Here is a 287,500-nt window from a genome sequence, read left to right as displayed (position 1 = left end):
TATAAACCATGCTTTGGCAAAGCCAAGGAACAACAAAGGGTGGTGAAGAAGAGTCAGCAGTGATGGCCCAGGGAAGGGTCTTTAGTCACGGTACACTTTCCCTGACACGGTCGATTGTTCTACAACCAGGATGACGAAGGGAGTGAAATCCCAGCGGTCCAGCTTCAAGGACCTCTGGTCTTACAGGGAACCCATGGAATGTGGCCACTGACATATGGGCTGTCACAGCCAACAACAAGAATAAATAGCCCAGAAGCCGTGCAGAATATACCACGGCTTCAAATTGTGTATTTCAAGCCAGAAACAAAGAAACATGGAATTCAAGGCAGCGAACATTATGTTCTCGGGGTTGGGGCTGCAGAATGGAAGTGTGGAAAGCAGAACACTCGACACCCTGCGTTAGGCCATTTTCTAAATGACCGAGTAGAATTATACGGGAGCGTGAAATTTACAATACGAGCGGTCCGCACCACAGCCTGTGTGGATAATAGCTCGGCCTGGGCTCACATCACGCGTCCTATGCTTCTCCTCGGCTGAAGTGCGGATACTTGCAGGCTTTATTACGGTGTTTTTCAGAAATGTAACGGCTGGTGGCAAGACATTCATTATGCACGGAAAGCACAACCCACCCCCAAAACAGAGCGACCAGAGCTGAAGTGCACATCTATAAGGATTCGGCATCAAGACAATGGTTTGCCATTTTATAGAAGACTACTTAATAGCTGTGCTATTTGTTTGTAGCTTGATTTAAGTGCTGACGGCACGATACTCCAGCAGTCATGCAATCTCTCGCCTTAATGGAAGAGGCACACAAACTAATTGCCCAAGCTAGATCTGAGACATAAGCCGAATGGTTGAGAAGAACAAACACAGCTTAAAAAATGGTATCCCGTATTGCTGCTGTGTCTACTGTGGTGGAAGCAGACAAATACATCAAGAGTCAGGCGAAAAAATGGAAGAAAGGAACTATTTATGATGTTGTGCTACTTACTGGACTGGGCCGTCCTGGCCTCGATGGGCTGAGAAAATACACCTAAACCCATTTCAGAGCGAGCGGCCAAAGAGAACACGTAAAGGGTATCTGGTTTCAGACCATCCACACCGTAGGAGCCCGCTGGCTCAAACGTGACGTGGTGCTGCAGAGAAACAAAGAGAAAGAGAAGAGTGACAGTGAAGGAAGAACAGTGCACGAATACCTAAATGAACTCAAAAGTCGAGGCTACGCGAAGGCTAGAAAGATAGAACCCCCACACCAATGTTAGAAATATAATCTTGGATACAAACCGCAAAGAAGTTTGACGCTCCAAAAGGGTGTACTGAAAGTTCAACCTCAGACTTTGAAAGCACTTAATGTTGACGGAATAGTCGTGTTTTTTAACATTTTTAAAGGACATAAACTGTCCATAAATGTCACAGTAGACTTACTTATTACTGCTGCACTACACTCTACAGACACCTTTAGTGCACCTAAATGATTTGCATCAATTTCACCAAAGACTACCGCATACTAATATCTAGGGCTACAGACATTCCTCTATAATCCCATTCGAATTTGTATGCTTTATTATTTTCAATATTTAAATATATTGGATTTTTTTTAATGCTCAGATTTAGAACTGAGAGGGCTTGACGGACAGTTTCGCAGCTTCGCAGCTCCAATCAGAGCGATTTTTTCTCCAAACAAAGCAAAACTCGAGATGTATTGAATTGACTCAGTTTCCTGCTGCCGCCCCGCCATGGAGCGGATCGCAGTTCGCTCCTGAGAAAAATCCCGCCCGTGTTATCACGGTGCAAGGGAACATGCCCCGCAGCTCGGCACGGTCCGTAAGCCGGTAGTTGGGAACCTCTGCACTAGAGGACATTCTGTCCGTGATTGTCGGGTTTATTTCCCACTTTCATCGCCACATCTGTGGAATTACTGGACATTCTGGTCAAAGGTGGACTTGGCACACCATCACTGGGAATATTTCTCTCTAATGTGCGTCCACTGTGCAGCAAACTGGATGAACTTATATTGAACTTTACCACGTGTGAATTGATTCACTAACATGAGTCAAAACATTTATAATAAATCGTTTATTTATTTGAAAAAATACACAATCGAAAGGCAATTTCGGGATTCGAATAGTTAAATTTTTTTTGTATTCAAATTCTATTCAGCATGACGCATTCTAATAGATATATTCAAAGGAAACACCTAAGAGGAAAATGTAGACTTGTGAAAAATAAACTTAAATAAACTCTTAAAATGTTACATCCGAGAAAGGTTTTAAATACAAAATATTAACCTAGTCTAGAGAACATTACAGTTATTATAAGCAAATTGAATCTTGGCTGTGATTGCTAGTTACCTTGTTGCCCGTGTCACTGGCTTCCCAATAAAGGAGCTCAAAGCTGATTATCTGGTCCTGGACTGGCCAAAGCCACGACAGCATGATGCGCGTGTCCAGCTCGGCCTCTGCCTCGAAACCAGATGGCTGGGCGGGAACTTTGGGAAAGAGAAGGGGGAATGAAATTGAAGGAGAAATAGTTAAAGAGAGAGAGAGAGAGAGAGAGAGAGAGAGATGGAAGGAGAGACAGTGAAAAGCACAGTGGACACACACCAGATGTTCGTGGGATGATTCGCTTAGATGGCAAAATTGTGTTGTCACGATATGACAATTTCGTAAATTCATCACAGAAGACCACAAGACCATAAACAAAAGCATAAAATATTACTCCGCCCGAATATCTTAACGCTACACGCTGAAAATATATACGCTCCAGAACCACGGCAGCATTTTGGTGTGGAGAGCAGATGAAAGTGTTCTTACCCCCTTGCTGGGTCTTAACCAGCAGCATGTCGGAGAGGGGTCCGTCCCCCACGGAGGTGAACCCCAGCACCCTCAGGCCGTAGGTGATGTCCATGGTCAGGCCGGAGATGGTGGTGAGCCGGCTGTCGTCCGTGTTGTGCTTCTGCCAGGTGCTGATGGGGGCGTCGTGGTCGGGGCTGAAATAGACCCGGTAGCCTCGCACCTGGCCATTGGGCTCCTCGGGTGGCTCCCACTGGACCAGCATGGTGCTGGAGCTCAGCATGCGCGCCTGGACGTGCAGGGGTGGGGAGGAGGGCGCCTGCTCGCTGGTGCGGCTGTCTATGATGCCGCTGGGCGGCCCGCGGCCCACGTTGTTGACGGCCATGACGCGAAACTCGTACTCGGAATAGGGGCTGAGGCCACCGATGCTGTAGCGGGTGGTGGCCACGCCGTCCACTTCCTGGAAACCGTTGTCGGACACCTTGGGGTGGTACTGGATCACATAGTACGACACAGGCTCCGGGTTTCCTGAGTCCCATGTCAGGGTCACGCTGGTGGCCGTGGTCTCCGTCACAATGAGGGAGGTTGGTGGTTTTGGCAGCGCTGTCACGAAAGCAGAGGGACATAAAACATGTTTCTCTCCATTGCACTTCTTATCACATTGACTATCATCATTAAACATTATCCCTTGACAAGTTAGAAAATCAAGAAAACAAATTAATTTGTTCAGCCTGCACCCTGCGCTGCGTACAACACACACGGCACCAAAATTTCAGTCTGTATTGTTTTGATTTGTTTTGAAGGTCTTCGCTTTGGTCTTTTCAATTGGAAATGATGTACGCATATGCATATAGAGCGCTGAAGTGAGATCCGATCACAAGTGGTTATTTGAGATGCATTCTTTTATTTATTTTTTTAACCTGTGCTGTCAGCATGCTGGGCATACAACACAGAGTATTTGTGCCATTGCATCTAGGACAGAGTTAGTCTGCAAGTGGAGTTCAAGTTCTCATCCTGCAATGCAACTCTTTGTTCATTCTTAAATCATCAAGAGCTGCTGCAATAACTCTGTCCTGTGGACGACCTGTAGAATGACAAGAGCACAGTTTTTGGTTATAGAGAACCACCACCAACCCCCCTCTTTGGACTATTTATCATGTTTGGGTCTATAAACAACTGATCACTACTCCAAGAGGGGGAGAATCACCACGGGTGAGACAAATAAACATAGAAACAAACAACAACATGTGCATGGAAAAACATAAACATAGAAACAAACAACAACATGTATATGGAAAAACATAAACATAGAAACAAACAACAACATGTACATCAAAAAACATGAACATCAGACGACATGTATCGAAAAAAATTGGTTAATTAGGTCCAGGAAAACTGGGACAGCAGTTTTGGCCTCTTCCTGCCATTGTTATGGCAGTAAATGAGGGAGGAAAGGAGAGGGATGCAACCAGGAGGGTGCTGGAGGTGTGTTCAAGGTGTAAGGTGTAAATAGATGTACTTAAAGCTTTCCACTTGTGATCGGATCATCCAAGACGCATGTTAATGCCAGGTGTAAACAGGGCCTATCATTAAGTTTTTAATCTGAAGATCCTTTACTTTCTTTGTAAAAATCCAAGAAGTCTGTGTAATTTATCCTTGACAATTTCTTACCATTCCAGGCCATCGCGAGTGCGGAATTTGTGCTCCAATGATACTGCTTTTATTAAGAAAATATTTGTTTATAGCAATAGATTTCTTAAAAAACAAATTTTGATTTCTAGCCACATTATGACCTGCTTTTCAGTGTCTTGCTGTGGCAATAATGCTTTTAACGGGTGAGAAATCCGAAAGGCAATAGAAATCCAGAACCTGAGGCAATTTTGAGTGGGTTCTCACAACTGCAGAGCGTTCAGCAGGTGGCCAAAAGTTCAAAAGCAGAGTAGCGGTACCTACGCAGGGAAAGGCCAGTACTTAGACATCGGTAGGAAACTTTTCAACAAGTTGTTGTTTAAAAAAACAACTGATCCTTGGCAGTAACCAGATACATGTAATGCATTTCCAATATGGTTTGTATCAAGCACAGGGGTTAGAAGTATGTTGGAAGTAACAAGCTCCTTTGACAGGTCATAATTGGGCCTCCATGGGTGCTGGCCCAGTAGTCCTCACCTTTGACGGTGATCTGGGCCGTGGTCTCGATCATGCCAAGGGGGGAAATGGCCACGCAGGTGTAGTTGGTGGACTGGCGGATGTTGGTGAGCTCCAGGACGTTGCGTCCCACCGGCATGGCGTCCTCCCGCGTCAGCTCCACCGCCCCGCTGATCCACTTGACGTAGGGCATGGGGGCGCCCACCGCCACGCAGGTCAGGTTGACGCTGCCGCCCGGCATCACCTCGTGGTTCGTGGGGGGGATAGAGAAACGGGGGGGTACACGGCGAACTGCGATAGGGGGGCGGAGAGGAGATGGGAGAGTGTGAGCGGACACAAGCACAGAAGAAAGATAAGAAGTGAGGGGACTCAAGCCTCGCTTTTCACCCGGGACGCTACCTTTGGCCTGGACTGGCTTTTGCTGTGCACCGGTGTCGGCGTTGGAACCAGTCAGTGTTGGTTGCTGTTGGTATTGGCATTGGCATTTGTATTGGTATTGGAATCGGGATTGGGATTGGTGGATACAAAAAGCTACGTAATACCACGTCAGCTTTTCTGCTAGATGCAAGTGTCCAAATAAGCCCTTCACAGCTTTTTGCATTAAAATGTCTCCCAACTTTTGTGTCTCCCAAGTGGTGTTTCCCTTATTTAACAAGGCGATTAGAATGCACCTGGAGTCTCCTCCCGCTTCTCAGCGGTCCGATTTTTCCTCCCATCGCAAAGGGCTCAGTACACAGAGGAAAATACAGATGGCTCCTCACTGGTTTCTCTTTTTTCCCCTTAGCCTTTAGAAATCCCCCAAAGTTCTGAGGATCCGCTCTTCATTTCATTACCTCCGAATTAGTGCAGCGCAACGCTGCATGCATAAAATATGCAGTCGCCGCCGTTTGCAGAGCTTAAGTGCTTGTCCTGTGACTTAACTAAGCAGAGTCACAAAAGATGACTCACAAAGTGCAACTGAGGCTAAGGGATGAAGCATGGGGCTTGGAGAGCTTACTTTGTGGCTCTTCTGAGGGTTTTGGTTTGCGGTGAAAGATTCATGGCGACTGCGGAGCTTTTAAGTGAAAGGTGTGAGCGTTTCTTTGCATTGCATTGTGCAGGTATCTAACCACGAGAACAAACGGCCACAAAGCCAATGTGAATTAGGGGGAGAACCTTCATGCTGAGGGAGTCACTTGACTCTTTTAAATTAAAGCAGCGGTGCAGGGAAGTTTACCATAAATGATTCACATAACCAGCTCGGAAAAAGTGGTCTTAAGTGGTGGACGACATTTTAGCCAATTTAAAAAATACATTCTTCACTGGCTGCCATCAAGATTCTCACTGGAGACTGACGTCGGAATACAGACAACTATGACGAAAGGTTTAGAAAGAGAGAAAGAGGATCAGAGGGGAAAAAATGGAGGAAATGGAGCGCATAGGGTACGGAAAGGTGGAGACGAATAAGTAAAAAGAGTTGGAGGGGAGAGCGGATAAGTAAGAAAAAGGCAGGAAAAAAGGGTTGAGCTGAGCAGTGAGTCAGTGAAAAGCTACTTTTCCCCCCGATCCCAGCCGCAAAAGATCCAGTATAATGAATTCATATTATTTCTTAATAAGGTTATTCACAAATCTATTAAGGGTATTTAGTCAAATTCGAATGCTATAATTTGGTTCTTTCTGCCTCTATATGTACACCTGGCCACCCCGATTGAAGAATCCTTTTCTAGAGTCCCTTCCCAGTGTTTCTCATACTTATTAGCTATTTAGGTTCATGCTTTTTTGTGGCATTTGGGTTTAGGGTTTCTTTTCTGATAATATCATTCTGAAAAGGTGATTCCAGGATATACAGTAAATTGACGTGAGTTTTTTTCACCGATGTCGGGCGACATTTTTAAAAGCATCCCCAAAAGAGACCTGATCATCTATTTGGAAAGTGTCTACCTGAGGTCAGGGCGATTTGAACCGCCAGGCAGCTGGCGGAGACTGCATATTTGAGGGGGAATATGTCTTTGTAGAAAATAGCATTATTAAGTCGGGACATTTACACCAAGTGCACAGCAAAAAGGCGAGCAGTGACATTTAATTTCCAGACTGCTCTTCCAAAACACACTGATGGCTTGTGGCACTGCCATTAAAGGAATACGGTAGAAATGCGGCATTTCAAATGGCCCTCCCAGTTTCTTTGCCACCTTGGATTAATCATCTCAAATTTCTTTCATTCGTTTCAACACTGACATCATAAATACTGCTCCATTTTTGTGTCTGTGTTGTCGAGAAAATGCAGAAATAATTACAATTTTTGTACATTTGCGTTCACAGCAATTGTCTGTGTGTGTTGGAAGATAATACCAGACATAGATAATTCTTATTACAGGAGGATGAAAAGGGTTAAAATGCACTTTTTTACCTGAATATAACTCCCAACGTTCCATTGGCAAAGCAATTAAAATTATTCTCAACATCTCTGGCTATAGCCATTAGTCACATAATCAACAGATTTTGCGATTTGGGTCAATTTACATGACAATAAGATGCACCAGAAATACAAATCTGGGGCTGATTTACAGTATGTGACGTATATATGGCACTGGAAGTGTTTACCCAAAAACCCAACTTTACTCCACACAAGGTATGAGGGAATTTGTATGTCTCTATTCAACTTGATTTCGAATCCGCTTGTTTTGACATCACTGTGGTCCATTTCGTCCCCCATTGACTCCTCTTAAAGTCATGTCGGACTGGTGAGGGGAGACTTTTGGGGTAATTTTATCTAACTTCTGCCTGAGGCAATCTTCAATGTCCGTAGGGCTTGTGAGGATAATCAGAAAGGTCTACGTTAGTCGGTGGGATGATTACGAACCATGAGGTCCACCCTAAATATGGGGAAATGGTCATAGTGTAATGAGAAGACTGAATTGGAAGACATGGACATATATATATATATATATATATATATATATATATATATATATATATATATATATATATATATATATGTATATATCTGTCTTGGTCAGAGCACGGGTTGTTAATTGCTGGTGTTAGGGTTAAGGTTGAAATGAAATGAACAATGCCATTTAGAGACTAACAGGGCAACGACGTACAGTATTTAAGTTATAGATTATGACATTTCACATCAAATGATACATTACTATACATGACAAATGACATTAGATGTTAATATAAGACATACGATATAAGACATAATAACACTGACGGAAGGCAGACACAAGCTCTTATTTTTGTTCGGCATGCCAGAGAGGAGGAAGAGAAGCGCAGCGGATAGGGGAAGCCGGGAAGGGATAATCTCATTCCTGATAAAGGGAGAAATGTCAAGGATAGAGTGGGAACAGCTTCAGGAACAGCGGGGGCTAGGGTGCGGAAATTAAATGAGTTAATTGGGGGGGGGGGGGGGGGCTCATTCTCAGGACGGTCAAACGAAACAACAGGCAGAGGGTTCAGAGTTAAGGGATTTAGCAGGTGGTGCCTTCCAGGGCTTCATTGGGCGACATGGATTAAAGCTGTTGGTGAAACTCAGATTTGAGGAAAATCTTGTCGTAAAATGGAGATGCGTGTGCGCGTGTCCACAAGAGAGTAGAAATGTTACTACAAAGCCATTCAGGGAGATTCCAAGCTTGGATGGGAATTCAACCGGACTGAGAAAACGGTGGTTCATTTGGAAAAAAGACACAAGTCAACTCTGAGTCCCACGGATCACGTCAGTTAGGGGCGTCACACGTGAGGACCGTAAACTAATATCCCGTCTGTGTATGATGTGGCCTAAAGCTTGCACATAATCCTACAGGAGGAGAATCTAAAGTCTCCAGTGTCAGCACTAAAAATCCTACTTTTGTTGTGCTGGATGCGTACCAATTTAAAAGCTGTGCAAAAGAGGCCCCCACCTAATGTTTTAGAACTACCGAGGGTTGCAGGATCAGCGGTATCAAATGCCACTTTCGGGGTCAAGAAAAACTAAGGAGTCAATTTTCCAGCATGGGATGACATGCTGCGGAGAACACTGAAAAACGACCGGTAATCAACAGCAATCAGCTGATTGCTTCACCAGATTCTTCTAGAAACCGGCTTGTTATTATCCGAGTTGCCGGTGATCTATGCGAGGGCTCAACAGAAGGAGAGAATTTTAGAGTTTTCCAATAATCTTCCAAGTAAATTGCACTTCTTTTTTGGGGCTAATTAGTTATTAATGTTTATGCATGAGTTATTAATGAGCTTCTAACGATTTTCAAGACAGATTGACAAGAGCGTATCAAAAACGTCCTTGGAAAGTCTGAGGGGGAGAATGTCAAGAGAGCGAGTCGACGACAGAAATGCCCCCAAAAAAAAATCTACGAGGCCTTTTGCCGTCATAAGGAATCCTAGGGGATGTTGATGGGAGGGAGCCAATCGGATAATTTGACACGTCTCTCTTGTAACACCGCGTGAGGCCTCTATGGCGCATCAACAGAAGAACAGACTTCAGGAACCATCAGCACCGCCCATGTCTAATGAAGTCGCATCCTGCCTGGTTTTAAAACTTTGAGATGAAGTTGTGAGGGATTGGACTGTCCTCCGTGCAGGTTGAACGTATTGATATTTTTGGTGTTGCGGTCACAGTTAATCCACGTCTGTGAAACGGAGCCTCACCGAAGCCACCACGCGCTAAGGTCACCGCAGAGACAAAAAGAGCTCCCTGGAATGACATGGCGGTTGATCTTAAACCTATGGAATCCGACCTCTGCTTGTCTCCATAAATGCATCAATGAATCGTTACATAAAGTTAGTCGATCACAGAAACAGATCAAACAGAACGGAAGAACTGAAACATTAATGCGTGAATTAATCATTGAAAAAATGTAGAACTCAAAGCGATGGAGGTTTGAGATGAGAAACCTGCGTTATGGAAGAGCATGGACGGAGCAGTTCAATGTGACGTTTGCAAACAGACAAGAACCGGCAATGGAGTCCCATGAAGTGCATGCCGACGCATGGATATAACGCCTGGTACGTTGAAAGGACAACTATGATTAAAAGCGGATGAAGGAGAGGCTGGGGCCTTTGACTTCACATACTACATTATCGTAGTTGTGCAAGGAAACGAGTAAAGATGAAACAGTTTGAGCAGAGGTTCGCTGAAGAAGACCTGTTTTTTGCGGCCTTCTTCAAACAGTTTCATGACTTTAGGTTAGGTTTCTTGGTCAACTTGTTTTGGGGATTTTGGAGAGGTGTCACTGGAAATACAGATTTCTGCATATTTTTATTATTATTATGGGCACCTATCACCTTTATGGGGAACCTAATGTCACATGACAGAGATTTAACGCAATGCATAAGTTGTTTCTTATTATCAGAGGCAATGCACCAATTTTAATTTCCAAAATTAGACTAAATTCGGTCACTTTTCATGGCCCTGAGGTGGTCCTAAGATACAGTATGCACAACAGACATCTGTACTCTTCAATGTAATATAATTGCTTCACAAAGCATTTTATTCTCTCTTAATTAAAAAAAAAGAAAACAATCTTGAATTCTTGAAAGGAAAATATCCACGGCAGAATTTAATCCGAAAATCACCTTCCGCAGACTTTAATCTCGAGCTCCATTGTTCCTCTAAAGTCTGGATGTTTTAGCCACGCAAAGCAAAACTGATTCGAGCCGATTCAGCTCACTGAGACAACTGCAAACTCCTAATGCTTTCTCCCTGCGGTCAACTGGGATGCAACTTTTTAAAGTTAATAAAAGACCGTTATTTAAATCTGAAGACCTGATTTACGAGGCCCAAACCCTGAACCTCGCACAGCTGCAGGCATGCTGGATATTTGTTCTCTGATCTCGGGTTAAATCACAAAATAAATCAAATAAGAACGAGAAAGCGCCCACCGCCGACGCTGCTTTTCTTCCATTTCAAACACAAACACAAGCTGAGGTTGTTTTTCACATTGCCACGCTAATTCTCGCTGCCCTGAATCTGAACCTAATTAATGATGGTTTGAAAAAGAAGAATATTTCTTATAAGACGGCTGTGTGGAATACTTCACACTGATTGGTCAAGGGAAGAATCGAAGAATGACCGCTGTCTGCTAATAATGACTGTTGACACGGGCAATCGCTTCTGCCTGTGTGTTATTCAGACAGACACTCGCTATTGTCCTGGATCACAATGTCTGCCAGTGGTTTACAAACTCTCTTGCAAAAAATATGTCAATGTACTGTTGACTCTTTTCAATCCAAATTTTCAAAGGTCACCAAAGGTGTGCCGCAGGGGTCAATTTTGGGTCCTTTACTTTTCACATTGCATATCAATAATGTCATCTCTTTTGATAATGGCCGTAAGGTTCATTTCTACGCTGATGACACAGTGCTGTATGCACCTGCTCCTACACTGGGAGTAGTGATTTTATGGACATCTTTTGATTCAAACCAGCTCTTACTTTGAGAGCTTAAACTTAAAAATAAATGCAATTCTCTAGATCACTCACTTTGAACGAAACTGACTGCTATATAAGCACTTTGGATGGCACTGAAATTGAGAGAGTGCCCCACGACAAGTATCTCCGTATATTTGTTGATGAAAAGCTGTCTTTCAAAATACATGTTGAGGAGCTCACTAAAAAGTTAAGAGTGACACTCGGGCTCCTTTTTAGAAACAGCTCATGCTTTTTTGGGTGAAAATAGGAGGCTTTTAGTCCAGTCTACCTACTGTCAGTACTCGATTATGGTGACATTATCTATACGCACGCTGCCTCTACCACTCTGAAACAGCTTGACACTGTTTATCACTCAGCACTTTGTTTTATTATCCGTGATCACTTTAGAAACTCACCATAGCAACCTTTATCAGTAGGTGGGATGGCCGTCCCTGGCGACTAGGAGAACTTAGAATTTACTCCTGTTTGTTTACAAAGCTATCTTACACATGCTACCAAACTACCTGACATCACCCATCAAATGGAATTCAACTAATTTCCGGACTAGACGAATAATGGCGAATAATGTGCTTACGTTGCTACATCCTATTTTTCTTAACGGAAGCTCTTAAACTAGGCACACTTGTTATAAAATAATTTTTAATCGATTTAGGGTCTCAATGTATTCTTTTATTCAGTAAGTAAATTAGTAAGTATGCAACCATTAGTTAGTAAGCAACCAAGGCGGGGGCTATTTTGACCGGCTGGTTGTGCATTATCCCTTACTTAGGCATTTGTGGAAAAGCTGTTTTCTTTCCTTAAATAGGTACTGAGTGAAACGAGAAGCGAGCACAGTGAAACTGTTAAGACAGAGGGTGAGAAGGGGGGTGGAGAGGAAGAGGACGTGCAGACGTGCACCTGCGGACGCAGCGGCCATGCTGAACCGCGATGGAGATCACAATGTAGTGCAACGCGAGGCATGCAGAACATGCGGTGGTGCATGTCACATGACGTGCAGTGAGCACTGTGACAGCAAGGACTAGCGCGGGGAGGGCATGGACTGAAAGGTGGGTCAGTGGGGTGAGGAGGGTGAGGAGGAGCCGGGGGAGGGTGTTCCTGACAGTGGCCGGGACGGGCCTGAGGCGCCCGGCGAGATGCCGGCGCAGCACGGCTCCAGTCTGCCGGACCCTCGGCTTAAAAGGAGACTTACAGGAGAGTTTTGAAAATTAAAAAAGAACCAACCTTCCCGCTGATCTGAGTGGTGACATTTTGGTTTTGTGTGGTTTTGGATGGCAGGGTGCAATGGCCATGTGGGGGAATTAAGGAAAAAGTGAAACAGAAAAAAAAGAAAAATACAAGGAGAAAAAAAGGAATGGGAGGAAGAAGACAAGGAGAAACAGAGAGAGTAAAACAGGCAAATATCTGCTTATCCTTTAAACAAGTGATTATAATCATATGAGGGAGGAGTAACCAGTGCCTGGATTGAATACAAACACACACACACACACACACACACACACACACACACACTTACAGGAATGTCAAATTGCACATACAAACATACGGTATTGTTATGTTCATATTGCAAACCTGATAGAAATACAAAGCAAGAGGCTTTGAGGGGTGACACCCAGAAGCAGAGGATTGAAGGGAGTTCAGACAAAGAGCTCAGTCACACACACACACACACACACACACACACACACACACACACACACACACACACACACACACACACACACACACACACACACACACACACACACACACACATACACACATTCCTCCCCGTGCCATCCTCCAATGGAGTGAATACAGATGGCAGGTCTTGGCAATAAACCAACTTTGCTCACTACGTGAGGTTGCTTGGTGCTCTACCTGTTCTGTCTGCTGTCTTTCTTCTGGCAGAAGCAGATTAAACTGCAGCTCCTTCTATATCTGCAGAGCTGCTTTGTATTCAGACCAAGTTTACCACACTCCATTGGACTCATAATGTCCATAAGGTCTATTGGAATGTATCGCCTGGTACATGACCAGAAGCCGAGAGTTGTGTTATTAACTGGAGGTTTTAAAGTCAACGGCTTAAATTGGGCTTGGCCCCTGACCCTGGGTTGGACCCACACTCCGTTGTGTGGAACTCAAAGCGCATGTCTTTGAGTTCCCTGGATTTTTAAAGGATAGTTTCGCTATTATTCAACCCAAGTTGGTTCCCGTCATTTCTAACTACCATAGCACAGCCTCAATGAATGCTTTACTAGTAAGAAACTTACCACTCTCATGCAGCATCTCACTATGCCATATGCAGTCCAATGGGGCAAACGTTTAAGCCTTAAAAAAAAAAGTTTGAATCTACTGTTTGAAAAGAGGAAGCTCACAATTTGGACTTTATACTGCGTGTTAAATTGATGATATCTCAAACACCGCAATTTTTCAGGGTTATTTTCAGGGATTTATTGGCTCGTTTGCACTACCAAAAATCATTTGTTTCACTACATCTGTGCAAATGTAAGAGAGACTAGAAACAGGAAGTTACTGGTAACCCACTGTAGCCAGTAACGTTACGATATGGATGTAGTGCAGCAACGGCAAAAAATAGCGTTTAATAAAATGCAATTTACTATTATTCAAAATAGGTTTGACTATGTGAAATGTGTCACTACAGTATGATGTGAGGTTCCCATTTTTAAAAAGGAAATTTAACTTTTTTTTTTTTTTCGGCTTTGGTCCACCTTTTTATTAAGCCCTGGGTATAAAAAATAGCGAACCCTTTCCTTTGAAGTGAGTGTTCAAATTGGTTTCTATGATAAATTACATCAGCGGCTCATATCACTCACCTGTCATTAGCCCTTTAACACCAAGTTAAGGCTCTGGGTGCTCTGTAGAGCCTCACTTGGGACCAAAACAATTGAATCCTCTTTTACGCTCCGCAAACAAACAAACCAGCAAGGACACCAGGACACCGACGGGCACAGACGGAGCAAGGCACATTAAAAAGTGAGTGCAGAGATAGAGACAGGGAACGTTTTCTAGTGATACGAGGATAAGCGCATTTGAGACGCATCATATACGGCTGGCGTATATGATCATATAACACTTTAGAGTGCGTGTGGGAGGCAGGAGCGAGGAACTCCAAACACAGAGTTAAAGAAATCAAAAAATAACTGCTCGAGAAGGAGTATGAAAGGCGGTTAAAAAGAAATACGGCTATGTGAAAATTTGGGAGGGGAAAATCCACACGCAATTCTCATCCGCCACATGTCGGAGGCCGTGGAGATGCAGGTAAAACAAAATGACAAGTTAGTGGAAAACCTCGGGAGATCGTTCACAGAGAATTTCACAGAAAGGGGAAAACAGAAAAAAAAAAAAAAAAAAACCTGAGAAAATAAATAATACCGACATGGAGAAAAACATTTCCGCCGTCATGGTAAGGAGTAAGGAGAATTCCACCTGATCGCCAGGCAGGCAAAGACAAAGCAGTTATCCCTTAAAAAAATGGTTATAATGTGCATTTTAAGATCAGGCATTAGAAGAAGTTAACAAACAATAGGATAGTTAGAAATAAGAAAAGCACATTTGAAACAGTACTTTTTTCATATGCAGTTCTAATGTTTGGGTGGACACGCTGTGAAATATGGAACAAAGTATCTTCATTTACATATTTAATTGCCCTTAAATGTGTTCATGTACACACACACACACACACACACACACACACACATACACAAGCAGAAACAATTGAATCCATCAATATATTGAAGGTAACAGCCAAGCTTACCTGATAAATTAACTCTAATTAATTGAAGTGTCATGTATAATGCGGTGCCAAAAGCAACAATCGAGACATCTAAAACAGTATCTCCTCGACAGTAAAACGCTGATGGCAGGATACAATTGTGAAAAGATTTTGGTAATAACGGCCAATCTGATATTAAAGGCAATTTGTAAGGGGCCGCACGACATCACGGAGCAGCGTCAACTGGAACCGTCTGCTGGATGAATAAAGCCAGCCGTGAATCACCCCCGCGCTTTGAAAAATTTGCCTTTGAGGAACCTGATAATCGCTCGGCGCTAATTGACTTGTTTGTTGCCAAGGTCTGTTCAAAATGGGAAGCCCTCGGGCTCGGTTTTCATCCTGACGGCTTTAATGCGGCCGTTAGCTGGATTTTTTTTTTTTTTCACAGGGTGAGGGGGATTTCCTTCCCAGAATTCCCTTTTGCACATTAAAAAAAAATAAATAAAAACAAGGGGGGCGGGCAGCAAGTGTCCAGGTGTCTCACACTCGCACGCGCGCACACACACACACACACACACACACACACACACACACACAGGCAGTCAAAACATCACTCCTCTGAGGTGATGGGCGGGTCACACCACCTCCCCCAAAAAAAGGCAACAACACCGATCACCAGCCAGTGGACAAAGAGGAGACGAGGAGACCAGAGAGAGTCGGAGGGAAAGGAAATGAGCGTGAGAATGTATTTGGTTTTTTTTTTCGGGGGAAGGGCAGGCATTGACATGTTAGGAGCTCCCGAGGCGGGTCCTCTCTCGCTGTGTGAGGGCTGTGGGTGGATGGGTTGGGGGGGGGGGGGGGTATGTGTCTTACCTCGCACGTAGAGGTTGGCAGGGGCCGAGTAGCGGGTCCCGGCGCTGTTGACGGCCACGCACTCGTACTTGCCCTGGTCCGACTCCTCGCTGTTCTCGATCTGCAGCGCTCCTGGGGGGGGGGGGGGGGGGGAGGACGGACGGACATTGACATCAATCTCTATTCGTCTAGAACACACACACACACACACACACACACACACACAGACACACAGAAAGAAAGAAACAATCGTCCCCCCCAAATTCGGCACAAGAAACACTTGTTTAGCGGAATCGGAGTGTCTTCACTCACACCTGTCTGACGATACATTTGAGCGAGACGCGCGTCTTTTTTGCGACCGTGCCGCTCAGATTGCGATGGAAGGATCCAAATTTTGCATCTGAAATGTGGGGGGAATATATAGAAGAATGTATCATCGCATACAGCAGTGCTTTTTCAACCACTGTGTAGTTGAAATGAGCTCTTTGTGTCGCAAGGTCAAAATTGCCCAAGTTTCTCATTGAACGCGAGAACCGTTCGGCGTGACCTTTTGAGATTCGGTTCTTGGCCGAGTCACCCAGTAAAAAAGAGTCGTTTGATTTCTCAGACTCTTTGTCCGTTTGATTCAGTCGGTGTAAAGTCGGGTTGTTTACGCAGCCTTGTCTAGGGTGTGGGAAATTGGGCCCGGGATCAAAGGTGGGTGTAGGCCCGTTGCTGGTGAGAGCAATCAACGAGCAACAGGTAAATCACCCATCGCCACACACACACAGGGGGAGCCTCTGTTATGATATGTTCATCTATGTTACATCTTGCCCACTCTCTACAATAAACTGGCGTCTTTGCAACATCTCTGCCTGCGTCTCTGTGTCGGAGGGCCTTGAAAACTAAAATGAGCGACTCCCCCTGCTCCTGTTGTCATTGCTGCGCCTTATTACTCACCGGGGCTGGCTTAACTACTATTATCTTAACATTTTCTTATTCACGGGCACAGCAGGTGTAAAACATCCGCAATCACTCGCGCTGTCATTTTCGGAGCTCTGTCGAGGTGCCAGCCAATTGGGTAAGCGGATCATTGCCGAACAGCTTTCACCGCCTCCACTTTCACTCACCCCAGGTGTCGGGGCAGCGACACGGACGCTAAACTGCCAGCGAAATCACAGATCAACGGCGTATTATATTTTGGTCTGGTAGCGCATATGTTTTCCCTTCCCCTGGTGATGAGTGCTGTGTCCCAGAGCACGTCCCGGAAGAATCCGAACGGAAACAGGAGATAAAATAAGGAAGACAAAAAATAAAAAAACACTTACCTGAAACCAGAGAATGTCAACTACAATTCAACGAGGTTTGCATTCAATACACTTGACGATGGAATTGATACACACAGCCGCTCATGTAGCGAGCAGAGATGCAGCTCAGACAGAAAGCATGAGTTGGCGGCTCCTGCGATTTCTTTCGAAATGTGACACATACACACACACACACACACACACACACACACACACACACGCGCGCGCATCATGCAAGTTTTTACGCGACTGGTGGACAATGATCAAAGAGCGGCGGATTAAAAAATATATATTTGAGAATATATTTCCTACGATGTGTCATGAGATGGGTTTTGTCACAGGATGTTTGATAGTAGCTGACATAGAAGAAGAGAAAGGGAATCATTAAAACAGAAAAAAAAAAATATATATATATATATATATATGAGAAGAAATTGACCAAGATCAGGGAAGTTTTGTCTTAAAAAACTGCCTGGCGGTGGAGAGGCAGCCAATCAGAGGACGGGGTGGGGGGGGGGGGGGATTCTGTCTGAGAGGGAAGTTACGTACGCACACGCACACGTACACACACACACACACACACACACACACACACACACACACACACACACACACACACACAAGTCTAACCGTCCCTCAATCTGAATATGAAGTTGAAGACATCAGATCTTAGACAGTTGGACACATGGTTCTTTTGTTTGGGACTGCAGTGGCGGCGGGGAGGCGGGAGGGGAGGGAGGGAGGAGCAGAGCCAGAGTCTCCGTCTCAACGTCTCTGCCTCGCGATATCCCTCCCTCCCTCCCTCCCTCCCTCCCCTGTGGACCGTCTGGCTAATCTAGAAGGTGGCGCTCTGCCACTTCTCCAGGTGGCAGCCACTCATTACCAGAACGTGTCTTTTTGTCACTTGTCACTTGAGAAATTCCACCGGGCAGTGGTCGGCTCTGACGTCTTCTCAGTGCGCGTGTGTATGTATATAAATATATTTATTTATATACTTGGGGAAAGTGATCCTGCCGTGATACTTCCTCCCGTACCCATTGAGGGACTTTTTTTGGGGGGAGGACGACTAGCTGAAGCTGCTCTCTCTCTCTCTCTCTCTGCTGCGGGGGAGGACAGCGTTGTCGGGCAGAGGTCACCGGGTGGTCACCTTAGCACCGGGGTCCACCAGAGCTCGGGACCACGCCCAATTTGTCAGCGACACGTGCCTCGTTAACAGACATCAAATAAGTTGTGGCTGGAAAATATTCAGTAAAAATATTATACATATACTGTATATATATGGCAGGAGCTGCCGCTGCCATAAATAAATAGAGAAAATAAATAACTAAACAATGAAACACATAAACAAACAAACAAATGCTGATTGTCATCCTTCTAAAAGAGCCTTTTAGTTTTGTATAATGCATTTTTTTTTCTTTTGAAATCGTCTCCAGGTCTCAACCCTGCGTGGGATTGGAAGTGGCTGCAACCCCGCCGGGCTTCGTTAGAAGGATCAACCAAACACACGTACGAGATGCACTCGTGTGTTCAAGTCGGTGCTCATGGCTGAGACATACAGTGTAACGACCGGGGGGAGGGGAGGTGGGGGTGCCGTGGGCTGAGGGATGGAGGTGGAGGAGGAGGCAGGTCGGTGGCTGTGGACAAAGAGGACGAGTGATGTGAGAGAGAGAGAGAGAGGGGGGGGGGGGGGATGAGCACAAGCGTTTGACGTTTTCTGCACCCGGCATTCTTACCTCTGATCGGTGTACCACCTGGTGAGGTAATGTGAATGCAAACAGGATTAAAGAAAAGCATTAGTAGAGAGAAAGGAGGAATAGGTGTGTGTGTGTGTGTGTGTGTGTGTATGTGTGTGTGTGTGTGTGTGTGTGTGCGTGTGTGCGTGTGCGTGTGTGTGTGTGAGCGCGCGTGTGTCAGTGCGACAGGAGTGACAGGGACAGAAAGAGAGGCAAAAAGCAGAGCATAGACCGTTCTAATCCGCTTTTGACAGCGGCGGCAAAAGACGACGACGACGCGCGACCGAGTCGTCGCTTGAGGCCATCGATGGAATGTCGAACGCGTCGCAAATAGGGAATCGGAGGCGGTTGTGTTTGTTGGGGAAACCAACTCTTACTGTACCCTCCCCTTCCCATGTTTGTTATCCAAATTCCCTACAGCGCCTATGCCCATAAATAATAGCGACGACGCACCGTGTGTGTTGGGTTCCCTTGGCAACGGCCGCCCACCTTTGGATCGCGCTGCTGCCTGTTTGCTTTTGTCTGCTCGGGTGTTTACTCTGCACACCTGGCCGCGCGCCGCTGTGGTACGACGACCAAACTACTTATTGCCACCGCCGCCCGCACCTGTCTGGGTGTTTTTTTTGGTTTGTTTTTTTTCCTAGCCGGCACCTGGATATTCGATCCTCGACCCCTGACCCCCGGAAGCGGCGGGCGACTCGGCGGCTCTAAAGCTGAGGCAATTACTTTATTTGTTTGTTTCTCTTGTCCTCCCGCTGCGTGGTGTGGTTGTTCAGCGTCCTGATACAACCCGCAGCACCGTCTCTGATGCAACACGGAGAAACCTGCGGACGGGCGGGGAAGCTCCGCGCCCGCCATCCGGGTCTGGTCGAAATGGGGTTTGATACGGATCGGCGTGGTGTTCAGCTCGTCTCACCTTTTTATTCATTTATGAAGCCCTTTGAGACTCGCGGTGGTAAACCCCTCTATTACTATTACATTGTGGCATATCAGACCACGTTGCCACAAGCGGTCGTTACCGCTGAAGATGCCAGAGATCTGGATAATAATAATCCGAGGCCAAAAGGAGATCCGAGCAGACATAGTGTTGTTGTGGGGAGGGGTGGTTAGGTGGTGAGAGAGAGACAGGAGAGGAGTTCCTGGAAGCCGTGTTCTTTCCCGCCAGAGCGAGGCGGCGACAGCGGCAGAACCAAAGCAGCTTCCAGGAGGGGACCGGGGGGGCGGGCGGGGGGACGGTGGGGACTGAGACCGGGCCATGTTGTGAGGGCGGCGCTTCCGCGCCGAGCATGTCAGCGGTGGCGGCATGGCGGGTCTCAGCGTTGCGACACTCATTGTGAAAAATAATAGGATTTTATTATGTTTTCACAATTGAGGACGGGAACGAGGTCATTGGCAATGTTGTCTTTTGTCAACAAACTCTGGTGACTGGTGAGTCCGTTCCGTTCGGCTGGTAGTATTGCACTTGCAAATGCTTCATAGTCCATTGTACCATCTCCGTGGAATACTTGATTCTGATTGATCAATGGCGGCAATCAGCGCTCAATTATTTCTGAATAATGACCGCTGTCTGTTAATAATGACCATTGTCATTCTGCGCCTGGACTCACATCCCTTGTCTAGCCTACATGCTAATGCTAACACTTGCGGCACCATCTTGTTACACTGCCCAGAAACCACAATGGAAGACTTTAAGATATGAATGTGAATACGTCCAATTTCGCATAAATATCTTTGAGGGCAACGTTTGTGAGTTGTTTTTTTTTTAGCTACATTGTTGCATCCAGTCGGCCACTATCACAAAATAACGCCCTTCAGTGTGACAGACAGTTTCGGGGGTTATTTTTCAATAATGAGCGGCTGGATACAGATTATTCCATTTACAACAGAGGAGCTCTGACCTAGAGGGCTAATTCCTTTCTGTGCATTTCACAACTAAATATCCGCTCCCCAGGAGAGTATCAAGCTGCGCTCTATCATTCGGGCCCATAATCATGAGGGAACAGCGTCAGGTTTTTCCCTCCTAATGTAACACAATGAGAACGGGACGCCTCCACCTTCCATTAATTTTGAGATAGCTCCGGCGCAGAATTGAAAAATGAGGCTATTAGCGTCCCCCGATGGATCAGAGTGATATAATTGGCAAACGCTAATTTTGCGGACAAAATGCGATCGCGCCGATACGCCGTTAATTGAATCTCGGTTGCGGCGCGCCGATCGGACAATTGCAAAGCGCCGACTTAGCGCGGCGCCGCATGCTCCGCCTCCCGCCCCCCCCCGCCATTGTAACCGAGGAGAGTTATGGCGCCGTACCAGCCGAACCATCTGTGCCCGCCTTGCTGCGAGGGTCGCCGCGTGGACGTCGGGAGAGCCACCGAACAACGCGCGGAAACAAATTGCGACGCTGCAGAGTTAATAATGCAGGGCGTATTTGTCCTTACCGAAGGCCAGCGCTGTGGCACCGAAAAAAAAAGAGGAAAGAGAAGAAGAAGAAGAAAAAACTCAAAGCACGGACTTCAAAGCCAGCCGTATCCCAGAGCTTGTCTCCCGGCCTGTCCTGATGCTCAATTTTAAGATTAGACGAACTCGGGGAAGGCAGCCTCGGGTGTACAGCGCTGAGGAAAATCGGTCTCCCCTCCCTGCCGTGACGGTTGGCAAGACAGTTTGGCGAGGCAGCCCGGAGACGTCCGCTCTCTTGACACAGAAGGAAGAGAGGGACTACGGACGGGCTTTTCTGTAGCTAAACTATTTAGAATAGAGCTGTCTGAGTCCTCTGTAAGGCGCGCGCATGTGTGTGTGTGTGCGCGTGCGGAATATTTCACTTGGAATATTTCCATCTCTCGGAGCTTCAATCGCCCCGCTTGGCGAAGGTTTATTAATGTTTTAAAAATGAGCCATTACTCAGGTGTTAGAAACCGCCAGCACTGCGGTGATAATTCCTGATTCCAAAGAAAGCCAATAAATTGTGCTTTCCCCCCCCCCCCCGCTCTGTGGTACCGTCCTGGGCTTGGGAGGAACCTCGCCAACAAAGCAAAAAAAAGCAGGATGGCGGGATCCATGAAAAGTTGGCGACACTTTACCTGAGCGGAGCTGCTTTATTCGCCCGTTGCTGATGTTGATGTCGACGGGGAGGAAGTCTTTGAACCAGGAGATCTCGGGGTCCGGGTTGCCACTGGCGGCGCACAGCATGGTGGCCGTCCGGGTCTTCTCCACAACCTTCAGCTGGGGGCCCATATCGATGGTGGGGAAACCGTGGGGGACCTGGTCCTCTGCGACAAAAGACAAAAGACAAAGGCAAACAATGGCCAGCACTGAAGACATAGCAAACAGGGAGGATGAATCACATCACCACACCGACCCCGGTGACTCGCCCTTCCTGCCCCCCCAAAAAAAAGAACCCCACTACATTCGTGAAATGGGGTGATAATGTGAAACATCTCCGGGTTAAGGCATGACTAATCCCCCCCCTTTCTGAATTTCCCCGTCATGGTAGTATGCAAGCAGGAGGGGTCGGAAGATACAATCCAACCCCTACCGAAAGCAGTTCCCCCGCTCTCGGCTCGGATAATTCCTACGACCGAGTGCGGTCAAATTCCTGTGCAAATGGTGGATAAGATATAGTTTAAAAAAGTAATAATAATAATAATCATCCATGCCCCCAGAATCCTATTCCATGTCTCAGGATTCAAGCAAACCTGCACAGCCTCACCGAAACCGTTTTGATTGTTCCACCGTTTGAAAAACAACGACCTTGAACTGCGTGGGACTGTGTGGTAATGAGTGTTTGTCACAATCCAATGGAAAAGGGTTTTTGTTGCATAAAAGAGTTAAAAAGTTCTGCCCATTGCTGTTTCACACATGACTGACAATGAATAGTGTATAATTGAGGAGGCAGATTTGTCACATACGCCATTAGTGTCAGAAGACAGCGGCCTAATGCCAGATGAGGGATGATGACAGTGCATGCCGATTGAATATTGTCATCCGCAGACAATGGAGGCTTGAGACTCGTTTTTTAGAATTTCTTAGAAATGATGGCAATCAGTGTGCGGCTTAAAGGGCCATAATTAAACTAAATGATAACCGTAAGCACATTCAAGCTCGAGGGACACCTTGACATTTCACAATTTCAGCCCATTGTTTCTGCCGGCGTCGTCTTTGGCGCACTCTGTTCGATAAAAAAGCGCCGCTAAAACAAATGGCGTCTATTTACGTGGCCACGCGACTCGGGACCTATGTCACATTGCCTTTTTCCCTTCAGTGCGACAAGCGGAGATGAAAACCAGATCAAAAAACCTCCTCGCGCTCACGAGAATGCCCGTGGCCAGAGATTTACCGCTTAATACACATAAATAGCATAACGGGATGACGTCGAATAAATACGTCACCGATTTATCTGGAAACAAGAGGGATCTGGTCGGAGCCTGCTGCCTCGCTCAACAGCAACAAGGGATTCAGGATCGGAAGCAGATGCTGTAGATTCCTCCTCAAATCCGACGGAGCACAGTGTGACAAGTGACAGCGGGCTCTCTAATAGAGAGCTTTTAAATTGGCGGGCTGACAGAGGAGAGGGAGGTTTTCCCGGTGGTAAGTAGAGTACAAATGGCAAATAAAACCTGTGGGGACACCGGGAGGGGCTGGCGGGCGGACAGATTTGCGTTGGCAGAGGGAAACTCAGTGTATCAATCGCGTTCGCCGTTCTTCTGACAATGGGGGAAGAGCGATCTGTCCCTTTCCAACGATGCAAACAGAAAAATAAAAAAAAAGAGCTGCGTCGTTTGTTTGCAGTGTCTGCGTTTGAATTCTAGGTTCTCTCCCTATGACAGTGCTTGCGGAATGTGGGGAGACGCCCACCGCTGCTTTTTTTGCGGCGCTCTTACAACGAATGAGGCCAAAACGGAAACAGTTTCTTTAGTTTGAGTTGGGTAATTCAGGTCCGTTTTGATTCACGCGTTGTGCATGTAAAGTAAGTATTATTTATCTGCGCTGCTGAGATTACCGCCTCCTGTCTCGGCTTTTTTTTAGATCCGGTAGAACCAGTAGTTTACTCACTTTCCATCTGAAATTGCAAGCTGTCCCCCTACTAGGCTACAATCATTTGTCAGGATTTTCTTTTAAAATCCAGTTAATGCAAGAAAAATTACATTAACTGGAAAATGAGTTAGAGCTAAAGAATGAATCTGTAATGGCAAGGTGCTATCTTTTTAAAAAATATATTCAAACATAATGATTTGAGCAGAATGAAGATCTTCGTATGTATTTTTTATGGCCTAAGACACGGTGAGACTTTTATATCTGGTAAGTTGATCATGGAACACTCTTACTTCTACAGCACATTGGTCAATCAACACGGGTGGAGAGGAAAATAAAGCCATTTCTCTTTTTGCCCGTGAATCAGTAGAGGCATGCGCTTCAATAGGTGCTGAAAGAGCATGTTATCCTAGTGGGAGAAAAGTCATACAAACCTAGAGAGCGGAAGGAGGAAATAAAAGACAAAATAAACATTGGGCTGAAACTCTATAACCTCCATCTCATCTCGAATGACACGTTCCCATCTCACGACAACGGGGACCACGAATTAAAGGCATTCCCCATGACAAAGGAAAAATAGCTGGTTACTTATGTAGGCCTCTCAGGACACTTGATATCTATGTGTATGATATTTAACCAGGGATTATACTTACTATGCGTGTGTAACAGGTTAGGGGGGTGGGATTCAAAATACCTTAAAATATATATTTTGAGACGCAGCTCAGCGGTGAGCCGATGGGAGACACAGAGAGAAGTGCCATTGTGTCCTGCCTGTCTGGCTGTCGGTCCGGCCGAATTTGAAGAATAATCGCGTGCTGACACTGTCTGTCCACTCCCGTCATTCGGTGGGTTGGGGGATGGGGGCAAGTAATCCAAACCTTTTCACTGTTCCAAAGCCAATGACCCAACTACCTGAAAACTTGAAAACTATCCTACCTCACCAAGAAAAGAAAAATCAGCCTGCGTGGCTTTAACCCCGCAAAGCCTTTGTGTGCACCTCGGCATGGACACATTTCAATACACTCCATCGAAACAAACTTGAAGGAGTGATGGAAAAACAAGCTTTTGCATTAAATTGTTGTTGCAGTTGCTCTTGGTATCTTTCCGCTATTGCTCAGGAGGGATGAATGAAGAACTCTCTCTCTCTCTCTCTCTCTCTCTCTCTCTCTCTCTCTCTCTCTCTCTCTCTCTCTCTCTCTCTCTATTTCACCAATTTACAAGAAACATCGCCAGTTTCAAAAATACCAATAAACATTTAATCTCCCATTACTTTGCACTTTGGACCTTCCACTGAAGAAATATCTCCTAAGCCACCTGTTTTCTGTTTTTCAGTTCAAGAACTGTTTACCTGTAAATGAATTGAAAACGACACTCCGCTGCTGTTTAAAGTGACACCCTATATGCAGACTAAACTTCAATACTTGAACAGTCCGTACACCCCTTCAAGGGACACACCCAGATCTACACATATTGGAGCTAAATTGAAATGCCACCGACCATTTGTTGGTTTATTTGGGGGTTGAGGTGCATTGACTCAGAACACAAGGGTTATCAAAGGGAAAAAAAAAAAAAACTGGGGAAGGGGGATAGCCAGGAGGTTTGAAATATTACTATAGGACACCAACGCATAGTAGGAATCATCTTGCACCGGGTGAATTGTTTAAAAGGCTCAAGGGCGGCAGTGCTTACAGCAAAAATAAGTCTCTGGCATGGGAGCGCAATTACAGTTCATACGGAGGAAAAAGACCCGACACAAAATGTACAACCTACACAACCTACACAAACCCTCCACACAAACTGTGCCCTTCTGCTGCCGCCGAATGTTCCATCAGTTCAGTATGGGTGTGCGGCTCCGTAATGGAACTGATTTAGAAAAAAGAAAAACACAGCTGGCAACTGCGCTGCTGTGTGCAGGTCTAGACATCCTTTCGGTCTGTGTCTGTATATATTTGCCTGTGGGGAGCAAGGGAGCTCTGTCAGTCGGAGACAGCCGCCGTCTCAGACTGCGGCTTGAAAGTGGAAAAAGTTCTGAAAGGTCCACCGTGAGAGGGGGGGGGGCTACCGAGATCAAAATGGTTGGACCTGTCTCTCCGCGGCTCGCGCCCGCCTACCCGCTGACGCTTTGTTCGTGGGGATGTGAGCCAGACGGCGGGCAGGGACAGTGGGAGAATTCCCCAGTTACAAGGTTCACTGGCGGAGTGGGGCTGTGGCTGTGGGTGGGGTGAGACCCGAGATCCCAGATGGGGATCACTTGCAGCTCAGGAGTTCCCCTCGACTCGCCGTGGCTGGGAGGGAATATTTTCGACATGAAACAAGGCTGATGGATGTGACCGGGATGCGCTTTTTTTTTTTTTTTTTTTTTTTTTTAAACAAAAAACGGTGTCTACTGTTTCAGCCGTCCCTTGTTGTGGGCCGTAGGCTCTCCTGTTGTGGCGCGTAGATCTAAAGATTTAAGGCAAAACACTTCTCCTTAATAACTAAACCAATGTACTCCTTGAATTCAACTTCATATGTGTGGATTTTGGACAGAGTTTGCCATGATTAACCGCATCTTTAGCGAGCATCTTTAAATAAATATGCCAACGATAACATATGTTTCTGTGCTGGATAACATGTCGGTTCATTCCTCTTCTGCTCTTCTACTGTTCATTTTAGCAAAGGGAGACAGCAATGTCTGCTGCCGGGGACATCGCCTTTGACCCTAATGCCACGTGAAAACATGTGGCAGGCATTTCGAGGTGCCGAACACATGCCAGCTGATCAGTTTCCATCAGCAGTTAGAAAAAAATCACGGAAGCAAACCGGCCCACTTGTGCCCCCCCCGCACACTTTAGGGTCACATTTCGAAATCTGACATTTTTGTTATTTTACATGATAGGAAAGTTGGAATCAGAGCTTAAAAAACAAGGTATCGCTTGTGGGGCTCCAGCGCATATTGGAAGCTGTGACACATTAAAAATTAAGGTTTTGAAAACAGTTCCGAGAAATCAGCCTTTAAAGTATTAGAAGCATTTCCACACTTCTTCGGCACAAAATACACATTTAGAAACACAATTACTATTTTAAATGGCTACATTTGGATAGTGTTGTACTCCTTCAATGAGATAATGCTCAATTAATTTTTCTGAAATAATATTTGAATCACAAATTTATAAAGACTATCGCATACTGCATAATGCATACTTCAAATTAATCCTTTAATTTGAAGTTTAAGTAATTTTTTGCTCACTATACTAGCATGTCCCCTCTTCTATTCTGTACTTTCTAAACATTCCCATTTCCTGCATTTATTCTTTGATAACAATGATAGTGTTGAGGAAGTGGCCCGTTTCACCAGAAAACAACAATTCCCATAATGCAAATGGAAGGGTCCTACCAGCCATTTGCATTCTGGGAAATGGTGTAGCGGGAGCACCCTGTTCCGCTGCCTCTCGCTGCCAGTTCCGCAATATGATTGAGAGCGTCTACCGCCCTCTCCTCATAATCCACAACAACACAGAGATGATGTTTTCACGGAGAAGTGAATTATAATTAATTTGTTGTTGTTTCTTTAAACATTGTTTACGGAAGTGGCGTCTGCTCTTCTTCTTCGTGTCCTCTGAGGCGTTGCAGCACAACAATAACCCGCGAGGAAGACACGGTGCAGTCCGGGTTCATTTATAAACTAGTTTTTATCAAAACAGGCTCACATTCTGACTTGACATCACTGTGTATATCAAAGGATTATCTCGATCCGCATGTTTGCAGCGAAGGGAACCGTAAAACCGTTTGTTCGACAATTTGAGTTCAACAAGAGTGGGGAGTTACTCAACGAATGCTGATAGATCAAGTAGCATCGACCTTTTAGCATTTATCTAATATTTAGAAATCAAACTCAGTGAAAATAAGTTGAGGGATAGAAAACAACTTGAGGTACATAAATCTGCTAAATCTGCAAAATGTGCCGGGTTAGGATGTGGTGGGTCACATACGGATCAGGCCGATCTAGATGTTAAGGGAAAGAACACAAACCTCCTGTGCCTTGGTAGTTGTAGTGAACCTACCCAATCAATCTCTAATTAAGAAAAATACTGGAGCGGGAGCCCCTGTGGGTTAACTGGGTGCTTTTAAATAAGGTCTTCTTTTTCTGGCATTTAACAGAAGCACTTCCATGTGTGGGGGGGAAACGGGTAAATAACAAGTCTGCTGAAGGATGCGAGAGCTGGAGCAAGAGGGAGAGTTCATTGGCAGGGAGTCCAGAGCATTTGACCGGTGGGGCAGCGATTCAGAGCCACAACAAGCAGCCCCCATGTGCGCCGTTCTAATGGGCAGAGATGGACTCTGGCAGGATCGCGCCGCTCACACATTCATACCCACCCTCAGCCCAAAGCACCACAAACTGACACCTTGTGGCCTTTATGGCCTTCACACCTTGGCGCCTCAACGCTGCATCCAGGGCGGGCTCGACCTGGACAACCGCTCAGAGCATTCCTCTAAAGCCAGAGCGACTGGCTCGTGGCCTCGCTACAGACACGTAGCCTTTTGGCATAATGTTCTCTGAGAGCGGTTCCTCCAACCTGTTTATGGCGGACTGGAGCCCGGACACCTTCAAGGTCTTTCTTGACCTCTACCCCCTCATGCAGATAAGTACAGCCGGTCATGTCATTTATAGATATGCGTAACATTCCATCCGAGGTGGGGCCACCAAGTTCAGGGAGTCCTTCCAGTCCTGAATTTTGGGTCAACCATTCTGGACAACCCAGAGGTTCGACAACCAATTATGGTGGGGGTGTGTCTCTAAGTGGAATACACTATTATTCAAAACAAATAACATCTGGTGACGCTAGGTTTCAACGAAAAATTACAATTTGCATATTTTAAGATACATGTCATCACTTAGGCCATCAGTAATCAGTAATATTGGCATATTTAATGACAAATAGCTGTGTGGTCACAAAACCCTGATTCAAAGTAATTAACATTTTTGATCATTAAATCTAGAATATACTTTTAAACTAATGATCTTGTTGCGCAGAATTTTGATTCCTTGTCCTGAGTGACAAGAAATGCAGATTTGTAACACACATTGATGTTTGTCATCAAATGTGCAAATATAATCAATTAACAAACATTCTAGCCAATGTGGTGTTTAGACCATGAATCGCTTCAAATAATGACTAACTTATATAATGAATTACTAATAATATATATACCTGTGTACATGGACGTTTACTAGTTGCACCCACCCTTGTTATAAGGAAAAGGTTCAGGATATCATTACTTTACTGTCAAAAATATTGAATAGGAACTGCACCACGAGCCCACACCCACTCCTTTCTCTTGATGGAATCTCTGTGGTGCAACTGGTTAGCACGTTTGGTCCCTCAAAGGGCGGAGGTCAAGTCCACCTCAGGACTTGGGTTTCAGTGGTGTGGTCAACTCCTCCTACGGAGAGAACTATATTATCGCGTACAATGTTTAACAGTACCTGCACAAGGAGCCCACGCCCACTCCTCTGTCGGAAGGGCGTTTCTGTGGTGCAACAGGTCTGCGCATGCGGTTGTCATTCTAATGGGTAGAGGTTGGAGCCCACCCAGGGTTTCAGTGTAGCCGAGTAGTCCCACTAATATATTGAGGGCAGAATCATATTATTGCCAACAACGCTGAATAGCACCTGCGCAAGGAGTCGAGGCCCACTTTTGTTTCTCTGTGGCGCAATTTGGTTGGAAGGATGGAGGTTGGAGCCCACTCAGGAACACCACCTGTGCAATATGCACTCTGGGCTACCACCAATTATTGTCATGAATAAGTCATGGACATGATGTCATCGATTTGTCGTTATACCGGTGGAAAGATGGAACCTTTGTACAACGCCTTATAATAAGGCAGCAAAAATTCAAACCGACACCGGTCGGTAAAATAGTTGAAAAGACTTCCTGCCGTGCTCTCTGGATACCTGCTCCCAGTGAAAGAAACAACAACCAGACGCGGCCTTCACTGTTTTTCTTCTTTTTTTTTTTCTTTTTCTTACGAAGCATAATTAGGCAAAGAGCTATATTTACAGTGTAATCCTCGCCTCTGTTCCCCCGGACAAACTCGTACAAATGAGCGGCCTCGCACACACTCCTTCACCTCCACGGACACAAATGAACCAAAGTACGTTAAGAGCGCCCGCACACACACACGTGCGCAGGCGCACACCCACGCTCACACTCACACACACACACACAACACACACGCGCACACACACGCACACACACAACACACACGCGCACACACACACACGCGCGCGCGCATGCACGTGTGCTAATAAGCCTTTAATAGCGGCTGTTTGAAGCGGAGCCTTTGAAGATGCCTCCCTGAGGTTCCTTTAAGTTAGAGCTAAGTTTGCTCGCTGGGCAGAGCTTCGTACTTTACGGGCGCGGCGCATCTGCATAATTACCAATCCACTGTTTGCATTTTCGGAGTTAGTTCAGCGAGCTGCCCCCCCGCTCCGTCGGCCATCTCGCACCCGAGTAATGGGGCCAAAGGGACGGCGTCCGAGGAAATAATTGGCAGGTAATTGGGCCGAGCAGTGCAGGCCACGCGTTAGCGAGAGCCGAGGCCGGCGCCGTTTACCGGTGAATCGGTCGCATTACAATATCTGAATAATGTGAAGGGGCGAAGAGAAGATTAACTAAGTAAATACTTTGTTCAGGCTGTGATGATTCAAAGATTAAAACTCCATCTCCGTCGGCCCAGAGACGAGCCGGGGAGGACGAGGCGGTCCCGGCGAGTAAACACCCCTTTTTTGTGTGTGTGCGTGTGTGTGTGTGTGTGTGCATGTGTATTATTTATTTAGTTATTTCTTACGGCAGGGTGAAATCTGATGGCTGTAATTGCCTCTTTATCAGCGCACAACATTCTGGCGCGCTGCGTGTGTGTGCCCGTGTTCCTGCGTGAGCGGAATGGCGCCGCTGCGCCACACACACACAATGACTCGGCGCTGGTGCATACCGGCGGCTATATTCGCCAGCGTTAACGTGTGTGCCCGGAAGGGCCCCGGCTCCGCCTGTCACGGAGCGATAAACCAGGGGACTACGATGGCAGATAGAGTTCGTCACACCCTGGATGTGGGGGGATAACTTTAACAGATGGATCCGATGCGTATTTGGGCAAAGTACAGAAATAGCGCGCGTGCCATGCGCGCTAATAAACACACGCACGCGCAGAAGAAGTTGTAATATTCTCCTGCCAAAGCAGTCTGGTTTGCTAATCTGGCGTTAGCCTGCTTTAGCCAAGGTCCAGTGTGACAGGTCAAATACATTTATATAAATTAGCATGGCGCTAACTAAGCTATCACATCATTAGTCAGCATAGTGCTACTCCATGTTAACTGTGTTGATAGATTTGTAAATATGTAAATTTTTTTGTAATACTGTTTTTGCTGCTGTAACACCTGAATTTCCCTCAGCTAAACCCGGGGATTTATCTGATGTTATCTTATTTCGTCGGATCTAATCCTAAAACCATTAATCACGATACCGTCTCAAATTCCATGTAGAAATCAAAGGTACCCGCTTGTTTACCCAAGGAAAAACTCCCGGAAATGGAGAAAAAAAAAAAAAAAACACGTATAAAGGAGCCTGGAGAAGGGGTCCATTAGGGCGCGGTCCCCCTCCCTTTCAGGATGGCCGGGCGGCGATGGATGTCGAGCGGGCCCCTGGAAACCTCTGCGGTAAAAGCTGCTTTCATGTACAGTATATCACATTGTCCGGCTCGGCCCGGCTAACGGTGCAGGGTTGCCTAAGACGTGCGTGCGTGCGTGCGTGCGTGCGTGCGCGTCTTTTTCCATCAGATTTTGCGGGACGGCATGAATATCTGATCTAAATCCCCCGATCCAAATGCATTCTGTGGAGTGCTCTTTGCTCAGCGTTCCAGAACCACAGCTCCCGCAGATAGCGCCCTCCTCCCCGCCCCTTTCGAGGACATTAATGCACCTGACGCACCAGCCACGTGTCATTCTCCGAGAGCTTGTCGCTGACAGACACGAACACCAAAAACCCCTTTCTAATGCAACGGCGGTGATCGGCAGCCTCTGCCGGGCAGGAAATGAAGAATGTCATTTCATTCTCCACCTAGTCGCAGCCTCCCCAAGCCTGATGGCAGGGAGGTCATAGCCAGCCTACGCTGGTGTGTGTGCGTGTGTGTGTGTGTGTGTGCGTGCGTGCGCGTGTGTGCGTGCGTGCGTGTGTGTGTGTGTCTAGTGGACGAGGCGTCGGTCAGGCTGCGCTGGCACACACACACCCACACACAGGCATTCGGCGAGACTGTTCATTTGCATAGTACAGTTTTGCGGCAGGTGCTTTGCAGACGGCGAGGGCTCCTACGCCCCCCCCCCCCCCGAGCCGGCTGCGGAGGGGACCCGATTTGTGCGGCATCGCCCGGAAAAAAAAAGACAGGAAGAGGTACCAAGTACAAGCAACGTCGGGCGTCCAGGGCAGGTGTCCTGCAAAGCCTCCTTAAGATTATTTATCACACACGAGTGGGAGAAGGGGAGAGAGAGAGAGAGAGAGTCTAAGAAATATGTGTGAGTATATATCTTAGAGCAGTAAAAGTTCCTGGGGGTGTGTGTGTGTGTGTGTGTGTGTGTGTGTGTGTGTGTGTGTGTGTGTGTGTGTGTGTGTGTGTGTGTGTGTGTGTGTGTGTGTGTGTGTGTGTGGAGGGGCGGGGGGTGTCCGGGGCTGCGGCCGCCTCGCTCCACCCGACCCGTGGCCTCTGTGGAGCTGCGGTGATGGATGAGAGTAATTACGCAGAACATCCGCTCGCGTAGCGCCAACAGAGGAGGGGCCGGGGTGACCTGCTGTCCGTGCCATATAATAACAGTAAAGCCCGAGCCGTGCGCTTCTGCTCCCGCCGCACCTGATCGCCTCCCAGCCACCACCCCCCTGCTCCATCACCTGGTTCCCCTGAGGGGCCGGGGCTCGGGGGCCCCAGGTTGGGAGTACCCCATCATCAGCGGGCTGTGGAGAAGCTGACCCCATTACCACTGAATTTATAAACAGATACCGGGGTTCCATCCCATCTATTGAAATAACACTGATATAACACTTAGACATTCTAATAACATAGTGAGTCCATACGCTCGCAGGGGTTTCACGACCACTGACCTTTACTGGTTGCCAAGTTTTTTCACAATACTAGTCGACTCGTACCTAATATGTGAGAGAGAAGCAGAGGGAGGAGTTTGCGCTTTGCTGCGCCGGCGCCTCCCAGCGCGACAACGTGAATTCGCAAACATTAAGAAAGCGATGACGCAAGCAGCGCTCCAAACGTCCAGCTAGGAGCCGGAGATGAAAGCGTTGTGGACGGCTGCTCAACTCAGTGTCGTGACGCCGATGGAGGCGCACCGACAGTCTTTACACCGCGCGTTCACACATCCGCCGTCCGGGATCTTTACTCACGACTGCCGGTCGGTTCCGCCGGGGGAGGTGTGCCCGTTTAGGCGGTTCGATTGTTTGGTCCGATTTTTGTTTTATACTGCATAGCTGAACGAAGACATAAATGTAAATACATACGTAGGCGCTAGATTGAACGACCTTGGACTGGTAATGCCTGGAGCCAGGAGGCGCAGGCCGCCCAAGTCAACTAGTTGGTGGAACCCCCAGTACATAGTAATAATTTATACCTTTTATACCTATAATAATAATAATAATAATAATAATAATAATAATAATAGTATTGCACTTTGTATATTCCGTATATTTGTTTATGTATTTCGCTAATTGTGTTCTGAATGTTTTGGCTATTTCTGTGTATTTGGCTATTTTCTTTAATTTAATGTAGTTTTCCTTTTCATTTTTATTTTTGACTCGGCCGAATAAACAGATTCTGATTCAGATTCTAATAATGATGCGGATGTTGTGTGGTATTTATCTAAATGCAGAGCGTAATATCTACCCCTTTGTAAAGACCAAGAGTAGCATGAAAAAATACTGAAAGAAGGGATGTGAATTATCTTGCAGGTGACTATATCAAGACAAATAATCTCTTAAAACAAATGTGGTCAATACTCCCATTTACATTTTTCCATCGATGTTTTTTCGCCGTACCGAAACATTTCGCACAAATTAAAGGCGGCCTCCTCTGTTCATAATCTATTTCCAGACGAGCTATTAATGAAGAGCATAAATAGAACTCTACGAAGAGAAAAGAGAGAGAAAACAGAAGCATAAAAGTAGACGCTCAAGAGGCGCCAACGCGGAAAAAGCGAGAGAAACACTGCGGGACCAATTCGCAAAGAATGAATGAATTGCAAAACCGATTGCGGCCACTATCTGCGCCGTCTTAGCGTAATTTTTAGGTTTATATGCAGTGACTATAAAACATTTGAATACTGTAGTATGAGTAAATCTAAAATAAAACGTACTCTTCCCACATAGCTCATTTATTAAATTAATAAAATGTCTATATATTTACATTTTTACTTAAGAAATTCAAGTTGTCATTGAATCTTAATATTACAATATAGAAATGATGACACTTCATTTCATATATTTTACTCTACCACAAAGTTTATTCTTCTCAGTGCTTGCCGAACACGGCGGCTTTTCGAAAGCGGCAGCTCCGGGCCGCCGTGGAGCTGTCCATGGTCCTATACTGTGAGGTTCAATGCCACCTGTGGTTCAGTTTTGACCACCTTGACCACTATCGCTATTCCCTGTAAAGTTCTGTTGTTTTTTTTCGATAAATTTGGAGTTTATTAGGAGTTATGTAACCGTCTTTTATCAACGTTTGTAAAACTTTTTTTGTACAATAAATTATTCAGTTTCAACAATTTGCTTTTGAAGTGCATTTTAGAAACCACGCTGCAGTTCAGCGTTTGCGGGTGGCTTTGTGAATTAGATGCTCGCTTTTAATGTTATTTGCTCCGGTTTGGCGACCGCGTAAGCAGCACAATCCTTCCGTGAGCTCGCCCCAGAGTGTGTACGAGTTCAGCTGTCTGAACGGGTTGGAACAGGTTCATCTCATCGTCGGTACGGTTAATTATTAGGTTATTCTCAAAAATGTTTTCTTTTAGAAGAATCCGAGAACAAATATCTGCCTGCACTGGTTTTCTGCCTCTCGTGTTTTGACAGAAAAGAACACGGTTAACGTGTTGACGTCCCCCTTGTGTTACCTGAGCAGGGGAAGATAATTCCATGGCACTGGGGCACCGGGTTCTTTGGGGAGGCATTCTGTACAGCAGTCTCCCAATCATTTTTCTACCATGTCTGCATTTCTACTTCTTAAAATGAAAGGCACGCAAACAAATTAAATCCCATCCGTGAAAAAGACCAGTATCCTGAAAGATGTCACAGACCTACCTATAGTGGCCCTATCAATAGCAAGTTAAAAACGGCTCGCAAACGACTCATTCGTAGCGAACAAATCTTTCAAACGACTCGGGAGTCAGGAGTCACAAAAGAGTGGACGAGCGACTATATCTTCAACCCCACAAACTGAAAAATGATCGCCTCTGAGAATGAGGATTTTCATTTCTAAAGTCATTTGGCACAATTCATATTGAACGTGACTCATCTACACTTTCACAGTCAACCGAAATAAATAATTCAGGCCGAATGAAATGACTCTTGTGAGAACCGACTGTTCTGACCCTTCTTTGTCCTCGGTAGGAAGTCCTCCCTCGCTCACCGCGCGTTCCCTCGCTCACCAACTGAATCAAACGGAACAAAGAGTCTGAAGAACGAACAAATCACCGCTATTAATAGTTCTCTCTTATTGACAGTTTCAGTGTAAAATGTGTTGGCATTCTGGCTGCAATCGATTAATTTGAACAGCCTTGCAATTTTGATCTCGCAACACAAGCTATTCATTTCCATTAATATATATTGTGGAACCCGAATCAATCTTTTAATACGTCTTATTTTTCTTGAACTAATGGCTAGTTCTCCATTTTTTTAAATCCAATAAATCACCCCATCGCCAAACAGAACTGTTGAGGAATTGAATTTATGGATATTTACCATAGTGGTAAAAAGGGAACAGTGGTTTCCATGGAGCAGTTGCAAAGACCATAATAACATTCATTACTTTTTCTCTCCAACAGCGAGGCTGCTGAGCTGACGAGCCGAGTCAACTCCGTCACCTAACGCCGTTGTCTCTCCTCACCTCCGCCACCCGTCTCCCCACCCTCTTCCAAAGCCTCCGACCGAGGCCGGTGCACGCTCGTCCTCCTCCGGGAGAGCCGAGCTGTTGAAAAACAGCCGCACATGCCCAGTTGCGTTTGGAATGCGGGCATGGAGGCGGGCTCATCGTCGACCGGCAGAAGATAAGGGACTCCTTGTCAAGTCTCCTTTTCATAAAACACAGATTACAAGGCCTGATGACAGAATTCACTTTCTTGTTTGTTTTTTTCCTCCTTTTTTGTTTTGTTTTTATTTTCCTTGGGCATAGTGCAAAATGCCCATATCTGATTCTTCCTCTGCCATGCCGGCACGGCTTGTTTTGCTTTCCGTACATGATATGTCCGAACTGGAACATCCTAAACCTGTGTGCCTGGCCGTTGTTTTGTTCTTTTGCACTTTGTGCTAAATTGTATGGGCAGTAAACAATTCAATTTAAACCCGATGCAAATGTCAAGTTCCTCAGACTGGTTGGGGTTTGGGATCTGGAAAGGGTTCGACCCAAATTTCCATGACGAATTTAAGAATTCAATTCATGTTCACTTTAGCAACAGCACAAAAAAAAAGAAAGAATTGCCCCCAGGAACCTTTACTGCTCTAAGATATAAACTCACATTTCGTAGACGCTCTCACTCTCTCCTCCCCCAGTGGGAATTCTTTGCGTGAAATTGTTGCCATTCTAATTGATGGGGGTCAAAACGTTAAGACTCAAACGCTTTTTAATGAGTGACTATAATAACTACCGGTGTAAGCGCCACTGAAGGAAAGTGCCTGCCCGGTGAAAAGGAGTTTAAATAATAAATCTGGGTATCCCTTCAATGATCTTTTGAGCTGATCCAAACCTGCCGGCTTAGCTGTGTGAGAAAGAGACGGACTGAGGTGTATTAAGTTTCATAATATATTGTCACTGTGCGAACATGAGGCCCAGGTGCATTTTGTGCTCCATTTATGTAATTCCATCTGTAACACAATAACCTTTTCCCAGCCAGCAAGACAAAGGAAGAGCGAGGGGGGCGGGCGCGGCAAAAACACCACATTAGTTTCCATCGCCAGTCTTGAAGCCGAGCGGGGACAGAGTGAGGTCTGATAACGAACACCGGCAAACGAGGGATACATTTAAAGGTGATGATTTATATTCAACAAAGGATTTGAATGGATTCAAATGATGTTAAAAGCCTCCCCGTTCTCGCTTTATGTGTAGCAAGTGCCAGCCACTCGACACTTGATACGACGACGATCCAGATAGGGGGGCTTAGGAACCGAACACAGAGGGGAATCTGCTGCAAAGTAGCAAGGGGAGGAAAACCAGCCCAGAAGTAAGAAACAAAAAAAAAATAAAAGACGCATCAAAGAAGGATGCTGTGGAGCAGTATCAACCAGCGCTGGCAGAGGAAAACAATTAGGAGCCTTTTTATCCTGTTGAAAAGAGGAGCATGTGGAGCACGCGAGTCCAGATTCATGTGAAAACTGAAAATCCATGTGGCGTACGTGGAACTGTAAGACGTTTGACGGCTTGGATTCATGAGCCGTCAAAAGTTGAATCCATCAAACTCCGTCGCCGCGCTTAATTCTCCGCGTGAAACCGGCCCGGCGCCGGATTCCAACAAGCCGTTGCGGCCAGCTTCAAAGGCTTGCTCAGCGTTGGCCAAAGTCGCTGCCCAGGACCACCTCTTCCCCTCTACCGTGAGCCGAGCGCATAGCTGGCCTTTCCAAATGTTGCGTGCACGGCGAGGTGCGGCCTTTACCGCATTGTGTTTGAACAATGTGCGCTACTAACCTCATTGTGCCTGTTCTGCTTTGCCTCAATGGGAGGAGTAGTCGACCTATACAACTAACTTCTACGCAGATCCCTCTTGTTCCAGCACATAAAACATGTGTTGACGACTTCGTTAATTCGCTCTCATTGGGGAGCGCTTCATTACTTAATGGAGGCGTAAGAAACCAGGCTGACCCCAGTCTTACAGGATAACCTCACTTACTCATAGCAAGCTGAGTAAAATGTGTCGGAGCGGGTCCGACACCATTCTCACCGACAGGCTTTTGGGCGCTCAACCAGCCCAACTCGGCAATTACAGCGGTAGGAGCGTCCAGCGGGGAACCGGGGTGAGGACCGAAGGCGGACCTGGCGTGACATCTGAACCCAGGTCACCGGTGCTGCGATGCAACTGTGATACCCAGTGAATACTCAATACGTTCCACATTTGGACATCAAGCTTAAGCAATGCCCTCAAATAACTCAAAATGTCGGAAAAATGCCTGCTGACAGGCAGAGCGAAAGAAGAGACAGTTGGATAAGGGATGTACGAACCCACAACAAGGAACCCACGCTCCATACCAGCTCTGATGGCATCCCCAATAGATCGCTGCATTTCTGACTGCTTAAAAAACAAATCGGACTCAGAAATGTTCATGATGTAAATTTCATTTACAATAATTATTCCATTCCTTGGGCTGTGGTTAATAGTAAACAAACAGAGATGGCCCGGAATGAAGTCGGCACATTAACATGAGAACGAAAATTGTTTTTCATTCGACAGCTCCCAATGTTTTTTTTCTCGCCACTAAGCAGCATGTCAGTAAAAATAGTCAAAATAAAAGAACCGCTGAAAGAACCAATGACTCTACTCTGCTCGGCACTTTCACATATTACTTTGACTTTAACATATTACATATTGCTATACCAAGCTATATATTTCCCCCCCAAAAATGAAAAATCCAAAGGGAAAGACAACAGACGGGTTATTTGCATATGAACCGGGAAAGGGAAATTGAATCACCAGTGGTCGCCGCAGTCACATCTGAGACGCATTTCAATGGCAGGTGTGACGGCAATCCAATCTGAATATATCTGGATACGGGAGCGAGATGCCAGGTCTGAAAAGACTGTAACGTATACGCAAAAATAACCAAAAGAAATAGTCTCCGAAAAAGATTTTGGGGGGCGTTGTGAGATGCATTGGAGCTGACAGCTCTGGCGGGTTAGGTCACATTCTCCTGAGGAAACAGGTGCCGTGAAAGGAAGGGACGAAAAAAAAATACCCCCTCCCACCCAGAGCTCCCTTCCCCTTCCCCCGGGCTGACCCCGGGTCAGAGGGGGCCTCAAACAACCACCACCGTGACAACAGGCCTCCCACCGACGGAAACTTAGCAGTCAGAGGCCACGCTTGGCTCTCCTTGCCCCCCACAACAGCTCTGCACCGTCGACATCACGCACGGACAGCGGCCGCCGCTTCCGCACCTCCCGCCCGGGAAGGAATCCTGCTTTAACGATGTTCTGCTCCAGTGCAGCACAGTGGGAATCTATGGAAGGAATTCTGCATCCCAATTAACAAATATTTATTATAAAGTATAAAAAATATATATAAATTGGGAAAAAAGATGAATATATACCACAAATCAAAAATCTGTATTAAGATTTTTAAATTAATACTAATTTATTTGTTTCTTGTCTCTATTTTATTGTATTTATATACATATTTGAGTATTTATGGGAATGTTTTGGCATTTAGAAATCTTAATAGATATTTGTGGATTGCAGTATTTCTACATCTTTTTTTCATTTTTATTTTCATTTATTTCATGTTTTATATATATATATATATATATATAAAAAACATAAAATAAATGAATATATATATATAAGGTAAGGTATGTAAGGTAAGTAAGTATCAAAGTAAGTAAGGATCAAAATTCTGCCATGTACTGCATGAAATAAGCATGTTTATTTCTGGTACCAAATAGTGCTACTCTCTGAATGTTGCACCACGTCCTCCTCTCATGACTCCTCCAGGTCGTAGAATTTTCCAACGTGTTTGCAGCTTGACATGACGTCTGAGGAAAGAGCATCCAGATCCCGAAAGAAGGGCCTAACCGCCACGCTCAAAACAGATAATGAATAGAACAAAAACAACGGCCTTCACGGGCGGCGGTAGGTGATCGCAATGCTCTACGTTCTAGTCGCTGTAGACGTGCGTAGAAAAACACGCCAGTTCAGACCGGCCGTGGACAGCGCCGGTCCCTGCATGCCCTCCCCTTATCCTCCCTCCCCATCTCCCCTCCACGCCCCGACGCTTCTCTGCTTATCTGTTTACCTGACACCGCCGGCGAGACCACCCCTTGTAAAGTGCGTCACATGGAAAAAAAGCCCTCGTGTTGAAGAGAGTCACCGAGATGCATGAAAATAAATGTCTTCTGGGGGCAGAGGGAACAAAGCGCTGGTGATTCTCCGCTCGGCAATCATCATAATATCAACACTGCAATATGAGACTACAGTCAATATCATAATAACCACAACATAAGTAAATGTTGTCTTTAAAGGTCACATACTGTATTGTACTCGTTTTCAATAAGTTAATATCCGTCTCCGAGGCCCCCAAAACATGTCTTTGAAGTTTTTTTTATCTGAAACTACCCCACGGATGCTTGAATGCATGCTTGCTAGAATGCATTCTAGCCATTCTAACATGCCTCGACGGTATAACCCTCCTGTTCCCGACTCTTTCTGTGTGTGTAGCTTTAAATGCAAATGAGCTGCTGCTCCCGCCACCCCACTCCGGCACCGGCCGTGGCGGGGGGGCGAGGTCTCTATATTACCCCGCTACACACAGGGCCTTTTTTTTTGTTTTGTTCAATTAACGGAGCGAAAATAAATACCACTATATCAAAAAAATAAAAACCCACAGTTTTTTATTGGTTTTGTTTGGAGGAACGGGGAATGGAACATGCAGCGGAGAGGAGATCGCTCTGATCACACGTTGCACGGCCAACCTTTTTTTTTTTTTAAGAAAGGTTCAAAAAATACGTGAGATCTACGGGAAATATTTAAGCGGTAGGACAGAGCGAGAGAAGGGTTAAATACAGGAGAATAACGGAAAATGGGAGGGTGTTGGCGAAGGTAGTTCTCAAGCCGTGGGTGGAGATGGAGGGGCAGTCTCATTCTAATGAGCCCCCACTTGGCGTAGGAGGGGGAGGCACATCTGAACGGCTTGTTGAATCACGTGTTTTCTGACAAAGGCAGCTCACAAAAGAAGATATTGTCTTATTTCACAGTTTGTGTGTTAATAGGCCCATCAGAGACCCAAATGTATGTGCACAGCTACTGAAAAAGTGTTTTTTCATAACATCATAACATCATGAGTTTTTCATTATATCATACCGAAGGCTGCATTACAGTAAAGTAATGTAATTTTCTGCTGATCAACGCCTCAACCTGCTTGGTCATAATATCCACATTACAAATGATTGCTTCTCAAATATTTGTTGCGTGTAAATATCTCACGAAAGTACCAAGGGCCAAACCCCCAAAATATCACCAAATTATCAATATTCAGGTATTCTTCAATAAATATTGTGTTATTTGATTTTGTCAATATCACACATTAGACACAGAGAAAGTGGTGCAGAGCACGGATATCCAGAAAAAAAACAAAAACGACAATTTCTATTGTTTCACAAAAGTGTTTCCGTATGACTTTTTAAATGCTTTTTCTGGCTGTTCTGTCTCAATACGGCATTTATTTTAGATGATGTACAGAACAATGCAAGACGTGCAAAAGTTCTATCAAACAACCTGGAAGGCTGCATCAGAGCATATGTGTGTGTCATATCGCAGCCAAAATCTGTCCGAAATCCGAACTGGACAAATGTAAAACCAAAGCAACAAGAATGCAAAACCCGTTCAGCATTCAAATCCTGTAGAATGGAGGTACCTCCTTGAGATCATCGTGGAACTTGACCCATTGTGAAATAATTATCATCGTTCAAACAAAAGGTAGAATGTACCTTATCTACGTATGAACCCCGGTCAAAACATCCCAGCACCGGCGGGGCGGCAGAGTAACGTTCCCTCCTATTTGTGGTGTTACAGACTCAGCAGGTTGACGCCTTCATTCAATTTAAGCCTCAGAAAAACCTCCCTAATTGTGCAGACCCCCCAGCGGCTATTGAGCGAGCGCTCATTCATCTTTCTGCCTTCCGTCAGCTTTCATTCATCTTCCATTATTCCTTACTTTGTTGAGACGGCGCTCTGACCTAAATCGGGCTCGGGCGGGGGCCGCCCAAACAACCTCCCTGAATCTTTCCTGGAAGGTACGGCTTAGTGGCTCGCTACGCGACGCGGCCTTCGAGGGAGATTACCAACGCCTCAGTGTTTTCAGGTCTGTTGGGCGAATTAAAAAGGCATATCGCGAGAGGCAGCATGGATATCGAAATACAACCGGGGAGGAAATGAGATCGGGGGGTCATTGCGGCCGTGTTTGGGGCGGACGAGACCGCTCCGAATGGAGAAAGCAAGAGCTGTCGTTGGCGCGGACAGAAAGACGAGTCGACTGAATCCCATCCAGACTATCACGATTCCCAAGGCTACCTTTATCCGGCAAAGGCCGCTGGCGTGGGTAGAAGAGGCGCAGACACACCCTGGCTCAATGCCGTGAGCACCACTACTTATGTAAAGAAAACATTAACCCCAGTCCCCTTTCATTTCCCTGGGCAGCGCGGAATCAGATCAACTTGTGGAGAAACGGATACGCGGGCACGCTCCACCCCTCGCAGGGAAGAGCAAGTGTTACGCCATTCTCTAGTTCCTCAAAAAGGCACGCATGTTAGAAACAGCTCGGCGAGCAAAACAATTTGTAAATGGATTGGTCGAGTGTCCTTTTATCAGGGAAGATTTTCCTGTTTGGCTTAGACCAAGCGAAAATGTGGAGTAGTATATTACTTCTCATTTATTTTGATTTTTTTACCCAGATTAGGAAAAAGGCACTGTAGGAAGAGGTTGTTGGAGGTTGTACACGGTCCTCCGGATGCTGCTTTCTCCAGCCCAGTCTCCCAGTCGTGGCTGGGATCGCTTCCTGTCGCCGGGTTGACCGGAGACAACACCGCCACCCCCCCCCCCCCCCCCCCGATCACCCCCCACACTTGACACCTTCTCTAACAGTTTTCCTCAAAGGGGAGGCCGGTCCAACTGGCTTGGCGAACAGATTTTGTGCAGCTACTGTACCAGCCGAGCAAAAAAATAAAATAAAATTAAAAAAAAAAAAAAAGGAGAGAATCCTGAAGCATCTGCTCCCGTTTGGCAAAAGAACCACGTCCCCAGACAAGATCAAGACCAAGGGTGGCGAGAAGAGAATGATGAGGAAAGTTCAACTTTTACGGAAATGTGACGCGACGTGGAGGCACAGCAATTCAGGCCAATCAATCTGACAGCGTGTCGCTCGGGGCCCCATGAAAATGGGACATACAGTACACAATTAGTTCCTACTCAACTTTTTAAGAAAACGCAGGAAAAACTCCATAATGAGATGAGAGGGATTTGACCCGGATGATAGAAACCAGATAGCAGATAATGTGTGTTTCTGATGACGTGGACAAAGGATTTTGTGGAACGATACTGTCATTTGCGACGTCAGAACTGTCCAATCGGAGTTGGATATGTACATTTGGTATTCAGCACATGGCTACAAACGACAGGAACCCATTACATGACTTTCTGTGATTCACTTGGCTGCCTTAACTGACAACTCCAAAAAAAAAAAAAACATAATTGTTACAAGAATTTTGCATTTCTGTGTATTTTCAACTGAACTTATGAGGTATTGTGACATTATGTCCGAACGTGTACGTGCAGAACAACATGAACAGCTTGTGCGCTGTAAGTGGCTACGTGCAGGAGCAACGTGTCTATGACTGGTCACAAAAGGGCCTGGATCCCCAAGAACGGTTTCCAAGCAGAGGCGCTCCAGCAAGCCCCCGATGCAACGAGGGTCTCCATCCTCGGTGGCATCGCGTTGCTCCTCTTGTACAACCTTGGATCCCCTTGCACAAGATGAAATACTTTATTAACCTAAAGTATTGGTCTCCGACTTCCTCTGTAACGAGTTTATAGCTGTTTAGCTTTAGCAATAACTTTAAAGCAAAACTCGGCGTTGTCAGAATTAACTTCCTGGTAAAGACTTTTGACTAAAAATAAAAAATAAAAACCAAAATCCCAGGCAACTACTTTCGTATCACAATATCAATATTAAATCGATATACCACCCCATTAAAAGCCTTGCACCAGACCGTTTCAAGCTGGGTGGGAATCGATCGGTGTGCTTGCTTGGACATTCTCTTTAACAAAGGCAGCGGAGGCGCATCGGACGTTGTCGCTTGCTCGGACAACAGGGTTTGTCAGGCGATGCCCACACGTGGGAAAAAAAATAAAGACTCAGGTACTGCTCTGGCTCAGAATTCCCACACCGCCGCTCGCTGTCTGCACCATCCGCCTCGAATTGCCTGAAGCCTTCGCTCCGCGTGACCCTCGGCGTGCTGCACACAATGCTAATTCTTCCCTCTCATTACCGAGAATCCCGCTGACGCCTCGCGCCTCCTCTCCCCCTTTTGACTTTGTCATCCTTCCTCTAGCTTTTTTCCCCCTCCCTTCCTGCCACCTTCTGCATATTTCTAAATGTCTCTCTTCCTTGGTATTGCTCTCCCAAACCGCAAGCCTGCATACACAGGAAAAGGCAAGGCGCACGCACACACACACACACACACACACACACACACACACACACACAAAACAAAACACGCGAATGTGTATTATGGCTGTCAAAGATCAACTCAGTACAAAATTGAGGTGACAGGATTCAGCGCCCTGGTGCAAATATGGGAGAGCAAAGACGGTTCATACCAAAGTAATTCAAAAATAAGGTCACCAGAAACATGTCGTGAGAAATATTCTTTGGTCCTTCCCCCCGTCCCCCCCCCCCCTCTCCCCCACCTTGCAATTAGTTTCAATCACGAGAATTTGTTCGGGGGCCGGGGTCATTAATCTCCAACCCGTCGACATCGGGGGGTCTTGTGAAGGTGCGCCTACAGTGCAGGAGGGCTCACAGCCAAAACCAATCCCCCCACCACTAATTACGCTCCGCAGAAACACAAAAATAGGGATTACATGCTTCCATCTGGGACCCAGAAAACACAGAGAGAGCAGCAGGAGAAGCCCATGTCAGCCGGGTTTGGCGAAGCGGGGGATGTCGATTGGTGTATTCCACCGTGTCAACACTTTGGACACCAACACTATATTTTGGATTTGGACAAAAAGCAATTGAGCAGCAATTTAGCAGACCAGCATAAAGCTTGGACTTTCATTAAGCGAGGATTAATGGTAGCCAAGTACAGTGGCATTATACTGTATAGTGCAGAGAATCAGACATGTATATGCACTAAAGGCTCCATTCTACAGATATTGACAAACATTATGAAGAAATGACCAAAAAACCCCCAAAAAAAACAACAGTCTGAGAACGCCGATGGGAATCGCTTAATGAAATGTGAATTCATCGTGAATTATTATTATTATTATTGTTTTTTTACAAACTTCAAAATTCCCACTCTGTTGAGGTGCACAAAAGAATTCTCCTTGGACGGAGCTACGAGCGTCACCGGAAAACTGCACACATCCTGCATGTACAGCACGGGTGACTCTTAACGAACTTTGGAGACGTTCGACTTTGGACTCTTGTTTAGAGCGCCGCCGCCAGGACAACCGGCTCCGATCGTCACAGCCGTTACCAGGCCGCTCCAGAAAGCTTGCTGCGCTCTCCCAGGCGGGAAGACGGGAGAAAGGAGGAGGAAGTAAAGAAGGACAGATTGGCAGGCCTGGAGGTTTCCGACTGCCCAATAAAACTGAAGTGAAAAAATTGAAAAAGCATCCCTGCGGCGTCTCTGGGACGGGGGTGGTGGGAGCAGCAGGGAGGGAGAGCAGGGAGGTGCCGGCCTAGCTCTCCCCCGACTGGAGATTGTATCTTTTATTAGAATAAGAATTATTAGAATAACGTTAGAAAACATAAGTTAAAACTAAATATCATCGGTTTTAGTTTATTTTTGGAGGCAGAGAAACGATTTCACCGGTTTAAATTTGGTTTTACATCAACCTTCTCACAGGTTCTCCCGTATAGCTCTTTCATCACGGTCCCCCGGGGGGAGTTTAGCGGTGCCTTCCTATATCTCCCTGCCAGAGAAACATCCACTTTGGGCGATATTTCCTTTCTTGGTGGCTTCAAAAGCCAAACAACAAACGGCAACATCAACCCGGCAGCATCCCAGAGCTTTCTCGCAGAGTGTTTATGGTCTTTCTCTGAGCAGTTGAAGGGTGGCGGGGGGAACAACGGGCACGGGGATAAACGGTACAACTTTTTGTGGCGTTGTTCCTAATTTTCCCCAAAGTGGGCGTTATCTGCTGTTGTGCAATTGGGAGGTGAATGTGCAATTTTTTTTTTAATAAGCGTGTCGCCGATTTGCCATGCGATAAATGTATCTGTGCCCCAGAAGAGTATTCGATTAGGTAGGCCTTCTCTGTCACATCAACAAATAATCAATCTTTTCAAAAGCTGCGAGGAGCAGTTAGGCGGCCGGGTGACAGTGTAGCTGATTAGTCGAATTTACTTTCATAAAGATTGAGCTTTTAGTAAGTGAGAATTGATGGTAGCCATGTAGTGAACAGCGCCATTTACAGTCAGGCTAGTAGAAGCAATAGTGTACTATATTGTAATAGCTTTATAATAACATTGTAGTAACTTAAGACTTTATACACGTAATAATTTTGTAATAACATCATAATAGTTGAGCAATATTATTATAATTTTCACATTGTAATCATTTTGTTAACACATTTTAATAAATTAGGAATATCGTAATACAATTAAGTAATAATATTGTAATCATTTAGTAAGAACATTGTAATCATTTTGTAATAACATTCTGATAATTGAGGAATAACGTAATATAATTAAGTAATAACATTGGAATCATTTTGTAATAGCATCTTAATAATGAACTAATAAAACATTGTATTCATTTTGTAATAACTTTGTAATCATTTTGTAATAACTTAGGAATATTGTAATAATTTAGTAATAATATTTGAATAATTTAGAATAAAACCGGCATGGATAACAATGGATGTACTCATCCATTGTTATCCATGCCCGTTTTATTGTTTTTTATTACATTTTGTATTTAATTTTTCAATTTTATTTATTTGATCTCCCTGTGCATATTATGTATAATTTTAATCAAATTTTGTTTTCACTTTGTCGTTTTTTTAGACAGTTTTTATGCTGATTTGTATGCAATACACCAAACCTTACAAGCACAAATCATTGTATATGAAAATGCACTCGGCTGGAAAAACAGATTCTGATTAAAATATCTACCTTTCCAAAGAAAAGACAATGCACACATGAAAATCACTGGTATATAAATACACCAAACTGCAACTTCAGAGAGCATGGCAGAGACAATAATAACACGTCTTACCCTCCAACACGGTGAGCTTGGCGCTGGTGTTGATCTCTCCCACGCTGTTGGTGGCCGTGCACTCGTAGATGGCCTCGTCGCGGTGCGTCCGGAGGGGCTGGATGCGCAGAACTGAGCCTGAGCCGTCATCAAACTCAATCACCTGGGAGGAGGACGGCGCCACAACAAAAAGTTGATTTTAACCCTCACCACATTGGATCTTCTTCATCGGCGCTTCATTTACTCTATCCTCAAATGGAGGTTTTTATTTAGCCCGGGTGCAAGGGGCGGGGGCTCTGCAGTGCGAGCGTTTCTCTCATATTTGCAACTAAAAATAGATGTGATGTGTGCAAACTGTAAAATGTATTTCGTAGCACGTGTGCGAATGAAAAGTAGGACAAAAGTCAGCCCAAGCAGCCTCTCTTTAATTTTTTCACCAAAGTGGTGATAACAACTACAGCAGGGATGTACCGATGGGATATTTATCAGATGATGAATACTGTTTCCCCCTGATACAGCTGCATCGTATCCACAGCTCATTCCCCAAATGTCGTAAAGCAGCAGCAACACAGTACAACTTACTGTAAAGACAAGTGGTAACCAGTAGCAGCAATCATACAGTAAATACTTCACTGGCTGCTGCTGTATGTCGCTGCTATGCGTCTGCTCGTCCACCATATTGGGGTGGGGTGTCAAGATCCACGAGTACAGTGGTACTCTTTTCTTTTTTTTTTTTAAGTTGTTTGCCCCCTTAGATTTTTTTTCACAAAAATACCCACATCATTGGCATTGGGAGAAATTTTACACAAGTTATGCACTGTATGTTTTTTTTTTTTTCAACATAATAACCAATGTTTTTTAACATTTTATCTTGTATTTTTGCAGTCGCTACAAAATCGACTGCAAATTCTTAATTCTGAAATTTGGTTTTGCTATACACGTGAGAAACTGAACCTGATGAACTGAACCTGGTTTCTTGGTGGAATTAAATCCAGTTACTGGGGGCGGATCTAACCAGCTCTTTGCCAAGAACCTGAACCTTGTGAATCGCCACACTCTCCTCTGGGACACGCAGGCTCCCATCTTTTTATAGGCAACATCAAGTGTCAATTATTTAGAATGTCATCTTTTATGAGTTTCTCCAAAACTGTAGATTTCTATATCAATTATATTGTGAGAAAACCACCTAGTTGCTTGTTATTGTAATATTAATAATTAACTAAATTCATCAATAAAATAAGGAAGACATTTTCTTTATATCCATTGTGTTGTAAATTGACTATTTTTAGGCGTTTAGAACTAAGAGGAACTACTTTTTTATAGAGAATACTGTTCATACAGTTTAAAGCAGTTTAAAGTATAAATATTACATAATTATTAAATACTGTTTAAAGCAGAAATAATTAAAAACCTAGAGTACTTTTTTTTATTCAAATAAATGTACTCATTTTGCCTTTAAATGTTTGTAAATTATAAAGGAAAAACACACTATTTGGTGCATTTTCATTGCGCCCCTAAAGTCGTTTATGCACTCTTGAATTTTTCAACTAACAAAACATGTGACCCTTGGGAAAAAGGGTGGGCGAGGCGGTGCGGTACATAGTAGGTTAATAAAGCCGTATTGAGAAGATTCGTCGACTTATTAAGGTGGGATGGTTTTCAGCCCACTATACGGCACAGCGAGCATGAAAATGACTGGCTGCCATCTCGCCTCCCTCTGCAACCCGTCTGCAGATCAAAAGGGATGTTGGGATGTTTATGGGCTTTAATCTTTATCCCACAAGGTCAACACCGAAAAACAGCCTTTTATTTTCAAACGGATTCAAAGGTGTGCCTGTTTGTGCCCGTGTGTTGCAAGCTTTCAAAAATGCTACAGGCAAAAGTAAATAAATGAAAAATCCATCTGCTTGTGGCTTTCAAATTAGCGGGTGTTAGACGTCCTAATCATTTAATTAAATTTTAAATATTAAGAATTTTTTTACACCGTTAATAAATCCATACATAATGAATAAAATAATACAATATTGGTTTTATATTAAAGAAATATAATATTTGTATATTTATTATCCAAAAAATTCAGAGATTATTTGTCAAAGACACAGAACAAGTATTAAAAAAAAAGATTTTATTTCTCGTCGAATGGATGTTCCTGTTTGGATAATCATACAGCGTATAGTCTTAATTGCAATTTTTCAAGTTATTGTACTAAAATTTGTTATTTGGCAAGAGCGTGTGGTCCTGTCAGTGAAATGAATGTATTGTGTTAGGGAGTGCCATAGTGCACACCCCCTCATTAAACAGCTAAATAAATCAAAATAATGCTGCAGGTGGTCTTTGAAAGGCAGCTCCAAGGCAGAAGCTGAATATTGTAAGTGTAATGAGTCCATTATACAGAATAGAATATTTCCTACATATACTGTACATCCATATTCCACACCTGGGGAGCCTTGTTACGCTAAATACCTGAGGCAAAAATCACACTGACTAACAAAGCATAAAGGTCATTAATTCTTCTCGGGCTACTGCTTGCCTTTGATCAGCGCCGGTTCTGATACGGCACCTTCTCCATCGCAAAGGACCGTGAGAGGCAGAGCGTGGGGGAAAAGTCAAAAACCCACCAACCTTATGCAGGATTTGGACAGTTTCCACCACGCCATATCGAGCACGATAGAATGCATTAGAACGCCTCCCTACGTCTTCGTCGTGGCCTAACCAAGCGGGGGAAAGGGGAGGGCGCGTGGGAGCCAGGCCTGCCAAGCTCCAGTGGGCAGCAGGTATTTGGGAGGCCTGTGGAGGAGGGCGGGGCGGTCAGGGCACCCCGCCCCCGCAGCGTGTGTGTGTGTGTGTGTGTGTGTGTGTGTGTGTGCGAGTGTGTGTGTGTGTGTGTGCGTGGGTGTATGTGTGCGTGGGTGTGTGTTTGTGTGTGCGTGTGTGTGAGCGTGTGTGCGTGTGTACGTGTGCGAGCGTGCGTGCGCGTGTGTGCATGTGTGTGTGAGAGTGTGTGTGTGTGTGTGTGTGTGCCGGCAGGAAGGACATTCCTTGCTCTCCTAGGCGGGTGGGATGACTTCCTGTCTACGTGTGGCTGTCAGTTTGAGCGCTCCCGAGCAGACAGGTGTAAGGCACAATTCAGGTTTCCTCGCGTCAAAGGCAGCCGTGCGGGACCTGCGCTGCGCCACTCCGCTCCGCCCGCCGCTGCGTGCGCTGGCGGGTGGCTAATGAGACCCCCCGCCAGCGGAGAGTCGCACAGGAAGTCCCACCCCCCCCCCCTCCCCGGTCCCCCCAACGCAGCGGAGCTGCAGCAACCGCTCCATTTACTGAGCTGCTATGCTATGCAGTGGTAACAACACAGACACACACACACACACACACACACACACACACACACACACACACACACACACACAACTTCATACATATGTACGTACAGCTACAAGCACATACACTGTAAAAAAAAAATCTCAACTTTTAAAAATGTATTTAATTTCTTCAACATATATATTTTTGGGGGGTTTTCTTAACTTGAAAAAATATGCATCTTAATTTCTAACTTTCACATTGAGAAGACCTGAGAAATATGAGTTTGATCAATTATTTTTTCGAAGTTGATATATTATAGTGTATAGTGTCAATTTACAGTGTATTATATTAACAACAACAACAAATTGTACAGGGTACCTCAAAGCGCTGAGAGCTGACTTTCTTCCCTTTCTTCATCCAGGTGATGCGGGGCTTGGGCTCACCCAGCGCCTGGCACACGAAGGACGCCACGCCTCCCGAAATCCCCGTCTGGTCGTCGGGCGCCTTAATGAAGCTAGGCATGCCTGCGGGTGGAAGGGGACGAATATAAGATCCCATGATGCATCGCAAGAATTACGGAGCGAAAAAAATCGTGTCACGAATCTCTCAAATAATGATGAAAATCAGATTTCGCGACCGTGCGGGCTACCATGATGTCAACACAATTCTAATTTGTAATATTGTGTCATACTGGTGATATATGGATATATATATGGAAGGAAAAATAAAAGCAAAATCTAACAAACAAACCAAATAACCCGCCTGGAAAAGCGTAAATTGGACATATGACGTCTTGAAGCGAGCTTGTGAAGCGCCATTATGGGATAGAATATCCGGAGCAGTTATTTTTTTACTCTGTGTCTGTCTCAGTGTTTCCATGGCCATGTTAAACCTGCTGCAGCAGGTTGCCAGAGGGACACCCGGTTGTGTTGTTGCTCCATAGCAACCGGCACAAAGCGCCACACACCTCCCAGACAGACAGCTACAAATCTGAGGCCTGGCAAGACGTGTAATTAAATAGTTCACATCGCCGGTGCCTCGAGGGTACGCAAAAAATATAGAGATAAAAAACACATTTCTCCGCCCGCTACATCATGCCATGAGAGCTTGCCAGGTGTGCTGTGAGAAATATTAAAATTCCACAAGAAATAATGGAAACAAGTGCTTGTGTCGCAAGATCAAAATTGTGAGGCTCTACCAATTCATCTCATGCATCAGTTCCAGCCAGAATAGCAGCTCCGGCAGAAAAATTCCCTCCATGAAAGTGAAAACCAATAGTAGTTTTCAAAAGAAAGGACTGAAAGAATTTGGTTCCTGACGACTCACTCAGTGAAAAGAGTCGTTCGATTTTCTGACTCTTGGGTCGCTCGGTGCGGCAGGCGTAACGCGCGGCGAGCGAGGGAGAACTTCCCAGACCATGAACGAGAGTCAAAGAGTCAAGTTTTCACTCGTGAGCCGTGTATGGAATTGTTTCCCAAGGAACGAATCGTTTGTAAGTTGTCCATCACTCTCTATTAGTCGATCACACTGTATTAATAATCACAGTTCGAAGTGTTTGTGATGTTTTTAGTGGTTAACAGGATTGTAGGATAGTTTGCCGTGGGATCGCGCCTTGGCTTGGGAAACACTGCTCTACACACACGTCTCTACTTTGATGCCATGTAAGCTGTCGGTATTACTCCGGCTTGGCCTTGTGGGCCTGGTGGACTCCTGCTGCTGCTGGAGCAGGAGCCGAGTGGAGGTGGAGGATTTTGGGATGATCTCCGCAGAGTCAATGCATCTTTCTGACTGTATTTTAGAATTGCTTTTAATATTTCACTGATTACTTTTGAAGACAGGGCTTAGGCCCGCCCCCGAGTTAATGTGTCTAGCAGAGCTTTTGATGCAAGGTTGACTAGAATGACCTCAGATTATCAGGACTCTTCTAAAGTCCCCTACTACTCCCCTGACCCACATGTACCGCGCATGTGCAGTACCTTACGAACATAGATCGCCATTTACGGCAATTATGACAGTTATACCGTAGTACAAGGAGTAGTTACATTAAGTGTAATATGGCACAGTGATATACCCAGGCGTAAACAAACTTGTTTTTGAAACATGAAGAACTTTGTGTTTTATCATGCCACAGCAGAATACCTCACCGAGGGAGCCTTCTAGAACACAGTGATGCAACATGGAATTCGGTGCAGGTTTCGTCTGTGTGTGTGTGTGTGTGTGTGTGTGTGTGTGTGTGTGTGTGTGCGCTCGCCCGCGGGTGCATGCATGAAAATATAAAACACAGAGATGTGGTCAACTCTGCCAATTTACTTGATACTATGGGAGGGAAACCTGCCTTTCCTGCCTATATGGTGTAAGTATAGATCTGCATGCTTATTACTATCTATCTATCTATTTATTTGTTTATTTAGTTGTTATTGTTGTTGTTTTTATTTTTTTATCTAAATGTATATGTTTATTTATTTTTTTATCTGCCTTCAGCAGGCTTGGCATACAACACAGGGTATTTGTATGCCATTGCAACCAAGACAGAGTTCATTTGCAAGTGGGGTTCATATTCTCAACCTGCAATGCCACTCTTCATTATCCATCAAGAACCACTTGTAATAAATAACTCTGCATGCTGATTATATATGTTCAAACTGTCAAGAAGGGAAACCCGACTGTGGTGCCGAGAAAAATCATCTTGATTTTTTACCGTTGTTTTGGCGCTTCCTAAAACCAATTCCAAATAAGTTGAGATATAAAACTCAGAGATAGGGAAAACAGCACAAATTTCTCCTTCGAGAACAATTATAAACGGAAAACCACCCGATTTTGATTTTTGAAACTCTGTTGCAAATTATCAGAATTAGAAATTGTTTAACTTTTTGTTCTTTCCAATTGACATCTCAGAGTAACAAATAAATTGAACGGAAGGTTCACGGACCGACATGTTTCCCTTTCATCTATTTCCGTTTAATGGTTTATCTTAAGTATCATTCTACTTTGATTTAAATTTGACTCATTGAATGTTTCCGAAATCATTATTATTCCAAATCATTATGTATAATGTATATTTGCCTTTTGATTATAAATTTAAATAGTGTAATAATGACAGTTGATATAACACATCATTAAAGTATATTGGGAAGTCGTCAGGAATAATATGCACAATATCCGGTCAAAATATCCCAAACCACATAATAACTGAATTTTTTTTTTTCATTCTGTATTATTTTCTGGGAGACTTTTTCACGGCATTTTTTTCATCGTTGCTTTTTAAAAATAATTTATTCTACTGGAATACAAGGTCCTGAGGGTTGGCGCCGCAGGTGTACAGCGGATGAAATAGCAGCCTTGCCAGAAAACAAGGGCTAAGGGCAGCGAGGGACTTTCAAACTGAGATTTGAATTCATCCGAAGGCCAGGTGGAAAGAAGGAACCTCATGAACCTCCATCCTGGTATTTTGTCTGTTTCTTTGTTTCGTTGTTTCTTTCCCGGCTGGTCGACCCTGGGTGGGCAGGACCTTTCAAATGTAAAGCGCATGGTTGCTTCCTAAACACGCCAGCAGCTGCCGGGTTGCTCTCAGCCGTGATTATATGTGACCCTGCGGCTGCTCGTTCTCCTGTTATTTTGGTCATCACAAATATTTGGCCTCCGTGATCCGTGATGTCTTTCAAGGGCAGGCATTTTAATGAATTTTCAAGTGAGAAAATGTGGCCTACATAGGAGAAAAAGGCCCTTACTTCCGCCATTGATGTTGTTTGCTTGCACACTCAAGGGGGGCTCTGTGGGAATCCCATCATTATGCAGATACATTCCATTTTTACTTATTGAAAAAAAATGTTGGTGACTAAAACATCTTGTTGGAATCTCAACCAATTCAATTCAATATGTTCAGTTTTCTTTTTATATATAGAGTAGGCCTATGTATGCAAATTTGTACAATTTCCTGTTTTTGTCAAAATGGGAATTGTTACAGAGTTTATATTTATTGTTGAATATTTATTCATTTTATTTTGTTGTATATCAAATATTTAGTGTATATTGTATATCTATTGGATATGACAAAAAAAAACCAAATACAAAAAAATGAAATATCAAAATCTTGTGTTTGTCATTGTCAGAGTAGCAGATGTTTTTTTCTTGATATTAATTTTGGAATCCTGAACCTTGGTCAGTACAACTCCAATAATCAAATTCTATTCCTATTTCTCCTCCCATTAAGAGCAAGTGGTCTGGATAATCAAGTCCAGCCGTTCTCCTCCATCCGACGCACATACAGAGATTACGCGAAGATTAAAGGGATCACAAAGACATTAACAGCAAAGTCAAACCGCCAGCAAAATATGCAAGTGCTGACCCTTGGTCCCTAATTTATACCCTCGGAAATGCACTTTCTCCAGGGGCTACTTGCACTTCAGAAGCAGTTTAGCCCTGTGATGTAAGTGGGCACTGTTTGCTGAGCTCTGAATTGCAAATCGCCTACTGGTGCCATCTCCCAGAATCATATGAAATGTATTTTCAAAGTAGGGTTCTGGAGGGGAGTAACAGAGACTCTGATACAAGGTGCACATTTCAAGGAAAGTGGCTATGGTGAAAGTACTTCAGACAAGAATGTGGAATTTGAATGTTATTTTTCTCAAACCAGATCTGAGAAAGTTACGTGTAGAGGCAAAAAAAGTTGCCAAGAGTTGCTGACACTCTGTCGTTGTTATCGCCTGAACACTTTTGGAGCCAGAGATGGGGAACAATGAAAACTGCAATAACAATGATACTTAAAAGAACAGACACGCCTTGAGCCATACACAGAGACATAAATATACAGACAGACATAAACAAACATTATTTAACAGCTGTTACTTTTTGTAACTGTTCTATTGTATGTTTGGCCATTTGTGCAATTTTCCCATCTCTATCTCTAGTATGTGTGCTTTCAAAGTATTCACACTTTTCTCAGACGATGCCATAAATCTCTCTCTCACAGTTACGTTTTTGGGAACGTCAAAGCTCAATCCTAAGGCCAGTGTTGTAAGGCCAGCGGTATGTTTTTGTTCAAATTACTTCGTTTGCACAGAGGACTACATTCGATTATCGAGAGAAGTTGGTTGAATTGATGCCACTTAAATCCTAGTTTAGAATCAGCTTGGTTCAGTCTTGAATGGGATTTGAGGTTATTTGGTCTCAAGTAGTCTTGAGTAGTCTCGAGTAGTCTCCAGTGGTCTCGAGTAGTCTCGAGTGGTCTCCAGTGGTCTCGAGTAGTCTCGAGTGGTCTCGAGTGGTCTTGAGTAGTCTCGAGTAGTCTCAAGTGGTCTCGAGTAGTCTTGAGTAGTCTTGAGTAGTCTTGAATAGTATTGAATAGTCTTGAGTAGTCTTGAGTGGTCTCAAGTAGTCCAGAGTGGTCTCGAGTAGTCTTGAGTGGTCTTGAGTAGTCTTGGGTAGTCTTGGACTTGACACAGTTTTGACTACAGGTTTAAATTACCAAAGTTTCAGGGACTCACACTAGGGATTCTCCATTGCATTTTTGTATATATATATGTATATATATATATAATTTTAATTTTTTTTAATTTTTTTTTCTCCCCAGTTTTGAAGTTTTGAATGCAAAATGTGTTTGGTACTGATGTGATCACAAGACCAAGCTTCTCCGTTGACCCTCCCGCACGTTAAGGACAGCAGGTTGATATTTAGTTTTATAACTTATATCGTGGAGGAGAGTTTTAAAGAGTTGTGGGTGTGTTCTGTTCAGTTGTGAAATGGTTAAAGATTTCTGGAGTTTACTTTCAGATCTGCGCTCCAGCTTGTGTTCAGGGTTCAGGGTTCATCCTCGGCGCCAATTTGAGTGTACATCTGTGACCATTGAATGAACTCTGGCCCCCGGGGACGAAATAATGTTTTCTTCTGCGGACGAAAACCGAAAATAATGCCATTCACAAGGATAATCACACGTGAAGTAAAAAAAATAAAAGAATAAAAAGATCGAAATAAAAGCCAAACACTACGGGAGGAGTGTACCACTACTTACTTATTCAACACCACCGAGCACATACAGACACAAAAATGTAATCAATTTTAGCTGTGAAAAAGCCAATAGCGTTTGCCGCCCATTAGGCCATTAATGCACCTCGGATGGTAATATAAACGCGGAAAAGTCAATTCTGTTTGTCAATAAACAGAGACGCTTCCAATGAGGAAATGGACACAATCCCTGCATGTTCAACACATTGACATGTTCAGCACACATAGGATTTAAATCTCCCAGTTTAGTTTATCTTTGTTGTTATTATAAAAGGTACATTTGAAATGTTAAAACACATACAAATACACCCGAAAATGTATCCAAAAAACAACTCTTCCAATGTCTTAATTATTACATTTGAAAACTCTACATGGACCTTTAGAAAAATGAGAATGTTTCTTGAAATATGGACTGCATTTCGTTCAAGACATTCTGTTACGGGGCAGACTCTTAAAGCATACACACAAGTTAGTATTACCAAAATGACGTACATAAAGAGTAGATACAGCCAGTCGATTCAAAGAGTATAAGAGGAGTTGAAGCCAGTTTCGGTCGAAACTTGCCATTCTCGCTGCTAAAGTTTGCTGCCAGATCTTCTGGTCATCGTTTTGAGCCTGTCCCGTGCCATTTGGTTTTAAGGTCCAACCTGGTTATACTTTATTCAATGCAGATCAATACCAGAGACAACATACTTTACCCACATTATAAACCCTATTCAATTCAATGGGAAAACAGACAGTTTGAAAATGAAATTATTTTTATAGTTCCACAATTTTAAAGGCATGATTCTGGCAAAAATAATTTGCAATTGATTTTCTATGGGGAAAAACAGCAACTGAAACATATCGAGTGGATTTGTTCGATATTGCAAGCATTTGGTCATGTGAAAGCAAATCTTGTTGGCATCAATAAAAGCGGCCCTTTATGCAGCCCTGGTATCACCTTCTACCCATTCTCATTAGTTTGTGATTTAGCCCCCTGCGATGATGTGGTGTGTGCACGTTCTAAAAGATACTGTAAGCGACGCAAAGCACTTTGTAATAAAATAGTTGAAATTAGTTTCTCAAATCACAAGAGATGTCTATCATACCAGTCCCAAAATGATAATATCACTCCCAATGTCCACCGTAAACCAAAATATGGTTGGGTGACTTTCGATGGAATTTCTACCTCACAAATCACAGACATGTGATGGCTGAACTCACAATTATTACAAATCACTGGACATCCCCAGGTTAAAGTCATCCAGTGCAAATAGGGCCCCAAAGCTGTGCAGATGCTGGTCCCCCTTTTTTTTTTTTTGCAGAAAAGCCTGTTTAGAATCAGGGACCAAGATACTTGTAATTCTCCAGCCATCCCAGACCCGGACCATCGGTGGCTATGGCTCTGCGGGGTGCAGATCAAGCTCTGAAGTCAATGCTCATGTCCCTTGTTTTGTTCAACTGTGGGTATGATTTGTCCCAGCAGGAGATTAACTTTGCTGAAACGCGACCGTGACCAGACTAGGCATCGTCTAGCAGACTCTGACTAATTATGATTCCGTTTCCATATTTGCTCATATGTTGGTGTGCAGCCGGGGCAAAAGAACATGTCCCTGAGGTGGCACCGGTGGATGTACAGCGTGAGTCAAATACAAACCGCTTCATTCTCGTTTTTGAGTAGGATTTGTCAGGAAATCAATAATCCAGGGCCGCAAGACCGTGACTCATTTTTGAAGTATTTACAGTCTTTTGGCTTAGATATGGGTGTTGAATTATGTGGAAAGCTGATAAAAGTCAATCAACACTCTCGATACTTGAATAGAAAATAAAGCAGAGTAATTGCAGCGTTTGCAGCTCTCGTATTCGCCCATATTCTTCTGAATTGTATTTGCGAGCTGCATGGGGCTAGCAGTGGTGGCCCCGGCATGAATTCCACTGCAGCACAAACTTTGTGTGCCGTATCGGATTGTGTTCTGCTGGATTTGGCTGGAGCACAGCTAGTTAGCGGTCTTTGTATCGTCCTGTTCGCGTCATACAAATACAGTATTCACTCAGGCACTGCGTAGTAAAGATATAGGCAGCTAACGAGTCGTCAAATACTGTAGGCTATACAATTGTAGGCTTCAGAAATACGATTGACTTCCGATTGAATAGGTCTTTTGAGCAAATTCAAAATAGTTTTTATATCTATTTTTATTGTATCCACCCATTGGGTGCCACTGCGTACTCAACTTCATTTTCCGCGATGATGGTCAGTTCTCCAACAGAGACACTGAATCTGATATCATCCCAGACTTGGAGAACATTTCAAACAGCGGATTTCAACCTGAATGTGACGATGAAACGGAATATTTTCGAGAACCGCCGGAGGAGATCGACGATACGCCTGTTATCGTTATACCGGAAGAAGTTGATGACGTGATGAAGTCCGTTGAGGTTGGTGATTTAAAATTGAATGAAATAAAATTTAAAACAATATAATAATTCTACTTTAATAAAACATGTATATTCTTGCTGTGAAATAAAAGCTTTTTTAAAAACAAAACTAGTTGGGTGTTGTTGAGGCTGTTCAACGTTACCTCAAAACACAAGAACAGAGCAGTGATTGGCCCATTCAGCATTATGTTAATTCCCCATGTGGCTTTGGCTCCCCATTTGCATTCTGGGAGGTGGCTGAATGAAGCCTCCGAAACTTTCGAAGGTGATTATCTCAGAAACACAGTTTGCCACACCCTTGTCATTAACAAGTCATAGCTTTAAAAATATTTGCTTGATTTGCACAAGTGACACCTTGTTTGGAAGCTCTGATTCACCACTTTCAAATGATGGGAAAAAGTCGAAAGCCGCCAAATGACCCTAAAGTATGCGGGGGGTCACATATTTTATGCACACAAAAGAAGTTTAAAGGAAGACATATAAATACACAAGTTCACTCGCTTGCAGGCATGAGCACACAAGCATTATTCACATGCAGGCAATGTGCACACTGTGGGAACTGGTAATAGCATAATAACTATGTATAATGTTGTCAAATATTGTGATAAAAACGGGTGATTTATTAACCTCTCAATTATTTAATACCAAAAAAATTTGAGTCCCCTTTAATCAAATGTTTGGGGAGTTATAAGCTAAATTGAACATGCAAAAACATAAACCCCCAGATCATACACTTGATAATTTAACTTAAATATATGAATCAAAAGTTATTTTGATTGACCTTCAAGTAAGTTTTTCACTGCGTATATTTAACTATAACTTGATTGCACTGTATTCAGTCATGGAGTGCTGGATGGGGCATGCATAAAGAAGCATTGTTAAGTTGAAAACAATGCCTCTATTAAAACAGCGCCCTTTGTAATAACGTTCTGTACTCCATTTTGTTTATAAATCATTGATGCATTTGAATGTGAAATGTAAATGATATGAATGTCAGAACCTTAGACTACAGTCAACTCCCCGGATATGGTCTTGGTCTGGTCTCGTTAGGTGCAAACTCATTTCCCAAGAAGCCTGACAGGACGCCGCCTAAGTGAACTGATTTCTCTCGATGAGTAAGTGACTTTGATTTAACATTTTCTTTTAATTCCACCCCTCTGTGTCCAGCAAAGTAGACAACACAACAATGGAGCAGCATTTACTCCAATCACCATTTGCAGGGCTGGGTCTCTGTTTTCACACACGCTGACAGGATTACCAACTTTTGCTGCACTGCAGCAAGCAGCTAATCCTCTGGACTAGGCCTGCTGGAGTCCACTGTAGGGCGTAATTCTGCCTTATATACAGGCTAATGTGTCCAGATGTCGAGATGGTCTGAGGGCGGCAAGTGGGAATAGCTGAGTCACCGGCCTGTCCAGATAGTTATTGACAGAACAGCGAGGGCACAACCTTTTCTCCCCTACTTAGCTTTAGGACAATGCATTGTCCCCATCAGGAGCAAGGCAATTGCCTCCGGCACTCGCCCCTCAGCCCCCCGCCCCCTACGTGAAGGTGAGACACACCGGCAAGCCTAGGGGCTAACCGGACTGGATTTATAGCCCCGGCGTACTGTACAACACATTAACCATTAAAAAGCTCCACCCCAGAGCCATAGTGTAAGAGAGGTAAAAGCAAAAGTCAAACACTTTTGGGTTCATTGCCTAGCTCAAGGGCACATCAAGAGCAACGTTGGGCATTTATTGAATAAAGATAAGGAATGACGAAAAACAGTCAGGCAGCATGCGATCATTTATGCAAGATTCATAAGACTTCGATTCAAAGTGAATGGATCTGCAAGGAAAAAGAGAAAAATGCACAGAAATGAGATATAGGCTGTACAGGGTTTCCTACAGCAATCAAACATCAGGACTTTGATCGACATGCTGCAATGACCCGGGGGGGGGGGGGGGGGGGGAATGTAGCCCTGTCAAAAAAGTGGCATGTTCTAGTAAATCAATCAATTAACTCTCGATTAGAACAAGGCTAAAACTCAATATGTGCCCCCCCAATCTGTGTGACTTTGACACATTTAATAGATGCTTGGCATGTATTTGTAATTTGGATCTAGATTTAAAAAAAAGTGTATTATTGCTGTTTGTGAGGAAAGATTGAGGCTTCAACTCCCAAGTTTGTCCTCCAACATGCAGAGCTTCTGTTAAACCCCCCCCCCCCCACACACACACACTCCATCTTTGCACCTTTTCCTTCCACCACCTCTTCCACAAGTAAAAGACATTTCTCCAATGCAAGCTTCAAGTCCTTCCCAACCTGAAATCTGCTATATTTCCTATTTAATTAAGTCCCTGACAGCAGCAGCGTACTCCTGCACCGCAGACCGCCCTCGGAGGGGCTTGATCTGTGCGGCAGCCTTGACGAAATAACACTCAGCAGCATAAGGGAGGGAGGACTGATGGGAACGGGGAAGCAAAACACAGAGAGAGGGAATACGTCCCTAATATGGGACACTTGATTCCATGGAGCCGGGCTGATTAATATGGAAGCAGCGCCGGGGAACCCTAATGAAAGTAATACTTCTTCGGTGCAAATGCCATCGCCGAGAAGGCGCCTGGCTCAACAGAGAACATTTGCGATATGTCCACTTCACCTCCGCAATAAAACCGGCTTCCGTTTTTAAATACCAACACCCAGCCCGACCGTCTCATTCATTTGGGATTCGATTCACAGAGCCGAACTTTGAAGGTTATGTTTGTTCTGGTGCACTTGTGCGGTTTACAACCAACATGATTGTCTCACTTTCAGGCAATGCCCACATCTGGGCTCAGCTATAATAAGAGGAAGGAATAAAATGGAATAAAATAAAATGTGGGATCAAATTTATTTGGTTTTCATTTAATATCTTGTGGCATTTCCTGTCACCTTGACTTGGAAGAGGCAATGCATCGGAGGTAAAGAGCCGCCCGCCCCAACATTTGTTCCATCTTTCAACTATGGCAACCGCTGATCTCCCATTCAAAAATGACCTCACGACAGAGCGTTCCCGCTCTTACCGAAATGTCAGGAGCCATAGCAGCGCAGCCAGTTGCTAATAAGTCCACTAAGTGTGTGAGTGAGTTGTCAGGACATAAACAGCCTGTTTTCCCCCATGTGCACCATTCAACTGTCAAAAGCAAAATCCGCAAAACCCAAATATATTGGCTAAAGAATGTGTTTTTTTATCCAATATGATGACATTTTAATGTGTGAAAAACACAGTTTGGTGAATAAAAATACCAAGTTGTTATTTTTATTTTTTTTGCTCTATCCACTACGACTGCTATTTCTTAAATCGGTGATTATCAACTGGTGGTTCCCGATACAAAACTGGGGCACACCATTATCCATTGTTAGGCAAATCGCAAAAGCTGAAATCAAACAAATCTCATCAGAGGGTCTCTTGGCGCACTCAACCTTTCCACATCAAAGTTGAAAAACACTGGGGAGTAATGCACTATTCATTATGTGGAATAAGTTTGAATGGTTCAAACCTTCAATTGTGTTTGGAGAACCTTTGATCGTACTTGGCCAGCAGATAAATCATGTGTTAGCAAAGGGAACGTTTACATCACAGCAATAACAAAGCACAAATTATGATAATATCGGCAGAAAGAGTGACCCGTCTCCAAAAAGAGTCAAAGCTTTCCATCGCGAGAAATAGCAACTACTGCAGTAGTCATATGCCACATATGAAACAATAGTTTGCAAAATGAACAGCGGAGACGTCGTCTCCATCCAAATATGTTTGTTTGTTTGACGAACGACAAGAAAACCCGAGAGCGTCGCGCTGCAGAACCCGTCCTTATTCGTTTTCCGTCTGAAAATGACGGCGTCTACATCAAGGCCGTTCTCTCCTCTCTGCACAAACGACCGGAGGTTCCTGCGTTTATTACGGGATCTTCTATTTTCAGATGACAATAATAATAATAATAATAATAATAACACCGCCGACGTCCCTGAGGCGCCGACTCTCACAATCATCCAACTCCAGAAAAGTAGAAAAGGTTACGTCATCCTGAAAAAAGTTCGTGTGTAACCTGGCTCGGAATGAACCCGTTTCAACTTATTCCGGCGGCCGGGTAATTCACTGTGCATGCGAGCAAGCGGCGTTTTGGGGAAATAAATTCACAAAAAGTGTAAGGACTTCCCATGTGAAACACTCTGTCCTTAAATACGACGCAGACGGCCTCGTTCCAGTTATTCCATCGGCGGAACGGATAAATAGTTTTAAAACTTCCCCGTGGCAACATTTTGTGAAGGCGCTGGTTATTATTTTGAGAGAGTTTTTGTTTGCCGCGCCCACCATAATTTATTTACGGCCATTTGACGGATTAGCTGTATTTCATTTGGATTATGCAGAAGCGCTCATCCTGCGCTGGAAAGTGAATAACAACTGCGTTACAAAATGCTACGGCTGTTTCAATATTTGCGACATACTGCATAAATACAATGTCTGATAAAAGGTGATTTTGTAATGAAGGTTATCCGGCACTGAAAGGCTTCAAAACGTTATACCTCACACACACCACACACATTGCTGGTTCCTGTTTCTCACACTACAAATTTACAATGAACGGAGCATTTTTCCCCAACAGCCCCAGATAATTACCAGTAGTCAAGCAGTTTGCTGACCCGGCACCCTCAAGAATTTCACGTTGCTTTCTGGGGAAATTACAGTGGGAAGTATCATATTGTCCCTCACAGCCGTGGATCCGCCCAACACACAACCATAGAACTAACCAATGCTATCCATCTTTAGCCTAATTGGTTCTTCAATTGCTTTCCCCCTGCAAAGAAAGGGTCAGAAATAAGTGAGGGATAACATCCGGCCAGCGGGTCATTATCGGAAAATAACCCCTCACTCTGAAGGGTTATTACACGGTAACTTATTAAATTGAATAATACATTGAGACTGAATATTGATTTGAAACTGTTCTATAACTAGTGTGTCCAGTTTTATAGCTAGCATGCGTACACTCGGCGACTTCAAAGTTTTGGCTTCTTAGCTCGCGCTGAGAAAAATAGTCCACAACAACATAGCTAAGACTCCAACGACCGAGCAAACTATTTGCTCTACGAAATGAAATCTTGCCCCTGACTAAACTGTTTACCGTTATTAATGTGAAATTGGATATATCCGCATTCAAGTCTCTTCAAGTCTTCCATTGTAGCGCCTATGTAGCGTCACCGTTAGCTTTTGCATGAGCATGTAGGCAGAATATCCGAGGCACATTTCACTGTATCATCCTCATCCCAGCACTTTAGGCATACTATTTTAGCATACTGTGGTTTCGGACATACTGAACGCTAATTTGGCGTACAAAGGAATCTGATAATGAACAATAACGGTAACTCAATGAAGCATCAGGACGCAACGCGCCGTTAATACCCAGGGCTCTCAGGTTTGCTCGTTTTGGCGTCGTTTGCCTCTTTTTGTCAGGTTTTATCGCCTCCCGTACCTCCCGTTCTTTTTCCCGGAAGCGCTCATCTCTCAAGGCGCCGACACCTAGATGTCTTTGGGGGTTCTCTCGATGCGCAGCTGTGCATGATTCCCGGAAAAACAATCAAACTCCACTTTCCTAATGTCCCTACGCAGCATTTACGGGGGCATAATGTCTTGGCCACCGGTTCCAAAATATGATGTTGATTACACATAGCCTCGCACCAACACAGCATCATTGGATTAGCCACCTTCTGGCCTGTGGGTTTTGGCTAATTTGTTTTCCTCCAAACCCAGACATGACCCTCATCTATCTGAATCGATATACATAACGAGAGATGACATTTCACATTATTTGTATTTCTACACAAACAGGACAGCGCATTTAAAAAAAAAAAAAGTAAATTACAGCGGGATTCGGATCACACGATAATGCTGCTACAAAATGCTGTCACAATAATATACTTGTGTGCGGGTTGTCGAAGCTTCTTCTTTCAATGTGATGTGATACAGTGTGTGTGTGTGTGTGTGTGTGTGTGTGTGTGTGTGTGTGTGATACGTTGTATATTGCCAAACTGTTCTCGTTTCTTGTTTACTTCTTAGTTTCATTTTGGGTTTGTTTTTTTTGTATTACCGCTAGATTGATTGTATCTTCCCATCAATTTATTGTTCTTTATTTATTTGTTTGGGGATTTTTTTTTTCTACTTAATTTTTAAGGTTTATTGTATAGTGCCAATGTTTCAGCTAATTATTGGGTTAATTGCATATTTGTCATTATTATTATTACTTCATTACTATTGCCTTTATTGCATATTGCTTATCTATCTATCTACCTATCTACCTATCTATCAATCTATCAGTCTGTCTGCCTGCCTGTCTGTCCATCCATCTAAAAAGCATGTGTAATAGTCTGTTTTCACTGTCACATACAGTTATGAGTATCTCCGCGTGATAAATGCAAAATACATTTGATTCGTCCACTATAGCTATAGATGGGAAGTTCCTTACTGAGACATTTTCCTCATACACCTTTGCCAATGCAGGCAAAATGGAGGGTTTTTGTGTAGCTACCATGGAGCTTCTGACATTCACATTTAACGATGCACAATGAAGGGTCGTTTGAGTTTGAGAGATGGGAGGCCCGAGAGCTTGGTGCAAAACATTGAGGAAATAAAGTTCTAACGGCTGCTGGATTTTGTGGTTCAAGTCATGGACGCTGGATTGAAACATGTAGTAGGGAGGCACGCTAGAGGGGGGGGGGGGGGGTCACAGGATTGTGTCCCCATCACACACGATGCTTGCTTCGTTGCATAAGGAAACGGAGTAAAATCAAATAACCAACATTTAAAATAAAAACACACTGTTTTGGCGCACCGATCACTGCTGTGGGGCTTTAGATCGGGGGCTATTTATAAAACATCGTCAATGTTCAATTACCATAACAGCTGAAAGTGGAGGGACAAAAAATGTGGGTGTCCCCACTATTCCGGTGCCCCTGGTTACAGTATCATCTTTGTCAGCGTTCAAGCGCAAACTAATTGTCACTGCTTTATAATTATTTTTTTTTTCCACTAACAACATTGGAATTAAATTTTATATTACACTATTTGAAGATAACGGTGTTGACAGTGTTGGGAAAATAACACCGGAGCTGACCCTGAGACCGCATGCCACCAGACACCACAATAAGCCTTTTGTCAATCCATTTTTTTGCACAATGCCCTCTCCATGTGTTGTTTTCAACTATATTTAAAACACTTTTCTGCCAAACACGAGCACTACGTTCAGTTTACAGTATAACGGGTAAAACAACATTCAATCTCTTGGTTAACAAAAGGCTCAAAATCTGCCTTTGTCAAATGGTGGAAACTGAATGTACCGTATCTGGAGGAATGCAAACAAGTAGATAAACGGGACCAGGGATTAAATGCTTTCATACATCAGTGCGAGACCGCATTTGGGGGAAGTACTTACTTTCCGCGCTGGACAGCAGCACCAGCCTGGCCAGCAGCACAATAAGAGCAGTCCCCACCACAGGGGCCGGCATCTGTCTGCGACTGGGCTCCATGATGCTGTGGCTTTCGGTGCTCCCTCTGCTGGTCCAGACTCTGCAGCAGACCGACTATGTGCTCTTCACACATTCAGGGAGAGGCACCTGCACGAGTCAGCACAGGAGGAGAAGCGTTAAAAGAAGCAGCTACAGGATGAGATTGAACTTGATGGTAAAAACTTGGCACAGACATATCTGAGGTTTCCAAATTTCCCTTTACAGAAAAAATAATTGTATTTCAATCTACATTACATTATGACATTTAGCGGAGGCTAAATAAAGACATAAAGACATTTTGTCATAGTATCAAAGCACTGTATATAACAGACAGAGGCAGCCAAACCTTCTCTAGGAATACGTAGCATTAGTGGAGTTAGAGAAATATTATTTTTTGATCAGTGCAAATGTGTGCACAAGGGCAGCGGATAAACCGTGCGATTTGCAATGTCCAAATGGGATCGACTGGCTCGAACAGATGTCCCCGGTGTTTGCCCGCACAAATCCGCACAAGAGCCCGACATTAACTAACAATGCGGCTGAATGGGTCTCCACAACAATCCCATAGAGATGGATGCAGAGAATTAACCATTTAAAATGCAAAGCGCCATCTACTGGTATCATTTCACGTCCATAAACCCGTGAGGATCCCGCCTAAAGCTTCAAAACTCTCAAAAATCTTGTCCGTCAATGCGGGGTCCTGCAATCTGCGCCGCTTAGAAAAACCGACGGGCTTTCCGCCTTTCCCACAGAAAGCCATCTTTTCTCAGGGTTTGTCTCCCAACCACACCAGATTTTAACTGTTGGGGGAAATCACTTGCGACTCTAGTGCTCCCCATTCGTTTTGTGGTTACTGATGAAAACAGGGGTGGACTGGTAATCTGCATTACAGGCATTTTTCCGCTGGGCCGGCAAATATTGGGGCAAATATTAAAAAGAAAAAAAGTTGTCCAACGGCTGGCCCATAAAGCAGGGACAGGGGCCCATTGGTTCATTTTCTATACTGACACTGGGCTGGCCCAATCACATCTCTTACTTGGCCCCACCCCTCCCCCTCTGTCCTCTGTTTGTCGTGTCAGCTGCCGTGGTTCAGAGCGCTGCAGCTCCACAGCTCCGGGCCAAAAATGCCAGGGCCAATTTTTTGTCCCAGTCCAGCCTTGACTGAAAACCGTGCACCCTGAAGAAAAGCGGGGCCTGCCAACGCTTCACAATTCCCCCCGTTCGACTTCCCCCATCACCACCCCGACCCCATGCCGTCGGGGCCTCAATGCCAAGGCACGGCACGATGAGTCCGAGCGCTGAAAAGACACTCCGACCGCTCCCTGGCGCCTTTTCCCTGGATTACCTCCATTCTGCAAATACAACAGGGAGGAATGTGTTGCCGTCTACGCAAATAAACACACACCCGCACAGAGAGACACCGGCAAACTTGAACCTGGATGTATTGAAGCTAAAAAATAAACCATCTAAACCACCCACAGAGCTCCACCAGATTGACCACATTATGTGACAGTTAACATCGGAATGATAAGGCACTTCGGAAAATGACCTGTCCAATGTTACTGAAACTATTAAGCAAAAATTGCCTCATGATTTTTCGAGAAACTCGATGTGTTATTCCTTCTGGTGGATATAGATTTTTTCTCTTCCCCAATATAAATATATATAGCAATATTTGTTTTCGAATGCAGGTTTTTCTCTTGCAACGATTGGAAATATTAGATTGATTTGGCGGCTTTGATTTGACATTTTTACCTCATAGAGGTTGAGATTGTTGTTCGGTGTTTGAGATTATATTAAAATTCATTGACTCTTGTCACTGTGAGCAAATATTCAATCAACGGGACCGTCCAGAGCTACAGCTTTATCTACCGTAGGCATTCATCTGCAATCATCTAAAAGTCTACATCTATCTATATCTCAAATAATGACATCCGTGTCCAAGATTCTGAAGATATTATACAAGATATCACTAGTTACTAAGGTGACTAGGCGAGATAGTTGTTTCAAATAAATATTTCTGTCCATGGACTGTGTTTCTTCATACCATTCCCGGTGTCTCCCGACAAGACTTGGCAGGCGGGAGCTGCAGCAGCCGTGGCTCGTCTGCACAGACGCACTCATTCAACTGCACTGCGTGTGCGTGTACTGCCGATCTGGGCATGTTACCTTCATCGCGATTTACCTCGCCTGCGGCATCCTTACATTTTGTAAAGAAGCGTGCCGTTGTAGAGTGCGATTAAATCCTCAAGTTTTCAAAAAATAAAAAGTATAGTCATATTTACAGAATATATATATATATATATTTTTTTTTTTTTCATTTTCTGTATTTGTATTGCCATATTTTTAGTTTGTTTATTTTATTTATTTTTTTTATTATGCCAACATTTCTGCCATTGCATTTTCTTTTAATGCTCTTCTATAGACATTAGCAGAGCACAATATTGGAAGAACAGTAAAAGAATGCACTTCGACATTACTCAGGTTGGCTTGTTGACATAGGACTGTTGGTGAAACATATAATATGAATTTATAGTGAAATATTGAGGATTGACAAGAGCAGAGCTGGAATAAACACAAGTATACAGTGTATGTGTATGTTGGTACGGCTTAATTAGACAATAATACTCCGCTGCAACCTCCTGAGCGGGTTCTTTGGTATTGTGATAGAAAAGCCCCCAAAGTCAAGTGCTCTCAGCCCAACGCTGTGTTCAAAAGTGGTGTACAGTATCTTCTCCCAGCAGATGCTGGGGAAGGTCGCAATGTGTGACTCCATCACAGAGGACCTTCTGGGGGAGGTACTCCATTTTCTATAATCTCCTTATTTACCCCTCACAATCCCCTGGGTGGCTGTGTGCATGTGTGTGTGTGTGTGTGTGTGTGTGTGTGTGTGTGTGGGGGGGGGGGGGGGGGTTAACAGAAGCTCTGCATGTTGGAGGACAAACTTGGGAGTTGAAGCCTCAATCTTTCCTCACAAACAGCAATAAAACACAATTTTTTAATCTAGATCCAAATTACAAATACATGCCAAGCATCTATTAAATGTGTCAAAGTCACACAGAGAAAAGCATGAATGAGGGCCAGAGAACTAATAATAAATAATAATAGCTATAATAACACTGTAATAAGTTAGACTACCCCATTCGTTGCTAGCTGTGTCCATACTGTTGTATACATATTATTATTTTCTTTTTTTATTCATCATATACAGATTCAGAATCTGCAAAAATAGTGCTTCATCCACAGCAAGTGCAAGTGATTTTGCACTGTTTATGCACCAGGTAGCGCAAACGAGGGTGAGAACCTGCTGTTACTTGTACAATAACGGGTGCTGGGAGATTCTCTGGGGCTCATTCAGAACCATCAAACCATTTAGCCCTGCGCTCCTATTAATTGGTTGTGATGGAACTGCGGAGCAGTCCTGCGGAGAGGGAGACCGCAAATGCCAGAAGCATGTAATAAATTGGGAAATTTAACTAGTCGTCTATAGCCCCGTGCGACTGTGTTTCGAGAGTGTGTGCGCATTAGTATAATGGGGGGAATTCACGCTTAGCGGTGAAGTGACGGGGCCTTTGACTTTTAAATTACAGCCAAGAGAATATCTTTAGGAAACCCCAATGCATATGTGTCTCAATTTACTAACAGAGGCACGTTCTCTATTTCAGTGCAAAATACGTGAGAATAACAGTCTGGCCAATTAGATCCATATGTTAGCAGAACAACAAAATACGAAAAAATATATGATTTCACTGCATCGTATTTGTATGACTGCATGAAGCAAATGAAGACTCTTGAATCCGGAGTCAAACATTCACACACAATATTTATCCTGTTTGTGAATTCCTAGCCAAAATGAATCTGAGACGAGTGCTTATATCTCAGAATGTTAAATCCTTTAAGGTTACAAGCTCTGTTCTGTACACAGTTATGCAGAGCACGTCGTGGCATATTCCTGCTTGTCACGTAGACAGTACACCAGCATCCGTCACCTCTCGGAGGATGATGGATAATATCACATTAGAAATATGCAGCAGCCTACTGAGATGACACTGACAACTTTTGACATCCACGGGCGCAGACTTGGAGGAACATGTTAAACAGTTAAGAGGAGCACCTCGTGCACACTGGCCCAGTTGCTAATGCCCAGAAATGCCATCTTGCTCCATTAGGGATGTAATACCTCGATTGGGAAGAGGGAGTATTGAAGCCCCGGACAAAGAAAGTGAATAGCATTGCATATTGTCCGCCAACAGACGAGTGAGAATTTGGATGGAAGGAAGGGCTTGTGTTGGGTCGGGGGACAGTTTGCCTATTCCTTCCATCTCACGCAAATAGGTCACGACCATTTCAAATGGGATGAAAACACAGAGCTAAGGCTTTCCCCACACCTTGCCACAAGCCAACGCTTGCCATGTCCAACTTCAAGGCCTGGTCTGTGCTAGGGACAGATGTGTTGTAAACAGGACCCAGAGCTGCTTTGTCACAGGTGACCAACAGAGAGGGACCAATAAGGAATCTCTGCCAAATAAGTGGCCGATTTCAGAGCCAAACCCTTCAACCACTTATCGCCCTCCGTTGAAGCCGAAGAACGCTAGAATTGTAGATTCTACTGTTCTTGAGCTCTAGGTTTGTGGAAATAAAAAGCTTTGCTTTCACAATGAAATCAGTGTCAACACTGGAATCAGGAAGCCAGACCCAAAAGAGATGATATGCTAGCCTCATAAAGTCACGTACCTGAAATCTCACTGCGATATTGCCAATCCAACGGATCGGACTGTGCGGGCAATCTTGAGGTGGAAGGAAAAAAGAAGGAGGGGACTCTGTTTTCACTGGGTCTGCATTTACTGTTTGTGACGCCACTAGTAGTGACTATTATCGGTCTCCTATATCTGAATTATTGTGTTCATATATTGCTGTGCTCCGTTACTCCTCCTGCATTGACTTGCAGTCGGTCAACAGACCCAGTGTACATACTATCAATTCGGGTGAGTGATGAATGTTTGAAAATCAGCAGAAGAAAACACAACCAGCAGCTGCGGGTAACCCAAGCCCTCATGTTGGTGGGTTTTGGAAAACAAACATCATCGTTCCCGCCTGTTTCAGTCGTGTCGTTTTGGCAGGTGTGAGCGCCGACCCCCTCAGGCAGATGGTAAAAGGCCAAGCGGAGTGGAGAGGAAGAGAGCTGGTCATAAATTGATTCATTGATTTTAGATTTGCAAGCATTTCATTTTCCAACCAAGCAGAGGGACCTGGAAAAGGACTTGGACCTCCCTCCCTGGAAACATCAGATAGAAGAACTCATGGCTTAGTACCGCTCAAGCCAGAATCTGACCACTCTCATTTCCCCCCCACGCGGAAGCTGGCGGAGGCACCGCCGCGTCTCGCCTGATCATCCGCATCCAAGGGAGAGGCAATGACACAAATCCCCTCTTCACCTTTCCCCCGAACTCATCTTAAACTTGTAGACTTTTTTATCTATACACTGTACTTGTTCATTTTCAGTGTTCTTTCAATGTGTCCACACACAACAGTACACGATAAGTGTCAATGCTTTATCGCAGGTTAGTGAGGGGCAGCGACTTTGCTGTGAGACAAGCCTCCTTCATTTTGTGAACTGGTTTCTCTGAGGAAGCGAGGGGGGGGGGGGCGGCGGATTTGAATTTGTCAGCAAACATGCCGGGTCTACGCTTGTGACTTTGCTCTCTCAGGCGTGTTCACGCGCCGTGCTTTTAGTTTTAAGCACATCGCTTCACCCAAACGGAGGCTGTGGAGGAGCTGCGTGATACCTGCAGCTGTCACTTTAACCACCGGGGAAGTGCCCAACACAGTTTACTTTGATATCTGTTTCCACTGACAACAGTGCCATTAGGCGCTAAGCGTTGCCAAAAGTACTTTCTCAATCAAAAAGCCATGTACCATTCAGTTGTATGTTTGTTCCCCCCCTGGCGCTGCAACTCTAATAAGGCACTGATATCAGAAACCCAGCACACAACCGCTTGATGTATTTTCTGGACGGCCTTTCAGGGTCAACATCAACGGATTAAGTAAAAACAGAGGAAAGTAGAAGGGAAAGAAATCATCTGTCTCGACTGTTTTCATGTGTTTAATTCACGTCTTGTTCTTACTGTTACGGTTAAAACTGAGACCGATGCCATGATTGCATTTTTAAAGGATTTTATATTCAAGGTTTTCAGTTTGGACCGTGAAACCGGTCTGAAACATTTTAGCCCAAATACTTCTGCTGTGGCGGTTAATGTCCTTAGAATACAACATTCTCGGTAACATATACAGAGCAAACGCCGGTGCGGGCGCTAAAAGTCGTCTAATGGGACTCGGGGAGAGTGAATTAGTCAGAGAGACGCGTAGTCCCGAGGAGCGTTCGATCCGTAAACCCCAGAGGAAACCCTACACCGCGCTCTGCGCTGCCGTCAGAGAGCTTCTTTCTCCCGCCCCGGCCCTTGGAACAGAGCTGGCCAGACAGGCTTTAATGGCTTTCACCATATAAGTTACCCTGCACGAACAATGTTCCCTCAGAGACACTTGTTCCCATCAGCCCCATCCTCTCTATAGCTCCCTCTAACCGCTTCCCTTCAACCCTGACGGGAAGGCGGTGGTGGTCCGGCACCGGATGATAAATTAACCAATTCTGGCCCGATAGTCCAGAGATTTTTATTGACATTAGGCAAAACTCCCTTTTTCAGTGCTTGTGCACATACAGTGGGTCTCTGATGGGCTGACTAATACGCACACTGTGAAATAAGACAACCCAGTCAGTTTATTGTCGCCTATTTCAGAAAACGTGTCCCAAAATGAGCCGTTCAGCTTTGCGTCTCAGTGCTACGCGGCGTACCCTGCGGCGCTCCCAGCTCTGCGCTGCTCCGGACACCACGGTTCAGCAGTGGCGTTGAGCAACTGGATTGCTTATGTCCCGCCTCGAGTTGGTTCCGAAGCAGATGTTGGGGTACTGACAGGGTGAAATCAGTGAAAGGTTGCAGAGAAATGCAACTGGATCGGGAGTGAAGCTCAAGCCCCATTGGCTCACAGCGCTCGTGGCCTCAGGAGGGTGGCTCCTCCCACTGAAACAGAGCGTCAGGAACACAGTGGATTTAAAGGCATGCTAGAATGGCGCGAACGCATAATCTGGGTGGTATTTTCAGCAAAGAAAACTTTGAAAACATGTTTTGGGGACCTCAGAGACCTATAATTAACTTCTTTAAAAAGGAGCATAATAGGCCCCATTTCAAAAACTTGTGGAAATCTACCTGTAGCTTACTTTAGGTTTGACTTTCAAATAATGTAATGTCAAATAATTTTTCTGATACAAAATTTATGAAAGAAATGTATTGAATAAAATATCTAAACACTGTCTTTTAAAAATGTAAAAATATTCATTTTCTTTCAAGAAATCTCTGCACAATATTTTAATTAAATATATTCTTTCTTAGAATTCTTATAATTTCATTTTTTTTTAAGTTTTGAAGAAAATCATTTTCCATTTGTTTTAAAAAAAAACCTTTTAGCGATGAGTGTGATGAGATTAATTATAATCAGACAAGTGTCTGTTCTTAAGTCCTTTGGGTTTATTGCTTGGTTCATAAGTGGTGCTTCAGCGTGAGTTAAGAATAATTTGATTTGGAAAACTAACCAGCAATAACTGAATTTGCATTTTCAGCTGTTGACACTTGGGAGAGGGAAAATAACAAACAAATATCTGCTGAAACTTCAGCAAGTCTGTTGAACTACTGTCTACATTGTTTTCCTCAAGTATAAAACTACAACGCCACTTTTCCATTATACTGAAATTTAACAGTAAAATAACAAAACGCAAAATGCTAAATAACAGTAAACCTTACCAATTCATCTCTAAAGGACTGGCAAAACCCAATAAATTGTGAAGTTACTTACATATATACATATCCTGAAATTCCTACATGGGGGATCAATAAAGTACTATCTTGTCTTATACTTATCTTATTATCTTATACGACAAGTGTTACCTTGGTTTTCCACCTTCAGTAAAAATGTCACCACAAAGTTGAATATCACAAGGTTAGAATCATGTATGTCTGCCTGGTTTCGTGTCAACGTTCCATTTCTGAAGCGTTCCGACCCGTGGGTTCATCAAGGGTAATTTACACCGATGCGTCTCACAACCATCACCAGCACCTTCCCGACCATGAAAGTGCGTCACAGAGACCAATTAAACCTCTTTTTTTCAGTGTGAATGCGTTTTTAATGGCTTGTTTTCAATCTAATGTAACACTTTTTTTTCTACACGGGTGGAACTTCCAAGTTTGAGAAATATAAACGTACAACGCAGAGTTTCGACAAATGAGTGAAATCAGATGGTTGGCTGCATTGGGTGGAGCAAAAACGTACTTTACGCATGTGGAATTACCCGTCTCTACTTCTACCTGGTCTTATAGTCATACCAAAGCTTTTCCTACATTAGTATTAAAACATTTTACCAACAGAAACACTGCATTTCCCATAGGCTCCAGTTCCTCTTATCACAAAGAGTCACCTCGACTCTCAACTGGCACCAAATTACCGGGTGGAAAGCATTTAGAACATTTGACATAATTGATTTGAAATGACCAGTCTTATATCAGAATTTTTATTTTTTATCATCTTGTTATTAAATGAACAAGGAAGTAACCTCTATGAATAGAAAAACAATTTCTTCACTGGATATAATTCGGGTTTTTTTCCACACTAATAGTTGTTCTGCTCTGGCAGCCCACACTTACCATTTTATTAAGCCTCTTATTTCTTTCCTTCATTGTCAATTGTATTCAGAAACTTAACACTGTACCACCACCGAGCATCTAGGGGGGAAAAGCTATGAGGAGGATGAGGAGAATTTGGGTGTCTGGAATTAACATTTCATTACGTCTAATTACTTTTGTCTTGGATTCAAACTTAAATTTGTGTAGTCAAGAGACAAATTTTGAAAACTGAGATAAAAGCGTATTAATCTAGCATTTGCATCAATCCAGTGTAGCACGAGGATGTCATATTTGGAATTAAAACAACAATCACGAGCAGTTTGACGCATTTTGAGGCTCCACTGATTGAGAAAAGAAAATTCACTCGAAGCAAAAAACACACATGAGCCATAATATCAACACGCCTGGCGTGAATTCAGGGGTCGCTCAACTTTACCCGCTTCACGTGTTAAGGGGAAAAACGCGAGGGCGGAAAGGTCGCATTCCCTCACGCCCTCCCCCCACCCCCACCCGCCCCCGATGGAGACAAGTGTCTCGTGGGGTGGAGCATAGGGAGAACAAGATTCCTGTCTGGGCAAAACGTCCGGGCACCCCCAACGTGTCACTCAGCACTGGTCCGCCTCGTACAACAGCACGATAACGTATCTCTCCAAAAAAACAATGGTGGTGGGAGTGATGGGACCAGATACAGCCCTGAAAGATACATACTACATAAGAATCAATACAAAGCACGCACGTAGCACACACACACACACACACACACACACACACACACCCCTCAACCCCCCCAACAAACACTGCATTTCTCTGTCACCTTCAGCCAGGCTCCAGTGGAAACCAAGATGCCATGGCTGTCTTAGGCTGTTGCCCTTGTCGGTAAAGTCAGCCAAGTTATACCCCCATGAGTACACTCAACAGGCGTGTCAGGACTAATTCCCCTTGCCAGTAGATTTGCGCGGAGCCGAGCGTCATGAACCAGTAGAGCCAGACTACACCGCCGTAGTTCAACAAGGGGTTCTCTGCAACACAACACCGCTCGGAGCTTAGGAAGAGCATTGTAATGCCGCTCCAAGCGATAGATAAGGGCTTTTAAAGAAGCTTATGTGGTTCACCCTCCGGGTTGTCGAAGACTGATGGGACGCTGATGAAGTCAGCGGTAACCTTTCATTTAAATGGAAAGTTCTTAACTCTACAGTTTAAAAAGGCTCTTCCAAAGGACTCCTCAGTTCATTGCGAACCAAAACGAAAAAACTTTATAAAAGACCCAGAGCACAAAGATCCCCCCCGCCCGAGGGCCGCAGCAGGATAGATGGTAACAGGTCTCTGAAGGCCGCAGCCCAAACACAGCTTGGGTTTCATTCAGTATCCTGTGAAAATTTCTCAGCAATACTTTGGCTCCTATTATCAACACAACAAATTTACATAGACACATGAGCATTTATGAATACCTCGCTGAACCTCAGGGGGATATAGCTGTTTCAGCTGTTTAAGTTAGGCTGTCGACCTAAGACTGGATAATTAAAAAGAGTGAAGCTTGTAGAGGCAAGAGAACATTGAAATAAGCATTTTGAAGGAAGCAGACATGAAAGGAAAGACACCAAATTGACAACTTTGATGTAAACCATGGTTAAAGGTTTTGGGTTGACTTCAGACAATAGCCTTCCGTGCGTGTGTGCGTGTGTGCGTGCGTGCGTGCGTGCGCGTGTTCCTGGAGTTTGTCTTTTCTGGCCCCTTTGTGTCTCTTGATGAAAGTCACCTCTCAGGATTCGACCACCAAATTACAGCAAGATGACTGTGGAAGCGCTATTCTAAGTCAATTAATACTTGGGGGCCTCGTGCTATCGCTGCGCAAACAACTCACATGCGGGCCACGGACTGCACAAAGACAGGATTAGCTCCATTAGCGAAAGGAATTTCCGAGGCAATTAACCTGCCTCGAGTAAAGCCCTTTCTCGGATTCCAGCATGTGGCGCCAGCCGCGACGGTCGCAGTATGAGGTGGACGTGACAAAGGGCAAGCGAGCGGCGAAGGCACCCTGCACTTGTTAAGCTCAGGAAGCAAGGGGTCAAAGAGCGACAAGTGGTGGCGCACCACGTCCAACGCTAAGGCTGAAGACCCAAAATTGGCCTTCGGAGTATTTATGAAGAGCGCTGAATATTTCGACTGCCTGAGTTCCTCATACAGTATTTTCTTCTCCCTCCTCTACTCTGAGCTATTTGCCTTAAGACTTCTCAAAGTTGACAACACGCTGCGGACAGTGTCCAGCGAAGAGGCTCAAGGCCCCGTTCGACAGCCAAATCTGATCTTAGAGTGTTTATGAAGAACTATTTTCACTGCCCGAAGCTCCTCTGAAAGTCATTTTTTCCCCTCTCTCCTCTATTGTGAGACATTTCACTTGGACTTCTGACTCCTCAAAGGTGACGAGAGGTTGACAAAAGTGTCCGGCGATGGCGCCAAAGACCCTGTCCAACAGCCAAAGATTGGCCCCGATGATGCAGGGATGAGGGTATTGATAAACAACACTGGCTCCTCCCTCCTCTTCTTCTGAGCATTTCAATTGGACTCGTCTTCTCTTAATGTCGCCGCCACAGACTTCAGTATCTTGGTGAAAAAGTGAAAAGGAGCAAAGGAGCCTGTTGGGCAATTTTGCACCCATCCCAAAAACAGGGTGTAGTAACATCTAGACCTTCTAGTTTGAGCCTGTAAGGCGGGCTTTTCTCCCTTAAATGAATGACTTTCTGAGACAGCAGAGGACTGTGGTATTAGATGTTGACAATGGCACCGTTGAAAGGCGTAAGCCAAGCTGTCTGAAATGTAAGCGCTCCCTAAAGGCTGCTCTGGTCTGTAGCAAACAAAGTTAAAGAGACAAATTGCTTCGTGTGACTCCTCGCTAAAACACCATTACAATGGCGTTCACAGTTAAAAGAGAAAAGGACGCGTTCACCTGATCTGCACCGTCCTACCCTACCTAGATGCCTCCACACTTTAAGTGGACATCGCCAATCATTTTCTAAAACTATATTCTGGAAATGGCTCATTTCAATTTACTTCAGCTACACACTTGCAAAATCAAAAAATATTCTGAATACGAGCCACTGATTGGGGCCATGACCATCATCATCACAGAACACTACTTTGGTTTCAAAATTTGTTGTGGCAGTGCAAACCCCCCCCCCCCCCCCCCCAATAAAAACAGTATGTCAACGCACAAAACACATTACGTATGAAACACATTTTTAAAAGTTTGCATGGGTTTCTGAAGTTATCAGTCTTTCCTTTCTCCTCATTATGTGCTTGTACTCAGTCAGGGTCCTTTCTATACAAAGATTCTGAGGAAAAACTTGAATATTTTTATTAAAGATTAACTCCACCACTCGGAAATCGCCGCACTGTGATTAAGTACATACCTCAATCAAGATCCTTTCAGAAACCACAGACCGCCCGCGCCCCCCCCCCCCCCTTTTGTGCTCTTGCTCTTCTCGTCGTTGGTCGTAATAAGTCAATGCGGTGCCCTCAAAAAAAAAAGTCCTTGAGTTTGAGTTTGAGTTTGAGCGAGCAGAGCCCGAGGGAGGCTTGTTCCTATAGCCGGGTCAGCCACAGGTGGAGGCGGCTGCAAAGAGCGGGAAAGCTCCGTTCCCCCTCCCCGGTTGCGGTCTCATTAATCTGTGTGAACCTTTAGCCCCCTTCTGGCTGAGCGGACGGCATCGGGGGGGATCGGCAGCGTAGGAAGCCGTGGCCCGATCTCTCCTGGGACGAGGCAGCAACTGAAGGAGCCTCGCAGGCACCGTGCGCTCAAGCCAGCGAGTGGCGCATGATGTCACAGGTGTTGGGTTTCACCTGGGGGGGTTAGGGGGCCTGGTTAGAGGCGTGCTTGTTTGAGGGTTGAACCAATGGGGAAGTCATCTTGTGTTGGGGGTTTGGATGAAACGCAGGTGAGACTAACCCCCCCCCCCCAACCTCCATCAGGGAGCTTTACCTGCTCCTGCGGTGATGATAAACAGGCATGCCAGAACAATGGTGCATTAGAGGGATTCTGTTTGTTTGTTTGGAAACAAACTAATGAACCGCTTGCGCAGAAAAAAAGGCCTGTAGCGGTGAAGCCCACCAACACTTCAAAACACCATTACCTCACACAAAGTCGGCCCAACTGTTTAGGGTTGAGAAACAATCTCAGACAAACGGTTTGACCTGTGCCCGAGGGCATACCTTTGCAGAACCTTGTGTAGCTTTTCCATTTATTTAACGCCTGAGTCGTGAATTTTAATAAATAAATACACAACTGGATGGATTAAAAGGAAGACATTGAAACACAAAAGCAAGGTGGCCTTACCATCATTAAAGGCGCAGAGTATGGAAAAATACTTCTGCGTTAATGCGGATGTTGAGTTTTTAAAACAAACCATTTGTTTGCATTAACTTAGAAGGTTAAATGTTGAGAGTGAGACAGAAATACTAACAAAGCTAAATGCGTTTATTAATCTATTGGCTGCAAACTAGATATTAGATATTAAGGGAAAACAAGCACGTAGCAGACTACAAAAAAATGTAATAAGATCCTTCCATTTTAGAAACTCACCCGCATTGGCAGTTCAGTTTGCCTTACTACTGACATGACAGGGTGTTTCAGCGGCAATTGGCACAAATAAGTAACAGAATCAGAGATCCTGCCGTTATTAGCGTCTTCAGCAAAACAAATGTTTTTGAGAGAGTGACGGTTCACCTGAAACACCGCAGCTCTGTGTGGCCAATTACTGCATTCCTCAGTGAAGGCCGTCCTGTCTCTTATCTGCCCGTCACCATTCTATTTGCAGTGAGTGACCGCATTTTACATAATTCCTTACCACAGCGAGGCACCATTAATAGAACTGTTCCAAAGGATTTCACTACTAATTACTTGAATGCGGATTTCAAGTGAAAATCCTTGTTATTCATCGAGAACAGCCGGGTGATGGAATAGATAAGTGCACCAGTGCTCGATGCACTGGAAAGAAATAGGTCCGTGTCACTAGAGGCATTAGTGTCTTCCACTGAAAGGGCCTCTCTCAAAAAGGTATTTCAGCTCCGCAAATGAACTCCTGCAATGTCAGGAGGTTAATAGGAACGTCAGAAAGCAACAACAACACAGCTGTATGTTATCCTAAAAGTGAATTATCGGAGGGACACGGAGGGAATCCATATGTTTCCGTTCACTGAATTACAAAGACTCACCCTCCCGACCCTCCATCAGCCGAGTAGGGACCTTGTTTTGTGGAGGACTTCAAGTGACAAACAGTCTAATGTTTGCTGTAAATTTGGGCCAAAATGTTCTCGCTGAGGGCAGCAGACAAAGAGGGCATTTGGGTAATTGTAACGGACAAATTTGACAGCGGCAGGAGTGAAAATAGAACAAACAACGGACACTGCCGCGGTTGCCGTTCTGGTAACAAGGTAATAGCTCAATCTGATACATTTTCCAGGTAAAGAGGTCATTGGTGGCATCTTGTGGCAAATGTAGTGGTCTCAAATGGTTATGCTCAGCTCCATCGCCAATTTGGCAATGATATTGCGAAGGACCGCGCACACGTTCGTAAATCCGACACAAACATATTGCATAATAAATACTCTATATTTCATTTCTGAGGGAAGGAATCTTATGCTGTCATGGTTGCTTGGTGCTCGCTACACCACCTTGCAGTATTTGTTTAAAAGCAAGAACTCAGGCTTTGGATAGGTCACATGACATGACATTATTTTCCTTAATTAGTTGTTATTAGTGAAAACTTTACCAATAAAGGCTGCTCCTCAATTTAATGGACATGGAAGTATTTTCCTGTACATTTTTAACTTTGGAGACTTTTTGGCAGCTTCAAGCAGCAGTTTATCACTTTGGCTATCTTGAGGAGTTTGCACAGAGCACAAGCGGGTAAAATGAAAGCAAACATGACCCGGCGCTTCAGCGGTATTCTGCACCCATCAGTACGGATGTTCTCTCCCCCATGCAGCGGCTCCACGTTTCCTCCATCTCACCCACTGTGAGATTTAGGACAGACAAATGGAGGAATTGCCCAAACAGGGGAAGGAAAATGCAGCCGAAGCTCCACTGACTGACTGACACGCGTGATGAGGATGATGGAGAGGAAGAGAAAACGGAAGAACCGGACAAAACCTCTTTCTTCTTCTATAGCAGCCATGGTTTCAAATCCTCTCAACGCTTAATCCTGAGCCTTCAAGACAAAGGACTTCCACTCCATGGCAGAAAAAGCAGCAAATAAGAAGTTATAAGGAAGAGATTTCACAGGCCATTTGAGAAGAGACAGGCAGGCTCTCTAGGAGGTGGTGTCATTTAGCACACACCGAATTATTTGCCTCATGCCTGGAACACACTAGACCAGACTAGGGATGGGCATGATTTGTCGAGTGATCGATTAGTCTAATCGGGCCGTAACATTGACTACTGACTTTCTCCGTCGACTATTGATTTTTTATTTATTTATTTTTTACACGACCGGCCGGACTCTGTGGCACACGCTTCACGAGTAACTCCGCCCGCACTCCAATAAGTGGAGCACACAGAAGAATGTGCTTGTATTAGAGAATCATGGCAGTGAGACGGAGCGAAGCGTGGCGTTATTTTACAAAATCTTGTAAGACCTATTTTCCTTTTGTCACTATAGAGTCCAGTCACACCAGGGATGTAACGGTATGAAAAGTCACAGTACGGTACGGTATCTACGTTCCCCGTTCGTTTTCTGTGTATTCAATCAATAAATCACACGGTAAAGCCTCTTGAGGCGGTGCAGCAGGGCTCTCAAATTCACAGGAGAGGCAAAATAAGCCACATACGTATCAAAATCTGACATATTAGCAAAATATGTAAACTTTAATTCACCTCACCTTATGTTGCCACTGCACGGTAGCAGACGGCAGAATGCTGTGATAACCCATCCAGTTAATAATTCTGCAAGTGCTGCGTTGCACCATCTTTACACTTACTACGCGTGTACAAGTAACGTAAAGCACCGTGTCATAAAATATTGGCGTACAGCAGTTCTGGTTGAACACGGCGCTTGGCGAAATTACTCATTGGATGGATTATTACAACATTTTTTCGTCTATTAATGTGTAGCAACAAAATGAGGTGAGGTGAATTAAAGTTTACATCTTCAATTTTGCAACATAAATGTATGCAGTGGGCCCGGTATTACAGGGAAATGCTTACAGTTCGAAACGGTGGTTTCTTGATACCGCGGTATACCTTAAAACGGTATACCATTACATCCCTTAGTCAGATTTAATCATTATAAATATAATTTTTTTTTTTGGAGTGGAATAAATTATTTCATACAATTTCATAGCTAAAAGAAATGCTTGGGAGGCGTCAGGGCCGCCTCTTTTCAGCACTGAAAGAGACAAACTTTTCAATACTACTGCAAGTGCGTCTGTTCTCCCCTGCCCACTGTTCATCTCAATTTACCATCTCCCAAGAATCGGACAGTCTTCCCGAGCGACTTTTGGAAATGATTATCTGTCAGCGTGAGGTCATCGTGAGTGGAATATTAGCCTTTCTCGTCAGTGGGGCAGTTTCGCCTGCCACACGACACCCTAGTGGCGTGTTCAGGGACCTCCGGCACAGAGACACAGGCGACGGGGTTGCAGACACCAGGTTATGTTAGAGAGTGGGCTAGTTGGAATAAGCCCAGGAGCAGATGGACAGCATGTCATGACAAGGGCTCCTCTCCTGAGGGTGTGTGGGGATGGGGTTTTTACCTGCTACACGTTAGGGTCAGCTCGGAGATCGGAGGTATTCCGATCCCGAATCATAAACATCAAATATTGACAAGACAAGAGGGCTGATTTCTTACAGTTCCCGGGCACTGAAATAATCAAAAGGGGATGTCACCTTATCAAGAAACGGGGGGAAAACATATTTTTTTATTATTTTTTGGTGAGAAGGCTAGCGAAACCACCATCCAGTCAGAGCCAGTCCCCTGAGATGAACGCGAATGGGAGACCTGTCAATCAAGGCAACTGCACTCCCAAATATTGAAAAGACAAAAGCTCTGTGCATAGCCTCACTAAAGACAGAGCTGAGCTTGTTTTCTCACCTCAAACTCTCAGCATGCAGTTAGTCCGCGGTTCACATGTGAGCTGAACCGTGGGGGCGATCCGTACGGATCAACTACCATCCGTCACACCACTACATCCTGAAAATAACTAATCAATTTCATTAACATTTCTCTGTTCTAACCTGACCAGCACAAACACACTACAAGACAAATTACCACTCAGCACCATGCACAAAAAGATTTGTTCCAGTGAAGAAAATTGATGAGTTTGATGAGTTTGTGGATGGGGAAATGTATGCGGCAAAATGTAACCATCACAGTGAAATACAGCTTTACTGCCACTGTTACTTTTTTAAAGTAATAATTCCATGAATCTCGATGCAGAGTTGCAGTGAAAAGAAGATAAAGACAGATGCGCGCTGTGTGATACTCTGAAGCCCTGTGATTGTTTTACGGTACGACGCTCTATGTTGTTGATACTTTACGACATACTGTGAAGCAAATGTCGCCGCCATGCGTCTGCTCGGCCGCCATATCGGAGCGGTAAACGCGTAACTCGCTTAATCCTGAACCGATCTTCATGAAATCTGGTTTGTTATAAACGTGAGAAAATTGAACATGATACTGGAATCAAATTCAGTTACCGGAGGCGGATCGAATCGTTTTTTTATTCACTACAATGTTTAAAGGAAGAAGGTATCATTTTTAAGATTTTACCTGAACATTGGACATCTTGAGTATTGTCTTCATTTAAGGCCATGAGCAAAGTTCTGCGCATTAGGTGTTTTACACCCTCACCAAGTTTTTAGGTGTTTTTTCGTTTTTTTTTTTGCTGATCCGAAAAATGATCCGATCCAATTGGTGCGTCTCAGGCCTCTGCAGAGAGTTTGCAGTGTGACAGGTGATACAACAGAGCACAGGACATATGAGAGACAAGAGCTTTTCTTCGAAAATGAATGGAAACAAATTGAACATGAATGATATATTTGCTTCTGTTGTTTACATTTGTTGCTCCATTTTAGTTATGAGCATTTATACTTTTCATGATTTGCAGCTTGTTGAATAACCAGCTTTTTTGCACAGTAAAAAAATAAAAATTATATATATATATATATATATATATATATTTATGACTAGTAGTGTTTTGCTTAAAATTGTACAGGCCAGGCCAACGAGAACCGCTGCCAGGCCAAAATATATTTTTTAACGACAAAAATAACTAAAAATAAATTATTAATTACATTTTTTTTATTTACAGTCCATCATGCTATTTAAACAAATGTACAAACTAGGGATAAGAAATGCGCTGACTAAACGACCGACCGTCCGTGTCAACAGTAAAATCGAAACCATTTTTTTCTGTAAAGGCCTATTCAAAATGTTCTAAAAACTTTACTGTTTTCCAAAATAGCCAATTTAAAAACGTTGAAAATAAAATAAAACTAACGGTGCTGTTTTCCAAATGAGAGAGGGTGGGAGTGTGCATTGCAGGAGTTTCGCTCTCTCACTTTGGGTGCTAGAAAATGGTAACTTTGCATAAGACTCAGAGGGTCTCACGAAACCCTGCGGTGCACTGAAAGTGATAAAAGATCCCACGAATCGGAAAGAAAGATCAGCGAAGCTCGGGTGCACCACCACCGCCAGTCTGTTGGGTATATATTTACCCATATAAATATTTATATTTACATTTATATTTACACGTTTCTTTTTATTGGTGATGTCACTTGACTGTGGAATCCCTAATCTGACTCACTTTAAATTACTGCACTCACCGTTCCTGAGGGCACTGTGAACGTGATTTCTCCACCACGAACAGGGTACCGGGCTACAACTCACACAACTCATGATTGCTTTTGATAACAATCTATTCTTAAATGTAAGAATTTACTAATTCAAAACAGACCTCTAGAACAGGCTGCAAGGAGAGTACTTGGAGGCCTGCATGACGATCTCAATAAATGGGCTTCCTGTGGCAGAATTAGCATATCCTGATGTCGTGGGTAATTTTTTTTTTTCCAAGCCGAGGAAGATAAAGTGCAGCAATGAATCATGCACACTGTGTTCATGATGTGCTAATGTTTTACAAAGGTCATTGGTTAGACAGCTTATTTTTATGCAATAAATGCAGCTTATTAAGTCGTCCACTCCTCGTGATCACTTTGTTTTAAGTCTTGAATATACCGAGCGAACAATCATTTGAATGCAAATATAAATTGCAGACCGCCTGCTGGGCCATCTGACGGAAGCTGACCGCGCTAATATGCCATTTCGCAGACCTCCATCCCGCACACCTCGTCTGCTATGTATATAGTCAGGGGTTGTGGCCTGAATTCAGTGTTTCCCCTGTAATCTTTTAGTTCTGTTGTTTCTGAATAATTAGATTACAGTATCTGTGATTGTTTGTTGTTATTGATTTGCCCGCCACCGCAAGTCATTTGCAAATTCCTTGAAAATCATTCAAAAGAGGTCAAATTCTGATCATTATGTTACACGAGATCATTATACGGTATATTTAAGCGCTCACAGAATTCAATCTTTTTGAATATTAACGTTCTCAGAGAAGCCCTACAACGTGTGGTGCATGTAAAACCATCTCAATGACAACCTGTCAACTTTAATTGAGAAACTACAAATTGACTAATAACAGCAAATGCATTTGACTGAAACCCAACTACAAATTGCTTTTTATTGATTCAAACCCCAATTGATTTTTAAGCTTCAGCCTCAAGTTGTCAGTGTCTGAAACTGGACTAAAACTCACAATAATAATAATAAAAAATAAATATAATACACCTTATTTAAATGAGTCAAATAACTTGTAACTTCAACTAAGAGGCACTTGTGAATCTTATAAGACTAAAATTAAGTTTTAATTGGATGCCAAAATTGGATACTTGGTGATGCCAATGTGATTTACACTAAATGTGTGACTTAAAGTACAATTTAAGAAATTGTAAAGTACAATTTAAGAAATTCCAGGAATTCCAAGAACAATCCAGGTCACTCAAAATCTAATTCAATACAATATACAGTATATGCATGCACATGTACAGTATATGCTCTATATGATATTATTTTGTAATGTGATGATTACATTTTAATGTTCAAATTCTATTCCAGGAATTGGAAATTTATTTATTAAAAACAATCGCTGTAATGTTTTATGAATTCACTACTGGGGTAAAAAGGTCAGTTTTAAGATCTTGGGGACTCATCGTGCTCATCCAAGTGCCCACTTTACACCATCACTGCCAAAACAAAACCTGCTCATATGCCTCCGTGCAGTAATTAATTCAAGTGTTTTTTTGGAAGAAAAAAGAAAAGTCAATATCCTTTAAAAAAATGGCAAAAAGTGGAAAAAGCAGCACTTCCCTGTCACCTCAGTCACTCTCTCATCATTAGAAGTTAAAGCTTGTTATTTACAATCGCTGTTTGTTTTCTTTTTGACGTCACCGCAACGATTGGAGTAATGTAGTTGAGGGAGGGTGTCATTACTGTCTACAGAATGCATTTGCATGCTCTTGGTCTAATTATAAAAGTGGCCAGCGTGGCTCATGACGCAGGACAATTAAGGGTCTGCCTGAATGTTTCCTGTAAGCCCTCTGTCATAGAACACTGCCAAACCTGACCGGATGGACCGCAGAACAGGACGCCGTATCCGTCTGCCTGGCACGCCGAGCCAGGAGCAGGACCGTTGCAATTATCATCTGTCCTCTTTTCTAAACCATTGACCCAGGTTTTATTTATCACGTCCGGTTAAAAAAAAAACAACAACTCAGCAGTACCAATCTCGGTATATGACACCCAGATGTTACAAATGAGCCCGTAGCTGACCAGAATATACAGTACGCACTGTACGTGTTGAACTACAACTCTGATGATAAGCTTAATGAGTAGGGAGGAGGCATAATGGCGATGGAGTAAAAGCCATTTTTTATTGTGGACAGCCCTTTCCATAGATCCAGGTTCAGGGAGGGAGACGGAGACTTCCTGGCAGCGAGGTGCCGACCCGGCAGTGTTTTTATAATAATGAAATAATCAAACAGAAAGGCTCGCTGACCAAACGGGAACATCAATGAGTCATCATAGTTCGTGTGTGCATGAGGGTCCGACTCGCGATCTGGTCCGCAGGCTTTGGGATCCCGCACCGCGAGATCCGCACTGCAAGACAAACGCATAAGAAAACTCTCCCAGCCGACTCCGAGCAATCAGCGGCGCGACGCCCACGCGGTTACCCGCAGACCCCGGCTTAACCACGCCCCATCATCTGCCACAGTGATTTCGCTGAAAGCACTCCAACAATCAAAAGGGATTGTCACCCGCTGGTTTCTGAATAAACCCTTGAAGCCCCAAGTTTGCGTTTACACTCGCCACCAGAAATGGGGCCTGAAATGTTTTACCTTGCCTGAATGTGAACGAGAGACCTGTCAATCGAGGCGACTACGCCTCCAAATAAACTCGACAGTCATTTTCAAAATCATAACCAAGGCACCAGTTTGAAGACGGAAGCTTGGCTATTGAGCCTAAACTACAGTTTAAGGCACTTCACATTTCACATGGCATTGGCGTCAACATTCTCAGGTAATGGTTATTGCTTGGTCTCACCTACAAATTTTATGGATTTTCAGGATTAGGTTGATTGACATGAACATTCAGTCTGCTTTACCCTGTGCAGATGTTGAATCAAACAAATGATGGCAACGGACATTGGACGTGATTTCTCCAGGTTTATAGGGAATTGTAAAAAGTGTAGACTTTCTACTAAGAGTCTTCCACTTCCAAAGGACAGCAATGGACTGGCAATGCATATTATACATCATTCTGAAATGGACTGGGGCATTTTAAAGGGAGTTTGAGATGCCCAGAGCTACGGGGTTGGGTCACTTTATCCCTATTAGCAGCACTCCATTAACCGGCAACACGGACCTCCAGCTCCAGATCTCCAGCGTAGTAAGGCGATAAGAGTGTAAGGGGACATTTGTTTGGACGACGATTCTTCTTTTTCGTCACACATCCGCTTATGATACCACAAAAACACAGGTCCACTATTTCATTTGGAAAGACGGCACATTCCGTCGGGGCAGGGCAGTGAGAAGCCCCATCAATAACCACTTTCTCCAGCTCTCAACGTCAAAGGGTTGCATTTAACTTTTTTATGAGCGCAACCATATATGGAATTAGCATAACATAAATCATGCAATATGGATATGGGAAAGGGTGCTGGCTCTTGACTACAAGATGGATGACGAGGGCAAATGTATCTTTCCCGTAACACAACCCTGTGTTGTAATTCTCTCATATTGCATTGTCTCATAGTCTATTCTATCTGTGTTTATTGGGGGTGTGATAATACACGTGTTCGCTTTTGGTAAAGGTTTGTCGGCGTAGTGCGCCCCAGGAACATCACAAGAGTGGAAACATTTACAGAAGAAGGTTTTTCACCTTGTGGAGTAAAATGGGAGATTAAACTTAGTTTATAGTAGCTTTTCCCGCAGCCACTAATCAACACTGCAGCCAAAATCGGTCACAGAGGCTCGGCAGTCGCCGCTGTAAGAAAACTGATCCCCTTGGCACGGGCTTCAAGGTAACTTCAGATGTGTAAAACAAAAAGCGCCCACTTATTCCTATAGATTACTCAACCGTTTTGGCACAATCCCTACGAGCCAGTCTCACCAGCGTGATGAATGCAGGCAAGAATCAGAGTTAGAAGAAGGCCCCCCCCTTCCGAACATTACCATCTTCTGTTTGGGAACACGATGGTTTCCCGGGAAAACTACTAGGATAACGATAGGTAACCAGAGGTATGAAGACAATGTATTTTTATATGTAATTTTCCGTTTATTTTCTATGTAAATGCAGAGGTATTCATGTCCGTATATGTGTATCGATATATGCATCGATGGAGAAGAATGTAAAATAACAGTGCAGAGCTAATTTGTAGACTTATCTATATGGATCCCCGCTCTGAAACAGGTTAAAGTGAAGGGCACCGGCATGCATTAATCAGGGACGAGCAACACTGCCCTTCACTCGGCTCTTGATGAACCATGCTGATGATGATATTTGTTGGTGATTCATAACACCCACACAGCCCACGGATGGATGGGCTGTGCCGGGGGGGGGGCATGATAACTTGTAGCAGCTTCTCCTGCAGGTAGGTAGGTGGTGGGGCTGAGCCAGATGGAGCGCTTTATTATCACCACCATCACATGGGAATTGAATCCTGCGTGAAAAAAAAAATCCAGCAGAGGTCAGGGTTGAATTGTCAAATTGAAAACTATGTGGTGATTTAAAGTACAATATCAGCTTATATAATATGTTCTCTTCATTAAGACCCGCTTCGGCAACATCGCCATGCTCAAGTCTGGGTGGCGACAAAGATTTGTCAATGCAATTTGTATTGAAGACGGTAGTATTAAGCATGCAAGTCAAGCTCTGACGCTACACTTCAGACACAAAGGCCAGAATTTGGTCCTTCAAAGAAGTCAGTCTGTGGACCAACCTTCAGTGTGCCAAGGCTGCCCCCTCTGCCCCTCCAGCATGTGGAGGACCGTGCCGCTACTAATCATCTGAAGATGGATTGAGAAAGATGCAACGTTCAATGTTCAACAGTATGAGGTGAGAGAGATGTGAAGGCAAGGTAACCATCACATGGCTTTGCAATAATAATAATAATAATAATGATAATGATAATAAGAAGAATAATAATAGTCAATATTGTAGAATATGCATTTATATGAATATATCATTCAACATCCAAACAATAAGAATATTGATGACTTAAGTAGTGGAAGGGTAAGTAGTAATACATCCTGTATTAATGGTAACAATGAGAACAGAATGGCCTCAAGATTGTCGACCGCTTTGTTTGTTTATCTGTACTGTTCGCTGCTTTGTGTATTTGCAGTTGAACTGTTAAGACCAAAAAAATAAAAATTAAGACTGTTCATAAATCTTCAACTAGATAAGAATTGCCATTGACTGAAATTGATGAGAAGAATAAGCGCAACTGTCCACTCTAAATTCAAATATTTCTATGTAATAAATTGTGACTGTGTAATGACTCTGAAGCCAATGTCATTACTAATCGTGCACTACTCAGTAATGAATATTTATAAGCGACATGTCACAATGAGAATTCTTGGCCGAGGTCAAAGCCAAATTTCCGGAAACAGTGGGCTGAATGCCGAATACCGATGCTATTTTTTTTTTTACCTAAGCCATTTTCCAGTTGCTTTTGATTGCTTTCAATGAAAATCAATTACAAATCTTTAGGGTGAGGAAAAAAAAAACACTTTCAGTACCTTATATGCAGAAAATATATCCAATATCACCTTTTGCAGCAAATGCATATCAGAGTCCGACTGAACTCGTGCATGCATGAAGCTCTGTAACAGCAATAATTGATTAAACAACAATAATGATGTTACTAGTACTATTGTAACCATGACACGAGTGGTAGCGGCTATTCAGCGTCCTGAAGCCCTAAAAGAAGCGACGACAGCGTTCACGCATTAGTTATCAATTTAGCCTGCACTGGAAGCGGATGTTATGATAAATGCACAAATGGGACAGAACGTGTGGCGCACTAATACATTATGACACGGCTCTGTGGAAGACTCCCCTCTGATTGGTCAATAGCGGCAATCAAGGGTCATTTATTTCTAGATACAAGAACGATTAACTTGTCTGTTAGTCATGACCGTTGTCACGGGCAACAACTTCTTAAACTGGATTCCTCGTTTCACGCCCCGCCTACATGCTAATGCTACTGTAACACTCGCTAGCAGTGACGATAGAAACTCAAATAGCACACATCGTTGTTTCTATGCGCCGTATGATTGGCTGTTCGTGTTTCTCTGCTCCGTATGATTGGCTGTTCGTGTCACATGGTTGTTTCTCTGCTCCGTATGATTGGCTGTTCGCGTCACATGGTTGTTTCTCTGCGGCGTATGATTGGCTGTTCGCGTCACATGGTTGTTTCTCTGCTCCGTATGATTGGCTGTTCGCGTCACATGGTTGTTTCTCTGCTCTGTATGATTGGCTGTTCGTGTCACATGGTTGTTTCTCTGCTCCGTATGATTGGCTGTTCGTGTCACATGGTTGTTTCTCTGCGCCGTATGATTGGCTGTTCGTGTCACATGGTTGTTTCTCTGTTGTACCATTGGCTGTTCGTGTTCAAGATGGGAGGTTTGACTTTTTTTTAAACTGACTCGCGTTTGTATGAGTCGCTCACTAAAGGGAGTGGGGTTTTTTGAGTCACTCGAGTCACTAAGTCGGTCACCGAGAGCTTTGGGAACCCCCTACCGGGCCCAGTCGAGCCCCTTCACTTCCGGTTTAGCCCTCAGCTAACTTAAAGGGATAAATTAATTTAATCGCGCCGCTCTTCTAGACTTTCCAGATGTTATCAGACCGAATGGATCAAATTCTCATAGTTAAAGTAGTCATTTTGCGGGAGTTGTGAAGCCAAATGATGATTGCCATTTCCATGATTGTGTGCGGGTAAAAAAAATGTTTGGGCCCCTGTCGCACCCAGCTGTAACAACACGGTTTGACCGCTATGTGAAATTGGCGTCAATGCCCGGCTCTGTTCCTGGGGGCTTGTTCAGAAGAAGCACTCAACCTGTTTCAGAGCTTCCCTCACTCACAAGTGCACAGGTCACGAGTCAGAGCTGCTCAGCTGGAGTTGACGGCCGAGCGTCAAGTCACCCTGTCAGTCGCTCGCACCCGCCGAGCCAAAGAGTTTCGCCCACGTCCGCGCCCCACTGAGTCACATGATTAGGCCACCGATGTGCTCCGGGAAAATGGCCCATATCGATGTGGTAAAGGAGGAGGTTCTCAAGGCAAAACGTTTATTTTTAAATTAGTTTAAATTAACATTTTAACGTGATTGAAATTTTATGATTGACCAATCAGAATAGAGTTGAGTATGTAGTAAACTAAGAAAAAGGGAAAAAGTTAAATTAATGGATGGTTGCTGACTGTCACTTTGGCATGAAACCTGTTGAGTTGAGTGAGTGATTTTGGTTCGGCTCTGGGCAGGGAGAGCGAGTACTGAGTCAGCGAGTGATTGGTGCAACTCGAGTCCCTGACTCGAGTCACTCACTCAGTACTCGCAGTCAGACCTTGACTTCATCGGCTGGAAGAGCGAGTGATTGGTGCAGCGTCAGACCAATCAGCTCAGTGCAGGGGGCGGGCTCTGGGCTGGACGAGCGAGTAGAGGTACTCCTCACCACCGAGTACCGTTCCGAGGACCAGGTCGTTAAGTGTATTGGTCGTTATGTAACGATAAGGGGGCGTGGCCATTGCGAACGCTAGTGTAGTGAATACTGACGGACTGCAGGAACGAGACTGAGACTGAGAACGGTGATGAGATGAGATGTGTACAGTGTATGTAGTGTATAAAGTATATATAGTGTATATAGTATATATAGTGTATAACGTAAATATAGGTATATAGTGTATATACAGTGTAAAGCGTATATAGTATATATAGTGTATATAGTGTATAAAGTATTATATAGTGTATATAGAGTATATAGTATTAATAGTGTATATAGCATATATAGTGTACATAGTATGTATATGTATAGTACAGTATATATAGTGTATATAGTTCATATAAGATATATAGTGCATATAGTGTATATAGTGTATATCATATATATCGTGTGTGTAGTGTATGTAGTATAAATAGTGTATGTAGTGTATATACTATATATTGTGTATATAGTGTACATAGTATATAGTCTCTATATAGTCATAATAGTACATAATATTACAAACTAGTGATAAAACTAGGCATTTAATTAGAAAACTAGGCACTCTTGTGATAATACTAGACATACTAGTTATAATACTCGGCATACTAGTTATTTCAAATATATCAGCCAATCATTAACCACTAAACATAACATGCTTGCTTGTAAATACCAGATTTTGTATTCCCCATAGCAAGTTGATGATTTTAGATTTTTTTTGTTTTAATTGCTCTGACTAGGGACCTGCTGCGCTGTCTTCTATTATAATGTTTCCTCACATCTCGCAGCTTGACAGTAGCTGCTAAATCACCAAACTGCACCTGCACTTCACAATTAAACACATTTAGCTCTACCCGTCACTTAAACATGGTAACTTTGATATATTTTGTTGTGTTTCTTGACTCTGACATGTTTGCTTTTTATCATTAATAACTGACAAAGGAGAAAAACCTGCGACTATTCAGCATTCAGTATTCTGCTTTTATACTCATTCGGCTGAATGATTGATGAATGATTTTTTTTTGCTATGCGATAAATATTATCAGTGGCCGAACATGCTGCTTCCCTAATATATCTACTGCAAAAAATGATAAACTAAGAATGAAACCTATATAATGCAACTAAAGTCTGTTAAGAATTGTGAAAGGATATTTTTCCATGTAGGTTGCAGAGCTTTAACCAAGGCAGGGGAGCCATGTCATTATCATGATAATAGGGAATTCTATATTCTATCCTATACATTGATAAACATAACGCTTGTTATTTACTGAAAATCTCATGTTGAGGAATCCATGTCAAACTATGTGCAAAGTATGATACCACCAGATGAAAACTCCCTCAAATGACACACACATCTCATATTATGGGAAACTATAGGTTGTAGGTCGGCATATAGGACATTTTTTAAGAGCTGAAAATATTTATTTACTTATTTTTTACTTATATTTTTTTTCTTCATTTTTATTTTATTTATTATTTAATTAGGCGCATTTAGCTTTAAGTGTTTTAAATTCTGTGCACCATCATGTGTACAGTTTGTGTATCAGCTTTTCAACGTTTTTATCCACTTTGTGTGCAATATTTTCATTTGTTTGTTTTCCACTTTTAATTTGAAGAACTTTGAATTGTATTTCATGTCTAAAAGGTGCTATATAATGTATTGAAAGGTGATATATATAATTATTATAATTATAATAATTATTATTATTCTTTTTTTTTTAGATCATACTCAAATAGTGTAGGAAAGATATGACAATATTTTAATTTTGGGACGGTAGCAGAAAAAAATGTTGCTAAAAAAATGTAAAAACATTTGTGGAAAAATGCATTTCAATTTGAATCATCGGCCACCCCTGGCCGCTGATTCCCCACTGTCTGTATTGATATTTCTGACAGGCAGACAGGTGCAGCAACAGGGCAGCGAGGCTTCGTTCTGTCCAAATGAATGTGCCCCCGACCGCAGGCATCGCTCAATAAACTCTGCCAATGGCACGTATTGAGACATGTATTCACACCGGGCCTCATCGATTGCCAGCGCGCCTAAAGGAAGTGACCCCATCACTGGCTTCCTGTGTGATTTACGCACTGCTCATCAAGGGGTTTTTCAGATTCTGATGTTTTCATGGGAGAATATTTATGAGACATTTTGATTTTTGTGCTCTGTACTGCAGTAATTACTGTAGGTGCATGGCTTATAGTGCATGTGTGTGTGTGTGTGTGTGTGTGTGTGTGTGTGTGGGCGCGCGCCCGTGCGCGTGTGACATGTACATATGCTGGTGTGCCTGCGAGCATCTGCTTAGCATGGTGGCGTGCCTGGAAGCAATCCAGCATCCTGTTGAAGTGTTGCTGTATACGTGAGCGTGTGTTTGTGAGTTTGTGCGAGTGTGTGTCTCCAGTGTCAGGGAAGCGCACGGTCAGCTATAATCGGCGGCCATACCAGTCCACCCACACCCCCCACGCTCCTTCCCTTCTTCTCTGTGAATTAAACCTGCCAAGTGCTTTTTGGGTTCAGCTCTTCAGGTGCAGCAGCAGCTCGTTCCAGTGAAGTGGACGGGGTTGGAAAGGTATGTGGAGGAACATGGCTGTAATGGCTGTAACGCCATGATCTCTTTTGACCCCCCCCTCCTCGCTGAAACGGTGATGTGCGGTAAGTAAGCAAGTGCGGTATCAATTACACGAGTGTGTCCCATCAGGGGATAAAAGTGTTATCAAGAGCAGAAAGACGTGTTTACATGTGTATTCATGAATTCCTTACGGCGAAATGAAAGGGCCCTTTTCGTGACGGCGGTGAGGAAAAAGACCACGCGCACGCACGCACGCGCACGCACACACTTCCGCCGCTGCGACGAATCTCCGCTCCCGCCGAGCGGCAATATCTCTCTGAGACCTCCACCGCAAAAGGTCGGTCACCCCCCCAGCGCAATTAATCGGGCCACTTCTGTCCTCAACGCTGTCTTTCAAGGGCTGTCGTCAATTTCAAAGCCGTCGAAAGCTGTGATCGTTCTCGCCGCTGCCCGCCAGCAGTAGGAGATTGAGACGGAGAGAGGCGCGGTTTGACTATTTCTTCCGAGGATTTCAGGTATTTCACAGCCTCCGACGGCAGGGACTGGATGTGGGGGTGACGTGGAGTGCAGCTGAGATTGAGATGACATATTTCACTGGTCATATGTCGCATTCATCGATGGGACATGTGATGACCAGTCACATATATCCGTGCATTTATCATATTTTTTTCAAGATATTGAAAAGAAATTGCATCATCCATTCCACATAGAGGTCGAGTAGAGTAGACGCCCTTGTCCCTTCTGAAGGAGCAGATTACACTTGCTGACGCTATTTATTTGATTATGCAATCAAAAAAAGAATCGTATATTTATCGTCTATGCGATTCATATACATTGTTATCAATGGCAAAATAAGCAGCATTATGGTAAATACTAGGGCTGCAGATATTCCTCTATAACGCCATTCAAATTTGTATGCTTTATAATTTTTGATATTATAATATATTCAAATATTTCATTCTCAAATTTAGTACTATATATAGTACTGACTATGCGCCCACACTATCAGCATGCATATAGTTGTTATGCATGTTTTGTCCACTAGAGGACATTCCAACCCCTCAAAGCAAACGGCGCTATCGGACCTCACGTAGGGCTGAACGACGAATCGAATTCAAACCAATGTCGCAATTTAATAGAACGCAATTTTCAAATCGCAAAGGCGCCGGCGACGGGGGTGTGTTTTTTATTTTACGCCTCTTTATGTGCGTCATAGGGAGCGTCATAGGGACACTTTCTCTGTCACTCTCTTACTTTTTCTTTTCACAATTAAAAGAGCCAAATAAAGATATGCTATTCATATCAATTCATGCATCAGTTCATCTCATCTCATCAGAACGCGTAGGCCTACACCTTGATATTACATTACAGATAGAGAATGTCAGCCTTCCGAGTGGGTGAAGTCCCATGAAGGGAGTTTCACTTCATGGGATTTCAATTTGAGACATTCAGCCGCTACCTATAGGGCTGAACAATATAGTGAATCCATCTCGATATCCAACTTTGGATGACTGCATTATCTACATTGCAACCGTCAAACTCTGCAATATGGGCAAAAAAAAACAAGTAAAAATAGGAAATTCAATACAACTTCAGGTACTGGTAAATGTTCAAATCTTATGTCAAGGGTATCTGAACTATTCGAGGCGTTTCAGTGTCACGGTATAGAGGCAATATTATGATGTGAAAAAAAATGTTTCTCAAACTTCCAGGCATCTCGACTATGATACTAACAAGAGATGGCATTCACTAGGACGGAGTCGCATTGCTTCGCTCTGCAGCTGTTCGGCGGTTGAGACTTTCCTTCACCTGGTTGGAGTAACATGTGGGAAGAATGCAAAAGCCCTTCCTTTGTATGCACACAGGGAGCAGAGCTGTACTACCGGCGTTCCGGTGGCACGCGGCTCCCACCGGAGAGAATTTCCCGGCTTAAAAACCTTCAAAGCCGTTCGGCAAAGATGAATAAAAGTCAATTCTTTGCCTATTGAATACGTTTAGCAGGAAGTAAAATTGCTTTTTCCGGGACAAAAGTGTCTCACATCGCCAAATCTGGAGAAGTAAATGAGGACATTATCTGCCGTGCTCTTTTAATATCCCTTTAAGAGCTCTTGGTGCCAAGCTCCACCTAGTTTGCAGTGAGCTTACTAATGGAAACGGCGGCCGAGCTCGGAGCTTCGCTTTAAATAAAATAAAATAACAATGTCAAGGGAAAATATTTTTAGAGCCGGCTGCCTGGCCTCTCTCGGCCGCGAGGTGGATTGATTCTGAATAATAGGAGATTTCGCCAGAGTTGATTACCGCCGCGCTGACCCGAGCCTACCTACGTACAATGGCTCTCTCCGCTCGACACGCAGCCTCTCCAAGAACAATCTATTATTCAGCCCGCCCCTCAACCGGCGGCATTAATTACACCACCTGCACTTTCAAAATAAGCTCAGATATAAAATAAATAACTTCATCGAAAACCAAGTTTTATGGCCACGGCAACGGACGCGGGAAGACAAGCGGGTTTCGCTCTCCGAAAAAAAAAGAAGGGTTTTTAGTGACCAAAGGCCAGGAGGAGGAGGAGGAGGAGGAAGAGGAGGAGGAAGAGGAGGAGGAGGAGGAAGAGGAGGGGGAGGAGGAATCTTTTCATGAAAGGGGGTCAGACAGTGTAGCCCCGCATTTTGTCTCCCCTCTCTCCGCCTCGTGGTCTTCAGTCCTCCTCTCTTCCTCTCCCTCTCTCCGTCTCCTTCTATTTATATGTCTCCCTCTCGTTACTCATCAGGGGTCCCTGGGGGAGGGGTGTTATACGATCCCCTTGTCACTGCTTATCATCTCACACCCGCCCCCTATCCACCGTAAAGTTGCCCCGGCGACGACACATTGGATTTCTCAGGGGGAGACATGGAACGTTGGAATACTCTGAATATGAAATGGTATCCAGTGAAATCCATAGTTTTTAGTTGGTTAGTTACGGACGGACGCTCCGTGGGGATAAATACGTTGGAGTTCCGCACTCCGAATTGGATCAAATCCTTTCTTAAAGCGGATCGAGTTACGCGCAGCGATAGAGAGAAGTAATCAGATTGCAGTAGTTCACCGTGGCGGCGAATTAGTTCCACTTTCAGTCATCTCGGTTTTGAAATGGGATGTTCTGTCCGTCACTTCGATGCTGCCCTTGCCGGTTTCCAATCAAGGACGGTTTTTATCATAATTTCTTTTATACTACAGATATATTTAAAGGTTGTTCCGTTATTCCTTTTTTTTGTACGATAACCACAAAGACGGAAAAACACCAACCGTGCAAAATATCACATTCAAACAGAAATATTATGGTACTTTAGAGCTGCATTTGGGACACTGATTTTCTGTACACCTGGGAAAATGGTTTACTATAATAAAGTCAAAACTTACTGATATATTCGGTTGGTCTCAGGGCAAAAGGTTACTCTACATGTAGGTCATGGATTGGGTAAAAGAAATGGTTGGGATCCTCTTTATTTGGAAACATTTTTGGTGCGCCAACTGTAAAGGGGATTCCATTTATACCATTTATTCCATTTAATGGAAACGTTTTGGTTTCGAAATACATTTTTAATAAGTGCAATAAATGGTGTTTTTTATTTAACGGGGACCTGTTGTGCTTTTCCTTATTTTCTGTCGTACATATAATGTTACAGTGTTGGATGTTCATATAAGACGTGGCCAAAGTGTCAAATAATGTGCTAAACTAATAATCACAAAGTAATCGTTGTGAACCAAACGCTTCCGACCTGCCCTGAACACTCAAAGTTTCTACGTTTTTTTTCTATTTTCGACTGCAGGGATTTCTTTATATGGTCGTCTGCTCCGTCGGATCGGCGGTGCATTTCTCCAGGCAAAACCAATAAAAATAGAGTGTTTTTATTGTAGATGTATTTATTTATCTACATTCATTTTCCGACCTTTACATGAAACAAAAACCCCCGCGTGCGGGAGTCCCGGTGGGTCCCCGTGTGGTGTCCGTGTCCCCCACAAGCTTGGAGAACGGCGCCCAAAGTCGGAAATAATTTTTAAATGAGGCCTTGAAGATCGAATATGAGAATACTCAGCAACCGGATTGCTTATTTCTCGCCTCAAATTTGTTCAGAAACCGATTTTAGTGTACTGATACGGTGAAACCAGTGAAAGTTTACAGAACCCCACTGACTCAGAACCCAGAACTTGTGCTCATGTCACCATGGCTTGAAGGCATAATCTCAGTGACATTTTCAGCAAAAAACTTCAAAAACATGTTTTGGGGACCTCAGAGACCTATATTAACATGTGTAAAAAGGAGCATAATAGGTCCCCTTTAACAACGACACCAGCGATTATGGGGTTGATTCGACAGATCTGCCAGCCAGTTAGAATCTCATTTCCTCCTCATCGTTCTTCATCCCCGAAAGGTCACAGCATTTAAAAATTTGAAGGGGGAAACCAGATTTAATAGGAAAACAATGGCGCCGCCACACCTCGGCACAGAAGCGGTTTTTCACCAGATGAGGGTGAGATGACAGGCATGAAACACTATACTGATAGGAACAAACAGCATTGATTTCATTTAGAGCTAAGCGCATATATTCTTTCAAACGGAGCATTGTCATGGTACAAGTGGTAGATTATTGTTTGACGTGGCAAGATGAGTAATAGAGTTGCCTATGAGCATATTACCCACATCCGAGCCATCTCAGCACTCAAGTACAGTATATTATTGTCAACTCTTATATTAATTCAAAAAGTATTTGCAATTTCTCCCATGCATGTGTTCTCTCTTGAACTGTGCATGTAGAAAGTTGTCTTTGACCTGACGAGCGTCCCATTATGAAAACACCATCAGAACTGAGCGGAGCGTGGTAATTGAGAATATACTGCGAATTGGAACCCGTTCCAAATTACCTAATTCATCCAGAATCGATAATCCACCTCTTTATCGATGTTCCCCCAGTTGGATGCACCTAGAATAGCTAGATATCAGCCTTTTTGTTGGTGTTTGTTTTTAATTATTTTGGTGTGCATTCAAAATAGGTGATTTGTTGTCGGGGGCTCCTGAGTGTTTTTTGTCCACTTGACGGGAATCGGCAAAAATTTGACCAAAATTGATTCACACAAAAGAAACCAACAAAAGAATGACTGAAAGACTGGCCATTTCCTATAGGGCGGTAAAACTGGACCTTTTCCTCCTTGGAGCAGGAGGACGGGGGGGGGGGGGGGGGGGGGCACCCATTGTTAAAATCCCACATAAAGCTCAATTTTGAAGAGGGAGGACGCTGGAGAGAAAATGAGAAAAGAAAAGCAAAAGGAAAGTGGGGAGGACAAACAGAGAAGAACAGAGTGAGAGCAGGAGAGTGGGTGAAGGTGAGGGTGAGAGGTCACAAAATTGGCACCCGGAGACGGAGGAGAGCGAGTCATGGGGTGAACGGGGTGAAGGTCAAGGGCAGGAGCCATCGAAGGGAGTGAAGGTGACGGAATGACGACGGGGGTTTGGAAAGTTATGCCCCTTAACTCTCTCTCAACAGGAGAAAAGTCTATTCGCCGAAACATTTCCAAAGCGGTGAATTTAAACAGAGAAACGGGGAAATTCTGAAGTGCCTTGAACTGCAGTTCCACTAATGTTCACTACATGCTGGCGTCCGTCTGAACGTGAATGAATGGAAAGAGATGGAAATTCTTGCCAGAAATACAAAGTCAATAAATATCTCCACAAGATTTTCTGGTCTCGATATTGTTTACTTCTGCTAATAGGCGCGTTCGCTATTTCAAAACGAATTGTTCCGTGAAGAGGGTATTAAGGCTTGAAAGGCTTCTCTCTCTCTCTCTCTCTCTCTCTCTCTCTCTCTCTCTCTCTCTCTCTCTCTCTCTCTCTCCCTCCCTCCCCCCACAGCACACCAAGACTCCGCCCCCGCTGCCCAAATTTAGAAACTTCTGGCTCCGTTTCCCGCAACGGGCGTAAGCCCCAACTCGAGGCTTCAAATCGTCTTCCCAGAAACCAGTGGGTTCCACTGCGGATGCTGCATCCGTTTTCTTCCGACACTTTGTGCTCGCATCCTTCCCACTCCCGCTCCCACTCGCAGTGAAAGGGTCAGACAGCCTGCCGATGCCAAAGCTTGTCCAATATTAAGGGCAAAATTGAGGAAAAGAGAAAGGAAGCAGACATTACAGAGCGCTGACTTCTTCAATTTGAAATAAAAGACACACGGAAGGTATAAAAACACAAACTCGATTCCTGATGCCGCCTTTTTTGCCCACTGTACAACCCCGCACTGCCTTCATCCCTGCTGCTGCCACAGAAAAAAAAAACGAATCCAACCCACTTTCACTATTATACTCGTGACCACTAATTATAATTTTTTTTCCGTGGAGACAAAGTTTAGCTGTGCTATGTGTTATTTCCTGAGCGCAACAGTACAACAGTAATGTCCATGGGAGCGGCAGATTGTCGCGCTCCCAAACCCTGCCAGACACAGTGGGTCACATCCCCTCAGAGCCACGGCCGACAAGGCACCATTCCTGCCCGATGTCCTGCCCGCAGCCAAGCCACCCGGGCGCCTCGCGCTCTTAAAAAACACACCCCACGCCTCGCCAAGTCATCGCACCGTAATCGGCGAACAGCTGACGGTACGGGCACAAAATGTCCCGAACATATGCCGTTGATTCACCCTCCCGCTCGTTTACAGCCTTGGGTTTTAACGTAACTGGTCGATTAGTCCATCATTGTTGATCTCCTTGCAGATGTTGAGCCATGTTAACTCCTTGTACAGTACATCAGGGCATTTTGGGTGAAACTACACTATGAAACAGAGAAGCCAGTCTGTACTTTGGGAGCTTTTTTAGCAAACGTGTCAAGTCTGTGCTCATTATCCTTATCCTTACCTTATCCTAACTCCGCATATAGCTGTGTCCGAATGTTTTCCTGCTGAATCGGGAGGATGGAATAGGCGGCCCGCGCTCCCTTAAACTAGCACTGTGCTTCAGTAATAAGGCGTACCCCAACGCTTTTAACCGCCGGCAATTCCTGTAACACTAATCCACGACTAGCAATGTGAAAATGACATCAACATATTGCCGTTCTTCATTCTCCAATTTTTCTCGACTTAAATTAGAATTTTGCCCCCAAAGCAACGAGGGTCCAGAAGTTAAATAAGCCTAAGAGTGCTTTAATGGTTTTCCACAACACGGCTGTGATACAGGGGGATTTGTGTCGACAAATGCCTCCGTGGCTGTGAGGTCTGTTTTGTAATGCAAATGCTTGCAACATTTTTTTTTTTTTCATACAGAGATGGTACAGCGATACGGCATCTCGAGAAATTCCTTTGATAAGCCCTAACAAGTGTGAATTTGAATGGGAAAAGCGTAACAAAGCCACATAAGCGAGATAAACCATGAAATGATTAGCTAATGGACAATCTGGCCAGGCTTTTACAAAGCTCATCTTTGCTTGAGCCCAAATGGCTACTCGCTTGGGGTTTCTTCACTTCAAAATTGAACATGGCCAAACCAAGTAGAAATGCAGCCGTTTTATGATGAGCCTAAATGTCTAAAGGCTTTCTGGGCAACGGCACCAACACTAACAATCTAACAGTGCATGGAGCATACTGGTTTATGTTGTGTTCATGAGGCCTCCCAGTTATTGCATTTCCAGTGTTACTGTTATATCCATTTCTTATTTTTGGAAATAGCACCCTGAGAGAAAACCCGGCATTTAATTGCAAAAAACACGACACCATAGTGCTTTGTCTATGGAAAATGCTACATATCGGTGACATTATGACTGTCTGTGACTGTCAAACAGTTAACTTAAAAGCACTGTGTACTTTAGGGTAATTTGCCGGCATTTGAGTTTGAAGAATCAGAGTTTCAAAACAAGATGTCACTTGTGCAAATCAAGCAAATCTTTTTTTAAGCTATGACTTGTTAATGACAAGGGTGTGGCAAACTGTGATTCTGAGATAATCACCTCAAAAGTTTCCCCCACACTTGGCTTCATTCAGCCAGCTCCCAGAATGCAAATAGGGTTGGAGGACTAACACTGCCGCATGGCCTGTTGAAAGGGGACTTGACACCTTGCTGAATGGGGCAATCTCTGCAATGTTGTTGTGTTTTGAGGGAATGTTGAACAGCGTGATCGAAAACATCTTTTGTTTTAAAAAAAGCTTTTAGTTAACACTAAGAATATACATGTTTTATAAAAGAGGAATTATTTAAGAGTTTAAAAGTGCGGACAACACAACAAAATGTACAGTCTATTAACAATATAAGTCTCTGTATATCAACCTCGGTGTGTCATTTTATACATAAATGTGCGCATGCCAAATATGCGTTGCCCATTGCAGAATAGCTGCCCCATGATAAACATGTCTGTTTAATAAATTGTTAAGGCTTCAATCATTTAGCATGATCTATAGATAAACTCAGGATCCAGTTTTTCTGTGCACGATTCCCGGTCAAGCCTGCCCTTTTCTTTTCGCCCCTGGCCGCATTTGCAGGTAAACTTGAGAATCTTGTCCATTGCTACTCGGTCATAATTTGTATCACCAGCCTCAACAAACTTCATTACTTCATCAACTTCTTCCGTTGTAACAACAACGGGCGTGTCGTCGGTCTCTTCCGGTACTTCCTGAAAAATATGTGTTTCATCGTCCCATTCATGTTGAAATCCGCCGTTTGAAATGTTCTCCAAGTCGGGGATTACGCAGGTATCAGATTCAGAATCGCTGTAGTTTTCAGCAGCACTGTCGTTCTCAGCGTCACTGTCAAGAACAGACTCTCGTCGCGGATAATATAGTCCAGAACTAGCTGCTTACACTGACTTGGATCTATCGCACTGGTCAGATTAAGGCCCGAGATATGATTCAGAGCTTCCGCCACCAGATTCACATAATCCATAACGATACGGAGAGGAAAGTTTTCACAGACAAGTGAAACCAAAGCACCCCTGTGCTGCGCTTTAACTGTCTGTATACGGAAGTGACATAGGTGCGTGAAGCAAATGTTTCTTCTTCTAAGAATCCGCCGTTTCACAACAATGGCTCATTGTGTGTGAAAGTAGTACAATTTAAAGGTTGAATTGTATCAAAACGGTTTCACATTGTTACTTCACATCACATGGAATATGGAGGAATGATCTTCACCTGGACGCTCGCGTTAAAGGAAACAATCGATCGACGTTGTTCAGCGCTGTTCAGCGTCTCGGTAAGTGAACTATGTTTCCCCATGTAATCTAACGGGAATATTTAACTCCACGGTTCAACATTTTGCAACTATTTGTAAATCAAACTCGGTTCTGAAAATATGTTGAGAGATAAAAAAAAACCACAAAGGAACACGAATCCTGAAAAATCGAATTTTCCTTCAAGAAAGGTTTTTTCAACTTATTTGTCTGCTCCCGGCAATTTTAGAAATGCGCGAGATAGCGGGTTTTGCTGCTGTGGGTCACAAATGAGTGTTTTTATGTGTGTAAAAACCTTTCGTTAATGACTAAACCATGATGTTTTTTATTGTTTTACCCATGACAGTCAATGTTGAAAAGGTTTATGGAAAGCATGCTCGGTTCAATGGGTGGGCGGGGCTTCCTGGTGTTAACTTGGCTTCCTAATATGGGCGTGGCTTCCTAACGACAGGCTGTGCTCCGATTGGCTGTATGTGATCACATGAATCTGAAGACAAGATCGATTTTCATCGACGAAACTAGGGGGCGCTCGCTTAAAATAGTAAAAATTAACAAAATTATAATAAAACAAATAAAATGTCTACCTTTTATACACCAGTTCTTTTTACAAAGTGAAGAGAGAAAACTTATGAGTGATGGTGGAAAATATCACTTTCAATTTCCATCCAACTTTAAGACATGATTTAAGAAAGTATTTTGTAAACTATTTTGGATTAATATTCATATGAAAAAGATGCCAGCAGGGATCAGATGAGAAACAGCATTTAATTTCATTCAAAACTTTGAAAATGCAGATAACAACATTCTCAACATCCTTACTGCAAACCACCGCAGTACAAGCAGCGATTTAGATTAAGACACAAACACAAAAGTATAGCCACTACTCCACCCGACGGAAAACAGACGTTTGTCACGCCGCCAAAATTTAAGCTTTAATTGATTTTCTGGTATGCAGCCTAAATGGACTGATCAGTATTCAACGACGCCTTTGTAAACACTTTCACATGAAAAGCGTCGCGATAAAGATCCATCCGGCCCGGCGGAGTGTGACAGCGACGCCAGCCTGCGCTGTAAGCACCTTGATGATACAAAATATTCAGATTTCACTGGTTTGAGAAAGGGAGAGTTAGTATAGAAATGTTACATCCCTGGGAAAAATAAAAAGGGAAAAGTTTGAAATTGCTACGGCAATGTGAGCTACAGCACGTCAAGCTTCTCTAATTCCACAGATCAGGGCTGATAGAAATGCATCCATCATCCTCTCACTTTGTTGTCTCCATCTTTGGTTGTCTCTTTATTCCGAAACCCCCCCATCCAGCCGGAGCTGTTGACTGACACGAGACGGAACATACTCCACGGCAATAGAGTAAACTCAACGTCTGGGGAGTCCACAAAAGTGGAGTTAAATTGTCTTTGTTCTGTACATTACATTACACAAATCTCGCTGATATGGTATTATTTTCCCAAACCCACATTTTGAACCCTGGAGGCCAGTACCAAACACTATACAAAACATATAAAATATAATTGAAAAGATTCACTATTTACCATTACATTACTGTGGTGGACAAAGGGGCGTGGTCAAGCACCAGCTGCAGATGACAGCACGGTTCCCTTTTCCCGCGGTCACCAAGCTGCCTCGAATCGGCCCAACTCTTAGCAGGGAGTTTTTCCATTAATGTCTTGTTTGCCTTACAGTGGAGATCGACGCACGGGCTCGTGAGCAGATTAGGAGCAGAATGCCATTGCTCCTGCGCCTGAGAGGGCTATTATCCACCATTTTATAATAGATCCTCAGATATATATATATGTACAGTATATATAAATATATATATATATATATATATAATTATGGCCTGCGTGCCATAGACTGAAATGGACAATAAAACTCAAGTCATGCTGGCACACAACGGCCAGAAAGACTCCCACCCTGGACCCTTAACTGTGGTTAGAGACTCCCACAAGTGGCGCATGAGCAGGGACCCGGGAGGGGCAAGGCGCTGGGTAAAAGGCTCCCAGCAGTCGATCCGTGGGCTGCGAAACGCCTTGCTGAACTGGAGTGAAGAGCGGGAGTACCTCCGCTGCCAGCTGGGGCCTGTCCTCCCTGGACCACGCCGTGACCGGCCGCCGGCCCGCCGTCACCGGCCGGGAGCCGGCCAGAGGTCCAGATCCGCGGACTCACGCAGGATTCCCCAGGTCCCCAGCCCGTTGCGGTACCCGGGAGGACAAAGTCAGGGGGGGCTGTACGTCCGTCCCCAGTACAAACGCGGGATTCGTCGGGTCCCCAGCCCGTCACTGTGCCCCGGAGGACAATGTCAGGGGTGGCGCTTCGTCCGACCCCAGGACCCATGCGGGATTTGCCGGGTCCCCAGCCCGTCCCGATGCCCCAGAGGACAATGTCTGGTGGGGCGTTACGTCCGATCCCAGGACCTACGCGGGATTGGCCAGGTTCTGTGGTGCCGTGGGACGCTCTCTCCTCTTTCCCATCTCTGTCCCCCCTCAGCTCCCATGGCGATGCTGCCGCGGGAAATCAGGCAGCTGCGCAGACATCTTGGCAGGGGTGCGGACACTGCGGGCGGCCCGGCTACAACTGCCACGACCGTCCTCAGATGGAACTGGTCCAGGTGGTCCGGGTCGCAGCCCGCCGGATCCCTCCCCCGGTCGGAAAGGAGCCTACCAAGAATCGGTAAGGCTACAAGGGGATAGACATCAGGCTTTGCTGGCCTCGGGCTGTTGGCAGACGATGGTCCAGCAACGTCTGCTTCATCCCAGGGCTTTGGTGGAGGCGTCACAGGTGGAGGTTTGTTGTGTGCATGGGGTTATTCACACGTATCCGATCGTCCAGCGTGAAATTCGTCACAAGGAAAAAAGCATAGGGTACTTTTATATTTTTCGGTGATTAGGGACAGGTTATATCAAGTGAGCCATGACAATTAGACAGGAGAGGAGATAACCCAGTTGTTGGTGCCGAAGGGCCGCCGGGAAATGCTCTTCCAGGCGGCTCACCATAACCCGATGGCGAGTCACCTCGGTCACGAGAAAACACGACAGCTGACAATGGCCCGCTTCTATTGGCTGGGCATTTGGGCAGATGTGCGTAAATGGTGCGCCGCGTGTCTTCAGTGCCAGTTAGGCAACCCTCCGGCTACGCCAAGAGTGCCGTTGAGGCCCCTCCCCCTAGTCGAGGTCCCCTTCGAAAGACTCTGTATGGACCTCATCAGGCCGTTAGACCGCAGTGCCTGTGGGTGTCGTTTTGTGTTAGTCCTAGTGGATTATGCAACCCGGCACCCGGAAGCAGTGCCCCTGCGCAGTATTATGGCCAAAAGTGTGGCGCAGGCGCTGTTTCAGGTCATCTCCCGAGTCGGGATTCCAAAGGAAATCCTGACCAACCAGGGCACTACCTTCATGTCACGTACACTTCGGGAACTTTACGAGTTACTGGGTGTCCGCTCAATTCGGACCAGGGTTTACCATCCCCAGACTGACTGGTGGAGCGGTTTAATAAAACCCTGAAAAAAATGATTTGAAAGATCGTTCACGACGATAGCCGTATTCGGGACAAGTGGTTGGACCCCCTGTTGTTTACGGTGTGGGAGGTTCCCCAGGCCTTCACAGGATTTTCTCCTTATGAACTCCTCTTTGGCAGGAGACCCCGGGGGTTGCTAGACCTAATTAAAGAAAACTGGGAGGAAGGTCCATGTTATGGACCTTAGAGCAAAGTTAGACACACTGATTCGGCCGTTATCACGGGAGAATTTGCACCGGGCTCAAGAACGTCAGCGCCTCTTATACGACCGGGGGGCTCGACTCCAACAATTTGCACCAGGAGACAAGGTGTTAGTGTTGCTCCCTACATCCAGCTTTAAATTGCTCGCAAAGTGGCAAGGGCCTTTTGTGGTCACACGGTGGGTTAGCAAGATCGATTATGAGGTCGAACGGTCTGACAGGCAGGGGGCGACACAGATTTATCCCCTAAACCTCTTAAAAGAATGGAGGGAGGGGGCGTCCGTGGCTCTGGTTACGCCGGTCATTGAGCGGGATGAGTTGGGGCCGGAGGTTCAAAAAGCGGCCGATCATCGCCTCCCCGAACAGAAACGCAAGCTCGTGCAGGCGGAATTAGTGGCCATACTGGACATGGGTGTAATAGAGGAGTCCACGAGTGACTGGTCTAGTGCCATCGTGCTGGCGGGTAAGCCCAATGGGATCAGTCCGGTTTTGCTTGGACTACTGAAGGGTGAATGCGGTGTCAAAGTTCGACGCCTACCCGGTGCCCCGGGTCAATGAACTTCTCGACCGGTCAGGTACGGCTTGTTTTTTCGGGACACTGGATTTAACCAAGGGCTACTGGCAAATTCCCTTGTCTCAGGAGTCCAAGGAAAAGTTGGCGTTCTCCACACCGTTTGGCTTATGCCACTTTCGCACACTTCCGTTTGGGTTATTCGGTGTCCCACCCACCTTTCAAAGACTCATGGACCGCGTTCTGTGTCCGCATGTAGCATATGTCGCGGCCTACCTCGATGACGTTATTATTCACAGCGACACCTGGGAGCGGCATATGCAGCATGTGGGTGCTGTGCTGGAGTCCCTGAGGCGGGCTGGGCTCCCACAATTACACAATCTACAATAGTATGAATTTCGTAGGGCAGCCCCCTGAAGTTCGAGGAGCCGAATCATTGGTCGGAAACCCGTCAGTCAACTGAGAGTCTTCAAGTCGAGCAGTCGTTTTTTCGCCAGTCAGTGTTTATTACAATAACAGTATAAAACAGATAGAAGCTTACAAAATCCACAGGGATAACATTTGAATGAGGAATTAGAAATAAGGGGAATCATAACTAGATTTTTATATGTGTGAATTTCCCCCCTGCCCGTTCCTCTGAATACACAACTAAAAACAGTGTGGGGACAGGACACGGAGGAACAACTTATAGACTCACTAAGAATATTTTCTGTGAACTACGCATGCAGAGGGGGTGATCGGGGAAAGAGTCACGGAGAAAGCGTCTGCATTATGCATAGTTTTGTTCCATACACACTAGTGCCCCCCCGCACAGCCCCCGACAACGAATAATCGAAAATTTGCATTACAGCCCTTGTATTTCGGCACTGGTTGCCCAAAATTGAATAGAACTTTTCCCATTGTATTTATTGGCTTTACATCGTTTTTTCATATTGCAGTGGATCTTTATCGACATTGATTGATTCCTAAGCAATGAGCATGTCCTTAGAATGTACTGTATTGTTTTATCCAAGCCTTTTTGTGAATCTTTCTGATTTTAGTAGATGACAGTAGTTTCGCCTTTCAATTTTCACATTCCTACATCTTGCTCCAATACAAGGGCAATTATTGAATTTTGAAGGAATTTAGATTTTTCCAGTATGTGCAACCCCTAAAATGAGCGTAGGTTGAAGTGATTTGTTCAGCTGTACCAAAACATGAAATAACTATGCGATAATCTTAGATCTAATGTCAACAATTCTTACAAAAAAAATGAACTACTTACACTTACAGTCTGCAAACCTACACACAAAGGGCCATTTGCTGGCACTCTGGCCCTCAGAAATTCACTACATACCAGAAAGAACATAAAAAAACCTGGGGATGGGACACCTAGGATGTAGAGTTTACCCCTTAATCGACACATGACAATCACATGACAATAAAAACAGAAAACATACTGTACAAAGCGAATGGAGTAAGTAGTCTGCAGAAAGTTCATCATTCATCATTGATTGAAACTTCGGAAGGAGCACTTTTTTATGGAATCAAATCGGAATCCCCTTAATCAAGGCCATGGTTTCCTTCAATGGCCGCTGTCTACGTAAGGTACTTCAAATAAAATAAAAACGCAGTAAATGGAAGAGGATGGGTTACTTCTGCCCTTGCGTCAGACTGTGCACTGGATATCTTCATTTGGCATAGAGGATCCATGTAGCTCTGTCACTTTGATCTAAATACGTTTGGAAAGTGCACAAATGAGGGGAGGAAGTGGAAGGGGGGGGTTGTAGATATCTTTACAGAGGAGCAGTTGGCGCTTCGCCTTGAGTGTCGTAAGGGAAGTCGCGCAATGGGATCCCAAAAAGACGAATCAGACGAATCAGGAAGGATCAATTTACGTCTGCAACCCAGGACTTTCACAGTTTGCTTCCTGCTGTCCGTTTCAGGTAGTTTCATCAGTGTCTTTGCAGTTCCCGTTGCCGGCAAAGCCTGACATCTACAGTGTGTGCCAGTGGAGCCTTAAACCGTAAACCAAAGATTAATGGAAGTTCTTTACGCTTAGCATTAGCATGCGGAGGGGCAAGGATGCAAGAGAAAAAGTCAAGGTCACATTTTCGCCACATTTTCTTCACGGAAAATATCTACAATATTTACCCCCTACGCCTGGTGAATTATAGGAAACAATCCACGTTCGCTTATTGTGAAACTGATATGCCGCACAAAGTGTAGGAAATAATTCCAAGTCCAGCCGGTGACAGCACATAGTTTATCTCCCTGTCTAATTGGAATTAAATTGGCCTCTGGCAGGCGCCATGAGTGGAGACAGAAATGTGATCTTGGCTGGTGGACTATGTGTAGTGGCCAATCAATGTGATTATAGTCTGAGACTTAATGGGCCAGCAAGGAGGCCAAAGACTAGCGAAAAAAAAGCTGAAAAGGTGGGACTTGCTGCTTGAAGTGAAGTGCTTGAAACAGTCCAAGACGTCCAGACACCTCCTTTTCACTCTAATGTTTACAGTTCAGCAAGGCTAAGCACTTTGTGATCAATACATGGATGCACATCACATGCGGGGGTGGGAACCTGCGAGGAAGGGTCAGTAAAACCCTTTTAAAAAAGGCAAACTGTTCCTTTACCACGGCCTTTAATATGCCCACTTGGTTTTGCAAATGAGGATGTGGGACCTTGATAGACTTTCCGAGGGGGAAGGGTCAAGCAGCTAAAGGGTCTTTGATCAAGCTGAGGGAATTCTGTAAGTTTTTGCATTTTATCCGCTGTTATGCCGAGCAGAGGTGGTAGCAGAGGTTTGGCATCATGGCTGCCGTTGTACACACAGAACACGGCACAAACAACACCCAAACCACCTTACAGACATTAGAGTGCTGCACTTGTTCCATATATTTCAGAATTTATTACAGAAATAAATGGGAGCCGGGGCCATGAAAATGCTTATAACCCTTGCCAGTAACATCGCCGCCGCCCGTCGGACACACGGAGTCATAAATTGGAGGGCGGATAGTGTGGCTGTGGAAGATGTAGTTTCCTCAAAGCGATTTACCACTGATGATGCTCACTATTCCACAGAGACCCCCCGAGGGGAGGTGGTGGTGGTGGTGGTAGGTCCCTTCATGAATAACTAGACCAGCCCTATCATCATCGGAGGCCAGGCTGTGCAGCTGACGACCACTGGATGCTTTCACCTGCTCACAGCCAGGAAGAGACGTGAGGAGATTGAAGAGGCACTGGGGCGATGGAGCAACACCCATACTGGTATCAAACCTGGATCTGATACCAGGCTAAAATGGAATACCAACAGCCATATCAGACAGTAAAAACGTATTTGCTCCCTTTTGAACAATGAAATGGAGGAACAATAATCATTGTCTCATTTTTTATACGTCAATGGTTAAGTTCTAAAGACACCAAACTCATGAGTCGATGCCGCTCAGTAACGGATCGGGATGGTGCTCTGCATCGACGTATACTTAGTGTTGGGAATTGGTACATCTACTGTCCAAGGGAAAAACCAATTCCTAAAGTTGGATCTAAAAGACACGCAACTTTGATTTTAGCTCGAGATGAACCCATCACCAGATGCAGAGTGAGACAGTGCATTGTTCTTCATTTCAGCACGTCAACTTTTACAATTATCTTCACAAATTATCTTTTCCAGTTTCCCCGGGACACACAAATTACTTTCTACGTTGCGGCATCAGTTATAGAATGCTTTCTTAAATGGAAGCGACTGTCCGTGTTCCCGCCTAGAGGACAGGTTGCGGTCTGTGATGGACTGTTCTGTCTTCTCCCCCTGCCCTAATGGCTGCTCACAAACCAGCAGCCATCTATGTGCTGTCAGAGCAAGGTGCCATAAAAACTCTATAAAACACACTCCATCCACTTGCCTTTACAGCTCTCATATTGCTACCAGTGGGTCCGTGCCACCTGCATCTTCATAAATATCCATCCACATTGCATAAGCAGTCACTGCTGATGGGTTCTTTTCTATGAGCGGGGACGGGCACGGCTCCACGTATAAGGATATTATAGTGCCTGTTATAATGATATTATTTACACAACAAGCTTAAGTTATTGAACAGGTTCCAAGAATACTGCTCAGTTAATAGCACTTCATTTTCAGCCACCATACCCATGTTGGAAAAAAAATCTCCCGTTAAGGTTTATATGTAAGGGATAATGTTGCGTCAGGGTCCTGACCACCCTGTTGGGGTTATTTTGTGATAATGACCAGCTGGCTGCGCCTTATCCCGCTTATTGCGCGGCTACTAAATCAATTAAAATAATAATTGCCTAGTACCTAGTTTATGAGCTTCTACTAAGAAAAATAGTCCACAAAAACTTAGCAAACACTTAGCAAATTATTCACCACTGCATATGACTATCCTATTTACTGTTATTGATGTGAAATTAGACATATCCTCATTCATCTCGTCAGGTATTTCATTGTAATTTCTATGTGGCGGCACTAGACTAAAGACAAACAAACAAACAACAACATAGCACTTGTTCATGCCACATAATTTATGCTGAGTTGGAGCCTCTTTCTTTGATGTTGGGGGGGGAACAGCCTCCGATGGCCATGTTTCATTGGCAGAACCATTTATTTCTCAGCTTCTTCTCCTTCTGGGCAACCAAGAACCAGTCAGCCACAAGACTCAGTGCATTTATCCTGCTTAACGTTTGTCAGTCCCATATGTTATTGGGGAATCCACCCCTTCCTGGAATAAGGTGGTTGGGGTGGGGATTCACTTTTACAAAAGAAAATGTCCTCAGTGGATACCTAAAGATGAAATCGGATGATGACGAGGGCCTAGCATTTCGGTTCAGTGACAATCGTCATCTAAATTGATACACTAACATGAATGCATGAGTGAGTAAAGGATGAAGAGTGGTATTAATAGTAAGACAGAATTCATATGGGGTGAAAGGAGCAGAGTTGATGTCAGGAAATGGAACAGACCCTTGTTTGGATGGAGAAACAGGCCTATGTCCAAGTTGTTTGTCCTCAGCTCTGTTCAAAGGTTCAATTGAATTTCTCTTTAGAGGAAAAACGACATTCTTAAGTTAGAAACAGCGATGCTAATTTAGAAAAACAAATTCTGACTGATAGCCGACGCTCGCTAACCGATGATTAACCGTTATCAGACAAGATTAAAATGTGCTATTTATTACGGACAAATGTAAAAAGAATTATATTGTGATAATGGCAATATTCTGACTTTTTTTCTGACATTAGGAATGGGCATGAGTACTCGGTTTCGACGTCAGTATTTATTCAACGTATAGAGTAATCGCATTTTTCCATTTTTACTAGATGGTGCACATACTAAGTCTTTTTGAGAGAAAGCACGACAACACAACACTCACTTTCAGAAGCGAATCGCTAAAGCTACAACATTCAGATGCCACGACGGTGAAGTCGCTGATCTGGAAGACACTGCGTTTACTTTTTCATTTTTTTCACATTTCTGTTTTAACATTGGGGTGCGGCATACAACTGTCAGTGAGTTTGGGCTTGTACGCATTTCTATGAGTAAGAGTACATGTGTTCAGGTGTATGGGACCGAATAACTGCATCAGAGCATCCCTAATTTTATGATAGGAAATGTTAAACCTGAGACTTTTTAATAAGTGTTTTAAATGTATATTGTGTTAAATTATGCAGAAAATGGCAGTTAATAATAGCAGCTTGAATTCTGACCAATCTGAATTGCAAATTCCCCCCCGGGGATTTGTCTTTATGAGAAGTGGCTTGGTATTAGATATCCTGTCACTGCTTATTTCGGGGAGAAAAACCAAGTGGGAACAACTGATGTGTGGAGTCAAAGGAAGAAAAAAAGAACACTTTCTCAGCAAAACTCCAGATTTCTTAGGTGGTTAACTTCTTCCCGATATGAAACACCATCTTTGCTAAGAACAAGGATTTCGATCAGAAGGGTAAATGATTATGTAAGCGCTGCGGATATCACTTCAAATAGACTGAGATTAGTCTACATCTCAGTTGCCTCGTGATAATAATGTCATCTGAGCTAGTTCTGTTCTTAGAATGTTAAAAGAGACACTATATCCTTTTCACATGAGGAGAGAAATACATATTTAGATCAGCAGATCATCTCCAATTTACTTTGCGCCAGGCCTAACCCCTCGTGAACCTTTCCAGTTTTTAAGAATATAGTTTCCTTTATTTTGTTCACAAATAATTTATCTCATATCTAATTTCTGTGGATAGATTTTTGCCGCAACAAATATGTAACAAACATAGTTTGCCTATTGTGGCAAATAAAGAACATCAAATCATATTTCATTGCAAGCAGTAGAAAATCCATTTGGACAAGCCCGTATACTGTGCTTCTGTTACACGTCGTAAATAACACAATAAATCTGCACCGTTGTGGACATAAGACAATCGGCCGACAGAAAACGACAATACCACAACGGCACCCTTCTGCTATTAGAGACGTCACCGCCAGCCCTCCATTATCTCTCCGCGGTCACTGTTCTTTGAATATTGTTTTCCTAATCATAGGCTTAAATAACATCTGCCACGATCGATTATCGATCTGATTTGTCTTCGCCAAAAATCCCGGCCAGCTTCAACGCGACGGTATGACGGCTTACATCTTCTCGTTCTAGTTCTTTGTGATAAAAGGGAATACGAATAATCACAAGAAACAATCCACAAAGCCCATGACAGGCTGACAGGCGCTGTAGTAAATGTGAGGGAGGGATTGGCCTTTTTACTGCGGCTGCAGCCGGAGAGCGACTGATTTATGAGGGTTATCGGGACAAAATATCCTTGCAATTAAATATGAGATTGCAAAAAAGCCTTGTAAACGACGACACGCATGCCATGAAATTGCAGGGAAGTTAAGTTCAATGGGTAAGAGGCATTAAACATTATATCTTTTCTCATAATTGCAGTAGCAATTATTGTAATATGTTAGTGTAAATAACGTAGCTCTATACTCGGCACCATACAATTAACCTGTAGTTTATATCTTTACCTCTAAGTATATTCTGAGGATATACTGTATATACACACACAAACATACATAGGTAACATATGCCGTTTTGCTGTGGTACAGGGGATAATCAAAATTGCAAGTACAACATATGAATATCGGGCATTAATAATAAAAGCAAAACTTCCACAGTTTTGATTTATTTCACTGTGGCTGATACTTCCCACCAAACACCCACCGGTGCTGCGATGATAGGAATTAAGTGCCTTGTTCAATGGCACCATAACTATCACTGTCAAGAGCGGGACACAACATTACTTATTCATAATCCACCCGGCCGGGATTTTTCACCATTGGAGTTGAGAATGTATAAAGGAATTACATTCTCATCTGCTCTTTTGAACCATAAGTATACGCAGAAACATTAAATACACATCACAACAAACATGGGCTTTCAAAATACACCTGGTCTTTCATACACAAACTGTACATGTTCATTATTAAATCCATTGGTGATGGAGAGCACGGGTGAGCTGGCTGGCACAGGACCAGAGAATTAGAAAAGGATTCCTTCAATGTAATCTACTTGCGATCCCTAAAGGACTTGGTATTATTCAAAATGTTCAAAACCCATATGCTGACATCTAAACTATACTTTTCTGATACCAATTTTACCAGCATACTAGCAGCCAAACACAAGAACATTGCTGTGAAAGGTCAAAGAGATTGGATACAATTTTTTGAGTTAACTTTTAAATCCCACGTCACACAACTATGCCGTTCAAATGTCCAAAATGTCGCAAGGTTTCATTATTTCTACGGCCTGCGATAGCGGCCTACGGTAGTTCTCAGTGTCAAATTTGAAAAACAGAGCTGCTAATCTGGCTTGTACTGACGAATCAGTGCAGCCTTGCAATTTTGATCTCGCAACACACAACCACATTTCCATCATCAATTCCACCAATAAATCCACCAGTTTATTGGAAAATTTGGAATGTGGAAACTAGAGCAAACGAGTGGCTGAAAAACGCCGTTCTAGTCATCCGATATGTTAAGATTTCATCTGAATCTCCGCCCCTGGGGGTTAATAAAGTCATCTGAAACTGGGAATGAGGCGGCGTGATCTGGGCTGTAACTGGGTGAAGAAAAACCCATAGAAATATGAGAATATATGAGTTACTATTCCAATGAATGGGAGCTACACGATTATATACTGCTGTATTCTGGTTGGAGCAGTGTTCACCAAATAAGCAGCAGTGTGTGTGTGTGTGTGTGTGTGTGTGTGTGTGTGCGCGTATGATGGCTCCGGGATTGCAGAGGCTTCATTACAATGCCAGAGGAAACACACACACACAGGGCACACACACAGGGCTCGCTCACAGTTCTCTCTCTCTCTCTCTCTCTCTCTCTCTCTCTCTCTCTCTCTCTCTCTCTCTCTCTCTCTCTCTCTCTCTCCCCCTTCCATTGTACCTTCACATTTTCTGGCGTTTAAATAGCTGACAGACCTATCAATAGATAAATAGAGACTCTCTCTCTCTCTCTCTCTCTCTCTCTTCACACGTCTCTCTCTCCCTCTTGCTTTTCCCTCTCTCTTTCTCTCCGTCTCCGCTCCCTCACCCCCCACACCCTCTGTCTCTCTCACACACTTTCCCCCTTTTCCCCTCTCCCCTCTCTCTATCTCGACAGTCCATTATCACTCTTTCAGAGCAATCCTGTTGTGTTTAATCCCCAATTAAATGTTTCGTATTTAACCCTTGTTAAGGAAAGGAGGAGGGAGGTGGGAACAAAAAGCATCTTCTTGCTGCTGCTGCTGCTGCTGCCGCCTCTTCATCTTTCCACTTTCACAGTTCCCAAATACAAAGCACATCCACAGGGAGACAAACCGGCTCACTCGAGGGATTGTGAAGACTCCCGGAAAAACACATCGTTTGGAAAATAACAACAAAAAAAAACGTTTTCACAAGCTCCAATTAGCTTTTTGTGAAGGATAAGCAAAGTAAGGGGCATTTAACTGAACTACAACCTATCTCATTGTAGTTGGTATGTCTTATTGGTGGTGGTGGTGGTGGTACTCTTGACCCTTGGGTGTGACATTTACTTTTTTTATTTAATGCATCTTGCTTGTTTGCATTTTATTATTACCATGTGATCGCCATATATTAATATACAATAATTCGAGTTGAAAGGTTATTATTATAATTATAATTATTGTTAATGTTATTATATATGATTTGAATGCAAGCATAGCATACTTTATTCACCTCTCAGACTGTCAATCTAAACGAAGGCTGACGTTGAGTCTGAGGTTCATGTGCAGCTGCCCCCTTTAGTTTGAACTCCATTTCAAATCGGGGCAGGTCGTCACTGGACGATTTGTTTAGTGTGGATGAATAATGTGATGGACGCTCCCCGTCCGCTGAGCCTCTGCGGGGATGATCGGGGACGCGAAGCCAAGTTTCCACAAGACGCTGCGCAAAAAAAAAAAAAAAAACCCAAAAAACCCTGAAACAGCGCGTCTGGACCGGCTCACCACAACCCCCCCCCCCCCCCCCCCATTAGTTATCACTTGTGACACCGTGGATCTGTCACCCGCGACGAAATGAATGATCCGTCGCGCAAAAAAAAACCCAAAACAAAACAAAACTCACCGTTGTTGTCATTCCCCGAACACTGCTCTCTTCACGGGAAGCGGCGCGTTCCCCAGAGACGCGCCTCATAAAGAGCGTCTCAGCCCGGGTCCGTCCAAAGATCCTCACGCGTGTGACGGCGCCCGTGAAATGCACGGCCAAAAAAAAACAACACACAAAAAACACACAACCCTCCGACGGCTCGTCTAGTGACAGTTGGGGGAAGAAAGGAAAAAATGAATTCCAAAGAAAAAAATAAAAAAAATAAAAATCCCCAAATAACGCTGGTGCAGCTGCTGCTCCTGCGGCGCAAAGTGAGCGTATCCTCAGTGAAGTAGCAGCATCCCTCACACGGCGGCTCTCCACGGCAAGTTCGGACCGCTGCTGCAGACTTGCATGGGAGGGGCGAATCCCTTTTTTTATTTATTTTATTTCTTTGCTTTTTTTGGGGGGGGGGGGGGGGGGTTGACCAATCAGACAACAGAAACAAAATCTACTCGTCAATAACCAATTCGATTCCAGAAAACGCGTCTCGATCCGATTTTTGGATTTGGTTCATAGTGACGTTGCAAAGTGAAGTCCTTGAAAGTGGTAATCCGTGATTAGTATTTTGTTCAAATAAATTCCATGTCCGATATTTTTCTCAGTTGGCACTTTATAAGAAACAGACATTTGATGTATTTGCATCATGTACTGTATGTGCTCCTCCATATGGTGTTTCAATGATTGGCAGGGGGGGGGGGGGTGTTGTCAATAAACTGTCGACATGGACAAACATTCACAAAAAAAAAAGAACTGCACCCTCAGATGAAAGAATATCTACTCTTACCAATACCTCAAGTGACCAAGAAAAAAACTTAATCGTTCAGAAGAAGAGATGCTTTTGATAAAAAAAAAAGAGTCATAGAAGATGAAGGTAAACACAGACAAAAAAAAAAAAAAAAAGTCGAAATTTCATTCGATTCGGCCTGGGATCTGTAGCGTATCCACCCAACATGGACGGATGGATGAACTGCCGCTTTAACTAAAACTGTTGTCTGCATCACTGACCAGTGTCGTCAGGGCCAGGGCTTCAGCCCCAAATGCTAAATGCTCAAACAGCCTGGATCATTTGTTTTTTTATGTAAAAATAGGAAAAATAAAAGATCGATCCATCTGTCATTAAAGCTGTCGAAAATAATATGATGTCGTTGATCCAAAATGCAAGTGCCCTTTGAGTCCTTTGAGTGTCATTCAAGTGGCAGATCTACCTCACACTACTTCACAGGCAGCATTATGTGGGAGGAAGAGAGAGAGGGAGAGAGAGAGAGAGAGAGAGAGAGAGAGAGAGCACTGGTTAAAGGTCTTGTCACTTGCTATAGGCAACATAGGAGGCTGCCTCGGGCCTGGGGTGCCATCCGGAGGGGGGCACAGAGAGAGAGCGATCAGAACAAAAAAGCACCGTGCGTTACATCTCTCAGTCACCCCCCCCCCCCCCCCCCCCCACACACACACACACACACACACCCACCAAAGAAATTGAGTCTCCCTTTGGGCTAAGCCTCTGATCTCTTTGAATCCTGTGCGCCCCTGTCACTGACCCGTATGAAACGAGTAGACCCAGCCTATCCATAGAAAGCCTCTAATGCAGGCTGAAATTGCGAATACTGTTTTTGGAGTAAGATTGTCCTGTCTTATACGTAATTGCATCCTGGGCTAGTTTCCTTCCTCGCTTGTTTTTCAAACCTAGCTTTTATGTGCAATAGTTTCTCAAATTACAATTGAATACATGAGTGGAGCAGGTGTATTAGTATCTTTGTTGGAATCATTAAACCAGTGAGGAGGACAGCCATAAAGCACTGAATACATATATCTTCATTTTTGTCATTTGTACATTTTAAGTGGTTTTAGCTCTCATGGAGATGGGTGGATGGTGGGTGGAATGAGAAATCTATCAGGTCAAGGAACCAAGTTATGTAGTTAAATAGTACAATTAAGGTTTGCGCATTCAGTATGGAATCCCTGACCCAAATTGGGAAGTGCCGTTTAGCTTGATTTGCAGCCCTCATCTAATATTTATAGTTGTCTGAATTTATCTTAAAGAGGGAGATGTAAAGGATTTTTAAACATCAGTCTTCCATTTGCTTCAATACTCAGGATTGTATGACACTAGCAACCCTGTGACATAATATTTGATTCAATCTCTGAATTGAAATGCACGTTGTATTGTATATGTATAATTCTAGGCATGGTAATCCATGATGATAAATATACCCAATGAATTAACATATTCTGCAGATGATATAAGGATGAGAATGGGGAGTGCATCTGCCAAACTGAGCGTTTTGTAATCCGTGGAGATATCCAAGCTATAACAGGCCTACTCAAGTAAGTCAAAATGATCCCATGCTGATGCTGGCATCCTTCCTCTTGTCAAGCTGAGCTATTACTGATTATACCGGTTTTAGTGAGAGTTAAAGGTGATATTTGGAAAAAAACATATCCCTAATGTATCCAGGTCAATCGAAGACTGGAAGCGGAGTGTCTCTTTGTAGGGACACACCAGGGGCCGGGCTTCAGACTTGAATTACGCAGAAATCTTAATTTGGGCTAACAAGTCGCAGGTGGAACGTCGAGTCTCAATGGAAAGTCTCAAAAATACAGCATTTGAAAATAAAATTAGCCAGCAGACAATGAGAAACGGACAAAAATAACATGAACATTTTTAACGGGGCATTGAATGGGCAATAGAGGGTTAAATCCGTCTGGAGCTAGTTTCAGACCAGTTGCAGACGATTTATGCAGTCGTGAACTGTTTCTAGGTCTCAGGATTCAACATAGGCAGACTTATCTCAGCGTGCTTCCGGCGAACACCTACACATCGGCTGCTGCTCCCAGGATTACTGTCACAGGCCTCTCTGGAACAAAGAAAATCGACATGATTTCCCTATTCCGTGTTATATATTCATCATCAGCAATTCGCTGATTTGCTTTTTGATCCTTTTTTTCCCCGGCACATTCAAAACACCGGTTTGCGTTTGCGGTGGTGTGCTTCCCACTATCATGCCAGTTCTTACTTAATCGTTTGCAAGTGAAACTTTGCATCGTGAAGATCCGGGGCCGTCAGCATAATGTTATCAGACAGCTCTGACATCGCTTCAGTCCTGGGATGAGCTTCCACGTCCCCCGCTGGGACGCTCCTCGGAATTCGGCAAAAGACAGCAACCTAAAAGGCAATTCGGGCTGCGCATTTGGGCTAATGATTTTCAAAAATGTATTTTTTTGGAACCGATCCAGTGGCTTATTAAGTTTCGGTTTCACCGCCCACAGCATCTCAACAAAACGGAGCTTCCCCCTGTCCAAGCAAGCCAATACACTGCTGGCCGGCCGCGGGCAACATGTCCACCAATGACACCGGTGATTGATTCAGGAACGCCCCGATTGAGAGGGACACCACCGCTAGACTGAAAACAAACCCCGGCAACATCACTGAAAGAGTCCTATCTTTTAAAAAAAAAAACCGTCCAGTTGGCTTCAGCAAGACGCAATGCAAGACAAAATTTGACCCGAGCTCGATTGCAGAAGCTATAAGCCCTTGCTTTAGCACTTCCACGTGGGAGGAGCATAATCCTTTGACAGTGCAGAAAGTTTCAACAACAAATGACGTCCCGTCATTCCTGGCACCTACGAGGCTTGTGAAACACAGAACCATAAAATAATAACAATAATATCCAATGCTTTCCTGCATTCCTGTTTCCGAACATCCTGCCACTTACTTGACCGGTCCAGGCGGGGGGAAATCTGAAGTACCTCCGCCAATTTGATCGAATTGCTCATTTGATCCCTTTTGCTGAAGTAAACGTGAATGGCATTCATACATTCTTCTGTGCTGGGATTGGGTTACAAGCAGAAAAGGAAGAGATAGAAGAAAATTTCATGTCAGAGCTCCACACACCAAACACCAATAACGACCTAAACTTGAGTCCTGAGTCCCCTGATACCTCCCTCACCAAATGGGGCCGCCGTTAAAGTCCCTGTCAAGTGAAATCAGTGATTTGTTTCGAAACACAATATACATGTTAGAAAGCAATTGCTGAAAAAAATGTGAAAAGACTGTGAACAATGTAGTACTGAATTGTGGAGTTAAACCGTGAAACTGTTTATCAAAATTTTTGTGGTCCGGATTTTTTTGGGGGGGGCTAAATTATGACTCGATGACGATGGCCCCGCCCCTAACACTATATAAACATCAGGTTGGAATCCGGCATCAGTGGTGATAAGCTAAGCAAACAGCCGGGAGTTTGGGATGAATCGCTGTTTTGGGAATAAACACCTGGAGAAAAAGGCGTCTTCAGGGATGCCCAGAACCAAATAAAACCATCCCGTTGGCTCTATGGGCTTAGCCAATGACTCCACACCCAAAGTAATCTCAAACAGTTTGTCCAAAATCAATACGCTTAGTGACGGATGAGAATCCATCAGCACGACACAAAAACAGTCAGGTAGGAAGTCAAAGTCCACAAGGTTTATTCCAAAAAACAGGCAGGGGTCAAAACCAGGAGATCAGTCAGAGAAGGCAGACTTATCCGGCAGGGAACAGGCAGAGAATCAGAGTCCAGGGGATCAGGTAGAGAATCATGGTCCAGGAAATCAAGCAGAGAATTAGGGTCCATGGAACAAGCAAAGGTTCAGACGGAAGGTACAGGAAACAGGTGGTGGTGTTGGAAAGCTCAGCGTGATGCAAGAGACAGTCTGGCAGAGAACCAAGGGGAGTGGACCGGTATTTAAACTGCGAGACCAATGAGGGAATGAGCTGCAGACGGGGGGAAACCAGGTGAGGGGAAGGGAGTGACAGCAAAGCAAAAGGGAGTGGGCGGATCTGAAACGACCTGGAGGTGAGTGACATGGCACGAGGAAATGACCGGATGAAAATAAAACATGAAAACCAATATAAATAGTGGGAGCTCAGGGAGGATTCATGACGGTTTCCCACCCCGGACCTTGCGTCCTCAGTGTCCTGATTCAAATAAGTATCAGTGTGTGACCCTTAATTGCGTCCGGTGAGCGAGATTGGAGTTGGAGCTAACAGTCGCAGGACTGGAAGGTGCTTGAGGACCGAATTGGAAACATGTGGTATTCACCGTCAAATTGTAATACATAAGAGTTGAATTGGTAAACCAGTGTTATTTAAGCATCAGTTAGCCACAAAGCCCACACGCATCACACATGTCAGAGGGACTGGTTGTTACATGCTCATTACATACTCATTACATGGTTATTACATGTGCACAGAAGCCAATGGATTGCATCCCAAGTGCAGGTTATCTTTTAAATAAATATGCCTGTCCTTATCCTTGTCTTTGACGTTTCCTGGGGGAAAATCAACACTTTCTTGTATTTATACTGTAAAAAACGGATAGAAATTAACCGTACAGGCAACCTGTATCTATCTCTTCATTCAATCTACCCTCATTGACTGAGAAGGGGAAAAAAAAACAGGGTCTCGGTGCCAAGACGCACCCACCGGATCCCCCCACGCCTCAAAGGCAACCAGGATTTTAACCATCCCACCAGGTTGTGGGAAGAAAATCCTCAATGAGTGGCTAAGGACCCCATGTGTCCAACACATTGCTCATAACACTGGTCTCATTTAATGCGATCCCTTGATTTTCCTCATTAAATCCAGATTCAATAAACCATCAATAATAATTAATATACATTTCTTGTTATGTAGTATGCTTCATTAACTTATGTTTCACTATTTCACAGTACTTGTGCATCATTTTTATAAAATGTACCCCAAGACAACTTCCTCCCCCATTATGTAGTTAGTCGCCGTTAGTTGACTGAGTAACTCACTTTTCCTTACAGTCTGTGCTTTTCTCTAAATATTACATTTCTCACGTCATCGCCTCCCCAATCCCAGTACACAGAGGGAATCTTGTCTTCCCTCCCCGTTCCAGAGCAGACAGCACAAATAGAGAGATCACGCTCGTAAATTATTAATCCCTTGAATGCAAACTTGTGCTCTGCTGAGCAGTGTTCTAATAGCTCCCGCAGATAAGGTATCCCCTTGCAGACTCCGGCGGGCCGCAGAGGAGATTGGCTAGTGGGTATCATTGGACTCTATTTCACTAAAGAAAAAAAGAAAAAAAACAAAAACAATGTGAAGTTCGGCATTGTCTGTATTGACTTCCTGCTTTTGGACTAGCATAGAAATTCTTACCAGACAGGTCTAGGGATAATGTACCTGCACGTTCATACAATCCGCACTAAGTGGTGGAGCATCTTCTCCACCTTCTATTATTTCTCTGCATTAGGAAAAGGCTGCCTCATAAGTTGGCTTGGAGGATGCCAAGCACCAACAATGCAAAATGAATAAAGATCATTTTAAAGCAAATCGAAGAGTTGTCTGTCAGAATGATTATGATTATAATGATTATAATTCATATATTTATTTATTTTTATTATAACTATTAAATAATTATAATTTAAAAAAAGATACTTATATATAATAATTATAATCATGGTTGTGTTGAGATGGTTTGAGCGGCCACACCTGACCTCGATCCAGGTGATAAGGTCAGGGTGGCTGCATACCTGTTGCTCATTGGTTGGGCTAATGAACAACAGGTTAAAAGGTTCCATCTGCTCCTGGCTAATCCCACCTCGCATCCGCTCAACAATAAACTGTCGCCAACCCATCGCCGTCTGTGTCTCTGTCCTGGAGGGCCCTGGCAAGGCCACGCGGGTGGCCTGCGGCCGGCGGAACCGCCGCACTATTATTCGGGCTTTCTCACATTGTCATGTGCCGTATACGACGTGAGTCAAATCTTTCGGTTAAGCAGGAAAAAGAGAGAAACGCAGCTTTCTGAACACGGACAGTACACGAGAGAAAAGATCTCTCTCAGCAGTTGAAGAACCGTGTTCAAACCCAAACAGCTGGCCCGGCCGTGCCCAGGGCGCCCCGGGGTGCTCTGGGACGGCTTCATATGTCTCCGCCCCTGTTATCGATAATGTACCCAGTCACTAATTCTCTGCCGTGGGAACGCACATTATGGGGGCAGAGCAAATGCATGGATTTTGATTTGTGTTTGAGTGATTATCAGACAATTTTCCCAAATGAGCTTCATATAATGATCATGCAATGAGTCGCAGAGTGTTTCGGAGTCTATCTTCCGGAACAAAATGCTGCCAGGAAATGGAACCAGATATTTACATATATCTGGCTTTGCCAAACTTGAGACTGAAAATGAACGAGCAAGGGAAGTAATGGAGTGGAAATAAATAGTGATTACGTATAATTTCGACTAGAGTGTCCAAAGGGAGAGGGTGATTAACTGAGGCTGTTATTTTTACTGACACTTTGGTCCACTATAAAAGGCGGCTGCCAATCACAATCCAAAGACAAACAATGATGATGTTACACACACACACACACACACACACACACACACACACACACACACACACACACACACACACACACACACACACACACACACACACACACACACACACACACCCTAGAAGACAATCTTGTTGGGCTCCTATTGTATTCTAGCTGATTTTATAAATTGTATTAATTTATTTATGTTTTTCAATGTTTATCCAAATTTTGATTTGAACTCAACATTAAAATTGTTATGATAATTATATTTGAAAATAACAACAAAGAAATGTATATATATATATATATATATATATATATATACTGCATATCAGATAGTAAGGGTATTGCTAATGATACATTGATATAAACCTAATATTGGCTTCAGTAATAGGGAATACTGAAATTTTCCTTTCATTATGGATAAAACGTGTTAAAATGCCATTCAAGTACGTGAGTATGTGTGTAGGTCCTGCGACGTTGCACTTAAACAACACTTTCCTTGTTCATGCTCTTCAGCAACCCGACAGATGGCCCTCCTCCCCTCCCCCAGGACGCTGCCTCTGAGGGGACGCACACGAGGAAAAGGGACTAATATTAGACCGAAAAAATGCATTTCTTAAAGCACCTCCACTGACAGATGGCTCGAAAAGAGGTCCTGGACTCAGCATTCTGACCGCAGAATTCACAGTGGGGGAGAAAATGTACGATTTACAAAAAACATTGGGTTACAATCATAAAACCGTAGACTTACAGGTACTTTTTTGTAATATAACAACGTAATCCCAATAACTCGTAATCAGGTGCCACCAAACTAACTATGGCTAAATGGTACATAGCTTGTGGGGCTAGTTGTGTCAGACAACTTGACGGCGCCACGCGCTTCCACGCCCATTTGGGCCGTCCTGTTTAAAGCAGCCAATCCTTCCTGCCCTACCTGCTCTGCTACCTCCACCTCCCCCCGCATCAACCTGGTGGGCTCTGCTCTTCTATCGAGCTCATCACTCCCATATTTCTAGCTCACTCAGTTTGCCTATGTGTGCGTGAGTGTGAGTGATGAGCAGAAGAGCCCAGGCGCCCAAACTGAAACGATGCAAAAGAAATAAAAATCATTCTAAAGTTAATCTAAAAGTTGTGTGCCAAAACTAGCAGTTATCACTGTTATCGCTGTAATGCTTCACTGCCACATAATTGCACGCCGGGTGCCACTGGCTGCAAATGAGATTTGCCTGTTTCGAGCCGGTCACAAATCCACATAAAGAGACGTTTCAATCCCGAACCTCGGTGAAGCGACGTGTCGGACTCCCCTTGAGCTAATTGGCTTCGGCCGCTTTGTGTTTCATCCCAAAGAGAGAGATACTCGATTCTCCTACTTTCCGAGGGGCCCCGACTCAAAATAATTTGCTGTGATAGCTTTAATTCCCCCGCATCTTGTTGTCCTTTGTTTTCGTTTTTTTTTTTTTACTCATTGCAATGGCACAAACCAATTACTCAGTGTAAAGGCTGCTTGTTAATTCAGCCGAAGAGTTGACTTTTTTTTTCTTCCGTGGTAAATAGTGACGCATTGAAAGATACAACAAGGGTACAATTAGTGTACTGTTCATATAAAAAGTAAAAAGTAAGAAAAAGATGAAGAAGAAGAAGATGAAGAAGAAGTAAAAAAATAATGTCTATAGCCTGCTTCACACCATATCTGACAAACGACAAGAACAAACTGGAAATGCTTTCATTCCTCCGCACAAGAAAAGCTGTGACGCACTGCGACGCGGAATTTCCGCCTCCAAGCGAGGCTCCGGGATGTATTACGGTTTTTTTTTGTTTGTTTTTTTCTCATTAGAACTGGGTTTAAAACAAAGTAAATGAGCCACAAATATAAAATGATGACGATGTTAATGTTAATCTTGGATGTCACCATATTCACTATCAGTTCATCTCTGAATGGTGAATGTCCAGCTGACCAAACTACTTTCTGTCGTAATGGGAAAAAGCAATATTCAGTATGCAAAACAGTTCATATGGAGGCCATTGGAGGGCGAGGCTCCGACTGCCGGATGCGATTACGGATCCAGTGTGAAGCGAGCTTAGCATTCAAACAATTTACTGTGATGGGATATTGGGCACTTCAGAGGTAACTGCATAAGTTGTGTATTTTCTTTCCACTATTGCATATCCCGCATTGTCGTCCGCCGCCAGGGTTCTGTGTCCCCGTCTCACCTGTTATGTAATTTCACCGCTATCCAAATGATTCCTGTGGGCATTTTCTCACCGCGATCGTTGTGGATATATTAGAGTTGGGGAAATAAAGCGATTTGTTTTCCTTTGTTGTCATCGAGTCCGACCTGTTTACACTTCTGGGCTGTGCTAAAATTAGGTGGGACGGTGAAGCTATATTTGTGAGAGAGCACTTCACACAAACATCCGAAACCCATCTGTGGAAATGACAATATGGGAGAAATTGGAGCTGAGGGATTGGAGCGAGGCGACAATGGGAGAACATGGAACAAAAATGTTGAAAGTTAAAGCACAGTAATCTGTCAGAAGCAACATATTTAAAGGGAAACGCCACCGTCTGATATCAGCTCCCCAGATAACAGTCGAAATCATCCCTGCATTCATCTCCAACGCTCTCTTGACTGTCCAATTACAGTGTTTCCGGCACTTGGGCGAGAAAAAACAACCTTTTATCTTAAATCATACCAGTCTGCGGGAATGAAAGGAGAATCACCATACCGACTTAGATATTTACGAAAAGTACTAACAATGGAGGATTATATATAAAAACAGGATGTAGGTTTTCCAGGTGAAAATAGACAGACAGAGAGACAGACAGATAGATGGATGGATAGACAGACAGACAGACAGACAAATAGATAGATGGATAGACAGACAGACAGACGGATAGACAGACAGACAGACAAATAGATGGATGGATAGACAGATAGATACTTTATTTCGGTGTTAGAGCAGCAGACATCAAAACAATGGGCAACAATAAGTCATACAAATAAAAATATGAAATAAAAAATATAAGAATACAATATTTGAAATTATCAAAAAAAAATAAAAATGGCATTATAAATTAATCAAAAAAATAACTAAAAACTAGAAAGATTGGAAATGTACAATGAACCTACAAGATTAACGGGAAACAAGAAACCTCTATATCAACAATTCACATTCAGACAAAAATGGGAAATTGTGCAAGTTAGTATTCATAGCATTTATAGTAATTTTAACTGAAAATGTTAAATGTTGGGAAAAACTTAAAAATAAATGACAATTATTATTATTATTATTATTATTATTATTATTACAGGTTTAACAAATCTAAGTTATATCATTAAAGTAGATCCAATGACTCCAGTCTCATTTTAAAGGTGAACGCAGTGGTTCATGGTAACATGACCAGTAGCAGCACCACCACCACCACCACCACCACCACCAGCAGGTGTCTCCAGGCGCCCGGGCGCAGGTGAACCATGAAGCCGTGGCGCTGCATGGATGGCGGCACCTCGACTAATTGGCATTGGATTGGCGTTCCAGCTGTGCACCGCGCGGTACAAATGCACGCCGCAGTGGGTTCTCGCATGGCCGCCCTGCCTGGAAAGGCCCCTCAGCCGAATTGGATTCTCCTCCCCGGGCGGACCTGGGGAGGAAATGGGAGACACAGACCGTCCGCCAAGTCAAGTGGACGGATGCCCGATGAACAAGGGCGTCCTCGTGTAAAGAAGTTGGAAGGCAAAGAGACAACGGGAACATTCCTTCAAGAGGCCTCCCGGAAAGTTGATTTTCGCAGACACTAATGAGTTGTGTTTGCCTGAGCGGTGGCGTGAGCGTGCGTGTTATTAAATCTTCGATGTCACAAGTATCAGTCGGTGTCAGTTAGCCAGCTGCCGGCGTGGCCTGGAAGAATCCTCGAGGGTCTGGAGCCGGACAGAGTCGCGTGTCTGTCCGTTCTGTCTGGACAAGCTCATCCTACTGACTTCTTCATATGATGCTGTGGATTTGTCACATACTGCATACGGCTTAGTTGAAAAGAACATAAGAAAACAAAACATGTAGTGCCGCAGCTGCTGTTGGAGTTACATAACCCTAACGTTATAACACTTATAAAAGTAGCAGATAGAGAAAGTATTCACCTCTCAAAGGACAAGTATTGTCCTTTCAGGCAAACCCTCAGACTCCATCTCTTCTTATACAAAAAAATATATTATAATAATATAAAATAATAATAATGATAATAAGAATTATCATTATAATTACACCGTGTTCCAAATTATTATGCTAGTTAAATTTTAGTGGAGAGAAACTCATGGTGTGGCCCCCATCCTCCCCTGACCTCCACCCTATTGAGAACCTTTGGAGCATCCTCAAGCAAAAGATCGATGAGGGTGGGAGGCAGTTGGCATCAAAACAGCAGCTCTGGGAGGCTGTTCTGACATCCTGCAAAGAAATTCAAGCAGAAACTCTCCAAAAACTCACAAGATCAATGGATGCAAGAATTGTGAAGGTGATATCAAAGAAGTTCTCCTATGTTAACATGTAACGTGGCCTGTTAAGATGTTTTTTGATTGAAATAGCTTTTGATTTCAGTCAATATGACCTAATGCTGCACATTCAACAAATGACCATTTTCAGTTCTTTACAGCCTATAAAATGTTTTGAAACTCTGTTGTGCATAATAATTTGGAACAGTACATTTTGAGTTTTTTATTTTTGAAAAAAATACTGTTGTCATCGGGAGGTTTGTTCAATAACATTCGACTTATACCCTCACGGTCGACGACTTGAAAAATATACTGACTGTCATTTGCATCGACTATTTAGGAAAATCAGAGAAAAATATAATTTGCATTATAATTTGGAACGCGGTGTATAATAGTAAAATAGATTGATCAAAAATATATATTTTAAATACATATTAATCATGATAATAAAATAATAATAAAATACAATAAAAAGATTTAAAAATATATTTTAAAAATCTACTAATGCCACTTATGTATTAGTAGATTAGTATTAGTATATAGTGTTCTACATTAGTAGAACCCAGATAAGGTTTAGCTGGCAGGGACTGTGACTGTTATAGACAGTTGGTTTGACTATTACCAACAAAATGTACTTGACATAAGTCGCTTTGAAAAAAAGCGTCTGCTAAATGACATCATGTGATTTAATAACTCCGCCTTACGTCCCAACATTAATCTATGTAAGACCATTGGTCTTGACATCTGCCCGGAGAGGTTAGATTGACTGCTGAGAATGTCCCTGGTTTTAAACTTGTCTTATTCTTCTTTTTTTTTTTTTAAATATCAAATATTTATTGTGGATTTTATTGTATCCCTGCCTAACTGGGGCGTTTCTGTCACAATCAGGGTACGATGACAGGGAGACGTATTCAACACACCACAGAAAGGGCACAGGCAACTTAAAGTCACTCCGGATTCTGTCACAGTTTTGAGGTGACAGACAGACATTTTGACAAAAGATAATAAAAAAAGGCCACCCGACTTGAAACAGTTTGTCTGCCTTGAGATGTTTTTTTTTTTTGTTTTTTTTTAAGTGACATTTCCGTGGAGTGTTTGTGTCTTTGTCGATGAAAGCCGACAATGAAAGCCACGGTGGGCATAACTAATGCGCCTTCATTTAAAAGGCGCCGCGTTTGTGGCGGCGGTGGATGCAACAAACGCAAAGTACAGTCGCAGAGCAGACAGGAGCCGTTCTAGAAAACAAGAGTGACCCAGGGCTTTCCTCCACCGAGTCGACTCAAAGGAGATGAGGATATGAAAAGGGAAGCGTAGTTGTTGTTTCTCTGGGTTTTGTGTGTGTGTGTGTGTGTGTGGGGCGGGGGGGTAAATTTGAAGTAAACCCAGACCAACCCAATGCAGTACACATAGCCCTTCCTTTAGGCTTTACACCAACTCCACTCAAACATAAGCGCAAAGGCTTGTGTGTGTATGTGTGTGTGGGGGGTTTCAGTTAGAAAAAAAATCCAAAACTTGAGTGATCATAAGGAAATTAGGTCAAAAAACACAGGAACAGTGCCACGATTTAACAGCATTAGTATAAGGTGACGTGCCAGGAGCGGCTCAGTGCCTGGAGCGGCTTAGCGTCACTCATCTATTGATCAGGTTGGTATTTAAACATCCAACTAACGTCTCTCTCACACCCACAGAGACACACACACACACACACACACACACACACACACACACACACACACACACACACACACACACACACACACACACACACACACACACACACACACACACACACACACACACACTCTCTCTCTCTCTCTCTCACAGACTGGGCACAAACAGTTCTACCCGCCTGTGGTTTTAGAAAAAACCCTGATGGCCGCACGGACGCTTTAATATTTGATAGTTTGTTACCCAAGGCACTTTTTCCTTCTAGTTTTGACCTGGTACCTGTTAATAAAAATAAAACAAAAGTGTTCTCTTTTTGGGCTTGGGATAGATGGTACCTAATGTGCTTCTGCCCTAACCTCAACTAATAACTCCACCATTGCAGCCGTTATTAGTAGAATCGTCCCCATTTTGCTTTTCAACTCAAACACTATTTGGCCGTATCACTTTTACAGTTGGTGGTATTCAGTCTTCTCATAGAGCCATAAAACAAACATGAATTAAGGGAAATAATCCAGTCTTAAACGGAATCACCAGAACCGTGCATCCATTAAAAAACTATCCAGAAATGAGCCCTTGCCATTTGAAATGATGTATAACACAAAGCACAGTACCCGATACAAGGAAGTGCATGGTGAACTGTGGAAGGAATGATTTATCACTGTTCCGTTTTCAGACTCCTCTATATCAGCATAATGTCAAAGAGGGGTAAGCTCTTCCCTCCAACAAGCTGCTTTCACACCCTCGCAACATTCCTACAAATTACATAACCACCATAAATTAGCCTATGTGCGTAAACTGGTGCCAGGCACACATAGAAAAAAACAACAAGAAAATAGCTAAATAAAATGAAATAATTGATTTATTGCCTTGGGTAAATTTCAATAATAATAATAATAATAATAACTCAATGCTGAGCAATGTTTTCACAGCTGATCCTGTGACATTATTGGTTTGAGCCTTACGTTAGACAGCAAGTACTTGCATGTTTTCATTGTGTACTCAGCAGAGATATTGTTTTACAAAGCTGATTGAAAAACAGTCATGTAGTCACACACCCCATGCCTACGTATGTTTTATTTGCCAGATTTTTCTTTTAAGATAAGAAAAGATTAAAGATACTTTATTAATCCCCAAAGGGAAATTCCAGTGTTGAGGCAGCAATGACATACAGTACATGACAAAACACATATAATTCACAAAAACACACTGTTTTTGAATCAATTACTCTCTCTCTCTCTATATATATATATATAAATATACACACACAATATATACACACACACACACACACATATATATACATACAGTATATACGGATACACACACATACATGCATATGTGTATATACATATACATATAAAAGAACTACTGTACTGTAAAAAAATGAATAGAATAAAATAGAATTTAAGTTAGTGAAAGGTAAAGCTTAAACATGGAAGTTAAATGTGAAGTTAAAATGGGCTTGGTGCATTGCATTCAGAGGAGGAGTTTCCGGTGGGCAGGAATGACCTCCTGTAACGGTTCTTAGTGGAGCTGAAGGAGCCTCTGGCTGAAGACACTCTGCTGTCTGACCAGTAGGTTGTGTAGGGGGTGGTGCAGTGTTGTCCATTATGCTGAGCAACTTATGCAACATCCTTCTCTCCACAACCAGCTCTCGGGGCTTGTTAGAAAAATTATTTTGCTGAATGCCCTGTTTTCTAGTAAACAATGAAGGGAAAAAGGAAATGGCAGAACCCAGCACAGAGCCAGCCTTCTTTATCAGTTTGTTCAGTTTCCTGGAGTCTCTGGCTCTAATGCTGCTGCCCCAACAGATGACTGCAAAGAAAATTGCACTATCCACAGGAGACTGGTAGAAAATATGTAACATCTTGCTGCACACAGTGAAGGACCTGAGCTTCCTCAAGAAATAGAGTCTGCTCTGTCCCTTCCTGTAGACAGCCTCAGTGTTGCATTTCCAGTCCAGTCTGCTGTCCAGGTGAATGCCAAGGTACCTTTAACCCTCCACAATGTTCACCTCTTCTCCCAGGATGGAAATAGTGTTCGGCTTACTCCTGGTCCGCCTGAAATTCACAACCACCTCCTTCATCTTGGTTGCATTTAAGAGGAGGTGGTTGTTTCCACACCATGCTACAAAGCGGTCCACCAGTTCCCTGTGCTCAGTCTCCTGTCCACCAGTGATAGCCCACAACTGCAGAGTCATCCGAAAATTTCTGCAGATGACAGGACTCCGAGTTGTTTTGGAAGTCTGAGGTATACAGGGTGAAGAGGAAGGGTGAGAGTACAGTCCGCTGAGGTGCTCCTGTCTAGCTAACCACCCGCTCACACACACACACATTCCCTCAGCCGCACAAACTGTGGTCTGTCTGTCAGGTAGTCAATAATCCAGGAGGTTGTGGAGGCGTCCAGCTTCATCTTTTGGATCTTCTCTCGCAGCAGTGCAGGCTGGATCGTGTTGAAAGCACTGGAGAAATCAAAAAAAGTGATCCTCACAGTGCCGCCTGCTTTAAGGTGAGAGTGGGCTCGCTCAAGCAGGTAGATGATGGCGTCTTCAACCCCAACCTTGGGGCGGTAGGCAAACTGCAGTGAGTCCGGAGAGGTGCTCACATGAGGTGTAAGATGGGCCAATATCAGTCTCTCCAGGACTTTCATGATGTATGATGTGTGATGTTGAGGCAACAGAAAGGCTGTAGTCATTGAGGGCAGACGGGAGGTCTTGTTAGGCTTCTTAGGTAGTGGAACAAGACAGGGTGTCTTTCACAACACTGGAACCTTCTCCTGGCTCAGGCTGAGGTTAAAGAAGTTCTGTAGAATCCCACATAGCTGGTCCGCGCAGACCTTCAGGACCCTGGGGCTGATACCATCCGGACCCGCAGCCTTGTTCTGGTGCAGTCTCTCCAGCTGCCTCTTCACCTGACTACAGGAAACAGACAGGTGGGTGGTAGAGGTGGGCTCCTTGTTTCTTGATGCAGGGGGAGGTGTTGATGGGGCTGTATTGAAGTCAGTGGTGGGGGTTGGGGGGTGAGGGGAGGCACGAGAGGGAGGCCGCTCTGGGGGCAGGGAGGGTGTGGGGTCTGTGTGGCTGGGGCTAGGGGAGAAGGCAGCTGAGGGTCCTGTGCTGAACCTGTTAAAGAACAAGTTCAACTCATTGGCTATGTCAAGGCTTCCCTCAGCCTGATCCCCCTTCACCTTGAAGCCTGTGATGTTTTTTATACCTGACCACACATCCCGCATGTTGTTTTGCTGGAGCTTGCTCTCCAGCTTTTGCCCATATGCCTCCTAGCTCTCCCTCAGTATCACTTTCAGCTCCTTCTGCACACTACTCAGTAATTCCCTATCCCCGTCCCTGAAGGCTCTCTTCTTCTTATTCAGCAGCTCGTTCAGGTCGCTGGTGATCCAGGGGTTGCTATTGCAGAAACATTGCACTATCCTGAGGGGATGGTGTAATCCGAACAGAAGTTGATGTACTCTGTTATACAGTCAGTCATGGAGTTGATGTCATATCCATGGGACTCACAGAGTACGTCCAAGTCTGTGGCCTCAAAACACCTCTGAAGGGTCTCATTTGCTTCCTGTGACAACTTCCTCACAATCCTTGTGGTCACAGTTTGCTGCTGAACAATGGGTGTGTAGGTGGGGGTGAGAAATACCACATTATGATATGATCTGCCAAGGGGAGGCGGGGGTGGCAGTGGAGCTGTACGCATCCCGCAAATTGCATAAAATAAGTCCAGTGTTTAATTTTCTCTGGTGGGGCAGTTGACAAATTGTTGAAAAGTTGGAAGTGTAGCAGAGAGAGGGGTGTAGTTAAAGTCTCTAGAAACTGCTGTGAATGCATTTGGGTGTTTTGTTTGTAGTCTGGCAATGACTGAGCTGATGATGTCACACGCCACATTTGCAACAGCTGATGGTGGGATATAAACAGCAATACTGATGCCGCATGTGAACTCCCTCAGCAGATATGGAGGAAAACTCACGGCTAACAGTTCGATGTGTGGGCTACAGAAACTCTCCTTCATGGTAACATGTCCAGGATTACACCATCGGTTGTTCACATACACAGTGATCTCCCTCCTTTCTTCTTATCGCTCCGTCTGCAATCTCTGTCAGCCCGTACCGTCTGAAAACCAGGGACGGTGGCGTTAGCGTCCGGAATATGTTCCTGCAGCCACGTCTCGGTGAACCAGATAATACTGCATTCCCGATATTCCCACTGTGTCCACGTCAGCGCTCCGAGCTCGTCCATCTTATTCACCAGGGACCTCACATCCCCCATGACTATCGAGGGAAGAAATGGTTTGTATCTCGACCTCCTGGCTCTCCGTTTGACCCTAACGGCATCTTCGACGTCTTCTCCTCAACTTGTCAGGGATTTGGAGTCTCGCTCCGGGCAGCAGTGTAGGCTTGGAGAGCGCAATCAGCTCTTCCTGGAGGTAAACAATACCACCACACCGGTTGGCATAGCAACCCGGCACAACAAAAGTTAAAAATTTGTTGAGCCGCACAGTCTCCATATTACCGTGGAAAAAAAGCTTCCGTATGGTGTGTTTTACCAGAATAGAAAAGCCCTATATATACACAAGTAAACACAAAAAAGCAAACAACGTTGACCAAGGCTACTGCAACAGGCTGGCCAGAGATGGCCAAACATAGAGAAGCCGTTTTGGTTTGAAAAAGTTTTCAAAATTCTCCCTCTCCCCAAGGGGAACAGAGAAGTTAAATATCACACACTCCTGCAGTGCAATACTATTCTGCAACACTTATTTGCAGAAGTGTCCGCAGGACATCACATTACACATTACACATTACACATCACATTACATTTCACTGCATATATGTATGGAAGTATGTATATGTATGTGACAAATAAAAATCTTGAATCTTGAATCTTGGCTGCAGCACACCGGCATTAGAGTCCTTCAAAAATCAAAATATTATAGAGAGCAGGGAAGGCCATGTTGCAGATTGTCTCTACTGTACTATATACTTGATGAAGGTAGATAGAACGGGTGGTTCAGCATAGTGGAGACTGCATCTGTATTCAATGTACAATGTTGTGTTTTAATATTGGTCCAGTGCAACATGGGTTGCCAATTGTTGGCCGCCCTGAGAGTCGAGTCCTACAGTACAAATGGCAGGGACACTGCAGGAGGCTACGACACATTATACATGAACGCATAGGAAAAGTACTCAGCATGAACTGTGACTGTGCCTCCCCACTGAAATCCTGGTTTATGTCTAATATCTGATAAAGGCAACGATATTGAGCCATTGGGTAAAGTGACATTCCACTCGGGAATTACAGCTGGGCAAGAGAGTGGTTTTATCCTTGTCCCAATGAATGAAGTTACAGGCAGAGTAGCAGTCACTAAGACGAGATAGGGAGTGTTCAAAGGTCTCTGTCTCTCGCTTTCAGAAGTAGGTTGCCATGTAAAAGAAAATGACAGAACCTCCACCCAAACACCAATTATCTGCTGCGCAACAATGTGAGCATTTGAATGTATTAAATACTAAGTCAGCCCACCTGTTTCCTCAGCGATAACAGAGCTCGGCGGTAGGAATGGAAGGAATGGCCCGTGAATGTAAAAGTTCAGCGGCTCGTTTGAATAGGTGTTCTACCTTTGCTGTGACCTTTTGGGCTTCAAATAAACCTTCACACCTTCTTTGTAAAGAAAAAAATATATGCAAACATTAAAAAAACAATAGGTGTGGTCAGCTGCCTCCATTGTTTGCGCTTGTTTGAAGTAAATAATGTCCTTAAATTTTAACCCTGTTTATTTGGTCACATATAACATCAGGTTCATGTACAGTATATAAGGTGTATTTACAGTAAACAAAACCAGATTGATTCAAAACACTATGTTGATGGAATCAGCTTGTGACCATCTTGTAAGCGTCGATTTGAGAAATGGTGGACCATAAAGGAAGGCACATAGTCAGCAACAAGCAAAAGTTTGTTTGTAGCAAGCAAAAGAAAAAGCAAACAAAAAACAATTTAAAATGACAAAAGAGTCTTCGCTCGTGACTTGGTATCAAATCTCAAGACTCAGAGAAAACAGCCGAGAGCCCTGAGTCACAAGTCATGCATATGCCTCACACAGAAGACCGGATCACGAACGAGATCCATGAGCCATGAGTCAAGACTCTCAAAATCTTGTTTTGCCACGAGATCTCTGAGTTGTGAGTCACGCATGCGCCCCAAGACCCCCAGTGATTTGCAAACAGAAAATACGGTTTTTCAAGGTTTTTCTGTGACAGCAGGATCCTCAGTCCTTTGGACACCACCAATTCATTGATGCTTTCCATTATCAAATGCAACTCTTCAGCTTTGGCTTAAGATGTGCTGCGTGCCTTCCGGGGCCCCCGGGGGCGCTGCTTGTCGCTGTGGGTGTGGGTTGGGGTGTAGGGGGTGGCTATTGGCCTTTTGCTTCTGCTGCACGGCTTCTCTGCGGCGGGCGCCCCGGGTGCTGGGGGTGGTGGAGGGCTTGTATATCTGCCTGCGTTCCATGCCTTGCGTCCGTGGCCTGGTTTCTGTGCCTGCAGCTGCGTCTTGTGCCTGCACCTGGGGGTTGGTTCTATGTGTGCGCCCCTGGGTGCGGGTTCTCCTCGTGCTCCCTGGGACTGGGTAATGCTTAGTTTGGGCTTGGGGGTTGCTCACCGGCCTACTGGCTTCTCTGGGGGCGCGGGGGTCTTTTGTGGCCGTAGGGTGTCTACAAGACTGCGGAGTTCGGGGGGCTTCAGGTCCCTTTCCGCTGCTTGAAGGCGCCACGACATAATACAGACCTTATACACCAGTACCAATGGGGCGAAGACATGTACACTCACCGGTGGAACATACAGGCGGTCCCATCACACATGCACACACCACCACACCTGCTTCGAGTGCACCCCAGCACCCTCGTGGTTGCAATCCTCTCCTTTTCTCCCTCATTTACCGCCATAACTATGACAGGAAGAGGCGACATGACCAGTTGTAGTTCCAGTTTTCCTGGACCTAATTAATTGTTTTTCAATACATGTCGTCCAATCTTTATGTTTTTGTGTAAATGTTGTTTGTTTCTATGTTTATTTGTCTCACCCGTGGTGATTCTTCCCCTCTTAGGGTAGTGATCAGTTGTTTATAGACCCAAACATGATAAATAGTCCAAAGAGGGGGGTTGGTGGTGGTTCTCTATAACCAAAAACTGTGCTCTTGTCATTCTGCAGGTCGTCCACAGGACAGAGTTATTGCAGCAGTTCTTGATTATTTAAGAATTAATAAAGAGTTGCATTGCAGGATGAGAACTTGAACTCCACTTGCACACAAACTCTGTCCTGGATGCAATGGCACAAATACTCTGTTGTATGCCCAGCATGCTGACAGCACAGGTTAAAAAAAAAATCATATTCAAATCTTTGCTCCACACAAACAAACTCCGTGCATACATCTGCTTGCAATGCAGTAGCTGGGGACTGCGGACAAAAGTGTTAGAAATGTTCCTCTTCAAGGCTTCATTCTCGGAGTGTCTCAGGCCGTGAAAAACAGTGGGTGGCTAAGGCTCATGGGCTTTTGTCAGAGCCTCTGTGCGTCTGTTGTTGTTCCGTTAGTGTATGAGCTGCTTCCTGTAGCGATTCAAGATCTGTTAGCGATTGGTTCGTGGCAAAAAAATCTTTTGAATGATTCAGGAGTCCTGATTCACTCTGGCAAAAGAGGTGTTTGTTTGTGACTCTGTAACTGCATCCAGACACACGGGCATTCATTGACAGTCCACTGTTAAACGAAAATAACACAGAGCCCTGAATCACCCCGGCACTTCAAAACCCGCAACAACTCTTCTACTCTTGAAAATAATCACGGAGTATTAAATTAATGTTAAAAAAGGGTGAAGGCATTTGCCATAATTCCTATTGAATGCGACTGATTTACACTTTGCATTCTTCATAAATAAATAATTTTGACAGAATAAAATGATTCTGGTGAGAATTATATTCATAACTCAGCTCTCAATCGACTCTTCTGACTTGTTACACCTACTTAAGCAAACGAAGGAAGAGTCTGAAAATTGAACTAATCGGAGTCACTCGTAAGAGTCGAATCTACAAAAAGAGCCAAACTTATCACTAATTCAAATTCTGCTTGATTGCTATTAAGGTGTCTAATGTGTGCCAAGATAATATTTGTACGGATCCAAGGATGGACCCATCAAGTCACAATGTCTGTGCCAAATGCTGAAACTGGCATCTCCACGCTGCAGCAAAAATTGAGATTAGTGAAGACTAGGAGGCATATTTCATTCAGGCATTTAGTCACCCAGGCGATCTTTCCGGTATTCGCAGCCAGGCCTGGAACCCCATGTGGTCTTCAACTTCTGTTCCTCTGTCCACCTGCTTCAACGTTCGACGTGTTCTGCGTGGATATATTGCTCTTCTGCACCCCGCTGTTGTAAACAGCTGCTGTTTGAAACCTTCTCCGACCTTTCACATTAACAAGCTGTTTTGTTAAACATTGAACTGACACTCACTGGAGGTGGTTAGGTTGGTTTGTTTAGCACAACATTCTCTGTCTAACCATTTGAAAAGGTCCCAAGAGGCCACCAAAACGAAACCCTCTTCATTACGTCTGCATCTTCCATATCGTTGAGCTGCAGCTTGGAGGAACAGGCTGTTTGTCTCACAAATAAAGTCGACCATGAGTGTATGTTTTTATCAATGGTTGATTTCTTTAACAGTTCACTCAGCCTTTTTCATTTTACAGCAAGAACCAACCAAGCTATTATAGGGCTCATTTTGTACTGTTAGGTGTTTGCTGGCTCCAAACATTGTTTTGTTGTACAAAGTATGGCCTACAACGACTACAGATCTTAAAGGAATACTGTACAACTATCAACGTTTGCCTATTGCTCTCCAAGAGCATGCATTTTAAATAGTATATCAAACAAAACCAAGACCACTCTAACCCACCCCATGTTGTCCTCAAATAAATGAACAATTTATGGGATTTTTAAAAATTATTATTATTACTTACCCAGATTGAGACGAAAAGGTCAATGCCGATTTCATCCCTGTGTGAGCTAGCGATGGGCCGCCTGCTACTGTAATTGTGTTACACTGTAGCTCAATACAAGGCTACAGAGGGAAACAACTAGCCTGCCAAATGACCTGGCAATAGACACAGGTTTTAATAGGCTCCATCTACGATTGGCACTGATAGAAACAGGACACCCGGGTCAACACGCTAATTTTTGCCCCTTTACCGACGCCGTGGCACTGTCCGCTGGCGGATAAATAGTCAGGAATATACGTGTATCATTCCATCGTTTCATGTCCCATTTAGAATCCAAAATCAAAATCGGAAGTTATTGACTTTTTTTTCCGCACGGGGCGGTGAAAGGCTGTGAGTGTGGGGATCGCACCGTGCAGACCACAGCGGAGAACCCCCGCGCTCCACGCTGCCGAAAGGAACGGTACGCGCACCGGCCCTTCATGCTCCGCGCTGCTTCTACTTTAGGGTCGGGGCGATCACCAACAATACGATTCTTTGGAACGGCTCAAAATACCAAGTTTTACAGTTTTATGTCGTCGTTTGTTGAAGTTGCTGTCTCCTCTGCTGTTTTGTTCCCAATCACACTTGCACCATGACACGGCTCGTGACGTCGGATGTGACGCGCCGGGAAAAAACAAAACAAAAAACGGCATTTTTCCTGGCAATGGGAAAGGTGTCAATCACATATTTTGAGTGGGTCAACCTGCTAGAAAAACGGTATAAGACTAAATAAATAAAATACAGAACATGAATCGTCAGAGGCTTTATCCAAAATAGATTTTCAAATGTACATTTGTGTTTTATCGACAATTCGCCACTTTACTGTACTTTGAAAAGCAGAATTATTCTGCTTATTATTCTGTTATTCTCCCTTGTAGGTCGCGTTGGATAAAAGCGTCTGCTAAATGACTAAATGTAAATGTAACCAGAAACATAACCGCGGTGGGATTAATTACACCATACATGAACACAAAGGGTTTAAAAAATATAAAAAAAGCCGAAACAAGAGAAAAAAGTTCATCTGCAACGGCCGTTTTGGATCATGGATTTGTTTTATCTATGGTTCCTCGAACCTTCAGGAAGGTCCCGACAACACGTCGCACGAGCGCGCGGACCCTGGGACCCGGAAGCGTCTCCGGGGTCACGTGACGAAAACAACCGCGCGCGTTTGCGCTCCGGGTCACGTGGTCCAGGCGGTCAGGTGGTCCAGGCGGTCACGTGGTCCAGGCGGTCAGGTGGTCCAGGCGGTCACGTGGTCCAGGCGGTCAGGTGGTCCAGGCGGGGGGCTCCCGGGGCCCAGGTGAGTGAACTCCCACGCCGCCATGGCTCCTCTGAGGTTCTGCGCCAATGTCTCCTGGCTGTTCGCCGAGCTGCCGGATTTCACGCACCGCATCCACGCCGCCGCCTCCGCCGGCTTCCGGGCCGTGGAGGCGGCGTGGCCCTACGACACCGAGGTGGAGCGTCTCCGGCGGGCCAGGCGGGACGCCGGCGTGGAGGTGGTGCTCATCAACACTCCTCCAGGTGGGGTTAATGCAATTCATTTCACGCGAAAGGGTCCTATGCCACTCGTGCTTAAATGCGCCTGAGAAAGCGCGAGTGTAATTCAACGCGACTCTGTTGATATCTGCAAACGCCCGAGTACAATATACAGGTACTCCTCACTTAACGACATACCCGCTTAATGACCGATCGGACTTAGGACCAGCTCTCCGACCAGTACAATACAGACTGGTCGGAGAGCTGTACATATACACATACACTATACTTATATACACTATATTTGCTATATATCTCATCGCATCACTGTTCTCAGTCTCGTTCCGCCGTCTGTCAGTATTCACTACACTAGCGTTTGCAATGGCCACGCCCCCTTACCGTGAAATAACATGGTTCCTCGCTTAACGACCTGGTCCTAGGAACGGAACTTGGTCATTAAGTAAGGAGAACCTGTATTGTCATGTCACAGGTTGGGCCCCATATCTCGTCAAACCGTCATCAGGTAACGTCATCAAAACAATTTGATCATTTCCCTTTGTCTGCATCCAGGCACTTCAAGGGAACCTATTATTAAAAAAGGCACTTTTTCGGTGCTTGTGCACATTCATTTGGGTCTCTGATGGGCCGACTAACACACACTGTGAAATAAGACAACCCAGTCGTCTTCTTCTATGCGCTGTCATTGAACAGGTGATTCAACAGTTGTTCGGATTAGAATTAGAACGCTCCCCATCGGAGTAACTCCACCCACGGCTTGAGAACGCCAAGCGCTGCCAGGAAGTGCTCTGTTGGCTGCAGAGACCGGCACAAATATACTAAAAGAAAGGGCAATTAATACCAACTGTCCATGACAAAACTGCAGGCGAGGGAAATCTAAGTATTTAAAAAATGATTCTGCTGGGTTATTTTTAAAGGGTGCGTTAGATAGACTGTGCCGCATGATCCGCTGTGCATTCCGCCAAGCAAAACCAACAAGTGTTTTTATTGTAGGTGTATTTATTTTATTTTTCCGACATTTACTAATTGAGTGAAACAAAAGGCCGGTAACGGGGCTTCAGCGCGAAGCCAAGCAGTTCTCATCTCATCGCCGTACAGTCACACCGCTGGCGACGGGGCTTTTGTGCACCTCGTGTTTGTGGGCGTGTCCGCTCAAAGTCGACCGGCTGTTGTGGGCACGCCAAGCATTTTAAACATCTCTCCCTTTCCATATTTGATATACATTATATTGATAGACGGTGCCACATATACTTCATTTATTTATTGAAATAGGAGCTGTTTACTTCGCAAAACGATTGACCTCTTGGTAAAAAAACCTGAATTATCCTGCCATCCATCCCCTAAAATAAAGAATAGACCTTATTGGAGAGACATGTTCCTTATTTTAGCGATTAGTTTAAGTGACGAGTGAAGAATCAGCGCCATTGAGACTGTATCTCGCCTCCTATTGTCTGTTGCCCGGCGCTGCCCATTTGCATAAAGTTGAAAACTGCTCAGCTTCTGTCGCCATAAAGCTGTCGGCTCGTGGGCGGTCGTCGCTCCGCCCCCTGCAGCTGGATGAGGCCACGCTCCGTTTGAAATGCATCTCAGCCTGTCACTTTGTAGCGCATGTACACCGGCGGTGTGACCATACCATAATATGAGTGGAGATTCAGCAACTGGATTGTTTATCTCTCACCTCAAATTTGTTCAGAAACCGAACCTGATGGACTGATAGGTGAGATGGGTGTACGTTTATGTACCTCATACAACTGGCTCACAGAGCTGGGGCAAGCAGTTCTGGAGTGGGCTTGGGGAGCAGCAGCATTTTCATTTAATGCATAATCTGGTATTTTCAGCAAAAAAAACTTCAGACATGTTTTGGGGGACCTCAGAGACCTATATTAACCTGTTGAAAAGGAGCATAATAAGTCCCCTTTAAAAGATGACACCCACAGATCAGTGGTTATTAATCTGATTTTAGATGCTCTCAATCCTTCCAGATTTTGCAGTCTTGGTAGTGTTTCTTTTGTGAATTTGGCTTTTAATTATAGCTGTTGGATTCAGCATTCGCATTTCCAGAAGTAGTTTAAATAAGTCAAAAGTGAAGGAATTCCTTCTAAAAGAAACAAAACATTATGTAACAATGGTACTGGCTGAAATGGAGTAGAACTTTGACCTTATAACTCACAGAAAAGACAAATTTCCACCGGTTGAAGATCATTGATGATGATGGACAGGCATGAATTGCAAGCAGGGTTATCAAATGCGCCCCATCCCTCGCACAGAAATATACTCATGGAATACTTAGTAACTATAATGGAAAAAAATGCAGATTGCATTGATTAGCAGAATATTTTTAAAAGTTGTTGAAATCGTACAGGCGAGGGCATATGTAGTATGAAGTTTCAAACAAACACAACCACCAATAGGTGAAAAAAATGTATCATATCAGAGCCCAAATCAGTTTATAGTACTGCCAGGTACATTTACATATACTAGGAATTTGTTCTGATGCAGGTTTGGTGTGTTTTACAACAGATGGTTAGTATAAAATAAAAAAAATAAAAAGCTTAAGTCTGATCAAAACAGACAATAATAATAATAAAATCAAAAGTAATTTATTTTATAATTATTAATTGTATAATAATTAGTTCAATATTTTCATTTACTTATGTTATATTATTTATTTGACCTTTATTGGCTTCTATCAAAACTTTTAAGATTTTTTTATTTCATTACTGTGATAAATTGTGTTTTTTGTATGAATCTCACTATGATGGCATGACTCTCAGAAAATCTTGGCTTTGGTTTTCAAAGGATAATTACGCCTGTTGAATCCTAACGTGAAAGGGGAGATCATGGTGGAGTGAGGATATGATGCTTGATGATGGCAGGTGATGTGGAGGCCGGGGACCTGGGCCTCGCAGCGGTCCCTGGGCGCGAGGCGGAGTTCAAGCAGGGCCTGGACCTGGCCCTGAGTTACGCCAAGGCCCTGGACTGCAAGAGGTGAGGCTCCGGAAAAGTTAAAGCCTCCCGGAAGTGATGCACTGGAACACGTATTTCCCGGCAAGGCGCAGACTAGTCTCTAGTCTGTAAAGTAGAATTTTGCAAATGGCGACAGAACACTTGTGCAGTAGCTTACTCCAGTCGAGCGATAAATGGAGGATTTTACTTCTATGACAACAGGGGAAGTTACAGCAGGAAAACCGCTATAACTTAATGTACAATGAGAGTGTTGTTTGTCCACGGGAGTCCAGAGGAAGGAATGGAATGTTAGAATGGGCTTTGAAGAGAGGACTAATGGACGACATATACACATACACTCACCTAGGTTTGAAAAAAAAACCCAAAAAAACCTCCAGTGATGAGATCATTTAACATGATATAATTAAAAAAAATCTTGTTCTATAAATGATCCTGTAGTCTACAAAACGTCTTCCTAAAATGAGTTCAGAAGCCTTGAAAGGTCTTCTTTCCAAATGGAGGGCATCAAAAGTCTGCTTTTCTCCCTTGTAGAAAGCGAGTAAATTGAAGTCAGTTAAAGTTGTTTTATCCCAAACTAAGCAGAAGGTTGTGCACGTGATTCTAGTTGTGTTCTCTTACAATATTTTCGGTACATCATTTGATTTTTAAAGTCTAGTAGTAGAACCTAACCCTTACCAACCCTAACCCCTAACCGAACCCTAACCACCTGCAGTGCGTCCAAAATTGTCCAAATTCCACTTTGTGTGACGCCCTCAGGATCCACCTGATGGCGGGTCGGGTTCCCGTGGGGTCAAAAAGAGCCTCGGTCGCCATGGAGATGGAGAGGGTCTTCATACAAAACCTGAAGTACGCCGCCGACGTCCTCTCAAAGGTAGACGACCGAGGAGCAAACAGGATTTGGACACTTGTGTGTTTTCTGGGTTGTTTTTTTTTTCGACGAGTTGGCGTGGAATTCTCAGAAACCCTGTGGAGCAGTCAGCAAATGAATAAATTAAAGTTATTGTTATGATTATAGTTCAGACGGGTTGGATTAAAGAATTATATTATGATTGGCACTAGTATTAAGAGGCACTTAACGCTTAATGAATGATCCAATTAAAACTAATAACTAGAACATACTTTTCAGTATATGAATACTTAACGTAAACCTGTAGTTTGATATTAATCAAAATGAACAAATAGGAATACCAAAATAGATTATCTACTTCATCTATCTACTTAAAATATCCACTTAGACGGCCACGTAGATACGTCATTCATCCCTGGAGGGAAATTGTGTTATGGAAACTCGCAAATGTAATAAGGTAATAGAAAAGAAATAGGAAAATTGACAATATGCAGTAAACCAAAAAGTTAGCAATAAACAAATTAACCTAAAGATTATCAATAAATAATGAAAGTAATCCTAAAATAAACCAAAAAATTGCAATATGAAATGAGCGTTAAATAAAAAAAACAAAACGGCCAACCTCTGTATCAACAATTGACATTTTGAAAAAATTGTGCAAGTTTGCATCCATTTATAATAAAACTGCATATACTGTCGCGTACCAGGGTTGAAAACCAAATGCTTTAACTATGTAACATTACTGCGGAACAAGGCAATAACCATTGTTTTTTTGGGGTTTTTTTTATATTTAAATGTATTTTTTCCAACAAAACGTTTGTGATATTCCAGGAGGGAATCACGGGTTTGATCGAACCGATCAACACAAGGATTACGGACGCCAGATATTTCCTCGACTCCCCTCATCACGGTAAGGCCGAGCGCCAACCATTTTCCCCCAAATTGGAGACGCCATCGGAGAACTCTCCGACGCAGTTTCTACCAGCTGGGGTTGGGGAGCGTCTTGTGACGTGGTAACGCGTCTGACTCTCAGAAGTGCAACAGCGAAGAAAGGACAGGCTTGAGTGCGTCACGCTCTAAGTGTCTGGGTTCATGATTGGCTCTGCATTATTAATACAATGCACCACACAATAACCATAAATAATTAAATTGTTATTGCTGATTATTACCCTCTGCTTCGCAATTAGCGGCCACGATTCTGGAGAAGGTGGGGAGGCCCAACATCATGTTGCAAATGGTTGGTACTTTGGCAAAATGCACATTTAGTCCTTAACAGACCTCACAAATAGAAAGATAAAGGGACGAGAACTAACTCGTCTCTTATCAAACCGTTTCAGGATGTTTTTCACTGGCAGATAATGGACGGCAACCTGACGCAGAACATACAGAAGTATTTCCCCCTGATAGGTAAGTACAATCTTTGTACGTTTCACATCGATTTAAATAGATTAGCTAAAACAACAAATACCAACTTTCAGGGCAAAGTACACTGGTGGCAAACAAAGCCGCCAGTGAACTTTGATTGGACCTTATCTAGCGAGGGGGCCGGCCATTTTGACGAAAACGCCTCCCGCTTTAATGTATTCTCACCTTCAATTTTGTGGTTGAATAAATTGCCATTTTGGCCAATGGACTATTTTGGCACTCACACCTCTACAAACGTGTCGTTACGAGCCGCGCAGTGTTTGAGCAGCGCATGGTCCGTTTGGGTTCCAGGCCACATCCAGATCGCTCAGGTCCCGGGACGCAACGAGCCGGGCGTGGCCGGGGAACTGGACTTCTCGTACCTCTTCAGCGCCCTGGAGGAGCAGGGCTACCAGGGCTACATCGGCTGCGAATACAAGCCGCTGCGTGAGTTACGTTATAGAGGGAGTGACGTTCGGACTGAAACTATACTTTCTGTCTTTGACTGAGATGTTTCGTCACTCCAGGGTCCACAGATGAAAGCCTCGGCTGGCTGAGGGATTACTGGACACGGAAGTAGTCGTAGCCCCGGGGGGGTGATCCGAAAAAATGCCGATGTTGCCATTTTTCAACCTGGGCCTTTCAATTACAGTTGTGGTTCATTCTGGCATTATAAACGAAACTCAAGGCCTTTTAAGTACTTTTTAAGCACTATTTTTATAATTTTAAGGAAGACAAATTTGACCACTTTTCAATGTGATCTTTGTAAAATGAAAATGTAATAAAATATCTATAATCTGATTGTCATCCACTATTATAAATTGATATTTATCTGACTTCTGTTGTAAAAGCAATTCTGGGAAAATTTTGTAGTTACGGTTTGGAAAACAAAACCCGGGGGAATATCACAGGTTTTCAATGATTGTTTTTTTTGTTTTTTTTTCTCTAAGCACTTCAGCGCAAAAGTGGCTATTTTTAAGGTGTTCCGGGACAAAATTCAAGCACTTCAAGAACCCTGCAAGAAGTTAATAGTGAAACCTCGCTGACCGCTTGACTATCGGGAACCTTCCCACTCTGCAGCAGCTTCTCACCGTGCCTGAAAAGCAGTATGACGGGGGCAAAAGTTCAAGCCATTGTATTTTTTATTTTTTTAATCAGGATTATTAAACCAAGACAAAAAAAATCTCTATATACATACATTAAATAGTCCCAATTACATACAGTGTGATATTGAATTAAATGCCGAGGGGTGATAACTCACGCGGTTCACCTTGATGATGACATTGACGACCCATATTCAGTGTTTCACAAATAAACCATGGAATCCTCACTTGGACATGAATGACATAGTTCTAGATTCACTTCACATTCTGCATCCTGTTATGAAATAAGAAAACTTCATATTATTTGGTTTCGTTTCAATGAAAACGTGGACTAACGTGAGTTTTTCGTTTTTGTTTTTTTTTTACGAGCGATTTCACTTCATTCTTACTGGTATTAAAATGTTCATAACAGTGGTTAACGCTGGGTTTCTCCTCTCCAACCTGACTTCCATTCTGTAAACAAAACGACTGATGACCAGCAATGCTCGACCAAATGAAACATCAATTCAGTTGTCGTGTTCACCGTCAAAACGCACCAACACAAAAACAAACCCACCTCCGGTGAGTGACGCTAATTAAAGCAGCCGATCGATCAGTGAGCCGCGACTGTCTTCTGAAGTTTGTCACCCTCTCGGAATGACACAGGCACTTTTTCGTCATTGAATCGACCGAGTAGGCGTTTACGGAGATGATAAACGATGTAAAGCCGATGCCATGGCGCAAAGCGGGGGCGGGGGGGAGCAAACGGCGAAAGGCACTTGGAGGCTGGAGATATGGTTGATATGGCAGTGCGGACATCTCAGCCTCCCTTTTAGCTTTAAAAGGGCGGCTCTCGGATGGCACCGTAAATTGTTGTGCACTTGATGTGTGATATATATATTTTTTTGCGTGAATGAAACACCTATCCTTATTTTCCGCTCATCCGGAAACGCCGCCGATCCATAAATCCCATTTTCGCGTTCAGCGGCCATCGCGTGTTGGGGGAGAGATTCGCCCCCCGGGTGCGGCCCCTCGACGCATGACCATTGTAGCCGTCTTTGTTTTTCCCTCAGGTCACATTTATGAAATAACATACTCGATTTGCGAGGGCAGGATCGATTTCGGTGGCCTTACGTTTGGGGCATTACGTTCGCGAGTGCTTTTAGAATTTCTATGTACATTTTTTTTTTTTTTTTTTACCCCCGTGCCACTTAAATGGAAAGTTGGGAAACGCTCAGGAAGACACCTGGTCAATGGTTGGATTGAGGTAAAAAAAACACAAACGTCTACTGATTGGCAGCATCACCGTTAACTATGAAATAAAAATAAACGTGGAAAAAAAAAACCCATTACTTTTAGAATCAGATTTAGAAGTAAATCAATCCGATCAACACTGACATACTGTAACTGGAGTACGATTTCTGAAATGAAGGCTTCCCAGTCGCTTGACAGTTGCCGACCAGGTCTCATGCAGCTGTGCTACAAAATACCGAGGTTTAAGATATTTACATCGTCGTTTCTGACTGAAATGCACTTGGGCTGCAGGCGGCAGGGTTCAGTTCTCTCTCTCTCTCTCTCTCTCTCTCTCTCTCTCTCTCTCTCTCTCTCTCTCTCTCTCTCTCTCTCTCTCTCTCTCTCTCTCTCTCTCTCTCTCTCTCTCTCTCTCTCTCTCTCTCTCTCTCTCTCTCTCTCTCTCTCTCTCTCTCTCTCTCTCTCTCTGTGTGTGCAAAGCTCTGCATATTTACAACAGATTGAGATTGCATACAGCGTATATCTGCCGTGGTGCATGGTTCGGTGGTGCAGTTTTGTTTTGTTGGGGGGGGGTGGTTCTCCCACTGCGACACAGCAAGTTAAAAAAACTGACCCGAGCCCCAAAGTCAGCCAAAACGCCGCTCATGAGGCTAAATGCACAATTGCATTAAAAAAAAAAAAAAAAAGAGACAATTAACACACACTGCTGAAAGTCCCAACTGCTGAGTGAATTCAGTGCTTGAACAATCATTCAAGTATTAAGGGGATTCATTTTTTAAAGAGAAGCGCCGCTGTGCTTTTAACGGTTCGGTTTCACGGGGACACCGGGGGGGTTTGAGTCGGGTACGGCACATCCGGGTCGGAGGGCGGTCCTACAGCAGGCCCGTCCAGAGGTTGTAGCAGGCCGTGTTGATGACCGACTCCAGGTGGTGGTACATGGACACCAGCTGCGGTGGGGGGCTGCTGCTCGGCTGCGGCTGAGCCGGCAGAGGCTCCCGGAACACCACTTTGAGGCTCTGAGAAGAGACGTAATGCTGAGTACCACGCTGACATTTCTACTTGAGTTAAAGTAGCTGAGTACTCGTTCTTATATGTACTTAAAGTATTAAAAGTAAGTACTTATCATATCCAGCCTATAATACAGTATGAAGTGCGACTGTGCTTTTTTCTACAGATGAATACTCATGCATACACTGGACATACATGTACAGTTAAAATAAACAGCATAGGAGTAGAAATGTACAAATATGTGCAAATATATACAGATTTACATTTTTTGTTAAAGGGGACCTATTTTGAAAAACTCACTCTTTCAGTGCTTTTGCACATACTGTACATATTTGGGTCTGTGATGGCCCCTATGTACGTCACAGGGCCCACAGTACAATTATGACCACCCTCCATCTGAGAAACTCAACAAACGAATCCTTTAAAAGAAAGAGGAATTAATATCAACCGTCCGTGAAGAAACTGCAGACGACGGAAATGTAAGTATTTCAGAAATAATTCTGTGTTTCTTTCTAAAAAAAAAAAAAGTATGTGGTGGAAATTTAGAGGAAGTAAAAACGGCACATACTTACAAGAACAGTTACTTAAAAAATATTCTGAGTCACAGTTTGAAAAAAGTATTTGTACATCATTACTGTCCATCGCTGCTCAAAAAACATCACAATTTACAGAAAGGTTAAGAAAGAATATTTACGTTATATCTCCAACGTCGGAATTAAAGTGTCAAAGTGTCTTTTTAGTTTTTTTTCGTTATTTGCTCTTTGGGTTTCTCTTTTCTTTCCATCACTGTTGTTTTTGTATCAAACAGCTTTTGTGTCAAATTTGAAAAAGAAGAGTATCTAAGAAATGCCTTTCGGGTCTATGCGACCTGATGATTTATTTGCTTATATTACATTGTAAATGAATGCCGCAATATTGAAAGGAGGATTGAATTAAAAAACTGAATTAAAGTACCATGACGTCAGCAAAACTCTGAGCGGAAGTTTTTGTTTTTTTTTGGTAACTTTTTCTTACCCTAAAAAAAAAAAAGCGCTATATATGGAAGCGTGGGAGTCGTACGGAAAGGGTCCATAGTCCTAAGTGTTCAGGTGACGCCAGGTTCACCGTCAACATTATCGTACGATCCCAACTCACCGTTTTTCCAGCTTGGGCGTCGAGGAAAACCAGCACGAAGCAGTCGGTGAACTTCTGGTTCAGAACAGCCTGGAAGGAATTATGATGAGCGTTAATAGGTGGCGAGAAGCCTCCTGGAGCCGCTCCACCGAACAACGGCCTCGCACCGTCGTTCATGTTAACAGAGCGCGAAACCTGCTCTGTAGCACTTTAACCTCACAGAGCGCTGAAGCGGGCCCCGCTTTGGAGTCCCCCATGGGGGGGGGCGGGGGGGACCCGACGGGGCGCGCGCCATCCCTTCTTCCTTTAAACATGGAGGTGAATGAAGAAATGCGATTAGCTCCGCCCCCAGTAACGGCAACGTAATTCCACCAAGAAACCAGCTACAGTTATGAGTGACGGTCGAATTTGTAGAGAAGTCTGCATCTCTGGACGCACACTGTCCTTGTTTGCAGGCGGAGCTCGACCGGCCCAACGTCTCATAGTTTTATATATATTTAAAAATCTATTCTAAAAGCCACTTCTAGGGTCGGAGCAGCATTTTGCATTCGATAAAGAATACAATTCCGGAATATTAAGACCTGTCTCCGTAGAGACTGGACGTGTTGCAGTTTTGTGTCTTTGCAGCTGAGCGCGACGGTTCGGACTCAACATTCTTCAGAATGTTTTTTTTTTTTCTTTCTTCCAGAGCACAAATGTATTTTTAAATATTTGTACAAAACCCACTATTTGTGCTTTGCAGATACCGTATTCGGTTTCGGCTCCACCGCTATTTCACGTGCGCGTTCCGGCTATGTTACCGCTTCCATCCACAACGACAGCGGTACCGGCACTTTACCAGAAATGTTGCTCGGTCTTGAGGTGGGATATTGACGGAACAGATTTCCCCGAATATCGAGCCCTGCTCCCATTCAAACATGATCCGACGCGGGAACGGTTCCGGACGTTGCTGGGAAAGACCGCATGTGTGAAAGGGCTTAACATTCACAGAGTCCATGAAGATTCCAGTCAAGGCTTTGTAATGTGACCACTAGTGCCGACTCATCGGAAATGAAATGAAATAATAAATGTGAATGATTTAGTTGATGTTGATTAGTGGGCCCTCTAACGTGGTGTAAAAAAGTAGACAATTACTAATGAATTATTAATTCTAATCTCGTTCATTGTTGAGGCATCTTCAAGCCCATATTAAGAACATACCAAACTAGGTAGGCTAATGTGAGATTCAGAAATGAGGCTAAAAATCACGTTTCCAAGTTATAGTAGGCCTACGATATATGCAACTGTTTGAAACTTTAAGGATCCCTTAATGTGAAGTTTGAAGAATGTTTTAAATTATTCACATTATAAAACACATAAAAACTACATGTTGATGTTCATAAATATAAATATTATTTATGTAACATATTTTCAGCAGTTAGACTCGAGGCTTAGTCACATAATTCATAGTTTATCCTCATTATTTCTGATTAATAGTTGCTAAAACACATTATATCCGTGAATACCATATTTATATTTATTTTTTCAAATTGTTTTGTTTTCCTTAGCCATCTTTTGTTTGCATTCGTTCATTGATTAGACCACCACAGACAGGCATTTCAGGAGTTCTGGGGACTCGCTGAGGGGAGCTAGGAACTGGGGGAGGTCGCCAGAGAACTAGAAAACTTCAAGGGCTTTTTTCCCCCCTTTCAGCACAAGTTCTGTGCTGTAGTCTGTAAACGTTCACTTATTTCACCTTGTCATTCCACCAAAATCTGTCCCTAAACCAATTTGAAGCAATAGACAAGCAATCCAGCTGCTGAATCTTCACTCATATTAGATCTACAAGGTGTCATTTAAAAGTTTGCTCCGACTTTCGCAAGGCAAGCGCTCACATCGGGACTCTCACGGGGATTTTTTGTTACATTCAATTAACATCGGAAAATACAATTAATGAAATAAATACATTTACAGTTTTTTATTTTTATTGTTTTGTTTTTTTTTTACATTTTTATTACCACCAAGTATACGTGGGCTGGTCCCCACCCAGAGCGATGTGACTCGACCGGGGCGGACTGTCCTCAGTGCGCCAGGGGCGAGGGACCGTGCACTTATGTCTGGACCAATCATCCGTGCACTCACGTCACTAAAGATTCCTCTTGTGCCAGTTCGTCCCTGCTCTGCAGTCGGAGCTAATAAAGTTCCTCAAAACGGCGTTCTAAGAACTACGAATGTTCCTAGTTCCTGCAAGGCGGACACAAAAAAAGGCTCCTTCAAAGGTTCTTAGAACGACGAAAAAGGTCTGGCGGTGCGAAAACACCTACTGGATTATTTGCGCTGAAAGTCATATATGGTGGTGGCTCAAACGCATAGACTTGGTTATCCGTGTTTCTTTGCTTAATAGTTGCTAAAATTGCTCCCTTTAATAACATTAAAATTTTTTTGATCTGCTTTTGTCTTTTGTAAAACTGAATTTCACTTTGATGGTTACATTTTGCAATTAATCAAAGTTTCACATGTGTGCTACACCGTGGGGGGCGACCCGTACGGATCAACTACATTCCGTTACACAATACAGCTAAGTCGTAAAAAAGCGATTCTGGAGGGTTTTTCTATTACGTTTGAATAACAAAACCAGGGGGAATATCACAGGTTTTCAATGATTGAGGTTGGTTTTCCCCAGGGACTTTTCAAGCACTTCAGCACAAAAGGGGTTATTTTTTATTTGCACATTTCTGAGGATGAAATCCGAGCACTTCAAGCACCCCAAGGACCCCAAGGACCTGGGAAGAACCCTGATTTTGATAATAAAGATCACATTGAAAATTGATATTTGTTTTGCGTTTGAAAATGAAAAAATTGTGCTTGAAAAAGTACTCGAAAGTCCTTGAATTTCATTTAGTTAATGCCCAAGCTTCTCAGTGACAAGGTAGAGAGGCCGTGATCTTATTTAACTCTGAAGGAACTTACAACTGCCCCCTCCCTTAACTAAGATAATCCCCATTTTTTAAAGTTTTTTGTTTTTACCGCGTTTCACACCATCGCTTTCTAACACAGATTCTCCAACGGCTCTTTTGTGTTTTTCTTTGGCAGAAGAGCGCTTCGCACCCGATGACAAAAAAGAAAAAAATGAAATCGGTAGGGAAACCTCCGCTCACCAGATACTGAACGCCGCTATCGTCGAAGTGCCGGCAGCTCTGGGGGAAGCGGCTCAGCAGGACTTTGATCAGACTCTGGTACCAGCTCGGGCTCATCGTCAGAAAACAGTCCTGCAGTGATGACAAGGCGAGAGCGACGACTTTCAACAACTTTCCACCACTTCGGAAATAGGCCAAAACTCACACAAGTTGGAATTGGAAGTTTTTAAAACAATATCAGAAAAAAACAACCAAGTCAGCACGACTTAGTCATATATACCGATCAGCTACAACATTAAAACCACCTGCCTAATATTGTGGAGGTCCCCCTTGTGCCACCAAAACATCTGAGGCATGGACTCCACAAGACCTGTGGTATCTGGCACCACGACGTTAGCAGCAGATCCTTTAAGTCCTGAAAGTTGTGAGGTGGGGCCTCCATGGATCGGGCTTGTTGTTCGAGCACATCCCAGAGATGCTTGATCAGATCGAGATCTGGGGAATTTGGAGGCCTTGAACTCTTTGACATGTCCCTCAAACCATTCATGAACAATTGTTGCAGTACATTATCCTGCTGAAAGAGGCCGCTGCAGTCAGGGAGTACCGTTGCCATGAAGGCGTGTACTTGGTCTGTAACGATGTTTAGGGAGGTGATACGTGTCAAAGGAACATCCACATGAATGCCAGGACCCAAGGTCTCCCAGCAGAACATTGCCCAGAGCATCACACCGCCTCCGCCGACTTCCCTTCTTCCCATAGTGCATCCTGGTGCTATCTCTCAGATCCTTATGCTTGCCCATTTTTCCTGCTTCCAACTTTTCACTTACTGCCTAATATATCCCACCCCTTGACAGGTGCCACTGAAACGAGATGAGCCATGTTATTCACTTCACCTGTCAGTTGGTTTTAATGTTGTGGTTGATCGGTAGATAGAAATGGACATAAAATGGACACATTCGAGTCAATTATCAGTTCCTGTATGGGAAAATTAAGTATTTTTCTATTCTATAAAACATGCAATTCATTTTTCACGCAAAACTCCCTCAAAACCCTCATGCTTTGGTTTTTCTTGTTATAACATTGATAGCCCATTATTAAACAGCCAGCCAGTACCAATAATTAATATTTATAATTGATCTACAACAATAATATATCCTGTGCATAGTATCGCATTTTGTATATTTTAATATATCTGACTATTTCTTTTTTTTGCTCTTTGTATATATTAAACCATTTTTATTTATTTTTCTACTTCACTTTTTATTCTCTTTATTTCATTATTATTTTTTGTCCTCCATTTTTTCAGACTGTTATGCTTTGTTTTTTAATGCTAATGGTCTAACTGAAACACACAAAACCTCACCTCACAATAATTCCTATTATATGTGAATGTGGCTGGCGGAATAAACTGATTGTGATTGTAATTAAGACGCAGCAATGAAACCCAGAGCTGTATTATGTCTGAGACTCCAACTTCAACGTACCATGGTGTTCATCAGCCTGCTGTGATTTTGAACATTCTTTCTTGTTTTCCATTCCTTTTATTTGTTTTCCTTGAAAATGATTGATTTTCCAGCTATTTTGTCGCAGGGCTGCCTCCTGACAGCAAGAAAAGCTATAAAGCCTTTTTCTTTTGTCAACACCGGAGTCCAATTCCTTGATCTGCCAAATTCATAAAGGCAGCCGTATGTGGTGCTCAAAGCGCGAGTGAAGAAGTCCCTTCACGAACACAGACGTCTGTGGCGACTTGCCTGCTAAGCCTGTGAAGATACAGGGCTGGTGGAAGAGTGGGCACAGAAAGGTGTCTATGTCATCCATATCATTCAGCGGAAAGATCTATTCGCTTCTAAATAGTTGAGGAAAATTTCCATTGTGTAATCATGAAATAATTACAAGAAATCCTTTTAGACATGGGGTTTTAATTTCTGCGTTTATTTTTAGGGTACATTTTTCAGGTTTATTGTTACATCCATCCATCCATTATCTACAGCGCTTATCCTCGTGGGGTCGCAGGGGGGCTGTTACATTTATTCTATATTGCCACATACCTCTATCTTCTAGTTCATTTTTTGGTTTATTGTACAGTATGTACAATAAACAGTATAATTCTTCTTGTTTATTTTTTAGGTCTATTTTATTTTTGGAAAAATGTTTAGGTTTATTTTTATTGTTTATCATTAGGTTTATTGTATATTGCAACATTTGTACTGGTGATTGTTTATTTTTAGGTACAATTTTTGGTTTATTGCATATCATAATTTTCCTCGATTTTATTATTATTGCCTATGACTGCATTTCCCTTCAGGGATGAATTAAGTATCCATCCATCCATCCATCCATCCATCCATCCACTTTAAGCAGTTCTGGCGCTCTCAGGTAACACAGCACACTCAGACGGAGTGTGGCTGGAGGGTGCTAACAGGAAGTGAGGCATGGTGTGTGTGTGGTGTTTACCAGCTGGGGGTCGATCTCCCCCACCGAGCGGCTCTGCACAGCGTCCAGCAGCTCCTCCAGCTCGCTGAACGACAGCTTGCTGAGTTTCAGCTTGTCCAGTGCCAGGTGCTCGCCGTGGAACAGCCTCCTCCACAGGTTGTCCCGGCGGCAGTGGCCCATGGCCTGCTCCACACTGGCCTGCAGATGGCGCTGCGCTGACAGCACCTCGCCGCTGAGCAGCGGGAACAGCGGCGACGGGTAGAGCGGCCGCCGAGCGCCATCGGGGACCACCAAAGGGGAAGGGGGAAGCTCGGTGGCGTCGCCGGACGCCGAGGCGGTTGTCGCTGCCGCCACCGTTGGGGCAGTCTCCTCCTCCCAGAGGTCCCGATCTGCGTCCGGGGCCCTGCCCGCCTCCACCCGATCCTCGGTGGGCCTCGCGCCGGGGTCGGCGGGGTCGCGGCAGATCTGCGGGAGCTTCTTGAAGCGACGCATGTCGGCCGTGAGTCGAGGGAACAGCTCCCTCTGGCTCGTCATGATCACATAGTACCGCAGCCTGGACATAAACAATGGGATCATGCCGATTTAACGAGTATTCATGAAGGCCGTGCGGTGTGACAAATAAGGGAATTCGATATGTATGACGATACAGAGGTCCTGCTTCAATATATCATTGAAGATGTATTCCAGTTGGATTATCAAGAGTTGAGAGTTGTTCTCTAATGGCTAAAACACATTAGGATCCAACAACAGCAGATACAAGGTATTTAAATCACACTATATCACAATACAATATGATGAATGTGAATTCATTCAAAAAATATATATATGTTTGTTGTATAGTTGCCATACATACATGCCAAATAGTAGTGTAGTATCTATCTATCCATCAATATTACAGTACTGTATATACATATGATATCATAGGACAGGTTGAACGTGAGGCCCAAACTACAACTTTCCTCACAACCCTGTTAGTCAGAGAATGGATACAGTACTGAGGAAAAAGTCTCAAGCATAATCGGTGTATTCTCAAGCCCGAGTATTTTCTTTATTTGACTTATCGTCTATTATTGTATATGTGTATTACTTGAGCAGGTGGCGCTCTCCCTCCAGTTGCTCCTCGAACGGGGCGGCGTTGTGGCACACCAGCAGCGACACGTCGAAGTCGTCGTGGTGATGCAGACCCTCCAGGTCCTTGTAGGTGCCCGAGCTACGGCGACAAAACCAGAACTTGTCATGGTTCCGTCTACGAGTGTGGGAAATTCCTTGAGTAAAAAAAAACTAAAAACGCTGGAACGCTTCAGGTCGGTGCGATTTGTCCTCCAATAAGCTTGCGTTTGCAGAGTCGTAATCAATGGCGAGTGGGAAGCGTGTCCAGGTATTGAGTGATATTGAATGAAATTAGATAAATTTGTCACACGGTGCAGAAATGAAAGTGGCAGATTTTAGCTGCAGGGAGACTAAGGAGTCAAGGCTGAGCGGAAGAAAAAAAACCATATTACACTTTTGCTCTCTCCAGCTTAAGTGCTGTAAAGATGAGTGGTTTAAAATAAAATATTTAGGGGGCGTATCCGTTCGTGCAACTAGGGTGTTTTAACTTATGAAAAGGTGAATTTTATTTTTACTTTATCTCAATTAACCCTGATCCTCATGATGTGAACATGAGGCACGTGTGGTCCTAAGTAGGTGCACATTTGAGTCTGAAAAAAAAAGAGAAAAAGAAAATTGCAGCAACTAAAATGATATTTTGGTTCCACAAGCATGACACCCAAACTTCAACCAGCTCATGATGGATAAAAAATAAAAAGTGAGTTTCATCCTTGTTTACTTTGAAGAGCCGTTTGATTTCCGTCAGCAACGTTGGGATTTATGTAGCCACAGTATTAGACACCCTAAAACCAATGATTGCAGCTGCGGAGTGGAATATAATTTCCATTTTTGGCAAACCTATTGAAGTTACTTTTTTAAGGAAAGGTCAGACGTCTAGAAAAATCGTTTGTGTCTTGCTTTCTTCCTTACTTTATTTAGTTTCCATCTCTCTAGAACGAGTGATTCCTACAGTACCGTAATTACGCTACGGGCGCTTCCATACCTACTCAGTTTGGTCCTTTTAAATCAAACCATGGTGCATTTACTCAGTGAGTCAGGTCTGTTTGGAGAGGCGAGAACACGCATTCAGACTCTGATGCGGACCAAACAATCGGACCAGGATCATGATCCCTCTGAAAAGACGGGAAAGTAAACCAGAATACACTGCATTGTGGTTGAAAATGGATGTCGACACTTGTGTTTCCACTGTTGTTATTTTGTTGGAACACCAAAGCATATTAATGAAAGCTAGGATCGCCATGGCGATACGCTGCTGTTGCTCTATTGTTGCCTTGCGACAATGCGGTTTTGTGGCAGAAAGAGATTTTCCCTCATTCATGTTTTTGTTGTCTTTTTTTCGGGATTACGTGTTGAAATGATCCCTCCTCACCACCTAAGTGGCATGACAAGGCTTCACGTTAAAACTGAGGTATATGCCACTACATGAGTCGAAAATTTACACGGATTTCACGCGCAGCTGGAAACCGTAGAGTTTCCAGAAAGTTTTTTTTAATGAATGAAAAGCCAAGTGCCGCTATGAACATACAGGCTTCCACCCGCTGCAGAGACGGGTGGTGTGAGTAAATATCCCAGACATTGGACGATGGATGTGTGAACGCGTTATATCGTTGTGTAAAGAAGGACTGTGAAAAAGACTGTCAGTGCGTCTGATCAGCGTTACGGTACCGAGTTGAACAGCTGTCTATACCGTTTTCATTTCCAGTTTTGCGCGGCCATTTGAAGTGCTGCTTGTGTCATTGCTTTTTAAGTGTTTGTGATCCACGCTGTTACAATGGAAGATGACAGCGATTACGTGGCGCAAAGCGCAAACGGTGACGTCACCGCTGATCGGATGAATTCTCCCCCGGGTTTTCCGTCCAATGGACCTGTACGACCGCGTGTCATTTGCTTCGGTTCGCTGAACACAGGACCGTGTGAACACTAATGATAAATGCAGCCAAGAAGCAACGTGCTCTTGAATCGGCCCAAATCTAGCGAACTTTAGACGTGAAAGCGCCCTAATAGTCGTCAACAAACATTTTAATCGATTTCAACCCCAATCCAACCCCGGCCTGTGATGACAACCTGTTCCAAAGAGCCACCAGTGCGTATTCGTGGAGGTCGGCGCTTGGCCCTCCCCGCTTGCTCTCAGCATTGGCCGCGCTCTTGGACATGCGGACGGGCTTCATGTTGTAGGTGCTGGCGTGGTCTGTGATGTAGTTGTACAGCTGGTGCGCAGTGATCATTCCCGTGGACATGGAGAAGCTCCCTTTTTACGGAAAGAAACACCAGATACGTTGAGTGGAAAGCAGTTTGTTTCAAAAGGCCAGAAAGTACAATATGGAATAAAAAATTAAGTATTATTATCTTTTTGAGCTATAAAGGGTTTACAAAAAGACCTTGCTGAACCTAGCAAGGACGAATCACCGAGAAAGAAAACAATGGGATCAAAGAACTACGATCCCGGCCTAATTCCAGCAGTCAGGTCATTTCAAACCTTTCATTTCTCATTTTAAAAGTGACAGTAAACACATACGGGGGAACAGAATAGGAGAAAGGCGTTTGGCTGCCGAGGTCAAGCTCGCATTGATGACACATGACCTTGTAAAAGAAAGCCCTTTGGGGCTCACGAACATCGCTGGCTTGTTAGAAAACCGCTTTAGGTGCCGGAGTGAGCATATTTATGAGTGGACCACATCGGTGTTTTCCAAAATCTGGGTCGTGATGCACGGGTGGGTCGCAGGAGATTTTAATTGGGTCGCTGAACCAAATGACAACATTTCTTCAATAACTCTCACTGTGCACGTTTATCCATAGTAAAAATTCTAACCACATGTTGGACGCTGATGATAACGTTGTAGTAATACAATTAAATAGTGGGCTACAGTATGTAGCGATGCACTGAACAGCTGATCAAGCTGATATCTACAATATCGGTGTGTAATGCACAATCTGCTCTGGGAAATTGTTCCGAAATATTCCTTTAGAAACTAATTTGCTTTGCTTGCAGTTTAGAGAGAAGCACCGTTGGTACCATTGTTAAATGGGTAGCGATGGATTGTGCTTTTTTTTTTATTTCAAAACACGGGCCTGGTCTACAGTAGGTCCCTGCAGTTTGCTTTATTCAGACGTTCACCCCACCTCACCTTGGAAGACGTGGTTCCGGCCGAACTTGGGGATGTCAGGGTGATGGGAGATGAAGTCCTCCAGGAAGCTGGTGAGCTGGTAGCCCTGGCGCAGCGTCATGTGGCAGCCCACCAGGTACTGGTGGACCACACGCAGGTGGAAGTCATAGCTGAACGAGTGCACGTGCATCAGATCTCGGACTTTGTCGCATTCCTCCGTGAAGAGCATGGTGAGCTGGAAAGCGGGGCGGGGCGGGGGCAGGGGGGTTACATACAGGATTTATCACACGCAAACCCACCCACCCAATCCCATCTCACTACCACCGTTCCTTTCCAAAGGAAGATAATGAACTGATTTAGTTGCAGTCTCCGTACTCGTGTTCTTGGAAACATAGTTGGACAGCGCAGTCAGTTTTCGCCTGAATGCCAACAAAATCTAAATCCGCCCACAAATGTAAAGGACGCGTTGGTTGAATTCAACTACACAGCACATCACAGCTTTCCTTTAAACCCTGACAGGAGTTTAAAGGAAAGCTGGGAACGAACCGGAAGCACAGACTTTCAAAGAACAAAAGCGTACTTTTCCAGTACTTTGTCTCCCCGCTAATGAAAAACATGTCAATACAGTGAAATAATAATGACGCTTTCTCTAAATTAAAATACAAATATTCCAGCAGTGAGGATTCATGCAAGACTCCCTGCCGCAGTTGGCGTTTTCTATCGTTATGCCTGTAATTCAACTGTGTTCGGCAAGTTTCAAGCGCCTGCTGCTCCTGGCCTCCCAACACTCCTTTATAAGGAGCTTTTGTGAGAAACCCCGATGTCAATCAAACTCATGATCTATAATTAATAATTAATTAAGCTCATCATCAGAGAGGGAGGATAAAAAGGGCATCATCCGAAAATGCTAACGGCTGCAATAGCAGCCAATGATCACAAAACAACAATGGGAGTTTGGACAAGTATAATCTTTGCCGATTGCCCACAACAGACCTTCTAAGCCTCAACAATTGGAGAACGCAATCAAATGAATGGCTTTTTCAGATCCATTTCAAAGACAGAAAAGTTTGATTTGTGAGGAAAACATGCGACAGCCTCAATCCCGCTCACCTCACCTTGTGAAGATCAGTAAACCACCAGCTGGTCTGCTCTACCTAACGTGTTCTACTTGCATTTCGAGCACACTGAGAGGGAACGGAAAACCTCTGTCCAACACATTGCGAGAGAGGAGGTTTTCCCAAGCCTCAGAAGCTCTGAAAGTTATTATAAAAGTTATTATAGAAATTCTCACAAGGCTCAAGGGAACACAAAATGCCTTTGATCCCAGTGCAAACATTTGTCATTCCTTTCAAACCCCAACAGCTGAACAGCGCTTAAAGTTTTTTGCACTGTACTATTTGCGAGTGTGTGTTCTAAGTCATTGCTCAACAAGGCATTGCAAAGGAGAAATTGTTCGGCGGGATCTTGGCAAAGAAAAAAAGATTATCACAAAGAAATGTCAAAAATGAGATTAAAATCGACAGCAGAAATTGCAATCACAGTGGTCAACCAAGAAACAGAGGACGAACGAATCAAACTGATCGGGGGAAAAAGAGCCACAAAAAGCAGCCACAACAAAGAAACTCTGAAAAGAAAGGAGATCACGTTTCCGTCGGTGCTTTGAAGGCACAGAGGTGAAACCACAAAAAAAAAATTGAATTCCGTCGACGCCAACAAGAACTAAACTGTTCAAGCGACATCGAAGGCGGGATCTGATACGGACAGCCACAGGAATGTAAGAGTATCTTTTAAAGCCAGATGTTGAAAACAGTGATTCCGGAATCCCCCCCCCCCACCCCCCCGCTACCAGGCAGGCACAGAGGAGTCAAAGAGGCAGGCGAGTAGGGACTCGTGCGTAGTGAATTACAAGCGAACGGCAGACCCAGCACCCGGGCGGCAAGCAGAGAACTATTGGAAGGAGAGAAAAAAAAAAAAAAAGGAGGAGGGAAAGCAAATCCCGTAAAAAATGCCGAGCTCGGCTGAGCTTGACTGGGAAACATTTTCACGGTTAAACCTGGTGCAGGAAGCCTCAAGCGTTTGGGGAGCCTTAAGCCTCAAGTCATTTAATTGACCAAAAAAAGCTGCCCACTGTTCAGATCCATTTGGCCAGACCACCCTTGGGAGTCTGGCGTAAGCATGAAGCTATACTGTCGGTCATGGTAGCCAAACAATGGTTCCCAATGAATGAAGGAAGAGTTTGGATTATATGGAGAAGTGAGCGCTCCCAATCCAAAGCCCAGAGAGAGGAGATACGAAGAGCAAGAATCACAACCCCCCGAGCGCTGATTGGCTGCAAGCAGGGTGGCGGGGAAGGGGTTGGAGCCTGATTATAGCGAGAGAAAGACAGACAGACAGAGAGAGAGAGCGAGAGAGAGAGAGAGAGAGAGAGAGAGAGAGAGAGAGAGAGAGGGGGGTGGGGGGGTGAGAGAGAGAGAGAGAGCGAGAGAGAGAGACAGAGACAGAGAGCGCGAGTGCCCGCCCCCTCCCCACTTTCTGAAAAATGCTGGCACATACCGCGGTGTCAGACACTGTCGTGGCATCTGGGAACGGCTTGCAACGGGGTTTGGTGAGAAGGGTGCCCTGATGGAGAGAGGTAAATGTGGTGGGACCAGACGGACAGACAGACAGATGGACAGACAGAGAGACAGACAGATATGCCAGTGGACAGGCGGGGACAAAAAGGCGCGGCAGACAACCTTGTGGTCGCCCGGGAGGTCGACAGATACAAAGGAAACGCGACTTGGTACTGGAACGACAAAACATTTGAAGGCGCCCTCCGCGGTCTGGGTCGTTTCTAGGCGGGGCGAGGGGTGAGAGGGTTCAATGGCTTGCTGAGATGTTTGGACAAGCAGCGAAAACTAAAAACGTATATATCCCGGAGCAAAGACTCAGACGGAAAGAGATGGTTCAGTTATATGCTCTAACTTATGAGGCACTGAGGAACTGCACTCATTAGGCTGGTGTCAGCTCTGCAGTAGCTGGTTAGTTTTGATGCAGCAGGGAAATAAAAACGAGAAGAGAAGCTAAAGTCGGCTGGGAACACAAGGGATGAAAGATATCCGGACAAACGAGACACGTTTAATTCCACTTCTTCAAATCTGCTTACAATTTAGCTTTGAGAATATAAAGAGAACTCAGTAAAGTTTTATGATTTTTTTTTTTTATGATTTCATTTTGTTTGTAACGTGTAACTGTCTGAAAAGAAACTATGGCAGGGATACGCCAAAAGACTTTCAAAAGACAACATTAGACATGTAATCATTTCGATTGCTTTTCTTGCCATCCTCGTAGTACACACACGGAAGGATTTAGAGAGAACTGTGACCACAGGGGATCACACATCTTGGGATTCCTGCACACACCATAGGAGCCGAGACTTAACACTTACGATTACAGTATATCCATCCAACCTGATATTCTCACAAATGGTAAATGGGGTGCATTTATAAAGCGCTTTACACGTCATACGACTCAAAAGTGCTTGACAGTGCGTACCTCACATTGACCAATTCACACACACACACACATTTATCCATCCGCGATCGTAAATAAGAGTCTGAGATTGATCGTGAGAGTATCCATCTCAAATCAAATGGCTGCCGGTGACGGGAGCACGCAGACAAGAGATTTCCTCATGATGTTCTGAAGAGCTTGAAAAATGTCCTTGCGCTCCCTGCAATCGTGGCGAAAGTCCTTTGGTGTATACCAGGCACAAGCAGGAGTGTGCTAGAGCAGGGGTCCCCAACCTTTTTAGTATCACGGAGCGCAGCGCACAAAATGTTAACGGAAGGGGGGCGTGACTGTGGAGTGGAGTGTCTGCCCGTTACGCACGGAGGAAAATAAACACATTAATTCCATCTACAATAACATAGTAGGGTCACGCAAAAAAAAAAAGTCCGCCCCCGACTTCGGGACCGGCAGAGCAGCCGCCCCCACTGCGGCGCCCCGCCCGCCACTGCTAAGCAGCGTGTACAGTGCGGGGAGGGAAAATAAATAATAGCCAGATCATAAATCATAGCAATCATAAAGCACAGCTGAACAGTGCACGCCCTCCTTCTCACGGCCCGGTGGAAATTGCCCCGCGGTGGTTGGGAACCCCTGCGCTAGAGGTCGGTTCAGCAGGTTATATCGCCATCTAGTGGATTCTATTTTGTGCTGTTGGACATGTATTTTATTTTATTATTCTGAAAAAATTCTCTTTTGTTTTAAGTTTGAGGCTTTTCCTTGATGAGACAAACGAGTGGAACATACACGGACGAGACACGATAGGACACAGTCAAGGACGGTTACAGTATCCGTCTGCAGTACACGCTCAAAAATGCTACTTCAGAGAAATACTGAATCTGTGGAGGTGCAAACAATCGGATTCTGGATCATCGGAACCGCGTCCCATTTGGGGTTCAACAAGCTGTATCAGTTACAGTCACCACCTGAAAATCGTCGTTTCACACCTTGTATATCCACACTACGGCTACAGAGTGCTGGACCATAAATCAACAGCTATTCCATGTATGTTTGAATACACTTTTTTTTTTTGATATGAAAAATTACAATTATCAAACAAGAGGCCATTACCGAATATCTGATCTCTAACAGCACTCGGCGAGCGGCACTGCAAAGGACGACCAATTGGAAGGGACAAGGCTGATCTCTTCCCGACAGCCAACTGAGTATATCCACATGGAAAGAAAGCCCTGGAGCAAAAGCACCAGAGCTTTCTTTCATGGCCTTCAAACACAAACACCAACCTTATTCACACACACACACACACACACACACACACACACACACACACACACACACACACACACACACACACACACACACACACACACACACACACACACACACAGGCAGGGAAGATAAGACGGTGGACAACAATAACAGACTTAAAGGGGACAACGCAAGGGAAGCCACATGACTAGTGCAAGTTCCGTGAAAGAGAAAGATAATTATTTAGCTTCCAACACCTCTGTGGTCTGGTGTGATTTTGCCAATTTCAAAGACGCGTGCCGGTGAGGACGGGTTCCACCACGGACATGTTTGATCATTAGACGTGGCACCACCCTCTGGAATACGCCGAAATCCAAACCTTACAAAGCCTAGTCAGTCCCAAACCAAAGCCGGGCGCTTTAAGTCCCGAGGAATGAGTGGTCAAAAACTGCAAATAACAGCAGCTTTCCTTCCTCTCTATGACGGAATGTCAAAGAGGCGCAGAGACGCCCCGAGTCCAATTGCATAATTTCACGCCACACAGGTGAGACCTGGGGGATTGAAGCGGCTTATCCAAGTTCTTTAGCCCTGGTATGAGCGCCCAGGTAGGAACCATATCGCAGCGCAAAGACAGCCTCGGACTCACGTGGTTCCTTCCAAGGTCGCAGTGGTACCTGAGCTTCAGCAGAGCGTCGCAGACAGACTCGGACAGGAAGCCGTCGAGTAAACGCCTCCAAGCAACGCATTTCCTCTTGAGGAGCTGACTGGAGAATCGACGGCTCACAGCTGAGTGGAGCTGGGATGGAGCGAGCAGGGTTTTCGTCCCCAATAACGGTTTGCATGCCTCTGAGAGGGGTGTTCAGGGAACATTATCCGCCATAGGACAGCACTCAGGGTCAGAGTCTGTTGAGAGGCTCATCTTTCGCAACCGCAGATGTGTCTGGTGCTGCCTGAACGCAGTTAACAGTCATCCCTCCTGCGTATCACCACTTCCTAGATCACTTTTGAAATTTACTAGAGACGCTCACTGAAGCGACCGTCGCACTTAGACGAATGCTCAGGTGTTATATTTCTTACCCTGCGATTCCAAAGTGCCATATAATAATCCCATTTTGTTTTCACAGTTGAACTTTTTCTCGAAATGTTTTTTGTTTTTTTTATTGATGCTGCTACATTTCAGGGAGGGAACGAGAGACAGAGAGAGGGAAGGATCGCTCGACGAGTATGTGGAGGCTTTTTTTTTTTTTTTTTTACATTTTTATTGTTATTATGCTTCCTGACGCCTAACTTCATGGTACACAAGCCTGCCAATCTGACGCATAGTCAAATTTCTGCAATTTTATTTTTTTAGTCTTTTATGCCTGTGACAGGTGAAAGATTTGTTTTCCACGGTAAGTAGGGCACCGGCCCAAAACTTATATGAAATATCCTCCTCAAATAGCTGACAGCATAGATTGCGCGCTAGGTTCTCCTGCAGAGACGGGGAACGGGCTGCTTACCTGGGAGTTGACCGTCTGTCCCATAGGGATGCGGGTACACTCCAGGGCGTACTGTTTCACGCAAAAGTAACAACCCTGAGGAGAGAGAGAGACAGAGAGAGAGAGATGTAGGGCAACAGCATGACATAGACCAAAGTGACCCAACACCAAAGACGTGAAGTATCTAAAACATGAAACATGATCAGAGCGACGTACCTGCTTGGACAAGGCTATAAACGAACCAAACAACCGTGGCGGCAAATGGGGCAACCCCGTCTCACCTGAAATGCCAGCTCCATGAGCACGATTCCCCCCGGCAGCGCCCTCTGCAGGTAGTAGGCCGTGGCTCCGCCCGCGGTGGTCTGCTGAGAAGTAGCGGTTCCAGAATGACCTTAAAATCTGACCAAAGGGCTTAACACCCCGTTCATGTGTTCAGGTCTGTGTGGCCTTGTCTGCCTGAAGTCATTGCGTCAGGCGGGTGTTTGTGGGCAAGCGAGTCTCAAAATCTCCCCAAAATGTCCCCTGTCTTTGAAGCTAACCTTCGGACTGTCCTCGCTTTTCTGCTTGACGTAGGAAAAGGACATCCTCCCTTCTGAGGACATGGAGCTCAACATGGCCGCCCGGGCTCGAGCAGTGCTGCGGGAGAAGAGAGCCAACAGAGCGGGGGGTGGGGGTCAGAGGAGGGAGGGCTGGGTTGGTGAGGGTCAAATCAGAGTCACAGCCTGAGGGAAGCTGGGGCCTCAAGTCGAGAAAGCTTGTTCTCTCTCTCTCTCTCTTGCTCTCTTGCTCTCTCACACGCGCAAACACACACACACACACACACACACACACACACACACACACACACACACACACACACACACACACACACACACACACACACACACACACACACACACACACACACACACACACACACACAGAGACAGTTGAGCGTGAATCACACGTTCACAGGCCACGGAGCGGCGGAGCCAAGACCCTTCCTGAGAGCTGGGCATCTGCCCGACATCCACTGCGGTTACGTCAGCCACCGGGCAGCAATGCTGCGAGATAAGAGGCCAGCACCAGATCACAACACATTCTGTGACTGACGACAGAGAGAGAGAGAGAGAGAGAGAGAGAGAGAGAGAGAGAGAGAGAGAGAGAGAGAGAGAGAGAGAGAGAGAGAGAGAGAGAGAGTGAGAGAGAGAGAGAGAAATGGACTGAGAAAGAAAAGAAGGGGCCAAAATAATGGTGCGGAACATTCAGGAGTCCTTGGGCGAAAAAAAAAAAAAAGCCACACATTTTTTGGAAAAGAATAATCATAAAAAATAAAAATGACAAAATCTCATTTCATCTCTAGTGTGAAACAAATAACCTGACAGGACATCTACAGGGAAGATTGCTCATCTCTCTATTCTGGGTGAACGCGTGCTGGCTGGCGGGCGGCGACTGACCTGCGAGCGGGTGACTGGGGCCGGACCTGGACCAGGATGAAGCCGGTGCTCTGCAGGTACTGCACGTACTGCTGCAGGAAGGTGCTGGAGAGCTCCAGCAGCCAGGACTCCTCCTTCAGCCGCCCTGGCAGCGTCTCCGCGGAGTCGGTGCTGTAGCTCCGGTCGCGCCCGGACGCCGCGGAGTCGTTGGAGCGGTGCCGCTTCTGATCATGCGGACAACAAGGAGATGCCGTTAGGGGGGAGGGGGACAAACGCAGACTTATGGGGGCTGGGGTTTTTGGAACGGAGTAATAACAAGAGGAAATTTGACCACAGGGGTGAATATCACAGTATCTGGTCTTGTGTTGAACATGGAAATACTAAGTCAGACATCAGACCGAAGCTGTAATCTTAAAAAAAAACCTCTGTAATTCACGTGACAATGTTAGGTCAAATCTTCTTATCGTGATTAATTCAAGCTATGAAATTGTGTATTGTGATATGATACAATACTAAGATACTCAAAGATTGTGGGGGTCACAACGCACAACACTAGTCAAAAGACGTGTTAAAGTGAGTGCGTTCCGTGTCGTGTTGGAGGCTGAAATCTTATTGTTGTTACCGTGGTAACTATGCGTTTCGTAACACATTAGTTGGGACAGCACACACGATAAAATGTGTCGGCACAGTATTGTCCGTCCATCCCCGGGTCTGGCCGACTATTCTTGTGCTTTTTTATAAAATTACACATTCAGAGCGACGAGCGCAGCCGAGGACACGCGGCGCTGCCTGGCCTTCGCCTTCCTATAACTCCTCTCTGGAGCCCAACTTTTTTGTCATGGCGACAGACAGGGTCTTCTACGTGTTACAGGAGAGCGGAAAGACTGTGTCAAATGGGATTTTGGAGGATTGCTCACGGAGGGATTCCAAAGTGTTGAACTATTATTGTGAAATCAGTAAAAAGGGGGTTAATGATGTGTTCATAACAACAAGGGAGGGAGCCCTCGCAGGATTTGAAAAAATTAAAATAAACCGTCAAGTTTGTTGTTACAGTAAATAAAATTGGCTGTAAGTCTTTCGTGAGATTGCGCAGAAAACAAACCGCCCCAAACGTTTTTTTCTGTCATGTCAAGGCTGAATTAACAGTCATCCGTCACTGGATGAAGTTTAAAACCGGCAACATTTTCAAAAGTCCGTCCGTCCATCACGGCGATTCTCATGCGACATTTCGGAAGCCGATCCATGTTTTCAGGCCGTAGACCGCGAGCGGAAAGCTGCGGGCTCCTCTTTAACGGAGGCGGCTTACCTTCACTGGAGGCGGGGCGACCTGCTCCTCCTGGAGGCGGCGGCGGAACACGGGGTCGAAGAGCAGGGGCGTGGCGCAGTAGTGCACCAGCCTGGAGGACTGCTTCAGGGTCTCCAGGTCCGCCACCTGCCAGAGCAGGGCCGGCGGCCGGCGGCCAAAGTTAAGCTTTTTTCAATCCCCTCCCCCAACACTCTAACAGCTAGATAAAATGTTCAACCTGTCATTCAAATCTTGCTGCTTTTACCTCTTGCAAAGACAGTTTTGCCCATTTATATTCTCCCTCTGAAACCCTTGCGGTGTATCGTTACGTGCTGTTCCAGACATTAAAAATGATTAAAAGTTAACTTTACTTTTTTTTTCCTCAGTTTAACTTTCTGGTTTATTGTGAGTTTTGTATTTATTGGGTTTTATTTAATACTGCCCCAATTTCTACCGTTCATTGTTTTGTTTTTTTATATATATTTTTTTTCGGGTTATTGTCAGGTTTATTTTTATTATTTATTTGTAGTTATTTTTTTTATATTGCCAAATGTATATTTAGATCTATTTTTGTGGTTTATAATAAAGTTTATTTTTATCATATATGGCATATATTGTTTCTATCTTCTAGTTGATTTTTTAGGTTTAGGCTATTTACTCTATCTATCTATCTATCTATCTGTCGTATCTGTCGTATCTATCTATCTACTGTATCTATCTATCTGTCTGTCTATCTACTGTATCTATCTATCTGTCGTATCTATCTATCTATCTATCTGTCCGTCTATCTACTGTATCTCTCTGTCTTTCTATCTACTGTATCTATCTATCTGTTGTATCTATCTACTGAATTTATCTATCTCATAAATTAGGTAGTAAGTGGGAAGGCATTAAAGTTACAGAAAGTAAGTGACTGCGAGTTGCTAAAGCGTTTTATGGCTTTTATCTATCTATCTACAGCATCTACTGAATTTATCTATCTATCAATCAATCAATCAATCAATCAATATATCTATCTATCTATCAACCAATCTATCTATCAACCAATCAATCAATCTCATAAATCAGCCAGTAAGTGGGAAGGCATTAAAGTTACAGAAAGTAAGTGACTGCGAGTTGCTAAAGCATTTTATGGCTTTTTGTGACTAACCATGCATCTTAGATAAGAGAATACTTTATTAATCCCCATGTGGAAAATCTATTGCCAGCGAATGCCAATCAATAGATGAGTGAGAAGAAGTGTGAATTTTAAGGTTAGTCAAGGAAAATGTACGTACGTTCAGGCATTCAGCAATCTTTTAGTTGCTAAAATATTTGTAATAAATGTACTTATCGTGTATAGTGGTTATCCAAATAAATTCCATTTTGTTTTCCAGAATGGATGGATTTTTAATTCATATCTTATTTTAAATATAAATAATGCCAATTATTATGTCCCATTTGGGCCCCCTTACATCTCCCTCAGCTTGTCGTCATTTCACTCTGAACAAATTGTAATGACATTTTTGCTCAGATTTTTATTATTATTAATCTTCTTGGCATTTTTCGGGCTAAAAGTTTCTGAAACACGGCAACCCCAGCAGGCACAGACATGGTTAAGATCTCGTTGGAACCGGGACATTTCAGACATCATGTGGTTGAAGTTTGATCAACATCAATGTACATTTGGAGCAGGAATTAGTGAAAAAGGTTGCAAATTCACCGGAAGTTGAAGTTCGTCGGTGCACCTTGATTAGCTTGAAGAAACCGAGCGCTTTGAAACAGGGCACGGATGCCATCATCATCCCAAGTTCTATACTGTAAGTCTGGTTTCTCTGGGTTTTTGTTTGTTAAGATGCCTGTTCCCAACGTTCATATTTCGGGCCCGACACTGGAAATTTGTGGGCAACAACAAAATTGAGTCAAAATCAGGCTGAATTTGTGCAGCCTGATCCCGGCATTACAGAAACTGTGAAAACTCGAATACATACCTAACACGACTACATTGGACCCTGTGTATTGATGGCCGCAGTTACATTTGTTATCAATAATAAATATAAATAAATAATAATAAATAAATTATAAATAATAAACATTTGTACAAAAACCATAAGTGTGAATTTGTCAATACACAGGTGTATGTTTGCTTTTTACTCTTGATTTTGGGTTTATAGGTTTATTCATCATTCTGCTTATAGTGATTAAATACTCCAGGTTTATCTATTTTATTATATTCAGGTTTATTTTCCATTATCCTGCCAAATTTTATTGTTTACCCAGTTTTACTGTATATTTAACTTTTTTCTTTTACATATTTTCATTGTCATATTTTTATTCTATTGTTTTTTTATTATTACTGCCTACTGTTTAGATGTGAGCTGCTGAGACATTGCAACTTCCATCCAGGGATGAAAAAAGTATCCATCTTTCCATCCATCCATCCATCCTTGTATCCATATTCTGAAGTTTCCACACAAACATTTGGGACATATTCAAAGAGATCAATTATGCATACAGTATGTGCGTGTGCCCACGCGTAAGCCCAAGTCTGCATCTACATATGGAGGACAATTGGCGAGCTACTTACAGAGATGGGCATGTTTGACTGTGCAGACCTCTGTTGCCAAGTAACAAACAGGTTCTCGATCTTCATCTGTTTCTCCATTTCTGTCAGCAGCAGAGATAAAGGCACAGCGCAAGATACTTAGAGCAGCGGGGTGGTTTATTAGCGCAGTGGGTAAGGAGCTGGGTTAAGAGCGTGGCTCTCCTGCCACGACAACACCACGGGCTGCAACAAACGCTTGTCTGAGGTCAGCGGTCATTAATGATAGAGGTAAAAAGAAGGTGCTGGAGTTTGTCACTGAAAACAGTAAAAAGTCTGTGTTAGTTCTATCCTACAACTGAAATGCTCCATGTGACTAAATTTTTTTTCAATGATCCGTTTTGTCTTTTTGTTCATAGCTTTTGATAAAATTCAAAACAAGGAGTACTGGAATGACCACGTTGGGGGAACAAAAAAATGTGTACACACACACACACACACACACACACACACACACACGATCAGCCACAACATTATAGGATCAGACCAGACGGGCTAGACTTGGCTCCCAACGCATACCGGGAACACCCCACAAGACCTGTTGTATTGGAGATGCTCTGACCGAGCCGTCTAGCCATCATAATTTGGCCCTTGTCAAAGTCGCTTCGATCCTTACACTTGCCCATTTTCCTTCTTCCAACACATCAACTTCAAGAAGTGACTGTTCACTTGCTGCCGAATATATCCCACCCTTTGACAGGTGCCTTGGAACCCAGATTATTCACTTCACCTGTCAGTGGGTTTAATGTTGTGGCTGATCGCTGTATACATACACATACATATACATACATATATACTGTATATATGGATTTCTATAAATAGAACATTCAAATTCATTTACATTCTTTTAATATAAAAAGTTTATATAATATATAAGAAATATTAATATTGTATATTTACATTACAATAATTGAATAAAATTAATATATATACAGTATATATATGATACATAGCTCTATATACTGTATATATAGCTCTATAAAGATACAGATATAATTATATGTAATTATATATAATTATATAGCTCAAGCATCAAGCATAAATTATACTTTTCCACATCCACTTTTTTCATCTCATGTTGAAGGTGATGATCGGTATAGGAGGCCAGTAAATTAGGATTTATAGTCATGCAGTCCAGGGGAATAAGAAACATAAAACCTAATAATGTATCTGACTGCCCGACACAATAAAAACCCTTCCATATTGCTCCTCTGAGGACAGAGGAGCACAACACTCTTAACACAACACACACAAAAATCAAACAAACAGGAAGTAAGGACCGACCTCTGCGCTCGGCAGCCTTGACCTCCAGCAGCTGGTTCCCGTGGCGGGCCACGGCGTCCACCCCGTCCTGTGCCCCGGCGAGCGGCCGGACGGCGCTCATGTCCCGCAGCGCCTCATCAAAGGGCAGCAGCTCAGAGGGGAAGTGCAGTGGCGCCAGGCTGCGCCCGGAGCCTGCCAGGCGCCCCGAGTCTTTGCTGGCTGCCGGGGGTACGGGACTTCGCAGCAGGGCATCAGGCTCCACAGCGGGATGGAGGAACGGGTTGGGCTCCTGTCCAGGAAGGCGGGATTAAGCGGCAGAAAGACAGAATGACATGACGATAGGCGGACAGAGAGAGAGAGAGAGAGAGAGACAGAGAGAGAAGAAAAACTGTTTTAAGTCAGAGCTTCTCAACCCCATCTGCCATGTTCACGGTTCATTCTGACATTACAAAATGAAATTCAAGGACTTTCAAGTACTCAACAATAAAACCACCGACATGTGAAGTGATTAACATTGTTCATCTTGTTCCAATGGCACCTGTCAAGGGATGGGGGGGGGTGGGATATATTAGGCAGCAAGTGAACAGTCAGTTTTTGAAGTTGATGTGTTGGAAGCAGGAAACAAGTGTAAGGATCTGAGCAACTTTGACAAGGACCAAATTGTGATGGCTAGATGACTGGGTCAGAGCATATACATAGCCTAACCCTAACAATATGCAGTTGTAAGTACCTCCCAAAAGTATTACAAGGAAGACAACAGGTGGACCGGGAACAGGGTCATGGGCGCCCAAGGCTCATTGATGCGCGTGGGGAGTAACGTCCAGCCCGCCTGGTGTGATCCCACAGAAGAGCTACTGTAGCAAAAATTGCTGAAAAAGTTCATGCTGCTATGATAGAAAGGTGTCAGAACACACAGTGCATAACAGCTTGTTAACAGACCATGGTGCAATGGAAGAAAGTGGCCTGGTAACCAGTAAGCAGCTCTGAGTTTTGTTCTGCTGGGAAACCTCGGGTCCTGGCATTCATGTGGATGTTACTTTGACACGTATCACCTCCCTAAACATTGTTACAGACCAAGTACACCCCTTCATGGCAACGGTACTCCCTGACTGCAGCGGCCTCTTTCAGAGGGATAATACACCCTGCCACACTGCAAAAATTGTTCAGGAATGGTTTGAGGAACACGACAAAGAGTTCAAGGTGTTGACTTGGCCTCCAAATTCCCCAGATCGCAATGTGATTGAGTATCTCTGGGATGTGCTGGAACAACAACCCCGATCCATGGAGGCCCCACCTCGCAACTCACAGGACTTAAAGGACCTGCTGCTAACGTCTCGATGCCTGATACCACAGGACACCTTCAGAGGTCTTGTTGAGTCCATGCCTCACGGGTCAGAGCTGTTTTGGCAGCATGAGGGGGAGCTACACAATATTGGGCGGGTGGTTATAATGTTGTGGCTGATCGGCTGAAATGTATATTTCCCTGTCGTAATCGATGTGGTAAAAGCGATTCTGGATAATTTTTATAATGTTACGAGTTGAAAAACAAAACCAGGGGGAATATCAGAGGTAGTTTAATGATCAGTAATAATAATAATCACGTCCTTTTCAAGGACTTTTCAAGCACTTTTCAAGCACTTCAGCACAAAAGGAGCTATTCTCAAGGTATTCCAGTACTTCAACTTCTGGGGATGAAATTCAAGCACATCAAGGACCTGGCAAGAATCCTGCATGTTAAGCCCCCCGCAAAAAATGGCCCAAACGGATCAAAATTCATCTGATAAGCAGGAAACTGGGTGGATTTAATGAGATCACTGCAAAAAGAGAATCATATCACAGTCACTGTTGCTAGAGGCCATCCAAGTTTCATTCAATGCAATTCATGAGAAACATTCAACCCCTTTTATCCGCTACTCCATAAAAACGATAAAGGACTTTGGCTTCTTGCGTTCTAGCAAACATAGTGCAAGGCAGATGAGTTATTCATGTGAAACCGCAGGAAAACGAGTTCCATTGAAATTCTATTGGAACACACCATAGAAATTACCCTTGTTCCACTGTATTCCGTTTAATCTACTCTAATGTGCAGCTGCAGCCTGGGCAAGTGTTTTTTATTTTATTTTATTCTATATATTTTATCTTATTCTATAGTATTCGACTTACTGCATTAGGTTTTAGGAATCAGTTAGTTACTCAAGTAGAAATTTTTAGGTAGCTATTGTGTTCAGTCTAGAACATATTGTGTGTAATCACCGGGTGCGTTGCATTGACATTTCACTGCATATATGTATGAAAGTATGTATATGTATGTGATGAATAAACCTCTTGAATCTTGAATCTTAAATGTTGAAAGTGGTGACGCATAGATTTAATAAGGTAGTCGACTCCAATCGTGGCACTGTGTCATTAGAACAATCGTTCAATGTTGGATCTGGAATATGGAGCCAGTAAGAAAAGTAACTGGTGTGTGTGTGTGTGTTTGTGTGTTTTACTACTACTTGTGTAGACCGGTCTCCTAATTCAATGGTTCTCAAACTATGGGTCCCGACTCCTAGGGGCAGGTCGCCAAATGTTTTCTGGGGGGCGCTAGATGATTTTCTGAACAGGCACAACAAAAAGGAAAAGGTGTTTTTCTTAAAAAATGTAAACCATTTTTCAAAAATATGAATACGTTTTCAGAAAAAATTCTCTCAGTTAAATTATTTAGTAGATGCATAGAGTCATGAATACCTTTTCAGGAGGCTACATTTTCCGTGAGAGACAGAGAAAGAGAGACAGCGTGCACGCCTGTGTGTGTGCGCGTCCCTTTAACCATAGCAACTCACTTTCCCATTCCTGTCCCTGACATGGAGGAGAAGAGCAGACATTTTGCCTCTCACTTTGACTCTCTGCGCAGCATGGATGGGAATGAATGTAAATATGACAGAAATGTATATACAGGTACTCCTGAACTAACAACTCCGTTCCGTTCCTACGACCAGGTCATTAAGCAAATTGGTCGATAAGCGAGGAGCCGTCCCCTTACGGGAACCAGACTGAGAATGGTGATGAGATGAGATGTATACAGTGTATATAGTACATATGGTGTATATAATATATATATAGTATATATAGTGTATATCATGTATATATATTGTGTATATAGCGTATATAGTGTATATAGTATATATAGTGTATATAATGTATGTAGTATAGTATATAAAGTATAGAGTATATATAGTGTATGTAGTGTATATAGCATATATAGTGTATATAATGTATATATATATAGTATATATAGCGTATATAGTATAAATAGTTTATATAGTATATATAGTGTATATGTGACCCACCGCAGAAAAATCCGCTATCTTGCGTATTTCTAAAATCACAAGAAGCAACCAAATAAGTTGAAAAAAACCTTTCTCAAAGGAAAATTTGATTTTTCCAGATTCATGTTCCTTTGTGTTTTTTTTATCGCTCAACTTTTTTTCAAAACCGAGTTTTATTTATAAATAGTAGATAAATGTTAAACCGTGGAGTTAAATATTCCCGTTAGATTACATGGGGAAACATAGTTCACTTACTGAGACGCTGAACAGCGCTGAACAACGCTGATCGATTGTTTCCTTTAAAGCGACAGCACAGGTGAAGATCATTCCTCCATATTCCATGTAATGTAAAGTCACAATGTGAAACTGTTTTGATAGAGTTTAACATTTAAATCGTACTACTTTTACCAACAAAGAAGTCAAACTGACGTCACTTCCGTCAACAAGACGAGGATCCTTCGGTTTCACTTATCTGTCAAAACATTCATCCTCGTGTTAATATGGATTAGGAGAAGCGGGTGGGGGAAGCTCTAAATCATATCGTGGACCTTAATCTGACCAGTGTGATAGATCCAAATCAGCATGTAAGCAGCACGTACTGGACTCATTTTTCATGATAGTCAGTTCTCCGACGGCGATGCTGAATCTGATACCGGAGTTATCCCGGACTTGGAGAACATTTCAAACAGCGGATTTCAACCTGAATGTGACGATGAAACAGAATATTTTCAAGAACCACCGGAGGAGACGACGATACGCCCGTTGTTCTTACAACAGAAGAAGATGATGACGTGATGAAGTCCGTTGAGGTTGGTGATGCAGATTATGAGTAGTACAAGTAGTAATGAGTAATGGACAAGATTCTCAATCTATCTGCAAATGCGGCCAGGGCGAAAAGAGGCCTCAAACAGGCTCTCAGAGTGTAGCTTGGGTAGGGTTGGGGTTAGCCCACATTATAACTCCAAGAACTTTGAAGATATTTGGCATACGCACATTTAAACATTAAATGACACACTGAGGCTGATATACAGAGACTCATAATATTGATAGACTCTATATTTTGTTGTGTTGTCCGCACTTTTAAACTCCTAAATAATTCCACTTTCATAACACATGTATATTCTTACTGCTAAATAAAAGATTTTTTTTAAACAAAAGATGTTGTGTGTCGATGACGTTGTTCAATATTCCCTCAAAACACAAGAACAATGCAGAGATTGCCCCATTAAGCGGGCTGTCAAGTCCCCATTTAGCAGGGTGTCAAGTGGCCATGTGTTAAGTAGCCATGCGCCTATGTTGGTCCTCCAACCTATTTACATTCTGGATGCTGGCTGGATGAATCCAAGTGTGGGGAAAACTGTGAAGGTGATTCTTTCAGAATCACCACACCCTTGTCATTAACAAGTCATAGCTTTAAAAGTATTTGCTTGATTTGCACAAGTGACACCTTGTTTTGAAGCTCTGATTGTTGAAGCTCAAAAGCCAACTAATGTACCTAAAGTCAGCGGTGGGTCACATATAGCATATATAGTGTATATAGTATATATAGTTCATATACTATATAGGGTATATAGTATATACTGTATAGTGTATATAGTATATATAGTGTATACAGTGTATATAGTATATATAGTGTGTATATAGTGTATATAGTATATATAGTGTATAAAGTGTATATAGTATATTATATTATTATATATTATTATGTCATTATAATATAGGTATTATATTATACTCTAAGCCAGAGTTTCCTTTATCTGGAAATTGCTGGTTTTTGACTGGGAAAATCTGTTGAAGCTCAAAATGTTTACATTTCTCCAGCCATAATGTCCGTTGAAAAGAATTGCCTCTCAGCACAATCAGAATCAGTGCTGGGCGATAAAACAATAACGATAATTATCGCCTTTTTTTTTCAGGACACGTAGACCGGCACCAATTTTTAGGACGGAAACTCTGCCCTAAATACAAACGTATCACAAACAAGACAATTTTAGAGCGATATGGATGATGATGTGATGGAAAGTTACATAACAGTTGATGAAATATAATTTAAAATATATCAGTGGCACAAATATAACTTTGACGGCACAAATCAGCAAAAACGCAGTACGAATGGCAATCACTTCATCACATGGGGTGCCAACTCAACAGAGGTTTGTACGTGTACTTAACTATGCTGTTGTTAGATGAAACATCGGCGAGTCGGAATGACGGGGTCGCAAGACTTTTGACTTTTATTTTTAGGGGGTTGCCAATCAACATTTTGAGAACCCCTGCTGTAATTGACTATTTGGTTTAGAAGTGCACTAGGAATATGGGTCCTCACTAATCAGGTGTATTTACTCTGACCTCACTTTGATACCAGTACGTGTGTGTGTGTGTGTGTGTGTTTGTGTGTGTGCCTTTCCTGGCACTGCACAGTATAATTAATTTGTCCCTGTTCAGGGAGTAAACTCTGGGTAAATTTGCTCAGCAGAACAGCTTACAGCCTGCTGGGCATTAATGGGGCAGTGTGGTGGTGTGTGTGTGTGTGTGTGTGTGTGTGTGTGTGTGTGTGTGTGTGTGTGTGTGTGTGTGTGTGTGTGTGTGTGTGTGTGTGTGTGTGTGTGTCCAGGGGCTGTGGGGAGGGTGCAGGGGCGGGGGGGTCAAAATGGGCCTCTACTCATCAGGACAATGACAGATGACACTCTGTGCGGGCAAATTTTCTGCTGCTCTGATTCGGCCTTCTGTCCACATTTGTTAGCGACGGAGTGATTAAACCGCGGAGAGCCGGCGGAGGGAGAGAAAAAGTTGTGCCACTTATTTAAATCCAGCTTTTTTTTGTTGTTGTTTTTTTTTTTTTATTCTTTAAGAAAGTGGAAATTGAATTATTCAGCTGCTGGTGAAAAAAAAAAAGGACTGCGGGTCGCGCCCCCCCATAGTGGGCCGCGGAGGAATTGCAAAGAGGGCTTTGAGAGAATGCAAGATAAAAAAAAAGAATAAAAAGTAGGCCTTCAATTTACATTCAAGCGCCAATTTGACATGACTTATTACATTTCCTGAAATATGCTAATTTAAAGTTTCTAAATCTGATCGGACAAAAGTGTACTTTACCGTTTGGGCTGTCTAAATCAAAGCCTGCTGGGCGTCAGGCGGGAGGAAACCTTTCACCCAAAGGTGACGTGAGATGTGGCGATGAAAGGCAGAGAAAGAGACCTGGGACGTGAAGGCATGGCGGAAAGATAATTTGCCGTGCCGCCCGATTACTCGAAGTCGTTTTTTTTTTCTTCTGATCAACATGTATATATTACAGCGGTTTACAGTCGTACTGCGAGACAAAACACTTGGCACTGGCGCACTTGTCCCACAGCGAAGCAACACACTCTGCTCTTTTATTATCATGGCAGCCAAACCACCAGTATGATATTGATTTGTGGCTCCTATTGCAGCGGTCTCCCAAAGTAAACAACAGAAAAATCCTTTATCCAGCAACACGCACTCAGCAGTTTACTTGGGTTCATATATTGTCAAGACCACAACAATTTAGAGTGTCCAAACATTGAAAGACGGACAAATTGTGAAGTACTGTAGGTCAACGAGTACCAGCGAAGAGGGGGAAAACGACGGAGCACTCCATCGTGCCGAGGCGTCCACCGCCTCCTTCAGACGATGTGACAGATGTGTGAACTCCGCCCCTGGGGGACGGCACCGTCTGTCCAGCTGCTGCGCTGGGAGGGCCATTCCTCCTGAACTGGCAGCACATTTTTCTGAATAGTTTTTCTGACCTGCTACTACCCGTGGACTTCGCTAGCGCCTGTCGGCCCCACGAGGGTGACGTTTTTGGCAGCAAATGAATAGGGTGGACATGCTTCCCCGCCCCCACCTCACCTGCTTGGAGTCCTCGTGGCTGGGCACGTCGGAGAAGCAGTAGTGGTGGAAGAGGCCCATCTTCTGGTTGAGCAGGCAGTGGACCACGTGGGCCCTTGCGTTCTGCCACTTCACCAGCTGCACCAGCTGCCGGTTCAGAGACATCCCCAGGTCCATGGACCAGTTGTAGCTGTACAGCGTCATCTGGCACGCAGACACAGGGCTGTTACAACGCAACAGTTTCCATTCTGTCGGCCACGGAAACCGGAAATGTGACCTCGGCTTCACAAGTTGGTTAAAAAGTGAAACGCGGTGAAATACACAGTAATATGAGCACAGCTGATTTCTATGTGGATACTGTGATCAGGCTTTTATTCATCTCTGACTACATTTAGCCATCCTTGCTTTTTTTTTTTTTTTTTACATACAGTATATATATATTTTTTACTTGGTGAACAGAAATTCTTAGTGCATTTGATCAGAACGCGACAAGGACACTTCAGGACACTGAAAAGTGAACAATAGCTGTGAATATTCTGAAAACGTCTCATTTCAAATACACTGCACTATTTTAGCAGGCAATCCTTTATAATCGCTAATAGTTGAGGGGGGGTTATCATGGCGTGTGCTTTTTAGTTCACAAAACCCAATTTGCCCTTAAAGATGATACCTGGTGTCTTGTACAAGATACAAGATAATCTAAACTGAACTGTATCCATTGTAATACAACTCTTATTTCATTTGTTAGGATTTTCCCGCATATCAGAAGATATATATATATATATATATATATATATATATAAGAAGTTCTCCATCGGCCTCACCTTCTTCCCCAGAACATCGACGAAGAGGAACCTCTGGCGCGGGGCCTGCCCCGATCCGGGCCAGTCCGTCTGCTCGAGGGCCTCGAAACGCTGGAAGCCCTTGTGAGCTGGAGAGACGTGGGGGGGACGGGGAGACTCGGTGAGGAAATCAAATCCTTAAATCACCTTATGCACCACAGACTGGAAACTAAAACTGTCAGGCTCTTTAAGCCAAGAAGCCGTCAATAAAGTCTGGTCTCGTCCTCTTTTTTTTTTTTCTTGTGCAAAAGTCATGTTTTAATAGCACGGCTGGTAAAACGGTGTTGCTGGGAGTTTTAAGATGAATCTCAGCCATTCATGGGGGTGAAACAGGATGTAGATAGGGAATAGTAGGCAGTGAAATTGGAAATCTGCTGTTATCTTGGCAGGGGGAAGATGTGCACTCCACATTCTAGTCAAGGATACGCCGCGGATGTGTTACTCGCGAAGCCAGGAACGCGAGCGAAAATGAAATACGAGGCCGCTCGACAAAATCAATGACGTCTTTAAGCAGTGCTGCGACGCTTAAAGTTTGAATTGTTGGTCACTGCTATCGTCGGTGTAGCATTATGCTACATGCAACGGCATATCTGGGAACGTTTGTCGTCACTTCAACCACATAAAAGGTCCCTGCGTTTTCTGTGCTGCATTTGGGAAAAGAGAGAAACCCTCCTCCACCTTGCGTCAGGCTATTTTGGATAACCTCAGCCCTCCTCGTGGATTATTCTTCATACAGTATATATGTAGAGTTCCTTCCGACAGGGACAGTTTCAAGTACCTTTTTAAGCACTTATCTTTCTTATGTTTCTATTTTCAATGTGATCTTTAAGAATTAAAATGTAAAATAACTGTAGTCTCATTGTCTATTACTCATATAAGCTTATCTATATATATATTATAAATCTCATTGTCGTCTACTATTATCAGACCGGCCAACCTTGGGAAAATATTTGGAGTAGCACAACAGTGTAACAGGGAGTCTCCGTGGTGTTTGAGTTTCTGCAGCCAAATGACTCCTTCAGTTATTCACAGCGTAGTCGTCTCATAACGATGCTCATTACATCGTATGCAAGGTACCACGACTAATTATATACAGTATACTAATTAATATCATAAGGATATACCCTTGAAATGCATCATCTTGTAAAGTTACTGAGCGTGTTTGCCAACTACAGATGCACTGTTTGCAATTTTCTTGGCCACTTAGATTTCAGATCTTTTTCAAGTCAGACCTGTCGATTCTGATTTTCATTCAGTTGTATGTTCATAATAAAACATTGACTATAAAATAACTCTTACATTGTCGTCCGATCATTTTGATCGAGAAATCAAATTTTCTTATAATTTGGTCTTGTTGGGTTCATCTGCTGTACGTCAACGAAAAATACATCACGTGATCTGATCACACTCACATGATAGGACAGCTGCACATACGGACTACGCTGAAATTTTCACTCACCACAATAGTGAGATTGCTGATTTTGACACTGGGTGTTTCTATTGTTCATTTTTCAATATGGAACAATAATAGAACATGAAACTGTCCAAAATACAACATGGAACGGTCACTGACTTCCAACAAAATCGGCCATGGGACTGTCACCAAGTTTCACTTTACTTCAACCTGTAACTGGACACAACAAATAACTAACATGGAAATGTCCAGTTCACATGAAACGCTCTTTCACTTTTAAGTGCAAATATACCTTTCTATTATATTTATATGGTACTTGCCATTCAATCATAATTTGCAATCATTAAAAAAATATAGAAATGGCTGACTCTTCTCATTTTTGTTCACTGGAAGTCCTCCTTCCCTCACCGTGCGGTAAACCAACTGAATCAAATCGAACGACTCGTTTTACTGAGTGACTCGTCAAGAACTGAGCGTCAAAAAAGAGTGGAGCTCGTGCACTAGGAACAACCAGAGCAGATGCTCCGCTGTTGGTATCGGGTTTGAGTATCATTTCTAGCATTTTCACCAGTACAGTACATGTGCACAGTATCGGCCATGTACATTTGACCCGCACAGAATCGGATATACTGTATCTGACACTGAGGACCGGTGAAAACCGGGCGATCGATCGGTGCATCTCATGTTTCATATGTTACCATTACAGTCACATTTTAGTGCTTGATAATTACTCCCCCACTTCCCATTTCAGTCCACAATGCAGCATTGTGCCTCGGTGGATAATAAAGTACCGCTGCGCTCAGTGGATGCAGAGTGAGAGAGAGGGAGGGGAGGGGTTACAGAACCACAAGCACAAGGTCGTCGCATCTGGTACAATCAGAGGGATGTCGTTTAATAACCCAATAAATGTACGCTATTGTTTTGTATTGATTGATTGGGGTTTTTTTTGCATAGTTTCAGCTGGCATTTTGTACCTGTGTATTTTGACCAAGAATTGCGTGGTTGGTTCACAAAATGCGTGCAGGTTGGCAGGTCTGCTATTGTCTTATAATGTATACTACTATTATTTCCAACCATGCTGGATTACATTTACATTTCCTTGGCATAATCTATGTTGTAAAAGCCATTCTGGCAATATTTTATTAGGTTAAGACTTGAATAACAAAACCAGGGGGAATATCACATGCTTTCAATGATCGCAGTCTTTTTTTCAAGGACTTTTCAAACACTTCAGAAGAAAAGGGACTATTTTCAAGGTATTCCAGTACTTCAAATTCTGAGGATGAAATTCAAACACCTCAAAGATCGGGTAAGGACCCTGCATATAAGAGCATTTGCCTGTACGTTAGTTACAGATATTAGAAGGCAATTCAAACGGTGGGAATAAAGTGCTAAAAAAGCATCATCAAGTGCTCTGAAACAAAACAAAAACAAACAAACAAAAAGACATCCCATCACCAAACGGTCAAATGTGTTGGGCCTGGAAAACAGACTTACGTGTAAACCTATTTAGCACAGGGCTGTTTTCGTCATCTGAACTGTGTTCTGTGGGTAAACAGAGATGGGAACAACGGCAAGGCAGACACAACGGTGAAGACGGGGACAGCTCTACAAAAAAAAAAAAAACTCAGCTGACACAGGTAGAGATGGGGGTTGTTGTTTTCTCTTTTGGTGGAAAGAAGAGGAAGAGGAAGAGGAAGAGGAAGAAGAAGAAGAAGGAAAAGAAAAAGAAAAGGAAGGAGAAGAAGAAGAAGAAGAAGAAAAAGAAAAAGGAGAAGAAGAAGAAGAAGAAGATGTTATAACAAGCACACTGACAAGCCTAAGAGCAGAGGAATGAAATCAGAGGATGGGATCAGAGAGGAGCGACGAGCAGCGCAGGTTACAAGCTCAGACACGTGGAAGTCTCTCCCTCCGCGCCATCGCCGGCAAAGTGTGTTGATGATAGGAGCCGCGTGGCCGAAGGGCTTAAAAAAAAGGTGCTTTTCAGGACACATGTTACTTGGATAGGATACAATACTTGGATCGATTTATTTTTAACCTAACTTTTGAAGAACTACCTTAGAACTGTACAAATAAGATTGACATTGGAATAACACTATTAAGAAACATCATCAAGGCGTGCTCAATCATAGGGGAACAGAAAAGCCATCAGCCCAAAACTATAGCAACACTATGTACTGTATATTTTTTATTTTGCCGGAGCTGAGGTTATGTAATTACTTCCTGATGAATTCAGGAGTTTGTGCGGAGGCGTCACTCGAAAGAGGTTTTCGGTTACCTTGCTCGGTGCTGCAGTGCCACTGGTGGAAGTTGCGTCCGATGAGGATGAAGCTCCGTGTGTTCGCAGTGGGTTGTTGGAGGTTGTGCATGAGTGGCAGGGGGACAAACACATCCCCGGTTTGGGGACATCTAAAAGGTATTGGGAAAGGGGGAGAAAAAAAAAATAAAATAAAAAAAATAATAAAAAACTACTTAAAATGTTGGTTGAGGTTTCGCGTACAATAACACCGAATTTTCAGGGCTGACCTGGTCTGTTCAAACACCTTCACCGTGGTGTCGCTGGCCAGGGAGCTGACCAAATTTACAATCTCCAACAAGACAGAAGGCAGCAGGAAGAGCGAAGCGATCTCGGCAGTGCACTGCTGAATCGAGGGGCAACCTATTTACGGCGTGACGGAAAAGAAAGGGAAGAAATGGCGAGAGTTAGTTACGCCTTCTTCGGTTTATAAAGCGGTCCGGTGGAGAGGTGGAAACACCTTTCTTTGACTCCCGGTTCCGACACGAACCTGAAGGGGCGGGGGGACTCACCGAGGTCGGCCATGAAGTTGATCCACGGCCGGCAGACGTGCTGATAGACTGGGTGCAGCATGCCCGCCTCCCCCTCCTCCTGCTGGGACACCTGCCTTCTAACAAAAAACAAAAACAAAACACCGTTCTGAGCACCACCGCAGGGTTCCGGCTTTACAGCTCGTCCGCTTTTCACCGCAACGACCTGGTTCACGAGACACTATGCGTGACGCAGAGGTTGGACAGATGGGAGATTCCTCGCCTGCAGACCAAGTCTGATAATCTCCCCAATAAATATTCAGGCATTCGGTCACGGTTAGACTAAAGCCGGCAGCGGGAAGTACTGAGAGTGACGGTTGTCTTGTTCCACCGTGATGATCTCAAGGTTTAATTCCTGGATCGTGTGATGACTCCGAAAGGGAAATAACGACCCTAGAGTGTACGTCGAGATCGAAAAACGATGCTTTTTTTTTCCTGGATCAAAATTCAAGGGGATTGATCTTGGGATATAACTGCGACGCAATAAAGGCAAGGGTCAATATTGAACATTTATGTGTCTGCATTAAAAACAGACTTATTTCCACAAGTGAAGAAAGGGCACGCCCACTGGAAACGCCGGGAAGGAAAATCAATCGATCGATCCCGGCAAAGCCACGATGTCGACTTGTCATCAACACAATCAAGCATCATTCATGAGCATTTTAGTTGTTTTAGGGCGTCCCTGCTCCAGAGAACAGGTATGGATTCGGGTTCGGTCCCCGGCAGAACCAACCTCTGCTCCAGTTCCACGGCGACGGCTCGGTCGTGGCTACACTGCTGCTTGACGCTCTCCGTCTTGTGCCTCCGCCGCGCCGCTCGGCCCTCCTCCGCCCTCTCCGGCACGATATCGTCCGTCGTCTTCGGGCTCCCCGGTTCCGACGAATCAGGCTTGCTCTGCGGAGACACGGCGTTTTAATTAGGCCTACTTTCCGAGTACATGCCGCAAGTTTATTATCACTGTCATGTTACCCTGGGAGAAGACAGAATTTAATTTACTACCACTGGGTGGCCACTCAGTACCTGTTGGACCCTTACTGATCGGGGGACGTCAGAGGCTCTGTGTGACAGTATTTGTCATTTAAACCACATCCTCCACATGAATCCTTATGTATTTAAACCCTTATGTATTTTAAAGTGAAAATCCATAACATCCCTGGTCTTTACTTTAAGTGAATGTTCATTCATAACGAGTTTATTGACTGCAACTAGCTACACTTGTTCATCAAATTCGCTGCGACTGCATTTCAGATTGTGCACATGTCCAATCAGTGCCTTCATGCCGGGAATGGTGGACCCCGCCACCAATAGTGGAAATCAGCATATAGAGGAACACATGCATAACTCTAATGCATCGAATAGCTGAGTCGTACCAGCTAAAAAAAAAAAGTAGCAAATATGGGTTTTTAAACAAACAAATGTTACGGATTACCACTTCAGAGATCAATATGCAGGTCACACACAACGGAGAGGATCACTGATCTGATATATCTGCTTATTTAGGTACCTGAGGGCTATTGATCTGCTGATTGTTTGTGCTTGTATTTACTGTGTATGGGGGAGTGTGACAGACGAGGGGGCGTGACAGCCAATCAGTCCAATTGGCGCTGCTGGGAGAGTTTAGGTGCTGTCTGTCTTGCAGTGAGAGGACGCGTGGTCGCGGAAGATTTGACCCTGCGGAGCAGATCGCCACCCAAACGGACCTGGACGCTGATTTAATGCAATATCGCTTCATGTGCTCGTTTTTGGCCGGCGAGCATTTTTGTTTATTTGTTTCATAAAAACCCCGCCGTGTCAGCACCTCACTGCCCAAATGTGTCCCACAAATGGCGCCTGAACAGGGACCGTGGAGTGAGCGCCGGAGACGAACCGCTGGCTGCAGCAGCGCATTGCCGAGCTGGAGGACGCGACTTCCTCCGCTGCCAGTTGGACCGCTCCATCGCCGGTGTGAGCTCCCGTGGGGACGGGGTGGACCCGCGGCGGTCAGCAAAGCTCCCGGCCCTTGGCTTTCGGTCTTCCTGTCCGCTGTCTCCCGGGAGGTCCGAGTCCGACCCGGCCCTACACGGCCTGCAGGGGCCCGGCGCCTGGAGGCGGCCCCACCAACGCTGATTAATTCGATATAGCTTCATATTCCCGATTTGGCCAGCGAGCCTATTTTTTAATTTGTTTAATAAAAACCCTGCAGTGTGTGTAGAGTCTCCCAAAGGGCGTTATTAAAGGGCTTTAGAAACCAATCTACTGAGAAAAGTTTCTCCCTTCAGATCAGATCAAATCAGATCTTCGTCTGGTGCAGCAGCTCCCCACTTTTTTCCCCCAGAATTTCCCTCCGGGGATTAATAAAGGGTTATCTTATCTTATCTCTTATAGGAGGAGTTGGAGCAACGCACCAGTATCTCCCAGAAGCTGCGGCGGCCGCCCTTGCTGGTCGGTGTGGTGGATTCCGGGGTGCTGCTGCCACCTGTGCTTGGCGTCGGTCCCTGGCCGTGGGTCAAGTTGATGGGGGAGGGGCTACTTTTAACCACCCGGGAGCCGCTGCGTGGCCTCGGGGTGTCCTTTGTCTCCTTCATTTCTGGTGAAGTACTCAACATTCCTCAGACGAAAATAAACAAATAAATAAATAAACACACAGGGACGAGTTTCACTTCAAAGTATCTAGAGGCCTCTATCAAACGCGGTTAATGAACTTGTTCCTCACCTTTGGCGTCTTCCTTCTGACTCTTGGGCGTGCCGCAGAACAGCCCCAAGCAGAGCGGGTGCGGCAGGACCCTCAGCTCCATGACCACGTCGCACAGTGCGTGGCGCAGCGCCCCGCGCAGCTTGTCAGCCAGTTGCAGGGGGCTGACGTTTCCTTGCTCCCACACCTCGAAGCGCACGCAGATCTGTGGCACTGTGTGTGTGTGGGTGTGTGTGCGTGTGGGGGGGTTAGTAAATAGACAAGTAGTAAAAGCAAGTGATAAAGTAAGTGATACCTGGTTGATTTCCACAACAGGGCAAAGAGTTTTACGGGTCCATAAAAGGGATACTGGCTAAGACTACAAAAGGGGGAGGCTCAATTAATTTACACTCCACACGCCGCTGGGAGCAGGGATCGTGATGGACGACTTTATGAACACCATTACATCGATGAATCCCGCAAATTTCCAACTTAATTTTGATTTATTGGGTTGTCCCATCTCTAGAGAGAGAGAGAGAGAGAGAGAGAGAGAGAGAGAGAGAGAGAGAGAGAGAGCGAGCGAAAGAACCAACAAAAGGAAGGCAGAACTTTTTCGTGTTGAACAGAGGTTCATTAGCAGGGCCACAAATTCTGCTTCATGATAAGGCGCTAAATATTTGAAATGGAGTTAACATTTAATTGCATGATTGTAATCCAGGCCTTGCATTCGTTTTACAAACTGCTAATTAATAGGTGCAAATGGAAAAACATTGCTGCCAGTGAACTCAGAACAATGCATAGAAAAAGTTGAAAGGGTTTTTTTTTTTGCATTGGCCAATTTGTCCATTCTGTGACACTGTCCTTTGTTTGTACTAAGTAAATGTTATAACTCTATAGGGCGGTTTGGCGGACACAGATTAGGCCTAATCCGAGACTAAATCACACTTTTTTATCTGGACTAATTTAAATGGCCTGTCTCAGTTGTGGTTTAAAATAGTCTCTAAATAGACTATTTTCAGAGGCAGGTTTATCTTTGGATTATTGGATCTGCACCTCCAGGTTGACCTTGACAATTATCTGGACTAAAAACAGCAGCAAGACCAGACAGAAGGAGCTGACTAGTGTATCATTACCTTAGTCTAGGACTTCCTAGTCTAGAACGTCTCAGAAAGGCAATTCTGGATTACAATTCTGGATTACTTTATTTAAGTAGGATTGGTTTAGTCCTGATTTACATCGAACCAGTCTTACATCGAACCGCCCCTCAATTTCTTTTTTACAAATTGTGGCCGCAAACATGAACGGTGATGTTACGGAGGTTACAGCTACGGTATGTATTCTCCCTGCGTTTAACGATCAGGTCCGATTCTCTGTCTCTCTACCCCCTTTTTTATTCAGTGTTGTGTTGTGGTACAGAACGAGTCAATACCTGAGTCCACATTGGACGAGTCCATCTTGAAAACAGCGGTAAGCTCTTCAAAGCGGTCAGGTTGGAGGGGAAGTCCACAGGCGTTCTGCCTCAGCAGCACTGTGCCGTCCTGGGGTGGGATCATAAGGGGGGAGCCTTGGGCGTCCACGAACGACAGAGTGATGCAGGCAATACCTGGGCGGGGCGGGGGGGGGGGGGGGGGGCGGGGGGGGGGCGGTAAAGAAATAGAATGTTGTATGTTTCCAAAAACCTTCTTTTCATTCATCACTCCTCTCTCAAGTAGAGGTTCTCCTTCCCTCCTCTGGTGGGCACATAAGGTCAGCCAGTTCAAGCAGAACATTGGAAACAGGAGGGGAGAAAGCTCAACAATGAGCATCCAGCATGGCCACTGGTGGGATTTCTTCAAACCATTAGGGATTCACCCTAACTAAATACAAACCTATTCTAGACTACGACACCAGTACCAGTAACAGAACCCAATAAAGCCAGTTTTGTGGCATCTCGTGACACCACACTACTCAACATCATGTATGCTACAACAGAGAGGCTGTTATTGTAAGTGTAAATAATTGTGTAAGAAAAAAGGCTCAAGGTAGGATGTCATGTTTTGCAATTTCCAATGGCCGCCACGCTCAAAAGTTAACAATGGCGGTTTCTCTATAAACCCATTTACACTGAACCATCACAGGAACCTAAGACAAGTCATCAGACTTCCATTCAATGACTAAGTGACGCATACAAACAGGATGCTTTTACTTGTTGGAAATCAATGTCCCAGATATTGTTCAAAACTCTGCCCTGGTCCTTTAAAAACAAGGCGAACAGTCTGTTCAAAAATCCCCACTGAGGAAGCCCCTTTAGAGTTCAATGGATGATTGAAATTGGACGTAGAAGTTCAGGACCGGAGAGCAATGCAGGATTTATCAATGTTACTGGATTGGAACTTCTGAGTGCTCGGCCCACCTCTGCTCGGACGTCAATATACAAACGTATTTATAAATATATAAACATCCACTAAACATTACATTTCACATGCACGCGCACACACGCACGCGCGCGCACACACACACACACACACACACACACGGTAAGGAATTACAGGCTCTGTGCCAAGATGGATGAGTGCGGCTACCTTTCCCTCCGGTCCCTTGGCCTCCAGGCTTATTGTAGAGGTAGATATCACCCTCGGGCAAATCACTGCTCGCATGGAAGTAGTGCTACGGCGAGAGAGAGAGAGAGAGGGAGCGAGAGAAGGAGACAGACAGAGTGGGCGAGTGAGACAGACAGAGAACAGGAGAGAAAATGAGCCTCCAGGGAAACCTAAACACGACGAGCCAGCGTTACTGGAGGAAAGCTTGCTTCATGCATCATCACATTGACACGCGGCAGGAAAAAAAAGAGCGGGGGGGGGGGGGGCTGAGGGGTTGGACTCTTTTTGCTTTTACCTTGAAGTGATGCGCCGTGTTGCTGTCCGTGTACTTGGGCAGGTGCAGGAAGATGAGCAGGTTCTGCCTGAGGTAGTGGGCCACGGCCGACAGCCATGGCGAGCAGTACGACGGGAGGCTGAACTCCATGACCTCGTTGGCGGGCGAGCCCGACGGCTGGATGAACTGTACGGCAAGGCATATGTCACTTTGGCGGATGTGTGAAGTTAGAAAGAAAATATGAAATAAAAAATAAGCGCGTGCAGGTGCCCCATCGGTGAGCCAGCAGGGAGGGGAGTGCACGGTCGTCCCCGCATCAGCCGTGAACCCACTGGCGATACCAGCGCCATGACTGAACCGTGGAGCTTTAAGCCAAACACCGTCTGGACCAGCAGGGAAGTGGCAGTTGGAAATTTGTATTACTGATGACAACATTTGGAAATGACTTTGCAAATGTTGTAAGACAAATTTTTCACACAATGCCCAGTATATTTCTCTGTTTTGCAGGACATTTCATGGCATCAAATCCAAATCCAAGTCCTGTATGTACATATCTCCACGGCACGGTCATACCAAGCATGTTTTGTAAGGCATTCAGATATTTTTTGATGTAATTATGGAACTTATCATGAGCTTACATGTTAGTTATTATACAATCACGAGGACTTATTATGGCGTGTGAGTAACGTGTTACCTAGAAAGGCCGTCCAATTAACTGTATTGTCTTTGCCGCCTTTGTCTAAACGAGACTAAACGGCTCAGGGGCATCGAGAGAGGATCCAAAAGCAACAAGAGCAGCTTACACCATTCATTGTTGTTGTCTCACTGAAGCAGCCTCGGTTATTTCTTTTTGGATTCAATTTGGATTACTGTCCATATCATTTTTCTTTCTTATGAGACTATATATTATTTCACTCCACACTGTGTTGGACAATATAATGGTAATACTTACTGCGAAGAGGAGGACAAACAATATTTACCTCCACGTCAGCAGGGGTCAGCTTGCAGTTCCTGACCAGCATGACAGTGATGATGTCGAGGGTGGTCTCGTCCAGGCGCTTACGCAGAACTTTGACCAGCTCGTCTGTGATCTCCGGGCCTGCGGGGAAAGAAAAACAGCACTAATTCCCACAGTATGTAGTATGCAATTTTTTACATAGCAGATTTGTACTATTTATGCACATGTGCCGTGAGTGTGTGTGTGTGTCTGAGGAGAAGTAGGATCTGCTCCTATCTCCGAGCTCTTTTTGTTGCTTTTTTGTAACCTTTGTCTTTGACATATCGAGCTGTCAAACTAAACTGGTTTTGAGCCCGTTACACTGGAAAAGGTCAAACTGATGACAGTAAACAAGCCGGGAGAACCGTATCGGTGCAACAGCTCCTCTTAGAGTACTGCAGCGGAACTGCAGCCAGGCGACAGGCACTTTTAACCATTTCAGCTTCATTTGCTGAAATATGCAACACTGCACAGACACCAAAAACCTTATTTCATTTCACTGAAGCGAGAAGCAAGTATAAAACTGCAATTTCACATTTTCTAGTTCAACTCCTCAACCTCCAATTTAGATGAAAATGACAGGCGGTCTTTGAAAGGTTTTCGGATGACTATCTACTCAACGTAGATAGTGAAATATACGTAGAAGCAGAGAAGCTGTGGAAAGTGCTTTGGAATTTGAAGTTGATGCAAATAGTTTATCGGGAAATAAAAAAAACATGTTTGACTGTCTATGTCAGGCTTAGTCTGTGAAATAGATATAGTGATGCAGGGCTTCCATCTGTACAATAAGATGCTTAAAGGTTTAATTCACTAAGGTGCCACCAACGCTCTTATTTTAATAGTTGACAGAAGAGTGCTCAGGACTTCATGCAAAACAAATATAATACATTTTCAATGAGATCTTTAATAATTAAAATATAATATGATCTTAGTCTCATTGTCTATTATATGTATATTGTATATATCTATAATCAAACATACTGCCATCTACTATTATAAGTGTATTTCCAACCATGCTGGGTTCAATTTACATTTCCCTGGCATAAAAGCAACATTTCTATTACCTTACGATTTCAATAACAAAACCAGGGGGAATATCACAAGTTTTCAATGGCCACAGGTTTTTTGCAAGGACTTTTCAAACACAAAGGGGGCTATTTTCAAGGTATTCCAGGACTTCAATTTCTGAGGACGCCCTTCAAGCACTTCAAAGACCTGGTAATAACCCTGAGTTAGGGGTTAGCGTTTCTCAATCACCTAGTCAGCATTGTTGCGCTCCATTACGCTTAAATTAAATTAATTCATTCTGAGCTTATTCTAGATCAAAGAAAAAGTGCCAACTGAGGTGACCGGGGACATTGGCAACACATCAAAATGAATGAATGCTTCCAACAACTGAATTTCCTTCTGGGATTAATTAAGTGTTCGGAGATGAATAGTGTTATAGAACAACACTATTCAATGGTGTTTATAATAAAGTTAATTTCAGGCTTATAGACTGATGACAGAGCATCTTACACCTGCTCCAAGGAATATTAAAACGCCGGCCCATTCAATGTAGCTTATTAATTTATTATTTTAAAAAAAACAAGGATACAGATCCAATGCCCTGAATGCTCTGCCTCACTCCCGGTACACACCTGCGTCGCCAACTCCGTGCACTAGCAGCAGGATGTGTTTGTCCACCTGACCGACAGGCCGGGAGCCCTCCATAGCGGCTCTGGGGCTCTGGTGAGAGAGGGATGATAGACACTTGTAACATTATCATGAACAAGCTCTGGTAATTCAACCGGGAAGAATCAACGGGGGGGTTTTTAAGATGCTCTGAGCTAATCGCACTGATGAACTAACTTGAAATATGTGCATAGCTGAACAATGGATTTCTCATGTGTATTTACCTGGAAGAGAGACACACAGGCGTTTCAGATTTATATAAGGGAAACCTCTGCAAGAGATTGTACACAATTTGTGAACAACAAAGCTTTGTTTGGTTCAGTTCAATGTTAAAATCTTTGAAATATTACACTAAACTGAGTTTGTAAAGCGCTTCTCATCTGCGGAGAAAAATCTTCAAGCGGTTCACAGTTAGAAGACCATGATAAAAGAAAATATAGAAAAATAAAAATAAAATATATAAAGAAGGGGGAATAGAAATGGCAATAAAAAAAAAATCAGAAAATAGGAGTAGAATAAAATGGGTAGGCCTCTTTACAAAGCTTAAAAGAAGGCCTACTGATAAACAAGGCTTTTAAGGCCAGTTTCAAAAAAAACCTTGATGGAAGGGGACAGTTTTGAGATAGTGTGGGAGGGAGTTCCAGAGGCGTGGGGAAAAAGAGCAGAAGGCGCGGACTCCCATCGTCCGGAGATGTGTCAGGAAGATGTGGAGCAGTCGGGAATGGCTAGAGCGGAGGGAGCATGAGGGTTTGTGGGTGGTGACTGGGGGTGTGGCTATTTAAGGGTTTACAGGTCAGGAGGAGGACCTTGAAACAGATCCTGTGGTGGACAGTGGAGTTTGGCGAGTATGGGGGTTAGGTTGACTGACTTTTTTTGAACCGGTGAGGATTCTGGCGGCGCTGCTCTGAACAAGTCGTAGACTTTTGATGGATTTGACTGGAAAACCGGAGAGAAGGGCATTGCCATAATCAATTTGGGAGAAGATTGGTGCACGGGACAGTTTTTTGGTGTCGTCTTTTGAAAGCAATGGCTTCAGTCTGCCTATATTTGTAAGGTGAAAAGAGGAAATCTTGCAAATGTGTTTGACATTGGCTTGGAATGAGAGTGTGGAGCCGAAACTTAACACCAAAGTTGGCGACAGCAGAGGAAAATGAAGTAAGTCGGCCATTGAGGGAGCTACTAATGCTGCTAGCGTTGGCGAGCTATCTGGCGGTGCCGATCGGGATTCAGTCCATCTGGGCGTCGTCAGCATAGCGGTGGAAGTTGAAGTTGTGTTTCTGATGATATGTCCATGTGGGAGTAAGTAGATGCAGTGACTGAAGTAGGCTGTAGTGTCATTGGTCATATCTCCGTTGGTGATGTAGGAGGTGAACCGCTTCAGGGCCGTGTCCGTGACCGTGGTGTAGGTCTCGAGGCGGTGGAGGAGGATGTTGCAGAATTGAACAAGAAGCAGGCTTTCAACAGGGGAGTGGGTATGAGGTCAGGGGAGCGGCTGGTGGGCTTGGATTTGGTTATGACGGCCAAAAGTGCATATGGTGTAACCTCTTTGAAGCTGCACAGGGTGGGGCCATTGAAGAAGGGAGGACAGGTGGGTTGGGCTTGCAGCTGCTCTGCAGGCTACAATGTTGGCTCTGTTTTCCAAAACCTTGGTCTTAAAGAAAACAGAGAAACGGTTGCTCAGTTCTGGAGAGGCAGGTGGGGGGCCTGAGTTGCTGCGGTGAAGAAGGCGGTTGAAGGTGGAGAATAGGGTCCTGGGATTGCCTTTGCCATTGTCAATTATTGTAGAGTAGAGAAGATTAGCCGGCAGATTTTAGAGCAGCAGCGCAGGCAGTTTGGTGTTCTCTGGAGGCCAGTCGATGGCCAGTAAGAGCATCTCTCCTCCGTAACATCTCCGGCTGGTGGCCGCGGGGCTTCATGCGGCGCAGATCATCAGTGAACGAGGAAGAGGAGCGGTAGAAGGTGGCTATCCCTATTTGTTCAGGGGTGAGGGTGTTGAGGGAGGTGGTCAGGGTGGATTATAGAGCCTGATCATTTCATCGGGCGAAAATGAGCTAAAATCAGTTAAGAGGGCTGTGCAGCTTGCGGTACTTCATGACCCTCTGGGGGGGGGGGGTGGAATTGCCAGTGATAGTGATTTAATGGGAGAGAGAATAATCATCAATGTCTTCATACGTCATTATACCCAATTTGCCCAATAATTGATCTTATGCATAGTACCACATTATGTATATTCTGTATATTTTGTGTTTTGTATTTTTATTTTGGCTATTTGTATATATTTTACCTTTTTTTATTGCTACTTCACATTTAATTCTATCATTATTGGCATTTTTTTTTATATAAAAAATGTATTACTTAGCCTTATATTTACTTATACTTAGAGCTATATTTGTTGTTTATCATTAGGTTGAGTGTATATTGCCATATTTCTATTGTGTACTGTTAACTGTTTTATTGTATATGTTTCATCATTTTCCCATGTATTGCCATTTTCTTTGTTATATTTTGTATTCCATTGCTTTTTTTATTATTATTGCCTATTTTGATGTGAGCTGCTCTGATACTGTAATTTCCCTTCAGGAATGGATAATGGATCTATCTATCTACCTACCTATCATAGCAACCCTTTGGAGATATGGACATGTAATCGGATAAAGATATTGCTGGCATGAAAGTACAATTCATAGCAAAAAAAACAAACAAAAAAAACCTCCTTTACTTTAGTCCTGTAACAAACAGCATAATCCATTGTACTTTAAGGATTTTTACATAATGAGAAGGACATAATGTGAGCTTCTTACGGTGAAATCCTCCGAGAATGACGGCTCTTGACTTCTGGAGAGGCCGAGGGAGCGGCCGGTGTAGAGGTCTGCATCCGAGTACTTCCCTGTCTGGGACGTCTCGCAGAGCCTGCAGGGGGGAGAAGAGGAGGCGGGGGGGGGGGAAGGAGGATGGAGGATGACACGGTGTGCTCTAATGACTCCTCCAGGTGGGTGGGGTGGATGCCAGTGTGGTGGTGGATTAATGGCGTACAAATCATGACATCACCGCAGGGCGGCTAAAGATTCCTCAGAGGAAGGAATTATATCAATGATTGAAAAAGTGAATCTCAGCGTAATGCAATACAATGAATATAGGTGACATAAAATCAACCTTAGGTAGAACACGGATTTGGTGGTGCGCTCCTGGTAGACAAACATGTTCTTTCTGTTGACCACGCAGAAGGAGTTCAGCACAGAGCGCAGGGCCTGGATCGCTGCAGAAGAGAAACGCATTGATGGAGTCAGCAAATTAGGAGCAAATTGCCATTAATATGGAAACAATGTTGAAAATAAATAGAAAAAAAAACAGGACAAACAATCATAATACGACTTAAACTCTAAAAATCCCTTCTCAGGTCCACCTGTAGGCTTAGCATTAAAATCCCACAAATGATTTAGGTCGTCAGAAAGAACACCGTGTTTGAGAGTTCAGCTTAGGCGGGTTTAATGACTGGCTCTGGCAATCGATGGAATGAAAAGACGAGAACTGAACCCAGCTCCTGACCACGGGACACCCCCATGTTGGAGCCCATCTTCAGCCGCGGATGTATGTGGATGACGGTGCTCCAAACTACTTCACAGGCGAAGTATCCCGGGATGAACTCCATGGTGGCTGCCAGGTAGTCCCGGGGCTGGTAGCTTTCCTCGTTGCTGTAATCTAGGGGGGAAAAAAAAAAAAGACATCTGTGAGGAGAGGTGTCAGTTGTACTGTGAGGAAATGGCAATTGCGCTGGGATTCCTCCGTCTCTTTCACAGTTCACCCCGCACTCACAAATAAGCCTGCGTTTTTTGCGATCGTGCAGAGTCAGGAAAGACGCATTGCGTTTCTTTCGATTCCTTGTGCGGACTAGAGCATGAGGACTAGCGCTGACAGACTAGCACAGTAAATTGGAATACTGCATTCCTGACACTTCTGGTCCAGACTAAACTAGAATAGAGCACCAGAAAATGTCCTCAATACAAATATAAAACCAAGAGCCTTATTGAACATCTTGGATATTCAACAAAAGCTGAGTCACGCTCTGCTATTGGAGCGAAATGGCTTGCATGTCAGTCATGATGTTCTTATGAACCCAAACTTCCAGTTAGTCGATGTTGTTAAGTAAAAGAAAGACACTCAAACCAACTCCGGCTCACTAACAGAACGACGTTGCCAAACATTCAGTGCAGCCTCTGTGTTTGCCGACGTTCTCAATGCAAAGGCGGAGGAAAAGACACGGCTGGAGAACACAAGAGGTTCGCAAGGTTCACCGCCACCCAAAATGAAGTGGAGGACTGGAATAAAGGGAGGTCCAAAGGTGCAAATTTACATTTTGAGAGGGGAAAGGGTAATGGACAAAAAGGGTAAACGTAACGTGGTTAGAGCTTATCTGAATACAATCTGGACGGAAGGTAGGTGTAAACAGCAGCTCGGACCTGTGTTGTACCACGTTAAGCTTTAACCGTCGGGCCGAGGGTTTCGTGGTGGAAGTGACTGACCGTCAGAGTTGGGAAGCCTCTGTCTGTAGAGGGCGGAGTCATTCTTCCAGATGTCCTCCTCACTCTCCGCCACCAGCAGAGAGTTGCACACGTGGCTGTCGTGCAAGTCCTGCAGCAGCATGCGCTAAAGAGAAACACGGACAGGCGGTGAGCAGCAAGCGTCCAAAGGATTCACCCTTCTCAGTGTCTCGTCACGGAGGCCGAGCTGCTTGCCTCATGTGGCCAGGGCTCCTGATAAGACAATACCAAACCACGTTGGCCCTGACACTGCCGCCTCCCAGAGCCACGTGCTTCGCTGACCTCCTAGGATTCTACATGTCGGTTTTGATATTATGGTTTTCTTCCGACTGTCTGTTTATGTTAAGGTATGTTGCCCCTTCAATTCCCTTGAACATGTTTTGTTTTTCCAATATTCTTATACACCTATTGTATTTTAGGGCTGTTTGTGTATATCTGAGAGGTACTGTCAAATCATCCAAATAATGTGGGACTATAAAGCTCTATGTGACTGTAAGCGTGATAAAGGGCCATAAGTATGTATAGCTGTATCTGTACCTGTGCATAAGTTTATGGTAAATTTACTGTAACTGTTTGTTATCAAATATTTCACATCAAACAAGAGCCTTGTGTAACATCAGTGACTTTCTCCGTTCAGTTATGTCATTGTAATGTAAGTTTGACTGCTGACTAATCATAAAAGACCAATGAATTTGTTTTTAATTGCTTTAAAATACCTCAGGGCTATCTGGACTGGACTAGCAAAACTCCACATTCTGTGTCTCAGCTACCTGGTTGACCACCCTGCAGATGTCCCCAATCTTCCGAACCATCAGTTGATGCAGCTGCAGGGACTCAGGAAGGTCTTCGCTCTTCTCCAGCTCCTCAGAACTGCCTTCTTTCTCCTCTGTGAAGCTCCTGCAGAAAACCGTGACACGTTTTGAAAAAGCGAAAGGCAATTAAGAGGACGGCACCAAACAATCTTGGCTCTTGAAGGCTCATTTCTCACCACTAGAGGGAGCGCTAGCCCATCAAAACTTGTCAACACCACAGAAAAGAGGCAGCAGGTACCGCCAGACCAGTCAACCGTGCAGTACAGACAACTAGGGCTAACGGTCTTGTGATATCAGCTGATGTTTCTACGTTTTGAGACGCAAATATCAATCCTTAAAAATAAGTTATTTGAAGTCATTTCCTTGTCGCACCTTGAGTGGGAGTAGACCTCCACCCTGTCCTGGTGGATCTTCACAATGAGCCAGAAGTCAGGCATCAGTATGGACTGCTGTTCCGGCTCCTCCAGGGCGGGGCTTTCACACTCGGAGTCACTGCTGCCGCCATCGTAACCTTCAAAGTGATTTAAAAGATTTCTTGATCTTCCACAATATCCACCGGACAAACAGACCACTGTTTATTAACCACATCTGTTTGAGGATACCACTTTAAAGAAACAATGTTGGTTTTATTTTCAAGCCTGTGTCCTCAGTTGATCAAACAGTACCAAAACTTTAAGTACCAGATCTTCTCATTTTTGTGATGGTGATTTGTGATGGTCATTATGTGTGGGAAATGAAACTTCAATGTGCTTAAACGACTCAGCAAAAATCAAAGGTTGCCCTTTGAAGTGAATTTTCCAAGACTCCCATGAGGTGACGAAGGTGCGTTTGCAAAAAATGTCATGGCAAACAAAATACTAAATTGCTCCTGAAACTCCATAATTTGACATTTCGTGCGATCCACCCTCACCCCTTCAAGTGTTCCGAAACAATCAGTTATCATGTCATGATCACAGGTAATAGCCTTGACACCTTCTCAATCATGAAACATTTGAAAGTTGTTTCACAGTGGTGATCAATTAATCATCCTCATTCACACCATTTACTCGTTTACATCACAAACAAAATGAATCCCCTTTGAGGCGGATTTCCTACCGAGCATGTCTGAATCAAGACTTCCTTGGCTGGACACCACACTTTGGACACGGCTCGGCCTGAGTTTCCCGCTGCCTGCGGAGCGAAAAGAGAAGGCCAATTTTCAAGTTCCATCGAGGAGGGTCTACTCTCCCAAGGAAAACCATTTCCAAATAGAAGACGGAAGAAAAGAAAACAGAGTCGCACTGAAGGGAGCAGCTTCCTTTGGGGTCCTTTTGGGTCCAGAAATTGAGTTAGATTTTACATGACAGCGGAGGGCCAATTTCACACTTGGTTTGTATGTTTCCGTTTTGAATAGCATTTGAATATAAAATACTTTTAGACCCATTTTTTTCTATGTAGTCTCTAGTCTGAAAACCCTATCCAGTGGAGAGAGAAACTAATTCACCCAACACGGGGTGACTGGCACCAGAGAGGAGTAGGTGCGCTCTGCGTACGACCCTTGTCCTGTAGATATTATTCAGACCCAACTGTAGCTAGGGGTTTGCCAGATATGGCGGTGGTTTTCCTTCGCAACAGTAACATTACCAAACAAGCAAAGTCTTTGACTGTAATAGCTACGAGCTGAGTCTTACCTCTGCAAAAAAGGAAAGAAAAGACACACTTACTCTGGGTGGCTGACTGCACGGAATCAGCCAGGCTGACAGTGGACGGGGTCTTTGGGGGAGAGGGGGGCTCGCAGCACTGCTCGGTGGTGGCGGGGCCGGGCTGGAGGTGGGAGGTGCTGGGCTTGAGGCTTTCCCCCATCGCTCCGTCCACGGAGGTCTGGGAGCAAATGTCTTCCACCTCCGGCTTGACAGCTTTGACGGGATCACCTGGGGATTCGTGCACTGGGTCGCCCCCGGTGATGAGCTTACTGTCTTCACCCTGTCGGTGAAAAGACTTTTGAGTCAGAGACCGGCAGCGTTTCAATAACACCTACTTCAAATTCAACATTTTCGAATGATTATTTGGCGAGAGTGAAAGGAAAAAAGCAGGATGTATACTATATCGAGTTACTTTTGGATTTAGTCGTTTTGTATTTGAATTGGTCAGATCATTTATTGAATGGTGGTGATGGTGGGAATGCCAACCCTGTAGGATTCAGGGGGTGAGTCCATGTACATGTTAAGTGGGGGCCTGTCCTTGTGTCGATGGGATTCAGCAGGATCAGAGACCCCTTGTTGGAATTAAGGGGGCAACAGTTCATGTTTTCTCCGTGAATCGATTTATGCCTCAAATACTTTTATGTATGGACTTGGTCCTGCAGCCTTTTATCCCATAATTATTCATTCTCTTTGAAAGTCTAAATACAGAGTAAGTCCTTAAATTCCCTCTTTTGTTATGACTCTGATCGCCACAATAATATTTATAAACATTGTTAAATATTATTCAATTCAATTGAATATTTCAGTGGGTTTTTTTTCCACTGAAAAACAAAAATTGATTTGTTACATATTTTATCACAATAAATGCACCTTTGTAATAACTTGGTGTATTCATATCTGGACTGGTTGCTCACTGCAGTATGTCTTTGTGAAACGAGTTACGGCTGGCCGGAAAATCTCAGCAATCGCCTCTGATACAAACTATATGACATCCACATTTCAGCAGGCTGCAGCTTTACTTTCAAATTACAAAAAAATGACGATCGCAACAGTCAATACGGCCTGGCAGCAGCAAAACAGATGCATTATGGGATTGTCTTTGTTGTAAAAAAAAACAAAAAACAAATTAGCACATTAAATCAATTATAATGGACAGATTTAAATCTGAATTCTTGAATTATCACTTTCCCAACCTATAGCTGACAGTCTGCGTTTAATAATGCGACTTGGCACGTAACAGTGCAGACACCTTGCACCCTTGCATGAAATGTTAAGTATACATATATCAACATATAACTAACTAAAGTCTGTGCCCTACCATCAGACTAAGACTAAGATCTAATCCTAACTGCCACCTGAATACCCAGTCGAAAGCCTTTGTCATTGGGTATTTCTGTTTTTTTGGGGGTTTTTTCCCGCACGCCATTAGAACTGTCAACGCTGACCTCACCAGGGGTCCTAACTGAGCCATACACTAGTCCACTACCTACTGTACTGTATGTAGCATACTGTACCGCATACTGTGTCACTGTTCAGGGTTGTTCGTGATGCCGTATTGCTGCGCCGTACTGTTGTATACTGTGCTGTATTATCCCAAACACTACTCCCTCTATTCACATTCACATGCCACCTTAATTCACATGCCACTTTAAATGCACATATCTGTATATACATAGGCATATTCCTTCTATCAATTCCATTTTATTTCAATTTATTTTTATTGTATTTTATTCTATATATTTTTATCTTATTCTATAAGTATTCCACTTACTGTATTACGTTTTAGGAGTCAGTTAGTCGGTCTATTAGAAAGGAATTTTCTACTTTTTATTTTATTTTTTTATTTTTTCCTAGGACATATTGTGTGCTATCACCGGGTGTGTTGCATTACATTTCCCTGCATATATGTATGAAAGTATATATATGTATGTGACAAATAAAAAAAAAATCTTGAATCTTGTTCTTCCCCCATAAGAGAGCAATCTTAAAAAAATCTAATTAAAGCTGCCTGCATATTTATATTTCTTGTAATTTAGTCCTTGGTCTATAATAATGTCGAACATATCCAATTCTTCACTAAAAATCTAAAAGTATCAACTTTAACACAGCCATTCACCACTGGTTAAGTCTATACTTAACAGCGCTTAACAAAAGCATTTAAAACATTTTAAAAACACTTTTCGGGATGAGATTCCCTCTCAATCATGAATAATGAATGCTTATTTTCCATTATCCTGCCATTTTTTTTATTTTATTGTGTAACAGTTAATTTTTTAGGTTTATATTGCCTCCATTTTCAGAATTTCAGATTTATTTTCCATTCATCCTGCCATCATTAGTTAACTATGAGGGTTATTATATATTTCACTTTTTCCCCAGCTACTGACACTTTCCATTTTTATATTTTTTATAATATTGTGCATTATAATTACTGCCTTATTATTACTTTTTTTTGATGTGAGCTGCTGGGACATTGCAATTACCCTTCGGGATGAATAAAGTATTTATCTATCCATCTATATATCTATCTATTTATAACCAACACATAGTCATTTCTCTATTTTGCAACTCCATCTCTGGATATTTTACAGGTACAATAACAAAAAAATAGCCTCACTCTCACTGGAAGTGCATGTAATTAAAAACGTTAGTTCATGATAAAGGCATAATCTTTGGGGAAGTACAGTACAGAGGCATGGCAAGAATTTGTTTTTGTCATTTTCATCTCCCTGATTCTGTCACTCAATTAAATGCAAGAGGCAGCACCGGAGTTAAACAGCAGCTCTGCACGAAAGCACATGCCAATGTGAACATGTCGTCTTCACAGTTGTACCAAGTGAGGTACAGCTGAATACAACGGCCCACTCAGAGGAACACAATTTGGGTTTATATTATTAAACTAACATGAATTTTTATTCCTAGGTTTCTTCAAGCAAGCATAGCCATTACGGGCGACAAGCCAGAGCATCTTGATGCAAAATACGGATCAATTATTGGAGACTTAAGTTAATTTAAGAGAGTTAAATTGGATAATAAACGGGTTTAGATTTAAAGCAGTTCACACAGCCAATTTTGGAGTGGTGGCAAAAAATATATATTCTTTTTTCTTTCTATGACTGAAACTTTTTTTTTTCCTCTTTTCTTCATGAGTCAAGGTAATACACATTCCTAATTGGATTTAAATGGTAAAAGTATAAAAATTCAACTTGGGTTTATAATGGTTTTGATCTGGGTTTTTGGTTCTTAGAACACAACGTGGTTTTACCGGACGTCACAGTGTCGTGTGTGTGTGTGTATGTCCAGATACCGCACGAAAACGGTGACAATACACTTTGTACACATCATTTCCACGATTTGTACAAATGTTTGTTAATGTCTAGAAATATTTGTTGTTGTCTTGGAGCAGGAATTTAATGCTTTGCGTTTTACAATACGCACATTTTCATGTTTAGCTTAAGGAAAATCATATGTTGTATGTAGCTTCGTGACTTACTGTAGAACGGTTTCTGACTGTATCTTTTGGTCGCTCAGGTTTTTTTTGTTGTGTTTTGAAAGAAGTTCAATTTGATGGCGAGCCTTCCCACGGGGAAGGGCGGTATTCACAGATACTCCCTGACACCTGGAGGAGAAACGCGACCGGGGCCCTGCTGTACACCACGGTGTGGCAGGGGCCCGTTCATTCCCACTCAGCCTCGCACTCTCCCAGCGCTGGTTCTCCCTCTTTCCATGGACACACACGTAGCAGACATCACATTTGGACAATATCCAGGCAATGGAATTTCCTTCCACAGCGAAGTCTTGCTTTGAGCCATTGTGATTTACACACCAGACTCCATTGGGAAGCTCTAAATGTATACTGTGTTTAACTCCAAGATCAGAAAGGGGGCTCCCAAGATATAGATTCATATCTGATATAGTGTACGTTTTCTATTTTCTATTTGGTACCAGATATATGATTGTTACTATTGTTATTGCTTGTGTGATTTGGTAATAATAATTTAAATCTCATTCCACATAAAAGGCAGAATATAGTTAAAGTCATATTGTTTCCTTATGTGTCATTTAAACATTCCCCTTTGCCCAAGTTGTCCAACCTATTGGCTTAATAAGTAGTGTAGACATCTTCGGTAAAGAACAGTTACGTTTATCGGCCCACGTTGTAATGTAATTGATCAGTCCATGAGAGTTCCAGTGCAGTTATATATTCATTTTAATGAAAGTACGTGTAAAGCAATGACGGTGTTTATACAGAGTTAGGGGCGGGGCCATGCCAAGTATGACCGTTTTACATCATCAAGTCATGATTTAGACCAACCCAAAAAAATCCGGAGCACCAAAAGGTTGAGAAACAGTTTCACGGTCTAACTCCACAATTCAGTACCTTGTTCAGTCTTTTCACATGTTTTCAGAAATTACTTTCTAACATAGTAGAAAATAGTGTAAACAGATAGTATAATGTGTTGAGAAACAAATCACTGAGTTCACTTTACAGGGACTTTAAAGAGCGGTAATATTTCTAGGGGACACACTAATCAGTATTTTGGCCATTTAAAAGGGGTGTGCATTTGTCTGCAGGTAAATGTAATCCTTTTCAGACCTTTGAAAGACACATTTTTCATTTTTCAAAATGTTGACTCCCTCAACATTTCGGATGTTATCAAACTCAAGACCTCATAAATTCAAATTACGACCACTTAACAACTCTCAAGGTCTAATATTTGTAAAACTGGATTTAAGACCTTTTTAAGGACACCCTGGCTTCCAGATACTAAAATGGGCAGTTCCTTTGGAGCATATTTTCACACACTCAGAAAGTCACTGCAATAGAATCTTAGTGTTGAGGGAAGACCAAGAGCAGGTGCCGCTCCAACATTAACTCTAAATACACACACACACACACACACACACACACACACACACACACACACACACACACACACACACACACACACACACACACACACACACACACACACACACACACACACACACACACACACACACTTTCTTGCACTGGCAAGTAAATACACTGCTGAGTCAGGACCGGATGTTTCCGGTGCACTTCTGTCAATTTGGAGACTGGTCATCACAAATATAGTAAAATAAACAGAAACAAATGATATTTATACGAAAAAAATGTGTGTTTTCGCAAATAAATAAATAGATCTAAAGATGCAAGAGTGTGACCGACCTCACTGGGAGCCTCTGGCATTCCAGCCTCCACTTTGCCCTCCGACACTTTCCCCAATGCAGAACCCAGCCTGGTTCTGCTCTCTGCCTTCACTCTGACGGGACAGTGGTCCGCCGAGGCGCTCTCCGAGGACATCCGCTTGGCCACCTGGATCCGCCGACTCAGGGACACGTAGTAAAAGCTTTCCCGTTCGCCGTTTAAAACATAGCCAGAGAAGGATATCCTCCTGAACTCCTGTGGAGAGCAGACGGCCGGTCAGAATCACAACTTGATCTCCACAATGCCCACAATTTAGAAAGTATCTACATATCTGCCTACGTAACCTGAAAGGTGAACATGTGCCGAAGGATAAAGATATTGATAGATGTTGGGATGAGTTATTGGGACTTGGGGAAAATTCTCATGAGCCACGAAAAAGACATCAATCAAAATAACTTAGTTAACTTAGATAGCGTAAAGGTGTCAAATGTGTTGATGGTTTACGTCTAGATATGTTTCGGCATAAATATTGGTCATATTTTGTCATGATTTATGACAATAGAATAATAGCTTAATTGGTACAATATCAGTGGGGAAAAAGAGAGCTTTGAGAAAGCGCTGGAGTAATATTTAAAAATATTATTCAAATCAAATTTTGAATTTCCTCCCCCTTGACCTTAAATCGTGTCATATTGATGAGTCGCTTCTCTCAGGTTTTAACCGTTCAAACTGTCATTGAATATGAACCATGCTATACCTTAAGTATCCTTGATCTACAATTCCATTGAAGTCCCCCGCTAAAAGTTTCTCATTGTGTGATCTGTTTTTTAAATGTATTATTGGACATTTTCTTTACTGGACAGACATTCCGTGGTTATGGTTGTCGTCTAATTTCCACTGTTGGATGTGGTCCTGTGAACTCTTGCAAAACTTAAATAGCCCCCTATTCTACAAAACAGTATTTTTTCCTTGCCTACACATTTGTAAGGATGTCGTTGTTAAGTCTAATAGGCGGTGAAGTGTGAGATGGGGAACTATTCTCTTTATGACAAGGTTTCCTTTTAAAAGAAAATCGAGTTATTATAGAAGCGATTCGGATTTGTAGTGAAACTACATTGGGTCTATTACTTGCATATGTCTGTCCAAAATTGAAAAACTACCAAATTTTCCAAGTTGAATTACATACCTATGAGGAGAGGAGAACGCATACGGCCAATATTGGCCAGTAGCGGCCAATCAATGGTTCATTGACATAAAATCATCAGACAAGCTACAAATAATGGTTTCTCAGAATTGTTAATTTGATCATTGAGAATCGCTAATTTCTAATAAATAGCAAAATATGTGACCTCTGAGGTTGGTTAAGGGCTATGGAATAAGGCCTTGCCTCTTTGAACTTCTGGAGGGACTGCTCGGGGCCGAAGACAAACTGCAGTGGCACGGTCTCGTGGTGGCAGCGCCGTCGGCCGCTGGAATGCAGCACGTGGTCGGTCACCTTCCGCAGAGTGCCGCCATCGATAACACGGCAGTGGCGGAGGGTCGTAACGATCTCGTCCTCCAGCAGCCAGCGGATCTGAAACGGGAGGGCGTGTTTTTCAAACCTTTTCGGGGGGAGGGAACCCTTTCAAACAGGAGGGAGTAATCAAACGAGTGAGTTCGGATGATCGGCGCAGCTTTTTAGCACTGAATAAGGACCGCGCGTGACTGGCGCGCCATTCAACTCAATGGCTTCCTGTATTGTTCAGTGACGGACGGTCTGAACTGCGAATAGATTTTGCATCCCACTGATGACTGTGGCCGACCAAGGGGCGGGATTAAGGCGCACCTGCTTTGAGTCGGGGAATGTTGCCGAGTGGCTTGACTTTTTGGATGTTTTCTTTAATGCCTGTTTGTTTTGCAGCGAGGTTGGTGGGTGAGGAGTCCAGAGACGCGCGCGCCGAACCTCAGTGGAGCGAGCGAGCGAGAGAGAGAGAGAGAGAGAGAGAGAGAGAGAGACAGAGAGAAAGAAAGAAAGAAAGAGAGAGAGAGAGAGAGCGAGAGAGAGAGAGAGAGAGAGGGAGAGAGGGAGAGAGAGCGACGAGGCGGCTGCTGCGTGTTTATCTACGATTTCATAAGTCCTACGTTTGGCCCATGAGCCTTTTCCTTATCAATAAAACACACGCCAAACGGCGCTGTATAAGCCACTCGGACTATTGTCTCGTGCATTCGGTTCCCCAATGAGGCCAACCCGCCACAATTACAAATGTGTTTAATCACCCGTCTGGCTCCGTCGGAAGTTTGCAGACAAAACAAATGACAAAGGACTTGTTGAAAATGTTGGATCAAATTATATGCGGCTGCTAAATGGCAGATAATGACGGTATTGTTGCTACTGCTGAAAAACACAAACCTCTTCCATCGTGGCCAACAAAGCTAATTTCTGTGGCACGGGCAGTTTGGACAGAGAATCTCCAGTGACTCTGATGAATGAAAATAAAAATGAATTAGTCTCTGTTGTGACATTTCTGTCTCTGTTGTGACATATTTCAAACATAGATTGGTCAAAATCAGGAAAATCAAAAGCAGCGTTTTGTTTACCCGTCAACATCCACTCCCCTGAGGCCGTCCTGGCCGCACATCAGCTCCTCGTCCGAGCGGTAGGAGGAGGGCTGCCCCGGGGAGCGGTTTAAAGACGCGCTGCTCTCAGAGGTGTACCTGCATAGCGGGGAAACGGGAGGCAAAAACCTGTGTGATCTTGTTCTTCACAGTATCTTAAGTGTTTAATTCAGGATCCAGCACGGCGGGCTGGAACCCTATTGTTATCTCTCCGATTTATTTTTTTCAATTATTTTTGTTCTTGGCATTTTTTGGGTTAAAAAGGATCTGAAACACGGCAACCGCAGTATGCACAGACATGGTTGAGGTCTTGTTGGAGCCGACGTTTCAGACATATGTTGTTCGAGTTTGATCAATATCGTACATTTGGAGCAGAAATTAGTGAAAGACAGTTGCAAACTTAGCGGAAGTAGAAGAACGTTAGCGCCATTTGATTCGTTTGAGGCGCGAGGCGCTTTGTGACGTCATCCTCCGAAGTTATACAAGTCCACGCTTCGTCTCTCGGAAGCCATTCGCATGCAGCAACCTACACCCTGTGGCCTGGATAGCGGTTGCGACGCGTAGACAGACAACCCGAGCTGATGCTGCGTTTAATGGAAACTGGGATAACTGTAACCCCTGCTGCGTTTCACAAAAGCCTGAATCGGTCACAGAAGCTGTTTTCGCACCGCAGGAAGTTGTCAGAATCTTTGGAGGAACCATCTCTTTCTTTTGTGTCCAGACTGCGTGATCCAGGAATGATCGTAATTGTTAAAACACCGTTCTTGGGGGACATTTAAACTAAATGACACAAGAGGAACATTCAGGGACATAGCGGTGCATGGTGATTGGTCCAGACGTAAGTAAGTCCAGGGAGATTGGTCAAACACATGAGCCAATGAAGCACCGGTAACCGACATACTTAAAAACATGTTTAAAACATTAACAATAACCAACAAATGACGCTGCATTTAAAGTAAGCATGTCTTTTTTAATCCATAATTTAATTCCAAAATAATTTAATAATTTATTGAATACAATCTTGTTCTAATAGTAACACAATTAATTTGGTTAGACAGTACATTAGGTTGAGCTGTATAATTTGGTTATATGTGAATTTTAATTGTAGTTATTTAAGTCATTAATACTAACATTATTCCAGTCTAAATAGTGGATTCATAATGACGTTATTACACTCTATAATAAATTACACAGTGAAAAGTAACATGTCATTATTTATATTGTTTATATTATGGTGTTTTTGCATTCTAGATGCCAAAAGGAAAGCCAAAAGCATATTACAACTGTTTTTGTGTCATTATTTAGATTGTGAATTGAAACCCTCCAAATGCAGTACTTGTGAAGAATTCTACAACACAGGATTTGTTCAAACAAAACATTATGATGTTGGGACTGTAAAATCTGTAGCTGATTCCAGCCAAAACCTTTCTGAAAAAGAAGCTGACAAAATAAAATTTGACCTTGCTGAAGAATGCCTTGTTTTTGTCATAAAAACATGGTATCAACATGGTTCTTGTTTGACTCGAGGTAAGACAATTTCCCAAAACCTGCCGTAGCCCTTAAAAGGCCAGTTTCAGTAATCTTGTTTATTTTTTGTCGTTTTTGCTTTGTTTTGCCTCATACTGCGACTTACCTCTTGTGCTGAAAGTCGGCCATGACCTCGATGTCCGAGGGCAGCGTCAGCACGAAGATGTCCAGCGTAACGGAGAGCTCGTTCAGATCCACCGCCTGAAGGGCCTCAGCATTCTCCAGGCAGGAGATGACCTCACCTGGTGTCACAAGAAAAGTAAAATCATAACAATTTTACAGGACCCCATGAACCTCTCTCCAAGGCTGGGGCTGCTGACCCCAGTTTGAGAACCCAAAAACATTATTTGATCCACTCTCATCCGACTACCTTGTGCTCAAAATCACATGTTGGCAGCTCAAACTAAGTGTCGTCATCTCTACGTCATTTGAACGTCGACGCCGCTTCTTCCAAAAGAGATGTTGATTTACCTGAGACCACCCAAGTAAACAAGGCCTATTGACGTTATAATTGACGGCTGCTCACCGAGGCAGGTGGGCAGCGTCCGCACGGGCATGGACCCGTGGCAGCTCTTCAGGTTGACGGAGCAGGTGAGGTGCACGAAGAGAGGGGGCATCTCCAGCAGCGCGCCCTCGGACTCCAGCAGCGACTCCCCGTCCAGGATGCTGAAGGAGTCCTCGTCCTGGTTGACGGTGTCTGAGTCGGAGCGCGACCCGTCGTCCCCGTCCCCCTCCAGCGACTTGGCGCCCCCGCTCTCCTGGTACTCCACCTCCAGGTCGGTGTCGCTCTCTGTCACGATGCAGCAGCCGGAGAGGTTTCCTGCACGGAGCGGGAGCGGTGTCAGAAACGTCACAAGTCTTCCTTTATCTCATTTTAGTCCTTTTGGATGTGTGCAAAGGACTAAAAACAGGAAGCAAGCACACGTGATACACATGATAATCCAATATTCAATGGCGTTGGGCTTTTTTTTTTTCTTGAATAAGTTTGAGTTTTATCGCAGACATCAGTTGGCTGTTGCTGTTTTGTAGTTAATTCCACATTCAATGGATAAATGTCAACAAGCCCAAGGGCTTTTTAGGGCTGTTTTTCGGACTTTATCCTCACCGTCCTCAGTAGCCGGCTCTGCGTCGGACACCACCTCCTCGCTGGCTCTCCTCTCCTCCCCCCCGTCTGAGTCCTCCTGTAGGGCAGAGCACACCGTATCAACTCCACGACCGACCGGCGGTGAGGCGCAAGACGGAGCCACGTACATCTGGAATTGCTTCGGTGGTTCCGTTAGACTGCAACGGTCCACTTTGAAACCATCTTTCTGACGTTGCTGGTCGGTAAATGACCTGAAAGAGAGCGAAGCCAGACAGTGTGCTGTCCACTCACCTCCTTCTTCGATGATGGTGGGCAGTAGAAGAAGTAGTGGGGGCTTGAGGCCACCGTTTTAAAATACTGAGATCCGACCTCTGTGAATTTATCCTGTTGAAAAGAGAAGGTTTTACAGTTTTTTAGGGACCTTGTTCTCAGGGCACATCCGCTTCTGATCAAAAGCAGCCAAAAAACAAAGGCTGGGATAGAATACTCTTTTACAAATGCAACGGTTCTTTATTTGATTGCCAGTTAGCAATTTATTGTTGCGGCAGTTTTTAATTAGCACCCACCGAAAAAAATGCTACGGTAGTTATTATCTACAAAGGCCTTGGAAAAAAAAATTAAAAAAAATAGAACACTATCTATTTAATTGTTTATTTTCATGTGTTAATTTAACAGTGCCTAATACTGAAGCATTAGAATGTGATTATGGGACTAGTCATAACCTTATCTTTACTTGTAGAAACATTTAAATGCTCATCATCGCCTAAGGAACAAAATAAACCGTATCACGGTCTACTGCCCACATAACAAAAAATGCAAAAATAAAGAAATTTACCTCAATACATTTTCGAGGAAGATACAAAGCTCTTTTATAGTATTTGCTTGTCTCTAAATTCCCTGTAACATCGTGACGCTTTAAACATATTTACAAAAGCATTTAATATCTAAAAAAATGTAATAGCTAAAAGTCATTATTATAAGCATCTCGATAAAGTCAACTGCTCAATAAAGCACTATCTTATCTTATCTTATCTAGTACCTGTATTATTTTGTGCAGGTCTGGATACACCTCACACTTGTGCTGTGTCTGAAGCAGCGACAGGGGGAATTCTGGGATCTTGGGCGTCTTGTGCTCATCTAAGATGAGCGGAGAGGCTGGAGCCGAAGACTTGTCCCTCGAGTCGGCTTCACTCACGTCCTCGGTGTCAATACTGAGGATAACCACATGAAATAATATTCATTCATGTTATACATCGCACTTGCATGACGGCGTCACTCCGACAGGATCTAGCGCTCACCCTTTTCTAAACTTAAACTGTCACAGCAATGAAATCTGATTCATTTAATCTTCCCCCCAAAGGTACAGTAGGCTATATGTAATTTATAATGAATTGTGCATTTGTTGCCCAACAGTGCTTATATTGGTGCTTATATTAGTGTTTGGGGCTGTCCAACAACGGAGGTCTTCATCATAAGTAATTAGGATATTTTTGTCTGGAGCTTAAAATAAATTCAGAGTAGTCTGGTCCCGTGAATGAGTCACCTTTCAACTTGGAACATACACCGGTGTGGAGAGGTAAAGCCATCTTGTGGGAAAATGGATCCTGAATTAGAAACACTGTGTGTTGACGTGGTCACAGTGTTATAAGTAGCACCACGGTGCAGGACCACAAACTATCAGGGAACAACAGATTATTTTCTTTCAAAACCTCAGTAAAGCGTTTTGGCATTGGAACATTTAATTCAAGAACTTCCAAGCACTTTTCTAAGCACTATTTTTTCCATTGTCAAGGACTTCACACAAAATAAACATAATCGGATTCGGTGGAAAGAAGATTACGTTGCAATTTGAATAACGTCTTTTTTTCCCCCACTGACATTGCAAGCACTTCAGCACAAAGGGGCTATTTTCAGGGTATTGCAGCACTCGGACTCATGGACCTGGCAAGAACCCTGGTAACGTCAACTTTTGTTGCCAATTTTCAACATTCATTTTCACATTTTGCTGTAAATGTCCTACTCCGTCTGTCTGTCCGCTATGTGATCGTATAACTCAACCTGGAGGAGGAGGCCAGCACGGCCCTCCCTTGCTCCTCGGCCTCGCCGATGACGAAGGTCGGAGGGTTCCCGGAACGCCGGGCGGGAGCCTCGCCGCTTTCCCGAAAGACCCGCACGTGGCCACAGAGTGTCTGCAGGAAGGAGGTGATGTCTATTTCCTGGAGGGACTCCTCGCAGTAGTCCATCGCCGTCAGGACGTCCTGCGAGCTGATGCTGTAGGACTGCTGCAAGCTCCGATACACACCTGCGGGAGCAGCAGAAAGCACATTAAACCAAATAACTGGCAACGCTGCGAGCATTGTGTCAAAGTGTATTTATAGAGGTTTTATTATATATAGACATATTTTGTAACTCTAAATGTTTTGATTATCTCAACACAAGAGCTCATTTCCATGAGTAAATTTGTTAATTAGTCCATTGGTCAAACATTGGTTTCGAATAATGTTTTTAGGATTAGACGCCGATTTTGAAAACAACATCCACTTCAAAACATTTTCTACCTCACTTCATATTCTGATTTGATCGCGGAGCAGACAAGGCAAACCTTGGACAACAGCGGGAGGAGCGCTTTATTTATTCTGAAGAGACCGGAATCGGAGTCTCCTCAGGGGTCAAAAAAAATAAGAACCCAGACAAAGTTCCACCTTGTGTGATTTCAAAAAAAAAAAAAAAATGGGTAAAGAAAGAACTAACCATGTGTCTGGTTCAGTTTTTCAATATGGATCACTTGTGGACGTTAAGTAAAGCATTAACAGACGAACACAGTGAGAAGAACTTAAGGGTGAAACACAGTCCACAACACTGAAATTAAAACCATCCTTATGAAGAAATAAAAAAAATTTAAAAAAGGTCGAGTCACCCTTGACATAGCTCTGGTGGTAATGCTCTTGGAGGAGACAGCAGTAGTTGGCCAGCTCTTTGTGCTTGTGGGACTGAGCCAGGACATCCGTCCAGGAGGATGTGCTGCTGCGCTCCTGGGACAGCGACCTGGCAGGGGGGCCAAACACAACGGACACAAAGCCAATCCAGCATTGTTAACAGCGAAGCAAGCTCAGGCCTGTCAAGGACCTCTACAAGCCATCGGTCCTCATGTCTCTAGAATCAGGCTTTAAACTACACTATCTACAAGTATCTCGGGCAATCAAGTGCATCATACTCTGGTTTTTAATTTAGAGTTTTATGTGTATGTGGCTCAAGTTGAAAATGAAAGTAAACGTTTGACAGGAAGCCAGATAAAGAAAGCGGCGTGCCCTTGAACATTTTAGAAATGTAAAAAAAAAAAAAAACACGAAAAAGGGATGCGCTGTCACAGCACGCCGTTGTGGTGGACGTTAAACTCATCACTCGCGGGGAACACCAAGACAAAACAATTTAGGCGATGGACAGCGAAGCCGCTGGAGGAGCAGCGCAAGGATCCCAGACACCCACTGCAGAGGCAGAATCATCCAGGAAAAAACCATGACACAGCAAAGAAACAGGCAGGAGGAAAAGGATGGACTTAAGCGGCTCCGGCATCCTTGTTTGGTGTTGAAAATAATCATTTCCGAGCATTAGGTATCACTTGTCCTGAACATACAATGGGCAGTACCACACCCTTACCTCCTGTTCTGTAGCTACAACAAAGCCGGTGTAGGAAAAATGAGCAAGAGATCTGAGGGGGCGATAACTTGCCAAGCCCGCTAGACACTGCAGAGCAACACGGTTTCCCCATTCCAAAGGCCTACAGTAGGTGCCCTCCCGTTAGAGGTCGGGCAGGTCTACATTGCAGAGGGGGAAGAAGAAGCGCGGCCAGAAGAACCAAACATTGCTACCTGTGCTTCATCTGCTGATAAATTTCCCAGGAGTCAGCCTCTTGAGGTCTATTCTCAACCAAGGAGACAACCAGAAATGTACACGTTAAACGGTTACACACAGACCTTACGACAAAGGGGGCAAACGCTGATGGCTATGACTTTTAAAAATGGTAACGCTCAATATAAAATTAGAGAGCCAAGAATTTATACCATCACAAAAACACTCCTGGAACTATGTAGGGTACAGCATATCTCTGCAGCCGGCTGTTTTCTCCTTTTGCTACCTGAGGAAAATGTCCCGAGGCAGACGGCTGGACTGGGGGAAGACCAGCTGGTCCTTCAAGTGGTCCAGGGAGCAGCTGTATACATAGACAGGGCACCGCAGCTGGCTGACGCTGGTGCTCCTCTGCAGGGACTGCTGCCTGCCGAAGCTGATGTGGAAGTTGCTCTTCTGCGGCTCGGAGAACTGGACTCCCTCCCTCTCTCCCAGGACTAAAGGCAGCCATTTTAAAAGCAGGCAGAGAATCGGTGTGAAAAAAAAGCTGGTGCTGCAGTTACCCAATGAAGACAGTCAGTGGGGTGTTTACCTGAATCCAGAGTCTCCGTCTCGCTCTCGGACGCCCTACTGTCCCAGCTGTCTTGTTCCGGGCTCAGGCAGTCGGTGGGCCCGCCCTGGCCGTCTGAACCTGCGGAGGGCACTGGGGACCTGAGGATGTGGGGCCTGCTGCCAAAGCCCCTGTGCAGCCCGCTGGACGGGAAAGGTCCTGCCTCCGACCGCTCAGCCCTGCCAGTAGAGGATGACACGGTGTCGCCCTGCGACATGCTTGGCGGGTCGTCTTCCTGGGTGCTGCTGATGTTGCCCTGAGCCTCTGTTCCCAGCTCTGAAGACATCAACATCACAAGGTCTGGCAAAGAGAGGAATAAACAAAAGCACTTTTGCTTAATTAAAGTCAGTTGAGGTCACTAGCTGGTTCAATAAGCTCTGTTCTGTAGCACTTTAGAACACTCATATATTTTATTACAATTAATTATTCATCTACAAAGCATTGGTTATATCTGTGTATTTCAGATAATATGAGCCATAACCACACAATCCTCTCAATCTTTAAAATGCAGCAACCTAGATAACGCTTTGCACCATACAAAGATTTACATTTAACCTAGATTTTAAGAAAGTACCAACATTTTTGACACAATTCAGCCTTGTAATTAAAATACATTCCGTATTACGAGAGCCTTCCTTCCTAAATGTGGCATGCAGGTGGTCGATATTGGTCGGCATTATTAACCTGTGAACGTAGCAGGGAGGAAGGTGAGCAGGATCTGCTGGGAGCTGATGTACTTGGCGTAGCACCGCCACTGTGGCACACAACAGCTGCTCTCCTGCTGGACAGGCTCCTCATCCACAAGGTCTGCATTACTGAAACTCTGCCCAGGAGGACACACAAAAACACATGCACACACAGCACTGAAAAACAATGATTTGACACAAGCTAATTAAGATACAGGTATATCATAAATAATCATGCAAACTGTATGATGCATAATACATCATATTGAGGACTGATTTATTCAGTAAAAATAACAATGCTATATTATTTACATTAAGAGTAGTAATTAAAACGTCAATGTGATTTTTGACCACTAGGGGGAGCGCTAGTTAATCACACACTAACAAAAAAGAAAAACCTGAATATATAGCATCCCTGACCGATGTAAATCTTGTAAAAGGTAGTCCAAGATAAATTTCTTTGTCTAACTTTATTTTTATTCAGAGAACAGGGCTTTGTTATTGTCACTTTTTGCTTGAAGTTTTACTTTGAATGATTTGAATGACATCCTGAATAAAAATGGCAAATACTTGGAAGTGCCAATAAAAATGAAAAAAAATACTTGTTTACTAGTGAAGGTAGAGTATTGGGAAAAATGTATTTATAGAGACCAGTTTACCTGTAAGGTGCTTGTGGACCCTGTAACTTCCTGGCTGCTACTGATGGTGTGGAAGGACATTGTTGTGTCCTGCCTGTCTGGTTGCCTAAGGCACTCCTCTGGAAAGAGCAAAGTACCCACCAATGGACGGATAGTTAGGAACTACAAATAAACCTCCACCGACATCACAGAGGTTTGTTTGTGCATCAGAGGCTCTGAGAGGTAAATGCAACGGTTGTCTACATAAGCTTGATGACTAGCCATGCAGACAGGACCGGTACTGGCGTCTCTGGTGTCTGTGGCCAGCATGTGTGACCCAAGCTGCAGCACACCATAAGATGTCATGAAGTATCTTAATGAATTGCATTTTTTATAAGACAATGATGACCTTCAGAACATAGATGGCACCTACAATGTAAAAACTCTACCATGTGAGGAATTTTGAAGTAAGAAGTAATCCATTGCACCATTCACCATTCAGCCATAACATCAAAACCACCTTCCTAACATTGTGTAGGTCCCACCCATGTCACCAAAACAGCTCTGACTTCACAAGACCTCTGAAGGTGTCCTGTGGTATCTGGCACCAAGACATTAGCAGCAGATCCTTTATGTTCTGTAAGTTGCGAGGGGAGGCCCCCATGGATCGGGCTTGTTGTTCCAGCACATCCCAGATTGAGATCAGATTGAGATCTGGGGAACTTGGAGGCCAAGTCAATACCTTGAACTCTTTGTCGTGTTCCTCAAACCATTCCTGAACAATTTTGCAGTGTGGCAGGAAGCATTATCCTGCTGAAAGAGGCCACTGCAGTCAGGGAGTACCGTTGCCATGAAGGCGTGTACTTGGTCTGTAACAATGTTTAGGGAGGTGATACGTGTCAAAGGAACATCCACATGAATGTCAGGACCCAAGGTTTCCCAGCAGAACATTGCCCAGAGCATCACACTGCCTCCACCGGCTTGCCCTCTTCCCATAGTGCAGCCTGGTTCCATCTCTTCCCCGGGCACTCTGACGAGTTTGCAGCTACGCAGCCCCATACGCAGCAAGCTGTGATGCACTGTGTGTTCTGACACCTTTCTATCATAGCAGCATTAACTTTTTCAGCAATTGTGTGCTTCAGTAGCTCTTCTGTGGGATCAGACGAGACGGGCTGGACTTCACTTCCCGCGCGCATCAATCACCCATGGGGGTTCATGACCCTGTCGTCGGTTTGCCGGTTGTCCTTCCTTGGACCACTTTTGGTAGGTACTAACCATTGCATACTGGGAACACCCCACAAGACCTGTCGTTTTGGAGATGCTCTGACCCAGTCGTCTAACCATCACAATTTGGTCCTTGTCAAAGTCGCTCAGAACTTACACTTGCCCATTTTTCCTGCTTCCAACACATCAACTTCCAGAACTGACTGTTCACTTGCTGCCTAATATATCCCACCCCTTGACAGCTGCCACTGGAACCAGATGAGCAATGTTATTCACTTTACCTGCCAGTGGTGTATGGACTTTATGTGGCATGGTGGATCAGTGGTTTGCAAGCAAAAAGGTTCTGGATTCGAAGATGACAAGGGCCTTTCTGTCTCAGGTTCTCCCTGTGTTCACATCCAGTTGTGCTGGTTTCCTCCCACAGCAAGTGATGTGCATGTTCGATAAATACTCCTGCCGTTGCACTTGACCACGGCAGTGGCTCTAGAACTGGAGTTGGTCCCTAGGTGCCATGCTGTTGCTGTCCAATGAATGGGTCTAATGCAGCAGTTAAAAACTTTACTTCTAAAGGCTGCAGAAATTCAGTGAAGAGGTTAAACGTGTACAACATACTCTATTCGGTTTCTTTTGCCGAAAGGAGAACAGATAATTGAACAGAAAGGCAAAAACCCAGATCTAATTTAAACGCTGAAGCTTTTGAACCTTTTGAAAAGGTTTAACAGCACAGGTGTTTGCCATGGGCTTAATCTTTGTCTGGGCTGTAATTAAAGACAGATTAAGGGTTAGATGGAAACTCTGAGTCAAATCACATCTGTGAGTATAGGTGTGTATTGGTGTTGGATATTGCAGCACTTTTTGGCACTATTTCCTCCATACTTTCTATCCGCTGTCATTTATTAACTTGTTCTCACCATTAGGCGTAAATGTTTAGTTGTCTATGCTATTGATTATACAAATGAACTTTAACCTGAGATTTAAGATTTAAGACTGACCGGCTGAGGAACTTGGGTTGCGAAGGTGAAGGACTGTATCTTTGTACTTCCACACACGATGCACATACCTTTAATGAAGGGCAACGAGAACGGCGCGGCGTTCCCTTCCCGCTCGCGCTCCAGGATGTGGTGCATGAGGAGCACATGGTCGGCGTCGGCCAGCGGGATCTCTCTGTCGCTCAGGTCCTGTTCCATACTGCTGTGGAACAGGCCGAGCAGGAGGTCATTGGGAAGACACGGCAGGCTCTGGTTGGGCTCCTCGCTCTCCACTGGGATTGGACAAAATGAATGAAGTGAGACCAATCAGGCAGAGATAATATATCTTCGAAAGAAGGGAATCTTGTCAAAGTAATTACCATTTCAATGTGGTTTTTGACCACTAAAGAGTGTACGAGTTAATTATAATCTGACCAAAACAAACAATGCCAAATACTTTGTATCCCTGATTTATTTGTCTAACATTATATTTAATCAGAGAACAGGGCAACTTTGTTCCAATTTTTTTTCGTGTGTGTGTGTTTCACAAAAAAGTACACAATTGTATAACTTTCACATCAAATAGATGTTTTCATTATGGGTTTTAAGAAAAAGGTCTATGGTGACAACACACTATTTGAGACCCATATACTCAAACGCAGACCAAATGTCATCCTGAGACAAGATGTTATTTTCAAGTTCATAGAGATCTCAAAGCACTGTCGTCACGGCAATTACAGCACCTTGAAGTACATCCTCGAGGATCTTAGCGTTACCTCTGCTGAAGGTGAAAAACAAAAGCTCAATCTGCTGGCACTTGGGGAGCAGCTGGATGAGGTCAAACTGGAAGGGAACCGTTTGGATTCTGTCTTCTGACGTAAGGGATCCTCCCCCACCTAAGCGAAGAAGAACCAAACATCAACAGCAGATTCCCGTCTAAACAAACTTCCCAACGTGCTTTAAAATGATCAGCTTCCTGACTTGACGTCGTATGTCCAGGTCCATCTTTCACTTTGATTGTAAATTACCTGATATTATGCATTCAAAATCCTATTTTCAGCTCATCAAGACAGTTATTGCGTGTTATACTGTATATAGGCTCTGTGTTTATGTAGCTTGACTGTGCATATCTGCCCGAACCTTAAATGATTCAATTTTTCTTTTAATCTATTTACCAAATGTAAAACCAGAGTGTGTTTTTTGGCAGGGCAGATTATGGCTTACCTGCCACATCCTTGAGGTCTGTTGGTGGACAGTACATCTGGTCCTTATTCTGACACATCTGGCTCAGATACTCAAACGTCATCATGGTGGAAATGCAGGCCAAATCCCTCGGGAATATCTGTCACAACACAGTTGCCCACCATGAAACAACTTCTCACACAAAATATATCATCTATATACACACAATTAAGAAGACTTTTATGGCCTTGTTATAACAATTCTTGACTTGCTGTTTTAACCGTTTATACGCACCGCTTGGGGAATCTCTTGGTACTTGAGGCCGTTGAGGTGGCGATGCTGGTCGCTGGAGCTCTGCATCGTGCCAATCTGCGGCTCCACCCAGCACTCCGTCACCAAGTTCAGCTCCGTGTCCATGTCGATGGCCTCCACCTCTGTGTCGTTGTCATCATCAGTGGAGAAACTGGCTCCCACCAAACACAGGGCAGACGTTGCATACACAGCCGCATAGATACACACACAGGCCGTGAGGGGTCTTCCTCTACATCCACACTCAACTAACAAGCTCATTCAGAATGATATCATTCCGGGTGCCAGAATGGAAGCTGAGCAGCACATCATAGGGTGCTCTAAAAAAAGCGAGGTTCATTTTCAAATGACCATCCTTTAAAACCAAATTCCACTGATGGTCCCATCTTATCTCGAAAATGCATCACGACCAAAAGACTTTCTTAGGGTGTGGCACCGTCTTATCAAAATGCAAGTACAGAAGCTCACAGTTCCATGCGAGAGTCCACAGCAGCATTAAACCTGAATCACTGTGATCAAAAAAAAAATTGCTTCCTGCCGAAGAGATATATGTAAACTAATAACAGGCAAACCAACAAAGCAATCCCATAAATGTAAACTTCTGGCTACTAACACAACTCAAACCATTTGAAATGAATGACTATCAATAACCTACTCATACATAGAGTATAGAGATAGAGATTTACAATTTTTTTTTAAGAAGTACAAAGTAGGTTTGGGACAACAGTGGAAAATCAGCAGAGTGTGTGAACTTTATCGCAGGGTGGGGCCCCATGTGGATGCACATTCAGCTGCTGTTAAGATGGTGATTCTACATGTAAAACAACAGGTACGACTGGCTTGGCGTATATCATTTGGCACCAATATTTCCTGTGCCAGACATGTGCCCAGCAACTAGTGCAGAATAACCTCCCAGACGGGGGAGGGATGGACCCACCTGTCCTTGGTGGAGTTAGAGTGAGGTGGGAACAGGATGTACTGGATGATGCATGAGTGACTCTCTTTGTCAGTGTCCAAAGACATGCCCTTGGATTGCAAAAAGACATTGCAAACAAATTAGTACACGCAACAGGTTCAATTGACAGCGAAAGGCATGGCTAGAAGTTAGGTTAATTCGTTAATTCGTTAGTTTGTTCGTATCAGTCAGTTGTTTTTTTTGTTTTACCTTCACTGGAAGCTCCAGAACCATGTTTACGATGCCCTCTCCGCTGGCCGCATAATGAAAACCTTCCGACAGACGGATCCTGAAATTTAAATTGAAAAGCTGCTAAAAACTACTTCTTTACTGTCCTTGCCAGCTGGCTAGAAAGTAGCTCAAACCAAATCAGGGTTCATTCTGTCATTACAAAACAAAATGCAAGGACTTTCAAGTACCTTTTTGAGCACAATTTATTTCCATTTTCAAGGACTTCCCGAAAAAAACAAACACAGACCAAACCAAACCATTAGCCAATTTTCACTGTGACCTTTATGAATTAAAATATAATATGAACTTTGTCTCATTGTCTATTATTTATATTACTATATCTATTATATCTATATCTATAGATATACATATATATCGATAAATCTGTGAATCTATGATTAATGTCATTGACATCTACTATTATAAGTGTCTATTTCCAACAATGCTGGATTACATGTACATTTCCCTGGAATAATCAATGTTGTAAAGGCAATTCTGAAAGTGGTTTATTATGTTACGAGTTGAATAACAAAACCAGGGGGAATATCACAGGTTTTCAATGATGCCGTTATTTCAATGACTTTTCAAGCACTTTAGCCCATAAGGGGGCTATTGTCAAGGTACTCCAGGACTTAAATTTCTGAGGATGAAATTCAAGCACTTCAAGCAGCTCCAGGACCTGGGTAGGAAGCCTGGCAAATGGAAGGAACTCACTCGGACAGCATAGAGAGGATGTGAGCCACGGCCTGTGTGGGTACCGTGGGCCCCTGGCTCCTCTGGACTGCCCAGACCCAGCGCCGGTGGAGGAAGTAGCGGGACAGCGAGGCCAGGGTGGAGGACGCCATGCGGCTGGCGGCCATGCTGAGCGGGGTGCCAGTGCCCAGCGCCTGCGGGAAGTTCTCCATGTTGAGGATGAAAGGTGTCTGGAAATCCAAAGGCAGCTTCTCATACCTGCGGGACAGTGAATGGCCGCTGGGCTGAAATACTTCAAGTGGATAAATACTCATCCATGGTTATAATTTTGCTACATTTCTTAAAATAGTGTCCACGACACTTTTGTGGACACCTTTTACACTAAAAAGAATATTTCTGTGTGTATTCACTTTTAATACGTCCCGTGATGAAGATTAAAAAATAATAATAATAATGGCTTCATGCATTATTAGAGATGGTTTTGGACTGGGGCTGAGGATGGCCATTATACTGTGCAGGTATGCAGTATCTTTCAACGTCAACATTTTCATGATATAAAATTCCCCCAAACATGAAAAGGATACATGACGGTCTTTAAATTAAAAGTTTAACACCAGATGTGAATTGTTCCTGAATTGTCGTTTTTTTCCTCACAGGTATAAATTTGTATTTTTGGCTCGGGCAGACCAACCTTATAAGCAGCTTCTCCAGGGGCTTATTCAGCACCACCACGCAGGCCCGGTCAGACAGTATGGGCTTGGGGGCAGGCACAGACGGGGATTTGGACGGGGACAGCTGTCCCAGGATCTTCCTCTTGGTCTTGGGAGTGGCCTCTTTGTTGTTTTGAACGCGGTGGGGGAAACGAAGTTTTAGGATCTGCTCTCGCAGCTCGTCCACGATCTGCCGAAAAAAAAAAAAACAGAAACCGGCAGCTTTCATCAATGTTGGGTTCACGCCTTAGAAAATCTCTAGGTGAACACTGATAAGGGGAAAAGGGTTATAATAATGCAGGCCTGGTTGTAAGTTTTTCAATGCCATGAGAAAGGTAAATCATTACCAAGTTGATTTGAGAGGGACAAAACGACGATTGAGCATCAGCTCATGAGCATATCCTCCCAATGTTTGGATTGATTTCCAGTACCTTGTTCCTGATGTGGGCTAGCGTGCCGATGGGGAAGCCCAGACGCAGCACCATGCAGGGGGCCTTGGAGATGAGACGCACCAGGTAGAAAGAGGTAGGCGGAAGCTCGGGGGAACTGCAAGAGAGCCCAGTCCATTTTCATTGTTCATGTCTCCTATTAAAAGGAAAGCATCCCTAACTTTGGCTTTAGAATTGTCCTGTGAAATACTGTGAACTCTCCGCACCTAAAAGTGCATTTGTCATCATGGACAAATCTCTATGGCTCTATTAGTCCGTAAATTGGATATAAATGTGACATATTGTTTTTTTCTCATGTGGTATTTTCTGCACTATTATTTATAATATATTTGTGATAAATTCATGCCCTCAAATTTTTTTTTATACAAAACTGAACTTCATTTTTGGAACTCATTTAAATGTAGGCATTTCTCTCTCTCTTTATACGGATGATTCTATTATTAATTATTATTTTGTTATTATTTTATTATTATTTTATTATTATTTATCTTTATATATCTATTAATTTATCTATTATTATTTTGTTATGATTATGATTATGATTATTATTATTATTATTATCATCAACTCTATACAGGATTCTTTTTCTTTATTTCTTAAGCAATGAGGCTTTCGAGCTTTCAGTTTGGACTTCATATTCTGAACTGCATCCTTCAGCACAGGTTCACTGATCTTGTCCTTCGTCTCTGTGAATGCGGTTGAGTTTGGTCTTGGACCCAGAGACTCAGTCGTGTTTCCATGGTGACGGTTGTAGGACCATCTCTACCGACTCACCTGTAGATCAGCTTGATGTAGGAGTAACCCTCCACTAGGACGAAGCTGCTCCAGTCTCTCAGGAGCGACGTGAGGGCGGAGTGGGAGATGCGGCACTGGATAGTGCTGAAGCGCCCGTTGTTGCCGGCGGTGTGAAGGTGTTTAGGCGCCGGCCTGCGAAGAAAAAACTTAAAATGTATTAACTGCAAGAAAAAAAAGAAAAAAGAGCCCAACATGTAGGGGCGGCTTCGCGGACACAGACTAGGCCTGATCTTAGACTAAATCACACTTTTAATCTGGACTAACTGAAATGGCCTTTCTCAGTCAGGGTTTAAAATAGTCTCAGACTTGCCCTGGTCTGGGTTTAAAAAAAATCTGATTTCCAGGAGGAAGATTAGAGGTAATCTAGGTCTAAGAGAAGGCTTGAATTAAACCTGGTCAGAGGCAGGTTTATTTTTGGATAAATAATGACAGAAGGAGCTGAGAAGTCCTTCATTACCTTAGTCTCGGACTTTATTAGTCCTCTAATCTAATCTAAAATTAAGCAACGTCTCAGAAAGACATTTTTTAATACTGGATTCAGTAATCGGATTATTTAAGTTCCGATTTAGATTAAACCCCATCTGCGAACCCACCCCATAGTCTAACGGCATTTATCTAGTCTAGTCTTTAGTCTAACTTTGGCATTATTTTTTTCTTGGGGTTTAAAAATCTTTTCAGTTCATTGCGCCCTCTATTCGCCTACAGGAGAAACTTGGTGACCGACCGGCATCGCTACGGGAGAATTTCAATCTATTGTGAAGAGCTGGGTTTTAAACGCCGCTGGTCGCTGTAATTGTTCTGAAATTGCTTCAAGTCACCCGCATTTTATCATCGATTTTGTGTTTTTGTATATTTTTTGCATTGCTGCCAACCTACCCGGTCTAAATAAAGAAACAAAAATGACTTGAAGAATTAAAATGTAAAATGTAGTAAAATAAAAAAACTAAAGCAAGCCCAGACGCAATAACACAATACAAAAAAGGGGGAAAAGACATGTGTTTGGCTAATGGATTGCAGCCAGTGTATGATCTGCCGAATCGATGTTTGGCAAAGATCGTTTTTTTAATGGAACAGAGGCGGTACAAAGTACAGTACAGTACAAGTACTGTGGGGGAGGGTGTAAATGTAAATGCGCTCACATGTCGTGCTCCAGGATGATGGTGATGCGGTGCATGTGCAGCCATCTCTGCCAGAAGTTGGCATCCATAGAGAGGATGGGCTTCCAGTAGGACGCAAACAGAGACTGGGAGGAGTCTTTGGATCCACTGTGCTGCAAAGACAGAACCTGGAAAAAAACAAAAAAAAACAAAAAACAAAGATGAATCAACACGCTTCCAAAAATCGAAGCGAAGTTAAATTGTGGGATAGGGTTTCGAAATGTCCTGCAAAATATTCAAAACATGTTAAAGTTGACTGACTACTTCAAACTACATTTTTTTCCCACATAACCTAAAGTTTAGTTCTGGGTCTCAGGTACCGTTCAGTACACTGAAATATGGTGACAGTACCGGAGTTGTGGAGCCCGGGGGGATGTAAAACAGCGGAACCCCATTTTTGGTGCTTTCTGGGATCATGTAGTTCTCGGGATGCGAGTTGAAGGCCTGCAGGTGCACCAGCATTTGATCCGTCTGGTTTATGCTTTGAAGGTAAGAGACATGCGTTTAGAAGTGCAATCAGCAACTACAAATAAGCCATTTTACTGACTTGACTGACTTTTTAGAAACAGGGCTTCGAAATTAAGTTTGATCTTAACTTATCTGAAGAAATCGAGAAAATACCTTTGTCAAGTATGCACTTATTAAAGTAAAACAGTCGACACAGGAACTGGGAAGCATTAAAGTATTGAATAATAATAACAACGATAACAAATATATAGCAATACGCGGGGTTCAGCTTAGTCGTGTTAGATAAGAATTACAGTTTTCAGAGTTCCCGTAAAACACACCATCACTTCCTATTGACACCAATTACAAATCGTGCTGTCACTCGTCTTCATATCAGCATTATTACTAAAACGAGTTACAATATTACGACTTTCCATTGAAAGCTGCATCAGGTGACGTAATGACGCGGTGAGTCCTGGTGACATGCAGAATTACTACTACAAGCCGATACACTTGCTGTGTGTTATTCCTTTATCCTAAAAATGAGAAGGTGGCTCTCTACTACGTGTGGTGCACGGAGTCCTTCCTCACGGTGCCTCTGTGGAAGGAAATCACTCCGTGTGGAAGTTCCCAACAACACGGTTCCATTCAGACGGACTAAACACTGCATGTCCCTCAGAGACGTTTCATTAACTTCTTAAACTTGTGGGACTAAAATAAAACGGACACGATTCGGACCATTGCTCTGGAGCTGCAAGCCAACTCCACGAACAGGGAATAGGATTTTGGCTGTTTTTGACTCCTACAGTTTGTGTGGACTTACGTCTGGACCAGTCAACGTGCACTTACGTCCCTGCATGTTGCTCTTCTGGCGCTCAGTTTAAATATCCCTGAAGAACGGTGTTTTAACAATTACGATCGTTCCTGGATGACGCAGTGCGGACACAAAAGAAAAGGTTGGTTCCTCCGATGGTTCTTAGAACTTCTTGCGGTGCGAAAACGTCTCCTTTGAACGATTAGTTTCCGGGTTTTGTTCACCGCAGCAGGAGTTACAGTTTTCCGAGTTACCTTTGAACGCAGCCCCGGCTCATGCTGTCTGACTAGATGTCGCACTCGCAAGTGGCTGGAGGGGAACGGGTTTCGAAAGACAAAGCTTGGACTTATATAACTTCGGATGACGATGTCCCTCTCCTGAACCGAATTAAATTATAACAGTTGTTTACTCATTTCTGCTGTATGTATATCGATAAGGGCAGCCCCTTATTCAAGTCAACAAATCGAATCATCAGTCGGATACCCGTCAGTCGACTGAGATTTTTTTTGTTAGTGTGCGTTAGAATAACAGGATAAAACAGACCGAAGCTAACAGAAATGCACAGGGATAACATTTCAATGAGGAATTGTAAATAAGGGGAATCATAAATATGTTTTTTTATGTGTGAATTGTCCAGACACAGACGCGAACAGGGCTCTCCGTGTGTCCCGATCGTCGCGCCCCGTTTGCCAAACAAAACAACTAAAAAGGAACGGGGACGGGGCACGACTTGTAGGGATGGGCATCATTACGATTTTAACGGTAGAATGATCCTTATAATAATAAAAAAAAGAAGAAGAACAAGAACAAGACGAAGAAGACTAATAATAATAATAACAAAAATTATAAAACATAATAATAATAATAATAATAATAATAATAATACAAATAGTTGTTGTGTAAAAGGAACAGCCACCCTATTAGCTATTTGACAGTATGATATCTCTCAAAGATGATTTTTTTCGGATACACTGATTTGATTTGCTCAAAAAAGAACATTTCTGCTTACAAATACAATATTCTCCATCTCCGTCATTCAAGATAATAAATAAATGCCTTTTATATAAATGCCTTTTTTTTTTCAAATTAGAAAAGTTCATTTTTTTCTGTCTTTTTTTCTTGAGGATCTCTTAACCGCTCACCTCTGAAGGGTGTTCCAGAAGCGGCGGATGACAGTTGTGCGGTAGGGGCTGGTGATGGGCTTCTTCTGGGTGCAGCTGATGTCGTGCAGGATGTCGTAGCTGCCCTCCATGGTCACCTCCACCCGGGTGGTGCGCTGGGCGGGGTCCAGGGGCCAGCAGGCCGCCGCCAGGTACTCGATGCGCATGTTGTGCTTCCACAGCAACACCAGCTTCACCTCCAGCTGAGTCCCACCTTCAAACAGGAAAAACAGAAAATCTATTTTTCAACAGCAGAATTTGAAAAGCAATGAGAACTAAAAGGGTCGACAGCTGTTGGTTTGGGTTTTCAATGACTTTAAGAGCTTAGATTCCCATATTATATTTTCAGTATTTTACAAACAGACACACACACACTGAAGGATAATTCCCAAAAATAAAACAATCATACTGTAAGTCAGTGGATCTCCAAGACAATCGGATTAGCTCAGTATTTACAAGTCGTCGGTCAGTGACAAAACAAAGAGGGCTGCTAATCTCGACCCTGACAGGACAGCGACGCACGCGAGCGGCAGTTAAAGTTAGAACAACAGACGTAAGCTGGAACTGTAAGCTCAAGTTCAATGTGGCGATTTTACGTTTAGAAATGACATTGTGAGTAACATGGGATGTTTATATCTTTGTCCCTGGTGGAGTTCAAACAAGCTACTTGGCGTCGGTTTAGGAACCGTTTTCACATATATACACGTTTCTCCCGAGCGACCGTGACTCCTGTGTGGTTTGGGAAAGATGAGGCGGTATCAGCATCACTGTGATACTGAGTCAAATGGTCTCTCTTAATACCCCCCAATTCCAGGTGGCAGGGATTGTTGCTGTTTTTTTGTCGTTGACATACGTGTGTCTTTACCCTTGGTCAGGTTGATCTCCCTGATGGTGTAGCCCTCTCGGAGTCGCACGGAGACCACGCTGATCAGATGGGCGTGGACCTCCTTCTCGGTGTGCTTCTTCCTGCGCATCACCAGGGCGGGGTTCCCGCTGGCGGACACCAGGTGCTCGTTGAACAGCTTGTGCTGGGAAACTGAGGGAGGAAAGGAGATGAGATAAGATAAGAAAAGATGAGATAAGATAATATAAGATAAGATAGTACTTTATTCTTTATATTCCCCATATGGGGAAACTCAGGTGTTGCAGCAGATGAATGGGGAAGCACGAAGCACAGAATAACAATAGGGGAATGTACACGAAATGCACAATATATACATACTAATAAGTACAATTGATAAGTAAGTAGGTCAAAAGTTAATGTACTGATTGAGCCAATTTATTGTACATTTACTTTAAAGGAAATTAAAGTGCAAACCAGCACTACACTCATTTAACACGTCAAGTCAGAAGTGCTTAGAGAGTTTCCCCTTGAGGCTGATCTATACGGCAAATTCCACTTTGCAGAATAAGGAATTAGTGTCGTGGAATGGGAAGGTGCATGAAAGAGTTGAGCTTTGAGCTTTACCATGAGCCTAAGCACAATCTGGACGTAAAAAAAAAAAAAAGGGAGCGAGAGTGTAATTACAGGCCTTACCACAGAGGTACTCAGAGTTGATGGACTCAGTGGTCCTCAGGAAGGAGTAGGTGAGAAGGGACTTGTGGTAGGTGTTCATTTCACAGCAGCTGGGGTCCCCCTCGGCGCAGCTGGGCAAGTAGGAGCCGAACGTGGCCAAAGAGATGAACTTCATGAGCTCCACGTTGGGGACGTAGCCGAAGCTGCAGTCGTAGGACTGCGTGCCGCCGACCTGTCGATGGGAGGAGCAGGACGTAGAGTGAGATCACGTTGAAACAACCTAGTTTTTTTTTTCCTTCACAAGGTCCCAGTAACATAGTGTCTAGTGTTTTATTTGTTTTAAACCATGGCCTCAAGTATCTTGATGGTTTTACGTGCAGGATTTGCATTATGGGGGGGTGATGAATGGAAAATGGGATTATGACAAGATGGGTCAATATCTCTTGAAGAATTAAAAATGGCAGACTTGTTAATGTCACAATTTTTGGATAGTATCTTCAGTTTACTCATTTAAGTCGCAAAATTGTACGTCAAAATGTGACTGAATTGCACGATTAACCAAAGGAGCAAAACAAGATAGTATTCATTTATTGCCCGAGCCTTTCATGCACAGAAGGTGCATAACCCTCACCCCAACTCAAACCCACCGCAAAAATTAATACAACTGTTTTCACAAATGACAGCCACTTGGCATACAGCTTTCTTTATATAACTGTTATAGTAAAGTAATATCACAGGAGCTATAGTGTGCATCACAGGCGCCAGGCTGTTGGCAAAGAGCAGAGGAAAAGTGCGGTGTTATAAGGAATGCTCCACCATAAACACCCAGGCCGCGTACCTGAACAAAGGAGCAGGCGATGGTTCCGCTCCTGAGCTGGTTCAAAAGCGTCTCGCACACCGCTACGTCAGGCACACTGGTCACTCCATCTGTAATGATAATTATACCTGCAAAAGAAAAACAATCCCAAATAATTATTGGAGTACTGTGAACAAGACGTTAATGAGTTGAGACGGTGGGCTTTTCGATTCAGCCCGAAGGACACAACTTGTATGTACGGTTAAATTTTATGGCGGAAAATATCCAAATTAAACCCTATACACTGTATAATCTCATTTAAATTCTGTCAATAACATCAGTTACTTTCCTTCCATATCCGACCTCATTTGATGCCCGGGAGAGGACGCTGGATCTTTTGGCGGAAACCGCTCACGACAGCAAACCTTAGCCGGAGCTTGCAAAGAATTCTCACAAGAGAGCGCGGCGACAGCCCCAGTGCTCCGGTCGAAACCCACCTGCGCTGGAGTTCGGAGGCAGCAGCTGAAGGGCCAGGATACCCTGCCGCACCATGCTGACCAGCCCCACATCCGCCGTCACCATAGTAACGCCCGGCTTCTTCTGGGGCTGGCTGTCTGCGATGTAGCCGTCGGGCGCCGGGCTCGAGAAAGGCCTGTCGGCCTAGATAGCAAAAAGATCCGTTTAATGAACGCGTTCTTTGGCCTAAAACCGGCAGCGATGGAGTCAACTTGCGTATGTAAATGTATCAGGGGTTCGTTCTGGCATTACAAAATGAAATTTAAGGACTTTTTTAAGCACTATTTTTTCATTTTCAAGGACTTCACGTAAAACAAATACCATGGATTTTAAATGTGAATCTTAGTCTCATTGTCATAATAGGTATATATCTATTATTAATCGTATTGTCATCTACTATTATAAGAGTATTTCCAATTCCATTTCCCTGGAATAATCAATGTCCTAAAATTACGATTTGAATAACAAAACCAGGGGGAATGTCACAGGTATTCCACGATTGCACTTTTCAAGCACTATTTCCAATGTATTCCAGGACTTAAATGTCTAAGAATTAAATAGCACTTCAAGCACCTGAAGGACCTGGTGAGAACCCTGTTTCAAGGAATTTTCAAGCACTTCAGTTGAAGGGGCTACTTTCAAGGTATTCCAGGACTTAAATGTCTGAGGACAAAATTCAAGCACCACAAGGACCCTGTAAGAACCCCGACGAAAAAGTGTTATTGCGTTTGCCTGCTCGTGCTGCTGCTGCAGGACCTCGGCGATGTTGTTCTCCACCGCTCTGAGCTGCTGGTACACGTGATGCAGGAACTGGTCCAGGTCGGTGCGGTCCAGCTGGCAGCCCTGCACCAGCACCTGCAGGGAGGAAGCAAGGACATCAGAGCGTTAACGGCCCGCCTCGCCGATCGCTCTCTCACACACACACACACACACACACACACACACACACACACACACACACACACACACACACACACACACACACACACACACACACACACACACACACACACACACGCACACACGCGGCAACTGAGACAGATGTACAAGAGCATTTTTTTAAAGTCGACAAGTCGGTGGAAAGTCAGTGAAAACAAAAAGCCTTCGTTCAACCTGAGCTTATTTAGGCCGTAGGGCAAACTTCCAAACTGAATCTATGACTAAATATAACAAAAAATAAACGAGCATAAACTGTTTACTTTGACGCCGATTGTTTTCCACCGAATGGACATAAGCAGAATATAGAAGAGAATAAAAACAACTACAAAAGCCCAAATTCTAATTTAGTTTCATTTTAGTTTTTGTCGGCTATTTGTGTATATTTGGCAAATTTTATTTTAATTTTGAATATACTTATAATTCTATTTTATTGTATTATTATTTTATTTCCCAGTTTCTTTTTTATTCTTGTTGTCTGTAGATAACGCACCAATAATCACCACAACAAATGACTCATACATGTAAAGGCACCTTCCGGAATAGAGTCATTCTGGCTCGGAGTCTAAAGTAGAAGAGCTTATTCATTAAATCATCATACAAAACATTATTTGGATGCGAATCACATTTTCAACAATTATAACCGCCAGTCGACTCGTCACGGACATTCCAGTTACCCCGCATTTTCTCAAATTACCTGGTGGGAACTGAGCCCGATGACTGAGGAGTAGGCCAGGATGGTGACGAAAATCTTGGGCTGGAAAACCTGATTGGTGCCGGGAACCCTGAACGGCCGCGCGAGCCCGGCGAGGCACCGGGACAGGGCGTTGAAGACCTCGTCGAACATCAGCTTCCCCGTGCTGTCGTCCTGCAGACACGGAAAAGACATATCGATGAAAACAAACACAAAAACCCTTGTGGTTGTGATCCTGCAGGAAGACCAAGGACGGCAAATTAATTCTTTCCTCCCCAGCCGCACGCTGCAGTCGTTTACGACCTCCCAATAGAGACGTTATTGAAGCTCACATTGCAAACAAATCACATTTTAAACATCTTCTGTGTTATTTTCAGCACTTTTTAAGCAGTGGTTGATATCTTCCGAGCAGGATGTAGAATGCGTCGTACCAGGTTTTTGGAGGAAGAGGGTTGAAAGACCTGCTTGTCAGGTGAGGGTTAAAGGTTAAGGTTACCAATTTTGTTCTTATGGTAGGTTCGTCAGGTGGTATTTTATGTATCATCATAACATCTTTGGGATATTCCGGTCCGGTTTTAGAGCTTTACAGAACACAGAAACTGCCCTCCTCAAAATAACCAACGCTGTCCTTTGAGCAGCTGACAGGGGAGAAAGTGCGATCTTCTCGATTCTTCTAAATCCGAGTGCAGCCTTTGACACGGTAGATCACGGCATTTTATTTGACTTTCTTAACCCCTGGGTTGGCATCAAGGACACTGCACTGCACTCCTACATTCTAGAAAGAGCCTTCGCGGTCTCCATAGGTAACGACCCATCTTCTACAACTCACATTACCTGTGGCGTACCGCTAGGTTCTATTTTAGGTCCAATTTTATTTTCAATCTATGTGCTGCCTCTTGGCGAAATTACCCAAAGACACAATGTCTCTTTTCATTGCTACGCAGGCGACACTCAGATATACCTTCCTCTGAGGCCTGGTGACCCAAACAGCCGAGCTGCTGTTGTAGATTGTCTCAATGATATCAACATTTGGATGGCACAGTGTTTTCTTCATCTCAATAATTCAAAATAAGAAATCATATTGTTCACTCCCCCAAATTCTACCAGTCAAATTGAGGGTGGCCTCTGTCCACAAATGTAAAGTCTGTTGCCAGAAACTTGGGAGTACTATTTGACTCTGACCTAAACTATGAACAACAAATTTAAAAAATTGTCCAGTCGTGCGTCCTTCAACTGAGAACCATTTAAGAATACTATCACACAGGAACAACCTGGAAAAAAAATCATCCACGGCCTCATTTTCTCACAGCTAGACTGCTGTGACTCCCTCCTTTCTGTCATCAGCCAAAAGTCCCTCTCTCGCCTCCATTTATTTCACAACGCAGCGGCTCGGCTTCTTACCGGTTCCGAAAGACGACATCACATCACCCCAATCCTAACGTCTCCGCATTGGCTCCCTGTTCGGTTCAGAATCGATTTTAAGATTTTACCGATCACTTTTAAAGCGCGTCTGGGTCTGACTCCAAGCTACATAACAGATATGTTGACCCCATATGAGTTGTTTTTTTTAACTTACTTATTCATTTAAATGTTTTCCTTTTATTTATATTTATCATATTGTATCTATTTATTTATTTTGTCTCTATATCCGCTGCTACAATTTAATGCATTAATTCCTGTTTATTAATGTTCCATTGCCTTTAAAATTCATGATCTGAACCCTCTTCTTTAATTTCTTTCACTTTCACTTTTTCTTCACTTTGTAAACTGTGTTTTTAAAGGTTCTATATAAATAAAGCTATTATTATTATCATTATTATTGTTATTATTACCCCTACTATCTTTCTGGTTCACTGCTAGCTCTATTTCGTTCTTGTATATGAGTAAATTTTCTCGATCAATTTTTTCGGTCACTTCTATTTGAAATTATTATCTATTTTGTATTGTTTTTCTGTTATGTATTAGTTGTTTTTTTATACTGTTTATCATTAGATTTTGGGTACATTGTCATATTTTATTGTGTGCAGTCAACCGGTTTATTGTATATTTCAAAATTCTTCCATATATTGCCGTTTTCTTTTTGAAATATTTTTATTCCATTACTTTATTATGAATCAATTTCCATTAAAATACACCAGACATGAAGACACATGTAAAATAGTAATAATCTCTATAAAATATGCTTAATTTGAAACAACATTCAATTGTTTTTTAAGTTCATTCATTTTGGGAGTTTTTTGGTTTAAAAGTCTAAAAATATCAGTCGTCTACATTCTACGACTACTACTACTACATTCTACTACATTCTATTCAGTCTTTTGACTGAATGGAATGTGTATATATACACAGACACAATATATACGTATGCATGTATGTATCTATCCATCGATCTATTGATAACATTTGAAATATTCTCTCTTGATGTTTCTATTATCGTGTGCTCAACCTCGGCTTGAATGAACGACCGGTACAGTATATGTGGGCCTTACCACGATGCCGGTGGAGGGGCTGAGGTCCAGCTCGATGATGAAGCGGTACCTCCGGGCGAGGAACACGGCCCGGGTGGACGGCACCAGCGCGCAGGGCCGCGTGGTCGGGGGCAGGTCCGGCTGCCATCCTTTGGGCAAGACGCTCAGCAGGTCGAGCTCATTCTCAGAGTTTATCTGCGACACAGGCGCCCAACGCCAAGTCAGTCAGTGAATCACTGGGAATTGTTCTTTTGCGCGTTGAATTTGATCATGTTATTTTTTGGGAGTTCTGCATGTGTTGTAATACCATAACTGCACAAGTAATCTGTCCATGAATAAAAGACAAGGTTCGTTCTCTCATTAAAAAATGAAATTAAAGGACGTTCAAGGACTTTATCAGGCACTATTTTTTCATTTTCAAGGAAAATATCACATGAAACAAATATCATCCATTTTAAATGTGATCATCAATTAAAATATAATATAGTTTTAGTCAAATTTGATATTAATATATCTATTATTAATATCATTGACATCTACTTTTATAAGTGTATATTTCCAACCATGCTGGATTAATTTACATTTCCCTGGAATAATCAATGGTAGAAAAGCGATGCAGGAGTTGTGATTATAATGGTACAATTTGAATAACAAAACCAGGGGGAATATCACAGGTTTTCAATGACCACTGTGTTTTTTGTTTGTTTTTTTCAAGGACTTCAGTACAAAAATGGGTATTTTCAAGGAATTTTCAAGTACCTCAAGGACCTGGTAAGAAACAGCATTACATACACAATTTTTATATACATGAAAACATATTTACCTCCAGTGTGATATTCTGCATTTTTTGAATTTGGTCATGTTATTTCATCATGCATTTTTAATTTCTAATGATAAATGTGTTCTAATACGGTAACTGCGTGCATAGGTTATCTGTCCATGGATATAAGAAGAAATCTCTAGCAAAATTGACTAAATAGATAATAAAAACAAATGTGTGGGGGCCAGGTGTAACCCACCAGTTCAGGCTTTGAAGCCGGCCAAATGACTTGGTTGAGTTTACCGAGGAACCAAGCCAGGCGCACGTTTCTGGAGATCCTGTACTCCTCCTTCATCAGAAGGTATATTTGATCGGCCTCTTCAACCTTAAAAAGAAAACAATAAAAACTATATGAATCTGAACGCAATTCCCATAAGACCCGGAGGCCATGCCAGACTGGATTATTTTAAGGATACCCATGCAAATGGATTCATGAACATCCTTACAATACTTTTACAACAACTTTCAGCTCAACAAACATACAGCAACGTCCAAACTGCTTAAGTGGGTCTATGTTCAGAGCTATAGCCCTCTGTAACAAAAAGATAAGAATAATTACCTACGATCAATACCCCAAAATCGAACATACAAAAGTTATCATCCAAACACATCCATAATCATATGTAAATTAAACATCTCAGGGATACATATCGTGCAAGCTGTCCAACACCCTGTATCGTCTCTGGATTTATTTTGTGGCTGATTTGTTAAAGTCTTGGCTTGTACAGAAGGACGTGAAGCCAGGACAGATCTGTGGTGACTGGCTGGAGTCTCAACCACCCTGGACTGGTCCTGACGCTGGCCCACATCTCATCTCCACTGCCGGAGGTGTTTTGTCTCGTTAAACATCGCATAATATATAGTATACAACCTAATACTTGTTATACGATGATAATAGTGTCGCCCGCTCCTCCTCCTCCTTTTGTGGGCTCTTATTTCCCCCGCAAGTGTTTTTTCCTTGCCGGGTCAGAGGTTAAGAGTTTGGGATGCTGTTGATTTCTATGTGACCCAAGCCCTGTGACGCTGTACTCCTCACTTAACGACCGAGTTACGGCCCTAGTCGTTAACTGGTAGGTCGCTAAGTGAGGAGTACCTGTACTGTGAGTCGGGGGGTATGGAAATAAACCTGACTTTGTAAGTACATTCACCAGTACTTTGCCCGCAGCATTCAGATGTTTTGTTTTGGTGACTTAATGCGTGGGCTTTTTACATACATGGGGTTTTCAAGGTATCAAATCTTTCTCAACTTGACTAAGTTGTCTCGATTCCAGACGATTCACGAACCACAACGCACGTCTGCCCCATGGCGTCTGCGGTGCATTGGCGAGGAAGTAAGTTAGAATATAACTAACTTCCTCGGGTCAGCAGGTCGAATATTATGACCTGGAAACAAGCACGCCCGTTGTTTCGACTACGCACTGCCACGGGGATGTCGATATGATGGAGATACCTCATTGTCCTGTCTTTCTGCCATGCCTTGTGTAGCATAACTCGCAGGTGAGACGGTGATTCCGGGACGGGGTTCGCGGCGGCGTCTGCTCCTGGACTTTCTGCGTAAACACCATTCGAGGCTGGTGACCGCGCTGCACAGCACGGGTTACATTGTTGATTTCGCGACGCCGAATCTGACCCGGAAGTGTCTGTTTGCCAAGTTGGCTGATTGACTCTGCCGCGGTGGCCTTTTTCTCACAGCGCGGTCGCTTCTCGAACGCGTTGTTCGGCGATGGAATTCGAACGTTAACTGTGTCAAACTTCGGGAGGCGCGAGAATGAAACGAAACAGGTTTACGATCACGTTTCTACACGGACAGAGTTTAGCGGTGGAATCGTTGTTTATTTCCGGTACGAGAGTGAGTCCAAGCTGCCCCCCCCCCTTTCTTTTAACAAACAACAAATACAACGAATTTAAATAAATCACATTTGAGTTTATCCCAGTGTATTTGTAATTCTTTATCTGGATATTTTTGGGATTATTATTACACGAGGGCTATTACAATATCACGTGTTCAATCGAGAAGGGTCCGGCTGCAGACATCTTGGTTAAAGTCACGTCACTTTTACGCGACTACAAGCTACACGTTTCCCCACTGCTGTTATTATTTTAGTCGCTTATTAAACTCGTTCGGCGACATAATCCAAACGTTTAATCGTGTCAAACTTTAGAAGGCGTAAGAGTAACGAGGCGGGTTTAGCTTCACGTTTCAATACGGACACTGTTTCGTGTTGCAATGCTATTTATTTCCGGTACGGCGTGCGTCCAGACTCGTTTTTTTTTTTTCTTTCAACAAATAACAAATACAATGAATTAAAGTATATTCCATTTTGTATTATTAGAGAAGATGTCATTATTTATCTGGATATGCTTGGTTTACTATCAGTGCGGAAATCCGCAGCGTAAACAACAATCTGACAGCGATTCCAATGTCACGTGTTCGTGACGCCACTTTTTACGCGACAGCCAGCAGCGTCGCCCCTGCTGAACTTCCACGCTGTTTTCGGGGGGTTGGGGTGTATTAGTTCCTCCAGTTCTCGTCTCGTTTTCGATTAAAACCATGGGGAAGGAGGACTCCGAGGCGGTCCTGCGCAAAACTAGCGTGCTGACGATAAAGGCGACCGACGACCCCGTCAAAAACTTCCAGAAATGGAAGAAAAAGTACGAAAAGACGAAAGAGCGAGTCAAGCGCGCGAGGAAAGCGAGATCGAAGCCCGAGTGGCAGTTTGAGAGGGAGGACATCGACATACTTGTCAGCAGGTACGATCAGATCGACATCAAGGAGGTCGTGAAGTTCTCCGATTTCCCCATCTCCAGGAAGACCCTGATGGGTCTGCAGGATGCGCAGTACAGGCAACCCACGGAGATCCAGAAGCAGACCGTTGGCTTCGCATTGCAGGGGAAAGATGTGTTGGGGGCCGCTAAGACCGGCTCTGGTAAGACCTTAGCCTTCCTCATCCCCGTCTTGGAGTGTTTATTTAGACACCAGTGGACTGCCATGGATGGCTTGGGTGCCCTGATCATCTCCCCCACCAGGGAGCTGGCCTACCAGACCTTCGAGGTGCTCCGCAAGATCGGCCGGAACCACGAGTTCTCCGCCGGACTCATCATCGGCGGGAAAGACCTCAAGACCGAGTCGGGGAGAATCCATATGACCAATATCGTCGTCTGCACCCCTGGGCGGCTGCTGCAGCACATGGACGAGACCGCCGCCTTCCGGGCCTCCGATCTGCACATGCTGGTGCTGGACGAGGCAGACCGCATCCTGGACATGGGCTTTGCCGACACCCTCAACGCCATCGTGGAGAACCTCCCCAAAACGCGGCAGACACTGCTGTTCTCCGCCACACAGACCAAATCGGTGAAAGACCTGGCTCGCCTCAGCCTCAAGGACCCCGAGTACGTGTGGGTGCACGAGAAGGCCAGGTTCAGCACGCCGGCCACGCTGGAGCAGAGTTACGTGGTGTGCGAGCTCCACCAGAAAGTCAACTTACTCTTCTCCTTCATCCGGAGCCACCTGCAGAAGAAGATCATTGTCTTCTTTGCCTGCTGCAAGGAGGTGCAGTACTTGTTCAGGGTGTTCTGTCGTCTGCGTCCGGGCATGCCGGTGCTGGCTCTGCACGGCAAGCAGCAGCAAATGAAGAGGATGGACGTCTACAACGATTTCCTGAGGAAGACGAACGCTGTGCTCTTCGCCACCGACATTGCCGCCAGGGGGCTGGATTTCCCTGCGGTCAACTGGGTGCTGCAGTTCGACTGTCCTGAAGATGCAGACACCTACATCCACCGCGTGGGCCGCACGGCCCGGTACAAGGAGGGAGGGGAAGCCCTGTTGGTGCTGCTGCCGTCCGAGGAAAAGGGCATGACCGCCCAGCTCCAGGACAAGAAGGTTCCGATCAACAAGATCCAGGTGAGATTTATATGTTCACAACATGCACATAATTCTGCCATGATAAATGTTGTGATGCAAAAAAACCCTTTTTTTTTTTTTTTTTTTTTTTTAAATCACACAAGGAAGAAAGGACGTCCACACTGATGAAGGTCTATGTTGCTGCAATAATAAACTATTGGCAGAGGAGTGACTTTTGTTCCTAATGCCATGGGCACACTACACAACTTTCAAAGTCGTCAGATCACTGTACTGTTCACACTACATAACTTTCAGTCTTGTGATGGGGAATCTTGCAGTCTTGTGGTTTACACACTACATGACTGATCAGTGACAGGGGGTCACACATTACAAGATCTTTCACCAGAGGAATCCCAGGCGAGTCTGTTGAGTCTCCAAACTGCGTTTTGTCACAAAAACACACACGAGAAGTGACACAAGAAGTGACCCAATAGCAAGTGCGGGACAGGATTACTTATTTTTTTATTTATTCTTGATCACTGTAAAAAACACAAAACTAATAAAAGCAGAATTTAAATAAGAAATATATTTAAAACCTAACGAAAAATAGTAAGGTATGTTGTGTGTCTCTTGCCTTTGCTCCATACACTCCTGTCTTTCCTTCTTGACTCCTCCCCTCCCCCCGTCAACCCATGTCTGCTATCATTGGCTGTAGCTTGTTGCGTCACTCCCGACTCGATACAAACACAACCAGCTATTTAACATGCTTGATATCTCGCCGGCGTCGCTAATCGGATCGCGTCATGACACCACACCACAGGCTCGTTGCTCACAGGAGCGCACTATGATTTTCCTCCGGTCTGGAGCATTGCTCGTCAATCTCCAAAAACATGTCGGTAACCAGAAAATCAGGCCAGAAGCACCTAGTCTGAACTCGGCATAAATAAAGTGCAAGTTCGATTGAAAGCAATTCTCCATACAGAAACAAGACAAAGACACTTAAAGACACACACACGTGCACTTTTGTACCATCAAATGTTGTTGATCTGTCAGTCAAGATAATGACCGATCAGTAACCTTCCTGTTATTTGATTGTTGGTTTGCTGCAGGTGAATCCAGACAAACAACAGAATGTGCAGCAGAAGCTGCAGGCCTTCCTCGCCCAGGAGATGGAGCTGAAGGAGCGCGCCCAGCGGTGCTTCGTCTCTTACCTGCGCTCAGTGCACCTGATGAAGAACAAGGACACCTTCAACGTGCTTGCACTGAAGCTCCAGGAGTACTCGATCTCGCTCGGCCTCGCTGTGGCGCCGCGCATACGCTTCCTGAACAAAGTCAGGGAGCAGCAGCAGGCCGATGGCCGGAGGGAGCCCCAGCCGCCGTCTGCGGAAGAGGACGAACTCAGGAGCTTCAAGGCGAAGCTGAGAGGCGAGGCTTCCGGCACAGGGAAGAGGCAGACAGAACCGGATGATGAGGAGGAAGAGGAGGAGGAGGAGGAGGAGGAGGAGGAGGAGGAGCAGCAGGAGGAGGATGACGACGAGGAGACACGAGCATCTGCACTGCTGCTGGGAGCAGACCGCAGCGACGATGAGGATGATCTAAGGGAAGTGGACCTGCTGACGGTGAAGAGGCAAGACATCTTCCACGTACGCCAGGACGAGGGCAGCGGTGCAGAGGACAAGGAGGATGACCCGGACAAGCCCAAAAAGAAAAGGGTGACCACGCTGTCGGAGGCCAAGAAGATCGCCAAGAGGAAGTTCCAGGTCAACACCAAGATCATGTTCACCGAGGAAGGGGGCGCAGTGCAGCAGTGGCCGCTGGTGCAGCGCATGGCGGTCGACAAACAGGAGGAGGAGGAGGAAGGCGCGGGCATCAACGTGGAGAAGGCCAGGGAGAGGCTGAAGCGTGAAGACCAGGAGGTCGATAAGCTGGAGTATAGCCGCCGGATCAAGGAGAAACACCGGGAGCAGCGGCTGAAGGCCAGGGCCGCCAGGAGGGAAGCCAGCATGCGCCCGGCTGAGAAATCGGACGAGGAGGAGGAGGAGGAGGAGGAGGAGGAGGAGGAAGAGGTGATGGCGTACCTGGCCAGCGACAGCGACAAGGAGGAGTTCGACCCTAGCACCCTGCCCGATCCAGATAAAGTTGAGAGGGAGGAAAGCAGCAACGCGCCTCTGGGCCGGTCAGATAAACGCAGCCACGAGACGAGCGAGGAGGAGAACGAGGGGTTGCCGGAGAGGAAGAGGACAAAGGCGAAGCATGTCATTAACCCAAAAAGGGCCCAGTCTCTTGATACAGGACTCTCCCTGGCCGAGGACGAGGAGCTGGTCCTGCATTTACTGGGGGGCCGGCACTAGACATGTCTGAAAATAGGGTTTAAGTTCTAGAATACAAACCTCTCTCTTCTATGTCTAGTATAAATGGCAATACCATCAAACACACTTTAAGTTAAGTACAAGTTTTTTAACACAAAAAGCCGTCGGTCACTTTTGTATTCTACACCGTTGAGACTCAAGTTAAAAACCATGGCAATGGCATGTTTTTCCAATTTGTATATTAATTGTTTTGCATTAGTGTCACAGGATAAAACGAGATGAACACTTACTCTAAGCTCTATAATCAAATAAATTGTGTTTTTGTTTAGTGTCATGTTACCAAATCCGATGAATTTCATGCAAAATATTAAACTCTCTACCTTTGTGTATATTCCTTTGTTGTGTTAAATATAACTCTGACAAATGAAATGAAAATGATGACATAGAATGAATGACTTTTATTTCAAATTAATATGAACACCTGGACCAAACAGGCCAACACTTTGAAAAACAAGTTTCTTCTTGTTCTGCAGACTGATTTTATTCCACACCGGCTCATGGGAAAAGTGGAAAAGCCAATATTTTGCAACTTAATTGATTTGCTGACACTATACTAATATTTCAGCATTGCTTGATCAAGGAATGGAATTGGTTGATGTGTTCGGTGTAAAATGAAGAAAAAAAGATTGTACATCGTAACATACAATTTAGAATATGTGTGCACACACGAAGACGTCGATCACGCCCAATGATCTGGAAAATAAACCTCTAATCCGAAGATTCAGAATATGCCAGACACAACTTCCAGTCATTTATTTTGGGTAAGTCCCATGCCAAACAAACTCCCTCCTGGAGACAAACTGATTTCTTGCTTAATATCATTTTGCACGTCCCATCTGCAGAAGTTAACAACAAAGGTTATTATTCCACTACACTTTAAATAAAATAAAATAAATAAAAAAAACGTAATTTTGTATCGAACTTTTAGAAATAAAATACTCCCAATGACATCCCCATCCGCCTGCTGTCTCTCGGAAACGGACGCGTCCGTCCGTGTTTCCACACGGACGGTTGTACGCGGGGGGACACTCGTCTGCTGTCACGTGACTCGTGACGCCGGCTCGGGTTGTTAAAAGACGTAAACCTGAGAAGCAGCTGCCGCAGGAATGTTGTTGGTTTTGTCCGACGAATACAAAGAACACCTGGCGTTTCTGCCCAAGGTGGATCCCGCAGGTAACACTGATTTATGATTATTATTATTATTATCATTACAATTGTTATTTAGACGTTTCCCCGTTTCATGTGGCGCTTGTGTAAACGACAGTTGCCTCTTTACGGTTCGCACCCATACGCGCCATTAGTGCTCAAGATGAAGGATAAAAACCTCCCGAATGTCGCTCTTCGTCACCAGTGGTGGCGGAGTTCGGCCGCATCGCGGTGGAGTTCCTGAAGCGGGGGATCAACGCCAAGATCTACGACGGGGCTGCCAGTAGGTGAAACCGGTCTCCACGCGGAGGGGGGTGTCGTCCGTGTCGGCGGCTTTGGGGCTCAGCGGCCGAGTCGCAGCTTCCGCCGCGCACGTCCGCGAATACAAATGGCGAGCACGCTCGGCGGCTTGTATTGTTGGGCGGCTTGATTTTGAAACCGCCGCAACGTCAGGAGCTGCGAGTTTGCCAGGTGTCCTGCCTCGTACAGACCGGCGCTCCATAAAGTAGGGAACGGCGTCCAAGTCACGTGATGCTGGATGGTGGACAGTGAGAGTTCGCTCGAACGTCGTTTTTGTTCTTTTGTTTCCCACGGTTTTGTTTTCAGGAGGGATGCACCGATTTATCGGCCACGCATCGGAATAGGCTGTAAATCGCCGCGTTGACCGCCATCGGCCTATCGGCAAATAAGATGGCGTTCGCCGATGGCAGTGGCCAATGATTATCCAACGTTTGCCACGCATAGTTACCTGTGCGGGCTGCCCCAGGTATATTAATGGTCGCCAAAGTATATTTGGTGACCCAGTTTAGCATTTTATTTATTTTTTATTATTTTTCTCCGAGAGACCGGCTCTCTGCAGCGCTCCAGGCGGGAAGTACTGCTGTGTTCATGGGAACTCGGAAAACCTCGGCACCAGCTATCGGCCAAATTGTTAAACATCGGTATCGGCCGAGAATTTGACAATCGGTGCGTCCCTAGTTTTCAGAACCCGTTGAATTTGTCCGCAGGTCATTTGCACTGATTTTGAATCGTTGAAATACAAAATATTGATGCAAATAAATGCATAAATTGCAAACTTTGTAAGTAATAAATAATGACAGTTAAGAATAGTAATTCGAGATAGTTATAATGAAGGTATACACCCAAGTCACCAAGTGCTCAAATCTGATTTACGTGTCGCCACCACCCCGTGAACAGGAAGTGTTGGGGGATGATCCAAATCAGTGCTGCCATTCTCTACGTAATCCCAATATTACTCATTTAGTCACCAATGTGGTTGTGTTTTCAAGGAAAGCTCAACTTTCCCATTGAAACTGTGCAGCACGGAGTCGAGGGGCTGATGTTTTTGCTGACAGAGAGCTCCAAACTAATGGTGAGGAAATGCGACTTCTACACATTTGCTTATAGATCCTCTAGGACAGGGGTCGGGAACCTATGGCTCACGAGCCAATTATGGCTCTTTCAATGACGGTACATGGCTCGCAGACAATTTTGAGCTAAAATGTTTCATCACAATTAACAAGCAATAAATAATTATTCCGTGTCATTTTAAAGTAAAACAGGTAAGAAAAATTAAAATGTTCGTATTATCGTAGTCAAGCACCGGCTGCGGGCCACAGAAAGACTCCGGGGGCCTTTCACTCGGCGCCCTGCCCCTCCCGGGTCTCTGCTCAGGTGCCACTTGTGGGAGTCTCTGCCCACAGGTGAGGGTTTAGGAAGGGGGACGGAGTCTTTCTGGCCGTGGTGCGCCCACATGGCGAGAGTTTTATTGTTCATTTCAATATGTGGCACGCAGGCCACAATTACATATATTACTGAGGATTATCATAATAATTGTGGATAATAATGATCCTCTTGGGCGCAGGAGGAATAGCGTTCCACTGCTGGGCTGCTTAGGAGCCCGTGCGCCGATCCCCTCTGTAAGACAAACAAACATTAAGAACTCCCTGCCTCCAGTCGGACCAATCAGCTGAACACAAGTGGACGGAAATGGAAAAAACTTCAATATGTATGTGACAAATAATCTCTTGAACTTGAACCTGAAGACCAGGTGATTCTTAAAACTTGGAACGAGCTTCCCGTCACATAGCACACAATGCAGCGTGTGAGTATTGCTGTATGGAGCATGTTTGGCTCTACATACGCATGTGAGCAGTCTTTCTGGCATCTGAGAAACATTAAGAGCAACCTACGCTCACGTTGAACTGATGGAAGCCTCAACGCAGCATGAAGCTTAACCTCACTACGTATGAAGCAGACTACAAGGCCACCAGCAAAACCATGCAGCACCACAAGTTGCATTGATGGTGAAAAGTATTTCATTTATTATTGGTTAGCTACAGTATAACAACAATATTCTTAAGAAGAATAAAGAGAAATGTATTATATATATATATATATATATATAGCGCTTTTTTAAGTTGTGTTTTAAGAGATGTGTTATACATTAAAAATGTATGCCTTACTTTAAAGATGCACGCAATTGAAGTTGCATTCAATTTTATTAAATATTATATTATATATTATATGGCTCACAAGGAAATACATTTCGAAATATTTGGCTTTTATGGCTCTCCCAGCCAAAGAGGTTCCCGGCCCCTGCTCTAGGATGTCATTTGTAAAAACAAAATGTAAATAATTTGTCTTTATGCAAAAGCATTCTGTGTCCCTTAATTCCTGAGTCCCTTTGCCTCTGTGTGCAGATCTCGGAAGTAGATTTCGAGGACTCTGTGTTGGTTTTGGGTTTCAGCAAAGAGCTTAACCAGATACTTTTACAGGTGAGTTCTCCCGGTCAATTTCTGTTATCCCGGCGGGTGCAGCGTTTAACCCAATCAAACCTATGTCCCAGTCATAAAGGTGCATTCCACTTTTTCGGTCAGAGTTTGCACAGATTGCATTGGCCATCTAGAAAAGAGAGACTTAAACTTACTGGCTTACACTTATGCCTCAGTATATTAAATTAGTTTAGTATTCATTTTTGCAGTAGAGGTTCCCATCATCAAAGCTCTGTAAAATGTAGGAGATTTCATATTTTTGACTGAAAGCTGAAGGATGATACACAGTTTATACAACTGTGAAATGCTTGTTTTGACCGTCTGTGCGATATGCGATTAATTTTGTTATATTATTAAGCTCTATTGTGAAATGCTCATCTCATAGGTGACATCAGTATGTCTACCTGGGAGACTAAAAGGTTGCAGTGAGGGGAGAAATTAACTCAAAATATAGACTCAGGGGTTTTTTTGTTGACATTCAGTTGATTACAAAAAAAGAAATCGAAGAAGAAAGTGTTTTAATTTATTTGCAATCAATTACGAAAGCAGCAAAGATACTCTTTTCCTATTCCAGTCTTTCACATACCCAGTTATTTCAGTTATATAGTGTAATATCATGATACCTGTTCCCACAGAACTCTTTTGTTTGTGCTCATTTTGGGCATGCCAGATACCGGATAATACAGTAAAATTTGAAGGAGGGGGGGGACTGCCAACAGATTACACACAAGTGGGGAGGAACAAATAGAGAATCTAGCTCCTTCTTCCAGACAATCTCGATGCTCTTTTAGGACATGTAGAACGTGAAGCACCATCTTGTCACATTTCAGCTCTACTTGGAGAACCGCAATGAGATCCGCAACATCCAGACTCAGCTGGCACCCAGTCTACCGTCTTACCACAACCTGGAGTGGAGGCTTGATGTTCAGGTGGGTGCAAAGTGTGTGTATCAGAGAAAGGTGTATTTACTGTTTACGTTTACCCCGTTTAGATGTAAAGCAAAATTGGTATAGTGGAAGTAAAGTGGGACTAGTGGTGGGTTTCTTGATATTCAGTTCTTCAAAAAAAAAAAAAATATATATATATATATATATATATATATATATATATATATATATATATATATATATATATATATATATATATATATATATATATATATATATATATATATTAACTCTGTCAGTGGCGATTTTGTCAACATTTTTGACAATGTTTACGGCTATGTACCCATTTATTTCAAAAAGTAAACAAATACCTTTAGAAAGCTTTAGAAAGACAGTTATTGGTCAGATACAATGCACTCATGTCGTAGGAACTATAAACTGTTTCAGTGTATAGCTGGATGGACACTGATCAGCCACAATATTAAAACCACTGTAAGGTGGAGTGAATAAGGTTGATTGTCTCCTTCCAATGGCACCTGTCAAGGGGTGGGATATATTAGGCAGCAAGTGAACAGTCAGTTCTTGAAGTTGATGTGTTGGAAGCAGGAAAAATGGGCAAGCATAAGGAACTGAGCGACCTTGGACCAAATTGTGATGGTTAGACGACTGGGTCAGAGCATCTCCAAAACGACAGGTTTTGTGGGGTGTTCCCGCTATGCAGTGGTTAGTACCTACCAAAAGTGGTCCAAGGAAGGACAACCGGTGAACCGGCGACAGGGTCATGGGCGCCCATGGGTTTATTAATGTCAGAACACACAGTGCATCACAGCTTGCTGCGTATGGGGCTGCGTTGCCCGCAGACTGGTCAGTGTCCATGCTGACTCCTGTCCACCGCTGAAAGCTCCTACAATGGGCATCAGAACTGGATCATGGAGCAATGGAAGGTGTCCTCGTCTGATGAATCCAGCTTCTTCTCCATCATGTGGATGGTCGGGGTTAGGGTCCGATCCAATCGAGCATCTGTGGGATGGGCTGGAACAACAAGTCGATCCATGAAGACCCAACCTCGCAACTTCAAGGACTTACAGTATCTGCTGCTAACGTCTTGGTGCCAGATGCCACAGGACACCTTCAGAGTTCTTGTGGAGTCCATGCCTCCACGGGTCAGAGCTGTTTTGGCGGCACCTGGTTTTGTAATTCAAATACATTTGTAACGTAAATCCCCTCTCCTCTCCTTCCCCCTGCAGCTGGCGAGCCGCTCCCTCCGTCAGCAGGTTGTCCCTGTGGTGACGATGCGCTTGCTCCTGGACACGGCCGGCGGCGAGCAGAGCGCACGGCTCCTCCAGACCGACCCCTCCACCTTGCTGCACCTCGTGTCCACGCTCGAGGCCGCCCTCGCCTCCATGAAGACCAACCACGCGCGCCGCATCCTGCGCAACATCAAATAACCCCCCCCCTCCCCCAGGCTGAAAAACCTTCCCTCACTTTCGGACGGGGGAAACCCCCTGCGTGACAATGAATATGGCTCCCCAGGGTGCCGGCTCAGATCCCTTGAAGATGTGGAAAAGGGGTTTCCTTGGTCGGAACATCGTCGGGGGGGGACGACTATTCTCAAACAATCGGTGTTGCATTTACACCACTCATCAAGTACCACCGACGTGGTCGTTCTGTTCTCGGTTTCTCCAAGCAGAAAGAGAATAATCTGATCGTAAGCCCGCACAGCTCTCTGGGTCTACCTGCATATGCTATGTACAGCTGTGTCCGAGCAGTCCTTCTGCCTTTAGTTCCTAATTAATGTACTTAATAATATTAGAATTAACTAATTATACGAAAGCTCTGTGATGGCTTGTGGCGACTTTCATTTAGTTTACAGACTGACCCGAACAAAAAGGTGGAAGAGTATCTTGAGTGTGCCTGCAATGCTGAAGAAGTGACATTTAAGAAGCTAAAGCTAAAAGGTCCGTGTTGAGTTGAGCCAAAATCATCAACGGCAGGCGGTCGGGTACGGTAGAAATTGCCACTAAGGCCATAGGATGTGTGATCACCCTGTGTTGTCATGGAAATAAATGTGTGCCAGAGGAAATTATACTGTAAATGCCAATATTCCACTGTAATGCCTTTTTTTTTTTTTCAACATTTTTTATAAAAACACGTATGATGTAATCACGTCTGACTAATAGATAAAACCAATACAGAAGGTTCCAGGTTGTTGCTCTCTCTGTTTGGGTTTCCATTGCGAGGCTAACATGGCCGGTCAAACATTTTTTGTGCCGCAGAAGGATCTGATCTCAGTGCTTTCGATGAGTGATGCTCAACATCCTCCAAAAATGGCTGCGGGTAGAACCGTGAGAGAGCGAAAACATTGACTCAATATCCCCGGAGACCAGAATGTAATGAGTTCCTCAAGAACGTGCGTGTTGTTTTGGTCCAAGTGTTTCGTATTATCACACGCACGCTGCTGAGGTCACCAAGTGCGCCCAGAGGGAATTTTGGGACAGGTGCCTCCTGTGTGTCACTTCCTCTCTGTCCTGTTGCCGGCTTTTGTCTTCTGAAGTCACTTCCTGTTTGGAGCGCGTGTAAAATCACAAGTGAACTTCAACTCCCCTGTCGGTGGCATTTTTGTCAATAAAGTTTTTGACTGGACAGATATCTACCCATTTAACTGTGAACTGTTTTAGTATATAGATGGGTAAATATATACCAGAATAACTTTATTGCTCAACGTGACTGTTTATGGCCGCGGGGCTCCCCAGAGCTGGGCAGAACTCCCCTGTTTACTTTGAGATGCGAAGAATGCAGCGTTGGGGCCGCAGTGCCTGGCTCAAGCACGCTCTGTGGGCAACACACACATCCTGAAATGCTCAGTACCCAATCTCACTGCCGGGGATAAACCAGACGTTTAGTGGTGTTTTGGAAGACACGGATTTGTCCTAATCTTAGACTTAAGTCGCACTTTTAATCCGGACTAACTGAAATGGCCTTTCTCGGCCGCGGTATAAAATAGTCTCGGACTTGACCTGTTCTTGGTTAATAAAAAAAATCTGTTTTCCAGAAGGAAGATTAGAAGCAATCTAGGTCTAAGTGAAGGCTTGAATTAAACCTGGTCAGAGGCAGGTTTATTTTGGGGATTAATGGGCTTGGCCTCCAGGTCGACCAGTTCTATCTAGACTAAGACGAGTACCAAGACCAGACGGAAGGAGCGGACGAGTCCTCCCATGACCTCAGTCTAGGACTTCCTACTAAATTTGGTTGCTTCGATCACCACAGCAGAAGCTGATGTGGTGTTCCGTTGGAACTTGGGAAATTGTAATTCGGCTCAATAGGAAGTGATTCTGTGTTTAAAACTGTCATTTGTGACTAACGCAACTAACCTGGACCCAGCGCATTGCTGCCTGCAGCTATATTTATTATTATTGTTGTTTTTATAATTGTTAGTGTTGTTAATACTATTATCCTTATTATTAGTATTACTGGTAGTATTATTTTAATGCCATTACTGTTACTACCACTCACACATTACCATTACAGTACAACCGTACTGGCACTATATGCTTTATACTATTAAGTTTTTATTTTGTACCTACGTATTTTTTGTACTAGCACTGTTCTGTCAACTTCTGATGCTAATAACAGCATGCAGGTTTCCTGAGTTAAAGAAGCACTATTAAATGTATCATCATTGCATCATTATGATATACAGTGTATATATATGTATATATATGTATATATACAATGTATATATACTGTGTATATATATATGTACATATTCTGTGTGTGTGTGTGTGTATATATATATATATATATATATATATATATATATATATATATATACACATACACACACACACACACACAGTATATATATATTAATTAGTGAGGTTTCACTTTAGCTTGTTTGTCTTGTTTTTGGTAGGTGTGTGACGCAGATTTAGAGAACGCAACTAAAAAGGTTATGACTGAGGAAAGAAAGGAGACGGAGGGAGAGATGGACAGCAGAGGAGGGAATGTAGGAGTGTGTGAGAGACTAAAGTGGGAGAGAGAGAGAGAGAGGTCAGGGGGTCTAGAGGGAAGGGACAGGTGGGTTTCTCAGGATTGGGGGAGGGTGTGTGTGTGTGTGTGTGTGTGTGTGTGGCAGGGTGGGGTGGGGTGGGGTGTGTCGAAGTCTGTGTCATGTGTCAGCTGAGCTTTTGGCCGTGTCAACTGTTCCCACAGACTCATGGACATACGCTAAGAAACACTGAGATAGATACTGTGGATAGAAGAGACAGACAGACTGGCAGACAGACAGATAGTCAGATTGATAGGTAGATCATTCGATAGACCGATAGATAGATCGACAGATAGATCAATGACAGCTTCCAAAGAACATTCTGTTGTTCTTTATTTCAGTGCTGATGTTTTATGTTGCTTAATAAGTCACAGAGTTGCGTAATGAGTAACTGGAAATGTTTTTATCATGACTGTTTGGAAATAATCTAATAGATAATTGCAAATTAATTTGTTTCTCAAAGAGAATATCTCTCTCTCTCTCTCTCTCTCTCTCTATATATATATATATATATATATATAAAATTATTATTATTATCATAACAATAATAATAACAATAATAATAATAATAATAATAATGAATAATAATAAATAATATAGCTACAGGCAGTAATATAGTCTGACCTTCATTAAAGTTCAGTGGATGAGTGTGCTCTGGCGCTGTGTTCCGGTGTGTTTTGTGACTGCAGGAGTGAATTTGTTCCAGCCTAGTTACAGCGTCATTCTATGATCGGGTGCTGTTTGCGGCTGTTGTTGGGTTTCCTATGCCGCGACAAATTACGTTTATCTTTCTGATGTGGGGCTACATGATTATGGCTGAAATGATGATCACGATTATTTTTCCGCCAACTTTCGCCTTCTTCCGGTACATCAGCAACAGTACATCGATGTGGGCCAAACTTTGACCACGAAAATCCAACGACACATTCATGTCCGTGGGTTTGGCAGTTGCTGTGCGCCAGACACGTTCAGTTGGAAAAATGCCTTGGAGAAAGATAGTTATAGAAATCCGAACAAAAACAATAGGTGAGGCAAGGACTCCACAAGACCTCTGAGGGTGTCGTGTGGTGTCTGGCACCAAGACATTAGCAGCAGATCCATTAAGTCCTCGAAGTTGCGAGGTGGGGCGTCCATTGATCTGGGTTGTTGTTCCAGCACATCGCACAGATGCTCCATCGGATCGGACCCTAACCGCGACCATCCACATGATGTAGAAGAAAGCGTGATTCATCAGACCAGGCCACCTTCTTCCATTGCTCCACGATCCAGTGCTGATGCTCACATGTCCATTGTAGGAGCTTTCGAGGGTGGACAGGGGTCAACATGGACACTCTGACCGGTCTGCGGCTACGCAGCCCCATACGCAGCAAGCTGTGATGCACTGTGTGTTCTGACACCTTTCTATCATAGCAGCATTAACTTTTTCACCAATTTGTGCTCCAGTAGCTCTTCTGTGGGATCAGACCAGACGGGCTGGACTTCACTCCCCACGTGCATCAATGAGCCCATGGGCGCCCATGACCCTGTCGCCGGTTCACCGGTTGTCCTTCCTTGGACCACTTTAGGTAGGTACTAACCACTGCATAGCGGGAACACCCCACAAGACCTGCCTTTTTGGAGACGCTCTGACCCCGTCGTCTAACCATCACAATTTGGTCCTTGTCGAGGTCGCTCAGATCCTTACGCTTGCCCATTTTTCCTGCTCCCAACCCATCAACTTCAACAACTGACTGTTCACTTGCTGCCTAATATATCCCACCCCTTGACAGCTGCCATTGGAACCAGATGATCAGTGTTATCCACCCAGTCGCTGATAATAGATAGAGAAAAAAAAAAAATTTGATGTATTCAATTCATTCATTAAAAAAAAATCATGTTATTTACTGCGTATAACTACGTTATGAATTTGTATCGTAATTTAAGTATATTTTTTGTGTGGCGGCCATTTTAGGGTGAAATGTTTCGGCCCGTCACATTACCCCCCCTTCACAAGTCATGCATGTGTCATGCATGTGTCATGGGTGATGAAAAATAAGGCTTCAGTGCTTGAGCTGGGAAAAGGACGTTTTCTGGGAAGCTAAACATGTACATGAAACAATGAAATGCAAAGAGAAAAACAATAACAATGGGTTCGCTGTTGTTAACAATTCTGAAAGCGAGACGGGCTAAACGGCGCCCGTCTCGCCGAGTCGTGCTTTCAAGGATAAGGCCGGGAGAGACCTCGCGGGCGCTCTCGCTCGGTCCGGCACGCCACAGCCAAGGTCTGGGATCCCACACAAATAAGATCCCGGGCCCGGCGCGGGCGGAATGACCCCCACGGAGCAACCCGGAAGAGCATTGTCTGAAAGTAGAGGCCGGCTTAAAAAATAACGACAAAAAAAAAGACCAAAGAAGACCGAGTTCCTCATCGTGTTCGTCATTTTTCGGTTTTGAAGCCGTTCTTGATTCCTCCGAAGGCATCTGGTTTGTTGTTCTTTCCCTTTTGTACAATGTCTTTTGCTTTTTTGGCTGATGTGAAGCACTTGGCCACACACACACACACACACACACACACACAAAATGTGTGTGCGTGTGTGTGTGTGTGTGTGTGTGTGTGTGTGTGTGTGTGTGTGTGTGACATCAGTCCCTCTCCCTACATTAGCTCATTAACTCTGCCGAGGCTGCAGGACTCTCCCCCCGCCCCCGAACCCTTCATTTCCTAATGGAAAAACAAACCCCCACATCACATTTTGAAAACGACACGGTGCGTGCTTCTGTGTGTCCTTCGCTTGCAGCGGGTGAAGGACGTGTGGTTATCCTTAAAAACGGGCCGCTCAGCATTGAAAGTTGAAGTAAAAAAAAAAAAAAAAACAACCAAACAACCCTCCCAACCCCTGTGTCTGCGCGAAGCACCGCCCGGGCGGCCCGTCCCGGCTGCGGCTGCAAAGTTCGACTCGTTTTTTTCAGTCTCACTCACAAAAAAATAAATAAATAAATAAATAATAATAATAATAATAATAATAAAATAAAATGAAATAAACACGTCAATTAAAAAAAATGGAGACTCGTTTGGATTCCTTCGGACACTTCGTCCGCCCCGATCGCGTCGGTCTTCGCGAGTCGAGCGTCGGAGGAGTCGGCTCGGCTCCGAGTCGTGAGTCGAATCCGGACGAGAGTCGTTTCATTCTGTCAAAAAAAAAAAAAATCATTTTCCGTCCGGGCGGGACGACGCAAAAAAGAAAAAGAAGGAGAGGAGGAGAGAAGGAGAGAGAGAGAGAGAGAGAGGAAAAAGCTTTCGCACGGCGTAAATCGGCCACGTTGTATTTGTCTTCTCCTTCCTCGTTATTTCCAGTTCGCGACTCGCGACGCCCGACTCCCTGGGACGAGTCGCTCGCTCCGGACCCACTCGTTCGACGGCCCTCGCGTCGCCCGTCCCGGCGCATTCCCCTCGTCGCCGAAGTGGATCCGCAGGAAAAAAAACAAAAAAAAAAAAACCCACACGAAGTTAAAGACGCTGCGTCTCCGGGAAAACGACGTCCTCTCCGCCGCCCTCTGCCCCAGACGGGGATACGTTTCGGGGGGTTTTGTTTTTTTTTGTGTCCCCCCCCCCCCCTCCTCCTCTTTTTGAAAGTAAGAAGTGGGGCTGTCTGAGCCCCGTGTGAATATATTTTGGAGTGAAAGTGAAGGGAAAAAAAAAAAAAAAAAAAAGTTGTTTGTTTGGTTTTTTTTTTTTTTTTTCCCTCTCCTCCCGTTTCCCGAAGCTGGAGTGTGGGGGGAACCGCGGAGGACGCCGCTGACAGACGCGAGGCCGCAGTCGGACGAAACTTTTTCCAACCTCCGCCGAAAGTTTTATCTTTTATTTTCTTTTTTTCTTTTTTCTTTTCTCTCTCATCCGCTTCCGATCCAAGCCGAGATGAACTCCAACCAGCACCCGCACCCGCACCAGCCCATGCCGGGCCAGCAAGTGGTCCACGTCGCCCAGGACTCGGACACGGACCTGGAGGCCCTGTTCAACTCGGTGATGAACCCCAAGCCGTCGTCGTGGAGGAAGAAGCACCTCCCGGAGTCCTTTTTCAGGGAGCCGGACTCGGGCTCCCACTCCCGGCAGAGCAGCACGGACTCCACCTGCCCGCCGCCGCCCCGGCTCCAGGTCTCCCACACCCGCTCGCACTCCTCCCCGGCCTCGCTGCAGCTCGGCCCGGTCCCCGCCGCCGCCGCCGCCGCCGCCGGCCCCCAGAACCAGAACCACTCCCAGCACCAGCGGCACCAGTCCTTCGACCTGGCCGAGGAGCTGCCCCTGCCGCCCGGCTGGGAGATGGCCTACACCAGCAACGGACAGAAGTACTTTCTAAAGTAAGTCATAGACAGATTTATGTATGTATTTACAGTGTGTATGTATGTATGTATGTATGTATGTATATATATATATATATATATATATATATATATATATATATGTATGTATGTATGTATGTATGTATGTATGTATGTATGTATGTATGTATGTGTGTGTATGTGTGTATATATGTGTATGTGTGTGTGTATATATATATATGTATGTATATATATGTATGTGTATATATATGTGTGTGTGTGTGTGTGTGTGTGTGTGTATGTGTATATATATATATATATATATATATATATATATATATATATATATATATATATATGTATGTGTATATATATGTGTGTGTGTGTGTGTGTGTGTGTGTGTGTGTATGTGTGTGTATATATATATATATATATATATATATATATATATATATATATATGAGTGACTGTGTGCTAAATTGGTCAACTTTGACAGTGTGAATTGTTGATACAGAAGTTTGTTTTTTCATCATTTATTTAGGTTTATTGTATAAAGCCTTTTTTTAATGACATTTTTAAGTTTCTTGAATATTGCTATTTTTTCTTTCTTTTTACTGCCTTTGTGTTTTGATGTGAGGTGCTCTAACACTGCAATATCTACCTGAGTGAATGGGGGGGTTGTTTTTAGGAGGGGGGGGGGTTCTGCGTGCATGTGTCTATATGGAAGGGGGGGGGGGTGAGTGTATGTGTTGGGATGCAACATTCCAATACATTCATGCTCGATTGCATGTGTTGTGTTCAGGGATATTCAATAGTTGTTGTTTTTTTTGGGGGGGGGGGGCGGCACTTCTCAAGAGCGAGGGTAGTTGATTCCATCTGTAGCCATCCGTTATGCTAACACAGTTTCGCACTGTAGCACGTTGCCATCTTCTCAGGGCTGGATGTGCAGAAATGTATCAGTAGGCCTGCTCGTCCGAACCTGGGTATAAGATGGATGAGGAGGGGAAGGAAAAAAAAAAAAAAGATTTCCCCTTAAAAAATAAAACTGGAGTATCCCTTTAAAAGTTTGCCCCACCGAAATCAATAAGTAAACAATTCCTCCAGGGAGCGAATGGGGTCAGGGTGCACCCACCGCCCCACCACCACCGCCCCCATCTGAGCAACAACCACAACATTGCACTCTTGTGTACACATGATTTACGTGAGCTCTAATTCTGGAGACGGGTAGTCAGTCTTTGGGTTGCTGCACTTAGGTAACAGTGGTTCCCAACCTTTTTCCACACCTAGGACCCCATTTGAACAGATGAACTCTCTGGGACGCCGATCTGAGAAGATTTGTTATTGTGGGATCTGATTTAGTCCAAACTTCCACACATTCTCTAACTGTGCTAGCGCCTCGTAGATGAACTAATCGTGTCGTCTAACTAGTATATCACTTTGCTGGGGACCCCCTGGAACCACTCGTAGGGCTCCTGGAAGTCCCCGGACCACACGTTGAGAACCCACTGTTATAAAACTAAAGGCAGTGACATATGAAGCCTCGTATGGCGACCGAAGGAACTGTCGGATGGATCCTCCACCAGGACATTATGTCCAACAAAGTTTTTGACACTGTCTGATTTACCAAATGCAGAATGCGGCAAAGACAGACCTAATGTTAATGGTGGAACTCAGGATTTGTGTTATATAACATTTAACCACTCAGCATTCTCTTGTGGGACCCCGGGCGGGGAGGCTCCCATTTTGAGAACCACTGGTTTATGGTAGATGAGCTAACTCGCCCAACAACCCGTGACGACGAGACCCAGCTCGGTCAGGACGTTTGCCACAAGGGACGTCACGGGAGTCGTTTATCGTTGCACACAATGTACTTTACGCCACTAAGAGAAGAGAGGGCTTCGGTTAGAATGTGATTTCTTTTTAATTTTTTTTATTATCAGGTGCATGTCGCTGAATAGCTACCGATGTTTAAAAACTCCTCCAAGACATGTGGAGTGCTGCTAAGCCCAGGGAGAAATAAGCCGCAGAAGTTGGGAGCCTGATAGTTTGGCTTGTGGTGTAGCAGAAGCCAGGCCCAACAACAATGGGTTTGGGTTGAGTGTTTGTGCTCGTGTATGGCTGGGTGTTTTTGGTTTTTTTTTTTGTCTTTGTTTTCAGCCATCAGCTAAAAGTGTGTGTGTGTGTGTGTGTGTGTGTGTGTGTGTGTGTGTGTGTGTGTGTGTGTGTGTGTGTGTGTGTGTGTGTGTGTGTGTGTGTGTGTGTGTGTGTGTGTGTGTGTGTGTGTGTGTGTGTGTGTGTGTGTGTGTGTGTGTGTGCGCGCGCGCCTGTCTGTGCTTGTCTGCAGCCCTGTGGCAGTGTGTGCCTATAGGCCTAGAGAGTCGGATAGCTGCGCTGGGGGATAATGACGGCAGGACACTCTCCTACGAAAAAAAAAAAAAAATAGGTTATCCACAGTCCAATCCCCCCTTTCCCAGACTCCCTGTCTCAAAACACGCCCTTTGGAGTGTTCGTTTTTGAGGACCGTGTGGTTCCGCCCGAAAAAAAACCCTTATCGGCCGGGAGAAGTAGAAAACTTAGGCAAGAGGAAAATGTGCCCATTGAACTTGTTCGTAAAGGTCACGCACGAAGGAGAGTGGAAGCAACCTGTTTTTTTTCTGTCTTTTCTTTTTCTTTTTTTTTTAGTTTTTGAGTCACTTCCTGGGACGTAGACTCAGCTGTTTGAGTTTTTGGTGCAGGGACCAGACTGAAACCTGAAAATGGTTCTGATGCATTTCAGAACCAGTGCATTTTCATTTGGAATTTGTCAGGGTACGGATTGGTGCGTTTTCCCACAGATGATTAGCATTGAAGGGGCAATCGACAACTTTTGCGCCGATGTGGAAAAGACAACCGGGTCGCTTTACCATCGCTCAGAGCGCTCTGTGTAAATGATCAACACCACTTTGGAAATAAGAAAGAAGCATGTTCACTGAAGAGGTCAATTGAAATTGTCCCAATTTTAGTTTAATTTTATTTATTTTGGTTGCGCAGTCAATGGAACGTAGACGTTCCATTGAGCGCTTCAGCCCGTCGCTACAAAACATCAACGTCACCACCATATTGGAACAGGCAAGAGCGACCTGTAAACAAATACAAGTAAATGGGGGCGCTGCGGTTTTTTTTCTGGATAAAAAGCACTATGATGTTGACATTTCTCAACCGATGTCAATGAGTCGTTTTTATATTCAAGGGTTTATGATCTACATGGAGCAGATTGCTCCACCGTCCACCATTTACACTCATGGTTGTGCATTGGTGCATTGACGCATTTCCTGTGACGCAGTGCTGCAAATCGATAATTTTCACGGGAGTTTGTACCCGGTGGCAATCTGAATGCATAGTGATATGGAGGCTTATTGGGAACCACTCTGAACGCAGATGGTCATTAATCTATAGCCAATCAACATTAACTTCATAATCAAAAGAAAAAGCAACAAAGTTGTCTATTGCTCCTTTAAATGAAAAAGCTGCTGCTCCCCATGCCCACTCTGGGACTTTTTTTTAAAATTTTTTTATTTGCCCCAGTTCTGTGAGCCTGTTGTATGAAGTACGTAAACTTTCACTGATTTCACCTTATCAGTCCACCAAAATGTGTTTCTGAACAAATTTGAAGCGAGAAATAAGCGATCCAGTTGCTGAATCTTCACTCATATTAGATCTACAAGGCCTCATTTAAGAGCTTGTTCTGGCTTTTGTAAGGCATGGGCACTGCTGCACGGCCGGTTCCACAGCAATGGGACACAGCACAGGGTCTTTTTTTTGTTTCATTCGGGAAATGTCGGAAAATTCAATAAATACATCTAAAATAAAAATCACACTGACGAGATTGTGTTAGCCACATACCTTTTTTATAAAAAAAAAAAAAAAAAAAAGAATCATTTTTGAATGAAACACGGACAGATGGTATTAATTCCTCTTTTTTTTAAAGATTTGTGCTGGTCTCTGCATCCAACAATTGAGCACTTCCCATGCTCCACTCTTAGCTTTGATGCTAGCGAGTCCGGTGGCGCTCCAGCTGTGGGTGGAGTTACTCAGATGGAGGGTGGTTCTAATTCTACTGTGGGCCCTGTGAAGGGATCAAACATCTGAACGGCATGTTTCAGGACAGGTTTTTCCAACAAAGGCTGCTCACAAAAAGCTGACTGGGATGTCTTACTTCACAGTGCGTTAGTAGGCAGTTTAGAGACCCAAATGTATGTGAACAAGTACTGAAAAAGTGAGTTTTGCCAAAGAGGTACCGGTTGTTTTCGGCATCTCTTATAATGTGGGAATGTTAGTCTTGACGCAAATGTAGCAGGCGAGACGGGAGTTTGTGTTTGTGTGTTTGTGTGTGTGTGTGTGTGTGTGTGTGTGTGTGTGTGTGTGTGTGTGTGTGTGTGTGTGTGTGTGTGTGTGTGTGTGTGTGTGTGTGTGTGTGTGTGTGTGTGTGTGTGTGTGTGTGTGTGTGTTGGAGGGTTTATCTGTGTTTAGTCTGTGGAGCTCAGGTGGACTGCAGAATAGGAACCATGTGCTTTATCATTCGCTTCTCTCTCTCTCTCTCTCACCCTCTCTCTCATAACTCAACACACAATATAAATAATAGATGTTGAAATATGCTTTGGTTAGAATAAAAAAAGAAAAAGACTATACTCCATTTATTTAATACTGCAACTGCCAAAGTTGAGGAGTCTGTGATGAGCCTGAACACACACACACACACACACACACACATTCTTGTACTGGTATCAAAGTGAGGTCCGAGTAAATACAGCTGTTAAGCGAGGATCCATGTTGTTGTCCACTTCTAAACCAAAAAAGAACGATCCACCCAAGTAAAGTTAACACACGCACGCACGCAGGGTCAGGGAGACAGGAAATGGAAGTCCCGGTTTCCTGTAAAATACCGTCTGTGCTTTGCGACAACAGCAGTTGGCCGCTTCCACGATTCTTTCGTGTCTTAGTCAGCCTCCCCCGGATTATAAATATCATTTTAATTGTGGAAATTTGTACTTGCATTGGGAGGAATTGTTTACCGTACAGCTGTTTATCACCCACCCCCCACTTATCAAACGCACAGTTAGGATTTGCTAGATGAAGCGTGTAATTCTCGTAGCACATTTGCAGCTACCTAAAATACGCTTTGAAATCGGAGAGGTCCGATAGAGCTTGAGCGGCAGCTGCGAGTCAGTGTTCATTTTGGCAGCTATTTTAGATTTAGTCTTAGTCTTTGGACGAAAATTCTTTATTCGTTTGAGTCACACTCCTTCGTAGTTTTAGTGTACAGTTGTTTTTGTCTACGCCAACTTAAAACTTTTTAGTCAACAAAAAGTCATTACGTTTCAGTCAACTTTTAGTCACTACTTTAAGTCAAAATGTTTTTTCTCTTTAAACGAATTAAATTGGGCTAATACGCTGTCTGTATGGCTGGGATTCTGGGAATCTGCTCACAGAATGCTGGCTTGGAGGTCCCCGCTATTTGCATTCTGGGAATTGTTGTTTTCCGGGAGGACCCCGCTGCGCCGCCTCGCGCTGCCAGTGCAGTTACGCGATGTAATTCAGAGCTTCTGCCACCGCTCTTCTAGTAATCCATGACAACACGGAGATTATGTGTTTTCACAGAGAAGTGAAATTTCTTGCTTCTGTTGGTTTTTTGGCGGTGTTTACGGAAGCGACGTCACCTCTTGTTGTTCAAGTCGAGACACTTTATAACCATATTTTATCAAATGGTGTCACATTCTGATTCTGAGGATTATCTTGAACTGCCTGTGTGCATCAAAGGAACTGTAAGATCGCCGTTCGTGCTGTTATTCCAAGTTCAACAATGGGAGAGTAACAGCAAAACTCAGTTTGGAAAATAAGTTGAGAAACTGGAAAAAACCACTCGAGGAACATTTGCACAATTGGGGGAAAATACCATGTTTTTTGAATGTCCGATAGCCCACCACGAACATTTTAGTTTCGTCAATGAAAACAAACATACATTTTGTCATAGTTGTTATTATCAAAGATCCATTTTTAGCTTGTAAAAGTACAATTACAAAAGATAATAACATTAGCTGGTGGCCTGTCCCATTAATAAACATGACTACAGACAGTAGGTGTTAGGGGCTAACCCTAACCTGCTTCTCCAGCCATCAATTACAAAACTTATACAAAACAGCTTATTTTTTTTTAACATTACTTTTTTGTTTTTACAGTAGATTCGCTTTCTGTCCTTTTTTGATATATTAAATACATAAAAACATACAAAACATATAAAAAATAATATGTACATATTTATCTTTTTTTTTTTTTTATATTTATAACAAAAAAATATCCTCGGTTTGCTTGGTGTGCCAGCGCCCCAAGGATCATTTAACCACCGTACAAACCATGACAAACGCATATTCATAACCCCTAACCCTAAGAAATGGAACAGTGGATGTAAATAGAAGCATTTCCTCCTTAAACCCAGCGACACCAAAATGATGCTCAGGATTCTATTGAAATAAAGTAAAGTGAGTCCCGAAGGCGTCACAAAACACCATGTAAATACAACTCTCCTCAATTCCGAAGCTTATGTATTTGTGTCTAAGACTCAATCGTCCTTGGAAGAGAAGCGTGAGAGGATTTCACAACTTTCGATAAATACAGTTGAACTACTCACAGCGCCTTTAAAACAAAAAACAGTCTAGTCTTTGGAAAAACTCACATTTTCCCCTGTCTCTCTCTCTGTCTGTCTCTCTGTCTGTGTGTCTCTCTGTCTGTCTGTCTCTCTCTCTGTCTCTCTCTCTCTCTCTCTGTGTGTGTCTCTCTCTCTCTGTCTCTCTCTCTCTCTCTGTGTCTCTCTGTCTCCCTCTCTATTCATGGCTGTGGAATGTGTATGTGAGCAGCAATTATGTGGGTGTATTGTTCTCTACATTTTGTGTGTGTGTGTGTGTGTGTGTGTGTGTGTGTGTGTGTGTGTGTGTGTGTGTGTGTGTGTCTGTGTGTGTGTGTGTGTGTGTGTGTGTGTGTGTGTGTGTGTGTGTGTGTGTGTGTGTGTGTTGCAAGGGGAGGGTCATTCAGAGGAAGACCCACCACCAAACACTCGGCTACACAGTCGCCAAAAACATAGTCCGAACGGAGCTGTCAGGCGTGATGCACGATCCATTCTGCTCTTTCGTTTGATCTGTGCTGTCGTCGGACTGACTGACAGCTTTGTCTGCCGCACACCGAGAGGAATGCGTGCGTGCGTGTGTGTGTGTGTGTGTTAATTCACGCAGCGGGACAATGCATTCCTTAAGTTGGGGGGGTGAACCTTAAAAACTTTTATTTTGAAGAGGTGAGCGAGTGAAAGTGACAATGGAATTCCCGAGACCACGGTGGGGAAAAAAAACTGGGGGGAAAGTCTCTTATGATATTCTATTTATCGTCTTCTATCATGTGGATAGCCGGGTGTGTGTGCATCGTTTACCCGGGGAAGAGATGCACCAGGATGCACTATGGGAAGAAGGGAAGCTGGCGGAGGCAGTGTGATGCTCCGGACAATGTTCTGCTGGGAGACCTCGGGTCCTGGCATTCATGTGGATGTTCCTTTGACACGTATCACCTCCCTAAACATTGTTACAGACCAAGTACACGCCTTCATGGCAACGGTACTCCCTGACTGCAGTGGCCTGCACCCTGCGACGCTGCAAAATTGTTCACTGTTCAGGAACATGATAAAATGTTCAAGGTGTTGACTTGGCCTCCACATTCCCCAGAATTCAAGTCGAGCATCTGTGGGATGTGCTGGAACAACAAGCCCGATCCATGGGTGCCCCACCCTGCAACTTACTGAACTTTAAGGACCTGCTGTAACTTCTTGTGGAGTCCATGCCTCAACGGGTTAGAGCTGTTTGGGTGACACGAGGGGGGGGTACACAATATTAGTGGTTATTTGTGTGTGTGTGTGTGTGTCATTTGTTTTAAAATACCATTACGCATGTGAGTCTATTGACGAGACTTATTTTATTGTTTAAGCAAAAGTAGCCTACTTTTCAATAAAATATATCCCGAATCTACATGCCTTGATTATATCATTCTTTACATAGCCTGCCTATCAATTGTTTTTAAGCTCAATACACACAGATATATAATATTTTACCACTAATATTGTGTAACTCCCCCTTGTGCCGCCAAAACAGCTCTGACCCATGGAGGCATGGACTCAACAAGACCTCTGAAGGTGAACTGTGGTATCTGGCATCAAGACGTTAGCAGCAGTCTCCCTGTCTTTCCTTCTGGACTCCTCCCGTCCCCCCGTCACTCCGTGTCTGCTCTCATTGGCTGTAGCTTGTTGCCTCACTCCCGACTCGATCCCGACACGACCAGATATTAAACATGGGTTTGATTGCTCACCGAGCAGTCGGGTCGCGTCGTGAGCCGTTCACACCACACGCTTGTCGCTCACGGGAGCGCGCTGTGATTTTCCTCCAATCTGGGGCTTTGCTCGGCGATCTGCAAAAACCTGTCGGCAAGCGGAAAATCAGCCCAGAATCACATAGTCTGAACTCGGCATTAGTTGCGAGGTGGGGGCCCCATGGATGGGGACTTGTTGTTCCAGCACATCCCACAGATGCCTGATCGGATCGGACCCTCAACCCAACCATCCACATGATGTAGAAGAAAGTGTGATTCATCAGACCAGGCCACCTTCTTCCATTGCTCCATGATCCAGTGCTGATGCTCACATGTCCATTGTAGGAGCTTTCAGTGGTGGACAGGGGTCAACATGGACATTGCAGCTACACAGCCCCATACGCAGCAAGCTGTGATGCACTGTGTGTTCTGACACCTTTCCATCATAGCAGCATTAACTTTTTCACCAATTTGTGCTCCAGTAGCTCTTCTGTGGGATCAGAATAGATGGGCTAGACAATGAGCCCATGACCCTGTCACCGGTTCACCGCTTGTCCTTCCTTGGACCCCTTTTGGTAGGTACTAACTACTGCATATTGTTAAGGTTAGGCTATGTATTTGCTCTGACCCAGTCGTCCAACCATCACAATTTAGTCTCCATTTTTCCTGCTTCCAACACATCAACTTCAAGAACTGACTGTTCACTTGCTGCCTAATATATCCCACCCCCCCCCATCCCTTGACAGGTGCCATTGGAAAGAGATGAGGTGTGTGTGTGTGTGTGTGTGTGTGTGTGTGTGTGTGTGTGTGTGTGTGTGTGTGTGTGTGTGTGTGTGTGTGTGTGTGTGTGTGTGTGTGTGTGTGTGTGTGTGGTGAGAAAGGGCATCTCCAGCAACATTTTTCGGTGTTCCCTTGACTACAGAGCTATGCCACTCTTGACATTCCATTCCACCAACCACACATACACACCCTGGTGGGGACAGCTGGTAATATCTGAAGGTTTTCCAAATCAAGTTGGCCTTTGTGGTATACGGGACACAAATTTATTTATATTTTTTTCTGGTTAAGAATTTCTTCATATCAGGGTAAGAGTCAAGAGTAAATGCTATTATAATCTTTTAGGAACGTATAGTCATGGAGCGTCGTGGTTTTCGCTGAGCCCTTTTTAGGAGTTCTGCTGAGCCCAGCAGGACTCTGGCTTTTGTTTTCTTACGGCAGAAACAAAGGGGTTTTTCAAGGGAAAACCCCTAGTTCTGTCCATTCTGAGGGAAATGACACGCTCACAAAAAGTGACAAAATATCTTAATTTATTTTTTCATAGCGATAATTATGAAAAGTGCCAAATAGAAACTGGGGTAGGGTCTCATTGATTCTATTCTTTCAAAGGGATTTTTTTTTTCTCCCGAGTCGAAGACAAAATGGTAATTGGCATTGTATTGATTAAAAAGTTATTGTATATTTGTTTATTTGTATTGTCTGTGTTTTGTGGTCAAATTTACAGGGTTTAGGTTTTTTTAACAACAACTAGTTGGCCACCCAACTTTTTTTCTTTCCCAATTGTGTGAATCCCCATCCGTGTGTGTACATGATGGGGGAGGAAACCACAACAGCTGTTGTCAGGATGTCTAACTATAGCCTGCCGACCTGCGCACAACCAGTTGTTCTAGCTTGTTGTAGCTCTGTGACGCTACAGTACTTATCCAGAATCTATCGTCTCCGGTCCCGTTCTTTAACGCCCCCAAAAGCTGCAGAGCCGGGAAATCAATTGTTGCCAAACTGTAGGCTGTGGGAGGGAAGGGTGGGAGGGCGGCCGAGCCAGAGAGAAAGAGGGAATTGTGTGTGTGTGTGTGTGTGTGTGTGTGTGTGTGTGTGTGTGTGTGTGTGTGTGTGTGTGTGTGTGTGTGTGTGTGTGTGTGTGTGTGTGTGTGTGTGTGTGTGTGTGTGTGTGTGTGCAGCGGGGGCGGGGTCAGGGGGTTTCCCCCTCTGTAACTGGACCCAAATGCTTTTGAATGGATTTTGTCAGGCACAAACCACCTCTAAACTATGGTTTCCCAGATCACCATTAAATTTATCGTGTGCGTGTCCAGGGTCTGGATTTAGCGCCCGCTAAGCACCAAATGCAGGTACTTGCAGGCTGAAGGTCAGAGTCTGAGTGACGGAACTTATTAATGGATGATTAAACAAAAAAAAACAAAAAAAAACTGTCGTTTTGGATTTTGCTCGTTTCAAAATGAATTCCGCCGCCTCAAAAACACACGTTCACTGTGCCCGGGCTGTGATCCAGTCTTTAAAGCACCGGGGCCTTTTTGGCTTGATGTCCGTACATCTGCCCAATGTAATGCTATCTAAATAGAGTTGAATGGGAATTTGTGCTCACTTGCACCATCTTCTAGTGGAACAATAGAATGTAGGCTCCTTTCATATACCACGCTGTGCAGGGTGTTTACATATCTGTAGGGCTGATTCCTCGCAGCAGATCCATCCATATTTGAATTCATGGATGCCTTTTTACACTTCATTTGTTTTTGTTGTTTTTTTTTCTTACATTTTTCATCGATTTTATAGTTAGTTATTTTATGTCAATTCTATATTCCTTCAGCAGCCAATACGATATCTGCTTAATCGAAGTAACTAATCTCTCTCTCTTCCTGACCCCCTCCTCCTTCAGTCACATCGAGAAGATAACGACATGGATCGACCCCCGAAAATCCTTGGCCCCCAACATGGCGCAAATGTCCCTGCACCACAATGCGCCGAGCAACACCAACACACACACTCAGCCACAGCGAAGCATGGTCCTGTCTCAGCCCAACCTGGGTACGTTTGCGCACACACACACACACACACACACACACACACTCTCGCTCGCTCGCTCTCGCTCTCGCTCTCTCAAGCAAAAGATTATGAACATGTTACTACAGAGAAAAAAAATACCTTTAATGGCCAATTCCGTCAGCCATTTTGGCGGTGGTCCCTCTGGAATAGTTCAACTGAGGCCTCTACCATGAGCGAGTGGTTTAAGGATCAACAGGTCCACTCAGTACTCTGTGAGCTCATGTCCACCTCAGCAAAACAACTCTCCCTTTAGGTTCCCTCCAAGGTTTAGTGCGTATACATTTGCGTCAACAGCTGCTCAATGGTACTGGTATAAGCAGAGGCTCGAGATCGGAAAATTAGAGGTTGTGCCGTCGCTACCCAGAAGTAACCGTATTATCCGTCCTGAGTTTTGCCACCGTCTGTGATAGACCCCTATGGATGAAATGAAAATCCAAAGTTGTGCCGCCATGCTCTCTTGAGTTGCCAAACATTATCCTAGAGTAGGGGATTCTCCCGACGCTAAGCTGATCATTAATAAACCGTGCACACGGTGACCATTCACCGAGCTGCGGCCGCGGCAAAGCTTCAAATCTCCGCAGAAATCCAGCTGCACTTCCTTATCGATTCCTGAGAAGTGGAAAGAAAAACCAGGAAACACTTTGAAGGACGGGGGCAGATGCTAAAGCAAAGCGCAAATGATTTGGATACGACATTCTGGGATTGTGTTTCTCAGCTTGATGTCAAACTGTCCATTAAGACCAAGTCATGAAATCCATTGGAATCCATTCTGTGTCTTCTTCCGTCCCTAACCCTTGAACAAGGCTCGGGCTGCGGAGCTGCCCCTCGTAGCTTGGATGCTTTTAGTACAGAGGATAAATTCAGTTTATACGCAGGTTCTACTTGGCCAATGAAGCGGTTCTTCTTCTAATTATTTTGTTGGGTCCCAAATGAAACTTCCCAATGAGACTTATTTTCTCCTCCACCTTGTCCGTGTTTGCAGTGATGCCACCCCAGCAGCAGCAGCAGCAGCATCGGCAGCAACACCATCAGCACCACCACCACCTCCACCAGCAGCAGCAGCAGCAGCAGCTGCAGGGCCAGCAGCTTCCAGCTCAGAGCCTGGGCTCGCCCGGAGCCCTGGCCCAACAACATGGCTCCGCCGGGGACATGATGGGCCTGGCGGGACCCCTGGGGACCGGGGTGGGAGGAGTGACGGGGGCCGGCGGCATCAAAGGTAGGTTCATCAAAATGAATCTGCGCTTTTGGCTTTTTGAGTCAACAGTAAGGCTTCTGCGGTTATCTGTGTTGCCGGTGTTACAGGTTGTTCAGGTGTACGCCGATTACATTACTTGCCTGCCGTCATTTTGCTTTTTCAAATTATTATTAATTTTTTTTTTAAGAGAAATAAAACATAAATAAACATTAAGCTAATTTTCGTGTATCATAACCGACGACCATCATCAAAAATAAATCTGATTTGTAAAATACTTAGCGTGTTGTCAATACTTAGTCGGACACTACAAAAGTGGGAGTGTCTGCTTGTGCACACAGCAGAGCCACAGCACAGTCTGCTTATCATGGGAGGAGAGGAGAGAAGGCTATAGGAGACTTTAGATCTGGTATAGATCAGGACCTGCCTCCCTCCATCCGTAATAAGCGCCCGTGCATAATGGGAACACAACACCCCCCCGTTGTAAAATGTCTAGTTTTACCAGTAACAACTGGTGTCATGAGCGTATTAACCGTGGCATCCCTAGTCAACGGTAAGCTAAAGCGTCTGGGCCCACTTCCTGTCTAGACTTGTTTGCCAGAACGGGTTTATAATTACAGGCTTGTGGCCTTCCAAGTGGGACCGTGGATTGAACGCGTTGGTACTAACTAAGATAAATGTTGCAATATGAAGAAGCTATGGCACCCTGCAGCATTGACCAGAAACCTCAATTCAATTGTTTGCTTTCATCAAATGCTATTTCCTAGATTATTTTACGATATCAAATGATATAATTGGATTTTTTTTTCTAAATCAAATCCAATTTTAAGTCGGGTTATCATCTATACCCTTTTGTAGTTAATAATAACTGCTTTTGTTCGCTGATAATAAGTCAGTTATGAGTCATTTTCAAGAGTCACTATTACTTACTGTACTTGGGTCATCTTCCCTGTACATTAGCCTGGCTGACACAAGTAACCATAGAAACATGCAAATTGATAATAGGGGGCAAGTGTCCCGATGTGGAATTGTCTTGGTGGCGATAGAAATGCAAGAATTCAGGTTATTATTGTAGATCCGGGTCCATAGACCATGTCAGGTCGTGGAAAACGCACCAGTGAACGCCCCTGACTGGTGTGTGTTGCCAGGCGGAGTGAGCCCCGCTGCCGTCAACCAGCAGCAGAAGATGAGGCTCCAGAGAATCCAGCTGGAGAGAGAGAGGATCCAGAGACGGCAGGAGGAGCTGATGAGACAGGTGACTGGCGCACCCTCGCTCCATCCTAAAGTATTCCACACGCCTCCTTTGTATCAAATAATGCCAAACAAAGACCGAGAGAAAGTGGGGAAAAAAAAAGAAAAGTTGAATCAATGTTGTCATAGCTTTCACATGAGAGGCGGACCTCAGAGCAGCAACAGACTCCAGTTCGATTCCAACTTGGCGCTCCTTGTTTTTGATCCTTATGATGGACTATTGCGCCCTCTGGTGGTCAAAACGGCACGTTGCAACTCCAGTGGCGACTATAACCAGGTTGTGTGTTTTCTCCCGCTCTCTCCGTCCGTCTCCTGCACCTTCATCTATTATTATTATTTTTTTTCCCCTCTCTCACTTGTGTCTCCTTCCCTTCCGTCCTTTCTCCTACTCCTTCCCTCCTCCTCTCTCTTTCCCATCAGGAGGTGGCGCTGTGCAGGCAGCTCCCCATCGACGCCGACAGTATGTCCTCCACACTGTCGCCCGCCGGTGCGAGCCAGAGCAGCGCCAACATGCCCACGAGCGGCTCGGACCCCTTCCTCAACAGGTAGCCAGCTCCCACATCCAAGGCCGAGGGCAAATGAATCGCATTTCTCAAACTCTTCTTCTTGCCCAGTCGCCAAACTGCTGGAACCTCACATGAGCTCCTCTCTCTCTCTCTCTCCCTCTCTCTCCCTCCCCCCTTCAGTGGTCATTTCCACCACTCCAGGGAACAGAGCAGTGACAGCGGTTTGGGATTGGGTTGCTACAGCATCCCAACCACCCCCGAAGACTTCCTCAACAACATGGAGGAGATGGACACAGGTAAACGAGTCTATCCCGGCGCTGCCTCGACCGCTGCGCCGTGAGACTGTTTCAAATTCCGCTTCCGCAGACAAAGGATAGGGATGAGCTTTTGTCTCGCAAGATTTAAAAAAAGAAATAATAATAATAATAATAATAATTTAAAAAATCGCACGGCCGCACTGATTCTTCAGTTCCGCACGGAATGAGCTTCGCTCCAAAGGTGAGAGCTATTCATGGTGACGAAAGGTTGAGATCTCCTTTCGAGATTTCGGTTCCTGACGAGTCGCTCGGTAAATGAGTCACATTCAACGTGAATAACCGCGCATTGGCCAGTGGTTGTTTTGGTTTTTTTTACTTGCGCTTGAATTTAGTCCTCCAGTATCTATTTCCAGCTTTTTTCCGAAGTGACTCCCGAGTCATTTGGGGAAAAAGTCGTTTGTCGCCTCCCGCGTCGCTGTCACCTTCGTGGGTGACGCACACGCACAGCTCTGCGCGTCTGTGACGCTGCGACCTGCCTCCGCAGGCGAGTCCATGGCGCAGGGCGGCCTGAGCATGCCCGGCGCGCAGCCCAGCCGCTACCCGGACTTCCTGGACTCGCTCCCGGGAACCAACGTGGACCTGGGGACCCTGGAGGGCGCCGACATCATCCCCCTCCTCACCGACGTGGAGTCGGTTCTGAACAAGACGGAGCCGTTCCTCACCTGGCTGTAGGCGCGGGCGCGCCCGCCCTCGCACACCGCGCACCCACGCAAAACGTTCACACACACACACACACACAAAAGAAGTACACAAACGGGTTGCGTTGGATGTGGGACGGCAGGAGTATGGCACTGCAAGTAAAGCTACAAAAATGTTAATGCCGGGTGAAGTACATAAGGGCGCATGCCATCACTAGTGATATTAAGCAGGTTTTTTTTTGTAATATGAACACACACACACACACACACACACACACATTTTAAAGCCAAATGCAGTGAATTCGAATCAATTTCCTCCATGTTTGCTCCTTGTTCTGTTTTTGTACCGATGCTTTGAGGGCTATAACCGGGTGTCGGAGGAAAAGCCCCTCTTCTATCGAGCGCACGCCAAATATGTATTTGTGTCTCCTTTTTACGACGTATCTATCCGCCGAAGCTTTTAAATGATTGATCCTTCGGCGCTATTATCAGATTTTCCTGCAGACAGGTGATGACGACGACGACGACGTTGTCGTCTTTGTTTTTTTTTTTTTGTTTTTTAAGGCCACGTGAACAAGCAGTGACGGTGTTTTTTTTTTTTTTTTTTTGAAACTACACTTTAAAGTGTTTTATACTCCTTTTTATACTCTTCGCTACAGTATTCTGTGTACTATTGAAATATTAGAATCCTATTGTGAAATTCAAGAATGGAATTGAGCTGAAAGTGCGTCGTCGTATTCGGTAGCCCCTCCCGCCGCCTTCAAATTTTGTCTCGCACTCTCTGGCGCCCCCGCGTGCGTGTTTCCCGGAATGTTTTTTTTCCCGGCAGAAGAGACGGTCCGCCTCGTTTATCTGTTTTCTAACCGGACAGTCTCCTTCCCGATGAACTTAGCGGGTTTCCATCCATGCAAAGCTGAGGGATGACGTCAAGCTGGCCGTGTTAGTTTTACCGCAGAGAGGTCACACGCGCCACCCAGTTGGGCTTTGCGTCACTTGGGAGGGTGTCTGTAGTATTTATCAAGAGCTTGAATTTTATTTTATTATTTTTCATTTTTTTCCCTCCTTTTTGTGATAGATGTTTTTGAATTAAAAAAAAATAAATAAAAATTATTTCTTAGCACTACCAACCAAAGATGGTTTATCCAGATACAGATTAAGATTTTTTATTTTTATTTTTTGGAAAGGTACATGATCGGGAAACAAGCGTTTTTCTCCCTGTTTCTCGTACTTCTATTAATGGAAACGAGCTAAAACGGATCAAAACGATACCTGGGATGATCATTTGGGGGGAATCGGACCTAAGATTCCCCTTCTCGACAGCAGAGGGTCATGATCACGTGATAAACGGGTAAGATAAGAGAGGCTGCAGTTATGGAAAGAGAGTGTAGGGAGAGGTGTGAGGGGAGTTTTAATACCTGTATTAAAGCAAATGTGATTTCGCCGCTGCGATCGTGCCCTGAAAGGCGAGAAGTATTAGTAAGTGCTACTTATGACGTGGGAAGTCGCTCTGAATATATCGATGTTCGGTGACAGCAGCTTCTCCTCTGTGTTAACCCTTTACAGCCCGCCATATATCACTTTCACAGGGCTGTAACCCCCCCCCCCTCCTCCTCCCCAACTCTGTAGAATCCTGTTTTTTTTTTTTGTTTTTTTTTATGACATGCAAGTAATGAAGTCTGGGATTTATGAACAAATGGATGACATTCAACTGTGTAAGTTGTTTTAAAGAAAGAAAAAAAAAAGAAAATAAACTGGGTATACCACACTTACGTACTTGTTTTATTTCCTTGGTGCTCTGAGCTGTTTGTTCTCTTGGGGGGGGAGTGGGAAAATACTAAATTGCATTACATTTGTGAAATGGTTTAATTTTGCCGTGACGAATTGCCATGCGGTCGGGCAAACTGCAGATTATGTAAAAATAATAAATAAATAGATTGTGGCCCTACTTTCATTCCAACTGAAAGGGTCTGAAGTGTTTTTCCAACATTTTTTTTTCCTGGGGACCCATTTAAAAATAAATAATAAAAAAGACAAATGGCAAATACAACACAATTAACAGTGGATGTTATCAACAGTGAGCAGTGCCAATGTGTTTATATTTGAGTATTTCGGAACATTTTTCCACAACTTTCTGCAATAAACACGGATATAGTGGCTTGAACTGTTAAAACAACCAATTTCTAACATTTTTGATAAAGCGTTTACTGTGGCTAGGAATATCACTTTAACAATTTGGAAGAAATCCTGCAATTGAGTTTGATGATCCAGTTAAAATGTCCTACTTTGAAAAACAGTTCCAAACCGTTCAAAGTAAACACCACAGGTAATTTGACAGTAGGGAATATAGTGGATAAATACCAGATTATTAAACTAAACAGGAGAACGAGCAGGTGGAAAATAACTTTCCAGTGAAATTAAAATTTAGACCTTAAAATAAACATTAAGAATGTGTTCTGCCATTTCTATTTCGATAACTGTGTGTAAAGATCGTGTCCAAGTAAAACGCTTCACTCAATTTGGGTTTTAACTTAAAGAGGCAGTCTGTTTTGAGAAATATCAAACTAAAACATGTCATTTGATTTTCTTCAAATCAGTTTTTCATGGGAAAACACGTAGTCAAAAATAAAACAAACGTACAGACTTTCGATTTCTTTTAACAAAATATTTTGCTGTAGACAACTGACAAACTGCAAATGAAACCCCAAAATGGATTTGTTTCTGCATTTGACATAAGCCTGCTCCACCTGTCAAAATGAAAAGGCTTGTTTTTATTGCAATATGTAATAAAAAATGTGGCACAGTGCATTGCACTACTGCCTCCCTGCAAAAGGTCCTGGGCTGAGTTATCTCCCGATTAGGGGCCTTTCTGTGTGGAGTTTGCATGTTCTCCCTCTGCTCACATGGGGCTTCCTCCATCTAACATCAGTAAGGACCCCCCCCCCAAAAAACATGCACACACTGCTCCTGGCTGCCCCCCCAGAGGAAGGACAAGCCAGGATGCGTCAAATGCAGAGGAGCCATTTCACCGGCCACCATCCAAAGCATGTGCATGTGTGCGTGTGTATGCATGTGTTGTAGTGTGTGACGATTAAAGAGTCTTCTTCTCAATAACCACTGATAAACACGGAAACAGCGTAGAAATGTTCTTACGTTGTGCGCAGAAAAGATGCACGTGCAAATTTCACACAACTTGGAATTCGCCTCATGGCCGCACCCATTTCTCCATGTAAGGAAGTTGTTCCTAGGGGCTCCACGATAAGAGCAGTGGACTCAGACAGGCGCTGAAATGTCAACAAAGGCAATGCTGGAAATCTTTCCAACTCGATGCTTTCACATAATAAGAGCCATATCACATCAGTACTTCCAATCTCAAAATATTGCCTTTTGTAAGACATGACTTTTGTAAAGCCCTCTCCAAATAAGCGGGAGGCCGAATAAATAGGAAATTGCGACACAAGAAATGAGACGTTTTAATATTGAAAACATTTATTATGTATAGAAAAAATAGTTCAATAATAAGTGTGATAATCAATATGAATGAACCTGACATTTGGCATGCTCCCCCCCCCCCCCTCCCCCTCCCCTGTGACCGGTCCCTTCAGCAGTGATTAAGAGTTGGGTGTTTGGCTCAGTGTTCACTTACATTATCATGCGTTTCACTACAATAGAGAAAGCCATAGCAGTAATACCCCATTATGACCAACTTGATCCAAATCTAAGTCCTTATTTGAGATATCTACTTAATCCAGCATGACGCGTCACGCTTGCTTGTCTTAGAATCATGCCCTAAAATTCACCGGCAGAAACAAGACTCGCAAGAATCACTTAAAAAAAAAGCTTAATGATGGTCACACCTTAATGGGAGTTGATTCACTTGACATAAGTCCCAGGCTTATTCACAATAACTACAAGTACCTGCTAAAAAAACAGGGTCAGGAGAAGCACAATTTTAAAATACGCTAGTCACATTAGCATTTAGAAGGCCAATCTTCAACATCACTGGCAGGTTTACCTGTTATGGACACGTCTGTGCAACACTGAGAAAAGCACATGGCGGATTGTTAGCACCCAAATTTAATCACCCTAAGAGACCCCAAAATATAACATTTCACATTACGCCCCCCCCACCCCCCAAATAAAAACATGAATATGCATGTAAAGCACTGCAATCAAACACAAAGATAAAATAAGAAATAATTTCCAAACCCGATACAATAAAAAAAAAATTAAAAAAAATAATAATAATAATCTGCACAATAATGTCAGTTTACTTTAAGATTTCAGTTTGACATCCGTCATCCAATCGCCAACGCGCATTTATTACCCAATTGTAGTGGTAGCTCTGGAGCTTGCAGGCCTGCCCCATACATTCAGGATTTGAAAACTAAAGTCTCGTATTGTTTCGCCGCTGTTCACCGGCATTCGTCTTCGCCCCACAGCCCTGATGCAGTCTTGCAAAAGTATTTAGTCCTCTTTAGGGCTTACTTAAAATGTTCAATACAGCACCCTCAAAATATAAACATGGCACCTGCTTATGTATTCAGCCATTGCACTAAAAGCGGTTCGCTAGAATAACGGCTTCAAAGCGAGTGCCCGGACTGAAGAGTTTTGTAGATCGGGCCGAATGGAAATGATTTGCAATCAAGCCGTTCCTCTTTTATGTGGAAATCGCTCTCGCACGGCAGGATCCTGTCGCCACAGCACTTGACTGTCGCAATTTGGGGTTTTTGAGAAACACCTTGCGCGACGACGTGTCCATTCATCATCACTCGCAGAGGCCTCCGGGGGAATCGAAGCAAATCCAAGATTTCGGTGAATATCCCCAGAGATGGGACGTCCCCTTCGTCCGACTGCTACCGCCGCCCCTCGCATTCCAAAACAGCCCAGGGATCCTAAACAGTCGCTGAACACTTTCGCGAGCTACATATCTCAGTTCTGTGTAATTCTTTTATATTTTCCTCACATTGAAAAAAATAAATAAATAGAAATGTTACAACCTTAAAATAATTGATTTTGGATGTTTCCAAAACGTCAACTTACAAGTTTTAATTCAGTTTAGGGGAGAGGCAGTTAAGAGGCTGAATACTTTTGCAGGACACAGTACAAGATTGTTGCTAATGAACTAATCATTACAATGTTAATAACCTCACTATGAACAGTGTCGCTAGCACTTCTTCTAAACGAGGCACAACAACACGGTGCCTAAGTACAAACAGAGCACACTTTAAATGACTTCGAAGAAAACAAAAAAAAAAAGGGGGGGGGGGTAGATTTTGGCAGCGCAGCCGTCCCTGCCAATCTGCCAGACCACCACAGAAGCGGAAAAAAAAAACAAAAAACAATGACCTAGTTTAACAGAAATAAAATATTTTAAGAAATATTATTTCAGTTATCATAAACACCACTAGGGCCAGAGCCATCTAACAGACTTTTTTATTTTTTATTTTTAAAGACAATTTCACCGTCATGGCAGTATCAAAGCTTTCAGTCGGGTGGGAGAATCATTCAGAATCTATGACTATAGAACACAGGCAATCTTTTAAAGTCCGTTTTACCTGTAACTACAGCAAGGTACCGCCGGGGGCTAACAGTACTACGTTTCATCACGGGAGTGAGACGTGTCCTTGAATTACTCTTTGGCGACCTTGCATTGCAGTTGTCTCAACACATTTATTGGGCCCCGTTCGGTTGCACTCCAAATTAAAAAGGTTATATGCTGTTAATACGCACGACACTTTTCTTTTTTATCAGACACTCAACAGTGGCATTTCTCTCAATTGAAATGACCACGTGATCCAGTCCCACCCTTCTGGTCATGATGCTACCAAGCGCTCTACAACTACTTTGTGTTTTAATACCAACCAAAGGCCCATTCACAGGCAGCACAGGAGCTGCACAGAGGAGGAACGGGACTGTCCTTCTGCCCGGGGGCACCTTTCATTTTATAATAATACAGAGCTAAAAATAAAATAAAAACTGCTATCTTGGTTTCCACTGAGGTGTCAAACGAGCTCCCCCCTAGAAACCTGAACGCTGCTGGGTTGAGGTTTCTCATGGCCTAACCCAGCCTACTATGGCGTTAAAGTGAAGTTGACCACTGCCCCTGGAGCCGCTTGGCCACGCCATGGAAACCAGGATAACAACATCACACCTAGCCAGCCAATACAGGGGCCAAACAGCAACAGTAAGATTTTAGTTAGAACATTAACAATAACACAATAAGAGAACTATACATGATCCTCTTAACCCCGCCCGCCCGCCCCCAACTTAACGGAACCTGGCCGGAAATCCTAAAACGCTGCGTTTGATACTTTGACGGGGGATGGGATGGCACGGGGGCGTGTAGGGATGGTGCTCAGACGATCTGAGCACAGAAAGGACCGACTTGATGCTATGGGCGCACGTGCCCCATATCTAACTTTAATGGGCTTCTCTTTCTTTTAAACACATCTGGAAAATCAGCTTTCCCATAGCCACACTGACAGCTAGTTTCAGCAGCCGTTACAATATCACGGTTTAGGTTCATCAACTATAATTTAAAAAAAAAAACACCACAATACACATTTTGTATTTCCTAGTGTTATCTGGCACGCATACCAAAAAATAAGGGGCGAACAAAAACACAAAAGCAAATGCTCATCAGAAAAGAATGGAAGATGGCCAGATAATGGAGGGGGAGGGGAATACTGATCATAGCGTGAACATTCTCTTTAAGGGTTTGCAGTCGCAGATCATTTTGCTCAGTGTAAATCTAAAGAGTATCACAATTCTTTGTAGTTATTCTTATCAAAAGCAGGTCCAGAGTTCAGCATAACAGTACAAATGGAGTATTTTAGAAACCAGAGAGGGGGAGAAAAAATAAAAGTCCTTGTCTTCCTGAACTGTTTAAAAAAAGACGTCGACGCCACGAGGTGATAAGACAAATAGAAAAATATCTGAGTGGCTCTATGGTGGAAAAAACAGGAAGTAGAAAATAATAATTCAAAATTCTGCTTTTTTTTTTCTCTCTTTTTTTTTTTTTTTTTTAAACAACGAGGAAGAGAGGGGCGGGGGGGGGGGTGTCCTCACATGATGGCGCACTCTCTGGACGTCCTCTTCTTGCCCTGTTTGAGAGACATGGGGGAGAAGGGTGTGTTAGGAATCCTCGTGGAAGAAGTTGTCGAAACAGTCGCTTGGAGAATCCCAAACCTGATCACCCAACAGCTGACTGCGACCTCCACCCTGTCCCGAAATTGTGACGCATAAAGGAACATCTGCTGTAAACCACTGATGATGAGGAGGTGAGATTTGTGTGGACGGAAATGTCATCTACTATTACAAGTGAATATTTCCAACCATGCTGGATTACATCGACATTTTCCTGGAATGAGTACAATATGAAATGTCATAGAAGCGATTCTAAAAAAAAGTGTTCTTACGTTACGTTTTGAATAACAAAACCAGGGGGAATATCACATTATAACATCATAATGTGGGGAATATCACCCCCCTCTCAAGGACTTTTCAAGGACTTAAAAAAAGTGGCTATTTTAAAGGCACACCGGTACATATTATTTCTGAGGCCGAAATTCAAGCACCTCATACGCCTGGTAAGAAGCCCGAAGCTAAGAGATAAGTCGAGACTCACCATTCCTCCCACAATCTCCTCCTCCTCCTCTTCATCCTCCCCGTTCTCCACCTCCACCTCAGTCTTGGTCACACTCCTCGTGGCCACCTCCTGGAAGAACAAGGGGAAATAGATGGACCTTGGGGAAGCGGAGGCCAAACGCTCAAACAACGCAGAGCAGTTTTGCATAGTTGGAATTTAGAGACAGAATTTCCGTACCTCCCCGTCGGAGCTGATCAGGACGGTGATGATCTCGTTTCCCGTTCCCCATGATGCCTGGCTCTTCCACAGCAGGTCGGAGGGCGGGCTGTGGGCGACGCCTGCGTCTGCAGACCACACCTGCGGGGGACACGCACAACCATGAGGACCGCTATACGAGCAGAGCTGCGGTGGGTTTGGCCCGTAGATTAAACGTTTCAGGGTCTGGATGCGCTATGTTTTTACCGTCACAGACTGGCCGGCCTTCAGGATGAACTTGGGGGAGAACTTGTAGGTGACCTCCTCTCCGCCGTCCACCTGCCTCTTCAGCCGCCAGCTCCCCATGGGCTGATCCTACACAAGGGCCAACACAGCAAACGGTTGTTGGTGGACATCCACACATCACAATACATGCCCTGTATATGCCACAAATTAAAAGCGGCCTCCACAATTCACTTTCAATTGGTTTGGTCTAGTTTGAGTTTACCTCAATATTCGAGTTTGGACGTGCTTTAGATTACCATTTAACATGGTTAACTATCATTTAGTGTCCTTATTTACAGCCATTGTTAGCTTTTTTCCTGGATCATCACTGTTTTTTGATGTCCATAATTATCAATGGCACAGATTAAAACTGAGCGCATTACTTTTGAGAGAGTTCTTCGCAATTCGGAATAAATGAGATTGACTGCTGTGGAAGTGGGTGGATGGATCAAGTTACACCTAAGTTAACATATTTTACATTATTTTCTAAGAACACTGTGACTAGTAAACATCCGTCTTCCACGCATGTCCACGGTGTTCTCCGCCGCTTCTGCTCACCTGTTCTGTATCGTTGGCCAGCGTCACGGCGTTTCCATCCATGTCGGTAGGGGAGATGCTCACCGGCCCGCTGGCCGTCGCCTCCTCTGATACCAACAGCTGGCCCTCGCCCGCTCCCACCAGGGAGCCCTCCTCCGTCTCCACCTCCACCCTCTTCCGCTTGGAGGTGCGGGAGGAGGAGGAGCCTGTCACCCTGGAGACAGTGACGCGGGACGACGGACTGGGCGACAGCTTCAGTCTGCGGAGGGCGCAAGAAGTTAAACAACTCCAAAGTGAAGAACAAGATTTAAGTGAGTGCACTCGCTACAGGCTCTACCTATGCTCCTCTCCTTCCAGCAGCTTCCTGTAGGCGTTGATCTCCATGTCCAGAGCCAGCTTCACGTCCAGCAGCTCCTGGTACTCGTTCAGCTGGGCGTTCATCCGCTCTCGTAGCTCATTCATTTCCTGCTCTTTTCCCTCCATGCCTCGGCGGTGCTTGTCCCTCTCGGAAGACAGGAGCTCCTCCAGCTCTCTGGCACGCTCTTCTGAGGCAGAGGCCTGAAAAACAGACAAATACAATATAAAAATAAGTGGAAACAAAAAAGAAAAAGCCGATAAACGGAATACAAAAAGAGTTTGAATAAATGAATGCAGAGGTTAAAAAAATAAAAATAAAAAGTACGGCCGTACCTGCTTTTGCAGCGAGCTCAGCTGATAGGCCAGACTTTCTATTCTCATGCGAGCCTCCTGCAGCTCCTCCCTGGCCGTGCTCACCGCCTTGTCATTCATCTCAGAGGACACCTTGGCATTAAACAGCTGGAGGGCAGACGGGGAAACGGTTACAACAAAAAACAGAGCGCGGGGAGGGAGAACAGAGAGGGAAAGCAGCAAAGCCTAATGCACGTACTTTGGCCTCAAAGGTTTGCTCCAGCTCCTCCTTGTAGAGAGAGACCTGCTCACCATGTTGCCTCCGCAGGTCCTGACGACAACAAAAGGGATGATTCGGTTAGTTTACAACTCAGTCACTCCCGCATCGCCCTGCCGCTGAAGGACCGGTGCTCCACGCTGCTTCTACTGTAGTGTTGGGTCCTTCAGGAATGATCCGAATCTTTTGAATGGATCAAAATAGATTTTTTTTTTTTCCAAGTTTTATGTTGTTGTTTGTTTAAGTTGCTATCACCCCCCCCCCCCCACACACACACACACACACACACACACACACACACACACACACACACACACACACACACACACACACACACACACACACACACACACACACACACACACACACACACACCCACCCACCCACCCACCCACCCACCCACCCACCACTGGAACCATGACACGCCTGTTTTCCCTGGCGTCGAATGTGACACACCAGAAAGAAAAAAAAAACAGCATTCCTCAGTTTCCTGCTCATAAAATTAGCCATTGTTTTACAAAGAACAACTTTAATTTTGAAATACATACAATATACATACATGGATAATCATGAATGAGTCATTGGGCCAGAAAAAACCTTAACTGGGTCTTTATCATTGAATGAAGACAGACGCAGCTTTATCAAAGCACTGAGGACGGCGGCGTGGCTACTTATCAACTCCAACTTCCTTTGGAATGAGAATGTATAAGAACAAACAGAAGGAGGACAAGAGCGTGCGTGCGTGTGTGTGTGTGTCCTCCTTACCTGCAGAGCCTGCGCCAGTTTAAACTCGTAGTCTTGTCTGACTCCAGAATCCACCTCCACGATCCTCTGCTCCTGTCTGTGACGAGACTCACGCACCTCCTAAGGAGAGCGATGTATCGATTATTTTTCCCCATGTACTATTTATTAGATTCATTTATGTTGTTGGTTACAGATGGCAATCTACCAAAACCGATATGGTTCATTGTCCCACAGCTCACCTCTTCAAACATGTTCTTTCTAAACTCCAGGTCCTCGGTGAGGGACTGACAGCGGTTCTCCAAGTCGATGCGCATCAAAGTCTCTGCCTCCAACTGGCGCTTGGCAACCGCATGGCCATCTTCTGCCTGCAGTGTTGACAAAGGTTTGGCGAAAAACACTTCTTGTTCAACTGTTGAGCAGATGCCCGGCAGAGGTGAACAAATAAGAGGGGAACTTTTGTAGATTCCCTTTCTTGTCTGTTATGTGGGCATACCTTGGCAAGCATGCTCTTGATGTCACCCAGCTCAGCGGTGAGGGCAGAGTTTTGACTGAGAGTTGTGGTCAGAGCTGCCTCGCTCTGGTTCAGCTGGCCTTCCAGAACAGCAGCCCTGGACACGGCCGCTGCCAAGTCGCCATCCTTCTTTTTCAGACTGGAGGGAGGGAGAAAGTGGTAGGAAAGTCGGTTAAATAGCCACCAGCGAAGCTTAGTTTATATTGTTAGAAGGGCAGTTATTCCCCGGAATTGTCGAGTCCATAAACCGCTGCAGTTGGGTTAGGTTTCTGGCGCTCTCAGAAACCAAAATTGGTCACGGATGGTTAGCAGCAGTCATGAGTAAGTTCAACACTGTGACATCAGTTCAGCTAAAGCTTGGAGACAACATCAGCGCAGAGCTGCTCCACTTGAGCAGGCGTCTGGCAATGAGTTTAATCAATCAGCTGTGCAACATGAGGGGGCAATGTTCAGGAGGTAGTGCGGGTCGTCTTGCAATCGAAAGGTCGCCGTTTTGATTCCTGGCTCCTCCTGCCAGCATCCTGAAGTGTCCTTGAGAAGGACACCTTACCCCCCTAACTGATCCCCAGGCGCCGCTACGTGGCAGCCCACTCCTCTTAGATACTTCAGATACAAGGATAGGTAAAATGCAAGGAACTAATTTCCCCCAGAGGGATTAACAAGGCATATAGAAATTACTTCTAAAGAATACAATTCTAAGAATGTGAAAATGGAAAGATCTGGCAAGTTTTCTGTATTTTAGTTGTTCAAAATATGACGGCTTAAATCTATACACAGGCTACAGTATTTTGACGTGTAGCAAAGTAAGAAGGCATAAACAACTTGTTTTATCCAATCTAATGTTTCAGATGTATCCATATTTGTATTTGGGGAGTAGAGGTTCTTGAGTTCATGGCATCACATTACCTGCGTGTAGCTTCCTCCAGGTCAGCCTGTGCCTTCCCCAGGTCGATCTGCAGCCTTGCTCGCTCTTTAGCAGTCTCATCCAGGACACGCCGGGCGTCGGCCAGCTCAGCCTCGTACAAGGCTTTCAAACCAGTCACCTGAAGCGACAGACACAGAAAGATAAGGAACGGGAATTGGTTTCTTCCAACAAACATAACGGATTCATGTTAAATTAAAAAATAATAATACATTTTTTGTCGTGGTTTTACAGCAGCATGTTTCTTATAGTTCAACTTCAACCCCCTTGTGAACACTGAATGCTTAGAATGTTGCCAGTCCAGTCACGGGGTACTTGTTAGCTCAGACATGGTGTGGGGGAATGTATTTATGCAACTGCAATGATTGTAAAAAGCAGCATTCACAAGAATCATCGGCCTGTACTGACAAGACACTTTACTAGGATTTGCTTTGGATGAAATGCAACAGCGTGTAAGCAAGGCGTAGGTTAGCTGGGTGGAATGTGTTCTCTGGCATCTGGAAGTTTTTACTTCTCAGACTAGCCTCAGAGCCCGGGCGTGCGGGGGGAGGGGTGGTGGCCAGATCACTTAGAAAGAAGTCAGTTTGAAGTTTGAGGCCAACAAGTCAAGACTTTGACTAGCGATTAATCAATAGTAGAAATTTCCATACAGATCACCATTTATATTCCATGTTCAGATGCACCAAAAAATTCTAAATACCACTGCTGATGGAAAGGACACATTTTAAAAAGGGGAAAAAAAAGTAAAATAAAATACACACCACACCAATCAAGATAAGTGTAAAACTAAATGCATGATTGGTGGCTGGTGTCTTCACAATATGAACGCAAAAGTTGTGGCAAACGGACAGTTTTCTTGCTTATGCTGGTAGTGCCACCATCCAAAGCGTTTTACATTTCCCCATTAAAAGCTGGTACATTGCCCCATCTCCTCGATGATAATAACAGTCTCTCACAAGGCCGTCAGCCAAATAAAACTGACTATTTCAGGTTCAGCAATATATTTAGTTTGATATACAATAGACACACAGCAACACAAGTGGGGTTCTAGAAATAGGATCAATCAATTAAATATTTTGTCTTTGAGATGTTGAAATATGTATAACTACACATTTATTCATTTAGTAGAAATGTACAACCAAGAAATCAAGGCAAATCAACCATGTGTTATATAGTTATTGTTCAAAAGAACAATTTGACAAGCGTCAAAATAATGAAAAAAAAATAAAATGATAAGACAGATTTAAAGTTCCTGTTTTTGTACAACTCTCGTAAGTTAATGAAAATAAAACAAGGCAACTTTAATTATATTCCAATTTCTGACAAATACACACCGACCTTCGAAGACATTTCCTCTAAAATACCACAAGTGAGAACTAGCTCCTGGAAATACAAACCGACTTTCATTTGTGAATCGCGGAAGTTTAATTCTGCCGTCTCGGCCAAACACATGTAGCCTAAACCGCACGTACATTTAAAGGCATAAAATGAGGAATTCTGTTCAAGAAATACTACCACATTCACACTAACACAGCTGATTACCAAATAATTTTCTGAATCCCTAATGTAGTGCAAAAGAACTAACAAAAAAAACTTCAATTAAACCAATATTAAATCACATTTATCTAAATACATTCAAATTAAATAAAGGTGAATGGCAGTTTACAAAGTTATTGAGAGACAGGAAACTTGCAAATGCAAACTTTCCAACTGAGTATAAACCGAGAAACTCAATAGGCCTCTTGCAAGAATATTTTGGCATTTGAATTTCAACTTTCTTTTAAATGTGTTTCCATTATGTGTTCTTAAATGAGGGAACCTTCTGGAGAAGTTTAAATGAACACAACTAATTCAGCGAGCTGAGTTCAGACCATGTGATCCCGGCCCGATTTCCCGCAGGTTTTTGAAGATGGCCGCGCAAAGCTCCGAATCGGAGGAAAATCATAGCGCGCTCCCGTGAACGGCGAGCGTGTGGCGTGAACTGCTCACGGCGCAGTTCGACTGCTCGCCAATGGCTCTCAGATGCCGGTGAGATATCAAGCATGTTTAATATCTGGTCGTGTCCGGGTCACGCAACGAGCTACAGCCAATGAAGCAGGCAGAAACACACAACATACGTATTTTTGTTTTCTTCTCTAGGTATATTATATTTCTTATTTAAATCCTGCTTTTTTTTTTTTTTTTTTACAGTGACCAAAAATCGAATAAAAAACAAACAATCCTGTCACACATCATTTCAGGCGTCACTTCTCACATGTGTTTCCATGACAAAACGAAATTTGGAGACCCAACCGAGTTGTCCGTCTATTTCTGGTGTAAGATCTTGTAATGTGTCATGTAGCGTGAAACCACAACACCTACTTCAAGATTCCCGATCACAAGACAGAAAGTTGTGTAGTGTGACCTGTACAGCGATCTGGTGACTTTGAAAGTCGCGTTGTGTGCCCATGGCATAATGCCTCATAAGGCAAGGCCCCGCCCAACTGGTCCAGGAGGGTCACTCATAAAAATGGCATCCAAGCACAAACAGACAACAAGTTAGGGCAAAGGAAGTCCTTCTTTCAGAAAACACACAAGTTTAAACCGTGTCAACAGCAGAACCCAGGGAGCAGCTAAAGCCAAGGCAGTCGAACTATGTGAATGTGTGGGCGTCACAGGGCACAGGGCCATAACAATTACTGTCGGCACTGGGACATCCAAAAGAAGTACATAGCCTGAAAAAAGTGGCATAACGGAATTTGAGTTTCCGTTACAAAAATGTTGTGCAACGTGTCTTGAAGGAGTTCAATTTCCCAGACAAACGGGAGAGATTCCAGTCAAATATAATCTGTGGTTATTGAGCTTAAGATCAATTTATAAGCAGGTTATATAGAGAATGACATCATCAAGGCATGTAGATGTATAATAGTTTTTATTGAATATTCAAAATAAAAATCTGTCAGTCCCATCAGTTAACGCCATTTGAAAAAATAAATTATGAATATTTCTACTGGAAATCAAGTAATTTCCGTCCGTGAAAAATAAGTAACAAGTGCAGCCGCTTAAACATTTCAATAAAATAAAATTGTGATCAAATCAAAACGAATATGTCAAGTGGGTCCAAAAAAATAAAGTAATTGGGTTTGTCCGTCTTTGTCAGGACGTCCCATCGACATATTTTACACAATGAATATTTACCGTCTGCTTTTGGTCGAAACTTAAATATCAAAAAAAATAATGATAATAATCTCCATACTGTGGATGCATGTGTCCCAACGACACATCATCTTTGTTTCTCCTCAGGGTTCTGGATGTTGCAGCTCCGTCTCCATGTGTGTTTGTTTACAAGCACAACCTGTCCACGAGGTAGGGGGCGGAGCTTAGTTCTATATCAACAAACGTGATTGGTCAGAGGCGAAGCTTTCAGATCAGCTTTAGATCGTCCAAACTGATTGGCTTTCCATCACAACTTGCCGAGCGCAGAAATGAACAGATCAGCAGAACTTATTTTTATCGAAAAGATCCACCATCACTAATTCAAATTGTGCTTGGAGTGAATTTTTTTTAGACATTATGACTGGAGAGATTTAAATATGCCAGACACTTTTTCCCCGATCAAAAAACGGCAATTACCGGATAACAGAAACGCTGAACGGAACGTAGATGTTCTGAATGGATTGCACCCCACGGTTCAGCACCCATGGGAACCGCAGATCAATTGTAAAATCTAATCATATTGAAATAGAGTTTAATGCTGCTGTTACTTTTTAAAGAATAATTCCCTAAATCTCAATGCACAGTTGCAGTGAAAAGAATACAGACAACAGATGCGTGCTGTGTAATACGATCATTGACATACGGTACGTCACACTATGTTGCTGCATTTTACGACATACCGCCTCGATGCGTCTGCTTGTCCGCCATATTGGAGCGGTCAAGATCTGCTAGTAAACAAATATAATGTGTAATACTGGTTACTTATTGGAATTAAATTCAGCTATAAAATCATATTTTTCCCCCCATTCACCACTATGTTTAAAGGAAGACGGTATAATGCATGCCTCACATTGCAGTTTAATTTAGTAATTGAGTATTGAATATATTTTACGATTTTATTTAAACATTGGATATCTCATATTCCCCCCCCCCCCATTCATATCATATTAAATGATAGGGTAGGCTATTGAACAGCCTCAATAGCCTACATTAATGGTAACATTAAAGTGGTTATTTTGTTTTAAAAAGCCCCATATTTGATATAGATCCTATATATATTTAGCTGGTACTTAATAAGAAACAGCCATTGGATGTATTTGCATTATGCATGTGTTCCTCTATGTGCAGTTTACACGGTTGGTGGAGGATTCCGCCTTTCCTGGCAAGAATGCACTGATTGGGCACATGCCTGAAGTTCCAACTTCCAAGTCAGGTTCAGCGAATTTTGAAAAACCAGTAAAACTAGTTCTGGGCAACAAA

At 44.0% G+C, this 287,500-nt stretch overlaps 7 protein-coding genes across 9 annotated transcripts in view; 4 read left to right on the top strand and 3 right to left on the bottom strand.

Annotated features, from left to right (window-relative positions):
- Nucleotides 1–118,234, bottom strand: part of ptprfa (protein tyrosine phosphatase receptor type Fa) — a 196,385-nt gene extending 78,151 nt beyond the window's left edge. The window contains exons 1-10 of the mRNA XM_080017516.1: nucleotides 118,218–118,234; nucleotides 66,536–66,716; nucleotides 51,048–51,193; nucleotides 47,394–47,535; nucleotides 22,002–22,190; nucleotides 15,927–16,037; nucleotides 4,959–5,228; nucleotides 2,814–3,395; nucleotides 2,352–2,488; nucleotides 992–1,136 (exon numbers count right to left, since the gene is read on the bottom strand). Of these exons, the coding sequence (XP_079873642.1) occupies nucleotides 992–1,136; nucleotides 2,352–2,488; nucleotides 2,814–3,395; nucleotides 4,959–5,228; nucleotides 15,927–16,037; nucleotides 22,002–22,190; nucleotides 47,394–47,535; nucleotides 51,048–51,193; nucleotides 66,536–66,629 (1,816 nt within the window). The 5' untranslated portion in view covers nucleotides 66,630–66,716; nucleotides 118,218–118,234. The remainder of the gene's footprint in view (nucleotides 1–991; nucleotides 1,137–2,351; nucleotides 2,489–2,813; nucleotides 3,396–4,958; nucleotides 5,229–15,926; nucleotides 16,038–22,001; nucleotides 22,191–47,393; nucleotides 47,536–51,047; nucleotides 51,194–66,535; nucleotides 66,717–118,217) is intronic.
- A 23,738-nt stretch (nucleotides 118,235–141,972) lies between these two features.
- Nucleotides 141,973–148,252, top strand: hyi (hydroxypyruvate isomerase). Its single transcript, XM_080018157.1, has 8 exons — nucleotides 141,973–142,260; nucleotides 145,110–145,221; nucleotides 145,957–146,071; nucleotides 146,879–146,957; nucleotides 147,235–147,284; nucleotides 147,385–147,454; nucleotides 147,764–147,898; nucleotides 147,979–148,252. The coding sequence occupies exons 1-8, from the start codon at nucleotides 142,062–142,064 to the stop codon at nucleotides 148,029–148,031; spliced, it is 813 nt and encodes a 270-aa protein (XP_079874283.1). The 5' UTR covers nucleotides 141,973–142,061; the 3' UTR covers nucleotides 148,032–148,252.
- Nucleotides 148,253–150,212: 1,960 nt separating this feature from the next.
- On the bottom strand, nucleotides 150,213–238,336 carry szt2 (SZT2 subunit of KICSTOR complex; the record flags this gene model as incomplete). The annotated part of the gene is made up of 75 exons (XM_080009282.1): nucleotides 150,213–150,800; nucleotides 151,927–151,995; nucleotides 155,043–155,153; nucleotides 157,476–158,007; nucleotides 158,542–158,664; nucleotides 160,629–160,812; nucleotides 161,690–161,903; nucleotides 164,222–164,314; nucleotides 167,920–167,994; nucleotides 168,180–168,260; nucleotides 168,438–168,534; nucleotides 169,335–169,537; nucleotides 170,620–170,745; nucleotides 173,165–173,244; nucleotides 174,464–174,731; nucleotides 181,621–181,803; nucleotides 182,424–182,530; nucleotides 185,353–185,400; nucleotides 186,134–186,264; nucleotides 186,382–186,514; nucleotides 186,664–186,761; nucleotides 187,415–187,575; nucleotides 189,066–189,268; nucleotides 189,374–189,565; nucleotides 190,761–190,934; nucleotides 191,893–191,977; nucleotides 192,206–192,370; nucleotides 193,165–193,283; nucleotides 194,822–194,909; nucleotides 197,657–197,765; nucleotides 198,009–198,111; nucleotides 198,402–198,554; nucleotides 199,376–199,499; nucleotides 200,164–200,290; nucleotides 200,578–200,716; nucleotides 201,301–201,375; nucleotides 201,909–202,167; nucleotides 207,079–207,312; nucleotides 208,445–208,630; nucleotides 209,447–209,516; nucleotides 209,635–209,751; nucleotides 211,286–211,421; nucleotides 211,706–211,999; nucleotides 212,285–212,360; nucleotides 212,555–212,647; nucleotides 213,303–213,474; nucleotides 214,322–214,565; nucleotides 215,181–215,308; nucleotides 216,133–216,180; nucleotides 216,399–216,606; nucleotides 216,702–216,995; nucleotides 217,404–217,542; nucleotides 218,065–218,162; nucleotides 220,307–220,507; nucleotides 220,991–221,110; nucleotides 221,439–221,556; nucleotides 221,691–221,859; nucleotides 222,643–222,731; nucleotides 222,871–222,949; nucleotides 223,606–223,842; nucleotides 224,276–224,484; nucleotides 224,726–224,840; nucleotides 225,518–225,670; nucleotides 226,678–226,823; nucleotides 227,047–227,176; nucleotides 229,099–229,330; nucleotides 229,982–230,152; nucleotides 230,654–230,864; nucleotides 231,471–231,577; nucleotides 231,926–232,088; nucleotides 232,677–232,799; nucleotides 233,578–233,748; nucleotides 236,064–236,237; nucleotides 237,062–237,187; nucleotides 238,313–238,336. The coding sequence occupies 75 exons, from the start codon at nucleotides 238,334–238,336 to the stop codon at nucleotides 150,657–150,659; spliced, it is 11,181 nt and encodes a 3,726-aa protein (XP_079865408.1). The 3' UTR covers nucleotides 150,213–150,656.
- Nucleotides 238,337–239,396: 1,060 nt separating this feature from the next.
- Nucleotides 239,397–243,384, top strand: ddx10 (DEAD (Asp-Glu-Ala-Asp) box polypeptide 10). The gene is made up of 3 exons (XM_080009157.1): nucleotides 239,397–240,763; nucleotides 241,813–242,171; nucleotides 242,214–243,384. Exons 1-3 carry the CDS (start codon nucleotides 239,414–239,416, stop codon nucleotides 243,052–243,054), a joined length of 2,550 nt encoding a protein of 849 aa, XP_079865283.1. The 5' UTR covers nucleotides 239,397–239,413; the 3' UTR covers nucleotides 243,055–243,384.
- A 743-nt stretch (nucleotides 243,385–244,127) lies between these two features.
- On the top strand, nucleotides 244,128–250,078 carry commd2 (COMM domain containing 2). 2 transcript variants are annotated; one of them, XM_080013267.1, is made up of 6 exons: nucleotides 244,128–244,245; nucleotides 244,424–244,501; nucleotides 245,508–245,590; nucleotides 246,921–246,995; nucleotides 247,823–247,921; nucleotides 249,127–250,078. In XM_080013267.1, the coding sequence occupies exons 1-6, from the start codon at nucleotides 244,179–244,181 to the stop codon at nucleotides 249,325–249,327; spliced, it is 603 nt and encodes a 200-aa protein (XP_079869393.1). In that variant the 5' UTR covers nucleotides 244,128–244,178; the 3' UTR covers nucleotides 249,328–250,078. The 2 variants fall into 2 exon arrangements, with proteins under 2 accessions (XP_079869393.1, XP_079869394.1); XM_080013268.1 differs by lacking the exon at nucleotides 244,424–244,501 and having other exon boundaries at nucleotides 244,141–244,245.
- Nucleotides 250,079–255,298: 5,220 nt separating this feature from the next.
- On the top strand, nucleotides 255,299–273,107 carry wwtr1 (WW domain containing transcription regulator 1). Of its 2 annotated transcripts, XM_080012020.1 has the most exons (8): nucleotides 255,299–255,536; nucleotides 255,815–256,259; nucleotides 267,268–267,416; nucleotides 268,417–268,650; nucleotides 269,775–269,881; nucleotides 270,298–270,422; nucleotides 270,564–270,679; nucleotides 271,185–273,107. In XM_080012020.1, exons 2-8 carry the CDS (start codon nucleotides 255,820–255,822, stop codon nucleotides 271,370–271,372), a joined length of 1,359 nt encoding a protein of 452 aa, XP_079868146.1. In that variant the 5' UTR covers nucleotides 255,299–255,536; nucleotides 255,815–255,819; the 3' UTR covers nucleotides 271,373–273,107. The 2 variants fall into 2 exon arrangements, with proteins under 2 accessions (XP_079868146.1, XP_079868145.1); XM_080012019.1 differs by lacking the exon at nucleotides 255,299–255,536 and having other exon boundaries at nucleotides 255,550–256,259.
- Nucleotides 273,108–277,614: 4,507 nt separating this feature from the next.
- Nucleotides 277,615–287,500, bottom strand: part of lmnb2 (lamin B2) — a 12,706-nt gene continuing 2,820 nt past the window's right edge. The window contains exons 2-13 of the mRNA XM_079997027.1: nucleotides 283,030–283,166; nucleotides 282,106–282,262; nucleotides 281,852–281,977; nucleotides 281,634–281,732; nucleotides 280,851–280,922; nucleotides 280,634–280,759; nucleotides 280,281–280,501; nucleotides 279,965–280,202; nucleotides 279,389–279,496; nucleotides 279,164–279,283; nucleotides 278,966–279,055; nucleotides 277,615–278,441 (exon numbers count right to left, since the gene is read on the bottom strand). Of these exons, the coding sequence (XP_079853153.1) occupies nucleotides 278,403–278,441; nucleotides 278,966–279,055; nucleotides 279,164–279,283; nucleotides 279,389–279,496; nucleotides 279,965–280,202; nucleotides 280,281–280,501; nucleotides 280,634–280,759; nucleotides 280,851–280,922; nucleotides 281,634–281,732; nucleotides 281,852–281,977; nucleotides 282,106–282,262; nucleotides 283,030–283,166 (1,533 nt within the window). The 3' untranslated portion in view covers nucleotides 277,615–278,402. The remainder of the gene's footprint in view (nucleotides 278,442–278,965; nucleotides 279,056–279,163; nucleotides 279,284–279,388; nucleotides 279,497–279,964; nucleotides 280,203–280,280; nucleotides 280,502–280,633; nucleotides 280,760–280,850; nucleotides 280,923–281,633; nucleotides 281,733–281,851; nucleotides 281,978–282,105; nucleotides 282,263–283,029; nucleotides 283,167–287,500) is intronic.

Source organism: Zeus faber, assembly GCF_960531495.2.
Source record: "Zeus faber genome assembly, chromosome: 1".
In the NCBI taxonomy this organism is placed as follows: Eukaryota; Metazoa; Chordata; class Actinopteri; order Zeiformes; family Zeidae; genus Zeus; species Zeus faber.
Note: the sequence above shows the minus strand (reverse complement) of the source record. Positions and strands in the feature narration are given on the sequence as shown.

Coding starts and splice junctions, on each gene's coding strand:
- wwtr1 (XM_080012020.1), top strand. CDS start 255,820: ATGAACTCCAACCAGCACCCGCACCCGCACCAGCCCATGCCGGGCCAG. Junction 269,882..270,297: donor AGGAGGAGCTGATGAGACAG/GTGACTGGCGCA, acceptor CTTTCCCATCAG/GAGGTGGCGCTGTGCAGGCA. Junction 270,423..270,563: donor TCGGACCCCTTCCTCAACAG/GTAGCCAGCTCC, acceptor TCCCCCCTTCAG/TGGTCATTTCCACCACTCCA.
- ddx10 (XM_080009157.1), top strand. CDS start 239,414: ATGGGGAAGGAGGACTCCGAGGCGGTCCTGCGCAAAACTAGCGTGCTG. Junction 240,764..241,812: donor TTCCGATCAACAAGATCCAG/GTGAGATTTATA, acceptor GGTTTGCTGCAG/GTGAATCCAGACAAACAACA. Junction 242,172..242,213: donor AGGCAGACAGAACCGGATGA/TGAGGAGGAAGA, acceptor GGAGGAGGAGGA/GGAGCAGCAGGAGGAGGATG.
- commd2 (XM_080013267.1), top strand. CDS start 244,179: ATGTTGTTGGTTTTGTCCGACGAATACAAAGAACACCTGGCGTTTCTG. Junction 246,996..247,822: donor TTAACCAGATACTTTTACAG/GTGAGTTCTCCC, acceptor GTCACATTTCAG/CTCTACTTGGAGAACCGCAA. Junction 247,922..249,126: donor AGTGGAGGCTTGATGTTCAG/GTGGGTGCAAAG, acceptor TTCCCCCTGCAG/CTGGCGAGCCGCTCCCTCCG.
- hyi (XM_080018157.1), top strand. CDS start 142,062: ATGGCTCCTCTGAGGTTCTGCGCCAATGTCTCCTGGCTGTTCGCCGAG. Junction 145,222..145,956: donor AAGGCCCTGGACTGCAAGAG/GTGAGGCTCCGG, acceptor TGACGCCCTCAG/GATCCACCTGATGGCGGGTC. Junction 146,072..146,878: donor CCGCCGACGTCCTCTCAAAG/GTAGACGACCGA, acceptor GTGATATTCCAG/GAGGGAATCACGGGTTTGAT.